The sequence below is a fragment of the Haliotis asinina genome, chromosome 13 (assembly GCF_037392515.1).
Source record: "Haliotis asinina isolate JCU_RB_2024 chromosome 13, JCU_Hal_asi_v2, whole genome shotgun sequence".
Lineage (NCBI taxonomy): Eukaryota > Metazoa > Mollusca > Gastropoda > Lepetellida > Haliotidae > Haliotis > Haliotis asinina.
The window spans coordinates 25,444,141-25,667,746 of NC_090292.1; the positions used below are offsets into that span (position 1 = coordinate 25,444,141).

Consider the following 223,606-nt stretch of genomic DNA (forward strand, 5'->3'; position numbering starts at 1 on the left):
GAACTGTAAAAGAAACAAAACCAAGGAATTCCAGATCGGACATTTGTGTTGATGTCTCTACGAAATCATGCGAAAACACAAACACTTACCAAAGGTTCCATCCATCATTTTATTTAGTGCCAGGCAGTGAGCTATATAGCCACTGGCCCGCAAGCCCGTGGCTTGTGAAAATGCAGTCGGGCCAGTAAATCTCCACAGTTACTGGCCTACATGGCCAGTGAATTTTCACTGGGTCATTTCCTAAATATATCACTCTCTCCGACTTGTTAATTTGTAGATACACTTTCAAATCAATCACGATTATGCCTTGATACAAATGTTGATCATGTTCGGAGCTTAATAACGAAACCTGTGCCATGCTGACAATATCTTATTCTCAGTTTGTTTTGCAATCATTTGCTTTGTTTCCACATTAACATTTCGTCCTAGTGAATTATTTTGTGGGCTAGTAATAGTCAAGCATAGCCTGCGCATTTTGGAAAATATTTTGCACAGAGGTGGTACAGCTTTGGACCCTTGGTCTTTGGCGTGACAAGTCAAGTTTTGAAATACTAATTTTAGAAACTGCAGTATCTGGAAATTCAAAATCTAAAATGTGTGAAAAAGGGTTAAAATGAACTCGACTGCGACATTTTCCAAACGCAACAATGTCGCCGTTGTTTGTTAATGTTTACACACTGAAATCGATCTACACATGCGCAGAATTAACCTCCTGTCAGAACTCTAGAGGGCGTGTTTGGTTCCGATGACTCTGAGACAAAAGTACCAACAACAATTTGGGGGAAAAAAGTTTTTTATGTTTGGCAAATATCTTTATTGTGGTTATAAAAATCCATGAAACAGACGACGACCTTTCCTTCCACAGACTTGGCTCCGTCTGTACCCACGCTTGCATGCGCTATAAAGTTGTCGTGACTGACTTCATCTATAAATTCAGATCATGTTTTGTTAATGCTAAAGAACAGTCCGTGGATGATTAAAGAGCTACAGCGAGATAATGTGACTGTGGCATGTTGATGAATTTCGAATTGTCATGATTTGTAAACATGATGACAAAAAGCATGCAATGAATATTAGCGCCATATTGCGGCCCCGCGACAATTTGATGTAATGGCAAACCAGTTTATCCATTGTGTGGTGATCGTATGTCGTACGTTCCAAAGGTACTTCTTGGGAACGAATATCGAATATCAGAAAAAGAATTAGGAAGACATAAACGTAAGGACGATAGAAAATATTATTCGAGTTACTTTTTGATGTAATTGAAAACTGAAAGGACATTTTTTTTAAGTTGGTAATGTGCAGTTTAGTATCACACATGACTCATGCGTCACATTGTAAAAAGTCATCCGAAATGGTGCACTTTTGTGTTAATCACTTTGTTTTATTACAAACTGGGGTAAATTTATGATTTGCAACTACATCATGCCAAGTAGTATTTACATTTCTACAAATTTTCAAAGATAAAACGGCGGAGGTCTGAAGCTGTGTATTAATCGAATTTCTGTATGTTTTGTATTGTATTTAAATAAATAAACGTCTGATAAGTTCAGGTGATTTATTCTTGGAACGGAAAATATAAACCATTCTAATTTCAGTTCTTTCAATTCTTTTAAATTCGTTCCCAAACACTGGTGGGGAACTTGGTTACGATGAGTTTTGAATCTTTGTGATTTTTGCGACAGAAATCTTGCGATATGTTAATCGTTTTATTGTGACAGCTGGTTCCCATGGTAGCATCTGGAGTGGCTCATTTGTGACGTCGTTGTAACTTTACGTCACAATATGATTTGAATGACGTCACCACTGTTGATGACACAAGAAAACAATTGTTTTCGATGTGAAGAGTCTTGCAGTTTCCGGGAATCTAATACCATTTGATCATGCTTTCCAACCAATCATATTACAGAAGACAGTGACTTTTGGTTTACAATGTGACAAATGATCCCATAAAGAAGGGTAAACCTAATACAAAGTGTTCCAGTTAGGGTTTATCTTCTTTCATCATAAAGCATGTGTTGTTTTGTCTACGAAAAGAACTGTCCGTATCAATTTCCATGAATTGGTCAAATGTCACAGACGCTTTGTGATTACGAAATTAATGTAACGGAAAGTTCATGCATTGTCACAGAAAATTATGGCTGACGGGGTATGATTCGTCCAGTTTGGTAAATGAATTGGATTTGGACCTAATGTTAGTAAATTTTAATTATGTTAGTAAATTTTAATTCAATTCTCTTGTAATGTTGATTTTCTGGGTATACAGGTGATTTTCCTTGCTGATGCCAAAAGCACGAAGTGAGTGAGTGAGTGGGTTTGGTTTTACGCCGCTTTTTAGCAGTATTCCAGCGATATCACGGCGGGGGACACCAGAAAATGGGCCTCACACATGTACCCATGTGGGGAATCGAACCCGGGTCTTCGGCATGAGGAGCGAACGCTTTAACCGCTAGGCTACCCCACCGCCCCCCAAACAGCACGAAGGCTGTGTGACATATTGCAAAGTTTCTGTCGCAAAAATCACAAAGACTCTACTGTCGTTCCCCACCAGTGCCAAAGATAAACCACTACAAAGACATATTACTTGCCTCCGATTCAGACTATCACACCATATAGGCCACTGTACAAACTTGCTGTTTCATAATTATGTTAACACTACTGTTTCTAAAAGTCACACTAATTAACGTTATCACTCATAATTGCAATTATGTTGATTAAGTTATTACTGTTAATTAATCAATATGAGGATGTCATAACACGACGAGATCATGGCAATAGCCTCGTGAGAACGGATGGTCTTTAAGTCATCTAAGGGAAGAGAAGGCGGTATTTGGTATTTTTTAATTTATTTTTTGTTTTTATGTGTTAAGCGGAATAGTTTTGCTGTCACATTGCGGTTTGAACGGCATGTAGAAATAAGACTCATAAAAGATGAAAATCTATGGATGTCACTTTGTGAGTTTAATTTTAATCCATAGCCAGCAATATTCCAGCTATATGGCGGCGGTTACTAAATAATTAAGTCTGGACCAGACAATCAAGTGATTAACAAGAGCATCGATCTGTGCAAATGGGAACCGATGGCATGTGTCAACCACGTCAGCGAGCTTAACCACCCGATCCCGTTATAGGTTTATACTCACGGTCCCAAACAGGGCCTCCGACATCCTCCCCAATTGTCTTGTTCAAGTCTTCCACAAGCGTCGATGTTGACCCCTGAACTCTGTTCGTACAATGTGCATCCTTTTGGAATATCACATACAGGAGGCCACCAATCACAGCACATAAAACCAGTGATACCAGAACCCACGCACACACAAAAGGGCCGGAAATGGAGGATCTCCTCCCCTTCCGGGTCTCGGTTTCCGGTTCCGGTTTTTCTGTGTCGTTGAAATCGAAGTCCGTGATCTCCATATCAGTACGCAAACATGTACAGCAAGTACTCTTAGGGGAGTTATACAGAGGAGTGCATCGTGTCAGTTTATACTGCCTCTGTATATATGAATATAAGCAGTGCGTCCTAATCAGAGACACATTCCTGTCGAATTACGCCGAGGCGATTTCTGTAATTATCATTTGTTATCACTGACATACATAAACTGTCTAGTCGATCGCCGTGGAGGATATGATGTAAATACATCCTCTCTCTCTCCGATCTCCGTTCCGATATTGAAAATAGATATCTCTATTTAACGGTGTCTAATGCATGTCTACATTTAAGGGTCATGTATTTAGATAGATATTATCATAATAAATCTTATGTGTATACAATGCAAAACAACATTTCGCCCATTGTCAAAGTTTGTATTACATTATGTAATATACTGTAATGTAATGAAACGTAGTGTGTTGTTGCATTGGAACTTAGTAAATGAAACACTTTCAAACAGTCCGTCGCCAAACTAGAATAATTAATTGCAAAATAGAATAATTAATTGCAAAATAGAATAATTAATTGCAAAATAGCTACAAACCTGACACTGATGAAAATGTGAACACGTTTCTTTCCTTTCGATAATCCTTCGAAAATTAAAAATTGGGCGACTACCAGCCGGTCACGCTACTGCTACAGTAAAAACAAGCCGTATCCTAAGTCACGGTTTTGTCGTCACGGTTTTGCCGTCACGGTTTTACCGTCACGGTTTTGCCCTGGTGTCCCAGATGCAAAGATCCGAACCTTTGGGCATGGAGAAGGGTCGTTTCATGATGAAAACACTGTACCTAACATGAAGTGCCGTTAATTTAATTAATTTAACTTAATAGTAATCAGCCACGGCTGAAAAGCACGACACATCAGCCAACAACGACGTATACAATATGACATGTGCAGCACGCGTCAGCGCCGTTCGTCCTAACGTTCTTCCCCTTATGTTAAAGCTGTCATCGTGCTAGTGTTTTTAAAACAACGTTTCTGTTGACGGCTGAACAGCTACAAAACAGTGGATAGTGTTAGGTACATGGTAATCATACTAGACTAATAGTTATTTTGAAAATTATCGATCTCATGTTTAGTACATAACGGACAACAACCACAGGGCGACAGAAGACAAGAGATAAGACGCTCAGGGCTGTAGGCAGGAGATAATGACAAACTCGGGGTTGTATTTCAAAATATTGTCTGTATTAGGAAACAAAGATTTTCTAAATAATTTCTGTGAAAACTCTACATATTGTAATGGTGTAATTAAAAAAGTAACGCCCAAAACGCTTGTATTTCAATTTCCTTGAGTATTCTAAACACAGAGTAATAAATACAAAGGTGTAGACAGGAGAGTAGAGACAATACCAGACAAAGTCAGGTCTGTGGCATACACTGGACACAGTGCATAATAAACACAGGGTTGTTGGCATAAGCTACCCACGGTACATAATAAAAACAGGTCTGTAAGCATACCCTTTTCAAACGGTACAATAAACGCAGATCTGTAAGCACACACTAGACATAATGCACAATAAACACAGATCTGTAGGCATACACTGGGCACAGTACACAAACGCAGATTTGTAGGCATACACAAGACACAGGGCACAATAAACACAGATCTGTAGGCATACACTAGACACAATATACAATTTTACCACAAGTCTGTAGCACTACACTAGACACATTGCACAATAGGAGGCATACACCAGAGACAAGGCACAATAAACACAGGTCTGTAGGCATATACTGGACACAGTGCACAATAAACACAAATCAGTAGGCATACACTAGACACTGTGCACAATAAACACTAATCAGTAGGCTTATGCTAGACAGAGAGCACAATAAAGACAACTATGGAGCAATACACTGGATAGTGCACACTAAACGCAGATCAGAAGGCATACATTAGGCACAATGGACAACAGACACAAGTCTGCAGACATAGACTAGACACAGTGTACAATAAACGGAGAGGTAGGCATACACAAGACAAGGCACAATAAACAGATATGTAGACATACACTCGACACAGTGTACAACAAACACAGATCAATAGGCATACACTGGGCACAGTACACAATAAACAGAGGTCTGTAGGTATCCACCAGACAGGATGTACAATAAACACAGATCTATAGCCATACACTTGACACTTTGCACAACAAACACAAATCAGGAGACATGCACCAGACGCAGCGTACAATAAACACAGGTCTGTAGACACAGAGCACAATAAACAGCACCGTAGGCATACACTAGGCACAGTGCACAATAAACACATTGCTGTAGGCCCACACTAGACACAGTGCACAATAAACACAGGTCTGTAAGCACACACGACACACAATGCGCAATACGCAGACACCATAAAGGTTAAACATGGGTAAGTCTGTATCCAAGAGACTAGACACCATGCATGACGAGCAAAGTTCTGTGTACAGGATACAGTTTACATGTGACAAGAACGCTGCCGGACTGGCCCCTCAAGACTTACATTGTAGGTGAACGGGCTAAACTGTTCGAAGCACTAAGAAAATCTACACCCGAGACATCAACGCCAAATCTTAGTCATAGAGGTGAGTCAGATTTAACAAAGACTTAACAGTGTTCCAGTTACCCGAAAGCCTATCCGTGAGTCACATTGTAAACCCCCTCTCAACATTTGGCATACATTCATCATTACAGACAAGAGAACACACCATTTAAAGAGTAAAATAAGTAATGAAAACGACAGTAATATAATTAATCTATTAGGTAAAAATCGTTTTGTTAAGGTAAAATAGTCATGTACAGATTTTACAATATTTTCATTCATTTCATCAGAATATGAGTGACTCCCACATATTATAGACTGAAATTTAAAACCATTTATGTCATAGAAACACTTCGATCAAATTGTAGTAAAAGTTGGAGTGGTAATAGGAAATGAACGGCATCCTCTGATGGCCAGAGGAGCAGGTAAGCATAGTTTGAAGAAAACGGCCAAATGTATGTTCATTTAAGTCACTACAACCTAGTCTTAACTTACAATGAATTATCTGGCACCGATTTCTCGAAACAAACTTAAATCTGAGTTTTTGCTTAAGATCAAGTTTGTGCTCAAATTTGAGAAAAGACAGAAACATGCATTTTCCTGAATGAACGGAAACCAAACTCAGTCTGAGTTTGGTGGACAGATGTCTTTAGTTGTTTTATTTTTTTATTTTGAAAAAATGCGGCTGAATTAAAAAATCAGCTGTTTCAAATTGTCAAACTCAGTTTGAGATTTGAGTGAAAACCTGAGTTTGTTTCGCGAAATTAGGGCCTGGTTAAATATAGTTCCAGTGCTTTCTGATGACATATTATGTTCCTACATAATGGTACCTAGAGTACGTTACTAGATCTAAATCCATATGTGTATATTGGAATTAGATCTGATAAAAACTTTGGAGTTTTATTATGAAAAATGTTATGAAATACACACACTTGGTGATTTTTGCTATGTTCCATAATGGTGAAAAACCAGTTTCATGACAGATTTTGAAATCCTTTAACTGGCCCACACACGGTTCTGCAAGCATCTAACAATAAATTTTTAGTTTGTACACAGTTGTTCCAAATACAATCACAACAGTTAAGATGTGATAAAACAAATGAACTACACGGGCTTTGGAGGCTTTTCCTCTGAAGGTAGCATTTCAGGCTTCTTAAACAATTGATCATAGGACTTATTTAGAAGTAATATCATCTATATGTGTATTCCAGTGACCACCGCTGTGCAAAGTCAGTCCCAGATGTTGATGAGTGTCAACAGACTTTATTGGTATATCATTCACTATAACATCCGTCATTGATGTTAATGTTTTCTTTCTAGTAAAAATGATAGCTTAAGTTTTATTGGGATTAAAGTCTACTTTCCATGTCCCACTTACCTATTATGTTTTACATATTGATAAAATAGGGTCATCAATTATCACATATACGGATGAATCATCGGCAAATAATTTAACATTACACTGTATATTGTCAACAATATCATTGATATAAACCAAAAAGAGTAAAGGTCCGAAGACTGATCCCTGGGGGACGCCAGCTTCAATTCATTTAACATTTGATTTACAACCATATATTACAGTAAACTGTTTTCTATTATTTAGAGAATTTTCTAACCATAATAAGTGAGATCCGCGGATGCCACTAGCCCACAACTTATGCAAAAGACCCTTGTGCCAAACGTCCATCGCCTAGCTATACTGTATTATTGTAAAATAGCTATATTGTAAAATTGTCTTATTAACTAAGTGACAATTTCATTGAGTCACAATGTTCAGAGTTTTGAGTGACAGTTATTATGGGTCACATTTCGTATCATAAATGTTCAGTGCTAATAGTAATTTGAGCTGCGCTTTAAGGTAGCGCTTTAGAATTCTCTTCCTGTGAGTATGTGTTTTGATTGATTGTTGACTTCCTGGAGACTACGAGAAGGTTCTAAGTTAATGGCGAGGGGCGGTTTTTTTCTTTGCTTGTTTTTTTATTTATTTTTAATTGTTTGTTTTTTTTATTTTTGTTGTGTGTGTGTGTGTGTGAGAGAGAGAGAGAGAGAGAGAGAGAGAGAGAGAGAGTGTGTGTGTGTGTGTGTGTGTGTGTGTGTGTGTGTGTGTGTGTGTGTGTGTGTGTGTGTGTGTGTGTGTGTGTGTGTGTGTGTGTGTGTGTGTGTTTTATTTAAGGCCGGTTGTTGTGTTGACTCAGGGACGCACACGGATGTACTGGAGAATATTAATCTCATTAATTGTTGATATACTACCGACAGAAAATAAGGGAACCAAGAAATTGAATGTAGATGACTTTGACTGTGACAGGGTCCGTTATCGTGGCGTATCTCCCAAACGCAACATCCAATGACAATGGAATTTCGCATGATGTATGCTACACGTGCATACAGAAGTTAACTCCTGTGAATATACTGGAGAAGTCGCAATCACTAATGCAATAGAGATTGACACTTACAAAATGCCTCCGAGGCAGTATCTCGGTGAAGCAACAAAATAGAGAATTGTGGGGATGATAGAGGGGGGGGGGGGTCATTATGTGAAGTTGCCCGGCAGATGGGTAAATCAAAAAGTGTAATTTCACGCCTGTGGGATAAGTACCGTCAAACGGGTGGGGTTGCAACGCGACCTGAGCGTAGTAGACCAAAATCAACGGCACCACGACAGGATCGTTTCATGACGTTAATTGCTCTACGCGATAGGTTTAAATCGGCCCCTGCCATCAATAGAGAATTCCGCACACTCACTGAGAGACGCATTTCAACATCAACCGTTAAAAACCGACTCTATCAAGCTCCTCTGAAAGCAAGACGGCCTTTTAAGGGTGTCACCCTTTCAGCTCACCATAAGCGCCAAAGACTGGCATGGGCTAGGCAGCATCAGGGACGGGCTATGCGCCACTGGCGTTACACCATGTTCTCTGATGAGTCAAGGTTTTGCCTACGATTCACAGATGGCAGAAAACGTTGTTGGCGTCGGTGCGGGGAGCGATATGCCAGAGCAGCAATTCTTGACCATGATCGATATGGAGGTGTTAGTGTCATGGTGTGGGGTGGGATTACACATGACAGACGATCAGATTTGGTCATCATTAACGGAGCCATGACTGGTCAGCGATACGTTGACCAAATATTGCGTCCTGATGTGGCTCCATTGGCTAGAGTTATCGACCGAAATTTTGTATTCCAAGATGATAATGCCAGACCACATCGGGCCCGAATTGTCTCCGCTTATCTCCGACAAGAAGGTATCCAGACATTGGACTGGTCCTCTAAGTCCCCAGACCTGTCCCCAATTGAACATCTCTGGGACGTTCTTGGTCGACGGGTGTACGCCAGGGACCCAGGACCCGCCAACCTGGCCCAGCTTGGTGCAGCTCTCCAAGAGGAATGGCGGGCAATCCCACGGGCAACCATCCGGAAATTGATTAACAGCATGCCATCAAGGTGCCTTGAATGTGTTGGCCAACATGGTGGACACACCAGATATTGAACTTGACGCCTAAAATTGATTTAGTGGATATTTAAAGCAGTTTCAAATTCGCTATTATTTCATTAGTTCCCTTATTTCTTGTCGGTAGTATATTATCTTTGTGACCCATTGCTTTAGGTTTCACTCAGTTGCAGTGTACATGAAACCTCTATTCTGAATCTTTGTATCTTGCTCTAGGTTGCTCAATACATATTAACGAACATTTTACTCTTGTCAGTGTTATATTTTTTTCTGGTTGTGAGGGATTTCTTTTACCTTTCGTCACGGCAAATTATTAACCGAAACAATATTGTCATGCAAATGAGTGAGCTGGTATGATGTAGAATCACCAGTCATGAAACCTGACTGTAATGAAGTGTTAGTTCATCTAGGAGGAAAAAATGACACTTCTCAAGATACATTGAATGACTAGTAAGTGCAACCGGCCAATAAGTAGTCATCAACAATATTTGCTTTGTCAATATCATCTTCATAAACAACATCATAGCGTTCAATGTATGGACACATATTAACGTTATCTGTTTTCTTAAGACAAGTTTAATGCTAGTTGACCACTGCCTGTCAAAAGTTAATGAAGCTGATCCGCCTGGCTAATCATGATTGAGCAGTGATGTCATTGGTCATAATTACACAATTTAGAAAGTGGTCAAATGTAACATCTGACATTTTTGGAATAATTTAACTTTCGTATTAAAAACATTTTCTAGTACTTTTTTGGTTGATTCGCTGTTTATGGTGTACAACCTGATAGGTGATAAGTGCAAGCTGTATGTGGCCAATGACTGAAGTTTTAAATTGCATGTTGTCCATAGCAGACAGGCATTCAGACACATAGGTGTCAATAAAACAGACATTAGTCTGTGACAGAGACTGCGTGTTACAATCAACATATTTTTGTATGTTTACATAGACGCGTATGAAAACATTTCAGTTTTCAAACTGAGCAGTTTTAATAGTGAACTTTCAACTGCTACACTTTCTTGAAAACTTGTTTTGCAAATGTGCAACCAAGTATAGGACCAGTGCATTTGTATTATTGCAAACCCAAAAGGCTTTTAATCACCAGAAACATCTCTTGTTCTCCAACTTCGACCGCAGTGATAATCCTTGGACGCACTTGCTGTGTGTTTACGGGTCGCTTTTCCGGGTCAAGCCGCGCGAACCTACTCACTGCGCATGCGCTACAGGCGAGGCTGTTGCAACCAGCGCTGAGGTGAAATTAGTGAATCGTTTGAACTCCGATTTCGCGGTTTTTTTCTCGTCGTGTTATTTTTCAACTTTCAAAGCTGAATTTGCATTTTTGATAATTCGCTACTGTAAGTCTAAACCGAAAGGTATCAGAATCTGCAAAATTGTGTTTTGCGTTGCATGTGACCTTTAAGATAATTTAATATGAAGATAATTATCCCCCGCAACGCGTTTTGCGGGGATTTCAAAATGGACTCCGCCCGTGCGTCCGTACACATTAATCTTTTTCGTAGCAGACCTCTAAAACAGTTCAATATTTTCTCATCAAACTTGACACATGGAGTGAGTGAGTGAGTGAGTGAGTGAGTTTAGTTTTACGTCGCACTTAGCAATATTCCAGCTATATGGCGACGGTCTGTAAATAATCGAGTCTGGACCAGACAATCCAGTGATCAACAACATGAGCATCGATCTGCGCAATGAGGAACCGATGACATGTGTCAACTAAGTCAGCTAGTCTGACCACCCGATCCCGTTAGTCGCCTCTTACGACAAGCATAGTCACCTTTTATGGCAAGCATGGGTTGCTGAAGGCCTATTCTACCCCGGGACCTTCACGGGTCTGACACATGGATAGGCCAGGTGGTGTAGTGGTGAAGTTTGGTAGCTTGGGAATTCTGAATTAAATATTTTTGACGTTTCCATGGCAGAACCTATAAACAATTCACTGTTTCGTCACCAAACTTCGAATATACTAGTAGGCATAGCTAGTGGTAAACGGGTGCCTTTTGGTAGTTTTGGAATTATGATTAAAATATTTTTGCATTTCCGTGGCAACAATTTTGACTTCAACTGAAGTTGGTGGTATTGCTCCTTTATGAAACAGAACTAAAAAACCTTTTAAATGCTCTCCGTCCACTTTCCTATATACATGCCAAATCATTTGACTTAATCATAACCTGTCGACATATTCATAAAGTGTCATTGCCTTTGCGGGGGATATTGATGATTTTGCCTTATTGATTGAAAATGTATGGATATTCTTAAGAGTGTGTCCAACCAATGTCAGAGGCTCAAGGTCAATTGTCTGAAACAATTAATTTGTTAAATGAATACTTTAACTATTCTAATATGCGCTGTTATATTGTCTATAAATTATCATGAAACATTCGGGACAGTAATAAGGTGTCTAAAGGGCAAATGACATTCCGGTGTCACTAGCCCTAATGGCTAGTGACAGATGGACTCTATTTCAAACGCTGTGTGCAAGACACTCCCTGTTACCATCAGCCAAAAAAATTACATAGATCTTATCGTAATTATTCATGAATCTTTCGTCTGTTTAATAGATTTCAGCGACACACTTACTCAGGGAGATTATATAGTTGTAGATTATCCCTGGCTTACTGAGCCATGGTCACTGCAGAATGGGGGAGTAACAGCCGGGAAATTTACAATATCAGGACAAGATACAAATATTAGGTCAATAAATGTCCTCGATTTATTCAGTAATATGTGCATCATGCCATAATTGTCTTAATATGTTCAGTATTAGGATCTATTCTATTAAACAAATTAGCCTTGAAATCCCCAAGTACGATAGTGATGGCGCATGCGCGAGCGTACACACACGCTCACACACACACATGCACACACGCACACACGCACGCTGTTACGGTTAAGAATGAACCGTGACAAAAGATGCAAGAAATCCCCTTGTGAACCAGCAAAACAGAACAAAGACAAGTTTAAAATATTCAGATATTATTATTTAGCAACGAGAACAAGGTATAAAAGTCACAAGTCAATTTGACAATGCTGATTACAAATTCAATACAAGTGACACAAAATCTATGTCAATGGGTCACAAAAATACCAAACTCACCAAAGTCTCATATGCGAGAGGTAATCAACTATGCAGAATGTCAACACAGCGATCGGTGTGACAGCAGATAATGTAGGTCAGGCGTTGACGGCTTTTCAAACGTTGGCAGTGATGTGAATGAGTCTGCGTTGTCCTCCGCACGACAACCAGCCTATATATATACATTTTATGTACTAAGTCATTTCCCGAAAGTTCGGGCACACACGACTATCGTCAACACTGTAGAATGCCCTCGAATAAGTCTCCCGGAAGTAAACACATTGAAAACTAGGAGCAGATAAATTCCGGAAAACAAGAATTCTAAAATTGTTGACCAGCTATTAAAACGAAATGTGACCCATCATAGTTAATATTCAAAACACTAAACCTTGTGACCCAATAATAATTATTACTGGATTAATAACAAAATATACAGAAAATACACACTCTTAACAACGCACACACGCACGCACGCACACGCACACGCACACACACACACACACACACACCACACGAACACATACACACACGCGCGCACACACACCACGCACATACATGCATACCCAGATTCAACCATTGGCTTTAGCTGAATTAAGACAACCGTTGGCGGGGCCGAAGGTAGCCCAGAGGGACAGGGGGTAGCTGTCCACCTAGAATTCTTTTTCAGATTATTTTTTGTACATCAAAGTATTAATGTGACACTCGTGTGATTACGTGCCGTAGCAAATTTGTAGCGTTTTGAGCATGCACTAGTCCATAAAATCTTACGCTCTACAAACACATTGTATTATGAATATTTTCTAAGACGTCTCTGCACAATGTAAGCACGCTTGGTTCTTATGGTGTATGAAACTACACAATAAACATATACAAGTAACCGAAGAAGGTCTGCAATAGATCATCTTTATCTATATCTCATCTGCGACGTTCCGTAAACCATTATCCTCATTTAGAAACACTGCTTAACTGTCACCTGATGTGTTGACCTAAATGGTCCTTTCATTTATGAACATATAAACGTGAACACAATGGGTAAGCTCTGATAATCTGCGTAGTGAAGCAGATATATCTACGTATTATTTACGTTTATATCTCCTTAAGCAAAAAGAATGCATTAACAGAAATCAATTTCAGTCAGCAATGTCACTTTTTCTCACAGCGTGGATGTTTTAGTGGGTTTCTTGTTTAACGTCGAACTCTGCAATATTCCAGTTATATGGCGGCGATCTGTTAATAATCAAGTCTGGACCAGACAATCCAGTGGTCAGCAGCATGAGCGTGGATCGACGCAGCTGGGATACGATCACTTGAGTGAAGTTGACCAGCCAGCCACCCTGACTACCTGATGTTTTATTCGCCTCGTACGACAAGTATACGAAAGATCAGTTCCAACCCGGATCACCACTTGTTAAATAGGTATTGAAGTGTCTGGATGCGTCCATGTCCGTGTAAACCTCCTTCTCTCGCTGGATGAAAGAAAGCTCACTTTCCTCTTCTAGTGACTATACATCGGCGAGACTACACAGATGTAACTTTTGTGAACAGGTTTGTTTTCATTAGGTTTTTTAAAGAAAAAATAATACCGAAACACCAGGTGTTTAGTTTCATTTGTATGTCAGTATACTTTTGATGGTGTTGCAATGTTTTGAGTGAGAGAGTGAGTTTGTGTTTTAGCAATATTCCGGCAATATCAGAACGCCAGAAATGGGCTTCAAACACTGTACCAATGCAGTGTTGCGAAATAATTTCCGATTTATGCCAGCCGTTCGACCTGGCTAGGCCTGAAAGTTACTTGCCCACATTATAATTCCTCATCCCGAAAGAAACTCGGCAAATCATTACACAAATGTAATCTGCTAATGTGATGAACATTTTTATCAGACCATCTTGCATCATTTAACTCGACAAGTATTATAACTCGACAAGTACGAGAGAGTGATGTATTTACAAAATGACTCCATCAAAATTCATTAACCAGTTGGGTCATTGACTGTGCAGATTTCCTGGCCAAACTGGATTATTACCAGACACCGACTGGCGGTCCAGTGGCTATTTTTGCACACTGTACCCATGTGGGGAATCGAACCAAGGTCATTAACCACTAGGTTACCTCGCCTTTCATTCGAGGTATAAACAGAAGTCTCTTCCTTGTTACAGTTGGCCTTCAGCAACCTCCGATTGTCATTACAAGCGACTCACGGGATCGGGTGGTCAGGCTCGCTGACCTACATGACACATGTCATCGGTTCCCAATTGCGCAGATCGGTGCTCATGCTGCTGATCACTGGGCTGTCTGGTCCAGACTCGATTATTTACAGACCGCCGCCATATAGTTGGGATGTTGCTGAGTGCGGTTTAAAACAAAACTCACTCACTCACTGAATGACACATGTCACTGCATCCCAGTTGTGTAGCTCATGTTGTTGATCCCTGGTTTGTATCGTTCAGACTCGATTACAGTGAGATGTCTTTCGCTGCTTTCAGCAATATTCCAACAATAACAAGATGGAGGACACAAGAGATGGGCATAGCATCCATGTAGGGAATCGAACCCGGGTCCTCGGTATCACGAGCGGACACAATAACTGCTTGAATGTAGGCTACCCTAGCACACACCACGACCACCCCAACCCCATTCCCAGGCCCACCCCCACCCCCAACCCAACAATAGAGAGAAAACAGACAGCCAAAAGAACATCTCAGACACCCTAGCAACTGTCATATATACATCATGCGAAGTTTCATTCCAGTGTGAATTTTATTACAGTAATCTAGTTTAGGAATGTGTCGAAAACCGATTGACAGGTCTAAACAAATCTGTTCTTAATCATACACTGAACTTTTGATGTATTCCCAGGGCACAAAAAATAAGATATGGCAACACATTTTGAAATACTCAGCTTGCTGGAAATGCATCTGCGACATAGCCATTTTGCAGATTTCAGTCTTTTAGAAGACCATGACTAGATTACGTTCGTTTTCGGAGACTGATACACCAATCCAAAGCAGCTTTGTTTGCAAGACTCGAATCGTAACTTTTTAACCTCCATCCAGCACAAGTACGTTGAACGTTGATCTATTCCTAGCTTTTAAGAATGACGGTAATTTTTGAAACTTTCCTTTAGTGGTTTCAGATACCAACAGATGGGGCCGGAGGAAGCAATCGGACAGGACCTCCTTCAATGTAATAGTCTCTCGACGGCGACTAATTACCATGTCCATTTGCCTAGTTTCAAGACGCAATAACTCTCGTTTGACGAGCACCAGTCGACGAAGTTTACGACGCAGTGCTCAGTTGTTGTTGACGATGCAGTTGACGTTCTTGTGACGTTTTGTGCAGAGAGGAACGATCGAGACACAATGGGCTTGTCGATCGGTTTTATTGAGAAAGAAATTGGAGCTATGCCTCAAGGGGACCGATTATGCGGACTGTCGGTTTTATTGCAGTGGTTAATCTTGTTCTGTTGTTCCTGAAGACTGAATTGCGGTGTGGCAGTTCTAGTGATTTACACAAACTGCACCGTGTACATTGCACATTGTAAAATACTCACTACCCAACCTCTTTCCTCCGTTTTATAGTCTGTGAATGAGAACCTAATCTTTACTGATTGTGGATTAATCAAGTCTGAGGTTGTTCATCCATGGCTTGCAAATGCGAATGGAAATTTAATGCTTAGTTTAAGTACATTAAGTGTTATTAGGAAGCGTCTGTAGAATTGAGCTGCGGTTTGCTTGCAACATTATTGAGTGTCTGTAATACCGAAACAATACACTGTGACTCTCACAACAGGAACTCACAAACTAAGGCTGATTAGCAATGTTCAGATTAACGAGTGTCTGTTATACCGAAACAATACCCTGTGACTCTCACAGCAGGAACTCTCAGACTGAGACTGATTAGCGATGTCCAGATTAACGAGTGTCTGTTATACCGAAACAATACACTGTGACTCTCACAGCAGGAACTCTCAGACTGAGACTGATCAGCGTTGTCCAGATTAAGGAGTGTCTGTAATAATGAAACCTAGTCACGGTGTAATGTTACTCAGTATGCATACAACTCTCACAGCAGAAACTCTCAGACTGCGTGTCCGCATTAACACTGTCCAGATTAACGAGTGTCTGTAATAACGAAACATAGCCACGTGTATGACTCAGTATGCAATAACTCTCCAGCAGGGACTCTCAGACTGAGTGTCCGCATTAACGTTGTCCGGTTTATTGATAGTGCGGTATAACGAATCATCGTCACTGGGTAAGGTCGCTCAATATGGCTGTAACTCTCCCGGCAGCAGGCCTCAGGTTGAGAGTACGTGTTAGTAATTATAAATATCCACTGTTTCTATTGACATATCCACAGTTTCTATTGGTCTAGTACTATCATCGGCAGTGTTTATAGGCGATAGGGTAGCTTTGTAGTTAAAGCGTTCGCTCGTCACACCGAAGACCCAGGTTCGATTCGATAACTTTCTAGTGAGATCAAAGGAGCGGATAGTTCTTGGAAAAGATAAAACGCTTCTTTCGAAATGTTTCATCTGGTGTTATCTTATTATTTAATAAAAACATGGCATAAACCTGGTTTTCCTCCCACGTATGAAATGAACGAGAGTATATGATTTTTACGCTGCTCTAAGCGATATTTCAGCAATATCACGGCGGGAGACACCAGAAATGGGCTTCACACATTGTATTTCTGTGGGGAATAGAACCCAAGTCTTCGGCGTGACGATCGAACGCTGTGCCCACAAGGCTTCCGTATCATCCTCATCACAATGATTGAGTGGGGGAGTATAGATTTACGCTGCTTTTAGCAATATTCCAGCAAAATCACGTCTGGAGACACCATAAATAGGCTTCACATCAGAAATGGGCTTTACACCCAAATACTCAGAGAGTGTGTACTTTCTTTTACCCATCAGATTTTTTTTTTATCAAAGATAGCAAACATGCTTTTGGTATCTCATTACCAGTGTTGTCATGAACTTGCTCTAACATAATAAACTATCTTCCTGAATTTTAGAGGTGGCAGAACGCTTGGGATTAAAAACCGGAATTATGTTCCATTATTGGTATTATATCAGGTTCTTTTTTCCTAACATATGTTTTTTTCACATGGGCATATATCAAATTATTTCACCCTTCCACTTTCAAGTTTCATCAATATCTTGACTTTTGGAGTAAAAACTCCGAACAATAGATAAGTTTATGTGACAATTTTTTTCAATCACACATTTCCATTCGTTGTGGTCATAATAGTCTCGCTGGAAAAAGTATGAGTGAGTGAGTGAGTAAGTTTAGTTTTACGCCGCATTCAGCAATAATCCGGTTATATGGACGCGGTCTGTAGATACTCGAGTGTGGACCAGACAATCCAGGTATCAACATCATGAGCACCAGTCTACACAATTTTTATACGTTGACATGTGTTAGCCACATATATGTGCGAGTTTGACCACCCGATCCCTTAGTCGCCTCTTACGACAGTCATGTTCAGCTGAAAACTAATTCCAACCCGGATATTCACGGGTACAACGCACGGGTTACTGAGGACCAATTGTAACCTTCATCTTCCCAAAGTTCCGCAAAAAGAAAGTGTACATCCAGTGTTACGGTTAAAAATTGCCGTGTCAAAAGGTATAAGAAATCAGAACCAGCAAAATACACTGAGAAGTCTGATATTTTCAATGATATGTATTCAGCAAGCAAACAGCAAGGTACAAAGGTACACAATAGAGATTTCATGCGAGCGGTCAGACAGCGGTGATGCAGGTCAAACGTTGGCGGAGAGACTGACAGGTATATGTACTCCAGTATCTCTCTCTCTCTCTCTCTCTCTCTCTCTCTCTCTCTCTCTCTCTCTCTCTCTCTCTCCCTCTCTCTCTCTCCCTCTCTCTCTCTCTCTGAATATTGTCATGAATATTTATCAATCCGGGGGTTTTACCTACCATTTTAAAAAAATAGTCCCGGACTTACACATGATTGTTTCTGAAAATGTTGGGCAAGCCCTCAATATTATCTAAACATAAAGCTTTGCAACCTATGGAGCTTACACGAAAAAAAAAACCATCACATGCCTGCAATCTCACCATTTCTGTACATTTCAATTGATAAAAATTCATTTCATGAAACTATTGAGTAATCATATATTTTCATTGTCCAGTTTAGTTGGTAAATAAGGATGGCTGGTGTAGCTGTGTGTGTTCAACAATCGGGAGAATCGATGTGAAAACTATATGAATCAGCGTTATGTCTCGTTGTGACTCAGACCACAATGAACCCAATCAAATACCTAGTCAATCCTAAAAAAAACAGAGCAATTCTTGTAAAAAGTATGCAAATGATATGACACAGTAAACCTGAAAACCTGTCCATGTATGTTTTTTCTACACATATGTACATAGAAAAACGTGTATAAAGCAATACATATAGTGTACTATAGGCCTGAGGCCCTTTCAGTACCGGAATATAGATTGACTGACATGACACAACAGATACATATATTTAATTGCATCTGAGCTTTGTGTGTCATAACCTCGAGACTTGGTGCATGTGTGTTTGTTGGGATAAGTATAATTAGTATTTAATATCGAAATCTGCATTATATGACACTGGTTATGGTACCCTTGAAGAGATGTCAATACTCAGTTCTGAAATTTACTATCATGTGTGTCCTTCATTGGCGTTGATGCATGTTTGTAAATGACGACGCAAAGGCGCCACTACGCCACTGAAAAGGTCTGAGAATGCTGTTGCATATCTGAACGACGTTCTGTTAACGTCAATGTTTATTTTGTTGTTTTTAATAACTTTTCAAATGACGTTCATTGTATACAAGTTTATGCTGTGTACAGATATGTATACAGTTTCCCCTAAGTAGACACAATACAACACCACACAACACACCACACCACACAATACAATACAATACAATACAATACAATACAATACAATACTTCCCTTCCCGTATAGTGAAATATAACCAGTGGCATATATATCGTATGTGCGCATGAACACATATCGCCTTGGCCTAGCAACCATTGTTTCTGTATTTCGTCGACTGTGACGTCAGTAAACACTTGAACGTGAGGTCAAGGAACAGGGCCGTCACGCTCGCTGACCGTGTTTTACTGCACAAAAGTACATGAACAAATGAATAATGAAATGATTACACTCGATCAAGTGTGCCATACGACTCGAAATTCGACTCGACCCCGAAATTCTTACAAAAACTATGCATTGCCCTCACTCGCACCCTGCCAATACAAAATGAAACACACTCGTTTCGTATGACTCGTGTGACACACTTGTTCATGTAATAATCGTTATATATTACATGACATGGTATACAGTAATGCATTTTCACATCATACATCATAAATCGATTTCATTTCATTGCTATTCTTGTTGAAAGTATCTAAAAGTACTGGGTATATGACTGATATCGCACGGCGGATACAGACCAGATATTACACCCATCCGATATAAATCATATCAAATGAGATTGTCGCAGTCCCTATGAATATACAATCGTGTTACTGTATCTCACAATGGTATTATCCAGGTCATGATTCACGATGTCGTGACGGTGGCGTCGTCGGGACGTCACGGAGGGCGAGACGTGGGAGTATGGAAGACAAACGAGGTGATAAGCCGTGACCCGCAGATAGGCAGCTAACGCTGGGCTACAACGAGTACAACGAGCAACTACAACTGCCTACAACTACCTACAACTACCTACAACTGACTACAACTACCTACAACTGCCTACAACTACCTACAACTGCCTACAACCAACTGCCTACAACTACCTACAACTGCCTACAGCTACCTACAACTGCCTACAACTACCTACAACTGCCTACAACTGCCTACAACTACCTACAACTGCCTACAACTACCTACAACTACCTACAACTGCCTACAACTACCTACAACTGCCTACAACTACCTACAACTATCTACAACTGCCTACAACTACCTACAACTGCCCACAACTGCCTACAACTGCCTACAACTACATACAACTGCCTACAACTACCTACAACTGCCTACAACTACCTACAACTGCCTACAACTACCTACAACTGCCTACAACTGCCTACAACTACCTACAACTGCCTACAACTACCTACAACTGCCTACAGCTGCCTACAACTGCCTACAACTACCTACAACTACCTACAACTGCCTACAACTGCCTACAACTGCCTACAACTGCCTACAGCTGCCTACAGCTGCCTACAACTACCTACAACTACCTACAACATCGAGAAAAGAAACCAGAAGGGGTGTTCAAATTCAACGTCTCATCGTCATTATTTCAGCCTCAGGCTCAGGAGTGAGGGAGGGAGGGAGGGATGGGGTAAGTTTAGTTTTACTCCGTACTGAACAGTATTCCAGCTATATGGCGGCTGTCTGTAAATAATCGAGTCTGGGCCAGACAGTCCAGTGATCAACAACATGACACAACAAATGGCCCTCACACATTGTACTTATGTGGGGAACCTGACTAGGGTTGTCATCGTGGACGAGGGAATGCTTTAACCGTTAGACTACCCCACCCCCCATTAACGCTTAAGAGGAATATATTCACGATGATAGTATTTGATCACATAGGATCATAGTGCTTCAGCGAATCCTGGTGAGACAAAGGTACGCAACTCAGGGTTGCTATATTCTGATATTCATTTTAGATGGATATTAATATCGGCTTGACGAGGCAATGCTTTAACCGCGGGCTATCCCCACCATCCCCATGACTTCATGACTTCAGTATAAACTGAAGTATTGTGATTGGTTAATCAAAGTCATTCAGAGGTATATAATCACGTTATATACCTCTGATTTTCCAGATTCGCAGAATGTTTTTTTTTTCAATAACCCGGTTATGGTTGAATGGAGATAAGCGTACTGTGTTTGAAAATCAGAGGTGCGAAATTATAATACATGTAGATGTATTTTTTATGAGTTAAAACCTCACGCTTCGGTATTATATCAAATTTAGAGCTATTATAATTTCGTTATATACCACTGATTTCCCACAAAGTATGTTTATCGCCTAACTCACTACCCCTAACGAATCTGGCGTCAACGTTGACATTGGACCGTTCATTAGGAGTACCTCGTGTCGAATCTAGCAGGATTATATTTTCAGAGTGTTGGCGGATTATACCGTGTCAATTACTAAATTAGTGTTACGGGATAAATGACATGAGTGACAGTAGAGCAATATAACCTCTCATCTTACAAAACATAGACTAATCTGACGTTAAATGACTAATGCAATATCAGTTACATTTCCCTGTTAGAATGTTAAACTATTATCGCATAAAGATATAAAAAAAATATTATTGTGACACCTAGGTTTTAATAGTATACATGTATATGCTGAACAGCAAAAGAAAAGCAAGTTTTGAAAAAAATGAAATCTATTAAAGTAAGCGTTGAAATCTATGTGTTCTATTCTAAAAACCTTGACAAAACGCCAGTTGCGTTTGTTTTTCTGTCAGTATATGGCGACTGATTATATATTACTCTAATCTATTAATTATTTGACACCATGAACTTTCTTTAACACAATGGTATTTTCCCTTTCAAATAGATCTATCGAATAGGGATCTTTACACTGTATATGAACTGAACTGAACTAAACTTTTTATATTCACTCAAGCTGCAAAACTGCAGCATAAGGGATACATGAATAATGTTTATATTTGTACAAATTATATGCAAACTGTATGATAGATAAAATGTACATATATGTTATTGAAGTTATTTCTTGAACAGAGTCAAAATTATTTTACAGAAAATTGAAAGTTTTCTTAAAGTTCCTAGATATTTACTTTATATATATATTTGGTCTAAGATAATAATACTTCTGAACATATTTTTCTCTTTCTAATTTAAATTTGGGACATATAAATAAATACTGCAAATTATCACCAATATCATTTAGGTTATGCAAAGTACACTTTCTATCATTTGCTGGGATTCGTCGCTATGTACCTGTCTCGACTGGAAGGAAATGATTGGAAGTTTGGAATTTTAACAAGTTATTATAATGCAGAAAATTGAGGTATGGTTCAAATTTGAGAGATGGATTTTTTAAAATACTATGAATGGTTCCTTTGGAAGAGATTTCAATTGTTGAAATCCATGTTGTTGCTGATATATATCTCTTAATATTCTTTTGATAACAGTTATCGATTTCCTGTATCTACAACATATTTGCAAACAGAGAGATACCGATACTTGTCTCCAGTATCATTTGACCGGCGGAGAGACAAAAATCTCTCAAAAAGAGAACCCGTCGGGATCCGGGTTAGAACTGGTCTTAGGTAACCCAACGACATGCTTGTCATAAGAGGCGACTAACGGGATCGGGTGGTCAAACTCGCTGACTTGGTTGACACATGTCATTGTAGTCCAATTGCATAGATCTATGCTTATGCTGTTGATCCCTGGATCGTATGGTCCAAACTCGAATACAGACCGCCGCCATATAGCTTGAATACGCGGCGTAAAACTAAACTCACTCACTCACGTACTCACGCACTGACTCATTCACTCACTCTATAAAATCTATATGCTGCAATCGGTCTAGCTCAGCTGCCAGTCGATGGTTTGAAATTCTGCATTGACGTAAAAGTTAAAATACATTGAGAAAACACACTTTGTACATATTACACATTACAATTATTTTCGATTCTATCTTTGACTGTTTTATAGAATTTGGCCTTCCATAAGGATCATATGTCAGATGTTCAGTTTGGAATATGTTAGTCTCAAAGACAATTTCTTATTTTCAGTTTCAAGAAAAAAGGTTTTCCCAGTTATTTTAAAAGTCATCTAATGTCTTGATATTAGTTGAACACAAACACAAGTATGTATGTATATGTGTGTGTGTGTGTGTGTGTGTGTGTGTGTGTGTGTGTGTGTGTGTGTGTGTGTGTGTGTGTGTGTGTGTGTGTGTGTGTGTGTGTGTGTGTGTGTAGTACGGGCGGGCGTGTGTGTATATGGTATGTGGGTATGTGGTATGTGAGTATATGGTATGTATGTATGCGTATATACCCGAAGTAAAGTTCTCACGAAGGTCAAGTAAACAATTATTCCTAGATTTTCAAAGCCCTAAGTGTTAAATTAAGTGTTACAAATGCATCAAATAGCATGAATGCAAGTACAGTTGAATACATACAGATAAGATGTAGCTTTTATCCTTTTTGTGACTGTTTTTGTGGCTGTAACAATACATTTTTTTATCCAAGACGTTTACATGTTTCTTTGAATGATTCAAGTATTCCTTCATATTTTCATTGAATATAAGAATTTTACAACTGCTAACAGTTATCGTTGGTGTCCATCTGTGCCAATATTCGATAAAAACCTTTTTTTCTTGCTACACACAAACGCAACCAAACGCGTTGCCAGTCCTCCAGGTTCCACTTCCAGCTTAATTATCTTGCCTTCAAGACCTTCAGAATGGTACCTCGAGTCACCCTATGATCCTAAACATTTAAGAACTTTACAACGGTCTTTCTACTGGCCGGTGTGACATCGTCCTTTGCTGGTTGCCAGGTCACGTCGGCATAGCAGGTAACACAACGACCGATGCTGCATCTGAAGCAGCTCTTGACAAACCCCTATCTCCACTGATCCCGTACACTGACTCCAAAGCCACTATCAACAGTCAGGCTCTGGAACTTATGCTAAAAAGGTGGGACACCTAGGTATGACAAACATATACTCAATGAACTAAAGCCAACAACTGGTTACATGATGAAATAGTTTTATGGCGATGTCGTATTGGCAACAGCCGTTTTAATCATGACTATCTGCTGAAAACGGATGGGGATGGACCACGCATGTGTGTCTCTTGCGCTGAAGTGTTCACCGTCAACAGTGTAGGGAAGACAGCCCGTCCCAAAGTGCGAGACGGATGAATTTTGTGGAGGACGGGTTTTAAGAAAATCTAGTCCGTCCTCATGTCGGGTCAGTTTTCAGATCTTGACGGACATCCTGATGACTTGTCTGAAGAACAGTTCTGTAATGTTGTTACCAGATGATTCCACTGGGAGAGATTTAACAGTCCACGTTCTGTGTGTGCATATTAAATGATAGCTGAAAATGAAACAAACCAGTTTTAAGTCTTGAAATGATGTTTTATTTACATTTGGAGGACCCCGATAATCCGGATGTCTCAACTCCCTTGCGATTACAGCTTGTTACCAATCAATGCCTAGATAACTTGCCTCGATAATCCGGAACTTCGGTTTCCGGGACCGGACGCAAAATAGCTGTAACCGATCAGTAAACTAGACAGTAAATGGCTTCACACTGTAAATGATGTTCACAAACCGTAACAGCGCCTCTCGGCGATGTTTACGTAACTGGCCTCAGTCTTTGGAAACAATAAACACTCGGTGATTAACTTATGATGTGACGTAAAGCCCAACTCAACTCAACTCATCTCAACTTGGCTAGTTACGTACTAATCTCGTACATCACACGAGTGTCATCGCGTTGACCGGTGTCGAAACGACTTGATCTGATATTCTAACGATTTGATTGGATAACCAGTGACCTCTCAATTCACTCACCTACCCAGAGTTCCAACGAGCGTCCTTGTGGTATCTGACCGAGCGAAAGTGGCTACCGCAGGAAGGGCAATCGTTTCGTATGTAATGAGATCTCGTGTAGTATTCTCACTGTATATATTTTTGATTGCAACAAATAAACTCTTTTAAATTTCAAAGGAGACACAGTAAGATGGTAAGTTCCTAAACCTAACGAAATCTGGACTTGTTTCACTGAAGATTTTAGCATTGTAGGATAAGCTAGGCTGTAGGGGAAATGTGGGTCAGGCATTGTGAGACATACTATAACCGCCCATACCTAGGACCATGCACTGTAATAAAACTGTCAGGGGGTCAGTTAGGTGTGGTCAACTGGCATTCTTAAAAACCTCACACATTCCTGAGGTTAACAGAAAGCAAAATCATATAGTTGTAAACAACAGTGACTCATCAGCATTTTGTCAAGATCTCGTAGACTGTGGCAGACACTATAAACCGGAGTTAGTTTAGGTTTACGCCGCTCCCAGCAATATTCCAGCCATATGGCGGCAGTCTGTAAATAATCGAGCCTGGACCAAACCACCCAAATGATCAACAACATGAACATCGTTCTACGAAATTGGGTTACGATGACGCATACCGCCCAGGTCAGCAATCCTGAGAGCGGTTGGTCGCCTCTTACGACAAGCATAGGTTGGTTAAGGTCAATTCTGGCCCTCCTGATCTTCACGAGTTAAACAGGAGTTGTACTGACCATCGGGTCAGACATCACCATACTAACAGATAATAAACATTATTATTATTGTGTTGAAATACCCGAAATTATATAACAATACTCTCTGGCCAGTAAAAAATAAATTTTCTTGTGTTTCTTTAAAACCTGCACTCTGCGGTTTTCTTGCTCAGTGAGGTGGTGTGAAAATTATTGAATCCAGACCAGACAATCTGGTGACTGACAACATCAACATACATCTCCGCATTTCGGGTACGATGACACGTGTGAACCTAAGTCAACAAGCCTGACCACGCGATCCCGTTAGTCGCCTCTTACGACAAGCGTTGGTTGATGAAGGTCAGTTCCCACCCGGATCTCCGATACTTAACATTGAACTTATCATAAAAATCACAAACGGTTTCAAAAGAGGTAAACTAATAAAGGGCAAAGAATATAAAATGTCGGGCTCATAATAATAAGAAGGTGTGAATCTATGAGTCTTTGTCCCCTCATGTGTAGCACGCATGTCCGTGTGTCTGTATGCCTGTTTAACGCCGTCCCCAGGAATATTCTACCAATATGGGCGCGGTCTGTAAGTAATCGAGTCTAGACCATTCAACAGAGTGATCAAATGACGTTCAAAGACTTATCGGTCTATCTGGGTGAGGATAGTCACTGACAGATAGCAAGGTCCATAACAAAACTGCAAAGGTCGTATCAAATATATAGCACTTGAATAGCCATCTTTTCATATTTAGACACCCTAACAACTCGTGCATTCTTTAACAGGCAGCTGAGTCGTATGGATGATATCCACGGCAATATCACGGTGGGGGACACCAACAAAACTGCTTCATGCATTGTACCCATGACCGTAATTTCACATTTTTTGTCGTGACGAGCAAACGTTTTACCCAGTCACGGGGTGTTTGTATTTTGGATTTTCACATAATCTGCCAGGCAAATGAAAAATGTATCTCTGAAATATCTGGATTTGACAAAGAAAATTCCAAACGTTATCAAAACGTTACTTGGCAGAAAACAGTTGAGAAAATGATTCAACACTAAGGCTCCAAACACTACTGATACCTGGATGAAAAATCCACCTTCAAAACATGGGTGTTCAGTTCATTTGACCGGCTCTCAACGTGAACAATTGAAAAACTATTTTTGCTTGTTGTTCTATTTTAAGCTACCTTCAAACATGGGTGTTAATTTCATTTATCCCGTAAATACTACGACAGGGAGTATCAGTTCAATGTACTTTCACATATTATCTGTGGCATGTTAAAACAGCAGTAAACACGCCTATCCCTCATCACAGTCGAATCTGAGCGATATCGTCAACTTCCGACAGCTCCCCCTACATATACGGAAAAAGAATACCCCACGTCAACCCGCATACCAATCAGAGGAGTTCTACCAATCATCGTGACAATTTTACAAGTGACGATTTACGATCAATACGGTGAGGAGTCGCGGGGTCACGGAGTTGTGTCCACGCGTCCAAGTTCGTCCACCAGGTAAACCAATCAGGGAACGCGCCAGGTGTGCATTGAAATGCGTTACGGGCATATAAACCCTGTAATTCTTTATCTCCCTGCACTACTGGTAACTGTCGGCGAAAAGACTCGCCTTGAGCACTGCACTGCTGGTAACTGTCGGCAATAAGAGACGCCTAGAGCACTGGAATCAGCTGTCAGTCAGGAGTGAGAGGCAAGTCGCATGCTAAGAGCGCACGTGGGTTGGGCACCGAGGCAAACAAAACTGGCGACTGGCAGCGAGGTACTGTCTTTCCATCACGCCGCAAGCATCATGAGACGGGGCCCGCAGTTCTTGCTGGTGTTGACCGCGGTCTTGCTTGGAACTCTAGCTGTGGTCAGGGGTTATACACTGGAACCATTTGCAGGTACGTGTCCATAGCACTTTTAACACGACTGTTCTACAATCTTGAGGCTTTTCTTTGGCAACATCACACACGTTTCTGTATTTTTAAAGTTACTTTTTAACTCTACGTCAAGATGTTACTTTTTATCACGATTGTTTGTTTCAAGTATCAGTTTGTTTAAAGTTTGTTAAAACAGGTTCATTCCACAAACTTTAAACTTTACTTTGGCAACATCACAAACGCTTCTGTTGTCTTAAGTTTTTTTTAAATCTGCAACCATTTTACGTCATAATAGTATTTTCATGACGATTGTTTGTTTCAAGTATACGTTTGTTTAAATTTCGTTAAAACAGGAGCATTCCACAATCTTTAAGCTTTTCCTCGCACGTTGCTGTAGTTCTTTAGCTACTTTTGGAACGTTTCCATTTCTCATCTCCAACGCCAAGATAATGCTATAGCGGCATACAAATTGACACACTTTTAAAGTTAACTGATACTGGTTAACTGTCAAAGCTTTGAACATTTTAAATCATTTACATTGCCTTTACATAGTTAACATTTCGTTGTTGTGTAAAAATATTTTGGTAAACTATTAAACGTTAACTGATAGCGATATATTCGATACATATGTGGTTGCGTTGTGTAGCCATCTGTATTCATCCATGCGGTGGTTTAATTACACATTACATTTGATTCCAATCTAATCATGAGGTTTATATTTATCCGGCAGGATCTTTTTTGTTATTTATGTCCACGTTTATCTGTGTTATCCAATGACATGACACCCACACTCCACACTCCACGCTCCACGCTCCACGCTCCACGCTCCACGCTCCACGCTCCACGCTCCACACCCCAAACACAACATACCCCAGACATCAACCCCACCCCTCATTGTCACACGCTTCACTACCCACCCATCTAAAAGTAGCTGTTTTTCACCGTTACAAGCTTGTATATTCCTAATACAATTAATATTACTATCTGTAATACCTTTGCAATATATAACCCCAAATATAACTTACGTTAAAGTTTGAATCTTATTTCGTTTATTTGAATTTTCAAGATATAAGCCGTCTGTACCAAATGCATGTACATATGGCTTAAAGAAACATTTTCTCACTCAATACTAGGGTCGTTCGGGTAGCCTAGTGGTTAAAGCGTTCGCTCGTCACGTCAAAAACCCGGGTTCGATTCATTTCGCACAGAGACGTCTGAGTTTTCGACCCTTTACAGAGGGGACCCCGAACACTTAACTGTCCCCACACTGACCCCTCTTATTCTAATCCACTTAGCTACCTACAGTGTTAGACTAATACGGAGGCGCGATTCTTTGAAAGAGTAACATGATGGAAACGAATTCGAAACACGCCACTTCAAGGAGTGTTTTACGATGCATTGTTAAATTTGCTTCTTTCTTTCTTTTATTCTTAACACCCACATCAATGTATCAAGTCCATTTTGTCCACCAGTGCCATGTCTTTACAACCATGTTTGATATGGCCAACATTCACACAGAAGTCGACTTATAGCAAAACATACAAGAAAGGATAAACACGCACAAAAATAATGATATAACACCCCACCCCCACACCCACACCCACACCCACACCCACACCCACACCCACACCCACCCCCCAACACACTGAGAAATCAGCAGTTAACAAAATTAAAATGAAAGAGAAACACCTATTAATGGTAACACGACCCTCACTATGTACTCAGATGTCATCATTTTGCTAACAGCGTCAGCAGTCTTCTACTACTAAAATTGCAGATTATTTCTCCTAGCTGATCAACTCTTTGTTTTGGCAGCTAATGAGTTGTCACACTTTGGCCCCCTCGTTCAACACCTTCTTCACGAGTTTTCCGGGAGTGGACCCTGAATTTGGTTTTTACGTAATAGCCAGGGGGTCACTCTGCGAATACACATGGGGTCACTCTGCGAATACACCGTTCGATTCCGCTCAGTGTGTGAAGCCCATTTGTGATGTACCCCGCCTTGATATTGCTGGAACATTGGTAAAGACGACGTCAAACCCAGCTCACTCACTCACTCACTCACTCACTCACTCACTCACTCACAAATACAAAATGTTTAGAAAAAGATATCTGTTCTGTCGCTCTTACAGTAAATGGCAACTCAAATGCTAACTTTCAGTGACAAAAGTGTCCTTTCTGACCGAATGGCTGGTCGAACATCAAACGAATTCACGATTTATGAAAAGGTCAATAAAGTTTGCAGATAGTATAGCTAATTTCATTTCTTCATGATTGAACGTATGCGAAAATATTCAGTAAATTAAATTTAATGGACATGTTCAAACACAGTGGAGAAATGTAATCCCTCACAACCCGATGTTTTCTGCGTAAATTCATTTAAATATGTCTGTTTCATTTCCCAGAGGCACGCTAACGTTTGCTTTGCTGAAAAAATTTAAATAGAAGATTTTGTGCACTAAATGGCACAGCCATCGCTCCGAAGTGCAGTGTTACGTCCCTTGGGCGCGCCAGGATCCGCTAGTCCATGATTCGAATTTTGTTTCTGTGATTATGATTTCAGATTAGTTATGGAAGCGATACAAATCTAATATTCCATACTTTACGATGGTACAACTCAAATACGGTTCGAAACGGCGTCAAGCCCACAGTATTCACTTGCTATCATTCAGCCTAATACTAACCCGTACGAAATTAACACCCTCAGAAGATGAATCTTGGAAATCAAAATCACGCGGAATAGTCACTGGCTACGAAGTACTATATCCCACCAATTGAAAAAAAATGTCACTCACCTCAACAATAAATTGAAGACGCATTCTGGTAAATATCATCAATCATGACGTCACGTCGTTTAAGAATCTCGTCATTTACATATCGAAAATATCGAGGTTCATATTTTTCATACGATGCCCCCGGGCAAAATATCACTTTGTCATGGAGACGTGACGTCATGAACAATGCTATGACGTCACGTTTCTTCTGTGACGTTGCATTCTACATGCGGCAACTATGAGTAGCCAGTCTGTGTTTAAAAGTAGATTTGAATTCATTTGCCTCCATTTGACGACTTTGGTAATAAACAGAATATTACATTCTTGCCCATGACATACTAAGTTTACCACACTCGTGCCTATATATCAGTATATCCCTCGCTCTCTCGAATATTTAGGACCTCGTGTTGTAAACACAGTCATGGGCGAGGCGGTGGGGTAGCCTAGTGGTTAAAGCGTTCGCTCGTCACGCCGAAAACCCGGGTTCGATTCCCCACATGCGTACAATGTGTGAAACCCATTTTCTGGTGCCCGCCGCCGTAATATTGCTGGAATATTGCTAAAAGCGACGTAAAACTAAACTCACTCACTCACTCAGTCATGGGCAGTCATGTAATATCCTCTATTACTCACCCGTGGGAGATACTGCCGTGTAACATGTTTGCGACAATATTGCACTAGTGTAATATCGCTAGACATATGACGTCATAAAATGGTATCATATAGAAGGTCGTTTAGTATCTTTTAAATATGATTCCACCCGTGAAGGTCCAGTTTAGAAAATTTTCCTTCAGTAACCCATGATTGTCTTAAGAGGCGACCAAAGGGATCGGGAGGTCATGTGCGCTAACCTGTTTGATACGCCATCGTTCCTTGTTGCGCCGATCGATGCTCATGCTGTTGATCACTGGATTGTCTGGTACAGACTCGATTATTTACAAACAGTCGCCATATAGCTGGAATACTGCTGAGTGCGGCGTTAAACTAAACTCACACACTCACACATAACTCATATCTGGGGGTGTTATGGACTATTTGGGCGCTTGGACATTCAGAAATGTTAAGCCCGCTTTCGCTGTCAGTTTCAAATGAAAGTACCACGTACTTAGTACTCAATAACAACCGCAAGTCCGATAACATATAAAGTTTATCTCTTGAGATATAAGTGCCACTCTCGTGTGCCTTTATTTCCCACTATAACAGACGTCGACCTACTCCGCCATAATTTATAAAACTGAGAGGTCGATAGGTCAACTTTACTGACACTTTGTGCACCTCCGCTTTATCTCAGGGCACAAGACACCATTAATATCCAAAGTATAAATACGTCTCCGTTTAAAAGCTGGGAGGTTTGCTTTTAAATAACGGGTACAATGCGAGAACGTGCAATTAATCTTCGCGGAAATTACTTGAACTCTGACTTAAACGAAACATTGTTAGTATAAACGACCTAATGCGTTTGCATGATACATGTTGTGCATTATTTGATTGTTTAAAACACGGTAAACATTTTACGCATTGCAATAAAGTTCATATTCCCTTCTTTACAAGGGGCGATAGGGTAGCCTAGCGGATAAAGCGTTCGCTCGTCACCCCAGCTGTGATAAAGCGGCGTAAAACCATACTCGCTCGCCCACAGGTGAGAACAGATGACCTGGTGCCATCGGGTCTCAGGTCTCCATGTGATCTAAAGCTTATTACACAGCTCGACCTTAAACACAGATATCATCACATCTCCTCTTTCCTTAATTATCACCCGCGTCTAGTCGATGTACATGTACTAAATGTCAGCCACTGACTATCTCTGTGGATGACCACATGCCAGTGTCTATCGTGACCTTATCAAAAGAAGTCATCACCATGGTAACTGGTAATATACAGCAATACGTACCAGAAACAAATATTGTCTTGAAATAATCCAAGTTATGTAAGAATGCTCTCAGTGAGTCAGTGAGTTTAGTTTTATGCCGCTTTTGGCAATATTCCAGCAATATCACGGCAAGGGACACCAGAAATGGGCTACACACATTGTACCCAAGTAAGGAATCAAACCTGAGCCTTTGGAGTGATGGGCGAATGCTTTAACCACAAAGCTACCTTACATATTGTAATTCGAGTAATGAGTGAGTGAGTGAGTGAGTGATTTCAGTTTCACGCCGCACTCAGCAATATTCCAGCTATATGACGGCTATCTGTAAATAATCGAGTCTGGACCAAACAATCCAGTGACCAACAACATGAGCATCAATCTGAGAGATTGGGAACCGATGACATGTGTCAACCAAGTCAGCGAGCCTGACCACCCGATCCCATTAGTCACCTCTTACGACAAGCATAGTCACCTTTTATGGCAAGCATAGGTTGCTGAAGGCCTATTCTAACCCGGGACCTTCACGGGTGTAATTTGAGTAAACGTATTAAGATAACATAGACGTATGGTCTGGATGAAAATCCGGGTCCGTGGTTGGCTACACCATGGTGATGACCTAAGGTAAAGATATCCGGACCACTCTCTTGATTGTCCGTGACAAAGGTTTCACGGACAATCGGAATTCGGTCGAAATCGAAACATGTCTTCCTCGAACATGTATGAATTTAAAGTGTTTCATACATGTGTTTTCAATCTTGTACGTTCAGTCTCATTATCGGCATATTCCACATGCAAAACTACTTTCTTTACGCGGAGGGTCACCCGAGGTATCTAAGTGCTAAGCAGTAAGTCTTATGACATCAAGGCCATTGTTTATGCGAATTAATGCGTCACTGAGAATAGACCATATCTGAACGCTAAACTGAGGAGGAAACATATTTCTGCAGCCCTGTCTATCATTCGTCATTTTTCTCCATTTTTGGCATTGTAGCAAATGCCGTTTGATTTTGAAGCGGCTCGTTGTAAGAAAATTGGTATGTAGCCGGCATTAATGAAGAAACTGGGTCAAATACGGACAAAGAGCATTGTGTGCACAACCCCGTTCATACAGACAGTCAGTCTGGATAAACGGGTTAACACCTTAACGCCTTTCCCTCACGGTTGAAGGATAGAGACTGCACATAGAAGACCATGGTTCAGGTCCTATCTTGGATACCTTTTGGGGTTTCATTTCTCTTGGGGTTTCATTTCTCCCTCACATGTTTATTCCGACTTGTGACGAAATAAGATTCACCCAACACAATGGCGTTTGCTAGGCTTCGTACCGAGATGTCCTGTATTATCAGTAATTGAGAAATAAACAAAGACTGAGAATTGTTTATCGTACAATGAAAGACTAAGGAGGGAATAAAACACAACCGGGGCAGTAAGATTGGTTTATTGTCCCTGCAACGTTTTATTGTACGATAAACAACTACCACGAGACGTTTATTTGTAGTTTTGTTCCTAGCGGTTTTATCGGAGAAAGCAAAATTATGTACAGCTGTTTTAAGGATGCTGATAAAATGTAGAGGGTTTTATTTATATTTACCGAATTTGAATAATGTTTCGATGCATAAAAATCACAATCCGATGTCGACAATGTTGGACGAGCTCTATTTTCGAGCAGGGGGTTCAGTGTCATGTTGTCTGAAGCTTCTGACAAGCGTAAGCGACTAGCAGCCGTTATCTGAGTCAGTTCTCCATTTTACAGGTTTTCGAATTTCGCCCATTTACTGGGTGTGATAGTTCCATCGTTTCCATTATCTGTGTTACTCGGCTACATCTGGGGGCTTGGGTTCAATTGCCCAAATGGGTACAATGTGTGAAGTCACTTTCTGGTGTTCCTCTACGTGATATTCCTAAATATTGCTAAAATGAGCGTAATGTCATATTCATTCACCCATATGGATATTTTGGATTTGGGTATAAATTTGTGTATTCTTGTGCATCGAACCCTGGTCACAAATTACGTTAAGCGACGTTGGTCGCTGAGAGTGATCGTGTTTGGCAGTTTGACTCTGAGAGTTCGATCCTGCCCTACAGAAACGTACAAGTGACACATGTGGTCCGACCTTGCACTCAGTTGTGGATGGGTACCCGGTGGAATAAGTCATAACGGTTAACCTTCTAGCGCCATACACAGCTTGGGTTAACGCTTTGAGCATGCGCAATTGCGTGGAAACAGCTGTTTTATATATAGCTATTATCATTACTAAACGACAATATGTTTTTATCGGCGTAAAAACTCACTCAGTCGCTCACCTACGGGACCCGTGAAGGTCCCGGGGTAGAATAGGTCTTCAACGACCCATGCTTGTCATAAAAGGCGACTACGCTTTTCGTAAGAGGCGACTGACGGGATTGGGTGGTCAGACTCGCTGACTTGGTTGATGCATGTCATCTGTTCCCATTTGCGCAGATCTATGCTCATGTTGTTGATCACTGAATTGTCTGGTCCAGACTCGATTATTTACAGACCGCCGCCGTAGAGCTGGAATATTACTGAGCGCGGGGTAAAACTAAACACTCACTTACTAGTCGGCAGTTTTCACTTACAGAATAGCAGGACACACCTTCCACGATGGTTTCACTGAGCACATTACAAATAGATATTTTTTCTAGTCAGATGCCAGTTTAACAGGCGAATTGCATTATTGATTCTTCTCCCGTTTATTTCAACTGTATCCAGGAACTTATTTGATTCATAGAATCCTAACATTCGATTTTTGCCTGTTTCCGATTCCTCAATCATGGAATGAGGAACATGTCAAAAAATGGTTTCGGGCTGTGTGTCGGTAAAACATTTGACAAGGTATGAAACAAAACGGTTCATTACTCAAACAGATTGAGTACCATAAGATCTGTTTTAGGCCAGCATCACATCACGCAAAGCTTTAAGACATTCTGGTATTTTACATGTTTTAGTCTAATCTGTACAGTGTGCTGTTACTGGGTCGTAGTGTTCATGATTTCTCCGTTGTGGCGTAAAATCTAATTCACTCGTTCACCTTTGATACTGTGAAGAGTATTTTAGCAGACTGGTCATGATCTTGTCAAGGCATGAGTCCCCGTTCGTGTGAAAATTGTTCATGTGAATTATTGTCTGTGACCGTTCCTGTTGGCGTCAAGTATCACCCAAACCCACTCAATCCTACAAAAAACCTACTCAATCACTCTCTCAGACCCACTCACACACTCAAATCCACTCACTCACTCATTCACTCACTCACTAACTCAAACCCGCTGTTCGAGGAGCACTGCTATAGCATTCTGCTAGAAAAACCTCAAACGAAACACAAATTTGTGTCTGTCACGTGAATGTCTTCCAGGAACGTTTGAAACTACGAGTAGTAGTTTATAAGACACAATGTTTAATTAAACCTGGATTCTTTACTTCATTCACTTGGGAATATCCACTGTTTTCCACCGCTTTAATTACAGGCCACCCGATATTGCTTTTTCTGACTTTTCATGTGGAGTGAATGAAATTAGTTTTACGCCGCACTCAGCAATATTACAGCTATACGGCGGCGGTCTGTAAATAATCAAGTCTGGCGATGATCGTATTCTTGAACTTGCTTGTAACGTCAATGGCGTTATGGCAGCAGTGTCATAGCGATCTGAAGCTGAAAATGTCATTGTGATCTACACAGCGTCACAGTAGTAGTAGTAGTTGTAGTAGTAGTGGCAGTAGTAGTAGTAGCTGTAGTAATAGTAGTGGTGGTGGTAGTAGTAGTAGTTGTTGTTGTAGTAGAGGTAATAGCAGCCGTAGTTGTAGCATAGTAGTAGTACATAGTAGCTGTAGTAGTATTGTTGTTGCTGTTGGTACTGTTGTTGCTGTTGTTACTGTTGTTGTTTGCTGTCCAAATGTACATAGCGACAGTAGATGTTGTAGTATTAGAACAAGAAGTTGTAGCAGTAGCTGTAGCAGTAGCTGTAGTAGCTGTAGTAGTTTGTAACAGTAGCCAGTAGCTGTAACAGCAGTAGAAGTAAAAGTAGCAATAACTGTAGTAGTAGAAGCAGTAGTAGCAGCATTAGTAACACTACTAGTAGTAGTAGTAGAAGTGGAAGTAGTAGTAGTAGTAGTAGAAGCAGTAGTAGTAGTGGTGGTGGAAGAAGTAGTAGTAGTAGCACCCGCAGTAGTTGTAGTAGTAGCAGCAGTGGTGGTGGTGGTGGTGGTGGTAGTAGTAGTAGTAGTAGTAGTAGTAGTAGTGGTGGTGGTGGTAGTAGCAGCAGTAGTAGTAGTAGTAGTAGTAGTAGCAGCAGAAGTAACAGTAGCAGTAGTAGTAGTAGAACAGTAGTAGTAATAATTGTAGTAGTAGCAGCAGTAAAAGCAGTAGTAGTGGTAATAGTAATTGTAGTTGTAGTACTAGTAATAATAGTCGACGTAGTAGTGGTAATAATAGTTACAGTAGTAGTAGATGCAGTAGTAATAGTAGAAGTATCATCAGTAGTAGCAGTAGTAGTGGTACGTAGTAGCTGTAGTAGTAGTAGCAGCAGTAATAGTAGCAGTAGTTGCAGAAGTATTAATAGTAGTAGCAGAACAGCAGTAGTAATAATTGTAGTAGTAGCCGAAGTAAATGTAGAAGTAACAGTTGTACCAGTAGCAGTTGTCGTCGTCGTCGTCGTAGTACTACTAGTAGTAGTAGTAGTAGCAGCAGCAGTAGTCGCAGAAGTAATAATAGTAGTAGTAGAATAGTAGCAGTAGCAATAATTGTAGTAGTAGCCGAAGTAAATGTAGAAGTGGCAGTAGCGGCATCAGTCGTCGTCGTCGTCGTCGTCGTCGTCGTCGTAGTAGTAGTAGTAGTAGTAGTAGTAGTAGTAGTAGTAGTAGTAGTAGTAGTAGTGGCCGACGTGACCGTTTTCCTTATAGCGTTAGTCGAGTAGCACACGATGCCTATCAAGCATCATACATGGACAGGCATCGAGACACGGTTAATTCCAAATCGGTTAAACGCAAGCGTCAATGAAACTTCGGTTCTAGCTTCACAATGTATTGCGTTCAGTTCACCAGGGCTCCGCTTCCTAAAGCTACCGTAGTGTCGCGGCTGTCTTAAGGCTTTGTGGGACGGGACCCAGATCAGTGATTTACAGCTACAGCGGAAACATGCGTCATAAAGAAGTAAAATATGATATGAATATTGCCGTTATAAAACGGTTTGGCCTTGCTCGGATTTCTGCATAGGTTATTGTAAGGCCGCTGGAAGAATGACAGCTATTTGTGGTTGGACGTCTCACAAAGGATGTACTTAAGCGAGGGTCGGATGTAGTGTATGCAATGCGCATGGAGTGGCGTGTACGATATTTACGCTGGCCATGTGGTCCCTGGCTAGTAAAAATTCAATAGGACCACTAAATCATAACTTTGCAATTTTCCTGGTGGCCAGTGATTTTTGTTGTTGATAGTTAAATGTACGAATGTTGTTTTGACCAGTGAAGTACTCTGGTTAAGATCTAGTGGTAAATTTTGAAAAGTTTCTTTCCCTGAGCATTCGGTTTTAAACATGCAGTACCTGCTATGTAAAAGACTGTATATATTAATAAGGTATTTAATGCAAAAAGGATAGCGCGTTGTGTTGTGAAAAAGACTTTATTCGGACTGTCTTCTTGTAGGGCTTATTCCGTTACCATAGTAACGGTAAAACAGTTTCTTTTGATACAGTGTAAAGAAACATCGCAACACCCCAATTTTGTCACTGTTAGTATGTAACCATTATATAAGGGCACTCATCCCTACCTCAGTGCAACTTAATATCTTAATAAACATACCCTCAAAATAAAAGTAATCAAAATGAAAAACACAGCGCGAAAAATCTGACTCAAATACATCAAGACTTTGTGCTACAAAATCTTGGCGTATTCTGTGACACACAATGTACCAGACAAGCTCTGCGCGATTTACATCAGGGCCCCGTTTCACAAAACTCTCGTAAGCCTAAGATCTCGTACGTTTTCTCGTAGCCATTGTGCCTCCTATATTGAAACGCAGGAGCTACGGATGCTACGAGAAAAGTTACGAGATCTTAGGCTTACGAGAGTTTTGTGAAACGCGGCCCAGGACTCTGGGCAGGCCAAGGTATCGCTGGCACTGTCTCTTGACATACGAAAGCACAAACAGCATGTGCAAGATATGACCTTGAATTGCCGTCCATGAGAACAGGCCATGTGCACAGAGGATGGTCATCGAAATGTGGTACAACAACTGTTATAGAATGTCAGTGATTAGTCCGGGCATGTGTTCAGAGCCAGTTATTTTTTCCTTTTAGTTTGCAAAGCTTTATATTTAGATAGTACTGAGGATTTGCCCAACGTTTTTCGCAAAAATCACGTGTAAGCCCGTACTTTTTTTGCAAAATGGTAGCTACGTCCCTGAACAACCCTGTCTAGAACGTCGCGGTTCTACCGTTGTCAAATCAGATTTTGTGTGACCGTCACATAGTCATGTTTACTGTCATGTGAGAGACATCCCAAAACTATCACTGAACCCACGCCAAACGGCACTTGTTTAATAATATTCGGCTATCAGTTGTCAAATAAACAAATCGACGTTCGACCGACCAATAAAAGCTTCCCTACGACGTCATATTCCTGTGACGTCGAAGTTGACACCGTGCTGGTCGTGTTGCTCTGGGTCCCGTTTCACAAAACTCTCGTAAACTTAAGACCTCGTAACTTTTCTCGTAGCATTCGCACTCATGATGTTACAGTATAGGAGATACAAATGCTTCGGAGAAAGTTACGAGATCTTAGATTTACCATTCTCTTCCCACAGGTGTTACTCCTGTCATATCTTCCTACGTAACTTCTGTTCTAATACGGCCCTTTCATGGTGCGAGTGTTCAAGACTCGCAATTGGAGACGTTCAGATTTAGTTGTGCAGTCAGAGACGTTGTTTCAAGAGTGATCATTCGCAAGATCGGTAATTTCCGAATACATCGGGAAAACTTGCTACTTTTTTGTTTCTACAAACATATCATGGCGATTGACCCCCGCACTTTCTATTGCCAGTTTCTGATTTTCAGTTAAACATGAAATACCGAATCTTTCCTTCGCACGTTGATGAAGTAAGTATGGGGGCCGCCATATTGGAGCTAAGTCTATTTAGCGCGTTCTGATTGGATAGTAACAAGGGAGATAATTCCTGCTGCGAGTTTTTGCCGCAAGGGGATTTCTGGATGTGCGGGAAATATGGCCTTATTAGAACAGAGGTTACGTAGGAAGACATGACAGGAGTAACCTCTGTGGGAAGAGAATGAGACTTACGAGAGTTTTGTGAAACAGGGCCCTATTCTGTAAATACATGTACATGTCTGATTGGTCATCCTGCTCTATTCCCGACCAGTTCATGCGACTTCGGACCTCTCTGTTGGACAAACGTTGATGTGAAAGTCACTGGACTTGAACGAATGAAGTAATAACAATACTGCCAATTCTGATCACGCGCCACGATCAATTACTTGGTGTTTGGAGACTGTGCGTTATAAAAGATGAATTATTACCAGTATTATCATTAAGTCATATGATTCTGAGAAGGGCTGTATCCTCTCTAGGAGCTGTCATTTGTGGTCGACGGGAACGCTGATTGTCCTTTGCGCAGACTGATGCTCATGGTGTTGATCACTTGATTGTCTGGTCCAGATTCGATTATTTTTCAGACCCCCGTCATTAATAGCTGGAATATTGGTGAGTGCGGTGCTAAACGACAAACATACTTTGGCGTCATCAGTTTGCTGACGATGTTTGGCCAATTCGGCGACAGTGGATAGATGACAACGAACTCTCTTGCTATGGCCCTCAAAAGGTCCTAAGTGTTGCTCTATCTCTTTTAAAATGAAATTTCAGTTACAAAATGGGTTCTTTCCAATGCTGCCAAAGATACGATAAATGAAGAATGACTGCAATTACTGTAGATGATGTTTGCGGTGTTTGTTCATAATGTACACGATCTCCCTTCTGTGTTCTGCACGTGGGATGCGGGTGTTGGGATGATGGAGGGGTGACGTGAACGACACAGACCTCACAGTACCGACATGCTGTGTTGATAGAAGCCAAACAAACAGCAGAAAAACCGTCTCGCATTCCCATGTTCATTCTCCTTCATTTTCTATTGTGCGCGGCAATTTCAATAGGTAAGTCTGGACCCAAGAGAGATTTGAACGTTGTTAATGACATGTGCGACTAATGCAGTTTATTTCAGTCACAAATGCAGACGATCAATTATTCGAAAGGTGTGACTCACTGTATCCCTGATCGAAATTATTCAACCTGATCTCAGAATGGCCACTCTCTACGTAGGGCGTAGCAAAGTGTTACAGTGTTACATAATTAAGGACGTGTGCGAGAGTCTGAAGAACTTATCTATGTAGAGATACTTACATGTACGTGAAAGGTGCTATCAGTTACGTCCATAATACTTGCATTCACGTTCACGACACTTACATCTGCGTTGATGATACTTGCATTCACGTTCACGACACTTACATCTGCGTTGATGATACTTGCATTCACGTTCACGACACTTACATCTGCGTTGATGATACTTGCATTCACGTTCACGACACTTACATCTGCGTTGATGATACTTGCATTCACGTTCACGACACTTACATCTGCGTTGATGATACTTGCATTCACGTTCACGACACTTACATCTGCGTTGATGATACTTGCATTCACGTTCACGACACTTACATCTGCGTTTATGATACTTGCAAGAGACCAATTACGAGATCAGGTGGTCTGGCTCGCTGACTTGGTTGACACATGTCTTCGTATCCCAATTGTCTACATCTATTCTAATGTTGTTGATCACTGGATTGTCTGGTCCAGTCTCGATTATTTACAGACCCCCACCATATAGCTGGTGTATTGCTGAGTGCGGCGTAAAACTAAACTCACTCATTCACTGTAAGATACTTACCTCCTCGTAGAAGATACTTACCTCCATGCAAATGATATTTACCATCCACGTAAAAGATAATCACTCGTACGTAAATGATATGTACCCCACGTAGATGATACTTACCTCTACGTAGATGATACTCACTACCACGTAGAAGATACTTATCTCTACGTCGACGACACTTACTCCCACGTAGAAGATACTTATCGCTACGTAGAAGATACTTATCTCTACGTAGATGATACTCACCCCCACGTAGAAGATACGTATCTCTACGTAGATGACACTTGCCCTCACGTAGAAGATACTTATCTCTACGTAGATGACACTTACCCTCACGTAGAAGATACTTATCTCTACGTAGATGACACTTACCCCTACGTAGAAGATACTTATCTCTACGTAGATGACACTTACCCCTACGTAGAAGATACTTATCTCTACGTAGATGACACTTACCCCCACGTAGAAGATACTTATCTCTACGTAGATGACACTTACCCCTACGTAGAAGATACTTATCTCTACGTAGATGACACTTACCCTCACGTAGAAGATACTTATCTCTACGTAGATGACACTTACCCTCACGTAGAAGATACTTATCTCTACGTAGATGACACTTACCCCTACGTAGAAGATACTTATCTCTACGTAGATGACACTTACCCCTACGTAGAAGATACTTATCTCTACGTAGATGACACTTACCCCCACGTAGAAGATACTTATCTCTACGTAGATGACACTTACCCCTACGTAGAAGATACTTATCTCTACGTAGATGACACTTACCCTCACGTAGAAGATACTTATCTCTACGTAGATGACACTTACCCCTACGTAGAAGATACTTATCTCTACGTAGATGACACTTACCCTCACGTAGAAGATACTTATCTCTACGTAGATGACACTTACCCCTACGTAGAAGATACTTATCTCTACGTCGATGACACTTACCCTCACGTAGAAGATACTTATCTCTACGTAGATGACACTTACCCCTACGTATAAGATACTTATCTCTGCGTAGATGACACTTACCCTCACGTAGAAGATACTTATCTCTACGTAGATGACACTTACCCCTACGTAGAAGATACTTATCTCTACGTAGATGACACTTACCCCTACGTAACTTATATGTACCCCACGTAGTTGATACTTACCTCTTCGGGGAAGATACTTATCTCTACGTTGATGATACATATGCGTTAAGATATTTATATCTACGCTGAATATTATGACTGTGCACACTATATTCAGATGGTGTTATTGTTATTGTTGCTGTTCTTCTTCTGGTGCCTGGGCGGGCTAGGCTGCTGACTTTGTGTGCTGGCGATTAGGTGCCTGACTCTGAGGGTGTGGGTTCGAATCTAAGAAAGTGAAATCCCAGATATGACATACATGTATGTTGCATTTGAACACTTTCTAAATGACATTGTGTAATCATACCTGAAGTAAATTGCTATAAATCGCTTGTTAAGTGATTTCCTGTTTGCAACGCACACTAAATGTTCATAAGCTCGTTTCAATGATCTACCCCATTGACGCTTGTTAAGAGTTTTCAGTCTAAATTAGCAAATATAAATAAGCTTTAGCATTAAACAATCTGTAATAATATCTTGTTGTTATTAAATAGCGGTATCTTATTAATTCTTATTAATCCTCGAGATAGTAGGTCCAGAGGAAATGACACATCTTTTGAGTCCCATTGTGGATTTAATTTGATCCCACACCCTCTTATAAACACCAGCATACATAGCCAGCGATCTAACCCACTCAGCCGCCTGTAGGGTGTCAGCCTAACGAAAGTAGTGTAATCCCATATATAAATGTTTGTTATAAATGACACATGTTCAATAGGTCGGCGTCACTGGAAACAGTTTACTTTGTGTTCTGACGATTAGGTTCCTGACTCTGTGAGTGGGTTCGAATCTCAGAAAGATCTCAACCGAGGTAATAGAATCTGTGCTCTATTGAGAAAGAGTAATCCCACATATAATATTTGTTACATTCAACCACTTTTTAAATGGCGTTGTGCATTCATACATCCTCCGCGTCACTGAAAGTTTACAAAGTGTGTTTTCCAAATCTGATTCAACTGCCATATAAAAACGTTTTGTGTGCTGGGGTAAGCTAGTAGTTAAAGCGCTCGTTCGATTCCCCACATGGGCACAGTGTGAGACGCCTATTTCCGGTGCCATGTGGTACGGCTGGAATATTGCTGCAAAGGGACTTAAAACCATATTCACTCACTCTCTCTGCAATACGTCACTCACTAGGAATGACGTCACGTATTCGCGCAATGACGTCATTCGATTGTTTCTTTCTATCCCACCAGAGATCAGCGTGGGAGTCAAAACGAAAGCGCGTCGTTCCAAGTGGAATACACACACTCCTCTAATCAGACAATTTGTTCCCCAAATCTCGCGAATTGTCGCGAGACTTGGTTTTAACTGAACTGAGGCTGACAGCATATGTCACGCTAATCTAATCGATCCGCGGGTAAGGTGACACGTCGTTGAGATCTGACACAGCGTTGACATGGGCGGGAGCGTACCAAGTTCGTCTGAAAGGGGATCCCCGCTGATTCGATTACTAGGACATGCAGACTTTGCCACTTGGCGGAGCACAGTTTTTTCACCTACAACAATGTTTTTTTAAAGTGTTCCCAATTTACTAAACTTGAGGTAATCGACACGAGGAGGTTCTATCAACCAAGAAAAAGATTTTTGTCAATTTGTTGTAATTTCGGATTTAATATATGTTTCGGTTCTAAATTAATACGAAATGGTCAAGGGAAAAACTGGATTTGATTATTGTCTGAGACTGAGCTGGTGAATGCATTTTTTCGTCGCTTTTAAATTTATTCAGCAAAAAATGGTCTTCACTCGTACGACTTAAGGGTCACCGAACCCAAGTGTTTGGGCTTTAAACAAGACATCGTTTTGTTGCCACGCGTTTCACATCTAGCATACCCAATGGTCAAATTATTGTCCCCAATCACACTTATTCCTTGAGTTCATAGTCATTTTCATCTAAAATGACCACAAAACCCTCAAAAATACCCATCTGACCAATGACTCAACACCCTCTCCCTCTTTCACCCAGCCGTTCGTCCTAACCAGACCACCATATTCTTCAGTCATCTTGTATTTCTTTTGCTGCGCACATACATTGTACTTTCCATCTCTCGTTGCAAACATGTCATTTCATCATTGTCAAATTCCGTCATCTGCTGCGTGTTAATCCACGATAACAGGTAAAACAAAACAGTAAAATGAAAAAAATCTTGCAAAAAGATCAGAACCGCCCAGAATCCTACTCAAACTGTAAGCATGCCACATGCACACTCACACGTGGTATGACACAAGATCCGGCAACCAATATCACTCGATCATTCCAGAGTTACATCCAGTGGCAAGGAACTGTCGCAGACTGTGTGCCTGCAAATGAGTTCCGTCACTGTTGATGGAATGGAACAGTACAACACACATATCCAGCACTTACGTTTTCTTTCGACTAGCGTGGGGAAGAACCACAGTGACGTCAAGTCTCGCGAGAACTGGGAACGAGCGAGATCAAGCGTGAATGGTTAATAGTGGCGTTGGTCGCTTTCAGTTGGAGAGTATGGATGCCAAGCTTCTATCGTTATTTTATTGGAGAGCCACTGTGAGGTCAAGTCTCGCGAGAACGAGCGAGATAAAATATTGGCGCATGGTCGCTTTAGTTGTAGAGAACGGATACCAACCGAAAAAAAGTAACTTCTGTCGTTATTTTGATCAGGGAGCCTATATAGAGGTTGTATCCCTGTTTTGATGAAAAGCAAGGTCAAGTCTCGCGAGAACTGGGAACGAGCGAGATCAAACGTGAATGGTTGATAATAGCGTTATGCTGGTTCATGATCGTTTGTAGAGCACGGGTGCTTAGCAGCTATTGTTATTTTGTTGAAAAACGACGGTGAGGTCAAGTCTCGCGAGAACGGGAAACGAGCGAGATCAAATGTAATAACTGCTGTTGGCACAACGTTGTACTCAGTAGTAGAGTGTGGATACTTAGCCGGTTCGGTATTATTTTTAGGTCTGTCTTTACGCCAGTGTCCTCGGGACAGGTTTAACAGGACTTGTTACTCTAGTGGCCTGATGGTAAACGCGTTCGCTTGTCCCGCCGATGACCCGGGTTCGATTCCCATCATGGCTACAATGTTTGATCGTTACAGTAATGTAAAGCAAATTTCTGGTGTCCCTGTCCATGATATTGTGGAATATTGTTACCACATAAATCTTAAATCACTCCAAATGAAAGAAAATAGAAATGGTAAGTCAATAGTGTTGAATTTTATCCGAATCTCATACATGTCCTCTCTAGCTAGCGTTTCCCTGTGTAGGTGACAGATTACAGTTTAGTGGTCTCAACCTTTGTAATTTTTCAGTCAAATCCATTTTGAAATATGTTTGACCCTAACAAATATATATAGTACACTAAGAAGTTGTCCTTTTTCTTGAGGAAACAACGTTGGATAGTTGTTGCGTGGAACCCCAAACTCGTTTACTACATATCTTCCGAAGCCTGACATTTATTGGACGAATTCTTGTTTAATGCTGCAGTCGACGGTACTAAAACGCCTTATACACGAATCGGATAGTAACTTACCGTTCCTTGTGACTTGACGCCCTTACAATGGTCCCACAAGTGAAATCAAGGAAATATTTGTGGAAATGTACTTTACCAAAAGTATTTAATTTCCTCTTTCACTCCTGCGGAAAATGGATTACTTGTATTTTAGGAACCGGTAATGAGTGAGTGTGAGTGAGTGAGTTTAGGTTTACGTCGCACTTAGCAATATTCCAGCTATATGGCGACGGTCTGTAAATAATCGAGTCTGGACCAGACAATCCAGTGATCAACAACATGCGCATCGATCTGCGCAATTGGGAACCGATCGCATGTGTCAACCAAGTCAGCTTGTCTGACCACGCGATCCCGTTAGTCGCCTCTTACGACAAGCATAGTCACCTTTTATGGCAAGCATGGTTGCTGAAGGCCTATTCTACCCCGGGACCTTCACGGGTTGGAACCGGTAATAATATACAATCAATTAAATATGTGAATACTTTATCAACATTGTCCAGTGGTTTAAAGTTCAATTTGAGTATATATTGTTCTTTCTCGCATACAATGAGTATTACTTCTGTGGGAATTCTGCAATATTTCTTGGAGATTGTTCGTCAAACTGACCTGTTTTGCTAACCATCTCTCCAAAATGTCATTACATTGATTCCGGAAATAAGTCATTCATGCATACATGTCCATTTGCGAATCTGCTAAAATAGCAATCATCATAATCAATAACATTCTTTGGTGGGGGCGGGGGTCATAAACTCTGTTAATAGATTCTGAACAAACACTAAAGATATTGACGCTTTTGCGCGTTATATCACATAACGGGAGGTCTCGCTTCACAAAGCTCCATACAGCGCCTTAGTGATTTTATTGACGCACGTCTATTGTTTGTGAATGATGATGGTATTTCTGGGAGTAAACATGTGTAATAATCATGTTTATGTTTTAAGCGAGCATAGCAGCTGTGCCGTTTCTCACCTCTTTGTTTTGAGATATTTGACCGGTTGTTTACCTACAACGCGTTACAAACGGAGCTTTTCAAGTAAACCACTGCAGAGAGTATGTCCACTTGGTGCCATCTTTAGGCAAACGCGTGAAGAAAGAAAAGCAAGTCATATTGTACAACCGCTATTGCTGAGGAAGTTTAAATGATAGTGATTAAAATCATTTTTAATAAACATTTGTTATTCAGTCTGGCGAGATTTTCTTGGGTGTTAGATGATGATCATTAGAAGCTGATAATGATGATGATGACGAGTACGATGATGATGATGATGATGATGATGATGATGATTATGATGATGGGTGTCCTCTAGTCTGTCTTACAGACTCTGAAACAGATAAATCCAATTCTGCCTATGCATGTCTAAACACGTGGCAAGCGTCTGGTCTCTTTTTCGTATATATTATGGACATATTTTAGAAAACGAAATTCTGTGAAATATGTTTATTTTAGAGGATAAGTGTTAGTCTAGATGTCCTCATGTTTGAATGGGTGCTGTCACGGTAGTGGAGTGGATGAAGTTCCTGTCCAGTGGAAGGCCGGAAGTTCGAATCTCACCAGCGTTATACTAAAATACACTGATATTGAATCACGGTCCTCTGGATATCCCGAAGATAATATACTTCCCTGATAATGCACTAACTGTCTCATACTCTTCCTCGGGTGGTAGGGTAGCCTACCTATAGAGTGGTTCGCTCGTCACACCGAACACCGGGTTCGATTCCCAGATGAATAAAGCGGCGTAAAAGCAAACTCACTCCCTCACTCTGTCTTCCTGTCCCCGAACCACATTATTTTCCCTTCCGCCCTGTCTGTTCAGCAATGCTAAAACCCTAGACTATAACTTTTCTCGGATTGAGGTTCTGAATCTCCCTTCTCATTGAGGCTTCTTTTCAGTTTCAAATGACTAATTTGTTTCTATGTAAATTATCAAAATTCAGAGACAATGAGATGGTTTTATAAAATCCCGTTTTCTCAAAAACTGACCCAATAAATAGGCATTCCACGAGTGAGCGAGCGAAAACGAATGGGCTTCACACATTGTATCCATGTGGGGAATCGAACCCGGATCTACGGTGTGATGATCGAACACTTTAACCACTAGACTACCTCTTCGCCCAAGGTGGGTAAGGATAAGTAATAGTATAAATTAAAACATAACTGCTAGAGCCTGTCCACAAAATACCGTGTATGGATTTAACACTGTACTCCAACAGTGAGTGAGTGAGTGAGTTTAGTTTTCACTCAGCAATATTACAGCTATATGGCGGCTATCTGTAAATAATCGAGTCTGGACCAGACAATCCAGTGATCAACAACATGAGCATCGATCTGCGCAATTGGGAACCGATGACATGTGTCAACCAAGTCAGCGCGCCTGACCACCCAATCCCGTTAGTCGCCTCTGACGACAAGCTGGGTCGCCTTTAGTGGCAAGCATGGGTTGCTGAAGGCCTATTCTACCCCGGGACCTTCACGGGTTGTACTCCAACAGTGTCTAACAAGGAGGAAATGTGTCTCACTAAGCTGGAGTTTCTTACTGAGTTAATAATAATAGCCATCATCATCATGACTGACTACATCAATATCTATACCGGAGGCCCCTAATGACATCTTTATACCACGGATGATCGCATTTCTGAAACAATGTCACCACTTCCGGTATAAACATCACTTCCGGTGAGATCGTGACTCGGGAATGTTGTGCAGTGTTATTGCTATTCAACTCAGTTCAGTATTAATTTAGTTGTTACCGACAATGATAATATATTCCACTGCCTAATTGCTCACACCAATACGGCAGTGAGAATAATATCTAATTTAACCGAAGATACAAGTGGTCTGACGAGCAATACTGTCGTCCCATTACCCGGTAACACTACCCACTATTTGAATAGTGTTAATATATTTTTTGTTTGAGTATATTAGTTGTACCTGTGAATCGTCATGCGTGGAGATGAACCCTGTGAATCTATTTAAAATGTAACACACAAACGGCGTGACAGATTTCAATGGAAAATGGTTATCATGTCGTGGGGACATTCATTGTTTTGATCAAAGCCGGCCGTTAAACTCTCGCAAACCGATGAACAAGAGACAAAAGATGTTCGCGTAATTCTGGCTTCATTTAAAAGCGTGTAGATTTTATAAATGAGTTTTCATTGAATTTAGCCGGGCTTGCAAGAAGAGTTGTTTTGTTATTCTATCTCGTTTGTGTGGGTATGTACTTAAGTCTTTGCGAAACAGTGGGGGCGTTGTTAACGCCTTCTTAAAATGGGTAATGGTTGATTGATTTCGAAGTTTAGCTCACGAGTTGTCACAGAATAGCGTTGGAAAAAATCACTGTATTTTGTTAGATGATGGTAATGAGGTTGTTGTGGTAAAGTTTTGAGGATTCAGGTTTTGAATTCTAACCCTGACATATGTTAAGCTTGCAAGCTGTCCCGTAACAGGGTTTGGACAAATCACTGTAGGTTTTAGTGAGTGAGTTTAGTTTTACGCCGCACTTCGCAATATTCCATTTATATGGCGTGGTCTGTAAGTAATCGTTTCTGGACCAGACAAGCCACTGATTAACGCATTTCGGATACGATGACTTGTGTCATCGTCTTTTCGAGGTGATGGCGATGTCGTGGTAGCGTTTGAGGCTTTTCAGATTTTCGGTTCTAACCCTGGCATATGTTGTTCGGGTGTGCAGGTGACGCAAGTGACGAACATCATGTAAATATTATCACGTTCTTGGTTCTGAAATTAGTTCACGGGTTGATGTTAACATTGACATAACTATTATTGATATCAGTGTCAAGCTCATTTAGCTGTAATAGAGCTGAAAGATCAGGAAAGCGTCATTAAGCTAAACCCACTCACTCCCTCCCTCCCTCCCTCACTCACTCATAACATGCTTGGTTGACTGGTAAGTTACGATGAAAGCTCTTTTCTCAATATTTACGGTGTTATTGATGCTGGGGTTTTTTTTTGTTTTCGTTCGTTCGGGGTTCGTTGCTTATTTTTCTGTAAACGATCCCGGCATAGAAGCCCACCTGACATAACTGAATTATTTAAAAGCTGCGTATAACAATACTCAATCCCAGACACGTACAGATAAGGGAAAACGTATGTAGTTGTCTGATTCTGCTGGCAGTGTCGAGCCAGGAATCCAAGATAACAGTTCGTGATAATTGAATATCGCGATGCTACCTCACAGTCTTATTAGATGAAGTGCCCCCATCTGTTTTCGTTAGTATGCGCGCGCACCGAGCAACAGCGAGATGAAATGTCATTCATTGTAACGCATGGTTTTGCTCCAGAGTATAGATCTCAATGTGACCTGAATAAGTGACGTTGACAAACAGGGAAACAGTTAAACGTTTTATAGCGTTATATGAATGATTACTCTGCTTTATCAAAGATGATTCGATATGATGAGCGGGGTTTTACGATAACTGTACAGCACGTTAATGCTACCTTATCTCTTCATTGTGTGCTTCATAATGCTGACATCACTATTAATGAACCGAAATGTTTCTTTCCTTTCTTATTGTTTCTTCTCTCTCTTTTAAATAATTGTAGTTTGACGCGAAAATACAAGTGTAACAAATGTACTAATGTAGTCAAGTAGGCGGTTGTATAATTTCCTAGAAATGTCGGTGTGCTTAAATTTTTAGAAACATACGTTTTCTTTAATTGATTTTGAAAATGATAGGTGTATATCTATTTTTTTTAAATATAGGTTTTGTTTAAATTCTTAGAAATATAGGTTTTGTTTAAATTCTTAAAAATGATATGTGTCCATTTATATTCTTAAAACATAATAGGTGTTATGTTTAAATTCTTAGAAAAAATATGTGCTCCTTTTAAATTATTAAAAATAATAGGTTTTGTTTAATTTTTTAAAAATAATAGATGGTTATTTAAATAATAGTTTTTGTTGGAATTCTTGGAAATAATTGTGCTACGGGGAGAAAATGGCAAGTTCCGCTACAAAAGATTATTTTACTCAAGGGGGGACATTAGATTTTCATTTTGAGATATGCGCAGAAAATATGTCACGCAGCTAGTGTATCTGGGACACAAACTATCGTGTTCACCCCGTATAGCGTGAAAGGTCGAACTGGCAGTGGTAGGAAGATCGTATCAAATTGCTGTTTTATGGGAAATGCTCAGTTTCCATTATTTAGCGACACTGATCCCTAAGGCACCTGGAAGGAAATACGAATTTACTGGAAACCAAGCAAGAACTAGCCTGTCAAGCTATCAAAGCACACCTGTATCTGTGTCTCCATCTCCACCATCACCAACACCCACACCCCCACCTATATCGACACCCAAACCTATACCCACAGCCGCACACGCACACGCACACGCACACGCACCCACATCCTTGTCCCACATTCCACATACATACACAATTCCAACATTCTCAGCTGGATGTACATCAATGGTCAATCTCAACGTACATCGGCGCTCGAACTTGCAAACTATACAAACCATGGAGGTGGGTGGAGCTATATGTTAGTCACTAGTCACTTGTGTAGGTGGGTGGAGCTATATGTCAGTCACTGGTCATCTGTGTTGGTAGGTGGAGCTATATCTCAGTCACTGGATACCTGTGTAGGTGGGTGGAGCTATATCTCAGTTTACTGGACACCAGTGTAGATGGGTGGAGCTATATCTCAGTCACTGGATACCTGTGTAGGTGGGTGGAGCTATATCTCAGTCACTGGTCCCTTGTGTAGGTGGGTGGAGCTATGTCTCAGTCACTGGATACCTGTTTAGGTAGGTGGAGCTATATCTCAGTCACTGGACACCAGTGTAGATGGGTGGAGCTATATCTCAGTCACTGGACACCAGTGTAGATGGGTGGAGCTATATATGTCAGTCACTTGACACTTGTATGGGAGGGCGGAGCTACATATCAGTCACTGGTCACCTGTCTAGGTGGGTGTAGGTATATGTCAGTCACTGGTCACCTGTCTAGGTGGGCGGAGCTACATATCAGTCACTGGTCACCTGTCTAGGTGGGTGTAGGTATATGTCAGTCACTGGACACCAGTGTAGATGGGTGAAGCTATATATGTCAGTCACTTGACACTTGTATGGGAGGGCGGAGCTACATATCAGTCACTGGTCACCTGTCTAGGTGGGTGTAGGTATATGTCAGTCACTGGTCACCTGTGTAGGTGGGCGGAGCTACATATCAGTCACTGGTCACCTGTCTAGGTGGGTGTAGGTATTTGTCAGTCACTGGTCACCTGTCACAGACCAGTTGTATTTCCCAACAACTTACAGCTCCGTCGTGGGCGTTAATTGCTAAATTAACACTGTTTTATATCACATGTCTACAATCATCTGCTGACGTATCCTGTACCTATCTTTATACCAGTGTCGTGGATGCAAATGTTATGGTTATATCTGGTCAGTATGTACCTCACGGAATATTGTGGGTTGTGGAGGTTTTTAGTGTCTTAGGCTCAAGCGAAAAGACTTCAGAAGCAAGCGTTACAAATGTGGTTATCGGTAGACCTTTGCTGGCTATATATTTAAATCTGTTTCTTGAGGGCGGTGTGGTGGCCCAGTGGATAAAACGCCGTAGACCTGGATCGTCACTGTTTCTTGAATATTGTATTATGATGTAATCCGAGAAAAGAACATACAATGTGTGTGTGTGTGTGTGTGTGTGTGTGTGTGTGTGTGTGTGTGTGTGTGTGTGTGTGTGTGTGTGTGTGTGTGTGTGTATGTGTGTGTCCGTGTGAGTGTATGTGAGTATGTGTGTCTGTCTGCTTGTGTGGAAATACGTGCATTCGGAGCCTCTCTGTATAAACCTCTCTTTCTTTGTGTCTCTCAATAATACAGCTCTCTCCTCCCAGCGCAAGCAAATGTGGCAAGTATTTTATGTCTGTTCGTGAGTGTCTCTTTTACGTATGTATGTGTTGTTGTAAACAATTTAGGAAACAGGCTTTAACAATAATGAGTATGAAAACAGGCACGGGTGTCATATGTTTTGGCACGTCTGAATAGTTCAGACATTATGATAAAAGGTCACATGCAACCGAAAAATCAAACATAATTAAAAAACATTTATCACTTTTTCGTGATATATAAAATGTATTGGTGTTTATGAAAAAATAAATAAACAAAATTTTAAACGATTAATCGCAAATCAAAAGTGCAATATTTTGTACTTGGATTTATCTACATCGAAACGAAGCTGTGTTGTCCGAACACAGTCAGCTCCGGTGGATGCGCACTCATGTGTAACGACGCCTTGTCATTGACCACTGGTTCATTTGCCGATACGCTAAGCTGGCTTTTTTTTGCTTATGGCTTATAAGCCCGAAAGGTGTTTATTTCAAATTGCAAATGGTCAGTAATTGAAGTTCTGCATCGTATATTGTCATTAACAGACAGGCAGGCAGACAAGTAGGTGCCAATAAATCAGACATTGAGTTGTCTGTGTGACAGAGTGTGCTTATCACAATCAACATGTTTTTGTTTTTTATGTAACGAGTAGATTGTTTATTTTTTTATGTACATAACCAAGATTATACTACTGCTCACGACCTCATACTCCAGGCATGCATACTGTTTCAAGCTCCGCAAACCTATTCACTGCGCATGCTAAATTTATGAGCGCAGCGCAGCATAGCTGTTGAAACCAATTTACCCCCCAGCGTTGGAGGAAAATTAGTGAATCGTTTGAACTCGGATTTCGCGGACTGTTTTCATCGCATTTTTTTTATAGATTTATAGATTGAATTGGCATTTTTGATGAGTTGTATCGGTAAGAGCATACCGAAAGGTATCAGAATCTGCAAAGTTTTACGTTGCATGTGACTTTTAAAGATTTTATAGAATACCTCCCTGAACATAGGGTTGCATTGTTTCTATGTAGATATCCTTACACACTTCAGTCATTGATGAGGTTAATGGACACTTCCGGGCACGCCATACACTTCCGGGCACGCCATGCACTTCCGGGGACGCCATACGTGGAAGCGACCGATACCGGAGTTTTAATTGTCAGCGGAGTCTCGCATACTCATGTCATGGCGCATTAAGAAAAGATGTTTGTTCGAAGGTCCAGGATATCGTATTTCAAAATCGTTAGGGGAATTTGAATATTCTCATCCGTCACATGTTACTGTATCACTATTCGATACTATGGACTGGTGGGTTGACTGTCTTTCTAGTTTGGTGTCTGAAGTGTTGGTGATATTCCACAGCCTTCTGTATGATGTATTGGAGAGAGTGTCTGTCCTGAATGTCGGCAGTTGGGCAGATGCTAGATTGGAGACTGACTATCTACTGAAAGTCGACAGTTGGGAAGTTCTTGTACTGGAGACAGACCATCTACGGAAAGTGGGCAGTTGGGCAGATGTTGGATTGGAGAGAGGATCTCTCCGGAAAGTCACGTCAAAGCAAAAGATCTTATAAGATGTTGGCTTCTTTTTAAGTGAGAGAGAGAATAGGAACCAGACGAATTTACAGTAGATTGATTTTCCTTGGTGTTCTGGAAATTCGTACTTTCCACATGGGAAGTAGAGAGAGATGGAGATGGTGGGGGTGGGGATTGTGGGGATGGGGAGGGGATGGGGAGGGGCAATAACGAGGAGATAGCGCTGCAATCATGAAAGCAACGTCTCACTTCCCGCCACAGCCTTTCAGTCAAAAATACCAACATTCACAAGACTTTCAAATAAACTACTTTCGGGACAACTGATCTGGGATGAGCTAAGTAATAATTGTGTACTAAAGTCATTTAGTCACATTTATAAGAAAATATCGAGTTCTTGCCTATGACAAATAGGTTATAGACGCTCTATGGTCTCATGTCTTGTAGTGGTAAGAACATATTGAATATTGAATATTGAATATTGAATATAAGTTCAGACCTGAAGTAATACGTCATACTGATCAACTTCCTTTCACGAAAACAGGGGGTGGACGTGACTTTTTTGGTTTGTTGTTGTTGTAGTTGTTTTACGCCGCATTATGGCTTTAGCACCTCTATAACACACCAGTTTGTGCCACCTAATCGTGCCAGACAATCCAGCGACTGAAACATCGATGCATTCAAGTAGAAATTCGACCCGTGTATTTGCCGAACCTCACCGAAACCTCTCACAACAAGCAGTAATTGCCAGTAGCCTTTTATCCAAGATCTCTCCCTAAAGAGACCAATGTACTTTTAAACAATTTGAATTCAAAGACACAGTGACAATAATTTTCATGACAGCAAATGCCTCTTTCAAGTTTTCTGATACAAAGTTAATTTATATTTTTTTTTATATAGAAATTAGACATTGTTTGATGATTGTACAAAAAAGACACCTTACGTGTCTATTTTAGTCACAATCGTGGGAGGTTAAGACGAGTTTACCACACTAGTGTAGCATCTATCATTATCTTTTTCAAGCTAGCCTATAAATATAATGTTTTCCTTCAAACTTATTTCAATCCAAATCATCATCCAAAACTTGAAGTGATCTGTCAAACCTGTTTAGAACCTGTACCCTTTCTTTACCTGGCCAGGACAGTGATGAATGACGGTAATTGAGTAGGGGGGTCTTATCTGATCATTTCGTTACTTCCACGCCAATAACAAGTACATCTTTGTCTGCTGTTTAGTCTCAGAACATGTGGAAGAATACCGGCAAAATAAGCTTTGTCTCAAATATCTCTGCTTTGACACGATGATGTGGGCCGTTGGCCGTTATTCATAAGCCAATAACGTGGGCCGACTGACGGCTTGGGCAAAACAATGATAAGTTGGTAGGGATGTATCGGGAACTCCATTTATCAATCGAAGCATTCGGAAACGATCGTTTCTTTCCGGTAAGCTTCGGGATTTTTTCGGAATCGATCGTGTTGTGCAGGGCGTTCCATTTGATTGGGAAAACTGCAAACGTTAGTGGCTGACATTTCTGTCTGAAACTATGCATTTGTTATTGTTATTAAATATTCTGATTGAATAATTTGACAGTTTGCAAGCCAGTCGATCTAGCTATGCTTGAAAATTACTTGCCCAGAGAATAACTCACTAAAGAAATGCTTAGAAAATGCTTTTCGGCTTTAATATCAATGTGATGAATTTGGCACAAGATACAAAAACACATACGGGATACATGTACGATTCTACCTAGACGGATATCAAATGTCTCATGAAAAGATACGCTTGAGGGGTGACTTCACAGGGGGTAATTTTGACGTTTCAACAACATTCGTAAACACACTGAGAGCAAAAAGCAGTTTTGAAATACAGACTATAATTATTCATATAGCCTCAACTAATTAATTACATAGATGATTGTAAAAAGTTGTTTTTTCTGTTTTTCGTTTGTTGTTTTGTTTTTGGGGATTTTTGTTTTTGTTTTTTGTTAATATCGATATGTGAAAAGGATGGAAATCTTGTAGCAGTTATATTCAAAATGATTACGTGAAAGTTTCTGAAATTCTGAATTCAAATTGCAGAAATAATCCTGTTCACTCTCAGGAGTTTCACACTGAACATGCGACTTAATATATCTGCAGAGCAATTAACTGCAAATTTAAACCTCTCGTCATCTACGATTAGTATAGAATGTGCAAAGCCCTTAATTTGACATATAGTCAGCTGTACACATTTGAAAACAAATCAGTGACCTCAGGGGTCGTGTCAAAATCAAAACCGGGTAGGAAACCCAAACTGAATAGCTTTGATAAGTGTGTCATACCCCGTGCAGTTTATAACTGTATGAACTCATAATCCCATCGCCGTGTGCTAACAATACAGAATGAGATCAAAGATACAAAAACGAAAACAACACTTTTTGTAGATCTGGTAAAAAAGAGCTTCAAACATCAGTTTTTGCGATAGCTGGACGAACCAAGCGTCGTCATGTAGGATAACGCCAGTCACCAGAACCCGGTACCATCAGATCCACCATGACAAACCTCAAGACTCAGCTGCAGTGTTTTCTCACTTCCTGTAAGGTGCCTTACAACCAGTTAGAAACAGATTTGTCTCAGTACCATTCGTTACACTCCACTACTGAGCCCAACAAGCCCTATTAGGAGTTCGTGCCAGGTAACCTTTGAGCGACCTACGACCGTCCAATCAAACGCGAGACGGCGTGGGATTTACCCAGTCAGACAAAGGCTACTGTTTAGGGTTTGCCGGGACTTAGAAAATATAGCTAGTCACTAAGACTGATCCCTCAATAAAAGAAAATCGACATAAAAAGCAGGTATTTGACCACATAATATGCTTTGGTTTTACCGTTACCATTTACCATTAGCTAATATTTCCGTAAGCTGACATCCTTGAATATTTGCAAAAACGCTATTTTCAGCGACTGTTTACTCACTGTTGACAGTATTGTAGCGTGTTCCATATGGGTCACCCGAAAGCCACCGTACAAAAAATAAACTAGCGACCAAAAGAAACACCACCCAAATAAAATCGACTGTAAATTGCCCAAATAATTGTCAATCTGTTTGAAAATAGCGAAAAACAAGTCTCTCGAACACAACATGTCTAATCCCAGCGAACACTTGCACTTACATTTCGTATTTTGTGAAAAAAAAACCGAATGTACACTAATAAAACGGAAACTGTGCACAAAGTTGCGCGTATCAAATTAGAGTATACAAGTTAATCAGGTTTATTCTCTTACATCATTTTTATCGATTGACAACCAGGAAGATGCTTCCTTTAACACCAGAACAGAGGGAGAGAGCAATCGGCGTGTTACAGATGGAACAGACACAAGAGCATGTGGCAAGGACCATGGGTTGCTGCAAATCCACAATCGGAAGACCTCTCACACGTCTACGACAGACTGGCAGTATTGCAGACAGGCCAAAGAGAGGTAGGCTGCAGGTCACTACCCAAACGAGGACTGGTATTTACGGCACTAGAGGAAACGATACGTCACTATGACGTCATGAAAAGCCAAAAGCATTGGACATCCAATCAGCAGACAGACTGTCGCATTCATGGTCTGCGTGCCAATCGACCTTTCAAGGGCATGACGTCGACGTGCCAACACCGACGTACCAGATTGAGATGAACCAGGACTGTACCACACTGGCGGAGAGTGAACTTATTGAAGAACGCAAGTTTCAGTTCTTCAAGATCTGGAAGACCTTTTGGAATAACTGGGAGGCGATTTTCGGACGAGGAACGCTTTGGCAGCTGTTCTGTTAATCTAATGGCGTCGGATGCCTAGTCAAGACGTCAGAAGACTCACCTGCTCAGTTAGACGCCGGGTTCGGGCCTGCATCACTGTTAGGGGTGGCTACACCCTGTATTGAACAATATGTGATGCCCAGGAAGTTGTAAAAGCTCCCAAATGATTCTGCATTGGTGAACGAATACTGGATAATGCACCCCTATGCTATTCAGGTAATTTTGAGAAAAATAGTTTAGCATTCGGAATCGTTCGGGTACGAACCTTTTCGAGGTATAAGTTCGAAAGGTATGTGCGAATGTCCACTTTCGCGATTTGGTAAGCTATGTTCTGATTGGTCAGTCTCAAAGGTGACCCGATGCGGCTTAATAATAGGGTTTGTTAGACTCGGTAGAGGAATGTAACGAATAATACTGAGACTATGTTTACTGAGACTGCAAAACAAGGCCACATAGTTCCGCATGCAATAACACGACACTGTGAGCTCAGTCTCATCAATCTGATGGGTAACCGTAATAATTTTATTGCTCGCAGTAATTCCTCATTCAAGCTTTTCAGACATTAAAAATCTTGTATATGCTTCTTTTACGAGAATTACCCCAGGGGTGTGGCAGAAGGCTGAACACCGTGTTCTCAAAATCGAGGACGAACACCGTCGTAATTCCGCTAAAGTCCTTCACCAGCAGCGATACTTACACTTGATGTTTTGAGACGGTCCCTACCATGTACCTCCCGTGCGTTACATGAACGCTGTCACCTTGTCTAACATGGAATGTTTTCCAAGTTTTTCGATATTTTATGTGTAGTCGTTATGACTATGGAATGATACATCGTAATTAGTCACATGGAATATTAGGTCGAGGTGATTAGAATCATATCATGTGAGTTTTTAATCTGCAATATCAACCATTATAAAATAATTGCCCAAAAGCATTTTCCAAGCATTTCTTTCATCTGTAAGTCCGAAATAGTACACTTGGGTTTCATCGTGAAGTTGCTAATATGATGATCATTTTTATCAGGTCGTAATATTGCATGACATGAAAAGGCATAATAAAATAACAAGCAGGGGAGAGTGATATATTTACAAAGGAAAGGAAAATTCTTTAGCCAGTCGGGCCTGTGAACGTGGACATTTACTGGCCCGATTCACTAGTACTGGTCTAGTGGACCAGTGGCTATTTCCAGCACTGGAAATAAATAGACAAATGCCAATCCTGAATAAAAATATCCTGTATCCTTTGTTTGAAAGTGCTCTTAAATAGCTTCTCGTACTGTAAGTACTTTACCCCTGCATTGTGTAAACATATGCATAAAATTAGCTCATCAAGAACTCAAGGGGAGCACACATTTGGGTTCGTTATAAAAGTAGTTCGTTAAACGCATTTCGACTGAAATACAGCAAGTACCGTGACCCACAATACCTTGCTATATCCGTCACTTCGTCATAAGCGTGTTGGTGATATAGGTAGTTCACTGAACATGTTTGATGTGTACACACAACGTGTAAATTCTACCGTTTAAGATTCGGGTTAAAGAGGATCTTCCTCCACCCATGCTTGTTTGAGGCGATTAATGGGCATCCTCGATATATCCAGGATATACGTTCCGATAAGTCTGCACAATACCCTGGATGCATCTACGGGTCGGCCCAATAATTTTATTACTTCCCTTCGCTGGCTCCGCATTCTCACACTAGCCAATCAGCTAAGTCGCCTTATATAAACTTTTAAAAATATATTTGCAAGAACTCCTTCTGTCTCCTTCAGAGAACCGCTGCATCGTTTGTGTTTGTCAAGTTTAATCGGTTAGATGATTTAAAGAGCTAAAGTGTGTGTGACTGGTTCGCTCAACTTACCTGCGTAGATGCATCCAGGATATAGTGAAGTATAGTATAGTGAAGATTAATCGGAACGTATACCCTGGAGATATGGAGGATGGAGATAGGGTGGTCAAGTTTGATGACGTATAACGTCATCGTATCCCAGTTGCGTAGATGGATGCTCATGCTGTTGATCACTGGATTACTTGGTCCGGGCTCGGTAATTACAGACCGCCTCCATATTGCCTAAATATTGCTGAGAGCGGCATGAAACAACAAACATATGAATAGGGCTTGCTATTCATTTTCCTTCGGATGCAGGGGATGAAGGCGAGATCTACTAATGAAGAATAAAAGATGTCATGTTTACACCTTTAACAAATGGATTATATTGTTTTCGTTGTAGATTAACTCCTTGAACGCTTTCCGATTATCCGTGTATCGATGTCCCTGTTTTGACGGGTGGCATTTGCTGGTCAATGTTTAGTGATTTTCTTTAATGGACGAACAACTGCTTTGTTCTATCAGTCGACAGAAATATATAGAAAACCACGCACCTGTTGTTACACGAGTGCAAAACATGCTTGCATTATGATTGGCAGATACAGTCATAAACGATCACGTGCTTGCCTTTAAAAACAATTATCGTACCACACCATCGACTCACCTGGCACGAAATACATGTACTGCCTACATGCACAAGGGGTCATCTCAAAGATGTTTTATGCTTTTTCATGTGTGGTGATTACATGTATGTCTCATCTGTTAATTAACATCTTTCGTGTCTTTTATTCACAAAGTTAATGTTGGGATATGTAAAAGAGTATGATACCAGTATAATAGCTTAAGTCAGCCATCGTATTAAATATCTCAAAAGTGCCATTATTTCCATAAGATCGACAGGACTGCATATTATTTGCATATTGTTATGGCATGTCATTTACGTCCCCAGTTTAATTCCTCTTAAGTATTATTTTATCTCGGCTGATATCGCTATCCCCTAGCCCGATCCCAACCACCATCTGCGACACCCTTCCTGGTTTTGCCTTTGAGACGACCCCTCATACCCGCCTCTTTATATAGCGATATAGTGAGACTCCATGGTACCTGCATCCTTAATAGTTTCAGTATCAATGTTACTATTTTTACGCCAGCTAACATGAAGCTAAGTTTATATTAATTTTTAGATATGGGCATTTAAAAGTGTTCATCGCACACTAATTTGCGTGAAGCCGTGGTCGGCTCCAAATAAGTCGCTCTGTACTTCCTCATTTGTGCACTAATCGCTCCTCAGTAAAGTATTTTGTGTACGTTTCCCATCTCCCTACCACTGAAACTGAGGTTAGGGGGAATATATCATATTTTCACATATTAACTACATCAATTTTAGATATGAATGCAGTACTAATATTAAGCTAGTACTAGATTTTGAGGTCACGAAAAGTCTTGAAAACAAGAAAAACAAATTTAGAGGTATCCACCTTCCATCGATTTGCCTTCGTAAAACATCGATATTGTCCGTACGTCATTCAGTTATTCGAGATAGAATTACAAACACGATGTGCCAAATGAATTCCCACACTTCGGCATTCCCAGCGGTGTACACAGAATATATTACTCGCTCGTAAGTGAGATACATTGAAAATAATAGAAGATTGTGTGTAAACCAAGGTACATAATGATATGGAATAATATTTCGAAAAAGACAGTGGACACTAAACAGTACATTATCCTATCTATGTGCGGCCAGTGTTAATATTAATTATATCGCTGTATGTTGGTCTATGTGTACATTCAGGACACACGAGCTAGAGGTTGCATATCCGTCATGGAACACAGTTGGTGTCAGGCTAATAATGCAATTATCAGCCGTCCCGTGTTTGAACTAACACATGTTGTTAGAAAGGCATCATACCCTGGACACTCTTACTAACAACAGTGGGACTCCACTGACTCCTAAGTGTGAATGAGTTAGGTTTACGTCGCTTTTAGCAATATTTCAGCAATATTTCAGCAATATCACGGCAGGGGACACCAGAAATGGGCTTCACACATTACTCATGCGGGGAACCGAACCAGGTCCCTCGACGTGGGGAGCGAACGCTTTAACCACCTCTCCGACCGGACTCATAAACGAACTACGTTAAGCTGCGGTTATATCGAACATGCTTAGAACGAACAAGCGGGTATAACGAATAAACTGGATGACCCAGAAAGTAACTTTATCTTCGAAATGCCTACGGGGCTTTAGGGTAGCCTAGTGGTTAAAGCGTTCGCTCGTCACTCCGAAGGCCCGGGTTCGATTCCGCACATGGGTACAATATGTGAAACCCATTGCAGGTGTCCCCCGCCGTGATATTGCTGCAATATTGCTTTAAGCAGCATAAACCCACACTCACTCACTCACTTATTAAGAACTACTGTTAACACGGTAACACGGTCTTTCTTCATTTATTATAGTCTACTTTCTGCAGATGTTCATACTTTTAATAAGAAAACACGTAGCTTGTAAATGGAAAACTGAGTGTTTTACCATTGTCAGTTTATGAATACTTACAGCGTATTCTGCATTCGAAATATTTTACACGTTTGTCTTTTTAAGTGACTTTATCTCCTTCACACTACGTGAATCGTCTCTCCTCTGTCTCTCCCCTCCTCCTTCTCTCTCTCTCCCTTTCTCTCTCTCACACACACGCATACATAAACATACACTTTGTCGACCTCTCTTCGTTCTGTCTCTCCCTTTCGTCTCGCCCTGTGTTACCTGTCTTACCCTCAATCACTTTATCTTAACACAAACCCCCTTAAAACACACATGCGCACGCACGCAGGCACGCACACACACACGCACGCACACTTTAGGTAGGAAAATAATTCTATTGTAAATAAATCCTTTGCTATTTCAAGAAATACGTGTGTTTTTTTCTGCAAGTTGACACCCCAAGTTTTCTTCTCGCATTTGCGGGAAAGAAAATGATTTCAAACAATGACCTACGTAAATAGGGCAGCGATGGTAGAGATTTGACACACTTGAATGATTCCGATATTTCTATAGCTTCCCACTCAGTAACCTTCTTCAGGGAACGTAGGCTGCACGCCTTCAACCCACGTAAGTTTAACTGTGTTGTGTTAACTGAGTTGTGATGGATGTACTTGAGAGTGGAAACTGTATTAGTGGCCGACCGCACATCGTGAATAAACTACTACTACTACTACTACTGCTGCTGCTGCTGCTGCTGCTGCTACTACTACTACTACTACTGCCACTACTACTGCTACCACTACTTCTACCACTACTACTACTGCTGCCACTACTTCTACCACTACTACTACTGCTGCCACTACTACTACCTCTACTAATGGTGATACTACTATTTCTGCCACTGCTTCTACCACTACTACTACTACTGCCACTACTACTGCTACCACTACTTCTACCACTACTACTGCTACCACTACTTCTACCACTACTACTACTGCTGCCACTGCTACTACCTCTACTAATGGTGATACTACTATTTCTGCCACTGCTACTACTGCCACTACTACTACTGTCACTGCTGCTACTACTACTAGTACTACTGCCACTGCTACTACCTCTACTAATGGTGATACTACTACTACTACTACTACTGCTGCTGCTGCTGCTGCTGCTGCTGCTGCTACTGTTACTACTGTTACTACTACTGCTACAGCTAATGTCATACACACCGGACAAACGTCTATCCATACTTGCACTAAGTTGGATCTTGCCGAGTTGACAACCATTTATAAGATCTACACCGTAAAATCATGTATGACCTTACACATTAATTGTTTGATCCAGAACTCCTTATTTATTGCACATTCCTACTTACAGGGTTTTTTTTATGAAATAAACAACACGTTGCAAACCATAAAGTGGTATATTGTTTTATTCCCTAACGCTGTTGCATTTCAAGAATATTTGACGATAACGACGACGACGACGATGACAACGACGACGACGATGACAACGACGATGACGACGACGATGATGACGACGACGACGATGATGACGACGACGACGATGATGACGACGACGATGATGACGACGACGATGATGATGACGATGACGATGATGATGACGACGACGACGACGATGATGATGACGACGAAGCACTTCTGGTTTAGAGTTGGCCTTCAGTGACCCACGTTCATCATAAGAGGCGACTAACGGGATCGGGTGGTCAGACCTGCTGAGTTGGTTGACACAGGTCATCGGTTCCCATTTGCGTAGATTGATGCTCATGTTGTTGATCACTGGCTTGTCTGTTTACAGATCACTGCTATATAGCTGGAATATTGCTTTCTGTGGCGTAAAACAACAAATGACCTTAAAGATCGCGATTGCCCTGCATTGGTGACTAAGTATGCGTTAAAATGACTGAGTGTGTGAGTTAACATTTTACATCGCATCGGCAATATTGTAGCCATATAGCGACGAAAGATGTGTATAAAATGAAACAGAACTTCCATATGACGGGACAAATCCTTTCTTAATGACCTACATACATCACGGTTGCTTCGTGATATTTGTTTTATGGCTTTAGTTTCATTGTTCAGCTGTAAATGAAAATCTTTATTACAACATTAAATACTTCATTTGTAACTGTTTACTATCGGTGCGTATAACTGACCTTTCGTTTAACTGAAAAACATATTTACCAGATGTTCGTTCATGCTGAGCACTAACCTTTGAAGAATGACTTATGATGGAAATTCGTGCCCGCATATAGTTTTGTAACCTGTAATATCCGATATCTTATTTCTCTATGAATACATTTTATGAGACCTATCTTATAATGTGCTAACGAGAAACAGCAATCTAACCAATCGGTATTTAGAAAATTATTTCTAAAAGATTCGTACTGTGAAAAGTGAAAAGTATATATTTATTGCGAATCATACATTTAAAAATTCTCATCGTGAAACGTACATTTATAGGATTCTTACTGTAAAATGTACATCGCAGAGATACAAATTGTGAAACACATGTCTTAGATTCTTACTGTAAAACAACACCTTGTATACGTAATTCTTATTGTGAAACATACATAAATAATATTCTTATTGTAAAATGTAAGTGTAGAAGCCTGAAAATCCTACAAATGCCTAAAATTTCCATTTGTGAAATAGTTTTAGAAAAAAATGAGCCAGGAAATATGTGAACTATGCTTATTGTTGAATGTATATCAAAGATATTGCTATTGTTGAATGTATATCAAAGATATTGTTATTGTTGAATGTATATCAAAGATATTGCTATTGTTGAATGTATATCAAAGATATTGCTATTGTTGAATGTATATCAAAGATATTGCTATTACAAAATATGTGTTTGATGACGTATGTGAAACATAAAGCTGAAAGATTCTTATCGTGAAACACATGTCTAACATATTTTTACAGTGACATATATGTGTAAACATTCATATTGCACAACATAGAAGTAAACATTCTTATTGTAAAACATATATATGATCTTCTTATTGTTAAATATATATGTGATAATTCTTATTGTAAAACACATATGCAAACATTCTTATTGTAAAACACATGCTAAACGTTTTTGGTGTAAAATACATATGTAAACATTTGTATTGTAAAACAAAATAAATATGTAAAAATATTATTGTAAAACATATGTAAACATTGTTATTGTAAAGCATATGTTCCAAAATTCTTCTTGTAAAGCACATATAAATGTTATTATTGCGAAGAGCATTATTGTGAAACAGATGCCTTATGAGACTTAATTTGAAACATATATCAAATATCTTGACATTGAAAATATGATATGTAAACGTTGTTATTGTGACATGTAGACTTAAAAAATGTTATTGTGAAACACATGAGAAAGATTCTTATTTCAAAACATACATCTAAACATTGTTAATTTGATTACATAAAATTTTGTTTTTGTCAAACGCGTATTCTGAATATGAAATCTGACATTTGATATGATATTGTGAAACTTATACCTCAAATCGCGTTTGTCACGTTACTTGTTTCAGCTAAAGCCACGTGGTCGATGTGTCACGAATAATTTTCATTTTTTAGATATATTAGCTATTGGCGTGTTAAGGACGCTATTTTTTATGATCTCTATACACAATAAGCGAGCGGAGTCATGCAGAGTTTTAGAAATATATGCTCCACCAGGCGTTCTTCAAACTTCAGATGTAAACGAAATCGCTTTGTCAATTTTCAAAAAACACTTACTATAGGTTCACAAATGTAAGATCACATTTTTAACTTATGCAACGATGTTTTTTATGTTCATGGTTTTTAACCACCCATGCCCGTCTCACGATGCGACTAACGGGATTGAGTGGTGAGGCTACCTGACGTGGTTGACATGACATCGTATTTCTTCTGCGTAGATTGATGCTCGTGGTGTTGATCACCTGATAGTCTGGTCCAGACTCGATTGTTTACATTCCGCCGCCATGTAGCGGCCCTATTGCTGAGTGCTCCGTAAAACTAAACTCACTCACTCACTCGCGTGTCTATACTCATTCACTTAGCGTGTATTAATACAATAATGTACAAACGAAGACGTTTTGTCTCGGGATTAAAACGCTCGTTCGTCACACCGAAGTTTCAAGCTGAAACCACCGTGCTTATTCAATGTGTGAAGCCTGTTTCTGGCATACATAGGCCATAAATAGTGCTAAAATCACCGTAAAATAATAGTCACTCACTAATGCGAAACAGGATTCGATTCCTGGGGTCCATGAGCTTCCCTTGCCTTCATGTTGTCAAAAGCGACAGCCTAAGTAAACTTAGTCTCAGTATATTTCGTTACACTCCACCACTGAGTCTAACAAAACCTAGTAGAAGGTCGCGTCAGGTAACCTTTGAGCGACCAATGACCGTCCAATCAAACGCGACACGGTTAAATAGATTTAACCAATCAGACATCGGGTACTACTTAGGGATCGGAGGGACTTTCAAAACATTCAGGTCACTGACACAGATCTCTCCACAAACAAAAATCCGCATATAACACAATTACTTGCCGTAAATACGCGTTAGGGTTTCTGTTGACAAAGTTACCATTAGCTAATACTTTCGCAAGATGACATCCTTCAATATTGCCAAAAACACTATTTTCAGCAACTGTTTACTCACCGTTGACATTGTTGTACGTACGTCGTGTGCATCACACGGAAGCGATCGCACGCTAAATAGCATTCGGAATCGTTCGGGTATGAACATTTTCGAGATAAAAAGTTCAAAAGGTATGTGCGAATGTCCACTTTGGCGTTTTGGTAAACTGCGTTCTAATTGGTAAATCTCAAAGGTTACCTGACGCGACCTCCCATAAGGTTTTGTTAGACTCAGTAGTGGAGTGTAACGAAAAGTACTGAGGATAAGTTTACTTAGACTGTCAAAAGCGATGTACAAATTCCACGAAATCTTGAAAAAAGTCTCGATGGATCTGATTTCGTTTAAATTTTTATTCCAATTATTAAGATGCTGATCGTGTATGTCCTTCAACCCGAGCTTGCATTAAACATTTCTGTGTTATAAAAAAGTGAACAAAGTAATAAGTCGTTAGGAAACAACAACCCAATTACTCCAGCGTAATGGCATACAACAAAACATCCTTAAAGGAGTTGTCATAGATTCGGTCATTGCTTTTCAACAGTATATAGATTGAATTACAATTTTCAAAAGAAAATAGCTTGTGTTGTATATTCATAACAATAAATATTGTGCGTAATTCACTTGAATGTGAGGGGTAGTGTTCCTTTGACGTGGAATATGATCTTCTCGCTAAATGTCGTGGCATTTCCTTACGCTTAGTTCAGAAACCAATTTTTCACACACTTACTTCCGGATGGATACTTGTGGAGGAGATGGCATTTTATAGCGTTGGATTTAATTCTATTCAACATGTCTTCTTTCTGTTTTTTCTCCCTAAAACCCTTACAACGCAGTGTTTTTGGGAGGTGTCCTTTGTGCAGCAAAAACGGAAAATCTGAACTGTCCCCGGATTAATAATAGGTTGATTTTTTGTTGTCGTTGCTGTTGTTGTTGTTGTTGTTGCTACTGCTGTTGCTGTTTAACGCCGGATTAAGAAAAATCATTTATTTTGTTGCGTGTTAAGTACGCTTGCTCCCAGGTAATAACCTCTGAAATGGAGATACATGTATGATACATTCGGCTGTGAATTTTGTTCAACATTTGGGGTTTCATTTAGTCCAGGACTATTACTGTTGCTTAACACCACACTCATGCTGTACATGTTCCCCATATTTCTCCCACGTATTGACTTTACCATTTTCCCTCTTTGTTTTAGAATTTTCCCATACTCCCCACATATGCATAGATATTTCTCATATTCCCCGCATATGTATACTTATTTTCGACATACGTGTAAATATTACACCCCCACACACACACCCCACACACGCAAGTATACATATTTCCCACGAACATGCATGTATTCATATTTCCCACGAACATGCATGTATACATATTTCCCATGCATGTATACATATTTTCCCCACACACGCATGTATACATATTTCCCCCACACATGCATGTATACATATTTCCCATGCATGTATACACATTTCCCCCACACATGCATGTATATATATTTCCCATATGCCCAACATATGCGTCTATGTTCACCATATTTCACGCACATGTACACATATTCTCCCATTTTCGCCACACATATATACATTTATCTAGCCTCATGTAAGAATGTCGAGTTTTGATTGGTCCACGTGATAAAATACCATGTACGTCCATCACGATCCGCAAGCGGGAGTACAAAAGTCGTGTACTCCCGCTACCAAAGTCATATCACCCCGCTACGCCTCGGTGACGACGCGAAGTGAGAAAAGCGTGCATCGACAAGCCTTTAGTAACGCGCGGTGCATTGAGGTCAAACAGTGGCATCTCACGTATATAAAACAAGTCGATTCGATGCGTGTTGTTTTGTTTTTATTTAGTGAAAACATTCAGCTAGATAAATGCGTTATCACATCCTGTCGAAGGAAATACGGGGTTTTATCAGTCTGATAAAACCCCGTATTTCCCTCAACACGATGTGATAACTTATAGTATACATATTACATATATTCCATACATGTGTGTACATACTGAGCATATTGTCAGCACACGCTTACATACGTGAACCAGTCCAAAGTGACCCACGCCTAAAGTTTCATCACTGTTTCAGATTCACAGCCGTCCCCCGCGAGGACCCGCCTTCTTGAGCTGCTGTATAATATTGACGGCCTCCTGCAAGCATCTTCACATAGTACCGACCAGCAAGATAACAACAAGCTAGCCCAACCACGGGATACAGACTTCCACAGCAAAGGTGAGGGTAGTCTCGGGTATAATATTGACGGCCTCCTGTAAGCATCTGCACATAGTCAATCAATAAATCTTTATCCACTCCAGAACCACAAACTTCGGTACAAGAGCAAAACACAGTTGTATTACTCACAATACACGCGCCTTAGGATTTATTTTTCAACAGAGTTTGTGACATATTTCTGTGCTCTTGAGCAACTGGACTTCAACACTTTACAAAGATTATGGTCATTTGGGTATTGAGCTTCACATCTAAACATGTAATGAAACTCATCTCCAATTACATTTTGGTTACATAGTTTACTTACAACTAAATGCACCTTTTGTTCATTAAGTGTAATTATACAAGGGATATATAGACCTAGTAAAGGCGTGTCCGTGAGTTTAGTTTTACACTAAGTTCGGAATCTTAGAGTGAGTGAGTGAGTTTAGTTTCACGCCGCATTCAGCAATATTCCAGCTATATGGCGACGGTCTGTAAATAATCGAGTCTGGACCAGACAATCCAGTGATCAACAACACGAGCACTGATCTGCGCAACTGGGAACCGATGCCATGTGTCAATGACATTTGTCAACCACGTCAGCGAGCCTGACCACCCGAACCCGTTAGTCGCCTCTTACGACAAGCACAGTCGCCTTTTATGGAAGGCATGGGTTGCTGAAGGCTTATTCTACCCCGTGACCTTCACGGGTAGGAATCTTAGGACAGGGATAGAGACAGCATTAGGTAATAGCACGTATTGTTCAACTTGTATTCAAACTGTAAATTAAAATGTCTACAGAGAATGCCTTTAGGGCTAGATTCCATGTTTTCTCTCCACTTTTGGTTGAAATAGTACCGACCAATCCGACAGCAATAAGTCCAGGCTAGGGATACAGGTCGGTGTACCTCTTATTCACCGGTATTTTGATACGTGTTTGTGAGTGCATACGTATGTGCGAGTAATGTCTCTCTCTCCCTCCTTCACTCCCTCCCTTATACTCTCTTTCCGTTTCCAGTCTCTCCCTATCTTACCCTCTTTTTCTGTCCGTCTTACCCTTTTCTGTCTCTTACTACTTTTCCGCACTCTTGTCACCTCCGTCACTAGTGTTATAGTCACATACGCCACTCCCATGCACCGTAGGGCCATGTGTAATTAGTCTGACATAGCCCTCCGTGGTGAGAAAAGTGGAAATCCCAAATTCATATCAAGAAAACTTACTAAAGAAGCAACGTAAGTTTTAAAATACAAATTTAAGTCTCCCTAAAGTTATAATGTAAATATGCATGCTTCAAACTGTACAGCAAAATAGGGAAACGCATTTTGCGTCGTTTGGCTCTATGCGTGCATGAATGAGTGAAAGAGTGGGTGACTGACAGAGAGACAGACAGAGAGACAGTCTGACTCGATGGATGAAAGTTAGAGTTTCTGTCACAGAAACCGACATCCATGCAGGTCAAAATTAAATAAAAAATATATAAAAACCCAAACACAACTGTAAACGCTTGTACGCTTAATTTCAGGTGACAGTACACTACCTAAGAAGAGAGACATGGGTGTTCTCCCGCCCTGGAACGAATTCTGCCGAATGATGAGGATAACGAACTGCTTCCACAGTCAACACTGAGCATGCGCAACCCCAGCCAATCATAACACAGGAAAACATTTGGTGCAGCTGAACACGGTGCTTGAAGAGATTTTATGACTATACGAGAGCTTGACGAGAACAGAGGATGTTATCATGAAAGTGCTCTACAAACGTGCAACAGTGGATTTCTCAATAAAATTATTGATTTATAATGTTTGTTTTGTGGTTCGGTTTGTTTCAGTCGGCAGTCGAGTGCCGGCGACAAGCAATATTTATGTTTCTGCTTTATTCAAAGTCGCCATTGACTATTAGGAGGTAGTTTCCTGGTTGTCAATGGATGACTGACACGTCCGAGGTTTCCTAGATCGGTCTGTGCTGTTCGGATTGTAATGACTTGAGAAAAATACGGAAACTCGATATCACTGCAATATGTGACAGTTCCTGACTCCAACAGGTTGACTAGGAAGTTCCATGTGAAATATAACGTATAATCACGCTAGCTAAGGGCTTGTTTTACACATCACCATGGTGAATACGTTTACTGTTAATAGGATGATTTGAGGTTAATGCCTTTGAACCAAAACCGGAACTCGAACCATCCTTCAAAATTTACAAAATCAACAAACAACGCCTCAAAAAATGGAAATATCAAATTGTTTAAATTCAAGGAAGATTCGTCTATAAGATGGTAGTGTTTTCCTTGCGCTCACAAACTGATCAGGTCTGGGAGCCGTTTATCTTCCAGTTTTCTATCACACCGGGATTTGGGTATTGGCTGATTTTATGCAATTGTTGTTTTATTGTAACATATTTAAATTTGAAGTCAAAGGTTAGTGCATCGGCCAAGAAGTGGTTTTACTTACGACACCTTTTCAAAACTCACGCATCCACGTGCGCAAGCAGACACAAACGTTTTGAAAAGGTGTTATATATGTGTGTGTGTGTGTGTGTGTGTGGTGTGTGCACATATAGATGCGTGTCTTCAGACAAGGCACACATATATATACACACACGCGCGCGTATGCGCGCGCCTCTCTCTCTGTCTGTGTCTGCGTGCGTGTGTGTTTAAATGGAATTTATTACTTCCGATAAAAATAGTATTAGTCTACAACAGTGGGCAGTGTTCCAGCTACATGGCTGCGGTCTGTGAGTAGTAGAGTCTGGACCAGGCAATCCAGTGATCAACAACGTGGGCATCGATCTGCGCAATTGGGAACCGATGACATGCGTCAACTAAGTCAGCGGGCCTGACCACCCGATCCCATTAGCAGCTTCTTACAAGGATAGTACCCTTTTATGGCAAGCATGGGTTGCTGAAGGCCTATTCTACCCCGGGTACACCTTCACGGGTCAGTTGGCTGTGTAAACATTAATGGATTATTCGTAGTAATTCTGATGACCTGGATCTTTCACAGTTCAAATTAGTTCAAGATGGTATATATTTTCCCTTCGCCAATCTAGTCAAAACATATAAGGTTGTGGGTGATATTTACCATCGATGCGTTTTGTTGGAGTGAATGAGTTTAGTTTTACGCCGCTTTTAGCACTATGCCAGCACCATCACGGCACGCACAAGAAATGGGCTTCACACATTGTACCCATCTCGGGAATCGAACCAGGGTATTCTGTGTGACGAGCTAACGCTTTCCATTAGAAAGATCACCGCTGAGAAAGAGGGTATGATGGGGAGGAACACTCGAAGTGCTGCAAAGTGTCAGATTTTTGTGAAACTTGGATTTGAAGACAAAATATAATCTATCAAAAGGTTACCGGGCTTAAAATGGTCGGGGAAAAACTGCAAACTACAATGCATGGATATGGGGTTGACAATCGTAGAAACACCATCGGGACGAACTGGGATTCGAACCCACTGTAACACTTATTTGTCGTGGACACTTTTCAAATGATTATCGTTAAGGTACATTACGTCCGTGGTAACTGACACCACTTGTCGAAACGTCAAAATAGTCAAATAGGCTACCAGCTAGGTGGATTTGTACCCGTTCATCTGCCTTTGAAAGCAGGCATGAAAGGTGCGACACTGGGGGAACAGCGCGGACACGTCGCCAGGAGTGCGTTTGGCTTCACGCCGCTTCTAGCAATATTCCAGCAATATCACAGGGTTGGACACCAGAAACGCGCTTCACACTGTAAGGTCTTCAACACATATGTACAAACACAAGACGTTTATTCGATGAAGACAAGGACAAGACTGATTACATTCCAGTCTCAGTAAACTTATCTTCAGTACTTTACGTTACACTTCACAACTGAGTCTAACAAAACCTTATGGGAGGTCGCGTCAGGTAACCTTTGAGATTGACCAATCAGACCACAGCTTACCGAATCGCGAAAGTGGACATTCGCACATACCTTTTGAACTTTTTATCTCGAAAAGGTTACTACTCGAACGATCCCGAATGCTATTTAGCGTATGCTCGCTTCCGGGTGATGCACACGACGTACGTACAACCATGACAACGGTGAGTATACAGTCGCTGAAAATAGTGTTTTTGGCAATATTCAAGGATGTCATCTTGCGGAAATATTAGCTAATGGTAACTATGTCAAAAGAACCCCAACGCGTATATACTGCAGGTCAAATAACTGTGCGGATTTTTGTTTGTGGAGATATCTGTGTCAGTGTCTTGAATATTTTGAAAGTCCTCCCCCCCCTCCCCTCCCCCACCGATCACAGGAACCCGATATCGCACTGTAGGTTATACACAGACCATAGATATACACTCACGTCATATATATTAATAGAGTTAAGGAGCAGCAGTTGCCATATTGGATTGTCGTGCAGACATCGACTCGTTCCGATTTCACGCTGAAATGTACGCTAAGAATTCGGTGACATTCAAAACTATGCACACGTACCTCTCAATTATACATGTCCCCACACATCCTGCCTGATTTCCACGACATAACACCCATTTTATTAACTTAAATACGTCCTCAAACTCGAAAACCAAACCAAAACACCTCTGTCCATTCGAAATACGATCACACGCACCCTACTGTTGATTGCTGTTGCGTTTGGACGATGCTGTCCAATTACCGGGAACAACCTCGCAACACATTATACCTATGTGGGGAATCGAAATCGTAATGAGCGAACGCTTTAACCACTAGACTACCTCACCAGCCCCTGGCAGAAGGAAAGTCAGGGACTAGGAGGGACGAACTGTCCAGCTAACCCAGCCTATCTGCTGCTCAAGAGTCAGTTGATTTGGTCACTTCCGCCTGGTAGTCACTGGGACTGTGTGAAAACACAAGTTCTTTATACGCTGTTTGAAGAGTGCCAGATGTGTTACACTACGGTCATAGGTTGATGACAGGCTAAATGCAGCGCCTTAGACGCAGTGGCTCATTTCCTCCAAAGGACAGACTGACTGACTGACGGATTTATTGATTGATACCTCCGCACACAACAGGTCCAGTCCGTAAATAATCTAGCCTGGACCAGACAATCCAGTGACCACCAGCATGAGGACGCAACTGGGATACATTAACATGTGTCAATGAAGTCAGCAAGAATGACCACCAATCCCATTGCTCTCCGGTTACAACAAGCATGGGTTATGGAGCCAATGTGTTCAGAATGGGCTTAAGAAGTTCGTAGGGCTACGAACGTTTCGAGAACAGCTAGCCAGATTATTATCTCTCTACTAACTACCACAGTCCCATTGGTCTCCGCTTACAAGCATGGGTTACGGAAGACCAATTCTAACCCAGTGGGCCCTTATTCTCGAAACGTTCGTAGCCCTAAGAATTCTTAACTTTGATCGTAGCCAATGTGTTAAAAAATGGGCTTAAGAAGTTCTTAGGGCTACCAACGTTTCGAGAATAGCTGGAAGATGGCTGGAAGGTTTGTGTCAGCACTGTTCCCAAGTAACAAAGGATATGGATAAGGAATGTGATTGACAAAAATGCGAAAATGTGAAACCTTGAGATTTGGCCAAAACAATCAGCTCGGGAGCATATAATTCAGTGATCAACAGCAACGTATTTACAACAAACGTCGGGCAAAATTCCTTAAAGGACAAATGTCAATGGAACAAACAAACAAACAAAAAAAACCGGTACCTTTATCACAATCTACTTTTATTGCCATACTTGAAACTCCACTGGCAGTTTGACGACACCCTCCCGTCATACATGTCTCCATACAACTAAATACAATGATTCATGGATCATATGACAGTCATTCACATCCAACCATGCACACAAGCAGGGTATTACAAACAGAGCAAATTGTAATGCCAGGGTACAATCTCAAATCCATTCATACCATATCAGAAAATACTTTCTTACCGATTTCATAGTTATATCTTTATGTATATCATTCATTATGGCTAGCACTAAGCTTGGCTCGTGAAGAGTTCAGGAACATCATTTTAGTTGAAGCATAAAATAATGGCACTTTCAGGAAGTGATTCTTTCATGTTTAACATCTCAGAGATACACAATCTTTCTCCTTTTGCAACCTTCTTTCAATGATGTGATGTGAACAGTAAATATATTCAAATGGACTGAATCCTTACATCTAGATTCAAGCATCTTCACACCATATTCTCTTCCAAAATTGAGGTAATATCTCCGTGAATGTTTACATTATTACTTAACTCTAAAAAATGCACTTATCAAATCTTCAGTGATTCGCAAAGCATTAAACAGCAATGAAATCTGGATAGCAATCTGCTAAATTATGTTTCAAAAGAAAAATCTCTGATTAAAACTCAAACCAAATCATGCATACAGAAACAGTTGTACAACTAGTACCATCTTTCAACCATGTAACATTCTCACCCACAACATAACAAGAGTGTAACTATGGCAACAGGTTGTTAACACTGAAAAACACGAAAGGATTTCAGTATATGTACTAATGGCAGTTCCATATATTTTGACTGATTTAGAAAGTGATATATCTATTCAACTTGCATCCAACATTTCTAGTGGGTGTCAACTTGTTTTCTACCAAGTTATCTCCCCTGGTGACCAGTCCACCATGCCACCTGTGAAACCAAAGTGTATGTGAATAGTTTCATGACTCTAGTATTAAGTAGTGATCTCATGTACATGTTTCTCATGATTACCCATCAATCATACAGAGCTTTTCGAAAAAGTTTCAGCTTTTCCAGTCTGCAAATTCTTAATTTGGATTATATTATCAACCAGTTTGATTTGTAGAACATGGCCATCAACACTGACAGAGAGAAAAGGAATATACAAAGTCAGATAAATATGATATACCGCTCCATTTTTGATAGGAATACCGTGCATCAGCCTATGATAAAAGTAATTTTCAAAATATGTCAACTTCATATTAACATATGACATATCTGATTATCCCTTATATAAGGTAAGTTGAATACATTAAACGCAAAGATTCTTATCATGTTTGTCCAGTAGATTTGGTTTTCTGAGAATCCATTCCTACATGCAAGAGAATATCAGCAGGACTATCATGCCTGTATCCCATGATGCAGTTCTCAAGAAAAATACATGCGAATGAACCTGGTTCTCAAAATGTTAGAACCGATGTTGGTGACATCCGCTGGAGACGTCTACAGCATGCGGCGTATCATGTAGTTCAGGATGCCGCCGTTGCGGAAGTATGTCAATTCCACTTCCGTGTCGAAGCGAGTCTTTGCCTGGAATGATCGACCGTCACCAAGCTGAAGAAGAAACAACTCATCAGTGACATATATGAAACGAAACAAAGACAAGAATTGATGAACCTAAAGTCTATACAGTGGAAGCTGTCAAAACTGGCATCTGTCCAATAAAGCAAGTTGTCAACACTGGCATAAAATCTCAGTCCCATTCATGAATTATACATTTATCATCATCTCTAAAATACGGCATCTTGTCTAAACCGGATTTTTTCGTCAGTCCCAGTGAGTGCCAGTTTAGACAGCATCCACTCTATGTGAATGGATGATCACCATTCCATTTTAACAATATTTTTACTATAGGACAATATAGAACTCAGATATCCACACACTATCACCCTCAACTCCCTTGGGAGTATATAACTATTGCCACCTCTGAGTGCACCGAGGTAATGGGGCTTTCTCATCCTAATAACATACCAATTTACAGCTGGGTGGACTGCGACACATAGCCACAGTACTTTGTCAAAGTTCACTCCATGTTGCTGTACCTGTAATTAGGTGATTGCACGCATTCTTGCGGCCACCATCTGGTCATGTATCAATGGATTTGTGGGTTCTTTTAAGTGCACAGGCTTCTGTACTGTACACTAGGGGCTGTGACAACACAGAGTCTGTGCACAAAGTTGACTCCAAGGTTTTTACACCCGGACACAGGTGGGCTAGATCACGGCACCTCAACCTCACTGGATCACTAGCCCGGCGCTTTAGCCAGTCCACCAAACGCACCCCTGGCCAATACAGTAGCGATCAAATACTTATTTGTCTAAACAATCAAGGCACAATTATATCCAAATATATCCAAATTAGAACAAGAGTCATCAGACAATGACATATCTCCCCCCACCACATATTTGAAAGGACAAATAATCTGACAGTTACTTGATGCTTTATCGGACTAAGTTTGAATCGTTTCCATGGTAACAATGAAAAACATTTGTAGACAGCAAATAGCACCACTTCAAGATCTGTCTCACATATCTGCCAGATCTGTTAAAAAATTTGAAATGGTTTTCAAGTTGTGGTCTGGAAACGAAGCCCATCCCTCCATTTTGAGACTAAGTCTGAAATGTTTCCATGGAAAGCAAGAAAGTAATAAGTGAGTGAGTTTAGTTTTACGCCGCACTCAGCAATATTCCAGCTATATGGCGACGGTCTGTAAATAATCGAGTCTGGACCAGACAATCCAGTGATCAACAACATGAGCATAGATCTGCGCAGTTGGGAACCGATGACGTGTCAACCAAGTCAGCAAGCCTGACCACCCAATCCCACCTGTTACAACAAGCATAGTCGCATTTTATGGCAAGCATGGGTTGCTGAAGGCCTATTCTATCCCGGGACCTTCACGGGTCAAGAAAATAATAAACCACAAAAACTTGTAAATAGCAAAAGGCACCACTTTAGGTTCTCAATGATATATCCACCAAGTTTTGCAGAAAAATATTGAATGGATTTTGAGTTATGCTCTGGAAACAAAGCCCAACCAACCATTAGACTAAGACCAAAACTTTTCATGTTAAAACAAAAAATATTAAAAATGCAAAAAATCTGTAAATAGCAAAAGGCACAACCACAGGTTCAGATTATTATATCTATCAAGTTTGGTCTTAAAATATTGAATGGTTTTTGAGTTATGCTGCGGAAACGAAATGACGAACAGTCGAGGCGTTGACCATATCACACTGCATTACATGCCGGGGGAATAAAAATACATGTTGATCCCAACTTCAACCAAACTGCAAAATTCATACAAAATTGGCACAGTGATGATCAAAATATGTATTACAATATGTTAGCCATATTATAAATTACACGCGTCAGAAAAGATTTTCATTAAGTTAGTGAGTTTTGATTTATGACACTTCTAGCAATATTCCAGCAATATCATGGTGGGGACAACAAAAATGAGCTTCACACATTTTACTTACATGGGGTATGAAACCCGTGTCTTCGGCAAACGCCGCTAGGCTACCCCACCACCCAGTGTTTGCAATAGCTGTTGTGTGAGTGTGTGCAGAAATAACATTTTAAATATGTAGTCAAAACTCTTTTGACCATGAAATTTTCATTACAATCCTGAATCATTTCGAAATTATTGTTTTTTATTATGTTCCTGTATTACGGTACTTTTTAGTATTAAGTAGATTAGAATCTATACGTCCAAACCACACAAGCAAAATACTGTTTTGCGAGCAAAATGCAGGTTTCAGTGTTAATGAGAACACTGCCACCACCCCTCTTGGAATGAGAAAAGATTAACTAAAGACCCAATGTCCATGACTTGTGCCGACACAGCTTTCAGACAGATGAGGAATAAACAGAAAGAGATTGGAGGAACCACAACAACTGACCTTGACCTCGATGACCTGGCCTGGTTGAATGTCTTCAGGGATAGTTATGTTAAAGGTTTCCTTTCCAGTGAGTTTGAGCGTGTCAGCTGTCTGACCTTCCAGGTACTGCAGAGGAATCAGACCCATCCCAACAAGGTTGCTGCGGTGTATACGCTCATAACTCTCAGCGATAACAGCCCTCACACCCTGGAAACAGGAATATCACGTCAGTTGGGTCAGGTTACTGAGGTGAATATGCTCGTAACTCTCATGTCAGATGAGTCAGACTGCTGCGGTCAATATGCTCATAATGCTCAGTTTTAACATTTGGGTCAGCTTGCTGCGGTGAATATGCTCGTAACTTTCGCCTATAACAGCCTGCACACCCTGGAAACGGGAATAATTATGTCAGGTGGGTGAGTTGACAGTATTTCGCAATGTGGCTCTGAGCATGAATATGCACATTTTCAGATGTAGGTTGTACATGTTAATCATTTTGGTGGAAATGAATGGTTGCAGACCAATATGTGAATGAGGTTATTTTTACACCGCACTCAGCAATATTCCAACTTTATGTCGACAGTCTTTAGATAATCAAGTTTGGAACAGACTATACAGTAATCAACAGCATGAGCATCGATCTGTGCAATTGGGAACAAATGACATGTGCCAACCAAGTCAGAGAGCCTGACCAACCGATCCCGTCAATTGCCTCTTACAAAAAGCATAGGCACCTTTTCTGGCAAGCATGGGTTGCCGAAGACTTATTCCACCCAAGATCTTCACGGGTTCAATCACATATTAAATATTGTCAAGAGTGTATCTGTGACAACTAACAGTGATATTTTCAAAAGAATGAGGGCCAAATACTGGCCCCTGAAAACATTCCTGTATGATGAAACTAAGAAACACTGACGATGGACTCACAAGAATGAATGGACCTTTGGCTGCCCAGTCTCGGGACGACCCAGACCCGTAATCCTTGCCGGCCAAAATAATCAGTGTCTTGTTATCTTTGCGGTATCTCTCTGCTGCATCAAACACGTCCATCTACAACAAACAATTGTGGCTATTACAGCTGCATCGAGTCGGGTCATATTACTGCATCCTCAATGTATTAACCGTTAAAGGAATGAACCCTGAATATTATCATCCATCAATATCACCTCCAAAATGTATTACCTACATATATAACCCCGACACTGCATCACCTTGGTGTATATTACATAGACATATATTACCCCAATACTGCATCACCTTGGTGTATATTACATAGACATATATTACCCCAATACTGCATCACCTTGGTGTATATTACATAGACATATATTACCCCAATACTGTATCACCTTGGTGTATATTACATAGACATATATTACCCCAATACTGCATCACCTTGGTGTTTAGTACTTACATATTACCCCCATACTGCATCACGTTGGTGAATATTACCTGAACACTGCATCAATCCTGTATATGTTACCTACACATATCCCACACTGCATCACCTTGGTGTATATCATCTACATATATAACCCCAACACTGCATCACCTTGGTGTATACTACCTACACATATATCACCCCAATACTGCATCACCTTGGTGTATATTACCTACTCAAATATTACACCAATACTGCATGACCTTGGTGTACATTACCTACTCATGTTACCCCACACTGCATCACCTTGGCGTACATTATCTACACATATTACCTTCAGACTGTATCACCTTGGTGTATACTACCTACACATTAACCCCACACTGCATGACCTTGGCATACATTATCTAGACTTACTACCCCACACTGCATCACCTTGCTGTATATTACCTACTCATAATTTCCCGCACTGCATCACCTTGCTGTATATTACCTACACATAATTTCCCACACTGCATCACCTTGCTGTATATTACCTACACATAATTTCCCACACTGCATTACCTTGCTGTATATTACCTACACATAATTTCCCACACTGCATCACCTTGCTGTATATTACCTACACATAATTTCCCACACTACATCACCTTGTTATGTATATAAGCTAAATATATTTCACCCTCACTGAATCAACCCTGTGTTACTTACCTCCTCTCCACTTGGTATATGAACAGTCCTTGGACCTGGCTTGCTAACAAACTTGTTGACCAATCGAATGTTGGCAAATGTACCACGTGCCATGACCGAGTCATGCCCTCGACGAGACCCATAGGAGTTGAACTGTCGTGGCACCAGCCTGGACAAAATACACAAACACATCTGAATATATGATCAATATTCAATTCTTGTTACACTTATTCAGTTCACTTGCAGTTGTGTAATGCTACAAGACGAGTTTGCAATATTTTAATTTGACAGCTGGCCATTAGGGCCTGCTGCTGTCTGGATGCTTTAAATCTACAGGCCATGAATGAAATCTGCAGGCCCATTTTGTTCAAGTCAAACCAATAAAAATAAACTAGACTACCCGGTGTAGTCTTACACTGTTTCAACAAAATCAATTAACTGAAGTCAATGACACAGAGGAACAAGAGTCATCAGATCATATTTGAAAGGACCAATCATCTGACAGTTACTTGATGTTCTTCTAATTTTTCAAGAAGTCATGAAAAATATAAGTGCCATATATCTGTAAACAGCAAAAGGCACCACTTCAAGATCTGTCTAATATATCTGCCAAGATCTATTGAAAGATAAGAAATGGTTTTTGAGTTGTGCTCTGGAAATGAAGACTATCCTTCCATTTTGAGACTAAGTCAGAATTGTTTCAATGGAAACCAGGAAAAATAAAACTGCCAAAACATCGTAAACAGCAAAAGGCATCACTTTGGGGTCTGCCTCAAATATCTGCCAAGGTTTGCAAAATGATAGTAGGAAGTTTTCTAGCTGTGCTTCAGAAAAGAAGCCTAGCCCTCCATTTTGAGACTAAGTCTGAAACATTTCCATGGAAACTGAGAAAATTATAAAACACAAAAACCTGTTAAGTGCAAAAAGCACCACTTTGGAGTCTGCCACACATATCTACCAAGTTTTGCAGAAAAATATTGAACGGTTTTAGACTAAGACCAAAACGTTGCATGGAAAAACACAAAAACATATAAATGCCCCAAACCTGTAAATAGCAAAAGGCACAACCATAGGTTCAGATTATTATATCTATCAAGTTTGGTCTAAAAATATTGAACGCTTTTTGAGTTATGCTCTGGAAACAAAATGATTACAGATGAATGAGGCGTCAACTATATCCCCCCGCATTACATGCCAGGGGGATAAAAACTGTATTCAAGTAAACACTAGTGTTGCCATTCCTCTGCAAAAAGGTGCTGAAATACCAGGAAGTAGAACAGCGACTTACTGTATCACTATGAATCATGGATGGTTCTGGAACTTTAATACAAAAAACATCAAAAATATGGGAAAGATTCTAGTTGAAAACATTGACAGATAATTTACTGAAGGCCACAGGGGCCTGCAGATATTTTATACTGCCACCCCGATACAATAACAGCTGGCACTGGGTCTCCAAGCTGGTGATTATTTCGAACAATGGCTACAAGCAGCATGATGCACAGACCACAATGTCTTCCGAAACATTACTACATAGTTCCCCTGCTTACCCTCTGCTGGAGAGATATCTTGCAGCGCTGCTGTTCCGGGCAATGCTCCCAGCAGGGGAGATGTGATCTGTCGTCACCGAGTCTCCTAAGTGCAACAGCACATGGGCATCGGTAACTTTAGGCAGGGTGGAAGGGAGTTCCCTTGTCTGTGACAACACAACACATCATTACTCGCCTGTTGAAGACACTGCAGTGTAATATTTTTACGGCAATATTGCACTAGTCTCATAATACTGCTTGACGTATGACGTCAAAATGGTTCAAAGTTGTGACGCCACAATGTTAATGTCGCTGTTGCAATTGTACTAGACCTTGCTTGACTCGCCTAAAGCTGAGCGTCCTCACACTGTAGGCAATTTCGCCACAGTTTCCATCAATATATGTTGGCAAGTAATAAACAGAATACTAAGCTCGCCTCCATGAAATACCATTTTTATTAAACTCCTTAAAGATTTAGTATCATTCACTCGCTTGATAAAAATGGTATTACACAGAAGGTCGTTTAGTATCCTCTATTTATCAAACAGCTATGACATACCCTCCATCACAGAAACACTCATTTAACTGTGTTACCTAGCAGGGTGTGGAATATCCCACACACGACTCTCTTACTCACAAGGCTGTTGTTGTATAAAACAACCCCAGCATCAGTTAAGTGAGTTTAGTTTTATGCCACACTAGTGATCAACAGCTTGAACATCAACCTATGCAGCTGGGATACAATGACATGTGTCAGCCATGACCACCAGATCCCATTAGTCGTTTCTTACGACAAGCATGATTTTGAAATAAAGTGTGTAACATCCTACAAGTGACATCCTCCTGGTCACATCCCACAGGTGACATCCTCCTGGTCACATCCCACAGGTGATATCCTTACCATGTCAGATTGCCGATCGGGGTAACCAATGGTTCTGTGGACAAGGCGTCTAACCTCTGATTAGTAATAGTAGGTCTGGATGGACACTACAATGTCCAACATGGGGTTCAAACCCACAGCTGCACACGAAATTTACAACAGTCTCACAGCCCTGTACACCCTTTCAAAACACTGTGTAACTAACAGTATCTTATTACTAACCACAAGGAGTGCTACAGACACGCTACACTAGACTTTTGGCAAGGAGAACGTCTCCCTGGGGACCAATACAAAAATCTTGACATATCGGACAAAAGACACAAGAAGTGGGACTCCTCAGCAAAGCATGTCTGAACTTGGCACAACTCACCATGCCGTCAAAGAATGGCGGAGACTTGATGTATGTGGAGCTGTCATCCCATGGGAACAGCATGGTGTCTGGAGCCTCAAGGGAGTTCCACCTTGCATTTCCCTTCTGCAATACAACAATGACAGGGGTGAGATCGTGCTTCTAGTGGTGGGCGGCAGTACTGGTGAACAATTACATATCATACACTGAGGTACACATTTTACACTTGTGGCAAACCGGTTCACCCGATAAGAAAGGAAATTTACATGACCACGATCAGTAATTTTCTTGATGTAGTCAAAAAATACTAATAAAATTTGTACTTCCTTCATATTATCATACATTAGTTCTGAGGAGAATATAACATTATTAGTCATGTAATTGCATTTGCGTGATTCTAAACCATAAATATCAAAAAAGGATAGTTTGGTAGCAGCACATATGCATGTGCTTTTTCTCGAGTGTTTGCTCTCTTTGTGACTCAAATTTAGGGCAAAACTCATACAGAGTGACAGGTACAAAAATTCAATACTCTATGCAAGAACTTCTACCCCTTTCAAAGTACCTCTGCTACAATGGTGATGCTTAGTTTAATCAGATAGATGAAAAGGTACAGGAAGTAAAAGTGAGTTATGACTGAACCCTTGTGATTGGTACGCTGAACTTTCCAGCATAGACACCTGATTGGATTAACAGTAAGCAAAATAATGTAATAAAATTCTGGGGCTGAGCCGTAGATGCCTCCAGGTTTATCTTGGAGATTTATCGGAACCTATACCCCAGATATTATCGAGAATGAGTGGTAGTCTTGACTTATTCTTTCTTTGTGAAATTCCAGCTATATGGCAGTGGTCTGTAAAGAATCCAGTCTAGACAAACCTTCCTGTTACTAGCAGTATGAACAACAATCTATGCAACTGGGTCATAATGGCATGTGTCGCCCCAGTCTTTGCCACCCAATCTAGATACCCGCTTCTTACGATAAGCATGGGCTGCTGAAGACCAGTTCTTACCTGACTGTTCACATATTCAGTCAACAGTGAATTACTCTGCTGTTTGGACACATATCCTGACAGCATTCAAGATCACAATGTGTTACACTATTCTAGCATTGTTTGAATAGTTAAAGAAACAAATATCACATAAATTTCAGCAAGGACTCACAGATATTCTGGAGTAAACATCTTGAAACATAGCTGGTACCACATTCTCCTTCTCGATTTCCTGTGGATAGAAATGTCATTATGGTTTACACACATTTTTATTTTGCCTAAGCATGCAGAGACTAAGACAGGCAAACAGCCCAGTGAATTTTATAAAGTGAGTGAGTGAGTTTAGTTCTACACTGCACTCAACGGTGGTCTGTAAATAATCGAGTTTGGACCAGACAATCCAGTGATCAACAGCATGAGCATTGATTTCTGCAATTGGGAACTGGTGACATGTGTCAACCACGTCAGCAAGCCTGACCACCCAATCTCGTTAGTCGCCTCTTGCGACAAGCATGGTTGCCTTTTATGGCACTGGAAATGGTTACTTTCAGAAATGAACTGGTGTAATCTTTTGAGAATGTCACAATTTGAGTTATTCAATGCGCATTTAAAGTACATGTGATGTAGTTTTTACATCACATCCTTGATTACAAAAATACATGGTTGTTCTTAGATCAAAAATGTCTGGTAGAAATGTCATTTTGTACACAGCACAGGAAATTTGAATACTAGGCCCAGCAAAACTATTTTTGGCATAGAAAGCTAAGCTAAAAGAAGTTCACTCAATGCTACTAAAGTCTGCTGAAACGTTTTGTCCTAAAGGAAGACTTGTAAAATGGCAATTCCACTGCTGAGGGTGCACATATTTCACCTGGATTTCTTGTCTGGTCGGCCAGATGTCGCGCAGGTAGACGTCCTTGCCTTCAGGTGTTGTACCTGGAACCACATGCCAAACAAAGTCACACAGAAGCAAATACACAACATTCTCCATTAGAGAGAAAGTATCATGTAATCCTCAGGAAATAATGGAATGCTTATTGGTACAATTAAATGATATAACTATGCGTTGGTGCAGGGTAGGGCAGTTTGTTTATTGTTTAACTCCTAATTCAGCAATATTTCAGTTACATTGCAGAAGCCTGAAAATAATCGAGCTTGGACCACACAGTCCAGTGATCAAAAGGATAAGTACCAATCTGTGTAATGATATCATTATCTGTTGGGGCAGGGCAGGGCAGGGCAGGGCAGGGCAGGGCAGGGCAGTTTGTTTATTGTTTAATTCCTAATTCAGCAATATTTCAGTTACATTGCAGAAAGCCTGAAAATAATCGAGCTTGGACCACACAGTCCAGTGATCAACAGCATAAGTACCAATCTGTGTAATGATATCATTATGTGTTGGGGCAAGGCAGGGCAGGGTAGGGTAGGGCAGGGCAGGGCAGGGCAGTTTGTTTATTGTTTAACTCCAAATTCAGCAATATTTCAGTTACATGGCAGAAGCCTGAAAATGATCGAGCTTGGACCACACAGTCCAGTGATCAACAGCATAAGTATTAATCACACTATTGGAAAAACAATTTAAACCTGGATCTTCATGGTGGCAGGACCGGCAAAAAGGTAGGCAGATATAAAGACTGATAATAAAGACACCTAATATATATGGATTACCACAAGCTGCCCCTACCCAAAGGCTGCGTCTCGAAGTCTATACAGACAGTTCCTGCCAGGGCGTAGGCAATCACAAGCGGGGGCGAAGCCAGGTAGTTTGCTCTGGTCAGTGGATGTATACGGCCCTCAAAGTTACGATTGCCTGACAGAACACCGCAGGTCACCAGGTCACCCTGAAAGGTCATCATAGAGTTAGTAAGAAAGTTAGTAAGTAAGTGACTGAGTGAGTTTTACGCAGTACTCAAAAATATTCCAGCTATATGGCGGCGGTCTGTGAATAATCGAGTCTGGACCATACAATCCAGTGATCAACAGCATAAGCACCAATCTGTGTAACTGGGAACCAATCACGTTTCAACCAAGTCAGCGAGCCTGACCACCCGATCCCATTAGTTGCCTCTTAAAACAATGGCAAGCACGAGTTGCTGAAAGCCTATCATACCCCGAACCTTCACAGGTCACCTGATCAAGTGAATACTAATGCATTGCGTGACCGTGTCACAACTGGTTGGGTCTATTCTTGTGAAGAGGTGCACCCTTTGTCAGTTGATTGTCCGAACAGTCAAGACAAGGTCACAGTCTTAAATGTCAATGTCGGCAAATGTCAAAAATTGTCGGCAATGTCCTCACAACAGGAGATTCAACCCTACAGGGTCATGTATATGTAGAGTAGCTCAGGTCAAGCTGAAGAAAATGGCAACAAGAAGACACGGTCATCAATATCCCCAGCATTACCACCAATTTCAAACTTGTTGCCATGGAAATGCCAAAAATATTTTATTCAGAATTCCAAAACTATCGAAAGGCACCAGTACACCACTAGACCAATCTATGTGTCAAGTTTGGTGAAGAAATATTGAATGGTTACCATGCTGTAGTTAAGGATGCATACCCCACCCAGACACATTATACAGGGGTTCAAACATATTTTCAAAAGCCACTTGTCACAGGGCAAGTGAGTGAGTGAGTGAGTTTAGTTTTACGCCGCACTCAGCAATATTACAGCTATATGGCGGTGGTCTGTAAATAATCGAGTCTGGACCAGACAATCCAGTGATCAGCAACATGAGCATCGATCTGCGCAATTGGGAACCGATGACATGTGCCAACCAAGTCAGCGAGCCTGACCACCCGATCCCGTTAGTCGCCTCTTACGACAAGCTGAGTCGCCTTTTATGGCAAGCATGGGTTGCTGAAGGCCTATTCTACCCCGGGACCTTCACGGGGCACAGGGCAAGTGACTTCATGAAAGTAACTTGTCCTGACTAATTTTCCACTTGCCCTGATTTTATGACGCAATGAGTGATGTTAATGTTTACTGGACTGTTTATCAAAGAGTGATAATTTCACTCTCTACTAGCTCTACTTTATTATTACTGCGAATTTTTAATAGCTTCATATGAGCAAACATGAAACGAAATCCAAGATTATTTGTGGTTTGAAACCATAAGTGGAAATTATCTAGTAGTCCACGGACAAGTAAAATACCATTATTTGATTGCCCGAAATGAAAACTGACTTGTCCCGGGCGTCGGGTGATGGGATTTTTTAACCCCTGATTATACTGACTCAGTATACAGTCCTTGATATACCTATCAATGCCAAGAAGCTGACAGGGACCAACAAGTATCATTTTTAACGTCTTTTGGTATGACATGGCCAGAGATTGAACCCATGACCTTTCTGCTCTCTGGGTAGATGCTCTAACCACTAGACCACTGACAGTCCTTTACCTTAAGAGCAGCATCAGTGCCTTCGGTGATTAAAAACAATAAAAAAGCAGCATGTTGAGAGCTTGTCATTTAATGCCCCACTAGTTAGTATCCAATCACATGTCAGCAGCAATAATGTGGACCAGACAATCCAGTGATCAAAATAATGAGCACCAATGCAGGCACATGGGATATGCATAGACCGGACCTATCAGTCTGTCCACCTGAATGGGATAGTTGCCTCTAAAGAAAAATTGCTGGGCAAACCAGAGGTCAACAACATGAGCATCAATCTACTCAAATAGGATTCCATGATAAGTGTCAACTCAGTCAACAAGTCTGACTACTGTATTCCGTTAAAACAGTTCTTTGACAATAACTTTAGAGCAACTTTACCTTCTCAATTCCCTCTGCCACTGCCTCAGGAAGAGGCCCACTGTTTCCGATACACGTCATACAGCCATACCCGACAATGCTAAATCTGGCAAAAACAGAAAATACCACATTGCACAAAATGATTCCACATCCAAAGTTTCAAATTCCAAGAAAACATTCAGCTCTGATGAAAGTTAAAACTGTAGCATTTACTAAGGCATTTGACATTTGAAATGGGAAGGCATCAACTCATTTCTATGGTTACAGGTTATGTTATTCCTTTAGTTACAGATTATTCCTCTATTCCAGTGGTTAAAGATTATTCCCTTTGGTTTAAGATTGTTCCTTATTCCTTTGATTAGAGATTATTCCTTATTCCTGTGGCTAAAGAGCATTCCTTATTCCTATGAATGTCATGTGGTTATTTCAAAGGGTCAATATGAGTGCAATAATTTACCACTCCCAGCGACACTGTACAGCAGCTTATAGCATAGGTTTCTAGCATAAAGACACATTCATCATTGCAACAATATTATGGTAGCCTGTAAATAATAAAACATGGACCCGACAAACCAGTGATTGATAATGTGAACAACAATTCAGTACACTACCATGTGCACCAATGGGACTGACGATATAATCCTTTAGACAGCCTCTTACATTGGTTGGTTTGGTAGTTGTTAATGCCGCACACAGCAATATTCCAGCTATATGGCGACTGTCTGGAAATAATCGAGTGTGCAATACTTTCATTTGCCAGTTGGCCATCAGGGCTTGCTGCCACCTGTACGCTTACAAATCTACAGGGACAGCATGAAGTGAAATCTGCAGGTCCATTTTGTTAAAGTCAGGCCAATAAAAACAAAGTAGACCACACTGTCCACAGTTTCACACTGTTTCTATAAAATCAATTATTAAAGCCCATGGTGCAGAGGGAACTCTTTATTTGTTAATAAATGGTGTTCACATCTCTATGCACAAAGCGCTGAAATACCAGATCTTGGATAATTCCCGTACATTAATAAAGACAAATATAGACAACTGGGAAAGATTCCAGTTGAAGAAAGCCTGACATTTTACTTCACAAAAATAATGGGAACAATTTCATTTGCAAAAAAACTGACAGATAATTCACTGGACCACAAGGGCCTGCTCATATTTGAAACTGAGAGCCTGGTACAATAAAAACCAGCTCTGGGCCTCCGCGCCAGCGATTATTTCGAATGCTGAATACCGTTCTTCTCTTACAAGCACAGGTTTCAGTAGACCAATTTTAACCTGGATCTTCAAGGGCCCGTAGCCTCTTACAACAAAACTGGATTGCTATTCTATTCCTAATCTTCACCCGGAGGGTCAGCAGAAGTTGCTGGTCACCATTTCTAAACAAGAATCCACACTGGCCATTAAAACCAAGACATGTATAAAACATTAGATTTCACATGGAAGGCTATTGGTCCTTACCCTAGTTTTTCCAGGTAGGGCGTGACCCCACTCTCGCGGAGATAGTAAGTGACGACTCCGCTGCCTGGGGAGAGACTAGTTTTTACATAGGGCTTCACGGACAGCCCCGCCTCTACAGCCTTCTTGGCTAGGAGACCTGTAAGAAGAAAGGTATCCATTAACTACTGCTGACTAGGTATGCGGCATCAACAGCATTCTGTTTTTTCAAAAACCAGCCACTTGAGAGAGTGAGTTAGTGAGTGAGTTGAGTTTTATGCTGCACTCAGCAATATTCCAGATATATGGTGGCAGGATGTCATAACTGAGTGTGGATAAGACAATCCAGTGATCAACAGCATGAACATCGATCTGCGCAATGAGGGAACCGATGACATATGTCATCCAAGTCAGCGAGCCTGACCTCCCGATCCTGTTAGTCACCTCTTACGACAAGCATGGTTGCCTTTTGTCGCAGTGGGTTGCTGAAGACCTATTCTATACAACCATCCCCCGTTATTATTAATTAAAACAAGAGACATCAGAAGATGACATATCTGACAGTTACATCATGTTTTTTATGACTAAATTTCAATTGTTTCCATGGAATTCATGGAAATATAAATGCCATATACCTGTTATCACCAAAAGTCACCATTTCAAGATCTGTCTCATATATCTTTCAAGATCTGTTGAAAGATATGAAATGGTTTTCGAGTTGTGCTTTGTAAACGAAGCCCATCCCTCCAAGTCCGAAACGTTTCCATGGAAACCAAGAAAATAATAAATCACAGAAACCTGTACACAGCAAAAGGCACCACTTCAGGTTCTGACTGATATATGTACCAAGTTTTGCAGAAAAATATAGAACAGTTGTGGGTTGTGCTCCGGAAATGAAACACACCTCTCACTTTTGAGACAAAAACCAAAACATTTCCATGGAAACCAAGAAAATGATAAAAATGCCAAAAATCTGTAAACAGCAAAGGGCACAACTACAGGCTGAGATAATTATATCCATCAAGTTTGGTCTAAAAATATTGAACGGTTTCTGAGTTATGCTCCGGAAACAAAATGATCACGGACGGATGGACGGATGGACAGACGGACAGACAAGGCGTCAACTATATCCCCCGCATTACATGCCTGGGGCATAAAAAGATGGTTTTCTGTGGGAAAAATATATGAACATTTCAACTGAGTAAGCACAGGGAGTTTCAGCAGTTTCTCTCCTTACCAAGCATTTAAATTACATGAATCAAGGGTCATATCTCACCAAATCGCTACAGAGTTATCTGACCTTTACCAAATGGTGAAGGCTGAGGCTTCACACCATTACAACAATAAAATACTGCATATTCACTATTCACCATAGATGCTGATTATTCTGTTTTAACACTGAGCATGAGTTTTCTTGGTCTTCTGCTTCAGGGTCAAGGTCAAGGTCATGACTGGTGTAAACTCTTGCTGAAGCATGATGAGGCCTATGTGTACCCACCTGCTCCCAGCATGACGGAAGGGTTGCTGGTGTTGGTGCAGCTGGTGATGGCAGCGATGACGACAGAGCCATGACTGATGGTGTATTCCTGATTGTCAAAAACAATAGGTACTGTTTTCGACAGCTTGTCCTCGGGAAGGCCAAATCCCTGCAAAAAAACACAGGGAACATTCTCAATGATGACTCCCCTAGCATTTATTCATTTGTTTGTGTGTTTTTTCTATAATGACTTACTCGGCAATATTTCAGACATATGGCATAAATAAGTGTGTCTGGAAGAGGCAATCAAGTGATCAACAGCAAGAGCACCAATCCATGCAGTTGGGATACGATGACATGTCATCAAGTCTGACCACCAGATCCAGTTAGTCACCTTTTACTACAAGCATGGGTTACTGAAGATCAATTCTAACCTGGATTTTCATGGGTCTGTCTTTACCTATACTCACTGATACAGTATCAAGAGTGCCTGTAAATAATCAAGCCTGGACGAGACAATTCAAGCTACAATGCACAGTGTCAAGAAAGAAATATTTCATCAACATAACAAGGGGGTTCATCAGAAATGGACCTCATACATTGAACTCATGGGGAATAAAACCTAGGTGTATGGCGTAATGGGCAAACCATTACACTACAACTGCCCATGAAACCTACAACATGAGTGAGTGAGTGAGAGTGAATGAGTGAATGAGTGAGAGTGAATGAGTGAATGAGTGAGTTAGGTGAGTGAGTGAGTGAGTGAGCAATATTCCTGCAATATCATGGCATGGGGTACCAGATATGGGCTTCACACATTCTACCCAGGTGGGGAGTCAAACCCAGGTCTTCAGCATGACAAGTGAACACTTAAACCACTAGACTATGCCCAGCTATAGTACTGACAAACCTAGAAACAATACCAGAGTAAAAGGATTGTTTGTTTTATTCCAATACTGCCAACTTCAACCTAAAACATACTACCTTGTCATACAAAATGTTTACCTTAAAATCAGACGCTGCCAAAGACCATGAGAAATTGAAATATGAATTACAATAAATGAGAATCAAGAACATTATTTAGACACTTCTGTCAATATTAAGGATTTTTTTTTCTTTTACACGACTGACGGACCCTTGATAAGAATTTGGTGGCTGAGCTAAACACATAAAAATAAAATTAATACCTTAAGCTACAATGCATCAGTGATACAATCTAACATTCGAACCCCATGCATTGAGTGAACAGTTGGGATGTATCAAAAGTTAAGTCAATAATTCCATGCCTACATGTTACTGACCTTGAAGCCGACCTTGGCTGACAGGCAACTTAAGAAGTCTGACTTCATGGCAGAGACAGAGACACGATCATGAGGACGTTTGGGTCCTGAGCAGCACGATACAACACTGCCAAGGTCAAGTTCAACAACCTGAAAAAAACAACAGGATTTCAGATGTTTGTGATTTACACTTATCGGTAGAGTCAATTGAGTGCAAGATGGTCTGGAATCATGGGAGAGAGGCCTTGAATTATGAAAGTGTGGAACAAGGCCTCGAATCTTGGGAGAGAGGAAACAGGGCCTTGAATGTTGAGAGAGTGAGTTAGTGAGTGAGTTGAGTTTTTATGCTGCACTCAGCAATATTCCAGCTATATGGTCGCAGTCTGTAAATAGTCGAGTGATAAATAGTCCAGTGATGGGACAGCATGAGCATCAATCTGCGCAACTGGGAACCGATGACGTGTCAGCAAATCAGCCAATCTGGCCATCCCATTCCATTAGTCGCCTCTTAAGACCAGCATAGTCACCTTTTATGGCAAGCAGGGGTTACTGAAGGCCTATTCTACCCCGGGACCTTCACAGATCTGAATGTTGAGAGAGATGAACAGAGCCTTGAATTATGAGTTTAATAGGGCCTCAAATTATAGGACAGTGGAGAGGTGCCTTGCATCCTGGGAGTGTGGAATGGGGCCTTGAATCAGTGGTGAAAAGAAAGGGGCCTTGAATTATAGGAGAGTTGAATGGAACCTTGAATCTTGGAAGTGTGAAAGAGGGCTTTTAATTATAGGAGAGGGGAATGGGACCTTAAATCTTAAGTGTTGAATGTTAAGTTAAACAATCGAGTGATCGAGTGTATTTTTACACCGCATTTAGCAATAGTCCAGCAATATTATTGGGGTGGGGGTGCGGGGACTCTAGAAATTTTCTTCATACACTGTGCTCATGCGGGAGAATCAAACCTGTGTCTTCAGCATCATGAGCGAACACTTTACCCACAAGGCTACCCCACCACCTTGAATCTTGGAAGAATGATATGGGGCCCTGAGATGTCTGTAATGCCTACCTGTGAGAAGACCGGGTCCTGAGATGTCTGTAATGCCTACCTGTGAGAAGACCGGGTCCTGAGATGTCTGTAATGCCTACCTGTGAGAAGACCGGGTCCTGAGATGTCTGTAATGCCTACCTGTGAGAAGACCGGGTCCTGAGATGTCTGTAATGCCTACCTGTGAGAAGACCGGGTCCTGAGATGTCTGTAATGCCTACCTGTGAGAAGACCGGGCCCTGAGATGTCTGTAATGCCTACCTGTGAGAAGACCGGGCCCTGAGATGTCTGTAATGCCTACCTGTGAGAAGACCGGGTCCTGAGATGTCTGTAATGCCTACCTGTGAGAAGACCGGGTCCTGAGATGTCTGTAATGCCTACCTGTGAGAAGACCGGGCCCTGAGATGTCTGTAATGCCTACCTGTGAGAAGACCGGGTCCTGAGATGTCTGTAATGCCTACCTGTGAGAAGACCGGGTCCTGAGATGTCTGTAATGCCTACCTGTGAGAAGACCGGGCCCTGAGATGTCTGTAATGCCTACCTGTGAGAAGACCGGGTCCTGAGATGTCTGTAATGCCTACCTGTGAGAAGACCGGGCCCTGAGATGTCTGTAATGCCTACCTGTGAGAAGACCGGGCCCTGAGATGTCTGTAATGCCTACCTGTGAGAAGACCGGGTCCTGAGAGGCATCACTGAAGTCACGGAACATCTTGTTCAGCTTCATGTATTTCTCAATGAAGTTCAACTTCTCTTCGGCTCTGCCTGAAAAACAAATAACACAAAATGAACATCAACAGAGCGTGTGAGTTGGATTTAAGCCACTTTTAGCACTGTTCCAGCAATAGCATGACCGGTGACACCAGAAATGGGCTTCATACTCTGTACCAATGTGGGAATTGAACTCAGGTTTTTCGTGTGACAAGCAAACACTTTAACCATTCTACCCCCATCGCCTACAACATCAAGCAAGTATCCAACATGGTCAAAACACCATAAACTGTAGGCAAAAAACATTCCAGATATTTCTATTTCCATTTCTGGCACAAAATACATTCGCATGATAACCTATTTGTCATACAATGCCATTCTTACTTTATACCTCAAAAAATGGAATTTCATATGCCACAGATCATGAAACTAAACTTTGTGGGATGTACCTGCATATCTATGACATCACAAATATGTGTGTAGTAACACACGACGTTGAAAGTTCGGTGACACAATTTTCTGCTGATTGCTCATGACTGTGCTACATCATCTAGTTCCCAGTAAGCTTTCATTTCCAAGAGTGTATTGTTGTCAATAAATCTTAGCTTTACACATGGACTTCAGAAGATTTCAGTTTACCTTTTAAACAACTAATACACCTTGATGTTCACGTGACATTGTGCACCTGGATTTCTATGCCGTAATTTGGGTTACACTGACAGTCGGCCAGGAAACTGTTGCTGGTATCTTCACAAACCTATGAATTTCTACCTTCACTTGAAAAATAACAAAAACAAAACAAAAAAACAAACAAAAAAAACCGACCCTTATAAACACCAAATACACTTTAATGTTCGCGTGACGTTGTGCGCCTGGATTCCTTTGCCGTCCTCTCGCTAACACTGACAGTCGGTCGGGAAACTAGCTGTCTTTGGTATGTTCGCAAACCTATGGATTTCTATCTTCGCTTCATAATCTACTCCATCTATTATAACCAGGCTTGAATTTTCTAGGATCAAAGGACTGACAGTACCGCAACCACGGTCGTCAATCCGTACACGATCACCGACCCGTGACACCATGTTTGTTTACACTGTGAAAGTAGTCCCTAAAATTTGCATATGACCTCTCTGATTTGCATCGATATCCGTATATGACCCTAACAGATACTGAAGATATCTGTTGGCTTTATCCTGCTAAGAACACTATCCACTGTGTGATAAATGCCATAGCCATGGTAATAGTTACATCAATATCGTGTGAATTATCAGTATTTTACCAATAATCTAAAATGCAATAATCCCTTGAAAAACAACACTTCAAAACTAACAATCTGAAACAAACCTGATATACAGTTCCAGTTTGTGTTTAAGTCCCATGCTCTGAGAAATATTTATGACACTACAATAATACTGAAACTGAAAATGAAGACAAAAACCAGCAAGGAGAAACAAAACATATTTGTCCAGGCTGTTTTTTTGCTTGTTTGTTTGTTTGTTTGTTGTGTAATTCACTCTTTGAGAAATAGCCAAGCTATATTGCAACAGTTTCTAAATAATCCAGTCTGGACCAGACAATACAATGATCAACAGCATGAGCACCTATCTACAATTAAGATGTATCAACTAAGTCAGTCAGCCTGACCAACCCATCTTGTTAGTCGTGTGTTAGCATGGGTTGCTGTAGATCAATTCTAACTAGGATCTTCACAGGGTCTTATGTTAACACCCAAGACGAACTCCCACCTGTCTGTCGGAGATACACAATACTCATGGCGTCCACAGGAAAGTAGCCGACAGTGGCGCCATACTCCGGGCACATGTTGGAGATGGTGGCTCGGTCAGCAATAGACAGATCTGTCACTCCGGGGCCAAAGAATTCCACAAACTTTCCTACTACGCCGATCTGACGTAAATGCTGAAAAGTAGAAACCATAAACTGAGAAGAATATGGAGGGGAAGTTGCCCTTCCTTTAAAAGACCCATTGTACACTTCGTATTTGTTTTAGTTATTCCTTGTGGCAAAACCATGACTCAGCAATATTTCAGCCTTTTGAGTGAGTGAGTTTAGTTTTACACTGCACTCAGCAATATTCCAGCTATATGGTGGCAGTCTCTAATTAATCGAGTCTGGACCAGACAATCCAGTGACCAATGTTACGAGAGTGTATTTTCCATGATTTGAGTTGCTATTAATTATTATTGCTGTAGTTGTAATCGGGTCACAACATTTAAGGTTTTAGTGTTAGTTATAATGGGTCACATTTCCCACAGACAATTATTTAAGTGACATGCTTCTAAGGCAGTACTTTGGTGTTATCTGCCTTTGGCTTTCCATTTATTGACTTCCGGGAGACTATTCTAGATCAGTCCACATTAGTGGCAATGGTCGAATGTGCTCGAACTTTCAGGAAATGACTAAATGCTACATGCCACGTTGTCAACAGACACGGACCGGGACACGGACACGTTTCTTGGAGTACATAATTCTGCCTCTGACTGGTCGTTGTGTTACGTTGTGTTCTCAATCTCATATCAAGACTTTGGTGAGTTTGCTATATATATTTTGTGACCCATTGCTTTGGATTTTGTCTCATTTGTATTGTATTTGAAATTGGTATTGTGAAATTGACTTGTGACTTTGCATAACTTGCTCTCTGCTTAATAATACAAAATTTGAACGTTTCAGACTTGTCTTTATTCTTTTTTGCTGGTTCACAGGGGAATTCTTACACCTTTTGTCACAGCAAATTTTTAACGGTAACACCAACAACATAAGCATAGATCTGCGCAATTGGGAACTGATGACATGTGTCAACCTAGTCAGCGAGCCTGACCATCCAATCCCGTTAGTTGCCTCTTACGACAAGCATAGTCGCCTTTTATGGCAAGCATGGGTTGCTGAAGGCCTATTCTACCCTGGGACCTTCACGTGTCTCAGCCTTTTGACAGTGGTCTGTCAATAACTGTTTCTGGACTTGGTTGCTGTGGTACAGAGTGGTGTCAGCTAGTGTTTGCCTTGACGCAGAAAACCTGCGTATTTGACGCACAAATACACAGTAAATTTAGGACTAGAAGCTTGTGTCATTGTTGACACAATGCTATTGCGCAATTGGATTTGGTGTTGTTTGAAGCTACTCAGTTTAATGTTTATACGTTAGCTGCTATTATATACTCATTTCCATTAGCCATTGTCTTGTTACCATGGTTACATAAGAAAAAGAAACTTCCAGCGCATTTCACCATATGCTATATCTTCATGCAGTTGCAGGGGCAGACAGCTTTTCGATAAAGGGGTGCACATTTCATTTTCACCCATTTTCACCCATTTTCACAAGAGTTTCAATGAGCACATAATACAATTTCAGGACAAAAAGGGGGATGTGCACCCCTGCCCCCCTGCTCTGGATCCACCTGTGGAGCTGTGTACCTTGATGTTGGTGAACATGACAAGAGAAAGTTATCTACCTTATTGATGGTCAGTATGAAAAGACAGATTCACCTACCTTGGTGATGGTGATAATGACACGGCAAACTTATCTACCTTGGTGATGGTGACTGTGACTAAACAGAGCTACCTACCTTGGTGATGGTGATAATGACACGGCAAACTTATCTACCTTGGTGATGGTGATAATGACACGGCAAACGTATCTACCTTGGTGATGGTGACTATGACTAAACAGAGCTAGCTACCTACCTTGGTGATGGTGATAATGACACGGCAAACTTATCTACCTTGGTGATGGTGATAATGACACGGCAAACTTATCTACCTTGGTGATGGTGACTATGACTAAACAGAGCTAGCTACCTACCTTGGTGATGGTGATAATGACACGGCAAACTTATCTACCTTGGTGATGGTGATAATGACACCGCAAACTTATCTACCTTGGTGATGGTGATAATGACACGGCAAACTTATCTACCTTGGTGATGGTGATAATGACACGGCAAACTTATCTACCTTGGTGATGGTGATAATGACACGGCAAACTTATCTACCTTGGTGATGGTGACTATGACTAAACAGAGCTAGCTACCTACCTTGGTGATGGTGATAATGACACTGCAAACTTATCTACCTTGGTGATGGTGATAATGACACCGCAAACTTATCTACCTTGGTGATGGTGACTATGACTAAACAGAGCTAGCTACCTACCTTGGTGATGGTGATAATGACACGGCAAACTTATCTACCTTGGTGATGGTGATGGTGATAATGACACCGCAAACTTATCTATCTTGGTGATGGTGATAATGACACGGCAAACTTATCTACCTTGGTGATGGTGATAATGACACGGCAAACTTATCTACCTTGGTGATGGTGATAATGACACGGCAAACTTATCTACCTTGGTGATGGTGACTATGACTAAACAGAGCTAGCTACCTACCTTGGTGATGGTGATAATGACACGGCAAACTTATCTACCTTGGTGATGGTGACTATGACTAAACAGAGCTAGCTACCTACCTTGGTGATGGTGATAATGACACGGCAAACTTATCTACCTTGGTGATGGTGATAATGACACGGCAAACTTATCTACCTTGGTGATGGTGATAATGACACGGCAAACTTATCTACCTTGGTGATGGTGACTATGACTAAACAGAGCTACGTACCTTGGTGATGGTGGCTATGACTAAACAGAGCTACGTACCTTGGTGATGGTGAGTATGACTAAACAGAGCTACGTACCTTGGTGATGGTGAGTATGACAAGGCCAGGTTATCTACCCTGGTGATGGTGACTATGACTAAACAGAGCTACGTACCTTGGTGATGGTGAGTATGACAAGGCCAGGTTATCTACCCTGGTGATGGTGACTGTGACTAACCAGAGCTACCTACCTTGGTGATGGTGAGTATGACAAGGCAAGGTTATCTACCTTGGTGATGGTGAGTATGACTAGACCGATTTATCTACCTTGGTGATGGTGTGTATGACAAGGCAAGGTTATCTACCTTGGTGATGGTGACTATGACTGGAACGATTTATCTACCTTGGTGATGGTGACTATGACAAGACTGAGTTACCTACCTTGGTGATGGTGAGAACGACATCAGTAGACGTGACTAGAGGGCTGAGGGAGCCTGTTAGCTTGTATCCCACGACCTGAGGCAACACCATGCTAATTGACTGTCCCAGCATAACAGCTTCAGCTTCAATACCACCAACACCTGCACACACACACAGACAGTTGACATTACTATAAGGGTACTTAACACATTGAGTGCCACCCCAAGCATAGTTGTAGTATCAATGTCTGCTTGAATTTGCCTCTATGCGTTATCTCATAGTTTTATCAGTGAGTGAGTTTAGTTTTACGCTGCACTCAGCAATATGTAAATACAAGGCAGCAGTCTGTAAATAATCGAGTCTGAACCAGACAATCAAGTGATCAACAGCATGGATCTTAGAAATTGGGAACCGATGACATGTGCCAACCAAGTCGGCGAGCCAGACCATCCGATCCCGTTAGTCGCCTCTTACGACAAGCACATTCGGCTTTTCTGGCAAGCATGGGTTGCTGAAGGCCTATTCTACCCTGAATGTTCACAGGTCCACACACACACAGACTTGACATTACTATACAAGATATTAAACACACTGACTGCAACCACAAGCACAGGTGTAGTATCAATGTCGGCTCAATTTGCCTCTACGAATCATGTCATTGTTATATCTGTGGTGACTTATGATAAGTTTAAAATGTTCACCGGCACAAGAAACAGTTGTCTCTTTGCGGTAACAAAGAACTTTCTTGTGTCTATTTTGGCAGGATGGATACTACTAGTATATCTGTGAGAGGTAGTCAACGTGGTAATGAACACTGTTATGTTCAACATTTTATGAAATTTCTGATACCATCAAAACATCAGCTCATGTCAGGAAGAATTTAACTTGGATTCAAAATTACGAGCTGTTTGCAAATAAATAGGCAAAAGAGCGTTGTTTTGGAATTTCTTATCATCCTTATCATTTTACATGTAGAAGTATCTAATTTTTACATTCAATGTGAACATGTAACATTATATATTACAACCGCTACTTGGCCAAGAAAATGTGAATATTTTCCATCAAATGCGAGCCAACCTAACAAAGTAATAGCTTAGTACTATTTCAGCATGATATGTGTAGAAGTTCATGAATAATGGTGAAAGGTATCAACTTCCATATTACATTGTGATGAAATGTTTCGAAATTGATTCTTATACCATTGTCAAGCAAGACAGATAGTACCGATGAAAATGTTTAAGTCATATTACACTGTTTGAAGAAGACTGAGTGAGATAACTTTTACATCGCACTCAGCATTTGAGTCTGGATCAGACAATTCAGTGATCAACAGCAAGTGCAAAACTCTGCACAAACAACAGCATATGCATCGATCTGCACAAATCAAGCCTGACCACCTGATCCCGTTAGTCGCCTCTTACAACAAACATAGGTTACTGAAGATCAATTTTAGCCCAAACCTTCACGGGGAAAAAACAAAAGCGTCTAACCCCATCCAACTACACCGAGGCCATTGATCATGGTGGTGTGGGAATCGGTTCCGACCACACTGTCAGGGTAGAGAACTCCATCCGAGCTGAACACTACTCGGGCCAGATACTCCAGGTTGACTTGGTGGACAATGCCCGAGCCGGGGGGTACTATCAGCATGTTCTTCAGTGCCTTGGCACCCCACTGCAGTCAGGGAGAAAGAGAGAGGTCAGTGACAGTGACAAACTTGATGAGTTTGGTTTTACACAGCTTTTAGCAATACTCTAGTATTATAATGGAGGACCATCAGAAATGTGTTTTTCACATTGTATCCATGTGGGGAATCTAGCCTGGATCTTTAACTAGGCAAACGAAAGCTTTGACATCTGGGCTAACTCTTAGTTTTATCCCACGAAGGGATAATCGTAAATAGGGTGAGTGAAATAATGACCAGGTCAAGAAGTGCCAGAGTGACTAAATGGCTGTACAGATCTGGGAGTATCTGAGTGATTAAATGGCTGTACAGGTGAGGGTGTAGGTGAGTGAATGAATGACCAGGTCAGGAAGTGTCTGAGTGAGTAAATAGGTGTACAGATCTGGGAGTATCTGAGTGATTAAATGGGTGTGCAGGTGAGGGTGTAGGTGAGTGAATGAAAGACCAGATCAGGAAGTGTCTGAGTGAGTAAATAGGTGTACAGATCAGGGTCAGGGAGTATCTGAGTGAGTAAATGGGTGTAGGTGAGGGTGTAGGTAAGTGAATAAATGACCAGGTCAGGAAGTGTCTGAGTGAGTAAATGGGTGTACAGATCTGGGAGTATCTGAGTGAGTAAATGGGTGTACAGGTGAGGGTGTAGGTGAGTGAATGAATGACCAGGTCAGGAAGTGTCTGAGTGAGTAAATGGGTGTACAGGTGAGGGTGTAGGTGAGTGAATGAATGAATGAATGACCAGGTCAGGAAGTGTCTGAGTGAGTAAATAGGCGTACAGATCAGGGTCAGGGAGTATCTGAGTGAGTAAATGGGTGTACAGGTGAGGGTGTAGGTGAGTGAAATAATGACCAGGTCAGGAAGTGTCTGAGAGACTAAATGGGTGTACAGATCTGGAAGTATCTGAGTGAGTAAATGGGTGTAGGTGAGGGTGTAGGTGAGTGAATGAATGACCAGGTCAGGAAGTGTCTGAGTGAGTAAATGGGTGTACAGGTGAGGGTGTAGGTGAGTGAATGAATGAATGAATGACCAGGTCAGGAAGTGTCTGAGTGAGTAAATGGGTGTACAGGTGAGGGTGTAGGTGAGTGAATGAATGAATGAATGACCAGGTCAGGAAGTGTCTGAGTAAATGGGTGTACAGGTGAGGGTGTAGGTGAGTGAATGAATGACCAGGTCAGAAGTATCTGAGTGAGTAAATGGGTGTACAGGTGAGGGTGTAGGTGAGTGAATGAATGACCAGGTCAGAAGTATCTGAGTGAGTAAATGGGTGTACAGGTCAGGAAGTTTGAGGAAGTAGGTGAGTGTGTATGGTAGAAAAAGCAACGGTGAATGAGTGAGTTTGTTGTGTGATAAACTTTAAGACTGCGTGAGTGGGTAAGTTACTGGATGAGTGAGAGAAAGAGAAAGTGAAAGAGAAAGAGAGAGGAAAGAGACAAAGAGTGCGAGACAGAGATAGAGAAAGTGAAAGAGAAAGAGGAGAGACAGAGAGGAAACAGCGGGGAGAGAAAGAAAGAGACAGAGAAGAGAGAAAGGAAGAAAGAGAGGATGACAGCGATAGAGAGAAAGGTTCCAAGATTTCAGCAATACTTCCAGCTACATTATCGCTGAACATAAAATGTCTGATTCACACATTGCTCTAATGCGGGTAACTGAAACAGGTGGTTCTACTAGTCACACACAGGGTCACATTCTTGGACAGTTTCAGAAATACAAACCTTCAAGAAGAGAAACCTTTCTTTATTTCTCTCAAACTCCAGTTTTTCATTCTCTTCCAAAGCATCAGCACTGAAACAAGACATGGTTACCTTGACGACGCATCCTAACTCACGGAACAATAACAATGAGCAAAGGTCAACCTCTTACAAAACTGTAATCTACTGGCACTACCAAACACAAAATACACATAATTCTGGCCTGTAAAGATCACCTGAAGAGGTTCAAAGGGTTTCCCATGAGCAAAACAGATACACAAAGAAACTCTCAACCTTGCATCCCTAAAGCCATATGCAAAAGAAATCTTGTGTCGGGAGTTTGACTGGCCATCGATATCTATGATCATTAACAAAATCAATCGGTTATTGATAATTATCAGAACAGGAACGGTGACCAAATCTGTAAGAAATGAATATAGTTCAAATCACTGGCTGGTGGTGACGTTTTTTCAATGATTAACAAAACTGCTCCCTCAATGTAATTTAGAAGCCCACCACTGACAGAGGTCTAAATTTGTATATTGTGTAAGAATACTGAAATTCCTTTCTATCACCAAGTTTAATGCACAATATTATCATATCACAATTTTCATATCGATTATCATTAACAACTTTTCTAATCAATGATATTTGTGATTACAGATAATCTTGGTCAGCCTGAGTAGAGTTCATCTTTCTGTTGCCATGGTTACACTGTTCAAACATTCTCAATGAAAATTTGATCCCCGATTATCATTACATATACTGCTGCAATTAATACTGTCATTTTTCAACAAAAAAAAATCAACATGCGATACAAACTTTGCTTTTCAAAGTCTTCTGAAAACACCAACCAACTTTTGATTCATCATTTAACAAATATTCACTTCCTTTTCTAAAACAGATGTTTAAAAACTTTTAGATAAAGTTTACTTTAGAACAAATAGAACTGTATTTCAAAACATGAGGTGAAAAAAAGAGGGTATAGCATCACAAAGGCGTTCAAAGGTTAGTATATTTAGGAATATTAATAAAAAACAGCAAAATGCACCATGATGCAACTAAACATGTAATTGATGACAGAAAGGAGACTATAAAAACTAGAGGAAGCACTATGTTTTAAGATTAAGCGTATGTTGTTTAATTCTACACTACAGCTATACAACAGCGACCTGAATAAGTCTGGACCAGGATGAGTGGGGACAGACAATCCAGTGATTCAGAGAGCCATGCTCCATGAATGAGTAATAGAGTGAGTGAGTAAGTTTAGTTTTACGCCGCAATACACAGCAATACTTCAGCTATATGGCAGCAGTCACTAAACAATCGAGTCTGGACCAGACAACCCAGGGATCAATAGCATGAACATAGATTTACACAATTGGATACAACAACATGTGTCAACCAATAGCTAACTCTTCTGACAAGTTTAGGTTGCAGAAGGCCAATTCCAACCCGGATCTTCTCAGGTTCCATTGCACCTGGATCATGGGTTACTGAATCGATCGCTGGATTGTCTCCTCCAGACTCAATTGTATTCAGGCCACTGTCATATAACTGGAAAACAATCAACTACAACTTCATGGGTGTCAGGCTCGATGAATGGGTTGACACGTCATGGTGTCCCTACTACACTGATGTTCTGTCATATAGCTGGAATCTTGTGTGGTGTTAACAACAAACAAATATCATTTAAAAATTAGATTCTACCTGGATACAATCCTGGGATTGATTCAGTGAGCCGTGAGTGAGTGAGGATGGTTTTACGCCGCTTTTGGCAACATTACAGCAATCTCACAATGAGGGGCACAAGAAATGGTCTCAATACATGGTACCCATGGAGAATCAAACTCTGGGATCGGGAGATGACCGTACGCTTTCACCATTGTGCTAATCCCCACAACACCATCCCCCCACCCCAGTTAACCATTAGGCTAATCCCCACAACACCATCCCCCCCACCCCAGTTAACCATTATGTTAATCCCCACAACACCATCCCCCCACCCCAGTTAACCATTAGGCTAATCCCCACAACACCATCCCCCCACCCCAGTTAACCAGTATGCTAATCCCCACAACACCATCCCCCCACTCCAGTTAACCATTAGGCTAATCCCCACAACACCATCCCCCCACCCCAGTTAACCATTATGTTAATCCCCACAACACCATCCCCCCACCCCAGTTAACCATTATGTTAATCCCCACAACACCATCCCCCCACCCCAGTTAACCATTAGGCTAATCCCCACAACACCATCCCCCACCCCAGCTAACTATTATGCTAATCCCCACAACACCATCCCCCTACCCCAGTTAACCATTATGTTAATCCCCACAACACCATCCCCCCACCCCAGTTAACCATTATGCTAATCCCCACAACACCATCCCCCCACCCCAGTTAACCATTATGCTAATCCCCACAACACCATCCCCCTACACCAGTTAACCATTATGCTAATCCCCACAACACCATCCCCCACCCTAGTTAGCCATTATGCTAATCCCCACAACACCATCCCCCCACCCCAGTTAACCATTATGCTAATCTCCACAACACCATCCCCCTACCCCAGTTAACCATTATGCTAATCCCCACAACACCATCCCCCCACCCCAGTTAACCATTGGGCTAATCCCCACAACACCGTCCCCCCACCCCAGTTAACCATTATGCTAATCCCCACAACACCATCCCCCCACCCCAGTTAACCATTATGCTAATCCCCACAACACCATCCCCCCACCCCAGTTAACCATTATGCTAATCCCCACAACACCATCCCCCCACCCCAGCTAACCATTATGCTAATCCCCACAACACCATCCCCCATCCCAGTTAACCATTATGCTAATCCCCACAACACCATCCCCCCACCCCAGTTAACCATTATGCTAATCCCCACAACACCATCCCCCCACCCCAGTTAACCATTATGCTAATCCCCACAACCCCCCCCCACCCCAGCTAACCATTATGCTAATCTCCACAACACCATCCCCCCACCCCAGTTAACCATTATGCTAATCCCCACAACACCATCCCCCCACCCCAGTTAACCATTGGGCTAATCCCCACAACACCGTCCCCCCACCCCAGTTAACCATTATGCTTTGGTACAGTGGTACATCAGACACTGGGCATCACATCATAGAGCTTAGTGAGGATTACGTGTAATTCTAATCATCATCCATGTCTCAGGGGCCTGGATTACAGTAAACTCCATGAATCCAACAGTAAATTACCCGCCCCTAGTTAAAGGTCAATTAAAATCAATGGCAGGTATTACGAGATCACAAGCATCTTCAGGGAAGATCAACAGAGAGTGGAATGATGATTTTAGGCCATAGAGAGTGAATAATCTTCCATGTTGTGTCACAGTGAGTGAGTGAGTGAGTGAGTGAGTGAGTTTAGTTTTATGCCACCCTCAGCAATATTCCAGCTATATGGCAGCGGTCTGTAAATAATTGAGTCTGGACCAGACAATCCAGTGATCAACAGCATGAGCATTGATCTGCACAAATGGGAACAGATAAGATGTGTCAACCAGGTCAGCGAGCCTATCTGATCCCGTTAGTCGCCTCTTACAAACACAGGTTGCTGAAGGCCTCTTCTTCCCCGGACCTTCACGGGTTGAAGATCAACAGAGAATGCAAGGATGATTTTAGGTCATAGAGAGTGGAGAATCTTACATGTTGTTTCACACTGACTTTACTAACAGCTTCATAGCAAACAAACTCTATGATAACAGATCCAGAAAAGTGGGTGAGTAGGGCTTTCCACTGCTTTTGGCAATATTCCACCAACATCACAGGAGGGGACCCAGACACTGTACCCAATTAAGAAATCGAACACCCTGTACACACTTATTAATAATTTTCAAATGTGTCATCTTAAAAAGCGTCTGTGAGCTGTCATTGGGAGGTGAGGTCTTAGACATCCATAAAGCTTCATCATTCACATGATGGAGAAGAAACAGGAAGTCCCAGTTGTAGAAGAATATTCATATTACAATGTAAACCATTATAAATACCATGACAGTCTCTTCTTATACATGAATATGCATGTTTGTTTACAAACAAGGGAAAAATTCCCACGTGATCTGCGAATTGCCAGTGGCAGTGATGTTACGCTGAGTCATCACTGCGCTGCTGTGCGGGAACATATACAACCTCTTTTTCATGATGACAAAAAATCTCAAGCAAGCTGATGAAAACGAGTAGGGAGGAAGGTGTCAAGCAAGTTCTAGCAACATTTAAAGCAAGAGTGAGTGAGTTAGTGAGCGTGCGAGCGAGTGAAAGTCACTCTTGGATCCCGTGACTGCAACATTTATCCTGGAAACCTTTTAATGCAGAAAAAATGTCAAAACAATTATCATGCAGAATATCTGCAAAATTGTTCATACTTATGCCACGGAATTACGTATTTTGAAAGTTGAATACAGAGCTTACAAAATAAATCGAACTGCAGTGTGTACTTTTAATGTCATATAACTCTCATGTTTCTGAACCTCTTTATCCTTTTACTTGCTCATTTTTTTCAAGTATTCATGTGCAGAATTTTTTGCAGAATTTGAAAAAATGGGATGCAGAATTTTCTTAAATTTGAGATAGAATTCTAAAAAATTTGCCACGGAATCTAGGAGGGAGCCAGAATACATGATGGCTTACACTGTAACCAGATTGATTGTATGCTAGTCAATAGGTGATTGATAGTCTATTTTTTGATAAACTCATTGATGGTCAATGAAGTGTAATACCCTAGATTTCTCTGACGGTAAGAAACTAGGAAGATCTGGGTTAGAATTGACCTTTAGTAGTCTATGCCTGTCGTAAAAGGCGACTAACGGGATCGGGTGGGCAGGTTTGCTGACTTGACTGGCATGTCATCTCCCATTTAGGTTGATGTATGCTCATACCCTTGGTCACAGGATTGTCTGGTTCAGACAGAATTATTTTCAATTAATTGATGTCAACACCTGTTAAGTGCCACCATCGCTATCTCATCATTAATCTCTGGCTTACTACTGTCCATTGCCCTTACACTTATGAAATTGTTCACTAGTGACGAGGGGGCCAGGGGTTGATGTACCCTTGAATGGCGAGGGGAACATAAACAAACATTGAGGGTATATCAACCCATGGGCACCTAGAGACCAGTGAACAATCTACTTATCTTCCTGAACACCTCAATGTTAAGTTTGAACTGTTGTTCGTACACTTCAGGCAAGCTGTGTGAATCAAACGATTCGAATCTTGCATTTTGCTGTTTTTCCCGCAGACATTGTCTTAACAATATAACCACGTTTTAATTCCCCTTCTTAATATTCACAGTGACTACATTTGAATGTTTTGTTAAAATTTACTTATTGGAATACGAAGCAAATCTCTCCTTTGCCATCACTAGGTTTTGAAGATGACACAAGAAAAACAAATTTAGAGTTACCTCCCTTCCATCAATTTACATTCGCAAAATATCAATAATGTCTGTGCATCAAGCATGAGTTGCCATTGGCTGCAGGGCACATTTCAATGTACCTTTATTGTACGTGGGCTACACTGGCAAAACGCTCTTCTAGTTCTACTTTTTCCAATCAGAAAGCAGCATATTTAGGTATGATAACATAAGTTGTTCACTGGTCATGAGGGGGACATGCATTGATGTACCCTTGATGTTTGTGTTTCCTTCGCCATTCAGGCTCAGGTAACATAAACAAACATCCATGGTACATCAAGCAATGGGTCCCAAGGGACCAGTGAACAACATATTTATCTCACCGAACACCTCAATGTTAATTTTGAACTATTTGAAGAAGGAGTACAAGTCTTTTAGTAGCCATCTTTAGACTTTGCTCACTAGAAAAGCAGACTTAGAGTTATCTCCCTTCCATAATTTGCATTTAAAAAACATCTGTAATTTCTGTACACCATACATGGTTCGGTGTTGATCGAGATAAAGAATTACTACTACGAAGTACCAAGTGAGTTCAACATTCCCCGCTGTCCACACAGAAATTTTACTCGCTTGTAACTGGGTTACATCGAAAATAATAGCTGAGCCCTCAGCTTGCCATATAGCTGGAAAATTGCAGAGCGTGGCCAAGAGAACCAACCAATCTATTCTGGATCTGAATCCCTGTAATGTAAGTTTGCCTCAAAATCAAGTGAGACCAGAAATAGTACCAGAATCTCTGCTTGACAGAGACAGTGCAATGCCAAATTTAACATATGCTAAAGAGCACAAAACATTACAATAAACACTTTTATCAAGTGATTATTTCATATGTACAGCACCACTAACCACTAATTGACATTATAGACTACATAAGCTCTGCATTAATTATTATTATTATTATTATTATTATTATTATATACACAAAAAGGTTAAGAGTGCAGAAAATATAGAATTAGCGCACTGTGCAATTATTCATGCAGTAGAAAAGAAACAAATTAAAAAAAAAACCAAAAAAGGACATACAGGAAGCATTACAATACCAATAGCATTGTGGGGGAAAATTTTTTAAAAATAGGCATTCTTGTCTAAAAATGTAAAATTAAACCAACCCGCCGGTTTTGTGTCCATGAAACGGACATACAGAATCTAAAACAGGAATCCCTGAAGATGAGCATATGCTGCAAGAGGTTGACCTTGACCCTGGGTTTGAACTTTGAACTGGCGTGACCCCGCCTCCAGGGTTAGGCGAATATTGAAGACGACTGAAAATAAATGCTACTGCTGAAAATGATTAATGCTATTTCATTTTATATATTTTCTAAAGCATTTCTCTGGATAAATTAAGCTGGTGTGCAAATGCTGAAAGACAGTATGAGAGAGTCTGAAAAACAATCCTGAACAGTATTCTGGTTGTGTTATGGCATCAGCTTGACATGGGCACATTCCAGACATGGTAACTTTGATGAAACCCACAGAGAAACCAGAATTGTTCCCATGACAACAAGATTTTTGGAGCACCTTCCGCTATTGGGCTACTAATGCCCCTGTTGACAATTTCAGTTTTATTACATGCCCATTAAGTTTTACAAAGCAATACAAACATGCAATATGGCCAGCTTAGGTGAATTTCGTATTGCACTCTGATTTCTGTAACAGCTTGAACGTCAATTTTAAAACACATGTAAACGATTTCTAAACATTTAAAACACAATAACAATTTTTTGAAACATTATAGTTATTAAATTGTTTTGTTTTCTTTCTTTCTTAATCAGAACCTGGCATTCAATTGATAACATTAGACAAAGGAATTGTGTCTCATGTATACAAGTGTGATACGTCTCTATCGCCGAGCAATACACAGGTCACTGTGACCTCAACATGGAAGCTTTTTTTAGTAAAATTTAGAGCCAGAATGGTCTGTGTATTTAAAAGGGCATAAAATAAACACAGAATGTCACACTAATGGAACAAAGTGAACAGATGGTCTGATAGGACAGAAACGAGTTTGATGAAAGTGTTTTTTTCCTACCATGGCACCTTGTTTAATACAAATTGTAAACCAAAAGTTACTGCGTTGTGTAATCTGATTGGTTGAAAAACACGATTAAATGGTATTAGATTCCCGGAAACTGAAAGACTATTCACCGCGTATTGACACGTAAACAATTGTTTTTGTTGTGTCATCAACAGTGGTGACGTCATTCAAATCATATTGTGACGTAAAGTTAGAATGACGTCACAAATGAGCAACTCCAGATGCTACCATGGGAACCAGCTGAAACGGCCATCTGATGACACTTCACTGCTGTGTCCGTATTCGATGTAAACGAGTGCAGACACTAAAACCCCTTTGGTTTACTTTTGTGTTTACAATGTCGATAAACATCATGTGTTGGCCAATTTCCGGGTGTTAGTGAGTATTTGAAGCACGGGAATGCATTTGAAACCTCCGGCTGACGCCGTCCCATTTGTAACTGACGGCGTCAGCCGGAGGTTTCAAATGCATTCCCGTGCTTCAAATACTCACTAACACCCGGAAATTGGCCCCGGAGGTTTCAAATGCATTCCCGTGCTTCAAATACTCACTAACACCCGGAAATTGGCCAACACATGATGTTTATCTCCTAAATGTCCAATGATGTTAAAGACGCGAAGACTTACGAAAACATCCATACTTTACACCAACTTATGATGACCATAACTCAACATGTCTAACCCACGTTTTCCGTAACACTCACACTTAACGAGGATTTACGACCGTTGTAACTCCAAATACCTTAATAGACACACTGTCTATAACACTCACTCTTAGCAAGGACTTACAACGATCACTACTCCATATATGTAATTCACATGTAATTTACAGACATAACTTCAAAACCTAACATAAACTCTTACAATTACTCACTCCTAACAAGGATTTACGACCGTTGTAACTCCAAATACCTTAAAATGCACATTGTCTGTAACATCCACTCTTAGCAAGGACTTACAACGATCACTACTCCATATATGTAATTCACATGTAATTTACAGACATAACTTCAAAACCTAACATAAACTCTTACAATTACTCACTCCTAACAAGGATTTACGACCGTTGTAACTCCAAATACCTTAATAGACACACTGTCTATAACACTCACTCTTAGCAAGGACTTACAACGATCACTACTCCACATATGTAATTCACATGTAATTCACAGCCATAACTTCAACACCTAACATAAACTCTTACAATTACGACACAAATCATATATAAAAGACAGTAGCGACAGCAACTACATCCATCCCACCTCCTTGATACATCCACTTGCACTGAGTGATCTATCACTAGATCCGCAGGACAGACTGGGTTGATCTTTTCCGGATCACCTTCGAGACGTTTGATGGCATCTCTCATGGTGGCGAAGTCTACAACTGCAGGAACACCCCTGGAAGACAAAGACACGGAATCTCACTGAGGTGCTGTAAAATATCACAAAAACTCACTGAAACGACAGATAAACACACTGTCATGTCAAAGAAACACTCAGAAAGACACAGAAATGATACCCCCCAAATCACATAACATTCTTGAAGTCCAGACAGATGACTCTGGCTTGTCTGCAGGGAATCTTCTGTTTTATATACTCACGTAAAGTCCTGCAAAATAACTGGTGATCTGAAAAGGGATCTACTGTTTTACACTGGCATACTCATGCAAAGTTCTGCATGATGACTCTGGCGGGCCTGAAGGGGATCTTCTGTGTTACAGACTCATGCAAAGTTCTGCATGATGACTCTGGCGGGCCTGAAGGGGATCTTCTGTGTTACAGACTCATGCAAAGTTATGCATGATGACTCTGGCATCCTGAAGGGGACCTCCTGTGTTATATACTCATGTAAAGTCCTGGAGAATGACCCTGGCAACCTGAAGGGGACCCCCTGTGTTATATACTCACGTAAAGTCCTGCAGGATAACTCTGGCGGGCCTGAAGGGGATCTCCACACTGTTCGCCTGCAGTTTCTCCCAGTCCAATATGTTCTCCACATCTTTCTTGAGGACCTGGAACTCATCACAGTTCCTCACAGCAGATTCCAGCAGAACTCTTATAGAGTAGGGCAGCTTGTCTGCAAGAATATTTCACAGTAATCAAATTTATCATCCACATTTCAACCACTAGTCAATGCTAGTTCCAAGCTCATGCAAGTGAGTGAGTGAGTGTTAACGCAACTTTTGCAACACTGCTGCAATATCAGGGTGGGTGGACAGCAGAGAGAGCATTGATCTGCGCAATTGGGAACCAATGATGTATCATCCAAGTCAGCGAGCCTGAACACCCAATCCAGTTAGTCGCCTCTTACGACAAGACAACCACTGATTATGGCAAGCATGGGTGGCTAAAGACCTATTCTAACACGGACCTTCACTATGTCATGCTTGTATCATGAGAGTTTATTGGACTTCTGTACCATATATACCCGTGTATAATGCGAGTTTTTCGTACCTGGAATGAGGGGGTCAGGAAGACATGGGGTATAAGATCTTACGTTTTCTCCAGCTGTTTCACTGTCAGCAGTTCACTGATGATGTCAACCGGCATTTGATAGCCATCCTGGCACTTCACAAGAAAGTGAGTTTGTTTATAAACTATCCCAGCAGTGAATGGGTACCCGGTGGGATAAGTCATGACTGTTAACCTTCTAACACCTTATACAGCTTGGGTTATCCAAGATAAAAATATCTTTGCACCTGAGCATGCACATGTGCATCAAAGCATGAAAACCGGAGCTTTAAAAATTATAATCTTACTATCTATTATTACGTAATAGGGGTTAATACGCACCATATCGACTGTCATTGAGGTCTGGGAGACTGTAGTATTTATATTCCTTCCCCTCGATCGTGACATCCTTCAGCAGTCCATCATACGGGTTGCTCCCTGCTGTAAACAAAGACAGCAGGTTCAATCTGCCAACCACACCTTTCGCAAAAGTTTAAAAAATCATCCATTTTCCAACTTTTGTAAATACCGCCAATGAATAAAATCCAGATATATAATTTCAAAATATGCTTTTGTGAAAACGACTTTATTACCAATTTGTATCACTGCAAAATGAAATTGTACACAATGAAACAAAACATTACCGAGTGAAAATACTGAAAACAGTGACTGTATAATCATGACAATAGATCTACTAATCTCTGCTGAAACAATCTTTCTTTCCTTAATCTTTCTTCTGATTCGCGTCTTAAAAATAATCTGACATAATCTTTTTCTTTCTTTTTGTTTTTGAAACACAGACAGGAATATTCCTGTAATACACAAACCTAGTAAGAAAAGAAATGTGGCCTAAATAATGGTGCTGCTCTTTATATTGGTTAAGGTTAAACAGACATGAATTAAATAGTCAAAGAATAGAATTAAATAGATCTGTTTAAATGTTTTACTGCCATCATTTCCAGTTTTCTGTAATAATCTCTGTCAACCCTTGACTGACTATTCAGACAGTTGACAGAAACGCTGTATTCCTTACATTTGCGAGTACATGATTCCAATTCGGGTAAGTACATGTGGGTACTCCATCCATTATTTCCTAACCATCCCAGCTCATATGTCAAGTCCATTCTATCCTTCATATCACATTACAGTTGAAATAAATCTGTCACTTTAACTTGCTAAAGAAGCACTTCATTTTGGGGATTATCCATGTATACGGTATATGACACATATACAGGACAAAAATAGAGACAGATGTAAATTTTAAAATTATGAATAATATTTATCTACTCATTGACACTCTGATAAATCCTTAACTTATTTTGTCCAGTATATACTGTCCATGATCTACCTTAAAGATAGTATGATAACACTGTACTATTAAAAAACGGAAGATACCCCAATTACAATTCTGTAACTCTACTCAACTGACAGTGTAATCACATGACATAGTTTATCAGGAAGTGAATGACAGCTGGCTTCAAACAGTTCATACAGGTCACCACTTACTTTCAACATAATCAAAACAACCATTATTTGAGAAGAGTGTGACAATCAGGTAAGTGGCATCTTCATGGAGACCATATTTTCAGGCATTGTTGATATTCATGTTTTTGTGTATTAAACTCTGATTGAAAGTGTTCCAAATTTCAATTTATATATTTTAATCAGAATAAGTATTATATCCACACGACATTACCGGTATCACAGTTATTGCAAAGTGCATTTCTAATAACACATATTGCATTTTTTTCTCAAAACCGGTATACTGGGTCATAAAAATATATGAAGTTTTGTGACTATCTCTGTGGTTAAAATCTACATCGACTTTCATTCAGTGAGTTTTTCCATCATAATTAACTGACAAAACAGCATACTTTACATGCAATCAATTGATAACTGAAAGTACAATGCCTCAAAATCAAACCTAAATTCAAGATTTTGTTTTCACAAAAGTAACATTTATTTTTCCTGAGTAATAATAATAATAATAATTTTTAATAATTTTTAGTGAGCATAGTTTTACACCACTTTCAGCAATGTTTCAGCAATATCCTGAAGCCAGAAATGAGCTTCATGCATTGTACCCATATGAGGCATTGAACCTGGGTCTTCAGCGTGATGAGTGAACACTTTAACCAGTAGGCTACCCCTCCACCCCATTATTGACAACAGATCAGGTTAAGTAGCATACACCCAGTGTGTACCCATGTAGGAAATCGAACCCTGGTCTTCAGCAGCCGAGCGAATGCTCTAACCACTAGGCTACCCTGCCACCCTTAATTTTAGGTGAGTGAGGGAGTTAATATTTAACATCACATCGGCAATATTTCAGCCATTTCGTGACGAGAACAGATTTGAAATTGAAATTGGATCTTAGCATGAAGGAAACAGACTTTGCATGTACAGTCAATGTCAATCACGGAAACTCTCTGTATATACTAGGGATGTAACAATGCAATCGAATTATCGATGGATTGCAATTGTTGAGTCTCAGACAGCAATTAATCGAAGGCAGAAACAAGAAACTCTTGATGCATCGATAATATGTGTGACTATCGATAGTTTAGTAATGGACTTCTGTTGATAAATATTCAGCTCACAATACAGGATGTTTGGGTGAAGACTTGTGCAGCTTCATTGAATTTATGCATGAACTGTTTACATGATCTGAATTCAAGTTTGTCAGTTTTTATGAAACACTCTGAAATTTCAGTTTTACTTTTTTAGGACACGACATCAGATGAGAAGATTCAAAGGGAAAAATACTTTTGGAAAAGTATCACAATACAGTCGTGCCCCGTTTATCCAAAAAGCAATATCCGGAAAACTCGCCTTCCGAATGAAAATTCCTCAAAACAAAATCACAACGCTGTAAAATTACTCACCTATCCGGAAATCCGGTTTCCGTAACCGTACATTCATTTTCACATACAAAACACTAAATTATGTGTACTTTTCGTCTCGTATATCCAGACGGGGGAGCACCTATACACACGTGATTACCAAGGACCTATCGTGCCATAACATGAAAAAAGTCGGCAGTTTATGAAGCATGAGAAGATTAATTATCTCTGAGTAGCAAGGTGACACTGAGTTAATTTTGAGACGTGTCAATTTGTGGGTCACTATAATTAATCAATCCGGATGATGAAGCAAGTCTGGACAGCTGTGAGTGTTGCTGACTGCTTTCGTCATGTTGACATTATCCAATCAAATGAGGACCCACAAGAAGACATGGCCTTGTCAGAACTTCGCGATGCAGTGCAATCATATGCACAAGTTGCAACTGTGACTGTTACTGCCAATGATCTTGTGAATGTTGATTGTGACGAACTGACCGGAGAAAGTCCCCTCGCCTTTCTACACAGCCAGTGCAAAAAACTATGACTGATTTCTTCAAGTGAGCATAATTGCATAAACAGGCATCAGATATTTTAGGTATGCACTGATTTTTGCTTATTATGTGTCATCAATAAAGATTATGTCTGATGCCTACTATGTTCGTTTCTTTGTACGTTTCTTTGTGCATATGGCCCTTGGTTCAAATATCCAAAAATTCGCTTATCCGGACAATTTCAATGAAAACAAAAGTGTTCGGATAAACGGGGCACGACTGTTGTTGATCGCAACAGATTATCGCTTTCACAACAGTATGTTGCAAAAGCTGTTTCCTATTCAATAGTCACCCCTAACATATACACATCGAAATATGGGAATCAGAATCGGAATATATTACAACTTATTTGCCATTTGCCAATATTAGGGATATTCCATCACAGCAGGCTAATACCCCATAGATGGCACCCTACAGTATGTGATATCTAAGCCAAGTTACATATCAATCACAAACTAGATCACCCACTACCAAACAGTCTATGGCATCACTCATGTCAAGTATACCAAGTGGGGAGAATTACACCCATGTACTGCCTGGTCAAAGAGATATGCAGTCTGAATTATCTGTGCAAACAATGTGTCTATATTCACTGCTCACGAGTGTCTCAGGTTCAAGGTTAAGATGTCTTGTGGGAAGCAGTATCTAGCAAGAACTCACTGGCAGAGTTTAATCACTTAATGTTTACTCAAGATTAATATTACCACCACTAATAACAAGTACATTTATATTTCACCAGAGACAAGATGTATGCTCAAAGCGCCACATGAGAGATACAGACACCAGCAGGTTAAGAAATTGCAACTAGAATGAAGAGAGTGAGTGAGTGAGGGGTTAAGCTTTATGCTGCACTCAGCTATATGGTGGCGGTATGTAAATAATCTTGTCTGGACCAGACAATCCAGTGATCAACAGCACGAGCACTGATCTGTCCAATTCGGAACCAATGACATTTGTCAACCAAGTCAGCAAGCCTGACCACCCGACCCCGTTAGTCGCCTTTTTACAACAAGCATAGTCGCCTTTTATGGCAAGTATGGGTTGCTGAAGGCCTATTCTACTCCCGACATTCACGGTCCTGAATGAAGAGATATGTTTTGAGCTTGTCTTTGCACTTATGAAGAGTAGGGTCTGCAAGTTTATTCCAGAGAGTGGTGGCATTGTAAGTAAGATTAAGAGTGAGTGAGTGAGTGAGTGAGTGAGTGAGTGAGTGAGTGAGTGAGTGAGTGAGTGAGTGAGTGAGTGAGTGAGTGAGTGAGTGAGTGAGACACTGGTTCATATTAGTAAAACTCCTGCAATATCACGATCCAAAATCTCTTTCATACATTTTACCCACGTGAGAAATTGAATCCAGGCATTCAGCATGAACTCTTTAGCTACTTGGCTACCTACCACCCATCAAGATTAAGACTGCCAGATAACACATATACACATTCACACGGTCTGGATACCTTGAGTACCATGTCTACATCATGTTTGCGAACTGGCTAAACTTTTCAGTAATTCATCTTTTTTATTGTATAAATTGTAACCATGGTAACTAAGTACTTTACATATTCTGCTGAACCAGATTGATCTAGTCTGTCTCATTGATCCAAGAAAAAAGAGTTAAAAATAATCTTGAATTTGGTTTGGTGAAGAAATATTGAATACTTAAAAGCTCTGCTCCAGAAAAGAGTACAAACCACCAATTTCAGCTGATGCTAAATTTGTTGCCATGGAAATGCTAAAAAAACCGTTTTATCTGAAATCCAAAACTACATCACCAGATCTATCTATGTGCCAATTTTGGAGATGAAATAATGAACGCTTTTAAAGTTGTGCTCAAGTAAGAGTACTTCCACCAATTTCAGTTGAAACCGCCCAAACTATTTCATTCAGAAATCCTAAATTACCAGTCGGCACTAGTGCACCACCACATCTATCTATGTCTATCCACATTTTAGTACCCACTGCCAAACATATTTTTAACTGAATTAAAACATTATACATAAGTGAGTGTGTACGGTTTTATGAAACTTTTAGCAATATTCCTGCAATATCACAGCAAGAGACACCAGAAATGGGCTTCACACACTGAGCCATTTGGGTAATCAAACCTTTGTCTTCTTCCTGACGAGGAAACCTTTTACCAATAGGCTACCTCACTGCCCATCAAAGGCAAAATAATATTGTATCATGTAGTATATATACATATAACAAATCATGAGACAATATGAGCTGGTTAATCTCATGTACAGGGATATTTTGGCCTTTTCAGAGCAGCGCTCAAAACAAGCTTCTGGCCCGCTACCCAAATGCTAGCAGAGTGTGAATCTGGAATAATATGATAATGTTAAAGATATCCCGAATAGCTGGATGAAAAAAAGATATCCCGAATAGCTGGATGAAAATCTAAGACAGATAGAGAGGTAAGTTTTTCTGTTCGTTTGAGTAATTTTCTTTCCAAGGGACAAAACCACCTCACAATTCAATTACCTAACATCATCTCAGTTCTGACCGAAGCATATTTTGATATTTCACAATGTCTGGTCAAAGAAGTATGTGTGCTGGCAGTGGCGCCATTTTACTAGAGCTTAAGAAGAACATGTTGTGGTGCCAATTCCCCAACCAACCCTTGAATTCTGTTGCTGACCCTGCCTTTGTTAAAACAGCATGAATAACACAAGCTTTCAGATAGCATTGGTTTTTTTCCCTTGACACCAACAGACATTGGTCAATCTGATAAAGTTGACACCATGGCTGCAAGCTTGACTGAATAAATAATTCCACATTGATAAATGTATTAGCTTGTACTTTACTTCTAAAAAAGATCCAACCTATCCTAAATTTTAAAGTGTAATCAGAACCAAAATCCTTTTTCTCATTTGGCCATAACTGACCCTCCTGGGAAGTGACTTTTCAAACTTAATTCATGCACTGGTTCGGGACTGTTACATGACATCAAGTCTACGGCAATGTCCGTAAAGAATCACAAACTGTAATTAATAATAGTGTTAGAGATTCGAAATCAAATCCACTATCATTTGGCCATATGAATATTCATTTGGTGAATGATATTCAGTTATAATTGAAATATACACTGGGTACATGTTTAAATTAATCAATGATATTAAAGTTTTTGCAAATCATTTTTGATAACTAATAATGTCATGCAATGAAATACATGCAGGCATGGAGGAAATACACTGGAATTATAATAAATTAAACAATAGAACGGTTAAAATTTACAATGTGCATAGCTTTACATTTTTGAGTGCACATTTGTTTGTGAATATTTATCAAATGTAACAGTTAGTTTACATCAATCAAATGCATGATAATGAAACTACAAAATTCTGATTAATCAAACATGTTTTTCACAATTAATCTTCAATTTTAATCCTTTCTTCAATCGTTTTTCGATTATTTTCCATTAATAATAATACTAATAGTGACATAATTCATAATTTAACTCATGATTTTGGATACGGTGATGAAATATGACAACAACAAATTATATGTCAGGAGAATACACTGTTTTACCAACATATGGTATAAATACAAATTATAATTCATGAATACTCTATGGTTAATAACTAGAAATTAAAATGACAAACGTCATACATATTTCTTAGGTTGAACCATCTCCATGACATTTTCTGTATAACTAAAAAGCACTATATCGAGGAAAATGCCACTTGAATCCTAATGACAGTGCCATGAGAGACCTTGTAAAAAGAATCAGAAGTCATGTATAGTTGGGCTATTTCAATACAATATACAATACTGTATATCTTAATTTCATATACAACACACTAGTTCACAATCAGCCAAGTAACATTAAGAACGTACCTTGTCCTGACTATTTTTCCACTAGTCCTGATTTCTATGACATAATTATGATAACTAAGTATTTATGTTGATATATCGAAAAGTGATAAACAGCAAAGAAAGTTAACACCACTTTATTGTCACTGCGAAATTTAATAGGGACATTTTGAGCAGATATGAAATGAAATCCAAGATTGTTTGTAAACGGAAATTATCTAGTAGCCCATGGACAAGTAATATATTTATAATTGCCCGAAATGAACACTCATTTGTCCCAGGTCCTATTTTTTTAACCCTTGAGTACACGTGTTCTCAGCTGGAGAACAGAACACATGAATGTGTACTGAAGAACGACCAGTTATCGCCGCGTATGAGTTATCACCTGGCTGCAGCGCTTACACAGACAGCTTGACTTGTAATTCAATAGTATTTGACACCCTGACATATCACATAAATGTGAAAGGTTACAAAGAGTTAAAATCAAGCTGTCTGCTCAAGCACCACAAGAAGGTAGTGGCAGTAACTGGTAACGCAGCAATAATTGGTCACTAGCCAGTATGGTTTTCTTCTAGTTTCAGCAATATGGCAGCAATATCATGGCAGGGAAACCAGAAATGGGCTTCACACATTAGAAGTTATAGAACTGAATGATGCAGAACTTGCTTGAGTGAGGGAGTGAGTTTAGTTTTACGCTGCACACAGCGATATTCCAGCTATACGGCAGCGGTCTGAAAATAATCGAATCAGGACCAGACAATCCAGTGATCAACAGCATAAGCTTCTATCTGCGCAATTAGGAACCAATGATATGTGTCAGCCAAGTCAGTGAGGCTGATCACTCAACCATGTTAGGCGCCTCTTACGACAAGCATAGTCGTCTTTTATAGCAATCATACATTGCTAAAGGCCTATTCTACCACGGACATTCACAGGTCGGACATTGCTTGAAGCAGGGAGTCCGATGACTAAATTGCAAATGCAAGTGACTGAATGACTTTTTGCAACATATGTCATATTTGGGATTTCACTTTCTTAGTAAAGTACAAATTCTAGTACTTTTTTCGGTTGAGTCCCATCCGGGATTCGAACCCGCACCCTCAGAGTCAGGCACCTAATCGCCAGCACACAAAGTCAGCCGCCTAGCCCGCTCAGCCACCGCGACTTCCACAAAAGTGAAATCCCAAATATGACATATGTTGCATTTGACCACTTTCTAAATGGCATCGTGTAATCATGAATGACTTTTTACTGCTTATATCTTGAAACTTTAAGCATTAAAATGAAATGATCTTATCACATCCAGAACTGTCTCAGTGTAATGATGTTCTATATCATAAAACCAAAATTCAAGCATTTTTCATCATTTTCTAATGAGCAACAGGCAGTGTCTAGGACACACAATTCCACAATTTGCACAGAGACTCCTTAAATAGCCCCTCAAAACAACAGCATAGCACAAACTGTCGCACATAGTCATATTATCCTTAGGTACCCTTCAAAACTCATATGGGAAAAGCTACATATTGACAGGGAATGACTTTTAAATTAAAGTCATCCACAAAGTCTAGTTTGAGCGATTACAGGAAAACACGACAAAGTAGCTTAGTCCCCTGGTTACATCTATCATCGGCAAACACAACAAAATTCCATTCATATGTGGTAATTTGGCATGAATGTCACACAAAAATAACTGACTTTTTGCAAAAAATACTGAGAAAGCAACACAACTTAAATTCCACTGGGTTCTTCAATCATGCCTTGACATGTATCAAAGGAATCATAGCCAGATCGCCTAGCCCCTTCAGACACCTCTTAGAACAATAAAGGGCTGCTGATTCAACTTATGTCATATACTGATTGGGCAATATCCATGATGTTCACTTGTGTTGCGAGGGCCACAATGACAATAGTGACACAGACCAACAAGGCCAGCCCAAAGGACTTTGCCCCGACAGATAACGATGACCCTGGCTTGTAGTTGTACCTTTGTTGGAGATAACACTCTAGGAGTCCAGTTAGCATGTGGCTGGGCTGACCTTCACACAGGATTCATGAATCATGTTAGTGCTGTGTGTTCACATTCATGTTGCGTGTTTACTAAGGCTGTTACGATACACTTGTGCATTCGGGAATCAAACCGTACCCCTTCATTAATTTCATTCATTATTCATGGTCACCAGAACCAAATATTAACGAATATCTATGTTTATTTAGGGAGCATGTTTTACTTGAACATATGTCCTTTAACAAAGTGAGTTATGCAAGAATGGAATATGTACTAGCCTTGCAGTAATGCAAGTCATGTCCGTCTGCCATGGCCAAATATGGTACTCCACAAGAACTGTTACATGCCAAATCTGAGTGTCATGAATCACTGGTTATGCATCACTATATTTAAAAGATGTAAAACAAATTGCACTGGGCACAACCTAAGACAAACACCTACTTGCACCAGACAAATTCCAGCTTGACAACTTTTGTTGCAATATGTAGATGCAAATATTTGGATGCTGTTTTCAGAAGTTTATCCAATCAAAAATTGTCTGGCTAATCACTAGGTTGCACTTTGTGATACTGGGTTGCGAAAATGCAAGTTACACAGAACTGAATCCAGCCTTGTTATTGCTTTGACAACTTAACATTGTCAACATGGGTGTTCCATATTGTGCATCAATCACTCAACTACAGTATGGTAACTGTGAATAACCAGGGGTCCAAAAACCCATCGTCTGACACCTGGGACACTTCAGTTTTCATTTCAGGTCCTCAGATAAGGATATGTTACTTGTCTGTGGGATACTAGATAACTTCAGCTTCCAGTTTCAGACTGCAAATAAACTAAGATCTCATTTCATATCTGCTCAAAATGTAGCTTTTAAATTTCACACTGGTAATAAAAGAGTAATATCTATATCTAATATAAGTGGAGTTATGTTTCTCTGCTATTTATCACTTCTCGATAAATAGTCCAGTTAACATTAACAATATGTACCATGTTGATTTGTTCTTTCATAATTACATCATCGTGACTGTCATGAAATCAGGGCAAGTGGAAAATTAGTCAGGACAAGTTACTTTCTTCAAGTCACTTGCCCTGTGGCAAGTCATCAGCAGAGGGGGGATAGTTGTGGTCCCAATTTCTATTACTAGTTTCTGCTTTTCAGTTAAACATGAAATACCAAATCAATCCTTAGCATACTGATCAACTCATTGGCAGCCACTATATTGGATCTAAGTCAATGTAACACCTGTTCTGATTCGATAGAAAGAAGGGAGATAATTAGAGATGCAATTTTTTTGCCACCAGAGGATTTTACGAGAACCAGGAAATATGGCCGTATTAGAACAGAGGTTACATGAGAATATATGACATAAGTAACCTCTGAGTGTGTGTGTGTCTGTGTCTGTGTGTCTGTGTCTGTACGTGTGTACCTGTGTCTGTGTGCATGTGTCTGTGTGTGTGTCTGTCCCGTTCATTCCCATACGTGTTCATGTGCATGCTGTGTTCTTGGACTTTCCTAATTTTAAGGGATCCTCGACAACAAAATGGGAGTCCCAGACACTTAATTATTATTATTATTAATACTGTTAATATTGTTGTAATGTTGTTGTATTGATCATCACATAGTTACAGCCTGTAGATTGCTAAATGATACTATAACCTGGCTAGTAGCAGACTCAGTCATAACTTATTCTTACTTGATCCAATTTTTTACAAAAAGTATTTGGACTTTTTCTGTGTCCTTGTAGATGCACTGATTCAATTGTATTGGGTCCACTGTTAATTCTTATGCGAATAGGACACAGGAATTTGTGTCCCATATACAGTCAAACCCCCTATATATGTACGTTTTGGTTTCACTCGAAAATCATCCGGATAGAGAGACGTCCGATTAACTGGATCAGACAAGCAAAACGTGAAAATTAAGTGGAAGAAAAAAAATTTCATGTACGGGTGTCAATAAATCAACAGTCAATAGTAATAATAGTGAATCATCATAACATATAAGTGTATCGATAATACATTGAAGGCGGAACGCAGGTTACCATTTGTCAGGTTGTCTCGGACGTAATCATGTAGCGTGTTGAGCTTTGTATTGTAAGTTACATGAAAAACGTAAATCGATGACAAAAAGTTTCTATTTCGCCAATTGCATATTCCTTTTTTTAATTTAAAATGCCCTTATGTTGAACTTATGCTGTCTGCTGAAAGTAAACTTCCGTCTGATATCACATGACTTAGATCATGTGGCAAGCTGTTTTTAACTTGCATTGCGACAGATAGTACAGGGCGACATATAAGTGTTATATACAGTACAATTACAGTGTAATTTACCTTAATCCTACTTAACATGTGTTTTCGTTACTGATGAGATGTTTTCACACGCACCAAACCCGAATGAGTGACACGCCTCACTAGTGTTTTGATGGCTAATTAACCAATTTACACCAAATGCCTTCTGATAGATTAAGAATGAAATCACACAGTCATGCGGTAAACGGTACTGACGTGACACATACACATGCACGTTATACACATCTCTCCGTCCAGATAACTGGATCATTTTTCAATGGAAATATATGGGAATGGTTTGAAAATTCCCTGTCCGGGTCCGGAAGCGCATGGTCCGGTCAAGCGAGCACAATTAATGAACGTAAGTCTCGTTTCACATAAAAATCGTCTGGAAGGCGGGCTTTCCGGATGTGTGGGGTCCAAGTAAATGGGGTTCGATTGCATCCCTAACAACTACTTATTTACCATCAATATCAGTCAAGACTAAAAACTAGTTTTAACATGTATCCACGGCAATAGAACTGCTCAGACATTTTTATCAGAACTCTTTGTAGAAGTTGCGCACACTGGCTCAATAAATTAACTATCATGAAATTTTGTTGATAAGAAGATTTATCAACGATTATCAATCTGGAAATTGTTTCACTGACACATACACGATATGTATCGTAATGAAGTAAAGTCAAAACTTTCATAAACAAAACTCACTACAAAAAAAAATATACAAACAGCAATCTGCCGAACATGTTAATACGAACAGCAATCTGTCGAACATGTTTTGCCGACTGAATGCATTGTTGTATTTCTAATCGAACACGTTACAGTATGGATGAATAAGCTGATGTAACCAATGGATTCAGCAGCATGAAGTCAGATAACGCCATGAACCATGTCCATTCGCTACAGCTGGCCATAACATTTGTGTACCTGTAACATGAACTGAACCATATAGATTCCCATATTCATTAATATATTACCATGGGCTGCTGTGGTGACAGATGCTATTTAAGTTATACTGGTTGGATAATTAAATAGTCTCACTTGATATCAAGTACTAGACTATCATGTCAGTATTGTCACAGAGGGTGATTAAAGGTTCAAACCTCCAGGTTGTTTTGTGTCTTTAGCACTATTTGTTCGACTGTTGTTTAATGTGAGGGAGTAAGTTTAGTTTTACGCTGCATTCAGCAATATTCAAGCTATATGGCCATGGTCTGTAAATAATCAAGTCTGGACCTAACAATCCAGTGATCAACAGCATTAGCATCGATCCGTGCAATGAGAAAACAGATAATGTGTCAACCAAGTCAGCAAGCCTGACCACCCGATCCAGTTAGTCGCTTCTGACAAGAAGCACAGTCTCTTTTATGGCAAGCATGGGTTGCTGAAGACCTATTCTACCTCGGACATTCACGGATCTTCAGAGTGATAATTAGTGGATCATGTTTGTTTATTTTTTCAGATATACACACAGCAATATTCCAGCTATATATGGGAGTGGCCTGTAAATAATCAAGTCTGGACCAGACAACCCAATGATCAACAGCATGGGCACCTACGCAACTGGGATACGATGACGGATCAACCAAGTCAAAAGGCCTATAAAGCCTACAAAGTTGAAAAAAAACTGATGTGAAAAAAAGCCCCTGAAATCGGAGTTCAAACGATTCACTAAATTTCCCGTAGCACTGGGAGAAAAAGTGGTTTCATCAGCTGTGCTGCACTGCGCCCATAACGCATGCACAGTGAATAGGTTTGCAGAGCCTGAAACAGTATGCATGCCCGGAGTATGAGGTCATAAGCAGTAGTCTAACCTTGGATGTGTACACAAACAAGTAAATAATCTACTCGCTACATATAAAACCTTGTTTATTGTGGTAAGCTTCATCTGTCACAATGAAAGCTCATTGTGTGGTTTATTGACACCTTATGTCTGCCTGCCTGTCTGCTAAAGACAATATGCAATACACAGCTTCAATCACTGACCGCATGCAATTTAACACCTATAGGGCTATGCGCCATTAAAATAAATTAATTTATGGCTCGTGCATTATGTAATTAGGCAGGTGTGATACTTGTACACATGACATGCTTTTATGTCTGTGGGTTGCAAACAAACTACTTTTTTTCTCGGATGACTGGATCTGACAGAAACTGGAGCAAACTCTTGTCAGTTTCAAGTCCTGCTTTGTACTGGACGAGTGACAGATTCCAGCCACGCAGTAGTTCACCATCTCTACGGAGATGATTTTTGATTGGATTGAATGCAAATTCAGAGAACATGTATTTACAAAACCCAACATCTCTATATACATTCTTTATGGATAACAACTTCTTCTAGTGTATATGATTTTGTTTGACAACAGTATATGAATCCATACTGAAAAGGCGCATCAAGTACATTAAAAGAAGTTGTTATCCATAAAGAGTCTTAATTTCTTGTGAATTGCCATACTTCTAAAATGCCCACCAAACAGATCATCTTTCTGTACACACAATGAGCCCTCAGCCTGTCAGCAAATGAATCAGCCAATTGGAAGCCATCGTTACCCTTGAGTGCACAGCCACCCACTATGACTGGGTTCGGTCTCCCGAGGGCTTCGTTTCGAGGGAAGTAAGCCAATGTACAAAATATTGCACTTTTGAATCGCGATTGTACGCATATAATTTTGTTTGTTTTTTTACAAGCAGCAATGTACATTATATGTCATGAATAAGTGATAATTGTGTTTTAATTATGTTTGATTTTGGGGTTGCATGTGACCTTTAAGCATCTGTTTATCATGCTGATGACCCAGGTTTGATTCCCCACATGGGTACGATGTGAGAAGCTGATTTCTGGTGTTTCCCACAATGATAGTGCTGGAATATTTGCTTATATCGATGTCATGCCTTGCTTTCTCACTCTGCTCAGTAGGGTAGCCTCACTCAAACCCATGTTCATTGGATTATTTTTCTAGTTGTGACTGGCTTGTGAGTTTCACTTAGGGTTTTGGTCCACAAGTTGCAGACATGATAAAACTCTTCAAACCATCCAAACATTCTGTGATTCAAACGACCTCATTTGTTTGCTTGCCTGTTTAACCACACCAGAATAATACCACCAGCTTGTGTTCATTGGTCACAAAGATACATTGCAGAAAAAAGTTGTTGATTGTATTTGGTGATATACTGTTGTGATGGAAATGTACTTTCAGCTGGCGTGCCTCGGGCCACAGAGACTTATCCAGGATTCTAAATGAAGTGTCCTTGGCTAGCATTTAACTGTTACTGTTCAATAAGATACACGTCACCCCTAAGTTGGATCTGACGGGGTCAGGGGTGTACACCCAACATTTTTGTGCTGAAAGTTTATTAAAATTTAATAGATAAAATAAATACTTAAATAAATAAAATTTAATTTAAACAACCATTTATTATTAGCTGTGTACTACCACCTCAATTCCCCACCCCAACCCCTTTCTTAGAAAGCTGTATCAGCCATCAGCCCCTGCACCTGTACTAGACTTTAGTATAACGTGAAATGCTGGAATTTTGTTGTTGTTATGTAACCATGGTAACAAGACAACGACTAATTGAACTGAGGATATATATGCTGATTTAAGATGAAATAAAGTTGCTTGTGCTTCAGATCCATTTTATTAAATACTATTAGTGTGACAACAAATCAGATTATTTGGTGTCATTCAGATTCTATGTGGATACTTGTCCTTACCAGGTTAGAACTGATCTTCAATAACACATGCTTGTCATAAGACGCAACTAACAGGATCGTATGGTGAGGCTTTATAGGTTGAATTAGCATTTTTGATGATTTGTTTCGGTAAGTGCATACCAAAAGCTGTCAGAATCTGCAAAGTTGTGTTTTACGTTGCATGTGACCTTTAAAGTTTACCTACTAGTTTATCTAGAGTGAGTGAGGTATTATGTCGATAGTGGCAATTGCTGATGTTTCACAATATTACTGGATAGACTATCGCTGTATATTTCATAGAAATTGATTTTCTTTAACTAAATGTTGTTCGTTTATGGATAAATATCGAATAAGTAAATCTGACCAAAAATTACCAAACAAGTCCAAAGAAATCAAGATATTTCACTTTACTAGTGAGTGTTAGCACACTTATTCATGGATCACCAAGAAAAACAGCATCTTGAATATACTCGAAAATCTTTGAGTTATCATGAAATGATAACTCATACCATTCATTATTAACATTAGCATTCAAATATTTGGAAAATATAAATATAGAATATTAGTTTCATCATGTATCAGTAATAGCTTGGACAAGACTCCTGTCAAGAGTAGTAAAACCTATCTCACAGACATTCTATTGAAAAAGGTTATGACCACACAATTTCACAGATGTTCTAGAGTTAAAATCCCAGCCTGAGGTAATCAGAACTCCACTGTAAGACAAACCATTCACTAAGACAAGGGTTATGTCAAGACAGGTTAATAAACTGCTTTGATGGGGTAAACATGCCATCACCTACAGTAAAATAACATTATGCAAACACCAGTTAAGGGTCGTTAAAGATCCAGCCCAGAGTAAGCAATCAAGCATCCAGTAAATGTGCCAACAAGATTAATGCCACTTAGATAATAGGATTAAAAGATTAAGTACTCCCCCTGTCTGGTCACTGAAGTTGTTCTGGGAGGACACACCTCATTTTGTCTTTTCTGCATTTCATTGGCTATTGTAGGTTACTCCCATTTTTGTATCAGTCAGCAAATCATAATCTTTGTATTGTTTCAATTTTAGTTAAATAGCAGTCTAAGTAAACTTATTCTCAGTGCTTTTCGCTACACTCCACTACTGAGTCTAACAAAACCTTATGGGAGGTCGCGTCAGGTAACCTTTGAGATTGACCAATCAGAACACAGCTTACCAAATCGCGGAAGTGCACATTCGAACATACTTTTTGAACTCTTTATCTCGAAAAGGTTTGTGTCCGAACGATTCCAAATGCTTTTTAGCGTACACTCACTTCCAGGTGATGCACATGGTGCACGTACAACCGTGACAACGGTGAGTAAACAGTCACCGAAAATAGTGTTTTGGGCAATATTCAAGGATGTTATCTTGCGGAAATATTAGCTAATGGTAACCATGTCAACAGAGCGTATATATACTGCAGGTCAAATAACTGTGTTACATGCAGATTTTTGTTTGTGGAGAGATCTGTGTCAGTGACCTGAATATTTTGAAAGTCCCTCAGTTGTCTGATTGGTTGAATCTTTTTAACCGTCTCGTGTTTGATTGGACGGTCATTTGTCGATCAAAGGTTACGTGATGCGACCTTCTACCAGGTTTTGTTAGACTCAGTGGTGGAGTGTAACGACGTGTAACGAAATACACTGAGACTAAGTTTACTTAGACTGACTCAGTGGTGGAGCGTAACGACATACACTGAGACTAAGTTTACTTAGACTGACTCAGTGGTGGAGTGTAACGACATACACTGAGACTAAGTTTACTTAGACTGACTCAGTGGTGGAGTGTAACGAAATACACTGAGACTAAGTTTACTTAGACTGACTCAGTGGTGGAGTGTAACGACATACACTGAGACTAAGTTTACTTAGACTGACTCAGTGGTGGAGTGTAACGACATACACTGAGACTAAGTTTACTTAGACTGACTCAGTGGTGGAGTGTAACGAAATACACTGAGACTAAGGTTACTTAGACTGACTCAGTGGTGGAGTGTAACGACATACACTGAGACTAAGTTTACTTAGACTGACTCAGTGGTGGAGTGTAACGACATACACTGAGACTAAGTTTACTTAGACTGACTCAGTGGTGGAGTGTAACGAAATACACTGAGACTAAGGTTACTTAGACTGACTCAGTGGTGGAGTGTAACGACATACACTGAGACTAAGTTTACTTAGACTGACTCAGTGGTGGAGTGTAACGACATACACTGAGACTAAGTTTACTTAGACTGACTCAGTGGTGGAGTGTAACGAAATACACTGAGACTAAGTTTACTTAGACTGACTCAGTGGTGGAGTGTAACGACATACACTGAGACTAAGTTTACTTAGACTGACTCAGTGGTGGAGTGTAACGACATACACTGAGACTAAGTTTACTTAGACTGACTCAGTGGTGGAGTGTAACGAAATACACTGAGACTAAGTTTACTTAGACTGACTCAGTGGTGGAGTGTAACTGACTCAGTGGTGGAGTGTAACGAAATACACTGAGACTAAGTTTACTTAGACTGACTCAGTGGTGGAGTGTAACGAAATACAGTGAGACTAAGTTTACTTAGACTGACTCAGTGGTGGAGTGTAACGAAATACACTGAGACTAAGTTTCCTTAGGCTGAGTTAAACTGTCTCCACCTCCATTTGTCCATCAGCAGGGTTTAGACTCCCATCACAGGTCAGCTCCAGCCCTCAGCCCAGAGGGTTGTACCGACTCTCTGTGGCCACCCTTGTTATTCTATTTCTTGTAAATAAAATTGTAATTAGCTTCTTGTGACTTCGGACTCTTTGCTGAGTTACTTCCCCAAAGTAAACCAGCATGCCAGTTAGATAAGGAATTTCACTGGAACCCTCACTTGGACCCAAGACTCATATCATAACAGAATACTGACATAACATAGTGTATCATGTATCTGAAGAAAACTATTTTTCATCTAGATTCAGCGACACAATTTTCATATCAATAAACCATAAAAAATTCTTCCTATCATCCCTAATGTAAGACATCCCTGTCTCCAACATGGAGACAAAATGCATGAGCATGACAGAGTAACCCATGTGGGGGCTTGAACACTGACCTCCAGCATGAGAGGAACACCTTAATCACAAGGCCAACCTTCTCCCTCCATTATTACAGTGAGCTGAGTGAGTGAGTTTAGTTTTACGCTGCAGGTATAAGGTGGTAGTCTTCAAATAATCGAGCCTGGACCAGACAATCCAGTGATCAACAGCATGAGCATTGATCTGCGTGATTGAGAACTGATGATGTGTCAACCACATCAGTGAGCCTCACCCGATCCTGTTAGTCGCCTCTTACGACAAGCAGAGTCACCTTTTATGGCAAGCATGGGTTGCTGAAGGCCTATTCTACCCTAGACCTTCATGGGTCTTCTATTGTTTCAAGAAAGAAGAAATAGACATGATGGACACAACACACATTCCTGGAGGTGAATTAGTTCTTATATTATTATATCATTATTCATCATACACCCATGTAACCTTAAGATAGTAATACAGTTGGATGACATGGTCAGATTCTGTATTGCACCCCATATTCCGTACTGAACCCATGTCAGTTGTATCATTGCAATATGATTTACGTAACAGATCAATGTAAGATAAGAGGGAATATAACAAATATTGAACGTCAAGCTAGTGCATGTTTTGTATTGAACTCGAAGATGTCATGGGAGCAGAGAGACAATTTAAATATATGTGACTGACTTAATATTTAATGTCACACCAACAATATAGTTAAATATGTGTACTATACTTTTACATAATGAATGCAATAGCTCAATGATAATAAATAAGGGAATATCACCCGAAATATATCACAAGGTGATAAAGCTACAAATAGCGAAGGCTTGCCAAGCATATTTTTACTTTTATCAGTGAGTGTTGCTATATTTGATATCAGAAGACACACGGATGAGATTCTATTTACCATAAAAACTCACCCTTCATTTGGGTCTTTGAATGTCATTTAGAAGTGAAAATACATAAGAATGAAGATTTTTATGGATATCAACTTCTTTATGAGAGAACACAACGTTTCGGAGTTAATGCTTACTCCTGATGAAGGAGTAAGCATTAACTCCGAAACGTTGTGTTCTCTCATAAAGAAGTTGATATCCATAAAAATCTTCATTCTCACCCTTCATTTGTTTCCAATCAAAAATATATATCTCTGAACACAGTACTGCCATTAGACTTGAAGTGCAGTGATGTCAGGGCATTTTAAAAATCTGTCAAAATGGGATCGGGATTGAGAACTTTGACAATGGGCCATTTTTAGGATTATCAGCCATTTTCTGAGTTTAGAATGCCCCACTGCCCTTATATTAATAGTAAACTTCCAAATTTTAACGGGCCATTTTTCATTCTAATTTGCAAAATTGCCTATTCCCCCTGTATTTCCCAATCCCTGCTCTCACACAAGCTTGATAAAATGAATGAAAAGCATTCTGAGTGGGAACAGACCAAAATGGCAACATGAAAAGAAAAAATGGCAACATGAAAAAATGGCCACACTGACCATAATCAACAGGCCATACCAAAAAGTCAAGTGACCTGTTATGTTCAACGTTTATATACACATTCTGTGTTTCCATGCATTATAATATCTGGATATTTTACAGTTAGTGATTATCATATTCCTACCGACAACAGCTGCATGACAAATTAGCAACCACATCAGCCCTTGATAAGGTTATCAATTGTTTGTTTCTTCTGTCTTTTTTATTGTGTTTACCATTGTTTACCAAATGTGATAAAAAAAAGCATGGATATCTGGATACCAAATAGACAATGACCAAGAAAATTAACTGTTCAAACGTATGTATGTGACAATAGCCTCTTGAAATAACTTAAAATGTTTTAACTAGTCCAGATAATTACATCTGCTCAAACTGTACAAACATTTTCTGTCAGTTTTATTCACTTCCCATTTGCAGAAAGATGAAGCACTGAGATTTGACAATAGCCTCTTGAAATAACTTAAAATGTCTTAATTGGTCCAGATAATTACTTCTGCTCAAACAGTACAAACATTTTCTGTCAGTTTTATTCACTTCCCATTTGTAGAAAGATAAAGCACCGAGATTTGACCCTAGTCAATGATCATCAGCAGAGTATGTTTTCTTCTCCTATTCACAATATACGTCCCTCAGACAAGCAGACTAGCATGAACTTTAAAAAAATATTGTGTTTCAAAATTTACAAAATTGGCTTGAATGCAGTTTAATGGGTGCAACAACCTTGGGGTTAGGGGTTAGGGGTTAGGGGTTAAGGTTAGGCACCCTTTACGATCCTTAGGGTTTGGGGTTAGGGTTGGAGTGCTAATTAATCTGAAAAAAATGCACCCAGTAAAGTGAAGTACTCCCTACAAATTAACAGACAATGAATCACACTACCATCACTATACTGGTGATGAAAAAAAAGCACACAATTCTGTGCAAACATTGATAACCAATTTTCATCCCATTTACTACAACAGAAAAGATACTTGAGTGAATAATGCACCACAGTTTTCATTAATATGCCGTTCATATTTAAACAATAATGAAAACATCAATAATAAAAGTTTGTACACTGTCGACATGACAAAATATTCTCAACATTCACCATATTTTATGTTTTACTATGTATAAATAAGATTCATATGAAATCTCACGTTATTTTCTGCTAAATAGAAAAAGGAAACCCATAGCGTAAGACTTGCACAAATTTCAAAAACATTGTTATGCAGCCACCGTTTGCAAAACATTTAAGAGTCTAAAGTACAAACGGATCAACAAAGAATTTTCTTATAAATTTCTACTATGAACGCGGAGACATCACGTTCAGGAAAGAGGAAATGGGGTCGCGGAAATGTTTTACAAGCAAGATTCGACCTCCTTTGCAAGGCAGCTGTAACCATCATCACTGACCTATGATCGGGTCCCAGTCGTGTACTCACACTATGTCGGCGTAAGACTTCGTTTATATTTGATAATGACAGTCTTTCTAATTTTATTCTCTAAAGATATTTGAAATGAACATTGCCTCTCAACGCACATTTGAAAACAAGTGAAGTTAAATACAAGACAATTACAAGTTGGTAGAATCGCGAGAGCCGAGGCACACTTTCTTACCTGTCGCCGCCATCTTGTCTGCTATGAAGTCACGTGACCATATCAGCGAGTGTATATTCGTAACGGCTAGCTATTTATTTCCAGAATATTGTAATTACCTGCAACGTGATGGCTTTCATGGGTAATTAATTTTTTAAAAGTTATGGAGCAGCTATAACAAAGTGCCGGTGAAAACCAGCCAAAGTTCTATTACTGTATGTGTGGAGAATTAGAAAGGGAGATAAGCTATGAAAATATTTTACACGGAAACCGAACGGTGGATTTTCGTTCCCACCCGAGTATGAAGTAGGGGAGGTGGAGGGGAGAGGAGTTGAGATTACTGTTTTCATGTTTTACATGTGCACAACTCCAGGTTTTTGTAAAGAGAGAACTTGTTTAAATGCTTATGATCTCTAGTATCAATAATTCTTAAATTATTGCCTCTTTTGTCGCACTCGATCAGGCATGCTCGAGAATTTATTTTATAACATAATGTTAATTAAAGCTTACCATTGCCTCACAGATTTGTATATAGTCTATAATTTATAGTCTAACACAATAAATCTGTTTTCATCATTGACTTAAGAAACTAATTCAAAAATAAAAATTTAAAAAAATAAAAAAGTAAACACTCCCTTCCTAAAACCCATTCTCGATATCTCCACCGTTTACGTTCCTATAAGTCTCCACTATACCCTGGACGCATCTACGGCTGACCCCGAAAATTTTATTACCTCCCTTCGCTGCCTCCGGATTCTCACAGTAGCCATTCAACTAAGCCACCGTCACAACTGAACTTGCCAACAAAGATACCGGTCGCAGCTGCGAAGGTTTGTTAGTTCGCAGTGCGACTCAGATTTTGGGGAAATCATACAGACACATTGATAGCTCTGAAAATTTAAACAAAACATATGCAAGAACCCCTTCTGCTCTTTCAGAGACCACCCGCATGGTTCATTTTGCCAAGCTCGTCACGATATGGCTGAGATATTGCCGATGTGACGTTAAACATTAACTCACTCACTCACTCACTCATTTTGCCAAGTTTAATCAGTTAGTTAATTTAAAAAGCGAAAGTGAATTGTGATTGCTTCGCTCAACTTCGCAGCGTATACACCTGATTGGATAAAAAGCCAACAAAGGGAGGTAATATATTCAGGGAGCCGTAGATGCACCCAGGGTATTGTGGAGACTTGTCGGAACATACCCTGGAGATATCGAGGATGTTTAACACCTAAACTTTGCCTCATATCAGTATTGACACGAGTCTAGATGACCGTGAGAGTGCGCTCCAGAGCTAGGAACACAGGTCACGAACATATCAGCAATAACATTTTGTGGACAAATCAAGATTATCTGAAAATATCTCCTGATGTTTCTGGGCAACCGTCAGAGCCAGTTTGGTACATTTTTAGATCACAGACATTTTTATCACCAGACGCCTAATAATGACACGTGTTCTATTTTCTTGACGTGTACTAGAAGAAACACGTTTTATAGTTAATGTGTCACAGTCCGTCACAAAAGCAGCCATTTCGTGAAATTAGTACAGATTTTAGTCTGTTGTGCTCATTAAAAGTAGACCATGCTCATTTCCATATTTATTGGATCATTGTGCCAAGTTTATCGAATCGGCATATCTCAACCCCCTGTGCGATAAATCGCGATTACACCATCTGATGCAAGTAATCAAAATCGAGACGCACGTGGGCGCTTAGCAAAAGTTTCATGAGAATCCAGTTTTAGATACTGTCATAAAACTGAGCTTTTACTGTCGACCCCTGTAGGTTACGTATATCACCCTCCTTCCCAGTAAATGTGTGTGCGTGCGTGTTTGCGTGCACGCGTGCGTGCATTGACGGGTCCTTATTTCACAGTGGAAAACCAGTGAAATACCCAATACAGCCACCGGGCCAGCGAGTCTTTGTTTTATCCCCCAGCACCAGGCAAGGATTCAAAATATTACGTGATACATTGTAATGTTTGTATTATAATTACAACATTACGTTCCAAAGTAAATATACAGTGATAAAGCACTATAATTCTTGTGACATGTGGCCATTTTGATCTGTTCCCAACAAAAATCACCATCTCTTGTATGGAAAATACGAAACTATGTCCCGTGTAATACCATATTTATGAAAATAGTTGAATGGTTTGGTATCTAACGAGCGAAAGGGGGTTAGATACAGAAACCATTCACGAGTGTCATAAATATGCTGTTACACGGGACATAGTTTAGCATTTTATTTATTACTCGCCCAACAATAGCAACATTTCAACGAGTGTGGTGACACTCAGCTTTCCTCGAGTCAAGCAAGGTCTGTTACTATTGTGACAGTGGTATTAGCATTGTGACGTCATAACTGTAAATCACTTTGACGTCATCACGCGATGTTATTGCACGATGTGTAATAACTTAGTAAAATCGGGTGAGTAATAAAATAGCATTTTCTTTCTCGCTCCGCCGTTGACGAACCAATTTTGACGTCATCGCACATGACGTGAACAACACTATAACGTCATGGGTTGATATTCGCAATGCTTTACATGTCACTCAGTGCCAGTGTCTTACCACAGTGGTTACTGATCTCTTCGTCGGAACATTTGGCTTGAGATATTTTTAACTTTCACTCACTCACTAATACATATACATGTAGGTTATCAAGCTCGCGCGTGTGTTTGGGAATGGTTAATATCCTGCATTGGGAATAAACACTATATATTTTGCTCGCCAAGGCTCGCTAAATACAATGTTTATTCCTAATACAGGATATTAACCATCCCCAAACATACGAGCGTGATAACCTATTTATCATACAATGTCATTCTAACTTTACAATTAGTGCAATAAGTACGATTTCATTTGCCGCAGATAATGAAACTAAATTTCGTGGCATGTGCCTACATGTCGGTGACGCAAGCTCGGTGACGCACGTTTCTACTGATCACTCATTGGAGAGCGTTACGTCATCTAGTCCCCAGTAAGCGTTTATGTTAAAGAGCGCATTGTTGTCAACAAATCTTAGCTTACGTTTGAAAAATAACAAAAAAAAAAAAAAAAAAAGAAAAAAAAAAGAAAAAACTCGTGTGGAAGTTCAGAAAATTTAAATGATCCCTTTAAACACCAAATACACTTTAATGTTCGCGTGACGTTGTGCGCCTGGATTCCTTTGCCGTCCTCTCGCTAACACTGACAGTCGGTCGGGAAACTAGCTGTCTTTGGTATCTTCACAAACCTATGGATTTCTATCTTCGCTTCATAGTCTACTCCATCTATCATAACCAGGCACGAATTTTCTGGGATCAAAGGACTGACAGTACTGTAACCACGGTCGTCAATCCGTACACGATCACCGACCCGTGACACCATGTTTGTTTATATATATATATATATATATATATGACCCAAACGGATACCGAAAATATCGAATATATATATATATATATATATATATATATATATATATATATATATATATATATATATATATATATATATATATATATATATATATATATGATCCAAACGGATACCGAAAATATCCGTTGACTTTATTCTGCCGACAACACTTTCCATTTTATGATAAACATGTTTATATGAAATTTATTTAACGTACGTCATCTTATAGCAGTAAACATCAAACAGATATAACATAAGAATGATATAACAGATATGACATAACGACACAACGACTGCTATATTGGGAAACGACATTTCTTGAATATACGTTCATAGCTAGAACATTTCTGTGTACGTCGTTAAACAACAAACAAATACACCTGTCAAGGAAGCATTCGACGTTCGCGTGTGGCCCGGAGACGTCATGGCCGTCTGACCTCACCGGTGCAGATATCACGTGTCACTATAGATAAATCCTTCTCACACAGAAACGAGGCACACTGACACCTTCTCGCTAACATGTGAGCATCCTGGTACGTGTTCGACCCCAGGAAGTGGTGTGAGACAACTGAAGGTGTTATTAGACACTACGTGTAAATCTCTTAAAGATAATCTGGCCAACTTGGTTCTGACAAACCCCGAATATGTAGTCAGGTGAAATAGGGTCTTAAATAGTAAACTCAGGATCCTGGGATGTAAGGGACACAACTCTGCCAACCTGTTTGACGAAATAAATAAATAAAAATATAAAAACAACCAAAGCAAACAAACAAAGAAACACTGGTGTCTGTGTTGCCTGTATTACTATTTCATGCTTTCATCAGATACCTATCACTTCATCCTGTGATCGATGTAGTGAGCCAGTTTAATTTCAGTCCGCTTTCAGCAACATTCCAGCAACATCGAGGCTAGGTACACGACAAATGAGCTGCTCACATTGTACCCATGTGATCAGAGAACCATTAAGCTACCCCACCTCAACAGAGTGGTTTTGTTTACTTTGTGTTTGTGCTACGCCGCACAGCATATTCACGCCGTGAGTGTGTGAGTGAGTGAGTGAGTGAGTTAGCTGCTTTTAGCAGTATTCCCGCAATATCAAGGTGTGGGACACCAGAAATGGCCGTCACACATTGTACCCTCGTGGGGTCTCGAACCCGGGTCATTGGTGTGACCAGCGAATGCCTTTACCATCAGGCTACTCCACCGCTCCCGAGTGACTTTGTTTACTTTGTGTTTGTTTTACGCCGCACTAAGGATATTCCCGTCGGGGATTCGTACAATGAATGAGTGTTATTTACGCAACATTCCAGCAAGTGGTCAAACAACTTTTTTTTATTTTTAGGGCAAGCATTCTTCATAATCCTCACAGAGTTGGTATGATGGTTTGATTATGATCAGCATTTCATTGAGTATGCTATGTTTGATAGTTTCCGAGTTTGATTGCAATCAATCGTCCTCTTTTGAGCCAACGGACTTTAGTCGTCATTAATAACGGGTCAAACGAAACACATGCTTAGAAACGCTTCTTAGAAATGATAGAACTAAGTGTGTCTTCACAATGTTTATTATCATACTTCACACCTAAATGTCGCATTCTGATTGGCTGAGCTTTTCTGTTATTATCAATGTACCCCGCTTATAGTTAAACCGGTTTGATTTACCGGTAAAAAGTGAAGCCCATTTCTGGTGTCCCCCGACAGGAAATTGCTGAAATATCTCTAAAGGCGTCATAAAACTATATTTACAACACCGGTATTGATGATATCAATGGCATGTAATTCCATTAATATATTTGGAACTACAAATATCCCTGAAAACGTCTTATGAAAATTATTCAGAGAATATTGAAACAGTACAAGCAGTACGAAGTGTTCCCTTTCCACGTGTCACACGATACACGGATTGACCTAAAGTGTGCTTCTCACTATATATTTGGTCATCTCTTGTTTTCCCAGAACAACCGTATTTGAGGTTTTTGCTTTGGAGGGACAGGTTTTGCTTTTCGTTAGAAAGACCTCTTCCCAGGTTTCACTTTTCGTTACTAAGACCGCTTCCCATCTTTTACTTTTCTTAACTTTATACAAACATCAACATTAAAAATTATGATACACTAGAGTTTGAAATCAATTGAAAAATATTGTTCAAGATTAAACTCACAACACAAATGATTTCCCAAGCATGATTGGAACCGCAAGTCTCAAACCCGTAGACAGACGCTATACCGCAGTGGTACCGGTAACGAAGGTGATGGTGTTAAATTATCTACTTATACATGTAGTTACCGTCATTACATTGATTTTACGCGCGCTTCAGTTATTGTTACGTAGCTTCATTAAATAATCATCTACATTGTAATTACCCATCATTGACGGTATGTACACTAGAGAAAACACTTCTCCGAGGCTTTGGTACACAATGTAAAACCATCGTGACTCTGTGAGTGAGTTTAGTTTTACGCTGCACTTAGCACTATTCGAGTTATATGGCGCCGGTCTGTAGATAATCGAGTCTGGACCAGACAATCCAGTGATCAACAACATGAGCATTGATATGCGCAATTGGGAACCGACAACATGTGTCAATCAAGTCAGCGAGCCTGACCACCCGATCCCGTTAGTCGCTTAGTTACGACAAGCACAGTCGTCTTTTATGGCAAGCATGGGTTGCTGAAGGCCTATTCTTCCCCGGACCTTCACGAGTCGTAAAACCATCGGGTTTTACACCGTCTACTAGTTCAGCTAGCTAAACGTCGTGTTCCTGCCAAGGCATACATCGTCGGTGTATTACATGTATGTGCGCGTGCGTGTGTGCGTGTGTGCGTGCGCGTGTGTGCGTGTGTACGTATATTTGGATTTTAAGCATATTAGTCTATACTACTCCTGGTCAAAGAGTACAGAATACTCCCTGTGGAGAATACAAGCTGTCGCCTGTCAGATGCTCAAGGTTCAAATTCATACTACCATCTTATCATACCAGGCATCCAATTTACTGACGGGTAGACGGAGGCAGTTGAACACACTGCCTGAGGTGAGACCACGCGTATCACATGTGCCTGGTTGTGGGGCATCACTGAAGTCCTAGTCACGAGTCGAGCTACCAAACACGATCACCTGATTTGTGAGCGGGGCTCTATGCACAGGACCACATGCCCTACATATAAAATACTATTTAAAAAAAAAAAAAATCAATAAATAAAAAAAAATAATAATAAAAAATAAAAATAAAAAAACTGAGGCTTTGATGTAGGCTAGGAGACTTTCTTGTGAGTTTGGTTTTATACCGATTTCAGCGATATTCCAGCATTATAACGACGGGGAAAGGGCTTTGTGAGGAGCAGTGTGCCAAACAGCCATTGGTCCGCTATCCCGAGACAAGCAAAAATAGAGCCGGGCCAGAAATTCTTCATAGGCACAGACCCGACTAGCTAGTGAATTTCCATTGGGTCATTTTGCATATATACCACTCTCCTCGAACTGCTGAGCTATAAGACATTTTTAAATCTTGCAACACTATGGCCTGAAAAAAAAACTGGCTTAGTGATGAAGCCTGTGTTATGCCTGCAATATGTTATTCTCATCTATTTTTTAACCATTTGCTTAGTTTCTACATCTAAATTTCAGGGTAGTGAATTATTTTGTGGGCGAGTAACTTTGAGGCATATTTAGCGGGACTGGCTGGCAAAATCTGGAAACTCTTTCTTCGGAGACATGGCAAATAATCCCTTCACTTTACATTAACATTGGGAAAGGTAATGCCGCTTGGTTCCCAGTGTACTGGCACTGAGCAGAACAGACCGAGTAGAGAACAAGAGACTGATGTCACGATCAGTTATCCATGACGCCTGGTTACCATGACAACCAACTCCAGTACCTAAATATTGTTCGTAGAAAACAAGGGGAACTGCCTCGTACACAAATGGTTGTAAGATATTTTTGTTTGTTTGTTTAATGCCACATTCAGCAACCTACCGGAATATGGCGACAGTGTAAATAATCGAATCTGTATCCGGAAATCCAGTGACTTATATTATGAGCATCTTTCAACGCAATCAGATACGATAACGTGCATCAGAAACGTGAGCGAACTTGAATATCAGATCCCGATAGCCCTGGTTTCACACCGTCAGCACATGAACACCGTCAGCACATGAACACCGTACCATGGAACAACAACGCCTCACAGTTATGTGAGTGAGTTTGTACATAAGTGAGTGAGGTCAATTTTAGACTGCTTTAACCAATATTCCCCCCAGTGTCACCGAGGGGATATCAGAAATGCGCTTCACGCATTGTACCATGTGGTAAATTGAGTGAGTGAGTTTAGTTTTACGCCGCACTTAGGAAATATAGAATCTATATTGCGGCGGTCTGTAAATAATCGAGTCTGGACCAGACAATCCAGTGGTCAACATCATGAGCATCGATCTGCGCAACTGGGAACCGATGGCATGTATGAATCAAGTCAGCAAGCCCGACCACCCGATCCCGTTAGTCACCTCTTAAGGCAAGCATGGGTTGCTGAAGGCCTATTCTACCCAGGACCTTCACGGGTTATATGGGGAATTGAACCCTGGACTTTGGCATTAGGAGAAAACTGTTTAAGCATAGGGCTACGTCACTGCATCATGTGTACTCTCTCAGCTGATCATTCTATATTTTCACTATACAATGCATGGGAAAAGGCAGGAAAACATCAAGTATCATCTTTTTGTAGTATACAGTAAATAGTCTTTACCTGAGCATTCTTTAAGTCTACAACATTAGACACAAGACAGGGTAACATCAAGTATAAGCTTTTTATAGCATCTAGTAAATAGTCTTTCTCCCATCCTTTCTTTATTTTTACCTACCAATGCTAAGCACAAGGCGTGTAACATCAAGTATAATAATTTTATAGTATATTGTAAATAGTCTCTCAGTCACCCATTACTTTAACTCTCCAATGATAATCATGAGGCAGGGTAACATCATGCATCATCTTTTTACGTCCTGTTGAAATTTAATCATTAAAATCAGATTTTCTACTGCAAAAACAAGTGTTTGAAATAATCGCCGACCCAGAGACCCAGCACCGGTTGTTATTGTATCAGGCCGGCAGTTTCGACTATGTGCAGGCCCTTATGGCCTTCAATAAATTATCTGTCAATTGTTTTCCAACTGGAATGTTTTTCCCTTTTTTCTTTATTAACGTTCAGGAATCATCCATGATCCATCATGTTACAGTAACTAACAGTTTCATTTCCTGGTATTTCAGCTATTTGTCGTGTCAACACCAGTCTAACAAAAACTGCTCACCGTGCCATGGGCTTTTCTTGATTTCGTAGAAACAGTGTGAAACTGTGTGTAATGTAGTCTATTTTGTGTTTATAGGGCCTGCAGACTTCATTCAGGGCATGTAGACTTTAAGACTTGCAGGTAGTAGCAGGCCCTGAGGGCCAGCTGGTAAATCAAAGTATTGCCCAAACTGGCACAAACACCTATCTGAAGCATGCAGTAATAATGTGTCCATTTATATAATGCTAAACTGCACACCCAGACATTATAACCCCATATAAACCAAGCTGCCTGTTGGGTGCTAGGACATAATCACTGATCTGATTCAAATATTTTGGGGCATGACAGAACCAGGTGTTTAGTTTTATGCCACACTCAGCAATATTCCAGCTATATGGCAGCAATCTGGAGCAGACAATCCAGTGATCAACAGCTTAAGCATCGACCTCCACAACTGGGAACCGATGACATGTGTCAACCAAGTCAGTGAGCTTGACCTAATCCCATTAGTCGCCTGTTACGGCAAGCATGGGGTGCTGAAGGCCTATTCTACCCTGGACCCACGAGTCAAATCAGGTTTGAACCTCTATTTGATGATTTGGAGTCAGGTCGTAAGTGGTTTTCTTATCACTTTTTTGCAACAGTCCAGGGCTTAGATTTTCTTAGTGCAAAGCTAGTCTTAAGTGAGTAACATTAACATTGACTCATGGCTATGTCAGCTCTAAGAGAGCCTTGAAAATCTAGGCCAACAATATCACGAGGGAGGACACCAGAATTGGGTTTTAAACATTCCATACATTTGGGGAATCAAACTCTGACGAGCAAACGCTATAAAACTACCCCATGTACACAGTTTAGGAATAACAAGAAGACAGTAAGTACATCTAAAGTGATTTATTTCACAGTAACATTACCATACATAAGCCCCTAATGCTTGTTCACAATGGCCCCTCATGAAGGGGTGTAACAGCTGATGCCTCAAGGAGAAGGGAGGGAGGCAGGCAACCCAGGGTAAGCAGCAGGGAGCTTACTTTTATGACACTTTTAGCAATATTCCAGTAATATCACATTGCGGGACACCATAAATGGACTTCACACATTGTACCCATGTAGGGAACTGAACCCAGGTCTTCAGCATGATCAGCGAACACTTTAACCAGCTGGCTACGCCACTGCCCATTGCAGTAAGACTTACACTGGCTGAACATGGCAGAAGAACCACATATCTGTTATCATAGGTGAATCGATCAAAGGTGTTTACTGCCATACATTGAACAAAAGAATACTCCTGAAGTTAGTTGAGCAAGCATTAAAAAAATATATTTCAAATATAGTATCATTTGTGATTTTGTTTGATTGGGAAAAATTTCAAATTTGACAAAGTTTATGGCTGACAACATCTTTACTGAGAAATTGTGACATTTCAACATTGATTCTTGTACAACTGTCAAGCAGGAATCTGTATTGAAAAGTCGAACTCTCATCATAAAGAAGTTGCTATTCCAAAGGCTTGTCAATTTTTAACTTCTCTCCTTCTTAAATGCCACACAAAGAAGTTATAAATTTCAGGTTTTTTTCACAATGAAGTCTCAAAGTTAAAGAGGGAATTTCTCAAAAGTTCAAAACAGCCTTTTTTTTTTAACATCAAACTTTTCAATTTCTTCCTAAGCCATATGCCATTTTAGGTAATAGTGTTTCAGTTCAAAAGCAGAACAAAATCAAAAGCAACAAGGCAACATATACATAAAGATTTTCAATAAATAAACGTTTGAACACATTAAGTACTTTTGTGTGCTGCACAAGGTAAAATCTAAGCTTCTGTGACACAGAAAAAGTCATTATGCAAGTATACCCACACATTCACATATCTACGACAACAATAATGCTCATATCACACAGCAATATGAGCAAGGTCAAGGTTAGGCAAAGGTGAAGGTCAATCTCCTAGTTTGGTGTACTCAAAACAAGATCATTATTGTTGTATTGAAAATTTTCACCAAAGAAAGATATCTGAAATTATTTCTTATTTTTTCAAAATATCCGAACATAAAAAATTGGGGCTGAAGCTTAAAATGAAGGTCATGAGGTTATCTTCCCTTTCAGGTTTTATGTCACTTAAGGTCTCTGCCTGTTGTGGAAGACATTTACCTAACAATGAACACGGGTAAGGTGCTGACAGAACAAGCACTATTATCATTATCATACATCAGAGATTCATGCCCACGATCAGTGAATCCTTTCACAATCATGGGAGGCAACTCTGCACAGCAAAGCACAAACTATGATGATATAATAATATGAAAAATAATATGAAAATAATATTAATCACAATCACAATACACCATTTTTAAAGCACACATTTTCCCTTTCAATCAACCAATGCTCAGCTCCCTGGGGAGAGTTGTCAAAACACTTTTAACATATGACACAGCCGTAACATTTAACAATCAGTGAAACAATGTGGAAAAATACAGCTGGTTGTTACATGAAGCAAAATATACCAGTATGGACATTGAAAAAATATATAACAGCACAATCAAATTAAAAAATAATTTTTGAAGCTCTCTTAGCGTTAAGATAGTCGCAAGTGCCATTCATTAACATTAACTTACGACTATCTTAGCGCTAAGAGAGCTTCGACAATCTAGACCCAGAATGTGATATACCCACTTTGAAAGTCACATTATGTAAGCCTTAATAGTTCACTCAAAATATACAACACATGGTAGATATTAGCTCATTGACATTTTATGATTGTCGGTTACCTTTGCAAATAATCATCAATTGTGAATATAGAATCTGACTGAAATATGTCCATACTGACGTATACACTAAAACACAATGTTGACTTCATTTGAGACTGATGAATTGCCCACTAACACAAAATCTAATAGCTGCAACGAAATCAATTTTTGCACAGTCACTTGAAATCAACACACCAACTCATGATGATTCGTCTCATAATTTTGGACATTATCCATGTGTCTGGATATCCGGGGTCTCACTGTATCTTGGCATGGTCACAATCACAAGATAAATCACACTATGGTCTCAGCTTGACAAGCGAACACTTTACCCAGCTGGAGACCCCATTACCCCTGGATGGACTGGCTCTCAGATTACTCTGTTTGAGATGTACACACTGTAAGGGGCTGCTTATGTTTAGTCTGTGTGCTTGTGTTTAGTCTGTGTCATAACATTCTCATTTCTCCTAGCTACAGCATAGTAAGTACAAAACAAACACAAATAGTTGTCAGGAAAGCATTGCTGGAAAACAGTGTCTATATGTCAACACTATACTCCAATACGGTGATATGCTGCATACCCTTAAGAGAAACAGGTCTATATATGCCTATATTTGCATACTTCAATAAAACCAAAAAAACAGATATATAAGGCAGTTGTTGGATCTGTATCTTTCAAAAATGGGAAGATACGGTCTGTATATTAAAAAGAAGGGGTCATATTGTCTGTATACTTCAATAAAGAGGAGATACGTTCTGTATACTTGAATAAAAAGGAGATACAGTCTGTATACTTCAATAAAAGGGGAGATACAGTCTGTATATTTCAATGATGGGGAAATGGTTTTTTTTATTTTAATAAAGGGGAAACTTGGTCTGTATACTTCAAAAAGGGCAGATATGGTCTGAATACTTCAATAAAAGAGAGATACAGTCTCTATGCTTCAATAAAGGAGAGATACAGTCTCTATGCTTCAATAATGGAGAGATACAGTCTCTATGCTTCAATAAAGGAGAAATAGTCTATATGCTTCAATAAAGGAGAGATACAGTCTATATACTTTAATGAAGGAGACACATGATCTGAATACTACAATACAGGGGAGATATGGTACATAGTCTTCAATAGAGGGGAGATATGGTACATAGTCTTCAATAGAGGGGAGATATGGTATATAGGCTTCAATAGAGGGGAGATATGGTATATAGGCTTCAATAAAGGGGAGATATGGTCTATAGACTTCAATAGAGGGGAGATATGGTATATGAGCTTCAATAAAGGGGAGATATGGTCTGTATAAATCCATAAACTGGAAACATGGTCTGTATAATTCAACAAGGAGAGATACGACTGTAACTCTTGAAAAAGGTTAGATATGGTTTGTATACTTCAGTAAAGGAGAGATATCTGAATGGTTTAAATAAGGGAACACATAACATTTCTTATTCCGTAAGGCTACATAACAAAATAAAAATGTTTCTCGGGCACAATTTTCTCAAATGTGACGAGTGTGGTAGGACTTTTTCATTTAGTTTTTGACTGAGAGTATGTGAGGAAGGAGGAAAGCATTTTTATATTTTTTTTCTCAGAAATATGGCTTGGGAAGTTTAACGCTTGTTAATCAGTCGTAGATTCAGTCACACTTGTTCTTGGAGACACTCATTCTTATAGTGGACAAATAAATGAATGATCGTGACGCAGTCAAAATTATTTTTCTTACATGGCAATAAAAAAATGTTCTGTGCACAAATAAAAGTGACGCAGCAATGCCCGAGAAACACTTCACTTCTTTTATTTGGCCTAACTGGGATGCATGATCCGTACATTTCAATAAAGACGAGATACAGTCTTTATACTTCAACAATAAGGTGACAGGGTCTGTAAACTTCAACCTGTAGAAATTTGTTAAATTTTAAGGGCCATTCCTTTCAACAAAAATTTACTCCTGACATCCCCATTCCCTTCCCTCAAGCAACTCATATTTTCCTGAAAATAGATCCATTGCAACATTTTGAACTTGAATGAAAACCGCAGGAGTGAATTGCTGCAAGGTTTACATATTCATAAAAAGAAAAAAGGATAATAAAACCCCATAAAACATGGATGTTGACAAAAGTCAAGGTCAACCACATTATGTTGGCCGTGAGAAGACATCAAAAACACGATTGTTCAGAATCAAGATCTACACATTACAGACTGGAGATTGACACAAAGGTCAAGGCCAAAGGACTACTCTAACACTGTTCAGGAAAGGTCTACAACATGAGAGAGTCTGATGATGCTTTTAGCAACATCCCAACAAAATCATGCCTGGGGACACCAGAATTACGCTATACCCATTGTTCCCAAGTGGGGAATCGAACCTGGATCTTCGGCATGATGAGCGAACACCTAACCACCTGGCTATCCCACGTGAGTGAGCAAACCGCATCAGCAACGTTGCTATTTGAAGAAAGAACTGAATTCATTCACTGCAGAAGACTGGGGCAGTTGAGCAAGTGAGTGAGTAATGGTTTTACGCCTCTTTTAGCAAGAGATATAGGGTTCACACCTTTATAAGTAGAAGCTGCAAAGTCACATATATAAACAAGTGGCTAATAAACTTGAACATAATCTCTTTGGACCTGTAAATGTACTGAAACACCTGTGTTACTCAAATAGCACTGTACAAAAATACAATGACAGAGATGCCAACCCCAAAGTGTGCAAATAGTAGTTTCAACGTTCAAAAGTAGTAATTTGACCATAAAATTAGTAGTCAACTAAATAAACAAAATCATGATGGATTCTGAGAAAAAATTAATGATATGACAGTCACATGGTTAAACTATTTCCATCAGAACTAAATGTGTCAAGTCGCAAAGGTATTCAAATCAGCTTCGCTAAAATTATGTATGTTACTTGGAATCATTCCAGTTCAAATATGTCATTAAATTTGATGAACGGAAGGTACGTGAAGTCCGATAATGTATATCATTGTTGAAAATGTATGTTTTTGCCTATATATCCGAATTTTAATGCATTTTGTTCAAATTGCATAGGATTTCTAGTGGAATCGTATTGTCGTAGTTTGAAGTTAAAATTCATAATGACTACGATAAAATCATAGAGGTTGGCATCTGTGCAATGAAATACTTCCAAAATAAAATGTGTCCAAACAACTATCAAATACATAAATAATACAGTTTAAACATTTACACAGTGGTCAACAAGATTAAGTAACTATTGAATTTGATATATTTCATATCAAATATTGATATGCATGCTCCGATATGGTCATATCTGATATATGATAATTGAACATAAACATTTAAACATTTAAGCTGTCAAAATAAACTTAGTTGTATGGATACACTGAAAACATTAACTATACATCAGCCAGCGCCACACCACAATTATCTCACTATAATATAGTGCCTCCACCCTTTACGATCCTCAGGGTTAAGCACCCTTTACGATCCTAAGGGTTAGGGTTTGGGGTTAGGGATAAGCACCCTTTATGATCCTTATGGTTAAGGTTTGGGTTTAAGGTTTGGGTTTAAGGTTTGGGTTTAAGGCTTGGGGCTAGGGTCTGGCACCCTTTCCGATCTTTAGGGAGCACTCATTAATATGAAAAAGTGTTCCTGGAAAAGTGCGGTACTCTCAATACATAATTGTAGCAATTGGAAAGAGTGTGTGAAATAGTTCCCAAATTTTGCAAGCCTGCATGCCTGAAAGTTACCAGTCCACATCTTTTTCCTTGTGATACATTACTTTCCCCTTTATAACACCAAATTTCCCCAATATATCTTTGTTCCTGTGATATCAAGTTTACCCAATGTGACATCTTTCTCTCAGTGATATCACATTTCCCCTATGTGATATCTTTTTCTCCTTATGTGTCACTGAAATGCATATCAATTTAAAATGTGTGTTCTGGAATTAGACAGTTCACTTGTAATTTCTACAACACAAAAGCAGGTTTTCATTTTCTTTTGAACTATATTCGCTTGGCCATACTGGCAGCAAATGGCACTGCTACTTCAAGACCCAGCGTCTGTCAACTTATCCAGCCTGCAGCATGTACAGGAGCGTCCGAGACCAGTAACCCTAAACCATGGCAATTGCACTGTTATTGCAATAACATTTAGTTATATGGCACATATCTATAACTATATGACCAACATTTGCAAAGGACATTGTCCTCTTAAGTCAAACCTAAGATCCCTAGCAAATATTGAGTAACATACACAAAATATGTAGGCTTTCAAACTGAACACACATGGCGAAACACTGACGCAGACAAGAGTCATATCCAAAAACCTGTTTTGGAATTGATGCAGAACATCAGTGAACATAGACTTTCACAAGCTTCAGTGACAAATATTTCAGTTGCTGGGCAACCTGTCATCATTTCATGCATACAGTATCAAAGTATAGACAACATACCAACATATACAAAAGCTAGTGTATAAATCAGCTATCATCCCACGTGACAGTAAAACATCTACATCTTGTGGTTGCACTAGGATCCGAAGGTGCTCATCAACCGGTGTCCCCCTCGACTCCCTCCCCGTCGACCAGGTCCTCGACGGGCTGACTGTAGAACACCTCTCCCGACAGCAACGATGTTGGAAATAGACCCATCTTGATATAGTCATCTAACACCTGGAATGTACATTTGGGGCAAGACTGAGAATAAGAAGACACGATCAGCAATATTCCCCCGCCACAAGTGTTCTGTTCCTATTATCTTCCTACATCTTACCTCCGCTACAATTTCATGACCTGCATACACATACCAGATTTGGCTTAACTGTCTAGAATGGGAAGATCGGTTCCCAATTGTAATAGCATGCACTAAGTCAAGAAACACATGACAAGGGTCATAACTCATAACAAATCATAACATGGCTTCCATTTTCGAACTCCATCAAACCATTCACGTCCTGAAAACACATGCAAAATTTGGTTTCCCTTCCTATAGTGGTTTCTGAGAAAATGTGTCCCTATTGAGGACACAATGCACTAAGTCAAGAAACACATGACAAAGGGCATAATTCTGTAATAAATTGGAAGATGGTTTCTGTTTTCAAACTCCAAGGCATTTATGTCCTGTTAACATCAATCAAATTTGGCATGTTGCATTCACTAACATTCACTGACATAACACCCCAGAACACTCCCTGTGGAGAATACAACCAATCACCTGTCAGGCACTGAGGATTCAAATTCATACTATCATCATAACATTCCAGCTACCCACTTTACTGCTGGGTGAAACAGGCAATTTTGAACAAACCCAGTAGCCTAAGGTGAGACCACATGTATCACATGTGCTTCACTGGGTAGGACAGAAGTCCACTCTAAGTAAACTTGTCTTCACTGTACTTTATGTTACACTCAACTACAGAGTCTAACAAAACCTTATGGGAGATCGCGTCAGGTAACCTTTGAGACTGACCAATCAGAACCAAATTGCAAAAGTGGACATTCGCACATATCTGTTGAACTTTTTATCTCGAAAAGGTTCGGTCATTGGTCGCTCAAAGGTTACCTGACACGACCTTCTACTTGGTTTTGTTAGACTCAGTGGTGGAGTGTAAAGAATACACTGAGACTAAGTTTACTTAGACTGGACAGAGGTCCTAGAAACTTTTGGGAGCCAAACTGCCAGACATGCTCTCCATTTAAGACTACTTTCCTGACTGAACATAACTGATAAGTTACTCATGGAATGCAGACCTGTTACTGGTGCCATACAACTTAATACCATCCTTGATTTGTCCTGGGTGCAATAAATCTCGATTATACCCCGAATACATCTATGTTGAGGACCAGTGATTTTATTACCTCCCTTAGCTGTCTTTCTATCAAATCAGGTGTCTATGCTGGGGAGTTCAGTGCAATAATCACAGCTCACTTTCACTACTTAAGTTATCTAACCGATTAAACATGGCAACACAAATAAAGCAGAGATACTCTGAAGGAGTCCTTGCATATTTTTATCAAAGTTTCGGACCTGTCAATTTGTCTATATGATTTTCCAAAATCTGAGTCGCGCTGCGAACAAAACTTCACAGCCCTGACCGCTAACTTTGCTGACACTGGCAAGCTCAGTTGTAACGGTGAATTAACTTATTGGCTACTGTGAGAATGCGGAATAAGCAAAAGGAGGTAATAAATTCGTCGGCACCAGCCATAGATGCATCCAGGGTATAGCGGAGATTTATCAGAACACATAGCCTGGAGATAACAAGGATGACAATACTTGCATATTCCAATAGCAAATATTGATGCTCATACTGTTGTTCACTGGATTGTGTGGTCCAGACACAATTATTTCAATGCTGCCACCATTCAAACAAACAAACAAAGCAGTCAGTGCTTGTTTTCTCCTCTAAATGCTGACCGTCAGGGCCTAGATTTTTTAAGCTCTCATAGCGCTAAGATAGTCGTTCATTAATCTTAATGTATGGCCCTTTCGACTATCTTAGCGCTAAGATAGTCGTTCGTTAATCTTAATGTATGGCCCTTTTGACTATCTTAGCGCTAAGAGAGCTTTGAAAATCTACGCCCAGGGCAACAAGTACCATCTTGAACCCTGACGTATGATGAGTCAGCAATCGAACCACAGGCAGTTTTTCTTGGTCTGCACTATATCCACTATACCACATCGAGTTGACTTAAGAACAAATCATCTAACAGTTCCATAAATTCAAACTTGTTTTTTTTAGACTGAGTTCAAATAATTTCCATGGAAATCCTGAAAAATACCAATGCTAAAAATCTGTGAAAAGTATTAGGCAATCACTTTAAGATGTGATTGACATGTCTACCAAGATTTCCAACATGTGCTCCGAAAATGAAACAAACCCCTTCATTTTGCTACTAAGTTCAAATCATTTCCACGGAAAGGGAAAAAATAAAAATGACAAAAAACTTGCAAATAGCAAAAAGGCACCAACTTTAGCTTCTGTTTAATATGTCTATTGAACGTTTTTTCAGCTATGCAATGAAATGATTAAGGACACATGAATGGACAGATGAGGTGGTGACTACATCCCCCACCCCACCACCACCCCCCCACCACCCCAGCATTACTTGCCGAGGGGATATTGACACTGCCATCATGTTCCAATCATCATGCAATGAAACCAGGGCTCAATGCTATGAATTGTCTACAGTAAGATACAGCCATGTGATTCTGAAACTAGGTTGATTATTAAACTGGTCAGCTTCTGAATGTAATGTCTCGACTGGGCAGATGTGATACTATCAATGAAATATTTCTTCACGTTAAATATTTTAGTGAGTGAGTGAGTTTGGTTTTACACCGCTTTTAGCAATATTCCAGCGATATCACGGCGGGGCACACCAGAAATTGGGCCTCACACATTGTACCCATGTGGGGAGTCGAAATCGGGTCTTCGGCGTGATGAGCGAACGCTTTAACCACTAGGCTACCCACCCGCCCCTTAAATATTTTAAGTTGTATGCTTCTCTTGAAGGTAATACAGGCTGATGTACACCTCTTTGTAGCAGTGTCTCCCAGAAAGCAGTGCTACAAAGAGGCATCTATCAAACCGTATTACTCAAGGGAGAAGCATGCAACGTATTTATCTTACCACCAAATGTTAAATGTACAAAATGTCATGTTATTTTATTTCATTTGGAAGATCGCTACTGACTATAGGACCATAGTTTCAAACTAACTTTTTTATGAAGTAGCAAGTACTTGCCACCTGGTTTAAAAATAGGTAACAAAAAACATCATATAATCAGTTCATAGTGTGTTAAGTACCTGAGCATACTGGTATTTATCAAGTTATGCAAAAATAATAGCTTTACTTGTATTAGCAGTTTTATCGACATGCTGAATGTCCATTATAAACCATACGAAGCAGTAATGTGATACTTCTGCACATGTGCACTGAGCTGACTGCTTCTCTGTTGTATTTATGTGAGTATTGTGATGCGTAAGTGACCAAAGAAAGGTATGATGAGAAATTTTTTGGCAATTAAGACACCAGTATTGTAAAGTTCATGACTGAAAGTGCATAAGTGGAAATCTATCCTTTGAAAATGCCAGCTAATTGATGAAAGTAAGCGGTTTCATTTAGAAAATACCAGGTAGCAAGTTGTTGCTGCTGTGTTTTTTTCAGCTAGCAAATTATGATTGTGAAGAGAAAATTTGCTACCTCAAACCGTTAATTTGGAACCCTGATGACATGTAATCAAAATGGCATCGGCCCCTCAACTGGATTTTTAAAATCAGTGCAACATATTCTGACAAGCTCAAAACTGCTATAGAAATGGTTAATTACGTTTAGTTGAGTGTGCAAATGAATAAATGTATAATAGAGTTTCAATAAAGCAGTGAAACTTGGTGAAACAAATGTGTAATACAGCGAAATGTGCAGTTACGAACTCTGGGCACTTCATGCGTCAGATTATGATGCCATATTATCATTAGCAATACAGCTTCTCTGCAAAGAGCTTGGCAGTTACCATGGCAGCGGGTAACTTTTTTTCCAGTTCTTACCCTCCTAGGCAGCTTGTTACTGCATCACTGACCAATGAAATTAAAGTATTTTATGTGGAGGTAAAATAATAATGAAGTAATAATACGGGTATTTGTAATGCACTAATTCCACACCACGGAGGGGTATGCTAAAAGCGGTACAATACAAGTATTATTACCTTGAATAAGCTGCCTCTTAGGCACTATGAGGTTTTATAGCTAGAATGGATAGAATTATTATTAAAACAACCGCACGTTATCAGAAATGAGCGGTCCACTGTAACTTGATAATGCCCGCAAAATACTTAACGACGGCCCATTATCAAGCCCGTTGTTAGGTGACGTCATAAGTAGCTCAGCAGTTAATGAAAGACCTCGGGCTTCTGCAAATGATAATGCCCTGAAAAATAGCTTTACCCTTATAATAGTCACTTTATCTCACCGGTGACCAGGCACCCACCAGGTACCCATATTCTGCTGAGTGAACAGAGGCAATGTTGAACAATTCACTTGCTAGAGGTGCGACTATCTAATCTTGACAACATCTGAATATAATCTGACTAAGTCCCCACCTCTCTGAGATAGTCGACACGCAGACTCGGCTTCTCCCAGGTGAAGCCCATTCCCGTCAGCCGGGCAGGATCTAGACACAGGTGCTTGTTGTAGAGAAGCTCCTGGAATAATATACACAGATCATCATTGTCATCATCATCATCATCATCATCAGCAGCACCACCACCACCACCACCACCAAAACCACGATCACCATCACAGTCATCATCAACATCACCATCATCAACATCACCACCATCAACATCACCATCATTATCCAATATGTTGTGGATGCATGTTCAGTGTTTGAAATATTTACTGACCTGCAAGCAAAATGCTAGCTGATTGTGAATCGGGCCAGTAATATACAGTTAAAGCTTTTCCGACTGGCTTGCTGAAAATCTCAGACAGAAAGATATCTTAGTTTTCGTGTTTGTATGATTTATTTTGCTTCGAAGGAGTGATGATAACTTATCATTTTCAATCACCAAACATCACATCAGTTCTGACCTATGGTCATTTGATACCTTTATTTTGCAAAGCCACCGAAGTATGATGTCTGCTAACAACATTTTTACATTTTTACTTAACCAGCTGTCCTGGACAGTGACTTTTCAAAATTATTTCATACACTGCAAGACAAGAGTCATCAGAAGATGACAGATCCTGAAAGTCCCACCTGACTTTTTATAGACAAAGTCAAAATAGTTTCCATGGAAATAATGAAACATATAAACTTAAAAAATCTGTAAATAGTTCAAGACACAACTTTGGGATCTGCGTCATATATCTGCACATTCAGCTAAAAGATACAGCGGGGTTTTCGAATTGTGCTTCAGAAACAAAGCCCACCTCTCCTGAGAATAGTTAGCAGCAAAAGGTTTTCGAGGCAAAAGTTCAAATGTTATATAAGAATGCTAACTTTCAAAGTTTGGTAAGCTGTGTTCTGATTGGTCAATTCAAAAGGTCAGCTAACCTGACCTAGCCTCTGTCAGACTCAGTACAGCAGTGTAACGAACAATACTGAGCCTAAGATAACACAGAGTGGGATCACTGGGTCCTGATCTTTGTCCAGCATGAAGATGAATTTAATGCCATGTTTAAACAGTGGTTAACTGCAGTCATAGTGCTACAATGGAATTGTGGATTAAAGCTGTGTGCCTCGTTCACACCATGAGATGCAACAATACCTCCACCAAAATTTACATGACAACCATACCTGGTCAATGAATGGGTTGAGTGGTGTGTTGACGATGTTGTCCCTCTGACAGGCATCGGCCCATGGTGCCATGTGCTTGTCATTGATGTCCTCAACTACGTTTGTCATGTTCAACTGAAACCAACAGATGAATTATCTCCCTTTGTATTTCTTCCTTTTTTCAAGTAAGAATGTGGGGTACCACATCGGACATTTGTGATTTTACTCATTTAAACTAGGGCTGCAATGATTCATCCAGGCCTTGATTTGATTTGATTTGATTTGATTTTCTATACTGGACCTTCAATTTGATTCTTCATGCAAGTAAAAACATCAAATTTTATTTAACTCTCAGAGTATGCCTTCTTATTGTGAAATCCATCATCAACATGCCAAAAATTCTCAAGATAATTGGATAATTAGCCCAGTGTCAACCAGTCACGTTTCACAATGTTTCATGAGATGAGTGTATTTATGGTTTATGTCTGGTGCAGCAAGGTTTTTGTGTCAACGGACACCCAGCTCATGGTAAATCAGGTTCCCCATTATGAAGCCTAACAACGAGTCTCCAATCCGGACAAGGATATTTCGCCTCTTACAAGTATGTCATGTTGAACACCAAATCTATATAACTAAATCTGGACCAGACAAACTATTGATCAACAATATCAGAATCAACAAGCATTAATCTTCATATCTGACACCAATCTACCAATTCATCAATCTTAACAGCCTCATCTGATATTTGCCTCTTAAGAGAAGAATGGGTTGCTAAAGACCAAATTCAACACAACTTGATCTACACCAGACAATCCAGTGTTGGATATCTTCAGAATCAACAAGCATTTTGCTTCATATGTGACCATGTCAGAGATCTTGACAACCCAGTACATTATTCACCTCTTACAACAAGTATGTGATGACGAAGACCAATCATAACTTCGACCATGATGTGTCCAGAACAGTGAGTGAGTGAGTGAGTATAGTTTTACGCCTCACTCAGCAATATTCCAGGTATAAGGCAACGGTCTGTAAATACTCAAGTCTTGACCAGACAATCCAGTAAGTATCGATCTGCACAATTGGGAACTGATGACATGTGTCAACCAAGTCAGTGAGCCTGACCACCCGAACCTGTTCGTTGCCTCTTACGACATATATAGTCGCCTTTTATGGCAGGCATGGGATGCTGAAGGTTTCTTCTACCCCGGGACCTTCATGGTTCATTTCCAGAACAGTTTCCTTGGGACTGGATATATAGCACAAACATCAGCAAAAAACTGTTACCTACCTTGGCCATGTTTGACATTACAGAGCCAACAAAGTCGAAGTTGATGTCAAAGATTTCCGATACCAGCTCACTGATCCTCCCTTGTGCTGCAAAAATAAACAGTGTTGGCTCAAGAGAGGGTTTAGGAGAGTTTTGACTCATCAAATTCAGTGAGGACCCCCTCTATTTTACATCTGCTCATCTCGTTAACATTGGAGAGGGTCCACAAACATTATTTTCATCTATTGGACCCACTCAAAATTTCACCCAAATCTAACACAGAACAGACATTCACAATCAATAGCATATTTACTCATTTCCATAAACTGAGACTACAATACGACTAACAGACAGGTTATAAATCAATTAAATCATTAAACTCTTTTACTCTCAAATATTACTCATCTGCATCAGGAAGTTTATACTCTGAGAGTTAGCACTTGGAAGTTCTGTATGACTGTGCAAAACATTCAAACTAAACCAGTTTTGAAAATGATGTTGAATGAGCAGTTCAATAGCAAAACAGAAAGGCCAAGTCATTACATAGCTGAGGATAATGCATTTAATTTGCTGCTGTTTGTACACAAGTTGGTATCGGAGTCATGGGGCAAGTTTATATATGGGACAAAAATAGTTACTGATACATGTAAATTTTTAAATTATGAATAATTATCCCTTATATCCCTAACTTGTTTCGTCCAGTATATTTGTGCCCTGTGGTTCTTTCCTGACTATATTTTGAAATCAGTGAGTGAGTACAGTTTTACTTTGCCGTAGCAATATCCCAGTAATATCACGATGGAGGACTATAGAAATGGGTTTCACACATTGTGCCCATGTGGGGAATCAAACCCAAGTCTTCGGCATGAACGCTTTAACCACTAGGCTATCTCACTGCCCCATTTCTTGGTTAAGTAATGAAACTGAAACTTGACATGTGATCTGCTCAAGAACTCCTCTACATGGACTGCATGCTGTATGGAGTATTCCTGAGATCTTTAAACAGTGAGGTCTTGGATCAGAGGAAAAGACTTGATTTTAATAAGACTGCTTCTAAATATAATCTTTATGCATTATTAACAGACTTGTGCTTGTGAATATACCACCTGGGGAATACCTGCCCAGCTGGTGTACATCTCACATACTCACTGATATCAGCCTTGTCCATCAGGCTGTATATCTGACCCTGCTGGTGTATATCTGACATGCTTACTGGTATCCTCCTTGTCCACAAGTTTGTATATCTGACCCTGCTGGTGTATATCTGACATGCTTACTGGTATCCTCCTTGTCAACAAGGTTGTATATCTGACCCTGCTGGTGTATATCTGACATGCTTACTGGTATCCTCCTTGTCAACAAGGTTGCATATCTGACCCTGCTGGTGTATATCGGACATGCTTACTGGTATCCTCCTTGTCAACAAGGTTGTATATCTGACCCTGCTGGTGTATATCTGACATGCTTACTGGTATCCTCCTTGTCCACAAGTTTGTATATCTGACCCTGCTGGTGTATATCTGACATGCTTACTGGTATCCTCCTTGTCAACAAGGTTGTATAACTGACCCACCTAGTGTATATCTGACATACTTACTAGTATCCTCCTTGTCAACAAAGTTGTATATCTGACCCTGCTGGTGTGTATCTGACATGCTTACTGGTATCCTCCTTGTCAACAAGGTTGTATATCTGACCCTGCTGGTGTATATCTGTCATGCTTACTGGTATCCTCCTTGTCCACAACGTTGTATAACTGACCCACCAAGTGTATATCTGACATACTTACTGGTATCACCCTTGTCCACCAGGTTGTATATCTGACCTGCCTTGCCCTTCTGACACAAGGTCCAAACAGCAGCACACAGGTCATCCACATGGATTGTGTTCATCTTCAGGTCTTTTGTCCACAGCATCTGAGAGAATGAGTAGGTGAGTTTAGTTTTACACCAATTGTAGCGATATTCCAGCAATATCATGACAGGGGACACCAGAAATCTTCACACATTGTACCCATATGAGGACTCAAACTTGAGTCTTTGGCATGACGAGGGAACGTTTTAATCACTGGGCTACCCCTCTGATGGCAAACAGGAACATCAGATAAAGACACCATGTGACAGGAAATTCATACATGCAGAACTAAGAACTCTTCATCCTAAGGTACTGCAGAGACCAATGATTTATTGAAATTCCTTTTAGCCCAAGGTCAATTTTTTGAGAAAAGGTTATCATACAATTGATCGGATAAGAACATAACGTTTACTAATGACTAGTCAACGCTAACTGAGTGAGTGAGTGAGTGAGTTTTTCTCTTCCCCACTTTTAGCAATATTCCAGCAATATCATGGCAAGGCACATCATAAATGGGCTTCACACAGTGCACCCATGCAGGAAATCGAATTTTCAGCATGACACACAAATCCTTTAAATGAACGCTAGGCTACACCACTGCCCTCTTCTGCATGATAAACAAGAAGACACAGTCATCAATATCTCGTACAATGGCAAAATACAGTTCTTGTCTACTCCTTATGATGATGTCAAATGTTTCGGTGTGGATATTGCAAAGTTGAAGGAGAGTAACGAAAGGATTTTAAGGTCTGATCCAAAAAGAAGCACTACTACCAAATTCAAGGTCAAAACTGTTGCCATGGAAACATAAAAAACATTGTATTCAGAAACCCCAAAATACCAGTACACCACCAGACCAATCTATGTGCCTAGTTTGTTGAAGGATTATTGAACAATTTTACATTTGTGTTGCCAAATTTAATCATTCAGATAATTTAAGAAGCGAAAGTGAGTTGTGTTCCAGAAAAGAATACTACCACCAATTTCAGTCAAAATCAAACCTGATGCCATGGAAACGCCAAAAAAATTTAATACAAAATTCAAAACAGTGAAAAGGCTCCAGTTCACCACAAAATCTATCTATGTGCCAAGTATGGTGAAGAAATAGTGCTTGGAAAAGATAAATGTTCATGGACAAAGAAGGAGACAGAGTGCATTTTAATACAGAAAACGGGATAACGAAACGAATGCTTTAGCAAAAGGTTGCCATGTCATCCCCCCGAACTCCTTGCTCTTGACAAGAGAATTTGGAAAAAACTCTGGCATTGTATTCCAACCTTTATCATATTTTAGATGACACAGGAAAGATTGTACTCTAATTCTGAGTTGGTAGTGCCATTTGCAGCACTTACTGGCCTCAGTGTGAACTATGAGTTGGTTATGCAACCCTTAGGTTCAACAGTGTGGAGCCTCACCTTCATCTTCTCTTTTATGTACTTGTATATTGCACCAATAATCAGACGAGGAGCTGCAGACAAAAGTAGAAAGAGACTACTAAATAAAAGTCTACTGGGGTTAAAAAATCTCATCACCCAACAACCAGGACAAGTTTTCATTTCAGGCAATCAAATAATGGTATCTTACTTGTCCGTAGGCTACTATATAATTTCTGTTTACTTTTTCAAAAATGCAAATAAACTTGAATTTCATTTTATATCTGCTCAAAATGTACCCAATGAATTTTGCAATGATAATAAAGTAGATTTACCTTTCTTTGCTATTTATCACATTTCGGGAAATAGTCCCGGAAATATTAACATCTAACAGCATGTTGATTTATTCTTTCATAATTACGTCATCATGATTATGTCATACCCATATCAAAATTAGTCAGGACAAGTGGCTTTTAAAAAACATTTAATTTAATTTGGGTACTATCGTCAGTATATCAGATACCATGATGTTCTTTATATACTCCACATTTTGTTGCACAAATACAATTTTACATTCACGAAATTAATAGGCATGTGTTAAAGTAATCATCAGCTCTGCTTGATAATTTTATTTCCTCCCTATTCTAGCTCCGCATTCTCACAGTAGCCAATCAGTTAAGCTGCCATTACAAATGAGCTTGACAGTGTTAGCAAAGATAGTGGTCGCAAACGTGAATGTTTGTTCAAATTGAGACTCAGATTTTGGGAGGAAGTCATCAAGACAAACTGACAGGCCCGAAACTTTCAAATAATATGTGCAAGAATTCCTTCTACCTCTTTTAGAGTACCTCTGCAGCATTTGTGTTGTCGAATTTAATCTTTCAGATAATATAAGAAGCGAAAGTGAGTTGTGATTGGTTCACTCAACTTCCCAGCGTGTACACATGATCGAATAAAAAGCCAGCCAAGGCAGGTAATAAAATCTTCGTGACGAGCTGTAGATGCATTCAGGGTATAGTGGAGATTTATTGGACGTATACCCCGGAGATATCGAGGATGGTAAGAAGGTGTATGGCACCAGTAACAAGTACATTTGATTAAACCATGAATAACATATCAATTATGTTCAACCAGGAAAGCAGTCTGTCATATTCTGACCATAGGTCATCATCATGAAGTAGCAAATCACAGACCTGGAACCAAAACTCACAGATATGCTTGAAACCAGTTCTCTCACATTGATGTGTGAGATATGTTATTTATTATACTGAGATATGTGTTGTCAGTATGTTAGTAGTATGAATCTCAGACTTAATTGAGGGCTTAGGCTACTGATGCATAAACGAGTGAGTGAGAAAGAGAGTGAGAGAATGGTTCTATTGCTTTGAGCAATACTTCAGAAATACCAAGGCAGGGGACACCAGAAATGGGTTTCACACACAGTACCCATGTGGAGAATCGAACTCAGGTGTTCGGCATAATGAGTTTTACCAGCTAGGCTATCATCAATCCACTGAAAATTAATGCTTATTATTTTACCCTTGAATATGTCTTGTGCCAGCATTGAGTGCAATAGATAATGACATGTTCTTACTTAAACCGTTCTTGTCTCCTAGCCCGTAGACAATGGCAGGCCGTACAATAATGTAGTTCAAGTCAGGGATGTTCTCGAGGTCCCGCTCGACCTCCAGCTTGTGTCTGGCCATGTGGGTCCATGGATCACACTTACAGTCCTCCATGTTGGCTTTCTGGAACACATGAGGACATGTTTGTCAAAGGACAGGATTACATGTTTGTCGGAGGACCTTCTCTGTGTTGGCTTTCTGGAACACATGAGGACATGTTTGTCAAAGGACAGGATAGCATGTTTGTCGGAGGACATGAGGACATGTTTACCTGAGGACACGAGGTTACCTTTTATGTCTGAGGACAATAGGGCTGCCACAATTCACACAGGCTTTAAATCAATACGGTTTTTGACATTAGACCATCGATTTGACCATTTTCAATTTGATTCTACATACAATTAAAACCAACAGATTTCATTCAACTCTCAGAGTTTATTAAAAAAACAATATCACACTGAAAACTTTTTCCAAGATTTAACTACGGATTCAGGAATGTAAGTTATGTAACCTTTTTCAAACAAATATAATGTTATGTTTCAACACAGAACAGCACTCAAATATTGAATCAAAACTGTGATAATGGTTATCAAAAATAACTAACGTATCAGATTCAATTTCCGATTAGTCAAACAGAATCGGTGCAGCCCTAGAGGACACAAGAAAAGGGTATGTGTGAAGCATTAGGACATTTGTCTGAGGACATAAAAACATTGTCTGAGAAGAGGACAAACTTGTCTGACATTAGAATACACATGTGAGAGACATTCCAACATTTGTCCAAGGACACAAAAACATAGTCTAAGAAGAAGAGAACAAACTTGTCTAACTTTATATTACACATTTGCAAGAGTATGAAGACATTTTGTTTTGTTATTTCATGTTTCATCTAATAGTAATACTGATTCTTGTAATGCTGACCCAATTCTCAGTTGACCAAATTTTCCAATTTCTAAAACAGCCCTTTAATGGCGTGAGTGTTCAGGATTCATGATTGGTTGCAATCAGATTTAGTTGGTTGCAATCAGATTTAGTTGGTTGCAATCAGATATAGCAACTTTGTTACAGATGTGATCATTTGCAAAGCCTCAGTGATTTCCACATGCATCAGGAAAACTAGAACCTCTTCCCCTGCGCGATGTGATCTTCTAGACAGAACTCAGTCATGTAATGGCAGATCAATTGCATCTTCATTGCCCTCGCTGACAATGGACAAGCTAGCTATTACAAGTAATGTCTTGTGTGTGAGACATCAACACATATTAAGTCAACAGCAGAAGAAGGATATTTGTGGCCACATTTTCTATTGCTAGTACATGTATCTAGATTTTTAGTATAATATATAATAAAGAAACTAACATTGATCAACGAATTTCACGGCAACTGGATCTAAGTCAATGTACTACATGTTCTGATTGAATAGACGGAAGGAAGATAATTCTTGTTGCCATTTTTTGCTGCCAGGGGATTTTACGAGAACTGGGAAATATGGACGTGTTAGAACAGAGGTTATGTGGGAAGACATGACATGAGTAACCTCTGTGGGTAGAGAATTCAGACCTTTGAATACCTGCGAGTCAAGAGGTTCTTGATGTGCGACAAGTCAACATAAACAGCCATCAGGCAAGTGATCTTTTTTGTGAGACTTGAATTCATCTGAACAAGGCTTTTGAATACCTGTGAGCCGAGAAATCTTGGTAGGATAAGTAAATTTAAATGGCCATCAGGCAAGTGGTTCTTCTTGAGGGACTTGTGTCTATCTTTACAAGACCTTTGAATACCTGTGAGCCAGGCAGCCCATAAAATAAGATTTGGGTTCATTCAAACAAATCATTCCTTGAGTACCTGACAATGTTATTCAATGAAGTCACATGGTTCTGAATGGAATATCTTTGAGGAAGCAGATATCAAACACTAAACTAATCCTTGGAGTCAACTGTGTGCAGACACTTTCCATGTTGTCACACCCTCTAGTGTACAGTACACCACCCTGTGTAATTAAAAGAACCCACAAATCCGTTGGTAAAATGACCAGACGTAAATACGTGCAAACACCTAGTTGCAGGTACAGCAACGTGCAGTAAACTTGGACAAAGTACTTTGACCATGTACCCCTGTCCATCCAGCTATGAATGGGTACCTCGATGAAAACACCACATTTTCTTCGTGCATCTAGTGGCTGCAAGATACGTATGATCCCCAGGGAGTTGAGATTCATAATATGAAGTACCACTGAGACTCACATACTATGATCAAGGAAAAAACTCAGCCCTATACAAATAGGTTATAAAATTATATACGGTCACTTTCTTCACACAGTTAGTGCAAGCAAATAAATTAAGATGTAAACTAATGTACTTTCAGTGAAGAGCTCTGAACAAAAATTTCATATGAAACAGAATGCATGTAGCATATTGTACAGTCAAGGCATGGTGATGTTACGAAATTTTACGATACACTGTCCAATCTTTTAATAAAAAGTCGATGTCCAGGTACTGAAAATAATGTAATGACCACAAAGCTTTACATTAATGCAGTCATCAGTTTGAGCGAGTGCACCAGTTGAGATTTACGCCACACTCTAACCATTTACGCAATATTCTAACCATTTAATCAAGTCTGGACCAGACAATCAAGTGATCAACAGCATGAACATCGATCTGCACAATTGGGAACCGACAGTCATCAGTCTGATCATGGTCCAGTGGAGATTCCATTTTGAGCAGTCGAAAATGTTCAAGTAGAAGTAGAAATTATCTCAGTTATACAAGTCCACGTAAAGGCAATAAGTGAGTGAGTGAGTGAGTGAGTGAGGTTAGTTTTACGCTGCACTCAGCAATATTCCAGCTATATGGCAATCAGAAGTAACAGAGACTTGCATCAATGTAGGATTGAAACAATGTTGAAACCAAGACATCATCTGTGTGAAGCATGCAGTTTAAGTGAGTGAGTGAGTGAGTGAGTGAGTGAGTGAGTGAGTGAGTGAGTGAGTGAGCGAGTCATGCACAGCGGCTACCAATCTTCCTAAACTATAGTCAGTATATTTCTCTTATCTTCAACACAAGACACCAAAATTATCTAGGAAGTACACAAAATCAACACTAAATTTCGGTGATATATGTTGTTGTGTGTTGGTATTAAGTTAAATTTTGACAGCATCAAATTCTTTGCTACACCTCAACACCATGGTTGATAAATTCATTATGCAGACTTCATATGAAGTATAAATTCCAATAAGGAAATCTCTCCCTCTCTCTGTCTCTCACTCTGTCTCTCTCCTGTATTTTATTTTACTTAATAAATAAATAAATAAATAAATAAATAAATAAATAAATAAATAAATAAATAAATAAATAAATAAATAAATAAATAAATAAATAAATAAATAAATAAATAAATAAATAAATAAATTCCAGTCTTGGGGTCTGTTATTTCAGATTGTGAGATTTCTGCCAGGTGGACTGGTAAATAATTCTTAATATTCCAGGGAAGAAGAGGCTGTTTCCAATAAATCTCTGGACCGAATCAAACTTGACAAAGTTGAGACATTACTCTTATAATAAATGGGAAAGAAGTAAATGTTTAATTTTCAGTTAAAACAAATAAACAAATACAAAAGCTCAAACAGTATCACATAACTTCCTGCGATAAGAATGCTACAGTGACAGACCTCGACAGGCTTACATAGTAAAATCCATCAGTGCATTCACAGAGCTGACAAACCATGGATCACAGCATAGGCAAAGCATGCAGAACGATGCTCTTGGTCTAAACATCTCAATACAAGACTGCTATCTAGGTCAAACACAACAAACATATCAAGTACTTACAATATCATCCTCAGGCTTGGAACAGCAAAACCAGAACCATTACCATCAGTGAGTGAATGAGTTTAGTTTTATGCCACACTAAGCAATATTCCAGGGACCCGTTTCACAAAGCTCTCATACGACCTCGTAACTTTTCTCGTGACATTGGTATCTCCCATGTCACAGTATAGGAGGTAGGGATGCTATTAGGGAAACTTATGAGATCTTAAGCTTATGAGAACTTTGTGAAACGGGTCTACGCTATATAGCCGTGGTCTGTAAATAACTGAGTTTGGACCAGACAATCCAGTGATCAACATCATGAACATGATCTATGCAACTGAGATACAATGAAAACTTTCCACAAAGTCAGCTGGTCTGACAACTCCATCCTGTTTGTCGCCTCTTTAGACAAGCAGGGATTACTGTTGATCAATTCTAATGCCGATCTTCATGGGCTGAACCATTTCAGACAGTGATTATCATGCTTATTTTGAATAATGTGTAAAGAATTAAAAGAATTGTAAGATACTTTATTGATCACAACTTGTTGATCATGCTATCATGTGATGCTTCTTCATAGATGTGTATAGTTTGCAGGACAACAGTATGAGACATTACACTGTAACACCGCATCATAATATGAGTAAATGGTTGTAATCCAGATAGTATCTTAACTTTATCATTATTCATCAACTTCCATAACGCCAATCAAACAGAATTTTTGGGAATCGACAACTGAAAATGACCATCAACGACTGTTCATAAGCTCTTGGAACTTGCGATCAAATTTTACATGCAGGTTTCCATTTCAACGAGCATATTTCTGAACATATTTGCTCAATGAATATTTGTGCACTTTCTCCATAATGTATTTCTGCCTACCACTTTTGTTACAAACTTATGATGTTACATGTCTTACGATGTCACAAACACAACATGATGTTGGCTCTCAACTATGTGTCTCTGAATTGTAAAGTAACTGACAATCACTTAGACAACGTAAACACTGATATTGCGCATTGCTAAATGTTTCATTAAGTGAAGAGCTGTTATGTGGCAGATGATCTTGAGTGTTCAAAGGAGTTCTGACAACCATAAAAACCTGTGCTGTTTTCATATCTTTAGAATTTAGTCTGAAACAAAGGCATTACATACATGTTTGTGAATTTGATATTCATATACAAAATGGATTTTTAAGGTATATGCACAAACATAATTATGATAAAATTTGGGAAAACAAGCACATGCATGTCAGTTGATCACTAAGGCAAAATGTGCTGAATATACAATCAATACTGACAGTAATTGCCTGTTTTTGTAAGGCGAGTATAGTCTGGTTCATAATTATTGAGAATTTTTCTTCTTACTTTGAGCTATCCTAACACCTCAACTGATTCACTGATACTTAAAACTAAGTAATGGTATAAGGGAGGTAACTCATCTTGGCCTACTGAGTATAGTACAATTAGAGTTACCTCCCCTGAATTTGTAGCAGACGTCATTTTCCTCAGCACTGTCAACAGTGTCTGCTGAAGATAAAAGAAGGTTGATTTTTGAGTTGTGTAATCAAGGAATTGATGATGTAAATGCATTGGCAGAGAGAACAGGAACTCCTCTTTCTACTGTGTATAGGATTAGGAAGAATTTTAAAGAGGGAAAGGATTTTGGGCACCAGAAAGGAGCAGGGAGACCCAGAAAATTGGACTTCTCAGATCGCGTCCGGCTGGGAATTTTAGCGTCTAAAAAGCAAAGGGCAAGCATCTCCAACATCAGGTATGAAATGATAGAAAGGGGATCAACAGTTGTATCAAAATGTACAGTTAGAAGAAATTTGATTGATCTTGGATGGGAGAAAAAGACTGGAATTCCTTCTCCTCTCATGAAACAAGAACATAAAGACAGGCGTGTTGAGTGGTGTTTGGCACATGAAAACTTTGACTGGGAAAATGTGATTTTTACTGATGAAAGTTCAATATGGGTATGACCCAATAATGTGAAAATATGGACAAAGTCTGCGTCAGGACCGTTGTATCGACGACCTAAATACAGCCCAAAGTTTCATGTATGGGGAGGGATATCCTTATTAGGAACGATCCCGCTGTGTGTGTTTGAGGGAAATCTGACAAGTCAACGCTACACTAACATATTAGATAATTTTCTGCTTCCAAGTGCACATGTGTTTTATGGAAATGACTGGATTTTGCAGCAAGATAATGATCCTAAACACACCGCAAAACATGCCAAGCAGTGGTTTCAGGAGAAAAATGTGACTGCATTACCATTTCCTGCATATAGTCCTGACTTAAATCCCTGAGAACATTTGGGGGATGATGAAGGAATGTGTGAATCAAAAGGGGTTGACAAAAATTGAAGACATGAAGAGAGAAGTGGTCCGATACTGGGACAGCATAACTCACGAGACACTAACCTCTCTGATAGGAAGTATGCCTACCCGTCTTAGACTGTGCCGTGAAGCTCAAGGAGACTTGATAAAATATTAAATTGTTACCTACACAACATGAAAAGGTCAGTTCACTTTCACAATACATTCAATTTTATCTGATTTGTTCTCGTTTAATAATATGAAATGCTTTAGCTATTCTCAATAATTTTGAACCATACTGTACAACCCCAATTTCTGGGAAAAGTTTTTATGTTATGCCTGCAAATATCCCTCAGTCTGAACACAATCTGTTTCTTCATCCATGAAATTGTTGCAGAAATATGTCATATATTGCTCATCTATGTCTGAGACATAAAGAGTCAAGGGAGGCAACTCACTTTGTCTGAAGAGTACATCTGTCCACTAGAAAATTCCATATAGACCTTGACCTTGTGTCTGGCTGCAGTCACAGCACAGTTGTGACTCAGTCTGACAATGCCTTCCTTGTAGACCTACAACATGAGTGTGTGAAGGCTGAGTTAAGAATGATACATTGAGAAATCACACAGCCTTCTGACAAGATATTGTAAATATCACGAGGGGTCCATGGGCTCATGGGCTCATGGGCTCGGGGAACATAAACAAACCTTGTGGGTTTATCTTACCAAACACCTGAATTTTAATTTTCAACTGCTTGAAGCACTGGTACAGCCTCGTAGTATGGCGAATCGTTTCGTCACCATAGTGCAGACAACACAAGGAAAACAAATTTAGAGTTATTTCCCACTTTCAATCGCAAAACATCGGTAATTTCTGTGCATCATGCGTGATTCAATGTTATTTGAGATAAAGAAGTACTACCATGAAGAACAAAATGCATTCGGCATTCCCAGCGGTGAACATTGAAAAAGATACATCATCTGTATGCATGGTACATTGAAAAAATACAAGGGCGCTCAGCCAATCAGAAAGCAACATTCATGTGTGAGGTAAGATAATAGGATGTGTATCAATTCAAACCCGATCTCATCACTATATAGCTGCTATAGAGCGAATGTGAAATGGAAACCCAACTCAGCTCTGACATGACTGGATTAAAGCATTTTTTTACTGCTCACATTCATAAGCAACTGAAAGTTGAGACCAATGTAGCCTCTTTTTACACAAATACACAAAATAATCAGGGGATCAGGCACTTACTGGTTCCGTCTGACCATATTTGGTTTCTGCAGCCAAGTTGATGACATAATCAAATTCCTCTCCATCATCAGCAAATGCGTTGTCGACTGAAGCTGCAATGAGAACGAATCAATGAGTAAGTTTGGATTTCCACTGCTTCTAGCAATATCATAGTGAGGGACACCAGATGCAACAAGACAGAGAGATCTTTCAGGTGAGGGGTCTCGTTTTTTTGTGCATAGTTTCTAAGCTGCACTCAGAAATAATCCTGCAACATGACATCAGGTGTAAATAATCAAGTTTGCACCAGACAATCCAGTGACTAAAACGTGGAACACTGAAGAAGACCTGCCAACCAAATCACAGTTACAACCAGTTTCGCCTCCTAGGGACCATTTCAGAAACAGTGAATAAGTTTAGGTTTATGCCGCACTTAGCAATATTCCAGCTATATGGCAGCGGTTTGAAAATAATCAAGGCTCGACCAGACATTTCAGTGATCAACACCATGAGCATCGATCTGCACAAATGGGAGCCTATGATGTGCGTCTAGAAAGTCAGCAAGCCTGACCATGCGATCCCATTAATCGCCTTTTACGCCAAGCATAGTCGTCTTTTACGGCAAGCATGGGTTGCTGAAGGCCTATTCTACCCCGCGACCTTCACAGGTCATTTCAGAAATACATTGTAGTGCTACTACTACTATAGACTTACGACAGTCGTGGAGCTACAATATGTTTGTAAATATGTTAAGTTAAACAGTGCCTATAGTGGAAATGTGCCATCTACTAAGAATTGAAGGATGTGAATACAAGAGACGAAGACAAAATTACCTTGATTGATGAGGTTGGAGTGTCGAAATTCCACCTTTGGATTGTTGAAAGACTCCTGAAACATTCAGTACGTAAGAAAGTGAGCAAGCAAACAGGCATTGAGTGACTGTGTGGGTGAGGAATCGAGGGAGGGAGCAAGCAAGCAAACGGGCATTGAGTGACTGTGTGGGAAAGGAATCGAGGGAGGGAGCACGCAAGCAAACAGGCATTGAGTGACTGTGTGGGTGAGGAATCAAGGGAGGGAACAAGCAAGCAAACAGGCATTGAGTGACTGAGTGGTGAGGAATCGAGGGAGGGAGCAAGCAAGCAAACAGGCATTGAGTGAGTGTGTGGGTGAGGAATCAAGGCAGTGAGCAAGCGAGTGGGGATTGAGTGACTGAGTGGGTGAGAGATCGAAGGTGTGCGCAAGCAGGTGGGAATTGAGTAAGTGATAGTATGGATGTATGAGGGACTGATCGATCGAGTGATTGAGAGGATGGGTTAGAAAGCAAGCGAGAAGAAAGTGAGGGAGCAAATGCATATGTGAGCAATTGAGTGAGCAAATGAGTGAGTGAGTGAGTGAGTGAGTGAGTGTAGTATTACAGCACTGTAAGCAATATTACAGCAAATTCACCATGGGACACCAGAAATCGTCCTCATACATTGTGTGTGAGTGGGTGAGTGAGTTTAATACCACTTCAGTGTCTTCATAAAAGCTTCAATTTGCAGGAATTGTGACACCTGAAGATGTCCATTAATCATTGGTGTGTCTATATTTGATTTCAAACCTGTTGACAGATGATTCAGGGAAGGGGGATTCTCATAAAAGTGATGCAATACCTCTGCTTCCATGAAGGGTCAAATGTGCTTTCGGTCCAATGACCCAGCGTGGGTGTTATCTGTAAATCAAATTTACTGTTACTATGGTTACTTACAGTATGTTGCGGGTTCAGCCAAGCCATCTGAGGGGGAACTTTGTCAGCAACACGCACCTAAAACACAAGACACATTCTTATGCCACATAGCAATGTTCAAGATATTTAACAGTGGTAGGGTTCAACACTATATTTTGTCCGAAGAACATAGTCTAGTAAATAGCTTGTCAAAATTGTGTCTACCTAGCCGAAATCACTGGTAGGGGGACTTGGTTACAGTGGTCATGGTGTCTGTGATTTTTGCGACGGAAACTTTGCAATATGTTAGAGTTTTCGATTTTTCGTGACAAATGATCTCATGAAAAAGTGTAAAAATAATACAAAGTGTTCTAGTGAGGGTTTATCCTCTTTCATCATAAAGAATGTGCTGTTTTATCTGTGAAAAAAACGCATGTATCAATTTCCATGAATTGGTCAAATGTCATAGAAACTTTGTGATTACGAAACTAATGTAACAGAAAATTAATTCAGTGTCACAGAAAATTCTCAACCCCAAAATATAGCTGACATGGTATGATTCATCCAATCTGGTCAGCAAATCAGATTTGGACCTAATGTTAGTAAATTTCAATTCAACTCTCTTTTTGCCTACCAATGCAAATGGTCATGTAGATACTTCAACACACATTATAACGTGTATTATAGAGACTGCTAAAAAGCTTATCAAGTGTAAAAAGACTATAAAAGCTACTCTTTAATGATAAATGTTCCTCAGAAAAATATAAAAGTTAGGCCATACAGTATTATTCATAACGGACAAAAGAAAACAGCAATTATCTCATAGTTTTTGTTTGATATAGTTTGTTCTAATATGCACTCATCCTTGATAATCTCCAGGGAATACGGTCCAATACATGTCCACATATAACCTGGACATATCTATCAACTGATTTTATTACCTCCCTTGGCTAGCTTATTATCCAATCTGGTGTCTACACTGGGAAGTTGAGCATACCAATCACAACTCACTTTCTCTTCTTAAATTATCTAACCGATTAAACATGGCAACTGAAATAAAGCAGAGATACTCTGAAGGAGTTCTAGCATATGCTTTTTTAAAAAATTTTCGGACCTGTCTATTTGCATGATTTCCCCAAAATTTGAGTCACACTGCAAGCAAAGTATGGCGTAAAAATAAACTTACTCACTCACTTCCTCAGCAATGTTTACCAAGACAACACCAGCCAAGAAATGGTGTAGTTTTGACATGAGTTGTGAGGGTGACATTTTCAACAGCAGGGATGAACACACAACTTGGCAATAGTTCACTCACTCACTAACAAATACTTAGACGCAAATTGGACAAACCATCCAGATGTGTTGTGGTGTGAGTTGGCCACGACCCATCACAGTGGGGTCGACTTATGTACCAAACATACCATTTTAACTCTGATTTTAAGGGTCAAGTTAGAGGGTAGGATTATGCACAGTAAAATACGGTAATAGAAGCTTGCAAGAGCAACGACCATATCAGCTTACCTAAGTAACCATATTAAGACATAAGCTTGCAAAACCAACAACCATGCCTTACATATTCTTATTTCAACTTGAAAAACATGTAAATAACTTACCTTAGCAACCAATTCATTCTTTATCAAATAGTGTACAAGGTTTCTTCCAATAAAGCCAGTACCTAAAACAGAAAAGAGATTACTAATACTATGGTTATGTTGCCAAGAGGGTTAGCTCATCACTACAAACATGGGTGTGATTCCCCACAAGGGTACAAAGTGTGAAGTATTCCTGGTGTCTTTTGCCATGATATTGCTGGAATATTGCTAAATGTTAACCAAACAAACTTGTTCACTCACTCACCAACGGAATGAATATAAACATTTATCATCCAAAACAAATGTTCCATCACTTGTGTGAGATCAAACAATACCTCCTGTGAGATTTTGTACAATTTTGTACAATGCCCTGACAATGTTATGACATCATGAACTTGATGACAACAGAATGCTATGACATCACTGCACTGCAAGTCTAATGGTAGTTCAGTTTTGACAGATGAAAGTGTTTCATTGAAAACCAATAAAGAATGATTTTGGATAATAAATAGAATCTCACCCTTTTGTCTCCTAATATCAATTATATGAACACTCGCTGATAAAGGTAAACATATGCGCTGCAAGCCTTGGATATTTGTAACGTGTGTTGATATAACTGATATCAGAAGACTCTTGGGGGATATTCTCTACATATAATCCCAAAACATGTAACCATGGCAACACAGAAATTGCACAACAGTTATGTATATCATGTTCAAAATCAAAGTAAATGTCACTGAGCATTTGTAGAAATCATTTCAAAGACTGAAGTTTTTGCGGATACAGGGGACAGTGGGTTGTGGCTAAACCATTTGTTTGTCACACTGAGGACACAGGTTCGAGTCCGGGTACAGTGTGTGAGCCCACTGCTGGTGTTCCATGCTGTGATATTGCTGGAATATTGCTAAAAGCAACATAAGACCATACTCACTCACTCACTCACTGACGCAACAGCCCATATATGTAATTGTGGTGTCTTTCTTGATTTTGATGGCTTCCAAGAATGCCGATGAATCACTGTCGACCATTATCTAGCATCATCTAGTCGAATCTTCTTAAATGAAAACCATACACATGCAAACTTCACGTCATATACCTATCATCTTTTAAGAGTGATTCCTGTACAAACATCTATGGTCATAGTGAGTGAGTTTAGACCAGACAATCCAGTGACTAAAGCGTGAACATTGAAGAATATCTGTAAATAATCAAGTCTGGACCAGACAATCCAGTGATCAACAACATGAACATCGATCTGCACAACTGGGAACCGGTGACATGTGTGAACCAAGTCAGTGAGGTGTTGGGTAGAATAGGCCTTCAGCAACCCATGCTTGCCATTAAAGGTAACTATGCTTGTTGTAAGAGGCGACTTATGCTTGTTGTAAGAGGCAACTAACGGGATCAGGTGGTCAGGCTCGCTGACTTGGTTGACACACGTCATTGGCTCCCAACTGCACAGATCGATCATCATGTTGTTCATCACTGGACTGTCTGGTCCAGACTCGATTATTTACAGTCTGCCGCCATATAGCTGAAATATAGCCAAGTGCAACGTAAAACTAAACTCACTCATTCACTACAGATTGACGACATATATTTGCAATATTGCATGCGACCTTTAAGAATAAACAAAACAAAACATGCATAAAACAACATTTCTATTCACAAGATTGACAATTCAGTAGGATCATTTTAATATAAAAAAACCTGTATTCAGTCACCAAATGAAACCTCTTCTTCTCCTTTAATTGCCTTTCAGCAGTGATTAGCATGTGCATGATATTTTACTGCTAACATAAAAAGAACGTTTTTTTTTTCCGTTTTCAAAATTTTCATTATTCCGTTTTCAACCATTTTCATTATCTATAAAGAAAGCGATCCCTGTACGTGCTAAAATACAGGTGCATGATGGCGAAGGCGGCAACCCCAGAAGAGGTTATTTAAATTAAAATCCATCAAATTGAATTTAAATAATTTACATTCCGCTATATAATATTTACACTCCACATTTAGAGAATGTAGAAAATGTTTGCATATGAATTAACATTATTTACCTCAGTAATTGTATACCCTGTGTAAATGATATGATGGAACACATGCTAGTATAAAGTGTTGACAGACACTAGCTTGAACAATATTTCACAGGGAACAAACTCCCGTAACACCCCTGTCAATAACAACACTGCTTGTTGAAACTACATTAAATACCTCAGCGCTAGTTGTTTTCAATGGTTTATTTTTCCACTCAGCATGTATCAGAACCTCAAACATTCTTTGTTCAGTGTCTTGTCTCATTGAAGAAACTGAAGGCTTAAGACACAACCCAACATGTCTGTCTTGAACACAGTTTGGTGTTAAACAAAAGGCAGACTATGTATATTTATACAAGAAAGGAGGGCTCACTTCTGAGTAGGCCCTGGGCCAAGTATGACTGAAACATGTTTGAATTTGTAAAAGCTTGCAAAAATGAATTTCTAAATACTCAGACCCTATAACAATTGATTTTGAAGGTTCGAACAAGTGTGAGCGAGCAGGTTAGTGAGTGAGTGAATAAGGTTTTATGCCGCATGTACCCATGTGGGACTCATACCCAGGTCATCAGCAATGTTTCAGTGCCATAGCTATTCATAGCATAGAAAAGCAAGACAAAATTGTGCCCAGGGACACTTACGCTCCACTGCTGTAGGAAAAGCACTGAGTGTGCTCTGGTGATTAATTTCTACTAAATGAGTTCAATAAACATCTATGCAACTATGAGATGCACATCTTTCGATGAAACACATGTATAAAACACATCAATTCTGTTGAGCAGTTTTTGTGGAGAAGTGGATAGACTTAATCCCCTATTTCACTGTCATCAGAAATTCCATAAATCTCAAAGTTCATGTCTCTACACAAACAAAAAAACCCCCTATAAAATACAAAAACAAAATATGAGATGAACACCTTTAGAGTCTCTATAAAAGACATATGTAAGCTATGTGAGTTTTGTGCAGTGGTTTATGAGGAGAAGTGGATAAGGAACACCCCCTGTTGTACTGGATGAACAGGATCAAAAGAACCAAATTCAACTAAGTTCACACATCTGTTGAAGTGACAAAATTCTGAAATTGGATGAACAAGGTGTGAAATGCAACCTTTTAGAGTTCCAAAGAAACACACATCCCCGGTAACACTATATTCAAAGTGAAATACAACAAAATCAATGTAAGTTCAAACGGCATTAAAATTGGAAAAGTAAAATACAAAATCAAAATATGAGCTGCGCACCTTTAAAGTCCCTACAAAGCACCTGCATGATCTTAATGACTTCCACACAGTAGTTTTGAGGAGAAGTAGATAACATACATCCCCGCTCGTCCCCTATAGCAGGATCATCATAGAGAAAATCAGCAAAATGTACTTAGGTTCAAATCCCTCTAAACTTACAAAAACACCAATAAAATACAAAAACCAAATATAAGATGCCCACCATTAGAGTCCCAAGAATGACCATGCATAAGTTCATTGAATCCACAGAGCGTTTTTTGTGGAGAAGTGGATACAGTAAATCCCTTGTTTCGTACTGACGGACGGATATGGAGGGTAAATCTATATGCATAAAAATTAAAAATACCCATCTAGATCTACCTCAGCAATGATGTGTTATTCAATAAATTCCACTTGTTTTGTGGAGAAGGGATAAAGCAGAGTTTCATATGGACATGTGGACGTATGGACGGACACTGAGGGTCGCCCTATCTGCCCCCTGCCATATATGGCAGGGGCATAAAAATTAGCCGACATACTTATGCTTACGTTAGATTGACTGTTGATTTATTTCTCAAAATTTACTTGCACCTTTGTGTAAGTTAGACTCCTAACTAGGTTGCACTTATTAGTAATATTGGGTTGCGCCAACTTAAGTAACAAAGCACGAAATCAATCCCTGCTATGTATGAATCAGTCACAATCTGATAAAACATGTATATTGTTCAGGTTATCTCAATCCTTAAATAAAGTGACGAACAAGGGCTTCAACAACTTGGCTACCTCTCCAGCCCTAAGGAAGGAGAATTAAATTCACACATCAATAAAATTTAAACCTGAAACTGTATATCTTGACAGACAGAAAATCAGACAGGTGAAAATTGACACAAGCTGACACTTATCTCAATGATCTGAAATGGCTTGCGTACGCATGACCTGAAACAGGCATATGGAGACTCCTTATCAAAGGAAACAGGACAAGATTCCAAAATCGGCATGAAACGTCATTCATAATGCAGTCAAAGTTTCAGAAGTTATTTTATAATCTTGTTCGGATAGAAATGCACTTGTGTTCCAAAGGGCTTGATTTTGAGTGAGTGAGTGAGTAAGTGAGTGGATTTAGTTTACGTCACACTCAGCAGTATTCAAGCTATATGTAAATAATCGAGTCTGGACCAGACAATCCAGCGATCAACATGAGCATCAATCTGTGCAGTTGGGAACCGATGACACGTGTCAACCAAGTTAGCAAAGCCTGACCACCCAATCTCGTTACTCGCCTCTTACGACAAGCATAGTCACCTTTTATGACAAGCATGGGTTGCTGAAGGCCTATTCTACCCAGGGACCTTCAGGCTTGATTTTAGTATTAAGACGCTAATAATGCTAATTAACGCAGTTAATAATGCTAATTATAGCACCTAGGATCCAACAAAATCCTGTTCTCTGACATTAATTTATTACCCTGACAGAATTGTACTTTCAAAGCCACTGCTTCAAGTGACCATATGGGTCCGTACATCTGCTTCTCAAGTACCCATTTCAAACAGCTGGGTGGTCTGAGTGCAATGTGGATAAAATGCCTTGCTCAGGGACAAAACTGAGTATGAGACCCAGGTCACAAAATTTTGAGTGTCTCCAGTGGGATTCAATCCCAGGCCTTTGGCGTAAGAGGCCAGCAATACCACACCACTGTGCTCCAAGTTGCACTAGTGCAACCTGAAACTTGAAATTGCAACCTGATATTTAACTGCATGTTGATATGTTGCTGTTTAAAGGCCACAGACTTCGGTTGGAAAACAGAATGATGAGGATCTCCAAGGAAATACTTAGAGCAGTCACTGATGATGACAAGGACAGTGACTGAATGACTTATGATTGATGTTTTATGTAGTAAAATATAGAGAATCTTGTCCAAGTGTCTACTGATATCAAATATATCAACACAAGCTGTTAAAGTAACAAATATCTGAGGCTTGCCTGAGGATATTTTTACCTTAATGAACATGTGATGATATAATTGATATTCAGTGGACACGAAGGTGAGATTCTATTTATCAACAAAAATCATTCTTCATTAGTTTTCAATGAAAAATGTACATCTCTGAACACAGCACTGCCATTAGATTTGCAGTCCAGCATTTGTCATAACATTGTGACGTCATCAGCTTCGTGACATCATAGCATTGTCAGGGAATTGTACAAAATCTACTGTCAAAACGATATCTCAACAGTCTTGGATGATAACAAATGATCTCATCAGATTAAGCTATAATGGTGTTAGAAGTGTCATTTATAATTCACAAAATGCAAACGTTTCCCTTTGTGTTTAAAAATAATGGGTTTGGTAGAAATAACCTCTGTCCCACTATAGGGCTTGATTTAAGCATGAAGCAGTTGGTTGCACTGGTTTCATTTGCATTAATGAAACTGAATACAATCTTTAAGATAAAATAAAAAATGAAAAGTCATTACATCCATAAAATTCTGAATTTATGAGAATTTAAAAATGAAAAAAACTTCAACAAAATATATTTTTCAATAACAAATTTGCCTTCTACCTATAGGTCTCTTAATCTAAATCAGAACCACATCCTTGTATGACTGCTATCAGACTTTCCAGTGAGCATCGCTTTTGTCAAAAGGAACACACTGACATCTTTTTTGAAAAACATATAATGTACAGATTTTCAAATTACCCTCCTGACAGAAATGAACTTAAATCATTATGAATACACCATGGGGTCAAACGTTTTATTAAAAGTGACATGCCACAGGGCACGTGACTTCAAGAAAGTAACTTGTCCTGATAAATTTTCCACTTGCCCTGATTTTATGACACAATATTTGATGTTAGTGTTTACTGAACTAATTATCGAAGAGTGATCAGTTTCAGAGAATGATGGCTCTAAATTATTATTATTGCCAAATGTAATAGCTACATTATGAACAGATATGAATTAAAGTTTATTTGCAGTTTGTAACCATAAGTGGAAATTATCAAGTAGTCCACAGACAAGTATGATACCATTATTTAATTGCCCGAAATGAAAACTGACTTGTCCCAGGCGTCAGGTGCTGTTCTATTTAAAATTGAAGATTTAATAATTTTTATTCCAGAAAACAAGTTTCCATTCCTTTCTGCAAACTAAATAAAAAAATAATAATAAAATGACATCATAAGTAAGTATTTGCAATAGTGTTCAATGTGTGTTCTTTTCAAGAACATATATATGTTTTTCTTGCCAACATCCAACAAACTGACCCGGTTTGCGTAGAAGAAGCAGTATTTGTATACAGCCCTCTATCACTACAGCAGTGATCACAAACTTTCTCTTCCTCTTCAAGACACACAGGAAAATGTTAGGCAAGATAACATTCCTGTATCTTAGTTTGCTTTAACCCTTGACTGCACAAGGAACCCTTACTTAATCCCAGCTCTGCCACTGACTTTGGGGTCAGTTAGGCTTCATTCCATTAATTCCACTATGGGATGGAATTCATTCGCTCGACTAATTCTTGAAAGATGAGGCTGTGATACAGAGATGTTGGTTGGTGAATGAGTGAGTGAGTGGGTTGGTTGGATGGTGGTTGAGTGATGAGTGAGTGACAGAGAAAGGATTTACATCTCTTTTAGAAATAGCAATATCAATATCACAATGAACAGTGAGAGACACCAGACCTGGGTCTTTGGGGTGATGAGTGGACACTTAAACCACCCAGATGTTGGCTAGGGTACACATTCCTTTCTGGACACACAGTCCCATCATTATAAAGCACATTTTGCTTCAATGCGTTAATTTTTACACTTTAAACAACGTTATGGTCCAGACGTGACTTTCTACAAACTGCCACCATACAGTTGGAATATTGCTGAGTGTGGCGCAAAACTCAACTCACTCATTCTACCTACATCAGCTCATGACATCATCAGCTCATGACATGGGTGTTTGAACCATAGACCCTCTCTCCTGTACAACTGATGTTCTATCCTCTAAACCATGGCGACAAGACAGCCAGCTCATGACAGGTATTAAAATTGAACCACAGACCCTGTCTCCTGTGCAACTAACACTGAGCCAAGGAGTCACACAGTCAGCTATCATGACTGAAGTTTTAGAATCGAACCACAGACATTCTCTATCCTAACCAACTCTCTACCCACACAACCATGGAGTCACACAGTCAGCTATCGTGACTGAGGGTACTTGAGACATACTTTATCCATTAGGATATCAAGTCACCAACAGTCCGCCACTTTTGCCACTTTGAGTCTCATGAATATGCAAAAGTAGGCCACTAGAGATCAGTTGCCTTGATCATGATACAGCTTGAAGTTCAGTTGAAATATCACATTCCGTAAATATGTAAGGCTGCACAAAAATGATTAAATGTTTCTCGGACACATTTTTTTCAAAAGTGATGACAGTGCTAGGTCTTTTTTTAAATTTTTGATAGAAAAAAATGACACGGGAAGAACACAGTTTATTTTTCTTTCAGAAATACAGCTTGGGATGTTTAGCATGTGTGGTAGATTCAGTCACACTTACAGTCTTACAGACACTCATTCTTATAGTGGACAAATGGATGATCGGGATGCATCAAGTCAAATTTATTTTTTTAAAAGGCAATAAAAATTGTTACGGGCATAAATAAAAGTGAAATGCTGATGCCCGAGAAACATGCATCAAGTCAAATTTATTTTTTTAAAAGGCAATAAAAATTGTTACGGGCATAAATAAAAGTGAAATGCTGATGCCCGAGAAACATTTCAAATTTCTAGTGTAAGAGGCTGTGGTTCCAATTCCCCAACTGACCCTTGAATATACAATTCTGAAGCCAATCCTATTTACATTAAGAGGTATAAACTAAAAAAGAATTTGGATAACATTTTTTCTCAGCACAGATGGACACCAGCCGTTACAATAGAAAGTTGACATGATGGCCGCAAGCATGACTGAATAAACAATTAACCATTGATATTAATGACAATGTGTCATTAGTTTGTACTTCACTTCTAAACAAAAATTTAAAAAACCCAAACATTCCAACCTACGTACCCTAACTTTACAAGAGGTGTAACCAGAACCATAACTATTTTTATTTGTTCTTACTTTCTTAGGATGCACATGTTTCTATGGCTAAATAAACAGTCCTACTAGTTGCCAAAACGAAGGAAGGAAAAGGATGTCTGGGTCTTCAGTAACTCCTGCTTGTTGTAAGAAATGAATTACAAGACTGGGTTGTCAGACTTGGTGACTTCACACCTGTCATAGTATCCCATTTGTGTATACTGGTGCTCATGCTGTTGATCACTGGATTGTCTGGTCCAGGCTCAGTTGGGGTTAGAATGGATCAACAATCCATGATTGTCTTAACAGGTCCCAGTTGCCTAGGATGCACACATTTCGATTCACTATTCATTTGGTAAAATTTGTATTATGTGTTTTTTGTCCATGGTCACTACAATCAAAAAGCATTGAATATTTTTAAGAGAGTGCTTTCTGTTAGAAACCAGTTTGTTGTTTATCATTCACAGATTGGAAAAGTAACTTCAAGCAAAAATGCCCACTCACAAAATCTGAAATAAATGAATATATTTCACATAACTGGGGAGACGTGTCATGTTAATCTAAGGCTTACTGACAAATCACTTCCTGAACTGATGAACATAATTCAGAAGAAGTTCATGAATAAAGTTCAAACTTTGTGTATTGTACAAGCAAATTAAACTTCATTTTGTCACAAATGCTTTTCCATGATATGATCGATAACACTATTTTCAAATTGATATTATAATGATAACCATTCATACTTTTCCATATCGACAATACTTTTGATAATGGATTTTGCAGCCAGCCCTACTTAATTATATACTTAAATGTTAAAAACTAAGATTTCTGAGTTTGAGATAAGAGACGTCTTCACTGCAGTGACAGAAATTTGTTATGTTCACCTCAGTAGAAACACCACTTTGTCCTTTGTTACTTCCTGGTTCAACAAAGTTTTCTCTTCAGTATCTTGTTACACAACAATGTAAACATATGCCTTACACAAACATCACTGCAACATAAGTATCTCACATGACCAACAAGGAATGTTGATCCACGTGTAACATTAGGGCCCAAATGGTTTTACAAACAATTACAAGGCTACCTGTAAAGATCTGGGTTAGAATTGATCTTCGTGAGTGAGTGAGTGAGTTTAGAGCTGCACTTAACAATATTATAGCTATATGGCGGCGGTCTGTAAATAATCGAGTCTGGACCAGACAATCCAGTGATCAACAACATGAGCATCGATCTGCGCAACTAGGAACCGATGACATGTGTTTACCAAGTCAGCAAGCCTGACCACCCTATCCCGTTCATAGCCTCTTGCGACAAGCAGAGTTGCTGATCTTCATTAACATATGCGTGTCAAGAGGGATGGGATCAGGTGGTCATGTTAACTGACTTGGTTGACACGTCATCATATCCCAACTGCATAGATCGATGCTCTTGATGTTGATCACTGGACTGTCTGGTGTCAGTTATTTACAAACCAGCACTGTATAGCTGGAATATTGCTGAATGGTATGTAAAATTGAAGTCACTGAGTCACTCACTCACTCTAAAGGTGATTGAATGAAACAGCACACAAGGTTTGACATTCTGCAAGGTGTGTGACTGAGACTTGCTGTATGCAGCCTTTAGCAATATTCCAGGAATATCACAGCAGGGATACACAAGAAATGGTTTTCTAACATTGTATCCATGTGGGGATTCAAACCCATCCCTTTGGCATGACAAGCAAACGCTTAATCACTTAGCTACCCCACCGCCATAGCAGTGTTTGGAGTTAGTGAGTTTAGTTTTAAGCCACACTCAGAAATATTCCAGATATATGGCTGCGGTCTGTAAAAAATCGAGTCTGGACCAGACAATCCAGTGATCAACAACATGAGCATCGATCTTCGCAGGTGGGAACCGATAACATTTGTCAACCAAGTCAGCAAGCCTGACCATGCGATCCCATCAGTCACCTCTTACGACAAGCATAGTCACCTTTTATGGCAAGCATGGGTTGCCAAAGTCCTATTCTACCCCGGACCTTCATGGGTCACAGGGTTTGGAGAAAGTAGATGCATTCTGTGTTGAAAACGAGGATGTGATATGGGATAAGTGTTGTCTCACATAGGAAAATATACACTTCCTTGATTTGCTCTAGTCATTGTTCATCATAAGAGAACATGAGAGTTCATGTGATTGAGTGAAGGAGGGACTCAGGAAGTGAGTCTGTGAGTGAGAAAAAATAAAACTTAAAATAGTAAGGAAAGTAAGAAACAAAATACCAGTGATCTGTGAGCTCGACCCTGTATCCAGGGCCTCCTTTCACAAAGCACTAAGGTGATCATAAGTCGCTAAGGTAACCTTAGTGCAGTGTTAAAGAATGGGAGCTAAGGTTAACCTTTGTAATGGCTGCTTCGTGAAAAGAGCCCAGGTTGTATATTGTCAAGTTTCAAACAGAAATAATGCCAAAATATTTCTATAATATTGCTCATGACAAGCAAGGGGGTGGAGATTCTAACCTGAATCTTCATACAGGTAATTATGAGTCCTTTCGTCATGATTGTTTACTTACATGTCAAGTGTGTGTGATCTGGGTAATATGTGTGATAGCTTCCATCACCCAGTGATATATAGGCTAATAATATATATAATAATATAGGCTAATAAGTCTTCAATCTATCTGAGTGAGTTGGGTTTTTAAAATACTTTTAGCAATATTTTACCACTATCACCAGAAATGGGCTTCACATTGTACTCATGTGGAAATGGAACCAGGTCTTTGGTGTGACAAGCAAACACATTAACCACTAGGCTACTCCACCTCTCTCAGTCACAGTTCTATTCATTACACTGCTATACTGAGTCTAACAAACCCTAGTCGAAACACACCATTGAGAAATACAATGTATGTCCCCGAACTCAGTGCACAAACAGTTTCATCAGTAGGGCAGATACCCAGTTCATTTCGTGAGACATTTTTATTGACAATTGAAATCTGGAAGTTAAGTTATGTAAGGAGCAAATAAATATCAACATTATCTACCACTTCAGATATAAAATCAGTTGCCTGTATACACATGGTATAACTAAAAATAGTCAGCGAAATTCAGCACGTTCAGTTGTCTGCTAGTGATGGATTATAAATGTATAAAACAGGAAGCCATGTGATCGAAACACTCTCACAGTGCGGAGGTAAAAGAAATTGCTCATCATTGAATACACATACAAAATACCAAGATGTGGCAAGAAGCTGCAGATATGATATCATCAACCCTATTTTTGTAGGAAACACATATTTCTGTGTGAAACAGATGAATTATGTCTTTATCATGCAAGGTTAGTAAATTCAAAACTTAAAATAATATAAAAGATAAAAATTCTGTTTTTGTCTTACATCATCGAGTGAGTGAGTGAGCTTAGTTTTACACTACACTTAGCAATATTCCAGATATATGGCGGCGGTCTATAAATAATCGAGTCTGGACCAGACAATCCAGTGATCAACAACATGAGCATCAATCTGCACAATTGGGAACGGACGACATGTGTCAACCAAGTCAGCAAGCCTGTCACCACCCGAACCTGTCACCTCTTACGACAAGCTTAGTTGCCTTTTATGGCAAGCAAAGGTTGCTGAAGTTCTTTTCTACCCCGGGACCTTCACGGGTCCTTACGTCATCGCACAACCCTGACACCGGGACATATTCCACACATAATGAAGGTAAGTATCCCATGCAAATACACTGCCACCCTCATTCATGTGTTAGGAGAGGCTATAGGGTAGTAAAATGGTTAAAGTGTTCGCTTGTCATGACAAATGAGCGAGTCTGATTCCCCACATGGATTAAATGTGTGAAGCCCATTTCTGGTTCCCCCACCGTGATGTCGCTGGAACATTGCTAAAAGCAACGTAAGAACATACTCTTACACTCACACGTATCAGGCAGACGGTTTTGAAATTTAAATGAATTTTACAATCCCATTCATTAATTTAATGGCCTGAATAAATCCCGTCTTCGACTAACCCATCAATGGCAATATTTCACATCAGAAATTTATCCACTACACAGGTAACGAATACATTATCGTACATTAAGCCTGCAAAACAGGCGATTCTGACTCACGATGAATAAGTTTCATTCCCTGAAACATAGACCTCGCCCGATCCCAGACACATGCAATTATTGATGAACTCCCTCGGCAATGCAGACGTCGTTGTCATCAGCTGATATGTATGAGAAAAACAACACACTGGATTTTGAATAAAAATCGTTCATTTGCAGATATTCCCCAATATATCCAGCTAAAATGCGTGTAAACGAGTCAGTTCATAGGTGCAACGCATTGCTATTATACTCAAGAATGGGTTGAGTCATAAACATAAGCCTTACCTCCGAGAATGAGCACGCGGGCACGTTGATTTTCCGCCATTTTGCAATATGGAAATCACGTGACAGACGGTGTTGCTTGAATTGCTATCCCGCTGTTTTTTGTAAACCACAATTGGGCAGTATTGTGTGCTATGTGTTTGAATGGCTTTGCATTGATCTAATGGACCCTGAAATGTGAATCTAAGAGAGCCGTTAGGTTTTGACAAACAAGAGTTTTTAAATCTGAATAGTTTATTTTTTCGGATCATGTTGCTTCATTCATTGCTCCTTCATTAGGAGGGCTATATACAAAATTCTACCATGACTTCAGTTTATATGGGATTGTGATTGGTTAATCACAGACATTCAAAGGTATATAATCACGTAATACCTCTGATTTTCCAAAACAGTAAGTATTGTTTGTAAAATCGCGGGTACATGTATGGTAGAATGGAGGTAAACATACTGTCTTGGAAAATCAGAGGTATATAAGGAAATTGTAATAGCTCCAAATAGCTATTATAATTTAGTTATATACCTCTGATTTTAAAACACAGTATGTTCATCTCCTTAATATGAAAATGTCACCGTCATCTTGCTGTGTTAAATCTGGCTGCATATTCGAGTTAAGTATTAGCGATAGCATTTTTTTTTAAATTTTGTGTTGTGATGCTTTTCTCTGGGTATTCAACGTGTTCAATGTATACATCTGGATAAAAATCGGTTGTAGTCAAAAGGGACAAAGGGACCTAGATTGAAAAGTCAAAATGGCCTTTGATTTAAGTCAAAATGGCCATGAGTCAAGTTCAAATGAGAACATAAAAACTAATATATATTCTGTATAAAATATTATGTTTTTATCAATATGTTGTAATAATATATAATATACACACAGGTGTTGATTTGTGATCAAATATTCATAAGTTGCTAAAATATTCATCAATCGCACATCTTTTAAGTTCACAGACACCGTTATTCCACAAATGATCACACAAGTGAGTGGTTGACCATGCTAACAAAATAACCACTTAGTCACTCTGAGATGTTTACTCATAAAATAAACACTAAACCACTCGGATATGTTTTAAATAAACAACACTGAGACACTCTGAAATGTTTAGGATTAGAACTGCCACAACATGTAATGAATTTCTTCTAATCTGACGACTTTCTTCATGTCCGGCCCTTTTGACTTTCCTTGGGCCCTTTGACTTTCCTTGGGCCCTTTTGACTTTATTTGGGCCCTTTTGACTCCTGTTCTGAAGCATCACTGGCTACCATGTTGACATGAAAAATGGTATTGCCCGTAAAATACTTTACAAAATATACAAGGGTGGGTGAGTGAATTTAGTTATACGCTGCACCAGAGACCATATATGTATTATATGGTCTCTGGCTGCACTCAAAAATATTTACAACTATATCGCGGCGGTCGGTAAAATATCGAGTCTGGACCAGACAATCCAGTGATCAACAACATGAGTATCGACCTGCGCAACTGGGAACCGATGACGTGGCAACCAAGTCAGCGAGCCTGACCACCCGATCCAGCAAGTCGGCTCTTACGAAGCATAGGCGCCTTTTATGGCAAGCGTGGGTTGCGAGAAGACCCATTCCACCGCCAAGGGTCGGAAAGTCGACGGAAATTACGGCAAGTGTCTACCACAACGCCCCTTCTATTACTCAGGTGGGATGATATTTATGCCGTTTCAGGGTGCTATGGTTGCCGTTTTTGGATGCTGTGGCTGCCGTTGTGTGCGCTCGGCGACCGTTCGCGATTTTTGGTTCCATTTCAGACGATTAGTTTTCCGTTACAGGGATTTTGTTTCAGTTTTTGAGGATATTGTGGCAGTTTCTGATTTTTGTTATGTTTTGGCGCATGCGAGTTCAGTTTTGGTGTATCTGAGTTCAGTTTTGGTGAATGTGAATTCAGTTACGCTGTAAGTTCAGTTTTGATGACTTTTCACTGTATGGTAGACCTGGGCATGTTCAATCATCATTCGAATACTGATGTCATTACAAACATTGAATTGATCTTATAATCATGAATTTCTGGAATATACAAGAGTTTTTACTTTTAATGCTGCTCTCAGCAATGTTCCAGCACTATCAGGCAGGGAACACCACAAATGAACTTCACACCTTGTACCCATGTTGGACATTAAACCCAATCTTAAGCGCCACAAACACATGCTTTCACCACTATTCTTCAACTGTGAAGATCGGAATTTGCTTTTCACATATAGAAGCAAAAGTGTCAGTTTAAAGTGTTGTCTCCAGTCGAACAGAAATGATCTCCATTAACAGTGTTTGTCGTGAGGAGCAGCTACAGGCTGTTCAGCTTGACCTGCGCTACTCCACAGAGGCCTAATGGCACAAACCACTGGTTGAGTTAACCTCATTGAATAGGGGAGCAGAGAAAGTTGCTGCAACCTTGTCTGGGCTCTTCAAACAAGCTGACAAGCACCTGATAGTGGCACATCCCTACACAATAATAGATCCAACCAGTTATGAGTGAGTTTCGTTTTACGACCCACTCAGCAATATTCCAGCGGTCTGTAAATCATCCAGTCTGGACCAGACAATCCAGTGATCAACAACATGAGCATCAATCAGCACAATTGGGAACCGATGACATGTGTCAACCAAGTCAGCGAGCCTGACCACCCGGTTAACTGCCTCTTACAACAACGACTATGCCTTTTATCGCAAGCATGGGTTGCTGAAGTCCTATTCTACCCCAGGACCTTCATGGATCCCAACCACTTATGACAGTCACACAATGCATTAGTATTCACTTGATCAGATCAAGCTGAACAACCTGTATCTGATCAGGTGGTCTGGCTTGCTGACTTGGAGTATCCTATCCCAGTCTTGTAGATTGATGCTCATGCTGTTGATCACTGGATTGTCTGAGCCAGACTTGATTATTTACACATTGCTGCCATATAGTTATGCTGGGTGTGGTGTAAAACTAAACTCACTCATACAGAGAGGCAACAACTCTACACAAGCCACAGCAGAGATATCTGCCCCATGAATCAATAAACATAAAATAAAGACAACTCACAAATAAGAAAAACATTTTTTAATGTCTGTCAGTGTCTTAGTATTTTCACAATACTGAGAAAAGTCACTAAATCAGAACACAAAGTGGTGATGATTATCAAGCTGAAGATGATGTTCCGTGGCGCCATCTTTGCAAGGTCAACATACATGATGAGAAAAATAAATGCAAAAATATGAAACAATAGCACGGCCCAGAAGTGTAAATGCAAGCTTCCTGACAACTGTTCCATCAGATCTGCACTTCCTTATCTGGGACATCATGTGACACACTTTCTGGGTCCAGTGTCACTAGATATAATCTGTATTACACTTTTCACAAGGGAGACAATCAGTTCTTGCCAGTTGATCCAAACCCGCCGGATCCTCGCTCGGTTGTGTCAAGCTTCTGTAATACAGAGTGAGTGAGTGAGAATGGTCTTAGGCCACTTTCAGCAATATCACATTCGGGGACACCAGAAAAGGATTTCAAACACAGGGGTTCAGTTTGGTTTTTTTTGGAAAAGCCACTTGCCACAGGGCAAGAGACTTTAAGAAAGTTACTTGTCCTGACTTTCCCTTTCCCTTACCCTGATTTCTATGGCATAATCATGACGATGTAGTCGTAAAATAAAAACTCAACATGGTATTTGATGTTGATGTTTACTGGTTTATCAAGAAGTGATAAATAGCAAAGAAAGATAACCCTACTTTACTATCATTGCAAAATTTAATACCTACTTTTTGAGCAGAAATGAAATGAAATACAACCCTAAGAGGAAATTATCTAGTCAAATTTTTCATATTGCGCTTCTAAACATACACATTGCAAGGTCAAAAAAACTGAATATCATTTCCGGTCAATGAGTAGAGAACTTTTCCTGTGGATAATACAATCTGTCGAATTTCAGGTGCTCAAGGTTCAAATTCAGTGAGTGAGTGAGTTTAGTTTTATGATGCACTTAGCAATATTCCAGCTATATGGTGTCTGTCTGTAAATAATCGAGTCTGGACCAGAAAATCCAGTGATCAACAATATGAGCATCAATCTGTGCAATTGGGAACCGATGACATATGTCAACTAAGTCAGAGAGTCTGACCACCCAATCCTGTTAAGTCGCCTCTTACCACAAACACAGTCACCTTTTATGGCAAGCATGGGTTGCTGAAGGCCTATTCTACCCCGGGACCTTCACAGGTAGGTTCAAATTCAAACATCCACCCAATTTGCTGCAGGGTGGACAGGCAATTTTGAACGAAGTCACTAAGAGGAGACCACATTATGCCACATGAGCTTCCATTCCGGAACCAATGTAGCCCTAAGGTGCTCATAACCGCCATACTCTAACAGACTTGCAACTGTCATAGCACTATGACTGATTTGAGGAACTGGGCCTTGGTCTGAAGAAGTGAAATTCTAGAAAATCTCAGGAGTGAAGCTTTCGAACACAGTCACCCATATAAAGTGTGGGACATACCTCTAATTCTTTCAGTTCAGGAATGTATATTCTCTCACAGATGAGCTGTGCAATACGATCACCACTGTTCACTGAAAACAAAGAAACTAATATTAGCCCAAACAAGACAAAAAACATCTTACTGTGACCCTAGCTTTAAAGAGGTCGCCCGGACAGAATCCACAATAACACACAAATTTGGCACTTTCTTAAGGACATATTTTGTTGCTATGGAAATCTAGAGCAGGTAATTCAAAGGGAGCTAATTCTGGATGAACCAAAATCTGAACCATATCGTGACACTCATATTGTAAGATATTGTACTTGTATATACTAGTAATACTGCACATATTACTTAGGTGCATTCTGCAATGGTTGTTAACTTGAGGTGCTGGGCACCCTGCCTAGTTAAAATTGGAGGGGCAAACACAAATTTTTGAAAAGCTGTTTCCTAGCACTACTCCCAATTATGATTCAATATGGGTCATGAGAAATGTTGTGATGTTTTGAGGTTTTTAGGGGTGTTTTTGTTTTGATATACTGGCTACTTATCATCAATCATTTTGCAGTATTAGGTAACTGCAATATCCTGGACAAGTTTAAACTTTAATATGGATTACTGACACAGCATTCTGACCAGGCCATTCAGTGCTCGTATTTCCTTCAAAATGCTGTGTCCAAGGCAGAGAAACAAAAAAAAACCTGTGCAGTCTTCTGACGTGTGGTTTACCATGGGATTCAACCAGATTTCATACTCTCTTCACATACACTTGGTCCACTGGACCAGTGAGGCAGTTGGACCACTCAGGATGCAGGCATAGGATGGGGGAACAAAGTTACCCTTTAGCATTTCATGCACAGATTGATTGATTTATTCCAGCCATATGGGAGCAGGCTGTAATATAATTGAGTCTGGACAATCCTGTGATCAACAGCATGAACATCAATCTACACAACTGGGATAGGATGACATGTCAACCAAGCAAGAGATTCTGACCATCCCATCCTGTTAATCGCCTTTAAACACAAGCATGGGTTGCTTAAAAAAAATTTATCTCCATGGGTCTAAATTTTAAGTTCGTCTCACCTTTGAAATCTTGTTTGCCAAAGTTAAACATGACAACCCCAACATTTCCTCTATAGTCCTGGTCTATGACACCAGCTGAAATATAAAACACCAACAGTTTGCACCAAAATCAGAATCAGTAGTCCCGCAAGCAGAGATATGAATCCATCACTACATGGCTAGTATAATGCCAATGTGAGATAAAACAAAACTCAGCTGTTGCAGGCTGGACAGCCAGGTGTGTGAGAAAGGATAGAGACAGCACAGCACAGGTTAATGAATAAAAGACCTTTGTCAGCACTTGTGCACCTGCTTCCTGGAACACCTGGCTGTCACTTTCTCTGCACTCCTCCCTTGTAACAGTGAACTGTGTCAAAATGTCTATGATAGTTTTGTAAACTTCTTTATTTCTAGGGCTTATATTCTGCGAAAAGCATCACAGAGTTGGTCAGATGTTTGGATTATGATCAGTGTTTCATTGAGCATTTGATGTTTATTAGTTTTGAGTTAAGACTGCAATTCATCGGTTCACTTTTGAACCAAACAGACTGTAGACATGGAGCTGATGAATTCAACAATCAAATCATCCTCGATATCTCCATGGTATACGTTCCGATAAGTCTCCACTATACCCTGGACGCATCTACGGCTCTGCCTGATAAATTTATTACCTCCCTTTGCTGGATCCGCCTTCTCACAGTAGCCAATCAGCTAGGTCGCCGTTATAACCGAGCTTGCCAGTGTCAACAAAGGTAGCGGTCGCAACTGTGAAGGTTTGCTCGCAGTGCGTCCCAGATTTTAGGGAAATCATACAAACAAACTGACAGGTCCGAAACTTTAAAACAACATATGCAAGAACGCCTTCTACCTCTTCCAGAGAACCTCTGCATGGTTTCTGTTGCCAAGTATAATCGGTTAGATAATTCAAAAAACGAAAGTGAGTTGTGATTGGTTCGCTCAACTTCCCAGCGTAGACACCTGACTGGGTCAAAAGACAGTCAAGGGAGGTAATAAATTTATCAGACAGAACCGTAGATGCGTCCAGCGTATAGTGGAGACTTATCGGAACGTATACCCTGGAGATATCGAGGATGCAATCAAATAGGACATAATTAATTACTTTGACACTTTTTAAACTACTGTATAGCCGCAATTCTACATTTAATTCTACATGTCATCTCAACCCTAAATTTGTAAAGGGTAAATTTCACCACTTGGATACTTCATTGTGACGATCAAAATTTGAAAAGAATTATTCGTCAAACTAAGTGAGCCTTAAAAGGAGTCTAAAAGACTGGCACCTATATCCATGTATATTTTAACAGTACATATCGATTTATTACAAGCATGCTAACACTCTCTAAACATCAACATCACAAAGGCAATGGTCTATTAGTTCTCAGCTCTCTTATGTACCTTGCTTGTGATGGAGACATGAGTGGTGGTATAGCAAATAGTTTCTAAATGCCTCCAGTAGATATTCTCAAAACAATTTCCAATGTGCTGGAGAAAACTTTTACTTTGCCTTACCGACAAACTGCAAACAACAATTATGAGAAAAGAAATGAAATGAAAAAAAAAAAGAGAGAGAAACAAAGTTGAAAAATCAAAAGACCTCACCTCCTACATCAATGAAGTGTTTGGCTGCCAGACCAGACCGAGGAGCTGAAACATATGACACATCTTTCTGAAGCAAAGCAACTTCAACTACATCAGTTTACTTAAAAGACTATCACAAAATGATCAAAATTTTAGAATTTCATGAAACAACTTACACAAAACATTGGTAATCATGTTTTTCATGCCAAAAAAATATAACAGAACCATGCAAAGATTACTTTGCATGCATATTTTGGACGCATAGATTATGATCTACATAATTTTAAAGAGCACATCAAAACTGTAAGATATGGACAATACATTTCAAAATGATTCAGGATTATATTTTTTACATTGAAAATTTCACATGATTTGGACTGCATATTTACATTTTTTTTTTCTGCATGCACTTGTACAAAACCTGCCGAAAACACTGAACACTTCTATTTAGTTAAAAACTGGGTGGTTAGATCGATGACTGGCTGACATGACACTACATCCAAACTGTGTAGATCAATGCTGCTGACAAATTGCTGGTATATTGCATGAAACAACAAATAAGCAATAGATAGAATAGGTAGTTTTCTAACTCTTTGTCTGACTGGGCTTGAAGAAACATACAAGAAATTGAAGAAAGATGATGTCCTGACACCACTGTCAACATAATAAAATTGATTTGATGCATGGCCGACATACCAACTCTGCCATATGATCCCTCCGGAACAGCTATCTGGATGTCTGTCATGGCGATAATCTTATCCCCCGCCGGAATCAAATAGTCATAGGCACTAAAAACAAACAGAACAATTACATGAATTACATCTAGACTGGGAAGGTCTAGAGATGAAATACCTACAAGTATAAAATAAAAGCATCAAGTGCTTTAGCATGAAACCAGGGAGAGAACACATATTTATATTCATGAAAGGCAAATGGTAGTGTCAGATAAAAAATTAAAATATAAATAACTATATGTTCATCACATATTCTCACAGAAAATATGTTTTCTGTCAAGAACGCTGATGCATGATCACAGTCCAGTAACTAGGAACTGGCCCAAGTTTATGGATGATCAAAATTTTTGTAAAGAATATTGGTGAGTTTTTACCAACATGGACACACCATTACTTTTCCCCCGCTCTTTCCGGCAGGATTTGTCTTTCATCCTTACACTTCATAACATCACTTGTTGTGCTGCGAGAATGGGAGATGCCTCGATAAGTCAGTAGTGGCCAGACGACCTTGTTTTTCACCGAGCTCAAGAGTGGTAATACACCTGATGCATCAAGCAGTTTTATAGATGCAGATGTTCGAGGAGGAGTCTCTTCATTTAAAAACAACAAACACTCATACAATAAGAACAGGAAAATCAGATATAAATATGTACCTACATTAGGGGTGGATACAGGGAACTGTAATTTTGAGACAGGGTGGGTGGATTGGGAAAGAGTTCCACCCATACCCCCCTCTTTTTACATAGAATATTTCTACCTTCCCCGGTGTAATATTCCAACACTGAAATAAGTTCATTAATTGTTATTTACACCTGTTCCAGTTTATTGAATGTCTATTTAGGGCCAGGTATGCATGTCAGTTTGTAATTTTGGCTATTGATTGGGGTGGGGGTTACGGACGGAACTGTTACCGTGGATTGCATGGTTCTGTTTCACCATTCTGTTTTTTCAGGGCAAAAGAGGGGAGCATATCATAATGAGGCACTCTACCGCTATGTCACAGTATGTGGGACTAAGGTGCTGTGGTGCGAGTTACTTCCCCTTGTATCACTCTAGTTGAGTAAGGTAATATTAGAATGTAAGCTCACGGTATAGCAGACGAAATTTCTATGTGGTCTCTGATATGAAGTTCTGGTAAGTCTAAGAACAACTAGATGTATATTATGAATGTACGAATGCATCCAACCCCAAATTTCAAAATGGGGAAGATAATAACACGTTTGAGTTCTTTCTTTCTGTGAGTTGCATTTATATGGTTCTGCCAGAGAAATCTCTGGATGCAGAATAACTACATCTAATGTAACGCACAGGGAGAAATAAGACAAAATATTGAGTATACGGCATATAAATGCACCCCCTATGAAATTGTGTACAATTTCGAGGGTGAAATTTTGATTGTGTCCTTGTCCATAAAATGTTGTCTATTCGATCTTCGACTGGTAAACATTGGTTGGCTACGCGACTTCGATTCTAAACACAGAGCTTTATGAAAACATCCGAAATTGTGCGCACTAAGTTGCAAGACTCCATTGATCACACGTGTCTTTACGATCTTACGAGTGTGGATCTGAAACATAAGGTGTTACCTGTACAGATCGTATCCTGCTGCATATTTGGATCCTCTTGTTGGTGCCCGGCCATTCTCAGTCAGTTTGGCAAACTGCAGGGTGACATCATCAGTGGGCATTTTGCAGAACTTTCTTGACAGAGGCCTAAATGTCACACTCTCTGTTGAACTTGGCGGGCGATGTTGATGTATTTGGCGCCCAATTATGCGAGCACCAATCAGACGTCGATACAGCATCTGGCGGAAGTGAAGGCATAACTCTGCGAACTTCCGGTAAAATTATTCTTGTCACTATGCCTTTAGTAGTTTTGTGTGGTTTTCCGTCGAGTGGCAAGACTAAGCGAGCAAATGAGCTAAAGAAACACATTGAAGCAAAGTATCCGAACAAGAAAATTCATGTTGTAAGCGACCATAACAGTGGTGTTGAGAGAAATACTGTTTACGCAGGTAAAGTGCATTGACATTTACGGGAAATGTTGTCATTCATTTTACCACTGAAAATACCGCAATTGGTTGTATTTTGCTCTTTCAAGGACTAACCGTGAGTATGTCTGTTAACTGATCAATATGAAAACACGTTGATATTGTACTCGCAGATTCCAGACAAGAGAAGGAAGTACGGGGCTCGCTGAAGTCGACAGCTCAGAGGTGGGTGCAAATCCTGTTCACACACAGTGACTGTCGCTCTATGAAACGTCCATAAAATCATGTTGTGATTGCACCACGGTATGCTATTAACGGCCATCAGTTGGCGAAAGCAGGTTGAGTGAGTGAGTTTAGTTTTACGCCGCGCTCTGCAATATTCCATCTATATGGCGGCAGTCTGTAAATAATCGAGTCTGGACCAGACAATCCAGTGATCAACAACATGAGCACTGATCTGCGCAGTTGGGAACCGATGACATGTGTCAACCAAGTCAGCGAGCCTGACCTCCCGATCCCGTTAGTTGCCTCTTACGACAAGCATAGTCGCCTTTTATGGCCAGCATGGGTTGCTGAAGGCCAATTCTACCCTGGGACCTTCACCGAAACCTTCATGGGTATTCTACCCTGGGACCTTCACGGGTATTCTACCCCGGGTCACCAAAAGCTGGGTGAGATCATGTAGCAAGTTTCAGATACTGCCGATGCCATTGATTTGCGGTGATACTTCCTCCTCTTCCCCTATCCTAAATAATATCTGTCAAATTATTGTATTCTGAAAGTCTTAAGAAAACCTAACACAACAAGTACTAGAAAAGTCACAAAAATAACTAAAAGCAAAACATTAATTACAATGTATTGCGTTACCTGGTACTCTGTGGTAGAAAGAAATGGGGGAACGGAAGGAAGTCTTTCCATTAAATTAATGTAACAGAATTAATCATGGTACTTAATTAGCTATTCACTGATGTGTCCAAACCATTCAGTGCCGCCAATCATGCTTTTGTGTATTGCGGTGGAAGGGAATGATGGCAGTATAAACAGATGTTTTGTCACAACTAACTGTAACAGTTATCACCATTCCTGATTTCTTATGCCATTTGTGAAATGATATATATATTTATATGATGCAGTAACATAGAATAATTGTGTGACTATTTGAATGTTTCTTTATATAGTAAATTGAAAGGGAATGAAATAGTTAATGACTCTCAGGAACTTGGACTTGCCATTATTTAGGTCGTGGGACACCCCTTCCTCCAAACTAAGTTAAGGAAATGTTTTATAGGGTTATCTTTAATTTTTTTTCTTATTATATTCACTGTGAATAATTTACTTGTGCTGTCCTTTACTGTTGTCAAACACCAAGGAAAAAAAGACCAGAACTGTAATTGACCGGAACTGTACATGTATGATACTGATGTATTGGAGATAGCGGGGCGGTGGGGTAGCCTAGTGGTTAAAGCGTTCGCTCGTCACGCCGAAGATCCGGGTTCGATTCCCCACATGGGTACAATGTGTGAGGCCCATTTTCTGGTGTCCCCCGCCGTGATATCGCTGGAATATTGCTAAAAGCGGCGTGAAACTAAACTCACTCACTATTGGAGATAGCTGTTATGTGGTTGTAGTAGTGCATTCTACTGGTTAACTGTTCTGGGTTCTCCCACATAGATACAATGTGTGAAGTCCATCAGGGGTGTCACCACCGTGATATTGGTGGAATATTGCTAAAAGCGGCGTGAAACTAAACTCACTCACTATTGGAGATAGCTGTTATGTGGTTGTAGTAGTGCATTCTACTGGTTAACTGTTCTGGGTTCTCCCACATAGATACAATGTGTGAAGTCCATCAGGGGTGTCACCACCGTGATATTGGTGGAATATTGCTAAAAGCGGCGTGAAACTAAACTCACTCACTATTGGAGATAGCTGTTATGTGGGTGTAGTAGTGCATTCTACTGGTTAACTGTTCTGGGTTCTCCCACATAGATACAATGTGTGAAGTCCATCAGGGGTGTCACCACCGTGATATTGGTGGAATATTGCTAAAAGCGGCGTGAAACTAAACTCACTCACTATTGGAGATAGCTGTTATGTGGTTGTAGTAGTGCATTCTACTGGTTAACTGTTCTGGGTTCTCCCACATAGATACAATGTGTGAAGTCCATCAGGGGTGTCACCACCGTGATATTGGTGGAATATTGCTTAAAGCAGTAAAAGCTAAACTTTGGTTGGTCTTTACTGTGTAAGGACATTGAGACATGTTGCAGGCAGTCTCAATTACAACAGGAACCTTTTTGTCATGAGAAAGTCCTCTCCTATGTTGGTACTGAAAACTGTCATCCCTGCCTGTAAGAAATCTTTTATGACATGGGCAGCTGGGTAGCCTGGTGTTTAAAGCGTTCACTCATCAAGCTGAAATCCTGGGTTCTATTCTCCACATGGGTACAATGTGTGAAGCCTATTTCTGGTGTCTCCCGCTGTGATATTGCCGGACTATTGCTAAAACCAGTTTAAAACTACTAACTTACTTTTATATAAAGACAGCCACATTGTATTATTGCGATGTTCAGTGTAAATATGACTGCTAATGGTATGAATTGATGTTTGTGTCAAGTTCGTGTACAAGTTTTAAGTCTGAGCAGGGTGAAGAATGGTTGCTAGACAATTTCCTGTATGAGATGGTATGTCAGTTTGATGTTGGAGGAGCGAAACCTGAAGTGATGCAGGTTTCAGAATGTTATCCTTTTTGTGAAACCCAAGAGCAAGAATTTGGTGCTGACAATCCTCGAAAAATGTAATTGAGGCAAACCTGGATTTGAAACCTTGATCAAAGCTGTCTGGTGACAACTCTTGAAGCAGCCTCATATGGCTGAACTCAGCCTCCCAAAGTGAAATGTCTACTGGCAAACAAGGATGAGTTGAGCACCAACCTGACAACTGACCTGTATCAGCATGTAGGAGTGCTGCCCAGTGGTGCTTGCCATTGTGAAGGGGCCGCAGGTTGTCCATGGTTGTCTAGTGTAGTGTTTATTGCCAATTTGCTACACCAACGTCTTTAGAGTTGTATGAGCAAAGTGAGAGCAGCTACGCACTGAATCAATTTCATTGCCATGCACTACATGTAAACTAGCCTACATCAGCTCTATCTGTCACAAACCAAAGGAGTTAGCTCATTGCCATGCATTGCCTACTTCTCATAAACACGTTCTCTGTGGTGCTCCAACTTATCCTTGTTTGCCAGTAAGACAAAGATAAAGATGATAGATGATGCTTGTGGTTCTGTCCTCACACATATTTTGTCTTTTCAGGTTATTGAACAAAGAAGATATAGTAATTCTTGACTCCTTAAATTATATAAAAGGTAGGCTGAGACAGTCAGACGACCGTCAAAATCTGTGCTTTTCAGATGATTTTTTCCACTGGTTTTAAGTATAGTATTTTAAGTGTTGGAAATTGGATAAAATCTGATAACTGATGATTGGTACATTACAACCGATCACTCATCAAAAATAATTTGATTGCGCCATTTGTAAAGTTTTCTTTGGATTTGTTAATGCACAAAGATTTTGTGTTTTTTTGTGTTTTTTAAACAAATTGCCGGAAATGCATTTGCAGATTTCACGTCTTTAAAGGATTACTAGTATATTAGGAACAAAAATTTCCTGGAGTCTTTAAGATAAATTCAGTCAAGACTTTGAACAAGTTGGTAGTGTGTATGAATATGACATGTAATTTTAATAAGAGTCAAACCAACCAACCAATGGTGAGAAGTGTTTCAGTTTTGCTTGCACAAGATGTTTGTTTCTTTAAATGTTATCATTTGATCTTTCAGGCTTCCGCTATGAGTTATTCTGTGTAACAAAGGCCTGCCACACACCCCATTGTGTTGTAAGTAAAGCAAAACCATGTTCATAAATAACAATTGCTGACTCAGCATTCTGAAAAAGGTTGTTTGTTGCTTAATGCAGTTTTCTAACTGTAAGACGGTTGTCTCTAAATACTGAGGCATACACCAGACAATCCAGTGATTAACATCATGATCCCTGCCTTGAAAAGGTTTGTATTTGGTGCTGCACTCAACAATATTCCTGCTCTGTGATGGCTGTCTATAAATAACCGTGTCTGAAACAGTGATCAATAGCATAAGCATCATTCTATGCAAGTGGGATACTATAGCGTGTCAATGAAGTCAGTGGGCGTGACAACTAGTGCTGGAGGGATTAATCATAGGATCGGTTAATCGTTTGATCCAAGTCAAAATAAACAATTGTCAATTACTAATGAACTGCAGATTGATTAATCAGAAAATAATGATTTAGTTTTATTCTGTCTTGCCATGTTTTCTTTCACCTAGCAATATGGGCACTGTTCCTAAAAGCAATCGTAGTGCTATGGTGATCGTATCTCTTTGACATATACTGAGACTGTCGTAACGCTTGTGGTTGCTTTGTGCAACGGGGCCCTGGCCGCCATTGCTTGTTTACTTCTTAAACGGAAGCCGTGTACTATGCATGCCTCCCCTGTCAGCCAGTGGCGATGCTAGATTGGGGTGTCCCTTTCCCGAAAAGGTCACGACGTCATTGAAATACTACAAGTTGTAAACTGGAGTAAAGTGGTGAATACTGACTGATCATGAGTGAAAAAACAAGATCTATGATTTTCCCGGAAAAAGCAAAGAGCCAGTCTAGCTATTCTCCAAGTGTTCGTATCCCTACGAACTTCTTAAGCCCATTCTCAATACATTGGCTATGATCGAAGTTAGGAATTCTTACGGCTGAAAACGTTTCAAGAATAAGGGCCCTGGTTTGGCAACATTTTGGTTTTTATTGCGAAGAGTGCGATGGTTTCAAACTGGACAAATCTAAGTTTACAAAGTTACAATTCTAAATCCGGCCAATATCTATCAAAATGTAAACAAAATCTATTTAAGAAGAAATCATAATTTGTCCTTTAAAAAATAAATTTTCAAAACAAATATTTCTGTTAACACATCCACTTTTTTTTCAAATTCTTTTGTCGAGCAGGCCACTTGAGAACTAAGTAACATTCATGAGCAAAAACTGTGCCAACCTCATTTATCCAATCATGCTGCCATATGTCACAATCCAACCCAGGCATTACAGGTTAGCCATTTTCTAATTGACTGAGAGGGGTAATTCCTTGGTTTGATCTTTTATATTTGTATACAAGCATGTGACAAACTTCATGCACTCACCATGTTCCATCTGTCAAATTTTGCAACCAGATGCTGAAACTGATACAGGTATTTCAGGTTAGGGATATATTCATATTTGTTTTTGGCTAAAAGAAAATTCCTTGAGTTGCATTTGCGTACAAACACGTGACTTACGTCAATGAAATATCGAGTTGTTTTGGTGTCATGAATGCTGTAGAACAGTGCCGATACAATGCTTAATCATGTTAATTACAATACTTCACAGAATAGATTTTTCTATTTCAACATTAAGAGAACGTCTTTGTTCACCCTTCAACAACACCAAACAAAAAGACAGACGTTATTGTTTTTCTTGATGTTTCAATGAGGCTGCAAGTGTCCATAACTTGATAGCGTTAACAATTGACAACTTGGAAGTTAGTTGGCTGATCTTGCAGTACAAATGATTATAACCGATTGATTATTGATCGGACAGGAGCGATTATCGGTATGACAATATGTAATGATAACCAGCTATAGTGACAACCCTATCCTGTTGGTCACCATTTATTAAATAATATTCATAACATTATGTGGTCATTATGTGCTGTGGGAAAACAAGGAATATTTCACAGTTCTTATTCATCTCTACGACTCCGCCAATATTCTGACCCGTGACTTGTCTGACCAGACCCGTGAAGGTCCTGCTGTAGAATAGGCCTTCAGCAACCCATGCTTGCCATAAAAGGCGACTATGCTTGTAAGAGGTGATTAACGGGATTGGGTGGTCAGGCTCGCTGACTTGGTTGACACATGTCATCAGTTCCCAATTGCGCAGATCGATGCTCATGTTGTTGGTCACTGGGTTGTCTGATCCAGACTCAATTATTTACAGACCGCCTCCATATAGCTTGAATACTGCCGAGGCATAAACTAAACTCCCTCACTCACTTATTTACCTCTGCATGTTGTTGAGAGTTGAAATCTAAATATACTTTTGTTTTCAGATATTTTGTGATATCAGTTCAGAACGTGCGTCAGGCTTCAATCTTCAGCGGAGTGAGCCAGACAGATACACCCAGGAAATGTGAGTCTCCTTGAATCATATGCTGTTAAAACTGATCTTCAGTAACCCATGCTTGTGAGTCTCCTTGAATCATATGCTGTTAAAACTGATCTTCAGTAACTCTTGCTTGTGAGTCTCCTTGAATCATTGATCTTCAATAGTCCATGCCTGTCGTAACAGGATCGAGTTACTTGGTTCACACGTCATCATATCCCAGATGCTTAGATTGATTTTCATGCTGTGGATCACTGGATTGTCTGGTCCAGTTTCCGTTATTTACAGACCAGTGCCATAGAACTGGAATATTGCTGAGTGCAGCATTAAACAACAAACATTGTCTTACCTTCATGTAAAATGCTTTAATTTCATTGGACAATGACACTTATTTGACACACCTAGGAGTGTGACAACTGGAAAAAGTATTACCCACTGCCATGGTAACTGCCATGCTGCCATGCTCTCGGCAGAAAAGCTGTATTATTAATCATCGTATGATGTCATAATATGACGCATGCGGAGCCCGAAATTTGAAAAACGTTTGATCGACTGTTTTGAGTTCACTATGTATACAGTAATTTACTGCTTTATTTAAACTATTTTGTGCATCAAATAGTTTGCACACTAAATTTGAACGTAATTAACCATTTTTATAGCAGTTTTAAGCTTGTCAGAATATGTTTCACTAACTTTAAAATTCTAATTGAGTGGCAGACACCATTTGTACATTTTGTTTACATATCATATAGTCAGTAGTGATCTTCAAAATCTATTAAAATAATGTTTTGTACATTTAAGATTGGGGTAAGGTAAATACGTTGTATGTTTCTCCCTAGGGTAATACGTCCTGATATACTGGGGTTGAATAGGCTTGACATAAAAGGCAACTATGCTTGCCATAAGAGGCAAATAAAGGGATCGGGTGGTCAGGCTCGCTGACTCAGTTGACACATGTCATCGGTTCCCCATTATACAGATGGATGCTCATGCTGATAATCACTGGATTTTCTGATCCAGACTCGATTATTTGCAGACTGCCGTCATATAGCTGGAATATTGCAAAGTGCAGCGTAAAACTCCACTCACTCACTCATTCACTGTCCTCCTTCCATAGGTGTATGTATGATGAGTGTGTGTGTGTAATGAGCAGCTCACTGTATCTTAATAATGCCTGCGAAATGTCAGGGTTGAATGTTGTCTTTCTCAATAGTGACATCACCTGTTTTGTTCTCCTTCTTCAGGCAGTTAATGAAAAACCCCAGGCTTTTGCAAATGCTATGAAAAATAGAGTTATCCTAATGCTAGTCACTAGATACCTGCTGAAATTCTGCGGATGTCACCAAAAGGGGAAATTCACTCACTCCTATTAGAAAACTTTGTATGTGAGTGAGTATTGTTTTATGTCGCTTTTAGCAATTTTCCAGTAATATCGTGGTAGGTACACTGGAAAATGCATTGTATTTATTAATAAAAAGTTTTAAATTTAAAAATTATTTTAAACTTGATGATGAAAGTGTCGTGTCAGGGGTTGAAAAATCCCATCGCCCGATGCCCGGGACAAGTCAGTTTTCATTTCAGGCAATCAGATAATGGTATGTTACTTGTCCGTGTACAACTAGATAAGTTCCACTTACAGTTTCAAACTGCTAATAATCTTGGATTTAATTTCACATCTGCTCATAATGAAGCTATTAAAGTTCGCAATAATAATAAAGTAGAGCTAGTAGAGAGTGAAATTATCACTCTTCGATAAATAATCCAGAAAACGTTAACATCAAACATTGTGTCATAAAATCAGTGCAAGTGGAATATTAGTCAGGACAAGTTACTTTCTTGAAGTCACTTGCCGTGTGGCAAGTGGCTTTTCAACATATTTTTGAACCCCTATGTCATGATGGTGTGTTCCAGCTTTGATGGCCTTGTGATGAGGTTTGAGTCCCCCAACCCAAGTACGAGATGGGACACGCCTCTGTTTGTTGTCCAGGTGGACGACGACCTCCCAGGTGACCAGATTTGCCAGGCGCTGTTTGACCGGAAACCACCACCCCCAAATCAGTCAACACAGTCGGTATGTTCTCATGTCATTTTCAGACTGACATTTATGTTTATTGACTAGCTGTCTTGAAAATATCAAGCACCTTGCTATTAGTGCTGGGAATTGGTTGAAATCTCACAATTGAAGATTGCTTCATTGCCAACGAACAATCGTTGAAAAAAAGTGTGTCATTTTTTCAGATTTTCCTATCCAGGGGCCGTTTTCATGAAACTCTCATAAGCCTAAGATATAACTTTTCTAGTAACATTTTACCAGGCATACTGTGACATAGGAGGTGCAACTGCTATGAGAAAAGTTACAAGGCTTACGAGAGTTTTGTGAAACGGGGCCCAGGTTGTAATTGCAGTCATGATGCAACTTGATACATTAAAGTGATGACATGAACATAAACTTCCTGGAGTCTTCAAGAAATGTTTAATCATGACTTTTCAGTTAATAGAGTGATTTTTCTAAGAATTAAACAAGTTTTCAAGCCCTGATTTTGAAAATATATTATATGGTCAAGTGTTTCAAGAACTGTAAAAGTAGTTTGTGTTTGATTATGAGAAAATGTGATCGATTGCTTGGTCATTTGGTCTTGGTGACCACTCGTCGAATATTTTAGTTAATCGGAACACCCCTACTTGCTGTTAGCAGCCCTGACCAAATCTAAAGCAATATGTATGAAGGTTTCTAAGTATTACTGAGTATCACTGACAGTTTACATTAGTGTCACGACTTTCCGTGCTGGCGATTAGGTGCCCGACTCTGATGGGCTCAACCCAACTAAAGAATACTACTGGCTTGTGACCAGGTATCACTATTTCTTAGCGTTTTTTATGATTTGCTTCATTCTTTCTGAATATAAGGAAGCAAAATTTATCTCGATGACAGATTAGCCATTCACTGACGTTCCCTGCTTATTGACAGTTGCCAATCGTGTTTCAGAGAAACGTGGTCAACAGGAAGTGCTATAGTATATATTGTGCTTTCCTAGCAACTAACAAGACCAGTTATCACCATTTCTGAATTTTCTGTTATTCAACATGTGACATGAATTTGGTTATGAACTATTGTGTTTCAAACCTTGACATATTGAAGAAATTTCAAAATAAGAATTTGTTTTGAAAAAAGAAATGTGAATGTTGGCTTCTTGAGTAGTTGTTTGCAATTTTAGCATTGTTTGTTTTCCCTTGGAAAAAGGTCAAGATGAAAAAAGTCAGAAGTAAAAATTATGCTTTTGATCGGTAGATTGTCTAATCCAGACTCAGTTATTTTTAGACCGCCGCCATGTAACTGGAATATTGCTGAGTGCAGCATAAAACTAAACTCACACACTCATCCTGGATGCAATATTTTGGGTTTCCATTCTCTGTGTTTGTACGTCATATAAAGCCCTAGGCCTAGATTTTCGAAGCTCTCTTAGCACTAAGATGGTCATAAATGTCATATATCAACATTAACTTATGACTATTTTGGCGCTAAGAGAGCTTAAAAAATCTAGCCCCTGCTTTTCTAGGTGGTGTTAGACCAAACTGATTCACTCACTCTATCACTCACTCAATATTGCAGCAACCACTCTCCTCCACCAACTTCCTGTACGAGCTGGATCGCATCACACAGGAGACACTTACTGTGAGTAACCATGACAACACAAAATATCACAGATCAGAACATGAGTAGGCATCTTTTATCCAGTAACTAGACTTTGCCCAAAGTGTCTGTGAAATTCCTGAAGTTTCATTAATTATCTTTTTCCTCATGGAAAATGATTGTCACTGAATTTGAATTGTACACGATATTAATTTTGTAAACTGGACCAAGATGACTAGATAATAATTATTGTCAAATTTAGGTCCTGGATAAATGGTTGTTGTCATGAAGATGTATTTCAGAATTTATCAGATTGTCTTTTGGCATCCTTTTCTTTTTTATAATTTATGTATGTACATGATATTAATTTTATAAACTGGACCAAGATGGCTAGATAATAATTATTGTCAAATTTAGGTCCTGGATAAATGGTTGTTGTCATGAAGATGTATTTCAGAATTTATCAGATTGTCTTTTGGCATCCTTTTCTTTTTTATAATTTATGTATGTACATGATATTAATTTTATAAACTGGACCAAGATGACTAGATAATAATTATTGTCAAATGTAGGTCCTGGATAAATGGTTGTTGTCATGAAGATGTATTTCAGAATTTATCAGATTGTCTTTTGGCATCCTTTTTTTTTATAATTTATGTATGTTTTTTTATTGCCTTACCTCAGTATACCTGCAGTCGTTTTGGCTTAAAAGCGGACCAATGAGTTGCAGTCTTACTTGAAAACGAATAAACATAAAATGCTCAATGAAACACTGATCATTATGAAAATATCAGACGAACTCTGTGAGTTTTTTACAGAACTTATGTATTAAATGTAATGAAGATATTTAACAAATTGTCATTAAAAGATGGACACACTTCATTGTTTGTTACAAGGGTAGAGTGCAAACAAAGAGACAGCCAGGTGTTCAAGAAACAGAGCCCTTATTCTCGAAACATTTGTAGCCCTAAGAATTCTTAACTTTGATCGTAGCCAATGTGTTAAGAATGGGTTTAAGAAGTTCGTAAGGCTGCGAACGTTTCGAGAATAGCTAGCCAGGTGCCTGTAAAGTTTTTGATTCATTAACCTCCATCCTTTCTCGTATATCTGGCTGTCCCTTTCTTTTGTGTCAAACTGACTATGAGACAAGAAAAGATCTGCAGTCTTTCGTGTTTGGACCAATGGCTTCTTTCTTAGGCTACTTAGATATTGTTGCAATAGTTAGGTGATAACAAGAAGATATTTCCCTCTTGGTGATTAATAGGAAAATTCCTCACTTTCAGGCGGTAATGGAAGCACAGAAGATGGGTCTGCCTGGAGACAAGATTACCATTCCGGGTGCCACAGAGAAAGTATCCTTAATGTACCATCATCAAGATCTGTTTCAGATGTTGATTTGTGAATGTTGAATGCTGCACTCTACAATATTTAAGCTGTATTACGATAGCTTGTAATCTCCTCCTTCATGTGTAGCACCACTGGTAGCAATATTCTTGGTCAATGAAAGTATATATCTGTATATAATGGCCTGTAAATAGTCTACACTGAACTAGACAATCCAGTGATAAACGTCCTGAGCACATGCCTAATTGTAGGCTGTGAAGATAAGGATTAGAATTGCTTTCTTCAGCAAGCCATGTTTGTTGTAAGAGGTGACTAAGTGGATTGGATGGTCAGACTCGCTGACTGGAATGACAGTTGTGTCCATACATGCTCACAATGCTGATACAAGGATTGTCTGGTCCAGATTTGATTATTTACAGAACACAGTCATATAGTTGGAATATAGTTGTGTATGATGTAAAACTGAACTCACCTGCTCGCTTGCTCGCTCACTCACTCCCTCTGCCATATAACTGGAATAAAACTGGCGTAAAACTAAACTCACTCCCTCTCTCTCTCATTTACTTACTCTCTCACTCACTAGATCTTGAGATACTGCCTTTAAACTGAAATTACCAGAGCATTGAGTGAGTGAGTTTAGTTAGAAGCCACACAAAGCAATATTCTGGCTATATGGGTTAGTCACAACTTATGACAAGCATAGTTGCCTTTTGTGGCAAGCGACTCGTGAAGGTCCCAGCCTTTACTGCCACCATATAGCTGGAATATTGCTGAGTGCAGCGTAAAACCAAACTCACTCACTCGCTTTCTTTTGTGGCAAGCGTGGGTTGCTTAAGACCTATTCTCCCGGGATCTTCATGGGTCACCAGTGTATTTACAGACTTCACCATGTAGCTAAAATATTGTTGTGTGAGACATTAAACAAAAAAACAAACAATCAAAATCTAATACAGGCTGTAGTATATATAATTTATTAAGTATCAGTTTTAAATTCAGAGTGTCTGTCCAAAAAGTTCTGCTGTTTGATTTCCTTATGCAGGCCAGATTGAGCTAACAAGAACGATAACTCTGTCCGAATTGCATCGACAGCGTCGTCAGTTCATCACGTACACCAAGATGCACCCAGTTGAGGATACAGCGCGACTAGCGAACATGTTCGTCCAATACCTCAACAACAGTCTGAGGTGACCTCAGCTGTCTTCAATAAATCCTGCTTATGAATTTTTATTTGTAAATATAATTTGTAAATAAAGATTTATGCGAGAAAATGTTTGCGAGTCTTTACTTCTTTTGATGCCACTGCATGTTTTTTTTGTAAAGGACAGGGAAACCTTAGACCTAGTGCACATCAAAAGTGATTGAGTATGGCTTTAAGACACATTTAGCAATAATCCAGCAGTATTCCAGTATTATCCAGAAATGGGCTTCACACAATGTAACCTGTGGGGAATCAAACCTGGGTTTTCAGTGTGACAAGTTCTTTATCACAAGGCTACAACAGTGTCCCTGAAATCAAAAACATCTGTTGTCTTCATTATTTGATTTTCGGTTGGTCTGTAAATATTCAGAACCAGACAATCCAGTGATTTCATCAAGAAATGACCATGTGTGAATACACAATGGGAAAAGAGATCAAATACAACACACATTATGTGTGATATTGCACTTTCTCAGAGAGCAAGAGTCCGCATCCAGAATAGGGCCCAACAAATGTTCAAGGATCAGTACTTACCCAGGAACTGTGATCTCAAATATGGCATGTTACATTTGGCAAATATCTCCAGATTCATAGTTGTCAGCTTACATTAGACAAGGGGTACTCAAAGTATGTGATCTAGACTACCAGTTGTCAATGGGGCAACCACTTGATGTACTGTACAGAGATTGTGCCCCGAGTGTGATCTAGACTACCAGTTGTCAATGGGGCAACCACTTGATGTACTGTACAGAGGTTGTGCCCCGAGTGTGACCTAGACTACCAGTTGTCAATGGGGCAACCACTTGATGTACTGTACAGAGGTTGTGCCCCGAGTGTGATCTAGACTACCAGTTGTCAATGGGGCAACTCCTTGATCTAGAGTACAGAGGTTGTGCCCCGAGTGTGATCTAAACTACCAGTTGTCACTTGGGCAACCACTTGATATAGTGTACAAAGGTTGTGCCCTAAGTGTGATCTAAACTACCAGTTGTCACTTGGGCAACCACTTGATATAGTGTACAAAGGTTGTGCCCTAAGTGTGATCTAAACTACCAGTTGTCAATGGGGCAACCACTTGATGTACTGTACAGAGGTTGTGTCCCGAGTGTGATCTAGACTACCAGTTGTCAATGGGGCAACTCCTTGATCTAGAGTACAGAGGTTGTGCCCCGAGTGTGATCTAAACTATCAGTTGTCACTTGGGCAACCACTTGATATAGTGTACAAAGGTTGTGCCCTAAGTGTATTCTAGACTACAAGTTGTCAATTGGGCAACCACTTGATCTAGCGTACAGAGGATGTACCCCGAGTGTGATCTAGACTACCAGTTGTCCGACTTATTTTTAGTGGAAGCTGCGGTGGCTGAGTGGGTTAGATCTCTGACTTCGTGTGCGGGCGACTGAGAGTTAAGGTTCAAATCCTGGATGGGATTCAATCTAACAAAACTACTAGAATCTGCTTTATTAATAAAGTGTGAATTTAAGTATAACGCCATCATTGTATGTTGGGCAGCCAAGTAGTTAAAGCTGTTGCTCGTCACAAAGACACGTTCGATGCACATATGGGTACAACATGTGAAGACCATACATTTAATCTGCTGCCATTTTCGCTTGTTGTGAGCATGAAAGTGAGTAAGTGACTGAGTATAGTTTTATGCGTCTATCTGCAATGTTCCAATTATAGGACTGTGGTCTTTAAGTAATCAAGTCTGGCGAGATAATCCAATGATCAACAGCATGAGCATCGATCTACGCAATTGATATACGAAGACTGTCAACCAATTCAGTCAGCCTGACCACCCGACCATGTAGTTGTCCGTTAGGACAAGCATGGGTTACTGAAGATCATTTCTAACCCTGATCTTCGTGGGTATGTCGCATAATATGAAAGTCAGTCAGATTGGATCTTGGTAGTCATTTAGAGACCACAGTGCTTCAAGACAATCCTTTTCCAATTTGTTAAGCAAGTGTGTATGGTTTAACATAAAAAGTTCAGCAATGTTACGACAGGGGGACACCAAGAATGGGCTTCAAACTTTGCACCCCGTGGAAAACCGGGATTTCGTCATGACAAATGGTTTTACCAATAGACGACCTCACCGCCCCCAAAATTGTTGATGCATGTTAAGTGAGATTGGTTTCGGTTTATAATGTGAATTAATAAGTATGATCAGAAGGTTGTAACTGAAAATGTCAGTCCGCCAAAGAGAGTCTGAATTTCCCTATTTCCACCCTCCACATTTCCCAGCCAACCCATGGCACGATCCCAATGGGCCATTCTCGGCCACAACAGCGGAAGTTTTTATATGGACCGAAATTACAGATAAGAACTGAATCAATTTTACCACAAACCAAATGCTAAATGTTTGAGATCATATTTTCGATTTATAAACTGGATAAAAGACGTTTACATTGTTTCGACTGACAGTCTAAGATACGAAAAGTACTGACGCTAAGTTTACTTAGACTGTTTCGACTGAGAATGTAAACCCTGGCAAGAAAGAGTCTTGCTGACTTAGGTGTTGGTAGTCATCTATGGTTTGGTGAGTAGGGTGATGATTTGTATTTGTAAAATATGAATGACCCGTGCTTCCCATCCACATCCAGAATGTGAAAGGGTTAAACTGAGCGTAAAAGGCTGCTTTGAACTTGAAATTGAAATCTAAATTTGGGTGACCGAATGTGGTTTTACACTGGTTTTAGCTCTATTCCAGCAATATCACGGAGTGGACACCTGAAATGGGCTTAACACATTGTACCCATGTGGGGAGTAGAACTCGTGTCTTCGGCGTGACGAGCGAACGCTTAACCACTGGGCTACCTCCGCCCCCATAGAGCTAAGATCGGTATGCAGGTGCGGACCCACGCATCGAGAACATCGAGCATCGAGAACAGTGATGATGGCATAATTTTGGAGACTACTGGAATCCCATAAAAAGTCTGTTACCATTTTATGTCATTTCATTTTATTTTATTTTATTATGCAAAAATATTGTTTCAGGCATGTCCAAGGGTGTCCTCTGGAAATTCGGCATTGAATGATGAGTAAAGCCTGTGTTGAATGAAGAGTAAAGCCTGTGCTGAATGATGAGTAAAGCCTGTGTTGAATGAAGAGTAAAAGAAAACAACGAAAACAACGTAAACAAATACTACCAAGAAAATGAAATGAAACATCTCAATTATTTAAATATATTTAGGGTATGAAACAAAAATACAGTAAATGCTAAACATATGTTAAGCTATAATATCACTATTTGTAACAAATGTCCGGTGTACTGCTTAATTAAATTTTAAAATGCAAGCACAAATATGCTTGAAAGTTTCATGTGGTAGATCAATAATTAACGAGAATATTTTCTTGCGCGTTCAATACCCGTGCGGAATCTGAACTCCCTTGTATATATCAGCATCGCTTGTTAAAAATCAATGTATGGACTAAATTTTGAACTATAGGCATAAGCAAACTGTCAACTCGTAACAGATTATCTAAATAAAACCGACGTCAAAGCACTATTTCAAATTTTCACAGATGATTTTTTTTCAGCACGCCGCTACCCCGCCTTTGATCAATAGGTATGTACCACCCGACCGCATGTGCAACGGGACCCCTGAGGCGCGATGTGTTAGGGAGTACATTTCATTCATTAACCCGGCACTACCACCCGTCACTGACGTATTGGCATAGAACACACAGGTGGAAGTGCGTCTCACCTTGTACCGATTTCAAGACATATTTTAACATTTTTTAGAAAAACAAGTAAAATATCGACATATACTTGTTTTATTTTTCTTGCATCCAGCAAACAATTAGCATATCCAATTGGTCGTATACTAATGTGATAGCTGGATCTATATGAAAAACAATAAATAAATAAAATTTCTAATTTTCAAATGTGTCCATGGACATGCAAGATCAATCCGTTGCTAAGGTAATTAAAGATAATTATCTTAATTTATCAATTGTCTGCCTTGGCTATATTATTAAAGATTGTTTACATTCTTTGGTCACTGTGTTCTAGGAAACGACTCATGCAAAATACACCCGTGCCTAATTGTTCCCAAGGGTGACCTTTGCCAATGGAATGTAGCTGTGTTCCTGTCATTTGTGAGTGAGTGAGTTTTACGGAGGACACGGTTATATGGCGGCGATCTGTAAATAATCGAGTCTGGACCGGACAAACCAGTGATCAACAGCATGAGCATCGGTCTCATCGATATATTGGGATACGATGACTTGTGCCAACCACGTCAGGGAGCCTGACCCCCCGATCCCGTTAGCGGCCTCTTACGTTAAGCATGGGTCACGGAAGATCAATTCTAACCCGAACGTTCACTGGTCTGTTCGTAAGGGCGATTCCTGAAAATTTGCTAAAAGCGGCGAAAAAGCTAGCTAGCTCGCGCGTTCCCTCGCTAGCTCGCTCACTCACTCACTCAGTCGTAAGGATCAACCACAAAGTAAACGTTTGTCTGCCTCAGAGGGCCAAGCTGTTTGCAGGACTGTCAGTGTCAAAGTTTCCGTACAGGCTATTTTACTTACATTGAAATAAAGTCTAAAACACACTATAACAAGAACATCCGTCGGGTATCGATCCATCCCGATTAGCCTGCAGTGGGACATTGTCACTTGAAGCCCCACAATCGATCTGCGTTCACTGCTGTTTCCTCCATCATAGCACTACAAGACATTGGGCGACCAAACACGCCTACAGCAGCGGGAACGATTCAGATTGTTATTTCCACTCATCATTATTACTGTTTAACGTACAATGCCAGATTCCGAAGGATAAACAATGTCATGCATTAAAACGTTTTTGTGCAGGTAAAGAGGCAATTTCCCAGAGTTCGGGGATCGAACTGTATGTTAATGTTATAGAACACGCCCAAATTTGATGGTGATTAAATTTGAAACAAAAATGCATGTTTTTTCGTTGTTCAGTATTTGATTCTGGTATCCGAGTTTTGTTTGAGACGGGGGGTGGGGTAGCACACTGGTTAATGCGTTCGCTCGTCACACCGAAGACCCGGGTTCGATTCTCCACATGCGTGCGTTCAAAGTGTCAAGTCCATTTCTGGTGTCCCCCGCCGTGGTGTTGCTGGAATATTGCTACAAACGACACAGAACTAAACTCAGTCACCCTATTCTACATCATCAGTTTCTACGAATATCATTAGCCTTGTGACGTTTTGATACCTTTTGCAACTGACTAAAAGGTCCAATTTTGACAGTGACAGTGTATCCTCAACGACTCGACTTTTCAGCAAATGAGTGAGTGGAATGTTACGCCGCGTTTATCCTCTGCATTACTTTGTTGCCTAGGAGACATGTCACCTCGACGACCCCCTCTTACTGTCCCGACTTTGTTATCCTGTTGCCCCGTAGATATGTCACCATGACAACCCTTTTCGACTTTCCATTGTCTCCCGTTTCCCTGTATTTAGTCAACGCAAAAAAACCCTTTCCAACACGTCACTGGCATGCTATCATTTCAAAAGAACGCTCTTTCACAAACCATTAGTCAAAGTTCTCCATTCGACTTTCAAGGAATTAACACTACTCACAGAATCTTACAGAATTCACATAAAACACTTATTTTACCACGTCAAAGATTGTCTAATGATGTTTTCCATTAGACAAATCTTGATAAAATATGTTTTATGTAAATTCTCTGTTAACTTCAAAGCCTAATGACTCGGACATGCATTATTCTTCACGACCAGTTTTAGTCATCTTCAGCAATGATGTAAATTATTCCAAATTCTATTTCCTCATATCCGGTTACTTGGTATGGTTAACGATGCAATGCTGCCCCAAACGCCCCTTCTGTTCTACATATTCCTAGCGGATGAATACATTCTTTGATCTGACAGCCGTTGTACGTGGAGCGCCTGAAATCGACTATTCTAATACAGGCTATAGACCTGCTGAAATACTTCATTGATTGTCGGAATCACCGGGTGGTGTGTTCCGAATGTATCACAGTCGACGAAGAAAGTGTTGTCACGCACACGTTAGTGCCGTCGCGGCAGATATGGATACCGTATCGCACGCGTCTCGAACTTCCGAGTGATTGTGTCAGGTATGTATGTATACGATATATACTCTCTAATTCTGTTATTGCAATAACATACCTTCCAGTGGGTGCCAGATATGTTACGGTGGTTTAGGCGATAAGTAAGATGATGATTTGTTGGTGCATGGATAATGTTCATGTGTAATGGCCCTGTTCTATACGTATGACACAAGATGTTGACAGTTGTATACGTATGACACAAGTTGTTGACAGTTGTATACGTATGACACAAGTTGTTGACAGTTGTATACGTATGGCACAAGTTGTTGACAGCTGTATACGTATGACACAAGTTGTTGACAGCTGTATACGTATGACACAAGTTGTTGACAGTTGTATACATATGACACAAGTTGTTGACAACTGTATACGTATGACACAAGTTGTTGACAGCTGTATACGTATGACACAAGATGTTGACAGTTGTATACGTATGACACAAGTTGTTGACAGTTGTATACGTATGACACAAGTTGTTGACAGTTGTATACGTATGACACAAGCTGTTGACAGTTGTATACGTATGACACAATATGATGACAATTCTATACGCATGACGAAGGTTGTTGACCAGCATATGTGTGCTGACGATTTCACACGTATGACACAAGTTGTTGACAGTTGTATACGTATGACACAAGTTGTTGACAGTTGTATACGTATGACACAAGCTGTTGACAGTTGTATACGTATGACACAATATGATGACAATTCTATACGCATGACGAAGGTTGTTGACCAGCATATGTGTGCTGACGATTTCACACGTATGACACAAGCTGCTGACAATTCTATAGGTATGAGTCACACTGTCTACAATTAATTATGTATGACACAAATTGCTGACAGTTATATATGTATGACACAGCGTGATGAAAATTCTCTACACAATTTGTTGACAATTCTATAATTATGAAACAATTGTTGACAACTAATCATGTATGATCATTTCCTGACAATTCTAGTCATATGTCACCAGTTGATGACATTCTACACGTAAGGCAAACTTTGCTGACAATTCTAAATATATAGTACAATGTGATGGCAATTCTAGACGTATGGCATACGTTTCTGACAGGTCTACACGTATGACACAATTTGATGATAATCTTATACGCATGACACAATTTGTTGACAGTTATATGCGTATGACACAAGCTGTTGACAATCCTCTACGTTTAACAAAATCTGTTGACAATTCTATACGTATGACACAAGTTATTTACATTTCTATACGTAAGACAGAATTTGCTAACAGTTCTACATACATGACATGATATGATCCTATACGTATGACATAGGTTTCTGACAGTTCTATTTGATGACAGTTTTACACGCATGACACAAGTTGTTGATCATACTATGCGTATGACAGAATTTGTTGACAATTCTATACGTATGACACAAATTGTTGAGAAGTCTACACGTATAACAAACGTTTCTGACAGTAATGTGTGTGTGTGCGTGCGTGCGTGCGTGCGTCACTACGGGTACATTTTAGTCGAAAAAGCGAGTAACGAACTACGCTTATAACGAAAGAAAACGCCAAAATAAATGCCCCCTTCGAGTTCATTTTAAGAATAGTATACTGTATGACGACGAAAATATACACATCACTAACACTGGCTTTCTGCTGAAAAAATATTCGTAACGCAACAGACCTTTCCTGACGAGGGGTGGCCTAGTGGTTAAAGCGTTCGCTCGTCACGCCGACACGGGCTCAATTCCCCACATGAAGCCATTTTCTGGTGTCCCCCGCCGTGACAACGGCGTAAAAGCATACTCAATCTGTCAAATCTCTGACGACAATATTTGAAGGACACAATCGTTAAGGATTAGACCTTTGTGATCACTACAAACCGGCACGCCCTCGATACCGGCATTTTTCGCCCGTCCCAACGAATGTCGCTATAGAGGGCTTTCACTGTATGTTTTATTTCCAATAATGTTTTTACATTTTTCTTGTTTTATGATACAGCAAAATGGAAATGACATAAGCAATCAGGCCCTAAGGCTTATGTCCATGCTGTTCCTCATCTAGTTCATTATTTCGTGACGTAATAACGTGAAAACGATATCAGGTAAGTAATGTCGCATATCTGGTGACGACATTCGTAAAGTATCGCGCTTGTCAGCTAAGAGTCCATTTCTGGAGAATATATTCACATAATAAAACGCCGTTCTAGTGAATTTGCCTCTATGATGTTAATCCACTTTATGAAACTTTTCTAGTGAATATTTGCATAGGTTACGCGCATAGGTCATGAATCCATAACAATAATTCTCAAACATGGGTCAAATTTCCATCACTGGAGAAATTAGCCGCTGTTCCCAAGAAAGGGTCTTTCATTATGTGAATACATGCACAGGAAATGGTATGTTACATTACGACAATATTCACCAAGAAAGGCCTGTTACCTAACAAAACATATTCATATCAGAGGGTCTCGTTTGTGAGAGTATTGTTAACCTCCGCCAATATTCTGACCCGTGAAGGTCCCGGGGTAGAATAGGCCTTCAGAAACCCATGCTTGCCATAAATGGCGACTATGCTTGTTGTAAGGGATGACTAATGTAACAGGATCGGGTGGTCAGACATATGTCATCAGTTCCCAATTGCACAGATCGATGCTCATGCTGTTCATCACTGGATTGTCTGGTGCAGACTCGATTATTTACAGACCGCCGCCATATAGCTGAAATATTGCTAAACTCACTCACTCATTCAATACACAAAGTACCTCTAATACCCTACTCCTTTCCACGCATTACTCTACTCCTAAACTGACTCGCTCACTCCGCCATTATTCTAACACGATTACTGTAAGGGTCACCTGGAATACCTATAGGGGGAATCGAACCCGGACTTTCGATAGGGCACGCGAACGCTTCACCCATTGGGCTATCACCGATAGAACCTCCCACATTACAGTTTGTTAATGTCTACCTTTCGTCTTCTCTTGAAAAAAGCAGCCTTGTTTTGACAACACGTTTGTAAGATCATTCTCCGCTAGACGATGATAGCAACCTTTTCACTGAAACAAAGATCGATATTTCAAGGTGTTCGAATTTGAAACTGTGGTTGTTGTAGAAAATGGTTTAAATATTCAACGCATCTGCACAAAGCTCCGGTGGAGCGCAAAGAGGCATGAAAGAGACTCTCTTTCTGCATGTCTTTCTTCAAATAAGCTTAAGAAAAAATAAATAAAAAATTCAATATACTAAATTGAAAAATGAACATCTGATCGATACGTGGACGAGTGTTTTCCTTGTGAGCTGTTTAGTTGTTCAATATTGCGCTTTGTACAGACCAGCGGCAGTTATATTGAACATTTTTTTTAACTTTTACGTAATTTCCAAAGACTTATTTATATGTTAATTTAGTGGCGGCCTATGGGATTGTGCATAGTGGTGTGTGTGTGTGTGTGTGTGTGTGTGTGTGTGTGTGTGTGTGTGTGTGTTTGTGTGTGTGTTTGTGTGTGTGTTTGTGTGTGTGTTTGTGTGTGTGTGTGTGTGTGTGTGTGTGTGTGTGTGTGTGTGTGTGTGTGTGTGTGTGTGAAAGTATTAAATGACCATTGATACTCGGTGAAAATGAAGTGTGCACCCCTTCTTTATCAAGACTGTGCACCCCTCCTTTCTCAAAAAGCTGTATCCCCTGATAACCAAACAGGCACTAACCGACAACCAATCAACCCACTAGCCAACATTCAACCAAACCAGACAACCAGTCAACCCACAAGACAAAAATCAACCCACCACATAACCAATCAACCCCACCAGTCAACCAATCAACCCACCACATAATAATCAACCCCACCAGACAACCATTCAACCCACCAGACAACATTCAACCATACCAGACACCCAATCAACCCACCAACTCACCAGCCAACAATCAACCCGCCAGAAATCCAATCAACTCACCAGCCAACCAATCAACCCACCAACCCACCAGCCAACCAATCAACCCGTCAGAAATCCAATCAACCCACCAGACAACCAATCAGCCCACCAGACAACCAATCAACCCACCAGAAATCCAATCACCCCAATAGACAACCAATCAACCTGCCAACCCACCAGACAACCAATCAACCCGCCAGAAATCTAATCAACCCACCAGACAACCAATCAACCCACCAGACAACCAATCAACTCACCAGACAACCATTCGACCCACTTACAGTAGTAAACTGTAAAGTGTAAATACAATTCCAATGGTTTGTCCACGCGGTGCCTCTCTGCCTATGTCAGACAAATTGGAGCCAGAAACACTCACATAACACTCACATGACACATGACAAACAAAACATTACCTGACGAAAGCAACTGCAACTGAACAACTTTTAGCCTAGAATTTTATATATGCTTCAAATCAAAAACACATATTTGATGATGTCTGGCGCTGAATAATAAGTATGTTGGGTAAACCCATCGTTGTATTATAAAACCATAACATTTAGAGGTACGTGTCGCGATATCTTGGAACGATACGATTCGATTCGACATATATTATGATATAATATAAAAATTAAGAATTTTCAGGTCAACGATACGAATCACGACTAATGGGATCGGGTGGTATTGCTAAGTGCGGCGTAAAACTAAACTCACTCACTTACTCACTACACAAAGTACTCCTAATACTCTAGTCCTTTCCACTGATTTACCTACCTCAAACAGTAACCATGAACTCGCCTAGGATTATATCTGTGAGTTACTACGTATTCAGTGCCCCGAAGCCAATAAAGTAGTTTGATGTTGTTAAGAAGTGTATTCTAAAATTAACTAAGTTCACAGATCAATACAAATCAATACAACGATATCAGTATTGCAAAACCAAATTGTGTGGTAGTACAAATTTACAATGAGTGTGTGAGTTTAGTTTTCAGCCGCACTCAGCAATATTCCAGCTATATGGAGGCGGTCTGTAAATAATCGAGTCTGGACCAGACAACACAATGATCAACAACATGAACATCGATCTGCATGATGGGGAACCGACGACATGTGTCAACCAAGTCAGCGAGCCTGACCACCCGATTCTGTCTACATTTAGAAGGAATGTACAAAATTAGTGATTATAGATTAGAAAATGTTGATTTGTGGCCCCCTGCACCTTTGGGTGCGGAGAGTCTTTATGGGTGACTGTTTTTGGCATCATGACTCTTGAGAGTTTCCGGGACTTCAGTTCTGCGCTCAACGAGTAAGTGAGTGAGTTTAGTTTTACGTCGCTTTTTAGCAATATTCCAGCTATATCACGGCGGGTGACACCAGAAAATGGGCTTCACTGCCCTCAACGAAGCACATGTAATACATGTGGTCTCACCTTAGGCCAGTGAGTTTCTTCAAAATTCATTCTCTTTGCCCGGTAAAACTGGGTACCCGGTAGGATAAATCATGTGACCATTAACCTTTCAGTGCCTCACAGGCAGCTCGGGTTATCCTGGGTAATACGTCACTGTGGAAGTCTGTGGAATCGGGTGGTCAAACGCGATTATTTACAGACCGCCGCCACATAGCTGAGAGCCTCTGAAAATTTAACTCACTTACTCACTATATCATTGCCTCATTACACAATGCTATTTTCGATAGACATGTTGCCACCCTTTCGAAATTTGTCACATCACAGACCAACAAGATTTTGAACAATTGACGGGCCCTTACGTGTGTTTCTAACGTGTGTCGTCTGTGTCAGAATGTCGTTACGTTAGACGAACGCGTATTGCCATTAGTAATCAAAAACTTCTACTTTCCAGAAAAATCTAGAAATCTCCCAGAGCCTCATTACCCAACGTCCTGTGAGGTAAAATCGATCGGTCGTTTTACGTTTCATCACTTCATAATGAATAAAATATAGGCTCCGAGAGAAATATTTGCAAATTAAACATTTTTTGTAAGCCCATGAAGAATTGTAGGTGTGATTAGGGATGCTAGACTAGACTAAGCACTTACATTGATTCCCACATAAAGACAAATTGAGCGGTATTTGGTACTTATCCTGATCTCGGATACCCACAGGGAGACAAGCTCAGCTGTATTTCGTACGTATTCCCATTTCGGGTACCCACAGGGAGATACGATTACATGTAGTTGGTACTTGTTCTGATCTCGGGTACCCACAGGGAGACAAGCTCAGCTGTATTTCGTACGTATTCCCATTTCGGGTACCCACAGGGAGATACGATTACATGTAGTTGGTACTTGTTCTGATCTCGGGTACCCACAGGGAGATAGGCCTACCTGTACTTGGTACTTGTTCTGATCTCGGGTACCCACGGGGAGATAGGATTACTTGTAGTTGGTACTTGTTCTGATCTCGTGTACCCACAGGGAGATAAGATTACCTGTACTTGGTACTTGTTCTGATCTCGGGTACCCACAGGGAGATAAGATTACCTGTACTTGGTACTTGTTCTGATCTCGTGTACTCACAGGGAGATAAGATTACCTGTACTTGGTACTTGTTCTGATCTCGCGTACCCACCGGTAGATAAGCATTAATGGCATGAGTGGATATGCAAACCAAACAACTCAAAATCACTGCTCCTTGTAAAACATTATATTTAACATTCTTCCAGAATGTTGTATAAAGACTTTTCGGCTTTCGAAGCACTATCATGGTCCCTCGGAGTAGGTTCTGCTGTAGTTCGGTGTCCCAAACATCTTTAGTGAACAATAACACTGACATTACAGCCGGTGCCTGATCGGTGTGCACTTCATGGTCTGTGCGTCTCATCAAACTTGAATGTTCACCTTTTCGAATATAAACGTTTTTGTAGAACAAGCGACAAGAGTCTTTGTACTGAAAGACGTACAGCCCTCAGCATTGAAGAGTGTGATATTTGTAAGATGTAGGGTACTGCCTGTCATTCAGCAACACTAGACAAGTGTATCTGCTGAAGGCAGTACGGTACTGCCTCTAAACTCGTAGCATTGGACAAGCGCATTTATTGTTGAACGAACGGTACTGCACGCAAAATAGCAGCATTTCACAATGCCTGTTGAGGGGAATACGGTACTGCCTCTCAACCAGCATCATTGGACAACCGGCAGCACTAAGAGGGATTAATTGTAGGTTGAAAGAAGTACTAATCGTAGGCTGAACGGAAATGTTTCTGATCCAGCAACATTAAAGGGTACACGATGTTAGGAAATACGGTACTGCCTCTGAAGAATCATCACTGGTGGATACATGAGGTTAGGAAATACGGTACTGTCTCTGAACAAGCAGCATTGGAGGGTACATGATGTTAGGAAATAGGATACTGTCTCCGAACAAGCAGCATTGGAGGGTACATGATGTTAGGAAATACGGTACTGTCTCTGATCAAGCAGCATTGATGGTACATGCGGTTAGGAAATACGGTACTGTCTCTGAATAAGCAGCATTGATGGTACGTGATGTTAGGAAATAGGGTACTGTCTCTGAACAAGCAGCATTGAGGGTACATGAGGTTAGGAAATACGGTACTGTCTCTGAACAAGCAGCATTGGGGGTTCATGATGTTAGGAAATACGGTACTGTCTCTGAACAAGCAGCATTGGAGGGTACATGTGGTTAGGAAATAGGGTACTGTCTCTGATCAAGCAGCACTGGTGGGTACGTGATGTTAGGAAATACGGAACTGTCTCTGAACAAGCAGCACTGGTGGGTACGCGATGTTAGGAAATAGGGTACTGTCTCTGAACAAGCAGCATTGGGGGTACGTGATGTTAGGAAATACGGTACTGTCTCTGAACAAGCAGCATTGAGGGTACGTCTGTTGTGGGACGTATGGTACTGCCTGTCAGCCAAGGGTTGAGAATCTATTACATGACGCTGGGTGAACAGTACCTCTGTTGTAGGACAAAGATTGGACGAGCGCATTTACTGTTAAACGTACGGTATTGCCTGTAAACCAGAAGCATTGAAGATGAAACTTCTGGATGACGACTTCTCGGTAGTGTTTCAATTGTATGACATACGGTCTGTCAACGAAAGTATTGAAAAATACACTTCTTGGTGAACGTACGCCACCGTCTGTCTCTATGGTCTGTCATGCAGAAGAAATGAAAAGAACCTATATTTGAGGACGTAAGGTGCGACCTGGTAACAAGCTACACGTGAGAGTACATTTAATAGTGGAGGTACGGTATACGAGATGGCAACAGGCAACATAGAGGACTGCATTTATTGTAGAACGTACGGTAAGACTTGTCACCCAGTTCATATTATTGACTGATTTACCGTACTGCTTGTATACCAGGACCCCCGCTCCGCGAATTGATCTTAGCGCTAAAGTCATATTTAACTGCCATAATTTAAAGCTTGCCTACGGTCGTCATAGTGTTAAGATCTCTCTCTGGAACGAACCCAGTGCCCGACTCACTAGCCCACGGTCATTGTTCCTCATGCTCACAGCCAAATTCTATTCTGAATGTTCTTTCCGTAAGGACAACTGTCAATGAGAATTCCCTAACAATTGCACTACACAATTTCATCCTGAAAGTTCTTGGAACAATTATTTCCAGTGTCCATGAAATAGCGTCCCACAGATCAATAATGCTTACAAATCGATCACTTTGTTTCGACTATCCAATCACAGGTCCTACTAACAAGATATTATTGACATCCGATCTTGGGGAAAAGAACCAGGCGCGGGAGGCGATATATTCCGCCTCTCCGTTACCGTTAGATCGATACAATGGAACCTGATAGGACTTTGATTGGCTTGATAATTGTTTGCAATTAGCGTATGTTCATCGTACTCGACAAAGCTATCACAATCCATTGCCGGTGGATTGCTATTGACAAAATAGATTTCTTTACCGGTATCTATACTGTCACTTGTATAATCTGAAAGCGTTTATAGGCAGTTGTTTTATGAACACTTTGTTTGCGCTAAATAGTGACGTGAGTGGACTTTACCATTGCAGATTCATGACGACTCCTGAATATTTGTTGACCAGTCGTAGATCGTTGTGTACGTAATACCGTATTTCCTCTAACAGGTGCCTTGTCTAGACATGATGGCTTATTACGCATGTAATACAGTGTTTCCTAGATAGGTTGGAAAATTTGCTGGGCACTGTAACAACGCACATACATGTATATGCAAAAACGCACACAGATGCATGCATACATATATGCACGCACACACGCACGTACGCACGAGGCGACCGTTTACATTCATTCGTCTCCATCTTACCGCAATGGGCATAGAAACCAAACTGGTTAACGTGGACCTCACCCTACATTGCTTTACCAGGTTTATAAGTATATTATTTGTGTGCAAGGCGGTAATCTTTTGCAACTACTTGTTGTTCTCAAAGTGTTCAAACAATTAACTTCAAGTTGGTATTTTTAGATACAAAGTACGCTTGGGAGTTTTTAACAAAACTCTACGTTCATGATGTCAGTCATTGGATTGCCTGGTCAGTTTCGATGAACTAGACGGCCGCCATGTGACTTGACAAAATGTGGTCGCTTACGTCTATTCAAATTTGGTATTCCGGGTGAAACAAAAGGACTTGTTCAGGCGACTGGGTTCCGTCTGAGCGCAAACGGCCATACCCGTGGGTCTCATGTTAATAATCACCTTTCAAATACCATATATGGAGGTTGGAATTTAAAACGCTTCAGGAACAAAAAGTTGAGGTGATTTTCAGTATGGATGAACACAGTTAAATGTAAAGTGAGAATGGCGTCAAACAAACAAGAATTATCTCAAAAGGGTTTTCTAAAGCATTATTTAACGGAAGCACTTGTAGCTAACTGCTTATTCTGATTGGGTTGACGTTTCATAGAAAACTGGTGAACGCGTCTTCTTGGAGATTACGGAAAGTGAATGGGTGAGTTTAGTTTTACGCCGCTTTTAGCAATATTCCAGTAATATTACTGCGGAGGACACCAGAAATACGTTTCACACATTGTACCCATTTGGGGAATCGAACCCGGCTCTTCGACGTGCCAAGCAAACGCTTTAACCACTAGGCTACCCCACCGTCCGTTCCGATAAGGGACGTGTGGTGACGAATGACTTGGTCCACTAGAATACTGCCCTGAGCAACAGGTTGTCAACTGTAGAAGAA

At 39.9% G+C, this 223,606-nt stretch overlaps 6 protein-coding genes and 1 non-coding gene across 9 annotated transcripts; 3 read left to right on the forward strand and 4 right to left on the reverse strand.

Annotated features, from left to right (window-relative positions):
• The first annotated feature begins 16,769 nt into the window (after window positions 1–16,769).
• LOC137259469 (hepatitis A virus cellular receptor 1-like) lies at window positions 16,770–20,841 on the forward strand. Its single transcript, XM_067797119.1, has 2 exons — window positions 16,770–16,808; window positions 20,167–20,841. The coding sequence occupies exons 1-2, from the start codon at window positions 16,770–16,772 to the stop codon at window positions 20,839–20,841; spliced, it is 714 nt and encodes a 237-aa protein (XP_067653220.1).
• Window positions 20,842–27,442: 6,601 nt separating this feature from the next.
• Window positions 27,443–70,964, forward strand: LOC137259847 (uncharacterized). The gene is made up of 3 exons (XM_067797472.1): window positions 27,443–27,695; window positions 69,111–69,254; window positions 70,757–70,964. The coding sequence occupies exons 1-3, from the start codon at window positions 27,512–27,514 to the stop codon at window positions 70,858–70,860; spliced, it is 432 nt and encodes a 143-aa protein (XP_067653573.1). The 5' UTR covers window positions 27,443–27,511; the 3' UTR covers window positions 70,861–70,964.
• A 3,947-nt stretch (window positions 70,965–74,911) lies between these two features.
• LOC137259216 (cytoplasmic aconitate hydratase-like) lies at window positions 74,912–134,108 on the reverse strand. Of its 3 annotated transcripts, XM_067796823.1 has the most exons (23): window positions 134,062–134,108; window positions 113,045–113,143; window positions 112,160–112,328; window positions 111,512–111,649; window positions 109,325–109,477; window positions 102,780–102,849; window positions 100,880–101,063; window positions 99,411–99,550; window positions 96,101–96,272; window positions 94,309–94,409; window positions 92,627–92,755; window positions 91,347–91,494; window positions 89,873–90,008; window positions 88,433–88,517; window positions 86,341–86,497; window positions 85,528–85,592; window positions 84,829–84,888; window positions 83,686–83,790; window positions 82,457–82,602; window positions 80,928–81,075; window positions 79,763–79,885; window positions 78,857–79,042; window positions 74,912–76,505 (listed from the first exon to the last, which is right to left on the reverse strand). In XM_067796823.1, the coding sequence occupies exons 1-23, from the start codon at window positions 134,072–134,074 to the stop codon at window positions 76,395–76,397; spliced, it is 2,838 nt and encodes a 945-aa protein (XP_067652924.1). In that variant the 5' UTR covers window positions 134,075–134,108; the 3' UTR covers window positions 74,912–76,394. The 3 variants fall into 3 exon arrangements, with proteins under 3 accessions (XP_067652924.1, XP_067652925.1, XP_067652926.1); XM_067796824.1 differs by lacking the exon at window positions 109,325–109,477; XM_067796825.1 differs by lacking the exons at window positions 112,160–112,328; window positions 113,045–113,143; window positions 134,062–134,108 and adding an exon at window positions 111,853–111,859.
• Window positions 134,109–147,059: 12,951 nt separating this feature from the next.
• On the reverse strand, window positions 147,060–185,264 carry LOC137259846 (dTDP-D-glucose 4,6-dehydratase-like). Its single transcript, XM_067797471.1, has 13 exons — window positions 185,202–185,264; window positions 172,529–172,590; window positions 170,958–171,014; window positions 170,044–170,098; window positions 169,232–169,323; window positions 168,430–168,543; window positions 161,806–161,959; window positions 160,254–160,306; window positions 158,774–158,900; window positions 157,006–157,091; window positions 155,736–155,849; window positions 154,537–154,638; window positions 147,060–150,108 (listed from the first exon to the last, which is right to left on the reverse strand). Exons 1-13 carry the CDS (start codon window positions 185,239–185,241, stop codon window positions 149,986–149,988), a joined length of 1,179 nt encoding a protein of 392 aa, XP_067653572.1. The 5' UTR covers window positions 185,242–185,264; the 3' UTR covers window positions 147,060–149,985.
• Window positions 183,633–183,707, reverse strand: LOC137260528 (small nucleolar RNA SNORD62). Its single transcript, XR_010954779.1, has one exon. It is a non-coding gene; the product is annotated as a small nucleolar RNA SNORD62 (small nucleolar RNA).
• A 2,989-nt stretch (window positions 185,265–188,253) lies between the features above and the next one.
• Window positions 188,254–195,330, reverse strand: LOC137260022 (deoxyuridine 5'-triphosphate nucleotidohydrolase-like). Its single transcript, XM_067797706.1, has 7 exons — window positions 195,189–195,330; window positions 194,668–194,885; window positions 193,044–193,135; window positions 192,369–192,413; window positions 190,770–190,844; window positions 189,704–189,774; window positions 188,254–188,634 (listed from the first exon to the last, which is right to left on the reverse strand). The coding sequence occupies exons 2-7, from the start codon at window positions 194,883–194,885 to the stop codon at window positions 188,578–188,580; spliced, it is 558 nt and encodes a 185-aa protein (XP_067653807.1). The 5' UTR covers window positions 195,189–195,330; the 3' UTR covers window positions 188,254–188,577.
• On the forward strand, window positions 194,900–207,532 carry LOC137260023 (protein KTI12 homolog). The gene is made up of 9 exons (XM_067797707.1): window positions 194,900–195,095; window positions 195,245–195,296; window positions 198,383–198,435; window positions 198,907–198,962; window positions 201,237–201,316; window positions 203,201–203,360; window positions 204,900–204,962; window positions 206,204–206,272; window positions 207,309–207,532. Exons 1-9 carry the CDS (start codon window positions 194,942–194,944, stop codon window positions 207,450–207,452), a joined length of 831 nt encoding a protein of 276 aa, XP_067653808.1. The 5' UTR covers window positions 194,900–194,941; the 3' UTR covers window positions 207,453–207,532.
• Window positions 207,533–223,606: the final 16,074 nt, after the last annotated feature.

Coding starts and splice junctions, on each gene's coding strand:
- LOC137260022 (XM_067797706.1), bottom strand. CDS start 194,885: ATGCTGTATCGACGTCTGATTGGTGCTCGCATAATTGGGCGCCAAATA. Junction 193,136..194,667: donor GCAGGATACGATCTGTACAG/GTAACACCTTAT, acceptor GTTTGTTTTTAG/TGCCTATGACTATTTGATTC. Junction 188,635..189,703: donor CTGAACTGAAAGAATTAGAG/GTATGTCCCACA, acceptor TCTGTATTACAG/AAGCTTGACACAACCGAGCG.
- LOC137260023 (XM_067797707.1), top strand. CDS start 194,942: ATGCCTTTAGTAGTTTTGTGTGGTTTTCCGTCGAGTGGCAAGACTAAG. Junction 195,297..198,382: donor CTGAAGTCGACAGCTCAGAG/GTGGGTGCAAAT, acceptor TTGTCTTTTCAG/GTTATTGAACAAAGAAGATA. Junction 204,963..206,203: donor TCACACAGGAGACACTTACT/GTGAGTAACCAT, acceptor CCTCACTTTCAG/GCGGTAATGGAAGCACAGAA.
- LOC137259216 (XM_067796823.1), bottom strand. Junction 94,410..96,100: donor TGTGTATCTCCGACAGACAG/GTGGGAGTTCGT, acceptor TTTGTTTTTCAG/GCAGAGCCGAAGAGAAGTTG. Junction 81,076..82,456: donor AGATATCTCTCCAGCAGAGG/GTAAGCAGGGGA, acceptor TATTTTGTCCAG/GCTGGTGCCACGACAGTTCA.
- LOC137259847 (XM_067797472.1), top strand. CDS start 27,512: ATGCTAAGAGCGCACGTGGGTTGGGCACCGAGGCAAACAAAACTGGCG. Junction 27,696..69,110: donor TACACTGGAACCATTTGCAG/GTACGTGTCCAT, acceptor TCACTGTTTCAG/ATTCACAGCCGTCCCCCGCG. Junction 69,255..70,756: donor TACAGACTTCCACAGCAAAG/GTGAGGGTAGTC, acceptor GCTTAATTTCAG/GTGACAGTACACTACCTAAG.
- LOC137259846 (XM_067797471.1), bottom strand. CDS start 185,241: ATGGCGGAAAATCAACGTGCCCGCGTGCTCATTCTCGGAG. Junction 155,850..157,005: donor TAATGTCAAACATGGCCAAG/GTAGGTAACAGT, acceptor TGTTGGTTTCAG/TTGAACATGACAAACGTAGT. Junction 154,639..155,735: donor TCAACCCATTCATTGACCAG/GTATGGTTGTCA, acceptor ATATTATTCCAG/GAGCTTCTCTACAACAAGCA.
- LOC137259469 (XM_067797119.1), top strand. CDS start 16,770: ATGGCTGTAACTCTCCCGGCAGCAGGCCTCAGGTTGAGA. Junction 16,809..20,166: donor CAGCAGGCCTCAGGTTGAGA/GTACGTGTTAGT, acceptor ACCCGCAGATAG/GCAGCTAACGCTGGGCTACA.